The 288358-nt window shown below is 42.9% G+C and overlaps 4 protein-coding genes across 12 annotated transcripts; 3 read left to right on the plus strand and 1 right to left on the minus strand.

Moving 5' to 3' along the window:
- Positions 1-32271: 32271 nt before the first annotated feature.
- Positions 32272-35682, plus strand: CKS2 (CDC28 protein kinase regulatory subunit 2). Its single transcript, XM_080575156.1, has 3 exons — positions 32272-32463; positions 33616-33743; positions 35413-35682. The coding sequence occupies exons 1-3, from the start codon at positions 32360-32362 to the stop codon at positions 35463-35465; spliced, it is 285 nt and encodes a 94-aa protein (XP_080431282.1). The 5' UTR covers positions 32272-32359; the 3' UTR covers positions 35466-35682.
- A 1146-nt stretch (positions 35683-36828) lies between these two features.
- On the plus strand, positions 36829-63128 carry SECISBP2 (SECIS binding protein 2). 5 transcript variants are annotated; one of them, XM_080575115.1, is made up of 18 exons: positions 36829-36987; positions 37738-37883; positions 39744-39936; positions 41688-41814; positions 42233-42456; positions 43187-43274; positions 45869-46065; positions 46636-46791; positions 49735-49836; positions 50902-51021; positions 52199-52331; positions 54719-54888; positions 56528-56663; positions 57340-57469; positions 58613-58833; positions 59582-59736; positions 60626-60824; positions 61628-63128. In XM_080575115.1, exons 1-18 carry the CDS (start codon positions 36946-36948, stop codon positions 61735-61737), a joined length of 2649 nt encoding a protein of 882 aa, XP_080431241.1. In that variant the 5' UTR covers positions 36829-36945; the 3' UTR covers positions 61738-63128. The 5 variants fall into 5 exon arrangements, with proteins under 5 accessions (XP_080431241.1, XP_080431239.1, XP_080431240.1 ...); XM_080575113.1 differs by having other exon boundaries at positions 36830-36987; positions 39675-39936; XM_080575114.1 differs by having other exon boundaries at positions 36830-36987; positions 41685-41814.
- Positions 63129-64253: 1125 nt separating this feature from the next.
- SEMA4D (semaphorin 4D) lies at positions 64254-159807 on the minus strand. Of its 5 annotated transcripts, XM_080575121.1 has the most exons (20): positions 117370-117463; positions 107093-107156; positions 99979-100370; positions 97509-97654; positions 96368-96430; positions 94426-94524; positions 93098-93191; positions 92052-92165; positions 90590-90741; positions 88648-88823; positions 88384-88540; positions 87417-87639; positions 86860-86975; positions 82555-82727; positions 82288-82331; positions 80859-81185; positions 78176-78382; positions 67197-67406; positions 65709-65806; positions 64254-65133 (listed from the first exon to the last, which is right to left on the minus strand). In XM_080575121.1, exons 3-20 carry the CDS (start codon positions 100070-100072, stop codon positions 65089-65091), a joined length of 2538 nt encoding a protein of 845 aa, XP_080431247.1. In that variant the 5' UTR covers positions 100073-100370; positions 107093-107156; positions 117370-117463; the 3' UTR covers positions 64254-65088. The 5 variants fall into 5 exon arrangements, with proteins under 5 accessions (XP_080431247.1, XP_080431244.1, XP_080431243.1 ...); XM_080575118.1 differs by lacking the exons at positions 64254-65133; positions 65709-65806; positions 67197-67406; positions 78176-78382; positions 117370-117463 and adding exons at positions 153569-153671; positions 154430-154475 and having other exon boundaries at positions 78732-81185; XM_080575117.1 differs by lacking the exons at positions 64254-65133; positions 65709-65806; positions 67197-67406; positions 78176-78382; positions 117370-117463 and adding an exon at positions 159524-159807 and having other exon boundaries at positions 78732-81185.
- Positions 159808-196575: 36768 nt separating this feature from the next.
- On the plus strand, positions 196576-198406 carry GADD45G (growth arrest and DNA damage inducible gamma). Its single transcript, XM_080572917.1, has 4 exons — positions 196576-196838; positions 196954-197055; positions 197152-197365; positions 197729-198406. Exons 1-4 carry the CDS (start codon positions 196591-196593, stop codon positions 197837-197839), a joined length of 675 nt encoding a protein of 224 aa, XP_080429043.1. The 5' UTR covers positions 196576-196590; the 3' UTR covers positions 197840-198406.
- Positions 198407-288358: the final 89952 nt, after the last annotated feature.

The raw sequence follows: 288358 nt of genomic DNA on the forward strand, positions 1-288358 counted from the left end.
CTTTTTTTTTTGCAGCAACACCAGAATATGAAGCCGGCATCAGAGCGAGCGACGGAGGATTGCAAAGCCCCTGTGGGAGAAAGGGTGCCGCCAGAAAGGCACGGGGTGTCTAAAGGGGTGGCAGGTGAGGAAAACGGGGGAGTCGGACCTGGGCTTCTCCCCGATGTATCCTTTCAGCTGGTTCATTTACATCCAGGGTGGGAACATGAATGTGCACATTTTGTTTGATGTTCGATTGCTCTGTCTGCGCACCAGCAGATTCACAGATTTCACAGGTCTGCATTCAGAAATCTCTGATGAGGAAAAAAAAAAAGCCTTTTTTTCTCGATATATATATATAAAAAAAAAAAGCAGATTCTTATTTTCTTATTTACCCTATTAGCACAGTGGATATTTAAAATATTTAAAGTAGTTTGATCATCAGGCCAGTGAAAGAGAGGTGAAGGGAAAGCTAGAGGATAAATGCTTCCCATACCATCAGCAGCAGGACTAATTTCTGTCACTGCCTCAGTGGACACAGAAAAGCTACCAAGACATCTGGTGGATGTTGAACTCTCCTGGATGTCTGACATTTAGTGCTATAGAAGAACAGAGGAACAGTAGACATCAAATTCCCAAGGGCTTGAAATCTGGTCCTCATTTCAGTGTCTGATTGGGAACTGGTCTCCTTTGAAAATCTGTCCCCGAAGTGGGAGAAGTGAACATTTGGCAATTTGGCCTATTGTAATTCTAGGGGCCAGAAAAGGTAGAAAATTTTGCCTTGCAGGCAGCAGGTTCAAATCCAACTCCAGGAAATAATGAAACTAGGAAAACTTGTCAACTCTCTTAAGTTGCAATTAAAATTGGGATCTAGTCACTTCATCTGTACTGCCAGAGCATCATTGGACATTTCTGTCAACATTTCTGTAGCTTGCACGCGTACAGTAGCACTCTAGCCTGAACCCACTGAGCTTGTTACTACTATTATCAGTGCACCATTGACAGTAAGACATTCAATGCACCATTTCCCTCTAATCTCTCTGCAACCATGCTAGGCCAGCTAGTAAAGTGAATCCAAGTTAAAAATGAGCCTTTTTTTTTCTTTTTTCTCCAGGGATGTGAGCCAGACACTACTACCATAAGTAATAAATGGCCATAGAAAAATGAGTCCATTGTTGACTCAGTAATAAAATGGCAGGTGGAAACTCAGTGTTGATAAAAGCAAAATAATACATAAACCTAGCAATGCATACATAGTGAGGGGGTGTTCGCTGTCTCTGATGAAATACACTGTTTCTTAGGAACTATTGATAATTTTGGCATCTCTGAGTATTCTTTCTTGTTTTGAACTTTTCTCCATCATTTTTTCAGTCTTGTTTCCTCATGGATCCTCATCTCAGCCCAATGCAGTCACTGCTCCATGTCAACATTCCTCCTTTTTCCCCTTCAAGTGGCTCTTGAGGACTTTTTTCATTCTGTATCTTAACTACATCTACATCCCCCATTTCACAAGAAAGGAAATTTTATTACCCAGAAAGGGGAGATTAAAAAAAAAAAAAAAAAGATACCAGAGGGTAAGATCGGAGAAAGGAAAGAGGAGAAACTTAATTTTGGTTTCCATTGTTAGGATGAGGAGTAAAGGGGTTAAACTGCTACAAATGCAAAGGTAGGAGGCACTGATGATACAGATTTTTTATCACCATACAGAGGGAAGCGCAGGCAGCACAATTGGAGTGTTCCACCATCTTTGGTAAGAAGCTCTCCTGAATGCACAGCAGGTGACTTTCAATGGCATATATATAAAGAAATATTAATCATATCATCAGAATCAGAAAACAGACCTAGTTCCAGTACAACATTATGGTAAATATATACTATAAGCAGCCAAGTGCTAAACAATGTTAAAACTGTGCTGGAAGTCCATTTCCATATCTGCCCAGTGCTGGAAAAATTGCTTTTGGATTCAAATGGATTTTCAAAAGATAAGCATGAGAAATAAAACGATTTTGGAAGGAAAGTATTCCAAACTGATTTAGGTTTAGCTAAGTTAAAAGAAACAGTGAAAATATCAGATAACCTTAAACACAGATGTTGCCGTGAATTTTGATTGCAACTCACACAAAGTAGTAATAGGACTACTTATGATGCTTTCTTTACAAAAAGTTCTAAACACTTAACACAACAGCATTAAATCATTGGTATATAGGATGCTGTTCCTCTCATTGTAATCTGACAGACATAAGAGTTAATGTTCTGTTTTATTAAATCATCTTGCAGAATATTTAATATCACAATTGGTTGATTGCTCACATAAAAAGATAGCATTTCAATAATACAAAAGTTTCTAATATCCTGTGGGAATATTTCTTCTCTACATTTGTTAATTGAGAAGGGAGAATACCTGCTTTCCTTGCATGAGAAAGATATTTACTGGAAATCTCTTACTGATGTATTCCTCAGCCCTAATGAGGCTTTATATATGTAAGACAACCTCAGATAACAGGGTTACAGACAAACAAAATAATGTTATGACAAGCTAAAAAATGTTATGATTTAAACTTCTTAACAAGGTGCATGACTATTTTAAATAAGGAAAAAAATCTACATGATTTTTGATATGTCTATTCTGTTTGTACATACTTAATCAATCAAGGTCTGTCTTCCTCTCTCTCTCTGGTATACCCGCACACAGAGCTCGGTTATGTGCTCCTGTGATTTTAAGGGAGACTTGTCACATTGCTGACAGAAAAATCCAAAGGAACTGAAGTTTCCATCAATGCCATTAAAAAGAGCCATGACTGTGTACCTCTATTTCAGAGCGTTCTGTGCGTGGGGAAAAAAATAAAAAAATAAAAGCCACAGACTGAACTCACATCACTTTGAATTTTTACTTACTGGATGTTTGAGTCAGACCTCAGCTTCTGTAAGACTAATGGGGCATTACTGTTCTATAAATGAATAAATAAATAAAACAAGATAAAAAAAAGAGATAAACAAACTAAAACACAATGAAAAGGCACAAGGTCTGTCAGCAAAGTCTGCAGTTCTGCTCTAGAAAAATATATATATATATTTTACCAAATACTATTTGATTTAGTTCAACAAAAACCTGCTGTAAATTGCCCCCATCTCCCTTTCATTCTCTCCTCTTCCCTCTCACACGATCAGTTTTGCTGTTTCCGTGGCAACCTTATTGCTAAGGGTGGGCTGTGTGAGTAAATGGGAGCATTATCTGCAGCTTTGCAAGTTATTTCTCCAGAAAACCATGTTGTTGGAAATATCACTGTTTAAAAACAGTGATTATTAAGTGTTAATGATCAAATTTTGACTTAATTTGTGGTAGTGTAATGTAATTTAAGTTCTGAAGTCTGCCTGCAAATGTGTAGGTTTTATGCCAGGAGCTGACCCTAAACAAGGACATTTTTTCTGCTGAAAATACTGAAACAATTTTGCCTTAAGACACTTTCATTCTGTGAAATATGACATGAAATATATGGAAGAAAATGAAACTTGTAACTCCTCATGCTCCATCAGTGGTTCCTGTGGGCCTATTGCTAAAAGTCAACACACTATAAAAGTTTGGAGCAAAGATGGATCTCAGATAATACCTGAATCCAAACACAGCACCAAGCTTTTGCAAGGCAGGAGCAGACAGAGATGTCCATTAAAATCTGCAAACCAGCACTAAATCAACCTTGTAACGTGGGACTTGCTCTTGCGAAAGCCCCACAATTTTATAGTAATTTCTTCCTTTCTCTATGCTAACCCCTGAGGTGAGACAGAAGAGCCGCAGTGGTAAAATAGAGCTGTAATTTCTAAGTGTAACCTCAACGACGGCCGTGTCTGCATGGGCTGCCGGCACCTGCCACAGTCCATTGCAGGCTCTTCCTCTGCCTCCCCGTACATGCTCAGGGACATTCCCCCTGTCCTCAGCAACACCCTTAGGTCCCACACTGCTTCTATTACTGGCTGAAAAAATGCTGCTTTTCTTACTGCCACTTCCATGACTTTCATTCTTTTTTTTTTTTACTTTTTTTTTTACTTTTTTAAATTTTTTTTTATTTTTTTTTTACTTTTTTTTTTTTTTACTTTTTTTTTCTTTCTTTCTCTCTTGCCCCGCTCAAGCTGCTACACAGGCAATTTTTAGGGAAGCCAACGCAGTTGTGTTACGTGAAGTGACACACTTTAATCTGAACAACTTTCCTAACTTGCTCAAGACATAAGGAACTCAGCAGAACTGCTTCAGGCCAATATTCTTCTTGAGTGACTATAGGAAAATTACTCACGTAGGCACAGGCTTGTGGGGCCATGAGCTACTGCCATCCTGTTGCACCAAGTGCCACTCTGCAGCTGAAACATCACACTGGATGGGGGGCCCTGCTTCCCAGAGAAATACCTCCCAGTTGCATTTTCTTCAGTGTTCGTGAACTGTTATCACATGGTCAACAAACTGTAATGCATTGTGAAAGATAGTGAGAGACCCATGACCTTCCCTTTGGTCCCGTGGTGCACTTGTGTTGATGGAAACGCCAGTTCTTCTGGGCATATATGCATTATCATCCAAGCTTCTCTCCTGCTGTAGCAGGGGACACATGAATGAATGCTGAGAATGAGGATGTGTCTCATGTACGAGGATATGAAAGCTGTCATTCATCTAAATGAAACTTGGAAGCCAGAAAGCAAGAAGGCAATTAAAACACAACACTGTAAAATTTGCTGGTGCTAATAATCCAATCCATTTACGAGAGAGAGACAAATCTCAAATTCAGAGAAATGTTTAATCTAACCAAGCCTGAATGTTTTATTTTAAACAATTAGAAAAATTGAAGATTTGTAGGAGAAAGCAAATAGCAACCTACTTTACTGACAGATGATGAAAAAACTCTTATTGCTGTCTTGTTTTAAAGGGATGCCAGTCAATCATTTGTTCATTAACCCTACATATTTTTGGCTCTAATTCATGAGATGTAGTTAATAATTCAATTCTTCTCTTTTCTACTTTGTAATAATGTATTTATTTCTGCTCTAATTTTTGTATGCTTTTATTTATTTATTTATTTATTTTCCTGTTTGTACTTTATTATCCTAGAAACAGTTTGCAAAGTTGCTTTAAAAAAAGACTTGTATATTCTGACTTCATGGGCTCCCACTGATTTCAATGAGAATGGAATTTTATCACAGGTTTCCTGATCCAAATGCAAGCCTGGGAATTTTAATTGTTTCTGAATTTTAGTACCTCCTCTTAGCAGGTAGCTGTCCAATAAAATGCTAAACTTCCCTAAATCTATGTGTTCACCTCCTCTTATTAAAAGGATAAAATTAAAATCATAAGAACAGAAAAACAGTAGACAGTATAAATGGGCACCTTTTCCATGAGCAGTACATTCATAGTCATTTCATTGACTTGGCATCACCTTTGTTGTGTTGGCGTAAGATGCATGCTGTGGCACCTGGCTGAAGAATAACACAGAAAAAAAATGTATATGTATATATATTTTTTTTTTCCAGCCAAAACAAAAAATTGAATGGAAGGCAGAACATGTATAGGAATAGGTAGCCATGGACTGTGGAGAGAGGAAATATACTAATTGCACAGGTCAGGACAAATACCTAATTGCCTAAATTCACCCTGAAATACAGCCCACCATTTCATGCCATCAAATTATACAGACTTTCTTGGCAAAGAAACACACCATGCTGTGTTTATAGTGAAGCCATTACTGATCGCTCCTTTTACTGAAATAATTCCAACCATTCTGCAGCAAAGGATAACTTCGGCAGTGGAGGGTTATTGGCAGCAGCACTCATCCCAGCAAATTGAGAATGTGGGGTACTTCTGCATTATTTGTACAAATTGCTGGTGTGAGTCACTGTATCTGTTTACAATAATGCTGCTTGTTATTTGGCCTGAAGAGATGGTTAAGTTCTTTCTGGATACAGTCGTGTGGAAGAGGCAACCATAGGCATGTGTATATGCACACCTGTGTGCACATGGGCATGTATGTCTTTTCTTGGCCAGCTTACTTGCCCTCCTTATGTTTGAGGTAACCCACCTCTATGTGACAACACGTAAGACAAATAGAGTGGGCAACCTGCAAAAGGCCTGGTAAGGAAGCAGGTGTGAGCGGTGGGGTTTAAACGGCTGAGAGTCATTCACAGATCACTAAGGGGACTGAAGTTTATAAAATCCACTGTTAGTAATGTGAGGAAAGACAAAAAGTAAGGCAGATGCAAATAGGAAGACTGAGAAACCCTACCTTAAACCCCATGCTTTAAAGCAGACCAGAAGCAGGCAAGCATCTTCTATTTTTAAAGTACTCCAAGATTAAAAATGTTTACAGTGGTAGAGGAATGGGGATGGAAACATGCTCTATTATCATTCATAACATTTTATCTATTCTTTTGCAATAGCAAAAGTATACAGCGACTCTCTCTAGGTACCCTTGGAAAACCCATTTTGTGTGCTCAAACAGGACATGCCCCTGAGGAGCTTCAGTTCAGTTGAGGCTGTGAGAAAGGATGGAAGCTACTGGTATTCTGAGGTTAGCAGTTTTCCAAGGGACCATGGCCACAGCAATCAGAGAATCCTAGAATGGTTTGGGCTGGAAGAGACTTTAAAACCACCTGTTTCCAACCCCCCTGCCATGGGCAGGGACACCTCCCACCAGACCAAGTTGCCCAAAGCCCCATCCAGCCTGGCCTTGAACACCTCCAGGGATGGGGCATCCACAGCTTCTCTGGGCAACCTGTGTCAGTGCCTCACCACCCTCTGAGTGAAGAATTTCTTCTTAATATCTAATCTAAACCTAACCTCTTTTAGTATAAAGCCATTACCCCTTGTCCTAGCACTACACTCCCTTGTGAAAAGTCCCTCTCCAGATTTCTTGTAGGCCCCCATTGGGCACTGGAAGGCCGCTATAAATTCTCTCTGGAGTTTTCTCTTCTCCAGGCTGAACAACCCCAACTCCCTCAGCCTGTCTTCATAAGAGAGGTGCTTCAGTCCCCTGATCAACTTTGTGGCCCTTCTCTGGACTCACTCCAACAGGTCCATGTCATTGTTGTGCTGGGGGCCCCAGAGCTGAATGCAGTGCTCCAGGTGGGGTCTCACGAGAGCAGAGCAGGGGGGGAAGAATCACCTCCCTTGCCCCACTGGACACGATGCTTTCAATGCAGCCCAGGATACTGCTGGCTTTCTGGGCTACCAGCACATATAGTTAGGTCATGTTGAGCTTCTCATCAAGCAGTGCCCCTCACGGCTTCTCTCAATCCATTCTTCACCCAGCCTGTATTGTGCTGAGATTGTCCCAGCCCAGGTGCAGCACTTTGCACTTGGACTTATTGAACTACATTAAGTTTGCATGGGCCCACCTCTCAAGCATGCCAAGCTCTCTCTGGATGGCATTCCTCAGGCTAGAAGCCAGGACAGCTTTCATTAACAGCAAAAATATGTAGCAAGGGTATATGCTGGAGAAGTTGGAGCCAAAAACTTGGCTAGAGCTTGAGCAGTCTAGCAGAAGCTGAAGCCCACTGGCCAAACACAGGTCTTTGGAGGATCCAGGTCAGAGGAGCTATCCCAGGCACGTGAGAAAGAGAGAAAATGGTTGACTATGAAGGTGTATTCAGAAATTAAAAATCAGTAGCCTGAATTTCAAGTTGCCATGTGGAAGTGAGATCTGGGCTTTAGGAAAGCACTGGTACCATGATGAACATGGAGGAGGAGTGCCACCAGCAGAGACACAGACCACAGCTCCCAGATCCAGGACAAAGGGACACTGAAGCCATCACGTGGCCTGAGAAGGCTTGTTAGGGCAGTGAGTATAGCAGAAGGAAAAATCCTACGAAGAGGCATGGAAAACAACCAGACTTACTGTCTGCCAGCAGCAGTAGGGCTGTTATCTCCAAGCAGTTAAAACTGTTGCAGCAGCAGCGCATCTGAAAGACTACCTGGACTCTACTATTATAGTCAACGTTAGCATTGCATAAATGTTGATTGTCTGCTGTTATTATTCAATTTGACAGAAATAGAAAGGAATAAGGCTGCGCACTGCTATGAAATTACTACGTGCCACTGAAGCAACCTGTTAAGCCTCTTCTCTCCAACAGCTATTACTGGCCACAATGAATGGTGATTAGCCTTAAACTAGTATTTCATTTTAATCTTACCAGCAGCGCTTTATCTCTCTAGCATTACTAAAACAATTTTACAGCTGTGCTTTGTCCTATTAATGCTGGTAGTCTAAGTGCAAGAAATTATACTGATAAAAACACGATTTTGTACATAACTGTGTGTAAATACTAAAAGCCTGCTTTTGCACAGCACCTGACCAACATATGCCTGACCAGCATATCTAAACTGGCAGAAATCTGTTGTTTAGATATAAGCATTAGGATTGCCATGTGGCTACAAAATCCTTAAGTGCAATTTTACTAAAAACTCAACCGTTAATGCCAAAATAAGACTACGGCACAAAATTATGTATCAGAATAAATACTTACATCTGCTTCCTGTGCAGTGACTCAAATATCAATGATCGAACCACCACAGTGACAGTCAAATGAAAGGTGTTAGGAGGTTTTAGTATAGTGATGGCAATGAGGTAGATGGTAATGTTCATGGTCTGATGCTCTCTTTTACCTTTCCAGTAACATGTTAATTTTGTTTTTAAATTTTTGGACAAAATGAAAGCTTCTAAAAAGAAATAAAATTAAAAAAAAAGAAAATCTGTCAGAGAAAAACTTTATCTATGCCAAAAGAAAAAAGTTTTTTGACTGCTCTGTACTCTTTGTAACTCTTTCATGCACCCAGTCACTTCCATCATGTATACTCACACAGCCATTCCACACGACAAAGTTTAAGTCACATGAAACTAACACCCGCCCTCTGCTGTCCAAGACGCAAAAGAAGCTGGAAGGAGCCTTTCCTTTCTAGAGTGCATTAGCTCTCTCTAGAGCATTAGCATCTAAGGGCAGTTAAATCATCAGCCTGAAAAGCACACCCAGAAGAGGGAATAAGGAGAATGAAAACCTTGCATTTAAGACATGGCAAGGTCACATTATGGCAGAAAGAAGTGACTGTGGGCCATCAGAAAGTAACCTTGTTTCAGAGGGCAGCAATGTCCTGCCTTTCGCATCTGTTCAGCGGCATATTGCACTGACCAGCAAACATATCTCTGTAACAAATACATGAAGCAGAATCAATCGCTGCTTCTGTTTTTCGTGCCTTTGATAGAAGACAGTCTATAAAATATCACCAGCAGATAAACCACCTTCCTCAGCTTTGACGGGGTCCTTTGCAGCAGAAATGGTGTTTCCATCATTCAAGAAAAAGGATGGATATGTAGTGCCAGGAGAGGTGATACACAGTAAACAGAAGCATGAAGCATGAGCAGTGTAGGGAGGACCATATGGCTCAACTTTCTACAACTTTTCATTATGTCCCCCAAATTATCTTCTAGTTATCAATCAGTAGAAAGAACAAAAGAAAAGGATGAGTAAAAAAGAGGTACGTTCTGCATAACATAGGTAGTAAATGTCAAAAATATGGAGGCAAAAGAGGTAGCTGTTTATTTCCAACTAATTTTCCCTTTTTTCAATCAAATAATTTTTACTGCAAAATAATAAAAAATTGAAACCTCTCAGCATAGCAGGTGTCCAGAATCTGATTCGTAAACAAACAATACATTGAACCAGCAGAACATTCTTTTGGCAGCGTCAGAGATTTTGCTGAATGTCAATAATACGAAATTATTATTTAAGGGCTGTTAAGTGTCTTCCTGAGAAAGATATTCATTTTGTAAATCATCATTAGTTTGTTTGTTTTGAATAGAGCTTTGGCCAAGGTAAATTAAAATGAGTTGCTAGGAAACTAGCATAAAAGTGTTACTTATGAACAATGACTATCAAATTAAACACCAGCACCCTTCAGCATGCTTTTCACTCCCTGGTTACCCCTGTAGGAGTTCAGTAACTCCATAACTCAACCTGTGAATTATTGGTCAATCAACAGGTACTGAAACAAACCACTGGCCAGCTTCAGTGAAATATTACAGAGAAGGGGATGTTTCAAAGATGTCAAGTAACGACACATTCATGGAGTGGGCAGGCAGGAAAAACAGTGAAATTCTGCCCATGTCTACAGAGAGGAAGATACTGTGTTGCTAGCCCATCCTTCTTAGAATCTAAATAAAAAGTAAATTTGATATAAAATCTCAATAAATAATCAACTAAATAAATTTAGATTACATATAGGTAATCAAAATTAAGTCTAGCAGGGAGACAGTCTTTTAAGACAAGCTACACAAGAGACTCTAAATGCCTCCATTCATAGAAGCAGCTTTAATAGAGTGTATTTAGCCACCAGCAAAGCCAATCACAGTTTTATCCTAAAACCAGGTACTTACCCAAAGTAGAGTATTTTTTCCAAGATCTGTTCTTCCACTAGTATTTTGAATAATATCCTCTAACATAGGTAAGCTATTTCTTTTGCAGTTCATGCTTTTGATAAATAAGTTTCACATGTTGTTACGGGAAATATTATCATTATTGTGAGACCTTGCAGACTGTGTCCAAAACATCTGCAACATAATCAGCACAGTTAGCAAGAGTTGTTTTGCTGTCATTGTATTGGAGTGAAAATATGTTGTATTATGCCATAAGATCACATTTACATTTAGGAGTAAAAATGCTTTTATAATGTACATTTGGAGCTTCAGACCACATTCTCCTTTCTCTGCAATCCTGAAGTTGTTCATGTGCCCTAAATCTGTCGCACAAAATACGCTAACCTACTTTTTAACCTTCTTTTTGTGGAGATTGGAATAAATGTCATAAATTCTTACAAGAATCACTTGACAGTACCTTGACATATCATTGTACTTCTGTACACTTGTTTTTATTATGGGTATTTCAGTTAATATCTCTCATGTTAACATTCAAAAATTTTAAATCTGTTTGCCAAATTCCATATACTAAAGCAATTAGAACCAGCTCAGTTCATCCGTCAAATATCCATCCCACCATGATTATGATTACTATCACTAATTAGAATACAAAACTCAGGATTCCTCAGTATTTTGGCAAATCCCAACCACTAATCCAGCTGTTCATATGCACATTAATTTCAATAGCACTAAATATGACAGTATATAATTAGCAGTTTACCAATAGCCTTGAATAAGCTTAACCCTAATATTTAGTCACTAATTCCTAGAGCAAAAGGCAAGAAGGAGTCGCTGTTAATATTTACTCTGTTCTTTTGCATAATACGTCTTCTGTGGATTAATTCTTCACTGGGCCACCATGCATTTTCAAAGAAAATACCTGGTTTTTATTAGAGGTTCAGAGGACCTGTAACAACTCTGGGTAAATTGCTACCATAATCAATTACCCAATTGTTTACTGTTTGTAAGCAGAAGCACAAAATAAAAACATGTCATATTTATACTTAGGAGTGTCTGTTCTTAACACAAGGAGCTAAATGAGGTCTGTACCAAGTGTAGATTTTCTGGGTAACTCTTGAGGCTTAAATCAACCCATTAGTAGCTACCAGTGCTGGGCACACTCCTACATTACGCAAACTAATGACAGACATAGATTTGCCCCTGCCTGCAGTGATCCATACAGTCCAGTCAGATAATACAGTAACATTATTCAACAGAACAAGGGCACAGTCTACAGTTAAACACATTCACAAATTTCTCTGTGCTATTCTGGATCTTGATTATGGACCCCGGGAATTACTATATTCCATTGTTTCTACTGATTTTGATATATGGAAGCCCTCCCTAAAGGAAGAATGAAAGGAATTCTGAATCTGTGCAGGGTATTTTTACCTGGGAGAGCACAGAGCGGAGAAGACAACATACTTAGCAAAGAATGAACTGCAGTGATGTATCCTAATACTGGCCTTCCTAGCATTGGTTTCTAAAATGCAGCAACGTAAAAAAAAATTTAGTAAAACAAATGTTCACATGAAAAATATTTTTTATTTTTGCTTTGCTGATCTTCTCACACCCAGATCAAGTAAACAAACATAAGTATGTGTATATAAACACACACACACACACATTGTTTCTGTCATGCTCTATGTATAACCAACATAGAGAACCAATTTATCTCTAAAGATCTCTCTCTTTTTTATTATTTTTTATTTACATATATATTTTTTAATTTGATAAACTTCCTCCTATTACTTGCACAGCTTTGGTATAACTTGAAAACATTTTCTAAAGGCCAAGTAGCAGAACTAGCAGCCACCTTTAATTCTGTAATTCAGTTATATTCTCATCAGTATGCAATAACGTACCATGGGCAACCATACACATATTTTAGCTTGTAACTCAAGTTGCTTTCCTTATTTCTTGAGCATTATCACCTGGAATGTATTTCAATTGCAGAATGAAATTCTCATTATTTAGAGTATATGACATTCTTCAGTCTTCAATGACTACCTGCGAAAACTAGCCAGCATGTTGGATCAATTTTAATTTCACCAAAGACTGTTAGATTTAAAAATATGTAGTATTTAGTCATGCTTTTGTATATATATATATATATATGTATATATGCATATATATATATATGTCTTTCTGTTAATTGGGAGTAATATCACTTCAAAATTAAGGTTGGATTCCATGGACATTTGAGAATACTTGATATAGGAATTGGTTCTGGTGCTTGTAGGGTTAATCTGCTGAGTCGTGACTACTTGTAACTGTCAAATTCTCTCCAAGGATAAATAATTAAAGCTTCAGGAAGAATAAGCACACAGGAAGTGGTGGAGATTGGATGTACGTAGGTGTTGAGGGCATTCATTTTTATCCAATCGCTGAATAAAAAGCACATTATTCATGCAATCTTGTTCATTCACTGCTACGTGACCTGCACCACAATAGAAGACTGCAGCATCCAGTGCTGAATTGAACTGCATTAGAGGCAAAGATGAGAGAGCTCCAACTGTATCAGCACACAGGAACAAAATGCCATGGTGTAGGTGTATACATAGCCTTCGGTTAATGTTATAATGAGATGAGTTACAGCTCTTATGACTAACAACACAAAAAATATTGTTTCTTGTATATTTTTTATTCTTTGGGGACAATAAAAATAGCAAATATTAACCTTAAAGTAAAATGGTTCTTTCACTTTCTCTTCAGCTTAGATCTCCCAAATGTGTTGCTAATGATCATTTAAAAAAAAAAAAAAAAGTGTCCTTTAATTAGCAAAGCAAAACTAAGGTAATGCATTGCAACATCTGTGGTACAGAAATAAAATAAAATAAAATAAATCAATAAAGTGAACACTTTAAGATGTAAAATCTACAGCAAAGCAATCTTTGCTTTTTACAAAAATTTTTTACAAAAGCAAAGCAGTGAAGCGAAATATAAAATAACAATAAAAAAAACTGCTGTGTGTTCCTGAAGGTTTTTTTAAAGCACAAGAACAACACCCTGCACCAAAATAGATTCCTTTGCCTTCACATTCCTATTTATGTCCCATGTTTACTCACTGTGAATTCTATCTTTGGCTTGATTTATCATATGACTATTAACTACTCCTTTAAATGTAGTTGTTTACTTGCTTGAATATTTTTGTACCTTATATATATAAAGTGAAAGCCAAATAATACTCTAGTGAAAAAAATCTACCAAGAAACATTAAAAAGTCATGTATCTATAATCTCTAGCTAAAGTCCATGGTTATTGGAAAGCAAAGTCCCACCTAAAAATGTTCCTATCGTCTCCCCCCACTACCTACCCACTCTGGCAGTTTTAAATACCAGATCAGTTACATCATTCTTACTAGCAGATGTTGCAGCTTCTTATCTTATATCCAAGCATAGACAGAACCAATGAAGATTTTAACTCTCATTTGTCGTGAAAAATAATCATCCTACAGAAAGGCTTGAATGCTGAAGAATTTCATGATGGCATATTGGGGGGGTTGAAATGTTACCAGAAAAAAAAAAAAACAAAAAACAACGCTATTTTTATTTTGACATGAAAGACGTGAAAACACTCTCCAGCACATATTTAAAGAATACAGGAATGTGGGAAAGTAATTAGTTTCTAATCACAAGCCAAAACATGGAAGAAGAAAAAAAAAAAAAAGGAGATTTGAAAACTAACAATCTTGTTATTTAAACATATTCATTACCCTCGAAAGGGTAATGAAATGCTGTATCTGAAGAGAAAATGGATGCTGATAAGTAAAAGAATGAAGGTCCTGACTTACACATTACGAGTAGGAAAAGAGAAAAATCCTATATAAGTGGTCAAGAAAAAGGAGATAAAGGAAGGAAGAAGGAAAAAAAAAATAGACCAGAAATATCTCTGAAGACTAATTTAGCAAGAGACCCAGCAGAAATTTGGGTTGATGTTGGGGCTCATCCTCTAATATCTTTACTGATGATTTGGATGAGGGAATTGAGTGCACCCTCAGTAAGTCTGCAGACAACACCAAGCTGGAGGGAAGTGTTGAGCTGCCAGAGGGTAGGAGGGCCCTGCAGAGGGACCTGGACAGGTTAGGTCGACGGGCAGAGGCCAGTGGGATGAGATTCAACATGGCTAAGTGCTGGATCCTGCATAACAACTGCATGAAGCACTACAGGCTTGGGGCAGAGTGGCTGGAAAGCTGTGCAGAGGAAAAGGAATTGGGGATGTTGGTTGATGCTCACCTGAACATGAGCCAGCAGTGTGTTCAGGTGGCCAAGAATGCCAACGGCATCCTGGCTTGTATCAGGAATAGTGCAGCCAGCAGGGCCAGGGAGGTGATCATCCTCCTGTACTCTGCTCTGGTGAGGCCGCACCTTGAGTGCTGTGTTCAGTTGTGGGCCCCTCACTACAAGAAGGACATTGAGGCCCTGGAGCACATCCAGAGAAGGGCAACGAAGCTGGTGAAGGGCCTGGGACACAAGTCCTGTGAGGAGCGGCTGAGGGAGCTGGGATTGTTCAGTCTGGAGAAGAGGAGGCTCAGGGAAGACCTCATTGCTCTCTACAGCTACTTGAAAGGAAGGTGTGGGGAGCTGGGGGTCAGCCTCTTCTCACAGGTAACCAGCAATAGGACTAGAGGGAATGGCCTCAAGTTGTGCCAGGGGAGGTTTAGGTTGGAAATTAGGAGACATTTCTTCTCAGAAAGAGCAGTCAGGCATTGGAACAAGTTGCCCAGGGAGGTGGTGGCGTCACCATCCCTGGGGGTGTTCAAGGAAAGGTTGGATGTGGTGCTTAGGGACATGGTTCATTGGGTGATATTGGCAGTAGAGGGATGGTTAGACCAGATGATCCTGAAGGTCTTTTCCATCCTTAATGATTCTATGAAATTTGAAAGTATATTAATGACTGTAATGGGACAAATTTAATTTAGAAACAGCTGGTAAACTTAGAAATATCGAAGTCCTCAAAGACAAGTAGCTTCTTGTCTTGGACAGAGCAACTAGGTTTCTTAACCCAGAACTGAAAATATTAACAGATATTGTCAAAAAAAAAAAAAAAGCAGTATATTTCTAGTTAATACTTTTTGTTTACAACAGAACTATTCCCTGTCTACAAACTGAAGCAATACATAAAACAATTTATTGGAGAAATTCATAAGACACAAGAAAATAAATATTCTGTTATTATACTTGGAGATTGTAAAAAAGCTTTCATAGAACAGAATGATCCTACCAAAAGCACTGCTGCCAGATACAGAGTTAGGAACCAGCATGAAAGTTTGAATAACAGGTCATTCTTCCTTCACCTGCATTAAAGCTAAGGACAGTGCTTCACAGAATTTGAAATAGCAAATTGAAAATGGTGAGGTTTGTCCTCTATGTTCTTCATTGGTCACCTTATACGCTGAGTCCCTAGTACAAAATTATATTACTATAATAGGACAGCATGAGATATAATTAATCAAAAGAACATAAAATTGTCCTGTGTCCCAGTGATGTAGTACTAATGGCTATCAGTGTTGTTAAACAGTTGCCCTACATTTGAAGGAAATTAATCAACATAGTGATAAATTATATTATATAATTAGGCTTTGTTAACGTTGAAATCTAAGATTACCCAGCTCTTAGGTAAGCTCAGGTCTGTGTGATGCTAACAACTGTGTGACATTATTGAAGAGAAAATAGTTTTCCTAAACATTGATAAAGAAAATAACATTAACCTCCCTCTACTGTTTCAAAATTACAAGATGATTAACTGCAACAGAAAGGTAACATGAGACTAACTCCATTTATCATGGCCAAGACATAAATTGCTAGTCAAATTCATGATAGGTTCATTTCAGGGGTCATCCCAAAAGAGGTTACTGACTGGGGAAAAGAGCACTGCTGGAAGCCAAATCTTTGACTGATTACTTTATGGAAAAGAGGAAATTCTCCCAGTGTTAGTGGCATAGCCAGATAAAAGAAGATAAAGGTTTTCAATTTTTAAAAATATTGCTAATATCACATAGCTTTTACAATTCATGATTGCCATTTATCATATTTGTGGAAAATTAATTCCTAGATAATAAGAGGTTGACCAGAACAAATGAGTCCTTACAGAGATACAAATAAGAGTGATTGATGACACCTATCAACGTTTGCTTGTAAAGTTCAAATATTTTAATGAGATCTCAGTGTATCTAAAATAGCCACAGAAAGCTATCTCAAGTATAATTGTTGCATTTCAGCAGAAATGCAACCTGACTGTAATAGCAGTCAGATTTGTATCCTACCCATATGTAGCATGTTTCTGACACTAATATGCAGATTGGAGGTGGGAGTTTCCAGGTTCAATTCTAGTTTTGCAATTGGGTGGCTTGTCCCCTAAGTCCGTTTTCAACACACCTAATTTTAATCACTTATCAGAGGGTCTTAAGTTAGTCATTGAGTCATCCTAAATGCCCTCAACAGTCTATGGAAAGAGATAGTCACCTGTAGAGGACAGATCAGATTTTACTGCAGCAGAATTACATTTACTGAGTGTCCTACTCAATAATTCAGACTGAAGCTATCTACATTAGCAGTTCAAATGTTTGAGTAGCATTTGGAACAAATAAATTCCATCTAATCATTAAATGAATTGTATACTTCTCTCCTAATTTAATCGTCTCACGAGCTGTTTTTGTGAAAAGAAACTTGGTGGCTTTTTAATCATCATTGCTTCTGTATTTAGTATATTTGAAAAGAGATCATTCTTCCTCCTTTATCATCCTGTTTCCTTAGGTGGAAAATGAGTAACAGTCTGTTTTCTAGGAGACTAGCACTACGGCCTTTTTAGATAACTACAGGTGGGTGAGCAGCTTGTCCACCTAATCACTTAGCATATTTTAAAAATATCCAGAATTCCTAAATATTTTGGCTGATGCTCAAGGATCTTCTATTCCCATAATCCAAACATCTGCTCTTTCCCATATGTTGTTTAGTAAGATGAAGTCTGGGAAAGTAACTTCATTTAACGGTTTTATTCTAAGAAAATATCAGGAAAGTTTTGAAAAAGCAAAATGTCTGACAAATAACTTGTTGATAGTCATAGTTAAATAATTTTCCCAAAATACAGGATTATTTGTCAAGTCTTGGAAACTGGTAATAAGGAAAAATAGGCCTTATGGCATCTTCTATTTCAACGATCTGCAAATTAACAATATGAATACTGGAAGTTATCTAGTAACTGTATAACATAATGATACAATTTCTAAGCTAAATATAGTTTGCTAAATAAAGACAAAATGTGGAGTGCAATTTAAAAGTAGAATCAAATATGAAAAAAAATGAATTTCAAACATCTTTAGATGTAATTATCTTCTGACTGCTAATTTACAATACATACTTATTAAAAATGTTCTAGAAAAAACTTCTGTCTTGGAAAAAACAAAAAAGTATATTCATAACAGGCTCAGGTCTATGTGACATCACAGCTGTTCAGAAAATTTACAAAAAACACGCTGCTTCTTTTTTATTATTTTCCTCTAAGAATCTGAGAGGCACTTCCACAGTAAATCTTACAGGAAACTTTTCTACTTACACAGGGCCTCACTATATTTATTGAGATTTATTGCAGATATATACAGATACTACATTATAAACATTTCAGAAAAGGTACTATATTTCCTTATTTACATTGCAAGAAGATTTGGAGATGAAGAAATACATGAATGAATAGATTAATGAACAAAAATACATTTCATTCAAGTATAAAATGGAACAGTATTTCAGTTGTGTCGTTAAATATTTTCCTAGTCGGTATTCAGTAAGATAGAATTTTATTTATGTAATGTCTAGAGACAAAGAAAGGTCAGAAGCTAACACATGCTTCTCTCAATAAAATACTTTTGGTGAGCCAGTTAAGGCCAGCGAAGCCCTTTAATTAACAATGGCACACAAACAGTGCAAGATTACAAGAATCTTTCTCATTTGCTTTAAATGGCTTCTTTTAAACTCAGCAAATCAGAATCTCTGTGTTCTTATCCTTTCTGTTTACTTGAACAAAGTTCACTGTTTTTCCCTTTTACCTCCTTAGAGCAGCTACAGCTTGCCTCCCTCTCTGCCCAGGAGCAGTGGTGTGACTGTTTGCTCTATAACCTCATACTGACATCCTTCTGGACATGAACCACTGATGTTTACTAAAATATTGTAACCAAAGGAAGAAAAGGGCCTATTCTAGAAAACCAAACATTTTATTTTTTTTTTTAATGATAGGGAACATGGGTGCTAAAATGACATGCAGGTGGCAAAACCATCAGTTAAATCTCCATACATGGTGTAACAGGAAGGCACAGGTGACCATAGAATCTGCAGTGTTGTTTTTTTCTCATCCCTAACTGGAGGCAGAGAACAGAATTTGAGGAACCTACTTTTTTGCTGGCAATTACTTGCATTGGGAAAATTATCACACAGTTCTTTTCCAAATAACAGGTCTTTAACATGTGGCTGCATGTATGACTGCATGGGAGCACTTCTGGCTGAATGGTTAAAAAGGGAACCTGGCCCCCTCACCTACACATCTGATGCTGCAGAGAGAGGCATCCTCAATAATGCCTCATATAAAAGTGCAGCTGAAATGCTACCATTGAATGGTAAGGCGGCATCAGTCACAGCTACAGATCTTACTCAGAGTGCCATAAATATGGCATCAAACCATCTCAAAAAAACTGTGATCATGCTTACCAGATGCTAACAACATCCATTTCATTTAGTTTTGCCTTCCATGCAGTGAAAAATATTGTAATTTTGTAGGAATTACTGTCAAAATCACAGCTCTAATTACATTCTGCCATTTTAAAGTGATTGTATATGCATTTAATGTTTCTGAAGGTGTCACCCTGAATACTGAAATTTTCTGTTCATTCACAGAAGAAATACAATATTAACAGCCGATGCAACTGCACCTTAATGTCTGCTAAGAAAAATCACCAAGGAAAGTAAGATTCAAGTGACTGTTTTCAACTTAAAAACTGAGGTATTTATGCAGTTACATTTGTAGTGCTGCAAAGCACCTGGCTCCTTGGTTTTACACTGCAGCAAGGATTCTGATGGAGCCAAAATATATGTTGAGGAACTTCTGCTCTTGGACCAATCTTCAGACTCTTCACCTGTGTTTTCATCTTTGAATAAATCACATATTTATCCCATGAAAAGTTGAAAGACAAGCATACAAAACATTCCACAGTGATAAAGCAGTACATCTTCAACAAGCATGTTGTAGTTATGAAAGCTCAGTCATATGACTGACTATATTAAAAAAGCAACAAATTCAAACATATTTAAAGCCTCACTACCTAACTCGTCTCCTGGAAACATCATGAAAACCACACTCGTTCAGGCACTCTGAAACAGAGCAAAGTGTTACATTTTGGCAGCCTTGAGGAACGTGTACTTTGGAAAAATTAGGTAAACTGTGGATTTACCTACACATCTCTGTCATTCTTCCATGGATTGGTGAGGAACCTTGCTATCACTTAACGTCCTTCAGGAAGGTCTTTGCCCTTTCAGACCCCACTCCCATCTCCAGAAATGAGCTGATTGCAGTGACAAACCAACTCTATAAGTGTGTCATCGTTTCCGCATTCATTTCGATGTAACTATTCTAATTCTACCTTTTGAGAAATTAAAATATTATACTTCCCAAAGGTTATTTTTTTTTCCACTCCTTCAGATATTAGGTTGATGGCTTAAATAAGGGGTTACAGCTTTGAGTTAAGTAAAGACTGTCATTAGTTGTTACTAATTTACAGTAATTGGCTTTGGCTATATACAGATCAGATAAATGAGAGCACATATTTAACTAACAGATGATACATTACAGGACTGTTTGCTTTAATTTATCATCAATCATATGGAGCATTTTTATAACAAGTTTATTTTAGTATTATTCCATTCCAAAATTCTTCACTCAAACCTTTTTTTTTTTTTTTTTTCCCTTGTGGCTCCATCTGCTGATTAGAAAAATGTTACAAGGCACCATGGCAACGCTTGCTATGCTATAAGACAAACTGAAGAAAGTTTTCAGACTCCTCAGGCAGAACTCAGATATATCAAAAATGTACAACAATGTCAGAGAAACACTCCAAAGATATTATTTCATGTGATTTCATAGATATTATATATTTTTTATAGTAATATATATATATAATGTACAGAGTGGAAAAATCATCTTGCCCTAATAAAAGGTAATTAGGTATTTCATTGTTTTAACACATTTTGTTGTTTGAAATAAAACTCAAGTACTCTCGAAGTGTGACCTGGCAATTTTGATATCTAAACTTCACTGCTCTGCATCCAGATACCAATGTCAATGATCAATGTCACAAAGAGACAAGTGATACTCATAAGGACGAACTGTCAGGCACATGGGGTTAATCTCACCAGACTTCTTCTCCAGACAGGAAAAAAAAAAAAGAAAAAAGACTCTTACAGGAAAATTCAGAGAACAGACCAATTTTCCCTTTATAAAGGTGTATCTTTGTCACAAAAGAGACCTTGGTGACCAGCTATGCCATGATTAGATTGCCCTTTTGCCCTCAAAAATCAAACCAGCCCTGATTTTCATTGAGGGCTCACTTGTAGCAGCACAGGTTGGTAACCAACATCAAGCAGCAGGAAACAGAGCATGATCAAACCACAGCATTCATCTTTTATGCAGCCTTCTATCTCACAAGAAAAAAATAAAAAATAAATTAAAAAAAAACACATCTACATCATCTATACTGTGCTCATTTATTCCTGCCAAATGAAGCTCATGGAGGATCAATTCCATCTCCTGCTTTCAGGCTGGATAATGAGCCTGAATTTACCTTTTGCTATTTAATCTCCCTTTGATTGCAAGCTTCCCTCCATCAAATATTTTAACAATAACAATGCAATAATATAATAACACCATTGTGATAACAGACCGATGTTGTTTGAATTTTCCCAAAGCCTGGGGGCTTGTTTCAGCTGTGTTTTGCCTTTAATGCAACGGTAGACCTGACCACAAAGGTCTTTGAAATCCGTGCCTTCCCACACGAAATTAAATGCTTTCTATCTGTCAAGACCCAACCTCCACTTATAACACCATCTACTCAAAGCATAATCATTTCTAAGCAGTTTTTGTAAGGCTGAATGAAAACAACTCTGACTCAATCTAGGGTAACAATTAGTTTATGTGGTATCCTGAAAAACACCCTTCTTACTGCCAGGGTTTCTTCTGGTATGTCCCAAAACAGATTTTTAAGTCTAAAAGCAATAGTACAATCAGAAAGTTTTGCACACTTCAAGGCTTTTTAAATATTACTGTTCCAGATTTATATCCTTGTCATATTGCAGCTGCAAACCAATAGCTGTGACAATATTGATCCCAGTTCTTTCTAAAGACAGCTGTAGAATTTGGTGCTAAATTTACACTCTATTGGAAAGCTACATATACCAGAAATCTAGCAATAGTCTTAACACACCAATTTGTAAAACAATTTATCCAAGCTGAGAGGCTGAAGGAGGTGTCTCTTTGGGGATCAGGTTTAGATGAGTATGGCAACTGCGTCTCCCCCCCCAAGTGAGAGGTTAGTAACGACATGGCTATAGGCCATCTCCACCACTCACAGCCGTTTCCAGAGGCAGTAAGTCGTGGTACATTTTAGCCAGTCCCCTGGTCTGTGCAATACAGAGACAGAGAGCCCAGGATGCACTCTGGCAGGCACGCTCCACAGGCACAGATATATGTACTTCTACAGTTCAGAGCCAGTCAAGAACGTGATCCAAGCTTACAAGCTCCCACTCTTACAAACAAATGTTGCAACTGCAGCGATTATATTACCAAACAGCCTGTCCCAGAACGCAGTAAACAGACCAACTAACAACATTGTTCTGTCTTCCTACGGGCAGGGCCCAAAGGGTTATGGTAAATGGGGCTGCGTCAGGCTGGCGGGCGGTCACCAGTGGTGTCCCTCAAGGCTCCATTTTAGGGCCGGTACTTTTCAATATTTCTATAAACGATCTGGATGTAGGAATAGAAGGTATTTTGAGCAAGTTTGCTGATGACACCAAACTTGGAGGAGTTGTGGACTCGAATGAGGGTGGAAAGGCCTTGCAGAGGGATCTGGATAGGTTGGAGAGCTGGGCGATCACCAACCGCATGAAGTTCAATAAGAGCAAGTGCCGGGTCCTGCACCTGGGACGGGGAAACCCTGGCTGCACGTACAGACTGGGCGATGAGACGCTAGAGAGCAGCCTAGAAGAGAGGGATCTGGGGGTCGTGGTAGACAGCAAGTTGAATATGAGCCAGCAGTGTGCCCTGGCGGCCAGGAGGGCCAACCGTGTCCTGGGGTGCATCAAGCACGGCATCGCTAGTAGGTCAAGGGAGGTGATTGTCCCGCTCTACTCTGCGCTGGTGCGGCCTCACCTCGAGTACTGTGTGCAGTTCTGGGCACCACAGTATAAAAAGGACATGAAACTGTTGGAGAGTGTACAGAGGAGGGCTACAAAGATGGTGAAAGGCCTGGAGGGGAAGACGTACAAGGAACGGCTGAGGTCACTGGGCCTGTTCAGCCTGGAGAAGAGGAGGCTGAGGGGAGACCTCATCGCAGTCTACAACTTCCTCGTAAGGGGGTGTCGAGAGGCAGGAGACCTTTTCTCCATTAACACCAGTGACAGGACCCGCGGGAACGGGGTTAAGCTGAGGCAGGGGAAATTTAGGCTCGACATCAGGAGGGGGTTCTTCACAGAGAGGGTGGTTGCACACTGGAACAGGCTCCCCAGGGAAGTGGTCACTGCACCGAGCCTGTCTGAATTTAAGAAGAGATTGGACTGTGCACTTAGTCACATGGTCTGAACTTTTGGGTAGACCTGTGCGGTATCAAGAGTTGGACTTGATGATCCTTAAGGGTCCCTTCCAACTCAGGATATTCTATGATTCTATGATTCTACGGCATCAAGACAGTGATTTCCATAGCCTCCGCCATTTCATTTAAGATTAAAATCAACATGGCTAGCAGTAGGCTTAGGAAATCTCACAGGAAAAAAATAAGAGGCAGTTTATGAAGTCTAAGCTACTGGTTGATGCACTTTGAGATACAGTGCATCATATGACATCTGTCCTGAGTCTGAGGATGGGGAGAACAAAAAGCAAGACCTGCATGGTGAGACAAAGCTGGTAGCAGCTTAAAGTTTGGTGTCTTCTGGCACGAGAAAAAGCTCACAATATATATCCATTTTTCAACAGTGGAATCAGATGTAAAAATATATGATGACTATTATGAAATATACTATTTAGTGGTATTGTACTGCTCACCTACATCTTAGTAGGTCATCTTAGTCTAAAATCTATTAAGATGACCAAAGACTTCACTTATTTCAAGTCCAATCAAGTCCATGAGGATGGTTAACTCTAATGGGTGGGAAGGGAAAAAAACATTTTTAGCACATCTGCAAGGTGGCAAAATGGGACCTGACTCAGTATCCATGACAACCCTGCTGATGTGCTGCTATAAACAAGACAAAGGCATGAAGTTTTAATACCTATGCAGGAATCAGTTTGACTGTTTCTGTTATATGACTTTGCAGAACTTTTTCTTTTTTTTTTTTTAAATATAAGTTTGTATATACATGTATGCAACGACGTAAGATTCAGCTATGGCCAAAACTTCAGTCAATGATATTCTTAGTATAGCAAAAAAAAAAGCATGTTCTCTTAAGTTCTTACAACACGGACAGTTTAAGGCAAGGTCTGTGAAGGCAGGTAATTCCTTTTCTTAGATTAAAGGATACAACCAGAAAAAAAATGGACAAGGTTTCAAACTGAGCATGTCGCCAACATATATCACTTTTAGAAATGAAGTTATCTAAAGCAGTTTTTTTGTTTGTTTGTTTGGTTGGTTTGTTTTGTGTTTGTTTGTTTATTTGTTTTCAAGTCAGATTTGCAACATGTCTCCCAAAACAGCAAGAGTAGGGCAAATGCTATGCAGAGTTGAGTTTGGTGAATGCTTGTAGTCTGGCAAGTAGGAAAGAATGACCCTTGCAATTTTTTTTTCAAGGCAGAATCATCTGCCCGTCTATGTTATAACTATTACTTTATTTTCTGTATAGATTGTACATGGTAATACGTAATAGAAAAATTTAACCAGTGTATATTTTTCTTTAGATGAAAGACTAAAAAGCTGGTTGTTAGAAAGATATAGGTGAAACACCAAGAAACTAAAAATATGTTTACTTAACTATGAACAAGTTTTACTTGCCAAGGCAAATTCAAAGTTCTGTGTATTTCCTGCAACAAATGACCATTCTAGTACCAAAACTAAAGAAGCAAGGAGGGAAGTCACCAGGAACACTGAAAGTTGAGGTGTGTAAGCATGGATAAAACAGACAGATTTAGCTTGCAAACTGGAGGATTCAAACTCATGGGAAAGAAATCAAATAACTATTCAGTGCAAGAGAAATATTTTGATATAAGCAGAACCAAAAATGACCACAAGAGAACAATAAATCAGACGAGTTTCCATGAAATAAGGCAACAAGACTGAGTGAAATTGTGGGATAATACATATTGACAGGAGCAGAACGAATTATATAGCCCTACATATAATTAAAATCCCTACATACTGTTGAAACCCTACATACTGTTGGAATCACCCCAGGAACAATACACTTTGTTCTGCACATGCTTGTCCCACGGAAGAGTGGTAAATACTGCTGCGAACTGAAGCAAGATGATAATACTGAATATAAGTTTAGCTTCATTATAGTAGGGATAGGAAAATCGAGGCTGATATATGAGGAAAATAAAACATAAGATTAGATTCTGTAAACAGAATTAGTTGTTCCTGAAAATTCTGAAAACTAAGTTCTATTTAACCACAATAAAAAACGGGATTTGGAATGCCAGGAGAAACTGACACCAATTAAACATATTGCATTTGTTCCCATCTCTACTGAGTAGTCCAGACAGACCACAGCCCTTGCTCTGACTCATCACTGAGCCTTCGGTGCCAGGCTCAGAAGAAAGAGGGAGGAGAAGATCTGTCAGGTGTGTGTGTGTGACTCCTCAAAATGGGGAAACCCTGCTGCCTGGCAGGGTGACTTTTTGGATTTTTATGGCAGAGGTCTGGGAAATCTTATCCTTTAACATGTATTCCATGACATTTAGATTCTCCTACCTTCCAATCTTTGTAAATGTTCCCTCAGTCTGACAAAGGTATTAATCACACAGTGTTATTCTTTGAGATGAAAATATATGTGCTCTCTGTCCATAATTTACAAAAAATCTGTCATGAAATTGTCTTCAAATGTTTAATGAACCAATTAAAATCATCTGAGCCAATAACTACAACTCCTAGTTTTCAAAGACCACTTTGTCATTTAACATGAAATCCGTGAGCCCTCCAGTGGTTATTTTAAATCTTATACTGTTACAATAAACATAAGACAAAATATGTGTACATATATATATATATGTTTTATTCAGATTCCATTCAATTTTAATTGAATTCAGTCATCAGCTACTACTCTAATTAAACGTCATATTGTGGCAACCTATTAAAAGGCTTTACAATACTTGCAAACCTCATACATTTTCAATTTAGATACACTTGTGTCTTCTCCTGTGTATGTGCAAAATGTACATGTTATTAGTTTTAATATTTGAGGAATATTTACTTAAGGGGAAGGAAAGAAAAAAAAGAAATAAAGTCTGCATTGGGCTCAAATTCAAAATCCTAGCCTCTAATTCTCTAGTATTTCAATCCTATCCATGGAAACTACAGACTTCTGAAAAAGAAAATAAATAAATAAATAAATAAATAATAAATAAATAATTTACAGGCATCTCCAATATAAAAACAAGGATGTAGCTGATTTAACATGAACAAAAGAAGATGCTTGCTTTCACAAATAAATTTGTTCAGCCATGGAACTCCTTGCAACAAGATACTGTGGATACAGAACATTTATATAGGCCTGTGAAATATAGACTATATAGACTGTGAAATTCATGAAACAACAATCCATCTGGGACTGTTACATGCAAACAAATCCCTGATCAGTAATCTGTAAGTCTAGAGAATGTGGGAAGGTATCACCACATACTTCTCCAACTCTTACACTCTTCCCTAGGCATCTCCTATAGAAAGCTGCAGAGACATGTTTGGCTAAAACGACCTTTTCTCAGATCTAGCACTGATGTTTTTAAGATTAAATAAAGCCCTTGCTCTAACCATTTAAGCACTGTCCTAAAAATATCAAGCAAGTGAAAAAATTCTGGGAGATTTCATTGCAGATTTTCTTCTGTTGGTCCACTTCGAGATACTGTCATTTTGCACAGTCTACAAGACAAATCTGTGTGGGACTGTGCCTCCTCTAAGCATCTTCTTATGCTTGACTCTACAGTCATTATACAGTATCATCATGAATTTGCTATATGAGCCTTGGTTGCTATGGAAATCATCATCTCCTAAATTCAGTATTATTGATTTTGTTTAGCACAGGAACACTTCAGTGTCGCTCCTCTTCAGATCTCAGATCTGAAGATAAGACTCTTTAGATAAGGTTCTGATCACTCCTTTTACAAGAAAATCCATAGAAAGAGAGCTGAAGAGAATTAAATCTCCATGAGATGACGTCAACACAAGCCCCCAGACTGCAAAGATCTCCATGGATCTCGGGATCTCAGGCATTCTGTATTTCTATCCCCACCCTGCAGGCTGGGCTCCTTTATCATTTGGGAGTAATTTATTCATGAACGCCTTCAAAATGCAGTTCTTGAATCAGCGCAGGTACTGGGAGGAGTATACATAATTTTATCTATTTCTCAAGTCAATTTATCTTCTCTCTGATGACAATCCTCAGGAATTCAGCTAGACTATTTTCAACATGTACACTAGCTTACTTAGAGAGAGCTAAACCATCAAAATACAGCATCATTCTCTAGTCTCTTCTCAAAGATCTAGTTCACATCTTTCTGTGAAATGGAAACCGAAAGATAAATAATCCATTTTCTTTAATTACCTGTGGGGAGGTTAATTAGCACACAAATAATTCCATGCTTATGAAGAGATTTTTCAGACTGAGTTAGGCAATAAATCCAAACTTAAGTATCTAAAATGAGACAAAGTAATTTTGAAGATCAAGCCTGCAAAGACAAATATTGTTAATTTCACACAGACTAGAAGTCTGATTTAAGTTTGTAGGACCAGTGCTTTGAGGATTTCTGGGACGTGAATTATGAGGCTAATACCATATCAAGCTAGTAAACAAAATCTCAGTCAAATAAAACATTTGCTTACTGAGTATCAGAACTAAGTGAGACTGATTTTTTACAGATTCTTGGTTTTTTAATGATAGGCTTTCATGTCTTGGAAGGCCTGTGCACCAAAGGCTGGAGGATATTTACTGTGGAGGCACTGATATGTTTTTTCCTCCTGTGCAGGTTCTTTGGTGTCTAGTAAGGTGTGAATTTAACTGTAATGCCTTGCCCCATCAGAATGTTTCTGCTCTGTCTGTCCACCAGCTACCATAAAAACTGCAATAATTTATTTACGAACATTTCTGTTAAGTGAAATCAGCCAATAGGTTCAACTGAGTCAAAGCCAACAGAGAGTACAATCACTTAAGCCTTGTTTTCACATGAAACAGATTGAAAGTTTAAATGCTCTGATAACAGTTCATGGATATATGAATGTGATTCACATGCAAATTATTCACAAATTATTAACTGTATATATGATTATGACTCATGAAGAAGTTACAAAAGATTCCTTGACCGTTATCTTTTTTTCAAATATCCCACAGAACTGAACAGAAAAAAAAAAAAAAAAAAAAAAAAAGCTGCAGAGAATTATAATGAGAAATTGTTTTGCAGACCACAGATGGGAAACTTTTAATCTTCCCCTTCTGTCAAAACTCATAGAAAATATTTTTGTCCACCATAACTTAGATCCTGAACTCCGTATATGCAATAGTAAGAGGCACATGGGTCCTTCGGTATGACAGTTTTGATTTACCATACCCTGCACAACTCTGTAGATGGCCTTGGTCACAACCAACAGGTTACACAAAGGGTTTTAATCTGCTTCTGTCTGGATAAACAAACTCATCCAAAAAAGCCAGTGTTCATAGTCCATCTGCAGTCCTGAAAACATTTTGTGCTAACTACAGTCATACTATTTTCATACAGATTTCTGCTTCTCAAAATTGTATGTGCCTACATAACAGCTACAGAAGAGAGAGAGAAGCTCAAGAATATTCTCTACATGTTTTTGTCATTTTCAGATTCTATTTTCTGTTTCAGCAAAAAGAGCTAATTGGACAGGGCTTCAAGCAGATGCATGCTTTCCATCAGAGTAGCTCATGTGTTTCTCCTAACAGATGCACTATAGGCCTTTTCAGTTTGTTGTATGGCATGCTGTCAGCCAACAACTTGCATGCATGCACAATATTCGGAAGTAAAATCTCAAATTCCAAGTTAAGCTTCAAGATACGCTTCATTATATGGCTTCAAGCTGCTGAGGCATGAGTGAATAGCAAGAGATGATCAGCAGCTTTCCTCTATAAATAATCTAGACGTTTGTCATTCATTTAGTTCTGATCTGGTTCGGAAGCTTCAAAGTCAGAATCTGGATCCACTACCTAATAACACTAATTCCTGAAATTAACAATAGCTATTTTTTTTTTAAATAAAACTATAATAATTCAAATAAAAAGGTCATTCTAGAGCATTAGAGAAAACAAACAAACAAACAAACAACTTACTTGCTGTGAACATACAACTGTCTAGAAAAGGCAAAAGTTGAAATGGGAAGGCATAACTGACACTGCCACAGCAAGTATCTCCAAAAGAAACCACTGATCAGAGACAGGATCTGTTGGATCTAGGATATTCCTGCAGGATGTATTTTTTCTGAACTGTTCTTTAATATGTTCTTATTCTAGTGCTAAGATAGTTAAATTAGGTACTGTTATGAAATGTTTCCTAAGGTCTACTCCAAACCTGCCTTAACAAAGACTAAGCATTTTTGTTTTTTTCCACAGAGGAGATGGAACAGCTTACTCCCTTCTTTGCAACGATGATTGTCATATCATTTGTTTATAACAATCATTCTAAAGAAAGTGCCGGAGAGCCTTATTTCACACAAAATCACACAGAATGGATAAGGTTGGAAGGGATGTCCGAATTTTATCTGGTCAAACACCCCTGCTCAAGCAGGGCCACCAAAAGCCAGTTGCCCAGGACTGTGTCCGAGCAGCTTTTGAATACCTCCAAGGATTGAGACTCCACCACTTCTCTGGGCAACGTTTCAGTGCTTGGTCACCCCCACAGTAAAAATAAATAGATAAATAAATCTTTCATTCAGGAGAAAGTTCCTTTGCTTCATTTTCTGCCAGTTGCCTCTTGTCTTGGCACCACTGCCCAAAATTGGACACAGGACTCAAGGTGCAGCCTCATCGGTGCTGAGGGGAGGGGAAGGATCACCTCCCTCGACCTGCTGGCAATGCCTTGCCCACTGGATCCCAGGATTCTGTTGACTTTCTTTGTGGCAAAGGCTCATGTTCGACTTGGTGTCCACCAGTTCTCTTCTGCAGAGTAGCTTTCCAGCTGTGTGGCCCCCCACACGTTGCAGTGCCTGGGGTGTTCCTTGCCAGGTACAGGACTCTGCACTTGTTGATCTTCATGAGCTTCCCAGCAGCCCATTCCTGCAGCCTGGCCAGATCCCTACGAACAGCAGCACAACCCTCTGGTGTATCAGTCTTTCCTCCCAGATTTTTGTCATCTGCAAACTTGCTGAGGGTACACTCTGTGCCACCAACCAGATCAACAGGAGATGTTAATAAGTCTGGACCCAGTATTGACCTCTGGGGTACAACACTAGCTACTGGCTTCCCAACAGACTTTGTGACACTGCTCTCCACTCTCTGGGCCTGGCTACCCAGGCAGTTTTCAGTCCACCTCACTGTCTCCTCACCCATCCCATACTTCAGCAGCTTCTCTGTCAGGATCCCATATAGTAATATGTTGAAAGACTTTTCCAAAGTGGAGAAAAAAAAAAAAAAGAAAAAAAAAAGAAAAGAAAAAAGGAAGGAGCTGAAATGGCATTAGAGTACTAACAGAGTGTGTCCCAACCCTGTATTGCTAAAAACAGTATGTTAGTCTTGTTAGCTCTGCCACTTAATTAACAAATACAGTTCTTCAGTCCTGATGAACAAGGACTTTCAAAATAATGAGGGATCTAAAAGAAAATTGAATGCCCATCTACCTGAGAATTCTCTTAATCCTCTTTAAAATTATGATTCGGTATAACTGTATTTTCAATAGAAGAAAAAGTTGCTTTAAAAGAACTCCAGGCTTTCAATTCTGAGTGTACTCAAAGGATGTTTATACATAGCATGACATTAAGGTCAATTTTCTGTGCTGTTTAATACGCATGAGAGAAGCTGAAAGGTTATAAATAAGGCACACAGATAAAACATCTTCAGTCCAGCAGAATTGCTTTGTTGCAGTGGTTTTCTCTCTTTTTTCATTATTATATAATGCCATTCCTAACATAAATTATTTAGTGTACCCCCTGTCCTATGTATTAAAAGTAAGTGTTGTTCTGCCATGAAAACTAAGCTAAAAAAAAAAAAAATGTTTTGTTTAATCCAGCTAACATTTTAGGAAACTTACAGCTGGTTTGTACTTCTGTGATTGCACTGGGATGATGTCACCTGTTAGATAAGCAACCTCTTTTTAATAGTTGTAAGGGTTGAGATCGGTGTAAATTTCATCATTTAAAACTTCAGACTGCACTGCCGGTAAAAAAGCCGCTTTGTTTGTGGCCTACTGCTAAAAGCAATGGTCCCTATACAAGCACAGGTGTCAGCATTAGTGCCTCGCACAGCCTCACATTTGTTTCCCATCAGAACGGTTCTCAGACAGATGCATTGCCGGATCAGAGATAACACGTATGTTTCTGGTAGCACTGTGAAAGCAGAAAATTAAACTGGCCTTCTCTTTAGAAACAGTAAGGAGACCAGGCAGGAGCACAGTGTAGGCACCGAAAGCAAAACAGGAGGAAGAGAGGAGTTGCCTTCGAGGCAACAAACATTGAACTTATCTAATCTGAGGGTGACTGCACCTGGGAAATGCTACCGGAGTTCAGGAAAACACAGAACTGGGTGTTTACATGCTGAAAAATTTTGGTGCCATAAACAACTGGTATCTGAGGGACTGCACCGCCTCTCGTCAATTTCTGGGAACTTGCCCCAGGCAGTTCCTACCAGAACGTTTACTGTGCTGCTGCTCTTCTAGATAAGGACGCTTGCAAGCTGGCACCTGAGCACACTTGTGCCTCACGTTTGCCTGCACAGCGAGCCTGAACCGAGCACGCTGCTGAGGCCAAAGCACGAGCACGGGAGGCACTGCCTCAGGAGCTCCCCGCGCTGCCGTGGGATCCCGGGGCAGCCCCCTGTTTTCCAAGTAACACACAACCACTACAGGCCACGGCACCAGAGGCGTTCAATAGCCGGAGCCCAGCGCGCTGTGAGGTGACAGGACCTGAGGGGCGGGGGCAGGCGCTAACGGGCGTTAGCAACGGTCGCTAACGGGTGCCGGACGCTCCAGAAGCTACTGGAACCGCCCGCCCGCACCGGCCGCCGGCCAATCACCGCGCCGCTCCGGCTGACGCGGGCAGCCCGCGCCCCGCCCCGCCCGGCCCCGCCTCCCTCCGTTGCGCGTGCTGCCCCCTGCATCTCCCCAGGATTGGCTGGCACGGCGGCGGGGCGGGGCGGGGCGGGGCGGGGCGGGGCGGGGCGGGGCGGCGACCCCATTGGCCCATTGGCCGGGACAGCGGGCCAATCGGCGGCCGCGGTGCGGGGATTCAAACGGAGCGGGCGCGGCGGGTCGGCGGTTAGTCGTCGGGGAGCTCTGCCTGCAGGGCCGCCGAGGACGGACCGGGCCGACTGGCGGACTGGATGACGGACCGGACGACGGACCGGACGACGGACGAACCCGCCGCCATGGCCCACAAGCAGATCTACTACTCCGACAAGTACTCTGACGAGCAGTACGAGTACAGGTGGGCACCGCGCGGGGGGCGGGGGCGAGCCGGCTGCGGAGCCGGGAGGGGCCCTCCGGGGCCGGCGAGGTGCTGCCGCCGGTGGCGAGCTCCGCCCCTGGCGGCGCTGAGACGCATCGGCTCCCCTGGGGGCGGAGGGGCAGCGCCTCGCATCCGAGCCGGGGGGGAGCAGCGGGGGCGGGCGGCCCGCTGGAGGCGCCTCCAGGCCTGCCCTGCCGGTGCCTCGCTCGCCGGCGTGCCCGGAAGGTGGAGCTGGGCGCTCCGAGCCGAGCGGTCGGGAGGCGCCGCGCAGCTGGGAGTTCCGTGCCGTGGCGGTTGTAGCTCCGAGTGCGGGCGGAGCGTGCGTTGCCGTTAAACGGCCAGTATCCGAAGCGACTCGTAACTCCGTGTCGAAATACAGCGCTAACAGATGTACAAATAAACAAAAATAAGTTCTCCAGGACTCTGCCTCCAGGTTTTCAACCGCATGTTGCTGCACTAGGCAACTGCAGTTTGAAATTGATACAAAGTTCAGTCTCCTAAGCTTAGTTGAAAGCACTAGTACGAACTATTTTTTTTTCTCCATGTAGAGGTCGAGGACCTGTTAGCAGCCGACTCTGAAAGTTACTTGACCTCAGAAGCAAGACTTGAATGCTTTGCTTATACAATAAAGGAACCTGCAAATGTGAAAAGCAGGTCTTGTGTTTCTCATCTGACAGATCAGGCTCTTAACGTGGTGTTAGCGTTCTGGCCCCACAAACCAGCACTGTAACTGCCGTAGAAAATGTCTTGGTTACAAAATACAAACAAGAGTGACTTGATTGTTCTAAAAGTGCAGAGTCATATTTTTCAAATCCCTGATACGCCAGCCGATTGATAGTAATGTGTACTTATGTACAAGTAACATGACTAGAACATGCAGGGGAATTAACCTTTTCTAGGATGTAGGTTGACTGTCTTAGTGTACAGTTGCATTAAAGATGTAATATTTAGTAGACAAAGCAAATATAAAACTGGATATTAGAATTGATGCTTTGTAATCAGTATCCTAGGATTCTCTCTACGGAATGGCTGGTATTTGTAAGTGAGCTCGCAAGCCATCTTTCAACAGAGATCTATGCAGGTTTTGTCGGGATTAGCATATGTAACATGTTAATTACTAAACTTCTACAGGCATGTGGTGCTGCCAAGAGAACTCTTAAAAGAAGTGCCCAAAACCCATCTGATGTCTGAGGAGGAGTGGAGAAGACTTGGTGTTCAGCAGAGTCTCGGATGGGTTCATTATATGATCCACGAGCCAGGTAAGTACAGCTGAATAGGATTAGACGAACAAAAGAGTCTAAAATATTGCCTGGTGCTTCAACTGAACTATGAAGTGTATAGCTGATCCTGCAGTTGAACCTAACTGGACTTCACTACTCAATGTTTAGTCAGTTTCTTGCTATTTCAGTCAGATAGCAACATAAACAACACAGCAGCTTTTTTTTAACCTTCACATCTTACTCCCAGAATTGGTCACACAAAATGCTAACTTTCTTCCAAGTTTATCAGTCTATTGGTAGACAAAGCATGCTAGATTTGAAACTGTTCCTACAGAATTTTTTTTGTGAGCTCTTGAATGATGTTAGTATATCAGCATATTTTTATACCATGAAGCTGGCACACCTTCTTACTACAAAAACCTAGCAGACGCTCATGTATACAAGCTCCTGCATAAATGCTTTGAAAAATTTACTGTACAGTTTGAGCTCTAGTTGCACTACCTAAAAAATGCAGCACTAAAGCCGGTCTTTCAATTTACAGGGCACAAAGCCCTAACACCTCTCCAGTAAGAATCTACTGAAGATGGCCATTCCTGATGCATTGTAATCAGGCTTGCAAATGGTGATAGGTGAATTGCAGCTAGTCCCATGAAATTCCTGGTTTCCAAAAATACGGATTCTAAATTCTAATTAGCCTAGAGAAGGCTAATTTCTTGGAAAAAATTTCTTGGTTGTCCAGAGTTTTCCTACCACACCACTTTTGAATGGGCTTTCTTTGGTGCAGTTTGCAGTGAAGTTAGTTCAATAGTAACAAAAGCAGGCTGTATCAACTGAAGTGACTTGATGCTTGACAGTTGTTATAAATTACTCTTTTAACCAGAAAGAATTAGTTTATTGAGTAAGCGATCAGCAAGCAAAACAGCGCTGGGCGGCCAGGGAGTCTGTGCTCCTCAAACGGCGCGCACCCCCCCCTTCACAGTCCCCTTTTATCATCGGGTTCTTCCGGGGTTACGTAGCCCCCCTTCCTGCTACTGCGGCTGTGTCGACTGTTGCTAGGGGGTCGTCTCCGGTCCCTCTGGTGGTCGCACGGATGAAGGCCGTAGTCGTCCTCCGCTTGGTATGTGGTGTTTTTCCCTCCTTAACCGGTCATGCTGTTTTGTCTTCAGATAGGACAGTGGGTTATCAATTTTGCAGTTATAGTATTTACACGAAGTTCTCTCAACTCTCCGTCTGAGACAGCAGCAGGCAGGGAGCCTCAAGGTCCTTGCAGCCACCTGGCGACTCCCTTTGTTCCTTCTTAATATAGCCATGGGAAATAATGAACAAACATGCTTCATACACCACAACAGTGTGTACCTAACAAGGACAGTGTCGGCAGTTTTTTATACTGCTACATTAGCAAAGCTCCCCAAGTACCTAATGTAGAGCAACAAGGCTAGTACCAACCCTGTATCTTCAGTACTTCCTTCCTGTACACATTCATGATACTGACCACCTTTGCTATAAAATTTTGTAAATCAGCTGCTTGATTCAGAAAAGGTTACTGCAAAATTGTAGGTGCTACTTATGTCCACTTTTCTGGACTTGATTTATCTGTTTTATTTAATTAATAAGGCTTAAACATTGTCCAGTGTTATTAAATGTATTAAATATCTATAACCAACACTTAGGGGCCAAACTGACACTTTGTTCAATTTTATTTCTGCAGAGCCACACATTCTTCTCTTTAGAAGACCTCTTCCAAAGGATGAGCAGAAATGAACCACTGTCTAGAAATCATCTCCTAAATCTTCTGGAACTTTATGTATATGAGTGTATATATGTGGGTAGTATTCAGTGAATACTTTAAAATGTACAAACATACATCAGTACCTGTGCATGAGCTGTATTATTCACAGCAACAAAGCTCAGTCAAATGCAATTCCAAATAAGCTGCTATCTGTTCAAAGAGTAATAAAATTATCCTCTTAACTGCTAATGTGTCTATCTTACTTTGAATTGAATTTTCTTTATTAAAGTTTATCTACTGCATGTTCTGACTAGATGATCACTTGTTACCTGTGTTCTGTAACTTTTGCACTCAGCTTTTCTGCTGCTGTGTTGCATGCTCAAATCCAATGGTGCAACTGTTCAGTAGCAGACACAAAGAAATAAAACTATCTTTAATGACCTGCAAAACCTAAATGTCTAGAGTTCTAACTCACCAGGCAAACCAATTTGTCAAACACATTAAGAGTACCTCCTTCAGAGAAACTAACAGGGTGAAGCTATTTTGTTTCTCTGCAAGAATTATCTTACACTACAGGACAAAATTTCTAACCCTGATTCAAATTAGTCTTATAAAAAAAATCAAGTTAAGGGTAAATAAAGGGGATTATGAACCTGCTTCTACTTAGTAGCTGTAATTTGGTAACTGCAGCCACCAACCTCAAAATAGAGCTGGCAGGGGGAGGTCAAATTCAGACTAGCTACAGACATCCTGAAATTACAGGACTGGAGCTGACACAGGTCATAATGGAAATACATATCCTGCAATTGCTTGGTATAAACTTGTCCTAATGTGTCAAATAGTAGTTAAAATATTTCGTAATACTTTTTATACTGTGGTAACTTCTGTAGTACCATTTATAATCCACAGATTTTTTAGTCCAGGGTTTTAGTCTGCTACTATCTTGCTCTGTTTTTTTTTTTTTTTCCCTGGGAAGTTAGCTTGCGCTCTATGTAGACTGCAGTGGTTTAGAGGGGTGGTCAGAGTAAACCGAGTGCTTTTCATCTCAAAAACGCTGCTGAGTGCAGGAGAGTACAAACTCAATTTCCCTGCGTATAAAAGGTCGGAACTGACGGAACGAGGCTAATCGGCCCTCGTGCAGGAAGTTGTGCTGGCTCCCCCTTGCCGGCACACGGCCTCGACGCACAGCAGACCTTCCCCACCGCCGTGCGCTTGAGGCGTAACGCGGCGCCAGGCGGCGCTGAGCGGCCCGCCGGGGGAAACAGCCCGTGAGCCCCCGGCCAAGCCGCCCCGCTGGCCAGCCCCGCCCGCCCCTCGCCGCCCCCCGGCCGCGGCCCCCCGGTGCCCGCCCCGCCCCGCCCCGCCCCGCCGGGTCCCGTCCCGAGGCCGGCCGCGGGCTCAGCACGTCATCGCCCCGCGCCGCTGCGCGCAGCCCCAGGCGGCCGGGGAGCGGCGCGGAGCGGAGGCGAAGGGAGCTGAGGGGGCCCGGCCCGGCCCGGCCCTGCCCTCGGCATGTCGGCGGAGAGGCGGCCGGCACCGCTGCCAGGCGCCGAGGTAAGGCCGGCCGCAGCCCCGCGGCTGCTCCGGGGGCCAGCAGGCCCGGGATGGCGGCGGGGCCGGGCCCGGGGATTGCCCCCGGGGGGTGTCGCAAAGCCTCGCCTGTGCTCGTAGCTGCCGGCACAGGCGGTGACCGGCGCGCGTAACCCGCTGCCAAAGTGACTTGTTGCAGCTGCTGGTTGCGTTGCAATGAACGCCGCCTGTTGTCGGTGCCCCGGCGTGTGCGCGCACCCAGCGCGGGTCGGTGGTGGTTCAGGGCAGGTGGGAAATGCACCCGGGTAGATTGGTGTCGTACCAGAAATGGGAAGGCTTTGTAATTAAGCGTTCGTTTCGCACAGAGTGCCTTAAAATGCAGAGGTAAACAAAGCAAGCCGGTACGGTTACATGCGTGCAGCCTCAGACCTTGCAGTAGTGCTGGTCGGGAGTTTGAGCTTACCCTGTGCATCTTCTGCTAAGCCATCCCGCGGGCTTTCTGGAGTGGACCCGTGTGACTGTTTAACGACAACGTTGGCACTGAAGGAAATAATTTTCCAGAGCAGTCACGTTTCTCTTAGGGTTCCTTCATTTTTCTTCTCCCTCTTCCTCTGTTTCTTTTTGGTGAACTTTGTTGTTTTACATGCTTTGTTAGAGCAAAGAGAGCAAACTGACGCTCTTCTGTGACAGTTAAGCTCACGGGAGTGAATGTTTTTCACTTGTAATATTAATCTCAAAGTGCATGTAGCCAAAAAAAAATGTTTTGTTTCTCAGGGCATCAAGTTATCAGCAGAAGTCAAACCATTTGTCCCAAAACATGCAGCAGTAACCATGGCATGGTCAGAACCCTCTGCAGCGTGTGTCTTTCCTAAGTACTTAACTACGTGCTACCCGTTTGTTCAGGAACCGTCTTTGGACAAGTATGTACGTTTTCTGAATCTTATTTCTTGGGGGATTTTAGCTTTCCCGTTTTGGACACTGAGTGCTCTTGGAAAGTCAAAGCTCTGATACACTGATATTCTGCCTCTAGAAATGCTCCCCCTGTTGTCTTCAAGGTTTAGATTTGTGCATTTCTGTTGTTTGGGCATATGTCTGGTGCCTCATCTCCTGTTCCCCAGGCCCCGTATTGTTAAGGAGTATTACAGAGAGTTTGTTGGTCTGTAATGACAGATCTGGCTGCCTCCTGCCCTGGAAGGGGTGGAATCCAGTCCTTGAGTGAAAGAACGGCCGTGTTATGACAGGGCTGGGGTAGAGACAGTCACGTAAAAGCAAGAGAAAGATCCTTCAAGAGGGTTTTTCCTGTAACAAAACATTTAAATATTCCATGGGTTTACTCCTGAATCTCCTCTTCACAACCTGCACAGCCCCAGAAAGGCAATTTCAGCAAGAATTCTAGCGGTTTCTAAAAGTGTGGGTGTTTTTTTTTTTGTTTGTTTTGTTTTGTTTTCTTAAGGAGGCCTGAAAACAGGCGTTCATGGTAGATTTGTAAATGCGTTGTTAACCCCAGAGTTGTCTAGAAAAAGGCCCGTGTACTAGGATAGGAAATAATTGAGTATCGTAATAATCTTGTGATGCTATTGAGTTCTCTAGTTGCATCTCAGGATCTCAAAACTCTAAACATTGAATTAATTTTGCAGTTATTGCAAAATTACGTCCTTTCAAGTTCAGTTAGAACCTTAGAGAACACATTAATTGTAGTCTGTCTTAGCACCTCAGCCATATTATCTTACAGGGAATCTGAGTACTTTCAGAACAATTTTATTTGTAATGTAAGTTTAACTTTGAGGAGAGTATGGCCTCATCTGTGGTATTTTTTAACGTTAAAAAAATAGCAGACAAGCAGTATTCTCCTTAATCTTTTGCCTCGTTGGGACTGAGCCATAGTTGTTATTGTGACTCAGAGTTATTACTTTTTTTTCGCTGTAAGTTGTGATTGCAGGAGTTATTTTGACTACAGTTTATCAGAATTCCAACAAGCACCTTGTTCTGATGGGGGCGTTTTTCTGTTTTTCATCATCTACCCAAGGTTGAGATGTTGGCAGCTTCATGCTGAACAGCTTTAAAATTTAGACAGAATTTTATTTTTCACTCCCTTTTCTTTCCTATTAAACTGTCTTCATCTCAACACAACAGCTGAGAAATGTCCTTCCTCCCTCCCTAATCAAGTTTGTACCTCAGCATGCAGTTTCTGTAGAAATTATAGAATGAAATTGGAAGGAAACTTTGAGTACACATTTGAAGGAAAAAGGCATGAATTAGACATGTGCTTTGTATTTTATACATGCCTTCTACCCCATAAGATGCTATACTCATCCTTTGTTATTATGGTATTTTAGGGTAGATTTCACTGTTTAGTGCTTGTATTTTTGTAGTCAAGTGTGTAATGCGTGTTGTGTCGTTATACTGTGCATTTGCTTTGTTTCACAAGAAAAAGCTGACCAAAAATAAGAACAAAGAAATCCAGTTACCGTAGACAGAAATGAGGGCTATAAATATAAAGCATACTAGGTTCGCAACTTGGAAACAGATAACACCTGTATTTTTAAATATTTCCTAAACTGCATGTTTTATCCAAAACAAAATATGTATTTTTTAAACATCTTATAGCAGTGAGCAAATACTTAATTGCAATAACATGGAATACTTTTGTTTTGAAATATAGCTTTCTTGTTAAACAAATCCTTCAGACCAGGAATGGTATGTTTGTCTAGGCACCGACTATATGCTGAAGATTTACCCTGGGATGACTTCTCATCTTTTTCTCAATGTCCGTCACATAGTGCTATGGGAGATCCTGCATTCTGTGAATACTCCAGCAGCTATTACTCACCTGATGTTGTTTCAAATATATATCCAATAGCTGGCTCACACCATCCTTGTAACAACTCAGCACTCTGTAGTGATTCTGGCATAGTTAGTGAATCTGTCCAGCAACAGTATCCAATCAGACAAGAAAGTAAGAATCTTCCAAAGGTAAGCAAATACACTGTTTTTAAAAGTTATGATCTTGTTTTAAATCAGTCTAAATGTTTTATTCCTTTTTAAAGTGATTAATCTCTCTCTGTTCCTGTAGCAGTAATGAACGGTGGTTAAAGAGGATGTTAGTGTTAATGAGTCCAACTTCATATTTTGAAAAAGTTCATGGAATTCTACAATTCAAGCCAATACAGTTTTTCAAGAAGCATTTTTGGAACTCAAGAGGAATGTATTGTTTTTCCTAAGAAAGTAACATCTGGAGAAAAAAAAAAAATCACTTCTGAACCATGCTTTCCTTCATTCCTTCATTCAATATTTGGGCTTTCAGGGTAGGGAGTGGGGCTGTTTTTAAGCCATTAGCAGCCTCCATGAACATGAATTGTAGAGAACTGATGGCTGTGATCAGCTACATGACCAATATGCGATCATATCGCATATATTGTTGACGGATTTCCAAGACCTGTTATAGTAGAAAACAGTCCCCCTGAGACTAGGAACGTGTTGGAGTGGAGAGGGAAGAAAGGCTCATGTTAGAAATGCTCTCTTGCAATCAAAAGTGAAACAGATGTTCAGTGAACACCTTCAGAGAATTTTGTGTGTCTGTCTGTTAGGGATACATTTCCTGAAGCTTATTTTCAGGATAGATCTATTTTCTAACAAAGAAACAAACAAGAAAAAAAAAAGGCAAGTTCCTCAAATCTGAAATTAGTATTTTTCTTGCTGAGGGAAAATCAAGCACTGAAGCTCCCTGGGGAGATGACTGGCTGAGTTAACATGGCTGAAGTAATATGAAGAAACTTAGTTTAACTTTTGAGGGGAGTTCTGCGATCTTTGTGAGCCTAGGCTGAGCTGAGTACAGTTTGACAGTCTTTTTGGCACTGCTCCTGTCGTTTACATTTTGTGATCTTTAAGAGAGAAATTACTGATTTTTTTGTGTCTTTGCATTTATTTGATCACATCTTTTAAGGCTTTAACAATTTAGTTTTCAAGGTCAGAAAATACCTCATCCCCCTACCCAAGAAAATGGTATTGGTGCAGGATGTACTTCAAATTTAGTCCAGAATCCTCTAATCAGAAAGAGTTAAGCCATGCCTCTAGGTTGATACAGTGTGGTTTGCATAGGTGCTAACCTTGTCCTTTTTCTTTGTCTGCCGTACTGATTCCAGAGCCCAGCTCTGCCAAAAAAAGGTTTATTGTGACCATCACAAGGCTTCAGGATTTTGGTGTAGTGTAGGTGAATCGTTTCCTTTACTGGGAATGTATATCTGTATTTTTTCTATTTACTGTTTTCTGCGAGTATTTTGACTGCTGTTACGTCAGTCTTGCCTGGTTTTGGCCATAGTATGTAGTTTAGTCAAAAGCTTGGAATGCTTTTAGGATTTTAGTCCTTTTCTAGAAGAAACTCAGTCTTAGAAAATAAGACTGGACAATTTAAGACCAAATGATTTTAAGCTTTTGACAGTGCTATGATTAATTTTAATGAGATCTTAAAACACCATTGCATAGAGGCATGGAATAATCCGTTTTCCATGGACTACAAGTAGCGCAGTTAAAAGGTAACAAAGTAGATAAAATTCAGTAACAAATCACTTGCTGGCTGTTCTGGGGTTTGTTGGTTATTTGTGGTTATGGTTTAGTATTTATGATGTATTAGCTTCATTTTCAGGCTTCAGGTGCACAGTTTGTTAACTTGGTTTTATTAAGTTCAAATAGAATCAACTAAATATGTCACAAATACTTTGCAGCAGAGGAGATCAAAAGAGGGTGAGAAAAAATCAGGCAAGAAGAAGCATGATGAAGAGGAGTCCTCTGTCAGGATCATGAACACAACTTTGTTCCAGTCCTCTGCATGCAGCAGAGATTCCATGAAGCCAGGTATAAATGGCTTGTTTGGTTTGAAACATGTAGAATAAATGTAAAATATTTGACTGTTATAACCTCTAGTTTGTGATCATCTTTCTGTATCTAGAGTGGTTAAGGAACAGGACTTTTTTTATGTGACTTTTTGACAACAGATGGTAATGCCTTTTTGTTGATTGCACAAGCTCATGTAAATTGATATAAAAATTTCCTAAACAAGCATCAGAATTTACAGTTGCTTGTCAATTTGTTGTTGTTTATACAAGTTGGTTATAATCACTAGGGTTTGGTTTGTTTGTTTGTTTTACTATGAGGTGTGTACAGCAATAGTTCTTGTAACGGTTACAGTAGCTATGTCAACTGGTATGCTATAGGACATACAGAGATGATTGCAAGCAAGTTTTATTTTTTAGACTTTACATGCTTTATTCAGACAGGTTCGGTAAAACTGCAAGCAAGAAGTCAGCTCAAACTCCAAAAATAGAGTCTCTTCCTATACCTGCCTTTGAAACTACTATTTTGGATTTCCACAAGTCACAGAGTTGGGGAAGCAGTGAGACATTGAATGTACATCATAAAAATGGACCAGTATGTTCAGTGGAAAGTAACCTTATGTGCCTTAGTCAACCACGGATGTCTCTTTTGTTGAACACAAAGGTTAGCTAATGCTTTCATGTTGCAGAACTCATAAAAATATTTTTTTTCCAAAATTCAAGAAACTATTTTTGCATTATGTTAATACCTGTTTAAGTAGCTTGCAAGTGGGAAGTTTCATAGCTAGAGGTTTTACACCTTTTTTCTCTTTTACTCTTTCTCTCTGTTCCTTCGTTGTCTGGTTCTGCGAGCAGATACAGGAAAGCCAAGTACTATGACAGTTTAGATTGGTAATATTGACACATTCAGCAGTATGCCAAGCATGTTGAATCAGAGTTTTTAACAGTGGTTATAGATGACTTATTTTGAAAAAATCCAAATAGCATGAGACTTCCAGTACCTTTCAGTGGAAAACTGCTTGTGATGGAGAGAATACCTTTTTGCTGTTCCTTTTCTTCATTGCTAGTTTGAGTTTGGCGATGGACTTTGTTTTCAGTGTTCTTGGGAGATTAAGAATGAACAAGAAAATGTTTTAGAATCATTCTTTGGGTAATTTTGTAAAATGGAAGTAGTCACCTTACTTGTACAACACAGGAAAAGCATCTGCTTATATTTTATAATGCAATGGGGTCCAGATGTTGATTCCACTAAGAATAGCAACAAAAAAAGGTGGGCTGCAAAATTCCCTACACCTTTGTTTGCATGGGTTGAGGATTTTTTAATTTTAAGTTTTAGCTCTGTTTAGGTAAGTGTTTTTGTTCATATTTGTATGACACCTGACTCCATTTTACAGGAAGATGTTTCTGTGGAAAACAAAGCCCCATCAAAAACTTTAAATGAAACAGTAGCCAGCTTAATTCCCTCTTCATTTGATGGTAGAGGTAAGTGCTACAGACATCAATTATTTCCACATATTTGAACTGCTTGCATTTATCAATTTGCAAAAATTAAGTATTGTCAGGATCTGCTGAACTATAAACAAGGAATTAGACAGCAAGCTCATAAAGAAAAAAAAAAGCTTTTTCAGTTTCTTTCAGATGAGGTGACCACTTATAGCTTATTCTTGCATATAGATTTCATTAGCAGATCAAAATTGGGGTTGTCCTCTTTCTATGTTGTCTCTCTGATGTTGAAAGGCTAATGTTGCTGTTGTTGCCTTCTGCATTGTTTATAAGGAGAGGAAGTGATGCATATTGATTATTGGAACTTAGTAATTTTCAAATTTTTTCAAAAATAAATGTGACAGATATTTGATCAGAAGCAAATTCATTTTAAATAGCTGACAGTGTAGTGTCTAGTATGTACTCTTTTTTTATTCTGTGGCATATGTTATTTCTGTAAAAGCTGCTGAAGATTTGTCCAAGGATAAAGTTATTCCGCTAACTTTGAAGTAATCTGATAACATTTTTCCCCAAATGCTGCTGTCAGTTCCTATCCCCCTGAATAAAATTGATGTTTCAAATAAATGTTAGGGTTAACCTTGTGTGCCCACAAAGCTGCACTCCCCCTCCTCAACCTGCCAGAGGGAGAAAATAAGATGGAAAAGCTTGTGGATCAAGAGAGTCAAAAATCCTCTTGTGGATCAAGAGGATCAAAAGACAGGGAGAGTGCTTACCAGTTACCATCAGAGGCAAAACAGACTCAACTTGGAGTAGATAAATTTAATTTATTGCCAACTAAAAGTAGAGTATATGGTGAGAAACAAGGACAACCCCAAAATGACCTTCCCTGCATACCCCCCCACCCCAACCTTATCCCAGACTCAACCTCACTCCTTCTCTCCCGAGTCTTCTACCTCCTCCCCCCAAGCAGCACAGGGGAACAGGGAGCAGGGCTGCAGTCAGTCTCTGCTGCTCCCTCACGGTCCCTCCCTGCCCCTGCTCCCCGTGGGGTCCCTCCCACGGGATGCCGTCCTGCCCGAACTGAGCCTGCGGGGGCTGCCCGCAGGCAGCAGCTCTTCAAGACCTGCTCCCACATGGCTCCGTGCTGCGGGGTAGAGTCCTTCAGAAAGAGACTGATGTGGCCTGCGTGCCAGCAGCCTGCTCCAGCGTGGCCTCTCCACAGGCTGCAGCTTCCCTCAGGGCATGTTCACCTGCTACCTTGTGGGGTCCCCCATGGCCTACAAGGTGACGACCTGTTTCATTCACCATGGTCTTCTAGGTAGGCTGCAGGGGAACTTCTGTGCCTGACAATATGTGGAGTAGTTGTAACTCTGAAAATTTTCCTGAAGGAGTGAAATGTGTAAGGAAGCATCTGTAGTGGGTTTACATGGCAAGGTTTTGGTAGCAGTGGGCCATAGGGGTGGCTTCTGTGAGAAGCATCTAGAAGCTGCCCCGTGTTTGGTAAGGGCCCCACTGCTGACCAGAGCTGAGCCAATAAGTGATGTTGTTTAGCGCCTCTGCGAGAGCATATTTAAGACGGGGAAAAAAATGCTGCGCCACACACAGAGCAGTTGGGAGAGTGAGAGGAGTGAGGAACAACCTTGCAGGTGCCAAGGTCAGTGAATAAGGAGGGGAAAAGGTGCTCCAGGTGCCGGAGCAGAAGTCCCCTGCGGCCTGTGGTGAGGACCGTGGTGAAGCAGGCTGTCCCCCTGCAGCCCATGGAGTACCATTGTGGAGCAGGGTTCCATGCTGCAGCCCGTGGAGGAGACCACAGTGGAGCAGGTGGACCTGCACTGATGGAGGCTGCGGCCTGTGGAAGACCCCTGCTGGAGCAGGCCCCGGGCCGGACCTGTAGCCCGTGGAGAGGAGACCATGGAGGAGCAGGGGGTCTGGGGGGAGCTGCCGCCCACCCGTGGGGGACCCGTGCTGGAGCAGTTTGCTCCTGGGGGATGGATGGACCCCGTGGTACGGAGCCGTGTGGGAGCAGGTCTTGAAGAGCTGCTGCCTGCGGGCAGCCCCCGCAGGCTCAGTTCGGGAAGGACGGCATCCCGTGGGAGGGACCCCACGGGGAGCAGGGGCAGGGAGGGACCGTGAGGGAGCGGCGGAGAAGCAGCGCTGTAGGCTGACCAAAACCCCCATTCCCCCGTTCCCCTGTGCCGCTCGGGAGGAGGAGGTGGAAGAGGGTGGATGGGGGGGAAGGTGCTTTTGATTTCTTTGCTTTGTTTCTCACTTCGCTAGCTTGTTAGTAATAGGTAATAAATCTTACCATCTTCCTACACTGAGTCTGTTTTGCCCATCACAGTAATTACTGTGCGATCTCCTCATTCATATCTCAACCCTTGAGCCCTTTTCATCATATTTTTCTCCCTGTCCCTCTTTGAGGAGGGGGAGTGAGAGAGCGGTTGTGGTGGAGCTCAGCCGCCCACCCGAGTAAAACCACCCCAGCATCTTATTTCACTCCCTCCTCACAGAGAATATAGCTTTATGATATATTTGCTAGTCCTCGATTAAATCACTATTGACCCTGTGTCTTCTGAATATTTGAGAAATATTTTGTGACATCTTTGGATATCACTTTTTTTTTTCCACAACAGCATTTCCTGAAGCATCTACAGATGGCTCTGCTCAGCCACATCTGTCTTGGGCTATGGTACTTTCACAGCCCCCGAAGAAAACTACGTTGTCATCAGCATCTGAAGGTCTTCCCAGAGGCCCCCCGAAGAAAACTACTTTGTCATCAGCATCTGAAGGTCTTCCCAGAGGCAAAGGAAAGCAGGATAGTCAAGTAAAGGTACTTGAGAATTATTTGCTTTAAACTAATTTCTCTTACTGTGTGGTCATGTCTCTTGCTGTGAGACACTGCCTTTTTTCCTTAGATACTATATAATGTAAACTTCTAGTGTAACTTTTAGGAAGTAATATAAAGTTACGTTGTCCTTATTAGATTTTTTTTCTTCACTTGTGGTCAAAAAAAGAATAACTAGGTATCAGAAAAACAATGCAAATCCATCAACACAAAATTCCAAAATAGCTGATTTGAATATGTCACTTTTAGGCTGGACTTTTTTGAAATTCCCACATTCTGAAACAGGAACAAAACATGGAAATCTTGTCCTACCGGGGTGGAAATTTCATACTGGAATCTCAGTAGTCCAGATATGTTCTGATAATTATTTAATGTGCTTCAAATGAAGAGTTCTTGCAGTACCTCTGAGTTACTAAGAGATCTTGAATTTTCTAGCCTAAGCTGACTAAGATGCATGTTATTTGTTTAAGTGAGGTCACTCATGTATTTATTTTCATAGGTGATAATGAAATAAATCAATTTCTAATAGTCATACCTCATGATTTTTGTTAACAGACAGAAACAAAAACTGATGCTAATGGAACTGAGCCTGAAGAAGTGTCAGCAAAGAAGAAGAAAAAGAAAAAGAAGAAAAAGAAAAACAAGTCACCTACTGATGTAGAAAAAACTCAGAATGAATCTACTGCAATACAAGAACCACCAAGGATTGAGGTACAGTGAGGAGGTTTTTGTTGTGATAATTTTTTTTAGTGTTATGAGTGTGTATTGGAAGACCAGATGTTAGTCAGCTTTCCATACATTTAAGTTCAAACGCCATTAGTAGAGGAAATTGGGTCATGTCCGTGTCAGTTAAGGTTTTTGTTAGAAGGTACAGGTGGGGAGCGGTTGTGCCTTTTGACTTATCAGGGATTGAAGTAGCATAGTTGTGCAGGAAAGACTGGAGAATCTGGATGTTAACAGGTTCCAATAAAAGGCAGATTTCCTAAATGAAAAATATTGCGCAGTAGCTGTTTCAGAAAGCAAAGTGTGCAGTGGATGGGGAGTATACTTGATACCGTAGTGTGCCACAGTATTAAAGAATGCGATATTGGTAATGTGCTTCAGCCCATCTCAAATCTGGAAGCAATTCTTATGGAACGTAGTTGTCACTATTCATTTATATTCCTGATTGCTAATTATTTTTTCATTATTATTTTAATTTGTATAACTGTAATATGCATATTAGTGTATTGATACTTTTGTGTATCAGTATCATGAAGGCCTTAGACTCTCACCTTAAAGAACTGTTGTATGATCTGTGGTTTAACAACCCTTCATTGAAAGACCAGTATTGTACAACAGTAACCACGTGTTGATTTGTTTGATGTAGTGTATGTAATGTTCAGTCTGTGAAATGACAACATAAAGAAACCCTCTTGGCTGGCTTCTGTTCTGTACATTTTAACATGGAACATATGTCAGAACTGTCATTGCATGCGTGGTTCATTGTCCTGGTAGGGCAAAAGAAATGACTTTGTTAACAGACCTTTTCATTATTGAATTGTGGATAGAATCAAAGATCTGCATGATCTTTCCTGCATTACAAAATTCCACCCCCCCCCCCCCCTTTTTTTTTAACTACATGCCAAAATAGAATATCTGATCTGTGAATGACTTATCTAAACAGAAAGAGTGGCAGGAATGCAGGAATTGTGGAAAATAGTAGAAAGGTAATGGTACTGATGAAGACAAAAAAAAGGAAAAAAGAAATCACAAAGGATCATAGAACAGAATGTACATATTGCACTGAAATCCATGATGTGGATGCAGCATCTGGGGTCGTAGCTGGGAACAGCTTTCAGAGCCTCCTCCTGGTTTGATAGGAAAGCTTGAGTGTGAAAAATGCATGAGATGCTTGTATGATATCCTTGAAATAGAAGAACATAAAAGGATCGTGCACATGGAACTTCTGGGGACCTTGAGAACTTAAGAAGGTTCTGTATTTGCAGCTGCTCACTGGAGGAATGTATTGAAATGCTTACTAGATTTCGTAAAAGTCACTAATTAATAGAAACTCCTAATATGCGTAAATTAGTGCATGTGGGGAAAAGTAATCCTGTTTTTATGTCCACAATGAATGTCTCTGAGCCAGGTATTTTCCCTGAGGGAAGAAATTATTAGTAACAGCATCAAATTAGGCCAGTGCTAGTAGTACTGGTCAAACATACAAACAGTGTTATGAATTATTCATAGAAAAATAGGAAAGAAAATGGAAAACATTATGACAACATATAAATCCAGGACAGATCTGATCTAAATAGAATGTGGGTACTAGTTTGTGTGCCCCTTACTCCTTAAAAAAAAAAAAAATACACATACCTGAACTAAAAAAAGATAGAGGGAGGGCTCTGACAACAATCAAAGGTATCAAACTGTTCCTGTGGGAGGCAAGACTGAATAAAGTAAGATTTCTTGGTCTATAAAATAGATGTCTTAGAAGGAATCAAAAGAGACGAGAATAAAAAGGAAATTATTTGCTTGATTTCATTATTTTGTTTTTATGTCCTCTGGTTTTTCTATGTAATGAGTTAAGAACAAATATAAGGAGGTATTACGCCACTCTGAGTGCTAGATTTTGACTATTCCCTTTACTACAGGGTGTTGCAAATGCCAGAAGTTTATGTAAATTCAGTAAGTGATCGGACAAACTGAAATAAATATTTGTTCTACTGAGGGCTATTGAAATCCAAAGGTACTAACTCTGGTTGAAGAAATCCTTAAGATGGAAGAGTGCGTTCACGAAACATTTTCCCTTTCTTCCAGTCTTCTTTTGACCTACTTACAACCATCTTCTAAAATAATTTATTGAGTTAGGTGTGTCTGCACAGACTGAGCTTGCCTGTTCTTAAACATGCTAACTTGGGCTGTTTATATGAAGTCTTCCAGGCTCGAGAAGAAGTGTTGGTATGTTCAGCAGTATTGTCACAGCTGAAAAGGCCTCTTAGAAAGTGGGAGGAGAAGCAATTGAATTAAAACCAGGCTGGTGGTTTTGGGTCATTCTGATTGAAGCTCTCCTGGGTATAAAGTGACCAGGGTGGAGCAAGCTCCACCCTGTCTGTACCAGTGACTTAATTAATCCAGAATCTGGATCCTTTGCTATTAAAATTTGCTAAGTGTATATGGCTACATAATCACTTGACTGATTTATCTGTTTATTTCCGTACTGTAGTCAAGAGTTATTACCCCTTTGCCTGTCCTTTTGTTCTTCACCACTAACATATTTAAGGCAGAGTTGCACAGCTGGAGACTGTACTGGAAGAAGAGGGGAGTTGTTTGCAAGGCTGTTAAATGATCTGAAAAACACTCCTTTAGGAGCCATTTACGTCTAAGTATTTGTATCAGCTGACAGCAATAACAAGCTGCTGTTGGAAGCATTTCTTTCCTAAGCTCTTTCAGCCCTGAATTAACTACTACTGCCTAGTTGATTTAACCATTGTAGTGCTGATTATAGTTGGTGGCGCTACCCTCAGCTTCTGAATTTTTGTACAGTGAAATAAATGATGGTAAGTGAGTGATAAGCAGGGAGAAAACCATTTGAACATAGGAAAACTCAGTTTTGAGAATATGGACTTGATGGTTCATACAAAAGCATCATTTTCTGTTTAATTTATTTAGGATGCTGAGGAGTTTCCTGATCTGGCAGCTGCTTTTGATAGGAGAAACAAATCAGGATTTCAGAAACCACCATTTATTCCTGCTGTTAGAAAGCAAGCTGAAGTAAGTAATCTTATAACTTTACCTGAATTTTAAGAAAATAAGCATGAAAAGACTGCAGGTTTTAGCTGAATGAAGATGGAATTCTCTTGACTAAATGTGAATGCCTACAATGTAGCTCTCTACCCATGGCGTTCCCCATAGGTTCTCTGTAAAGTCAATGTATTCAGTAGATTGAGGATTTTCCTACATAGGACATTAAGGTTTAATTTTGCATTTCATAAAAGGACAAAAAAAATAGGAAGACTCATTTTCTGGCTTTACTGTTTGTGCATACAATCAAATTTCACTGGCATCTGAATTGTGTAACACTGTTGTCAAACTGTGCAAGGGTAAGTACTTCAGTCTGACATTGGTCATAAATCCAAGCTACTTAATTTGCCATAAGTGAAATGAATTAAGGATTCATTTGGAAATTTATTAAGGATTAATATAGAAATTTATTCAATATGGGAATGAATCCCAAACATAAATCACAAGGATTGGAAATATGATTGCTCTTGCAGAGCAAATAAATAATAAAGGTAAAAATTTGTGTTCCTTTTTCTTTGAAGCCAGTTTTGTTGGTAGAAATTTTTGTCCTTTTTTTTTTCTTTTTTTGCTTTTTACTGCTCAAGGCAGTAAAAGGCATGGTGATTGCTCAAACCAGGTTTGCTATAAAGAAAACAGTTTGCAGACCTGCAGTGAAAATGAGAGAAGCCTTTGACTTTTGTAAGCTCAAGTGGAATATCACCTCTCAAAACATGCATAGGTTGTAGAGGCGTTATCATAAAGTAGCTTATATTTCTTCATAACAAGTATTTGACGAGGAAGCTGCTTTGCTGTTTTTAATTCCAAATATGAAAAAAGTAAGTAAATATGAGTCTGATGTAATAGGGCAGCAAATAAGTGATTTCACTGTTACAAGAATTTCATTGCTACTTAAGATGTAGATCATAGTTTTAAACCCCATTTACTGTAGATAGGATGACTAGCATACACCAAATGAATTTAATACCACTTTCACTTTACCCTTTTTGTGTCTTTTAATACTTTTTCTTCCTTGTTACCTTTTGTCTCTAAATAAAGGTCCATTACCCCAAAGAGTCTTGGGATAGTTGCTCTCCCACACTGGATGGGACTCCTAAAGTAGATGTATTGTCAGGGAAGCAGGCTTCGTCTTTACCGTTAGAAAGGAAGAAAATGCAGGTAAATTAATTTATATTTGAAAATAAGTTGTCAATTCAAAATTACAAAGGAAACTAACGTATTTAAATATAAGACTAAGTCCAAGCTCTTCCATGATTGTATTCATAGTTCCTCATCCTTACTTCAAGGTAAGTGACAAGGTCCTCTTGACTTAAAACGCTCAGGTGTAGTAATTGCTACCCTCCTGGTTTGTGTTACAATTTTTAGGGGAAAATAATAGCTTTTTAATGTATGCAAGTTTCAGGTATTGCAATTTTTCTTTCTCCTCTCTTACTTGATCATGACATAAATCCAACCCTCACTGATTGTCTTAAGAAGTTGAGAACCTCTTGAAAATGGTTTGGCCAGATTAAGACATGGAGATCCACTTAGCCTGGGTCAAGAAGGAGAAAAACACCACAGCAGTGAGGTCAATAAGTAGTTCCATGTTGGCTTGTAGGTTCTGGCATAGCTCTGATGAAAGGTAAGATCTTGCACTCAGCAAGAGGAGATCATATTATCTCCTGTTTTAACACAGTTAAGGAATATATCTGATCTTCCAAAGTAAGTACAAAATCTGTGAGTTATTTTCTTATCATGTTCTGCAGTCACAGTTTTCCCTTTCTTAGTCTTTACTAGTCTATTCATGTGTAATCTTTTTATATTCTGAATCATTACATGTGGTGGCAAATATGGGACACCACTTTCAACTTCTCTTCAAAGCAGACAGAAAGATTAGTGCTTATAAGGCAATGCTGCTTAAAGGAAGAGCTGGTGACCTCTTTTTTAAAAAAGCATTGAAGATAGTGATGTATGTGTATTGCAATCACATGCCCTAGAAAATTCACTGTACTTTTAACAAAACTTTCAATTCTGGTAAGGCCTTTTTTCTTTTTCAGAAATAGGTGGCAATTTGACCGAAGTGTGATCCTGACATGAAACACCTGCTTTAATAAAGACTTGATTATTCTATGCTTTATTTCAGTAACTATTAAAAAGTAACAACACAGTATTTGAACTGTTTTTGACTTTTTATGTTTCACGTTAAAGTTCATATGAGTTTAAAGAGCAAAATAGTTTGATTACATCAAGTTAAAAATTAAAAGTGTACTGTGAATTAAGTTTGTAAGAATATATTCTTCAACAGTCTCTGCATTCAGAAATGGAAAACAGTTTAATCTATTCTTCATTTGCTCAGGAAACATCCAAGAGCAGTGGTAAGAAGAGTCAAATTCCTGTGCAACTGGATTTAGGTGGCATGCTGGCAGTCTTGGAGCAGAAACAGCAAACAGAGAAGTCAAAACAATCTTCTAAGTCTGTGGTGTTTTCAGGTACTGGTTATGGTTAAATTTACTTACTTTCAACTTGAGTTGTGTTTCAGTATTCAAACTTAAAATGCAGCCTGATTCTGATATATAATCATACATGTATATTCAGGCAGCAGCATCGTTCGCAAGATGCAAGAGAAAATCATCTTGTGTTTTGTGTGTATTTGTTGTTGTTTTTTAATTCATTCGTTTATTTAAAAAAAGACATGAAAGCCTGAAATTTTTAGAGGAAGAGTTGGGGCAAGAAAAATCTTCAAGACACTGAACTGTAAAAAAAAAAATAAAAATAAATCATATAACTATGAAAGGTGATTGAAATTTAGTTTTGAGGAAAATATTAATGTTTTTGGAAGTTTTTGTTTTGTCTTAAGTAAGTGTGTTACTGCTGTGCTTTTAGCTTACAGGAAGGGGTTACACAATAACAAAGGCCATATTAAACTCTTCTGATGCTAAAAACCCTAGAGCTGTTACCTTATGCAAAAAAACTGCTTTGTAAACACAGGGGTTATATGAGAGTCACTCAGCCCAATTCAAAGGATGAGTTCTGCTGTTCCTGAGAATTGTGCAATAGTGGCTTTTAACAAAATGCTAAATTTTGGTGATAGAATCCTTCAAACCCTGTTGATGCATACCAAGGAAACAAATAGACCAGTGCCAGGTCAAAATTTAGTCCTAGCTGTGTTAGTGCTGTACATTTTGCAAAAAGAATCATGGTGTTTGCCGGAACTTAAGGATGATAAATGTTCTCTCATGATTTTGGTACTGTGAAAAGAGCTAATTGAAGGAGCGTTCATCTCACAAAGTTTAATGTGATATCTTTATAAGCTTTTCAAAAAAGCTCAAAGTACTAGTCTTCAATGAGGCTTAGCTGAGAGATCTTGTACGATGTTTTTTTTAATTCTGCAGTTGATTTTTATTTTCCCCCATTTGAATCAGCTGGTACTGTGGAGGGGCTAACAACCAGTTTTACATAATTATATAATACACGGATATATAATACATAATTATATAATACACAGATTGGAAAGTAGGTGGTGGGTCATGAATTTATGGGTTGCAGTACTTCCTTTCTAGTAACAGATTACCTGCACAAGACAAATTTTTGTATCGTGTTGACATCCTCAAATTGTAAGGCAGATGTTACCTCACTTTTCTATTTTTATTTTAGTGTTATTCAGTGCAGTTAAATCAGTGCATATCAAAATGCAGCATTAGTTTGTAAAATAGCATTGTGCTGATCTCTGTAGCTGGAAACAAAGCACAGTGAGCAAGAAAGGCAGGGAATGCAACTGCAGCTGAAATTATTTCATTCCACTTACTACTTCATTTGGTGAATAACGTATAGGTGGAAAAACATAGTAAAGCAGTATCTATTTGAATTTAAATTAAATTCTGGAAATGCATCAGTCATTCAAAATGACAAACTGTTGAAGTCATCAGTTTCAGCAGCATAAGAGCTCTGAGGTGCCTGCAGGACGTACGTATTGCTTCAAATCCAGTTTTAATTCTTGACGACGCCTGTGCTACCATACTGCACCGCGTTCTTGGCAGTGTTCTCAGTTTGCCTTTGTTGCACAGTGCCTAAAGAGAAAAGTAGTGGTGTAAGAGATTTGTGAAGTAAGCAGCTTATGCTAATTGTGCTGTATGTGATATTGGAGGATCAGCACATAAAGACTTTGTAAGCAGTAAATGAAGATGGCTTAAGACAAATTGCCAGAAGCTTTGTGTAATTTTTAGTGAGAAGAGGTTGCCTCAGGTGCAGAGGTGTCAAGCTCGTTCCACTGTTACTTATGTCATCATGTTCATTTACTTGGTAACGTAACCTGGTTTATATTGCAGGTAATGGAAGTTACAAGATACAGTAATTCTTAGTGACCCTGGGTTGAAAATGGAGAGTATTTGTTAGGGTATGGTTTGGCAGTTCCAAGTTCAGTCACTCGGCCAGTCATTTAAAGCCTCTGGGCCCTAAGCCCTCTGAAAAGTGCAGGTAAAGTGGACATCTTCAGAGAGATGTTTAGATTGAGCACCAGAGACTTAGCAGTAGTTTTACAGTGAAACACGGAGATTTCTGAAGGTTTACTAAGCTGAGGTGGCTTGGTGTTAAAGGCAGCATGGAGTGCAGTGATCTGCCAAATTCTACTTCTGAGACAGAGTTTGTGATTCTGGTAGTATGATAATAGTAGAGGAAATGTCATTAACTTGGGAGGGGTCTAAAAGTATCTTTATTAAAGAGCACCGTTTAATGACACAGAATTGCCTGTAAACATTCTTAGAAGCAACACGAATTTAATATGCTCATACTAGTCCTATTCCAGTCATTAATCTTGCATTGGATTCTGCTTTAGGTATTTTGTGCTAGTTGTCTGATACAGACTTCTTTTTTATCTCAGTTGGTGGTGCCATACCATTGCTTTCTAAAGAACCTGCTACAACCACAAAAAGTCACCGGTTAAATCAAGGAAAGATGCCTCATAACCCTTTGGATTCCAGCGCTCCTTTGGTAAAGAAAGGGAAGCAGAGAGAAGTCCCTAAAGCAAAGAGACCAACACCTCTTAAAAAGGTGCTGATATTTTTAACGTTTATAGAATCATAGTACGTTATAGGCTAATGTAATTTTAGTATTACTCTGAGTCTGTTAAAATTCTTGTTACAGAGATAGGCATCTCAGCTTCTGCTTGCCAAAATTCAGTTTTGGCTTTCCTTGGTTTAAATAGAAAAGGGGAGGAAGAGGAGAAGTCTTACCAAACAGCATATAACATTTCCCCCAAAAATATATTTCCTCACTTACATGACTTTATAGCTGAAGATAGCTGTCACTACCAAAGTGTGTGCAAATGACTGGAACAGGGGGACATCCAAAGAAACCTTGTTTGGTTTGGACAAGATACGCTGATTTTCAGGAGTGGGGATAATGAACATGCAAAGTTAGTGTTTAATGTATCTGGGTTCTTCCAAGCAAGAATTTCTGCTGACTCTCCAGTAACTAGTGTTAGATCAGCCTGGGGGTTTCAGTTCTCTTCCCTCTTTGCCCATTCATGTTGTTTCTTGTCATGCCGCCTATACAGAGTATTTTTGTAATACCACTGGTTTCATTTCTGGCACTTTCCTTTCCCCAGATGTAATACTCCATCACTGGGTTACATCTTGGTCTAGAAAAGTCCTTATGGCGTTAGCGAAGGTAGTTTACTAGTCGTTCTGTGCTGACTGTTTGAATTCGAGAACTGTACACTATAAAACCATAACAAACTCTTGGGGGGGGGGGGGGGGGGGAGAGGGGAGGGACAGTAATTACTGTTGAGTCTTTTGGCTGTTCTATTTTCATGCCATCTATTTTCCAAAGTGGGTCTGAGAAGACAAATATCCGCTTCGTCTGCATAATATCTGTGTTCTGAGTATGGTATGGATTATCTTTGTTCTTCTTTCTTCTTTGACAAACACAAATGGAGAAATTTACTATGGCAATTAGGTTCCATGGTGTAGTTCATTACAAAGTTTGGCCAGGTTAGCTGATCTTGGCAGCCATATGTATAATGACCACTTCTTAGCCAGCTACAAAGGCAGAGAAGGAAGATGCGTTTCAAGAAACTGATTAGTGATTTCACCTATAGCAGCATATTTGGATTGAGCATGTCTTACTTCCCTTCCTTCTTCAGTGTACCATACAGATATTGATCTGTAGTTTGTTTTTTTGTTCGTTTGTTTGTTTTCCAACCTGCAAGTTCAGAAACAGCAAGCAGTGCAATAGAGACTGACTTGGGATTCTTAACAGGGGAACAAATGGAGAAGGTAGATTGGTAGATTCTTGGTTAAGCAAATTCCAATGTGCATGATGCAGGGTGGGTGGGTGGGAAAGAGAGTTTGAATGCTTAGCTGAAGTGCTAGAAATTGATTGTTTGAAGAAGAAAGGTAAAGAGGGAGACATTTTTTCATTTGCCAGCAAGGCAGATCACTAGAAATAGCTTTCTCCACCCAGCTGCTGGTAGTCTAGGAAAAAAAGATCCTTTTTAATGTAGATTTAAGGAATATCTTTTCTTCTCTATGTTATTTTGAAGAACTGCAGAATTTATATGTAAACTTAAAAATACATGTAAGTCTTGAAATATAGCACCAAAGTTCTTTGATCCATATGTAAACACTTGGTAAGAGAAACTGTTTTTTATCTGTGATACTGATTTTTTTTTTTTATTTCTATATTTTAGATTATTCTGAAAGAAAGAGAGCAGCGAAAACAGCAACACCTGTTAGAACAAACAGCAATACCAAAAGATGGAGATACTTGTCTGTCTGCAGGAAATACTACTGAAGTTGAAACACTTCTACAGGATAGTCAAGCAGGTATCTTGCAAGCTATAACATAGTATGTACATTGAGATTTGAGAGTGAGCACACTTGGTACTTTCAAAAATTATACCAAATACTGCCAAATGAAAATGTAACTTCAAAATTTTCAAAGATTCAACACTGGCTTATCTAGAGTTTAAAGTATGCCAAAGTTGATGCTCACTGTAGCTGAGTAATTGGGATTCTGGTTACTATTTCACACTTTTATGCCTGTTGGATTTATTATATGTCATAATGAGACTCCCCGCATCTCTATGGCAGTATGTTTTAAAAAGAGGAACAATAACTAATGGTGACAGGGGAGGGTTCAGGTTGGAAAACTGGAGAAGGTTCTTCACTGAGAGGGTGTTCGGGCACTGGAACAGGCTCTCCAGGGAAGTGGTCCCAGCACTAAGCTTGCTGGAGTTAAGCATTTGGACCATGCTCTCAGAAATACAGTCTGTTTTTTGCATGGTCCTGTGTGGAGCCAGAAGTTGGACTTCATTATCCTTGTGGGACCCTTCCAACTCTAAGATTCTATGAATTTAAAAAAAAAAAAAAAAAACACTTGTTCACATACTACTGTTGTAATACTGAAATAACTCTTCAAGAGATAGGTACTTCACGTTAGTCTCTTCACAGTAGCTTTGTCGTCTGTCTTTTCATTGAAACATCTTTATTTATATGATAGCTGTTCCTGTAATGCAAGTTGCTGAAGGGTTTCTGGAGAGCACAGGGATCAAGGAGTCTACAGAAAGCTCTATGGCTTCAAAGCAGCTAACTTCTAATCTTCCAAAAATCCATAGTAGGAGATTTAGAGAGTAAGTACTGATTGCACTGATACCTGTTTTCCAACAGTACCACCAATGTGGCAATTTTCTAACAAGGTACTTTAACTGCATTTTGTGCAAAACTAATTAGCGTTTAGTCTAAGATTCTAAATTTCTTTTTCTATAAGCTGGTGCACAAGTGAAAAAATGAAATCCAGAGACATTGTTTGTACATTGTTGTAGTTGTCATTTGAGAATAAATTATACTTGCAGGAAAAAAAAGGTGAAGAATTCATGAGAGACTAAGGAAGGAAAAGTAGCTGAGTATAAGTACCATGCATTAAACAAATGGAGTACCAGCTCAATACTCAACAATAAGAGTAGGACACCTCACTTATTTTTAGTGTGTAGTTTGGTTTTCTTCTGACGGGAAAAACAGCAAGTATGTAAAAAGTATTTACTTAAGATTTTTTTTCAGTGGCTAAGAACTTAAAGAAAGGTTTGATAGCACAGCTAGATACCACAGGTAACAAACCAAAGTAAAACATATATATATAAATTTATACCATAAACCTATATATATATTTATACCAATAAATATGTCTTTATGTAATATTTTCTATTCAAGCATTTTTCTGAGGATCTTTATTTTGACCTATCTAAATAAAAGCTCAACAACAAAAGTAAATAATTCTAGTTTATTTCTTTAAATACATGGCTACTTATAATAAAGATGAAAATCTGAATCAAATTCCTCCTCCCCAGAACATTAGGAATATGTTCTTTTTGTCTTTCGTCCTATTTCACTTAACTTCAGTATCAGACCACAGCTTTGTGGTTTTCATAATGAAAGGGTAAAAATGGATGTACTTCATCTTTCTAGTATTTCCTGGGAAAGATGAGGGTTCTGAATTAATTTTTTCCCATTTTTTACACAAGTAGCCCTTCAGTAAGGAAGGGTCTCAAGGAAAAATAATCTAAGGATGTCAACAGAAAGATGGCAAGTGGCAAATTCACATACCATTATGAGAAGAGAGTCCAAGGTAAATCCTGGCTCTTGAAGAGTTACAATTATCTTAAGTAAATATTTCTTTTCTTGTATGTCATAAGTGTGTCTGGAGTGGGAATAGAAAATGGACAAAGACATATTTGTAATTTCAGAGTTGTTAACATTTAATTTATTATTTCTTCCAGTTATTGCAGCCAGGTACTTAGCAAAGAAGTTGACAGTTGTGTGACAGATCTCTTAAAAGAACTGGTTCGTTTCCAAGATCGTTTGTATCAGAAAGACCCAGTAAAGGCTAAGATAAAGCGCAGGCTTGTTATGGGGCTTAGAGAAGTTTTGAAACATCTGAGGCTGAAAAAACTGAAGTGTGTCATCATCTCTCCTAACTGCGAAAAGATTCAGTCAAAGGGTAAATAAGTTAAAAAAAAAAATAAAGTTTGTTTAATAAAAGAAATGTAAAAAAGCGGACTTCATATACTTATGATGATGATTATTATTATTTTTATTGGCAGAACCTATCTGAGTAGCCTTTGAAATCCAATCATATAAAGAGGTCTTCCTTTTTCAGATTGTTTACTTTTGTGCATCTGAAGTGTGAACTAAGTCAAGAATATCTGGGGTGGGGAAAGTTACTTGAAACTGGCATCTGTTTACTTACTGATTTGCATTGCAGTTGCACAAAAGATTGCACTGGCACAGCTGAGAAGAGAAAAAGGTTACTGATGTCAGTTGTGTCAACACAAGAAACCCTCCTGTTATCAGTATTTTTAGGCTACAGATTGACAATAAGTTGTCAGTGATTCTTTGTTTAAAAATTGCTTTACTAATTATTGTCATTAATTTCTACTAACTTTTAAATATTTTCGTAGCAGTCAGATCTTTTTATAGTTGATTTGTTTCTGTAGTAAAACTTATTGTTCCTTACATACAAAAAAAAAAGAATAGTAGCAGACTAAGGATACTGCTAATTAACAAAAAAGTGTCAAATTCTCCTTTAAAAATGGAGATCTAACACTGTTATTGAGATCCATGTATTTGTTCTTGCAAACTCTTGTCATTTCTAAATGTTCCCATAATCCTGTAGTATTCATCATCTTTTAACACTGTCTTCTAGCTCGAATAGTGTTGTTCATTGTTAACTCTATTATCTGCTCCAGGTGGGTTGGATGAGACACTACATAACATTATCGACTGTGCCTGTGAGCAGAATATCCCATTTGTTTTTGCCCTTAATCGCAAGGCCCTAGGCCGTTGTGTGAACAAAGCAGTGCCTGTGAGTGTGGTGGGAATTTTTAGCTATGATGGGGCTCAGGTGAGTTGAGAGATCAAGTTTTATGCTTTTGTTTAGCTTTACTTTCTACATGCAGGGGAAAAAAAAATGTTCCTTCTTTAAGGTTTTGCTTGTTTTGCTTTTGCATACCTGCATTCTTTATTCTAGGTAAGTGGCTTATATGAAAAATTAATTATAAATGTACAGCCACTCAGTAGTGTTCAAAAAGTGATTTCACAATCTTTTCCTGACATTGTCTCCACCTAGATGTCTTTCCAACTTGTTTGTTTCAGGAGAGTTAAGTTTCTGTAAAAGCTTGGTTTGTTTTTCTGGTTTTATAAACATTTAAGTGGTGGAGTTGCATCGTTTACAATATGCCCCATTCCTGGAAGTGTTGAAGGCCAGGCAGGATGGGGCTTTGAGCAACCTGGTCTGGTGGGAGGTGTCCCTGCCCATGGCAGGGGGGTTGGAAGTGGGTGATCTGTAAGGTCCCTTCCAACCCAAACAGACAATGGATGCTTATAAAAATATTCTTAAAAATAGGGAAAAAGCTAAGGCCAAAGGTGGAAGGTATTAAAGATCACCACCTTCTGGTTAGCTGAACAGACGTTTCAATGAATCTTCAGGATAACAATCTTGCCTTGAAAATGAATGTAGCGTGTAGAAGACTGTTTTAAACTTTGCAGTGTTTACTTGTGTGGACAAACCTACATTAGTTGGTTTTGAAAAAATTTTCATTCATGATTTTGCAGCAAAATATTGCTACGCACATTTTAGTTTCTGTTCTTACTGACTAAAAATACACATTGGGTTTCAACTTTATATATAAATATGCATGTGTTCCGAATAAGGGATATTCATTCAGATTTTCATAGAGATGTTAAAACATACTGTCTCATGTAAGTAATACTAGTATTTTATATTTATATAGGACCATTTTCATAGAATGGTTCAGCTGACAACAGAGGCCAGGAAGGCCTACAAAGATATGATAGCTGCTTTGGAGGAAGAAGCTGAAGGAAGACTAAGAGAAGCTCAACTTAACATCGTAACCACTGAACATGAAAATAGTTACTTATCAGACGCTGGTAGAACGGCTTCCAGGGACTCTGAGGATGTACCAAATTATAGTGAGTATTTAGGGACTAATTTTGGTTTAGTTTTCTCTTCATTCCACTTCACCATTTTCACTGGAAAAATGACACCTGGCATGTTAGTGGTTAGTAAGGGGGGAGATGTGCTTTTCTGTGATTTTTGTTTTCCTGATTCTGTGAAACTGAGGTCAGCTCCAGCTGAGAAACTCTTAGACAAAATCCCTCTGAAATCCTCTGATGGGAGGTGAAACACATTGCTTTATCCAAGGAGGTTTTAATGGAGTTGTTATTCCCATTTGTTAGAAAATCCTACAAATGTGTTTTACCACCAACACCTCTCCCCCCAGGTGTATATACTCTGTACTTAGGGTGGACTTAAGTTCTGTATTGAAGCTTGTTTGAGATACATCTTCCTGTCCAAAATTGTTCATGTTTTGTTAAGGCCTTGCACTTCTAGAAACACATTCTTCCAGCTCTGTTAATGCATTCAGCAGCCAACAGTAGTTGTTATAGATACTAGGCAACTTTAAAACTTGTTTGGAAGTTTTGAAAACTTAGGAGTTTTTGAAAGTTGGATACACCTTCAGAGTTGAACCTTGCTTGAGTATGAGGCTGGATCAAGGACCTCAGTGCATTCCTGCGTATTTAAAATATTGTTTCATTGGTCGTGTGATGTTTCATGATAGATGTGCCAACTTATCTCAGCATTTACTTTGAGGAGGAGGAAGTTGAAAATCAATGACTTTACATTTTAGGTTTTGCCTCAAGTGTTATAAAATAACTTAGGGGATTTTGATTTGTTTTTCTTTGTGTGTTTCTTTTATTCTAATATTCTCTAGTTAAAATCTGGAGGAGAAAGCTTGAAGAAGAGTATAACCCCTATGCGCTGGAACTGGAAAAGAGTGCAACTGCTGATGTGGCGGTACTGAATTCAGAAGAGCATCACTAAATGTAGATCCGATTCTGTTAGGTGTTCTAAGGTTTTGCATTTTTCTATAGATCTGTAAATACTTTATCTAAAATTAAATATCCATCTATGAAAATGGCATAGCAAGATAAAATAACTTAAAAAATTATCTGAAGACAGCTAAGTAAACTGTTCTGAATCCCCTTAAGCAAAATGCACACTGGAGTACATGAGGCACTGCCTAATTCTTTTAAAGTTCTGTGTACTTGGCTGATTACTATAGCAGATGATAATAGCAAACAAATTGTCTTAATGCAGAACACCTTGAACTGGCTTTGCATACTAGTAATGGTTTTATGGACTTTTGATTTGTAAACAGTGCAATATACCAAAAGAATTTGTTAGCAAGATGGTTTGCTTTGGGGAGAGATTCCACAAGATGGATGTTTGGAGCTTAGGGGATTTGGGATTTTGATTTATGATGTTGTTGTTTTTGTTATGCTTTCTAAAGCTACTCAGGTGGGCAGGCTGGCACAACTGTCACTCTCTACCAGTCAGCAAGAAGTGAATTCTGGGCAGGCGCAGCTAGTTAGAACCTAATTAAGGAAGGCCATAATGATGAAGATTCCCAGTTAGTTCTTCTCCTGTGATAATGTATTGTTCTGGGATCATACTGCAGGTGTAAAGAAGAGAATATGAACTATAGAGGACATTCATGAAGTGAAAAGGCTCTGTTTGGGAATGTTCTAACGTTGATAAAGGAAACAGCGCTGATGTTTCTGTTCTCTGATGTTACTGAGATCAGTTCACTACAGGTCCTGCTTTGAAGTTAAAGGATACTGGAGGACACAGAATGGGCCAGCCTGCTGTCCTATCTATCTGTACCTTTTCCATGCCGGCAGACTCCTCATTCCTTTATTTTAGGGTTGTGTCGGTGTATATATGCAAGAGTTTTTTAATCAGCCTCTGTTTGTATCTAAGGTAGGGAAAATTTTTATCTTATATTTGAAATAAATTTAAAAACTAAATGTGCTCTTAATGGTGTGGAGGAGCACCTTAGTGGGAATGTCCTGTATAAATACCTCTGCAGCTCGCAGACATAAGAGGACAAGCCTAAAAGAAGTCTTTGGAGGATGCAGATGTAACTGGTCAGCTGTTCTGAAAAAAAAATATATAGATGTCATGTGCTGCAGGTAGCATCTTTGAAGTGCATTAATAAATACTTCACATTTAACTGTTGTAGTGCAGTACTTTGAAAAGTAGCTGCCTCTTTAAGTTAGATGTGATACAAAAATCTTTCTTTAAATGATTTCAGAATTCAAAGACTTTTGTAGAATGTAAGATGTATAAAATCTATTAGAATATATTGTTTCAATAAACTATGTTGGAGACCTTCTTTGTGATTTAAATAAACTCTTCTGATGGGCACTTAATGGATACCTGAATTGTTAGTTGTGAGCAAAAACATTGGTAAAGGAAGTAAACCAGACTTGGGCTGACATGCACAGTTGGTTACTGGTTATGATGATCATCTCCTAATTTATTCTAATCTTAAATGGAATTTGATCCCAGTGATGAAAGATGGGTTTGCCCAGCAGCTATTCTTGACCCGGAGGTAGGTTGTGATTTGTTAGCATTCGTGCCACTTTGATACACATCTAAAACTGCTGAACTATTTTTTCTAGTCTCTGTGTGGTAGTGTGGAATGGGGACCAGTTGCTGAAGATCACAGCAAAAGCTTCATTTTTTGCCATACTTTCTATTTTGTCTTATTGTAGAAGAACATGAAAAATGACTTTGGAAACATTATGGGTTGTTCAAAATCTTACGGAATTATTTTCTGCTCTTTGAATGTATCTAAAAATTTCACTATAAGGTGTCACAGCTGTGTTCACTAATCATTAGACATGTTTTTTTCTTTACAAAGTAGAGCTAAGCAAAATCCGGCAATCAGTTTTTAACTACTTGGAGTACTTCTTTGCACAGACAAGGCAAAATTCAGTTATGCTTTTCTAAAATTCTCTGACCTCAGCCTTTTAAAGGTCTTACCTTATCATTCAGCAACACAGAACTAAACTGAAGTCTGCTCCAAAGCTGTTGAACAAACAGAGGAGGGGCAACTCAAGAGAAGTCTTTTTTTCGATTGTCCCTTAGCAATAAAAGATGTCATAAGCAGAAACAGAATGAAGGAAGGGTTCCCACTGAACCTTGGTGTCAGAGGTCTGTCAGCATTCATTTGTGATTATCAAGATGAAGAATAGGGAAAAAAGTTTGCATATAAGAATTTTCAACCTGAATGGAATTACAGTGTGGTTCAGTATTGGAAACCAGTGGGTCAGGTGTCCCAGAATTAGGAGAGTGGCTTCTTCAATGTGGAACAGATCATCTAAATAAATTCTTACTAGTTAGTTAGTAAATAATGTTGGGGCTATGTGTGAATCTTTTCTCTATTGCTAGGAGTAGCTGTCCCCCTGGACTCTCCCTATAACGATTCTTAGGTGACATCTTACTTGCTTACAGATTTTTGAAAACCATTAAGATAAAAAAAACTTGGATTATTTCTGTCTTCTGTTTATTAGATGCAGAAGGCCAAATCTCTGAACAGCAACATAGTAGAACAGTTTCACTGTGAAATAAATAGGTCCACACATTTTCAATCTGCTGTTGTTAACTAGCAATAATGAACTTGATGCACGTGTAGTCTTAAAATTCACTCAGTGTATAATTTTTTAAAGCTACCATAAATATCTCAAATAGGGAAGAATAATTTGCAATAACTAAAGATTTTAACTTGAGTACGTTTTAAGCTCTCTGGGTTTATGAGTGTTAGCCAGAAATTCTTTATCTGGTACAGAAACTTTATAACCAAAGGAAATGTGTTCAAATAAATGAACTTGCTAACACCAGAAAGGAATGTTCTTCAAAATACCGCAAACAGAGTATAAGGTTAAACGCATCAAAAGAAAAGAAATGGGAGAGTAGAAGTGCCTTTAAATAAATGTGATCCAAATCTTATCTATCAATCTCTTATTTATACACCAAGACCTTCAAGCCCAAAATAAACTGGTTTGCTTGTCATGAACTCAAAACAGAGGCAATAGATCATATTACATTGCTTGAGCTGCACTAGGACCATTTTCATTCTGTGTTAAGATGAAATAACTAGCATAGAGATGGTTCCAGCATGGGATTGGCGGCCTCTCTTGTGGCACTGGTGCATGCCACACTCATTCTTTGGTGCAGTAATTATATCTTGTTCTACCTTAAACTTCAGCTGGTTTTCCTGAACATCAGTTGAAATGCCAGTCCTAACACTTGCAAATAAGTCTTCAAAAGCTACAATATTAGGAGTGCTGGGCACTCATAAGTTGCATACATTTCTTTCCAGCCTGTTCATTCCTTTGTACATGAGCAGCTGTTTTTCTTGTTGCAGCTTTCCTGAAGGATAAAAAGGACACGAATATGTCAACTCCATTTTATTTTAAAGCTATGTTAAAAGATTAGCTGTATTGTGTCACACACGTGACAAGTACATGTCATATCCAGAAGTTAAATAATCTTTGCTCAAGCTGTTAGAGAAATAAGCTGAAAGCTAAGTAGAGGTGTGTTTTCTGTTTTTTTTTTGTTCCTTTGTTTTTAAGAAAGGGCAGCTTTGATGTACAATATAATTTATGAAGTCCAATAGTCTCTGCAACTAATTAAAGCCAATACATTCAATTAAATTAACTTACTACGTTCAGTGCACAGACTTGCTTTTTTGGGCAGGATGAGAACTACTTCCTGATTTAAACCTCGGTTAGTGTACTGAAGGAGCAAGCTGACGTAATTGTATGTGACAGATCACGCAGATCATACCCTTGAGAGGGTAAAGAATGTCAGCGTGTACAGAAACACTGATCGCTTTGTTATATAAATCCATTCAGTTGCAGAAGTGTTATAGGCTATTTATAAAACTGAGTCTAGTCTATCATGTAGGAAACCCTGCAGGGGATGCCTGTTCCAAAAATTCTTACCCAAGTCTTCATCCAGTTTTGCATCATCTTGTCATGTTCATTGATGGCAGTTCTCCAGGTAACGAATTCTTTGGTCCATCCATCCTGACCAGCACTATCTGAAAATTGTAAGTGGGATGATTACATAACCAAGTAATGATGAAGTAAGCTGATAACAACTCAACTGCAGTACGTCCTGTGGAGGACTAGTCCAGAAGGAAGACAAGACACCTTTTTATCCTTCATTTTGCTCTTCCTTCTCTTCAGTTACTTGGAAATAAGTTCTATTCAAGTGGTCATGTCTCCTCCCCTCTGCAGCAAACTTAATAGCCTCCAGAGTGAGCAGATTTAGTGCTTGAGGTTTAAATCCGTTTAGAAGCATGGGGATGTTCCACTCAGATCATACAAAGGCTGGGGAGAAGAATGGTATAATACAGCTGACTTTTTCAGTAATGTTATGTAGTGACTTGTCCTCCATTCCACCTTTGAGAACTTAAGATGGATTGTTTTACTGCATCTTCATAAATTTTTACTTCAAATCCTGTCTACCAACCATTTTTCTTCTTTCTGTCCCTACCACTGTGGTGGTGGCATCCACAGTTGTACTATTTTCTATTTCTCTTTCATGACACTAGTGGCAGTATATAATGCTTTTGAGCACAGTGGAAGTTTCCCTGTTTTACACTTACAGTAGTTTCACTGAGATGCTCTTCATTTGGCTTCCAAACTTGACTTTAGAATAACTGCGATGATAGCAAACCAACTTGTACCACTACTTCTCTGCTTTTCTCTGCCACTGAAAAGGGCAGGGTTGAGCTGTTCTTGAAGAATTCACATTTGACACGGACCAGCTAAATACGAATTATTCTTCCTCTTCTTCCTACCAAAACAATCCATTCTACATCACCTTCATTGTTCCCGCTACCTTTTTAAAGACCGTTCAGACTTTCTGTAGGTGTGGGTATGTTCTCCAACGCTATTTAAAAATGGTGCTCAAGTTGCCCCGGTCAGTTCAGGGTGCATGAAGATCTTGCCCAGGTGCTCGATTTATCTGACTGCCTTCAAGCCTAGTGAGCATCAAAATAAAGAGGTAGAAACTGACCCTGCCTGACTGCAGGCAATTCATGAAACACCTGACTTTTAAAGGCACTGTATAGGGGGCATTTCTTTTTGTCACTCAAGTTCTTAGCATTCAAGATTTTTTTCTTCATTACCCTGTACAGTTCTTGCAGAGTGTTTTTGTTTAATATTCACCTTACACCCAATCTGTGTCCATTAGTTTAGCAGTTTTGGTTTCATTTCTAGATCATAACTGCTAATTTGCAGGTAAGTGCTGTAGAAGAGGGTTGAAGAAGCAACTTTTGTGTGTAAAACCTCATACATAACTGAAGTGGATACTAATACAGTAAATGAGAGTTAGTATCTATCTTCACATAAACATTTTATGTGTGCAGTGATTATAAATCAGGATCAGGACACACACACAGCATACATTCAGAACCAGCCTACCTTTATCTTCCGCTGTGATGAGCACTTCTGATGCTGTGTTCCCAACTTTTGAGATGAATGAACATTCATATTTTGTATTTTCTGAAACTGCATCTTTCACCCAACTTAGAACATGCACTCTGCCATCAAACAGCATATGAGATTGCTCAGTGATGCATGCCTTCATCCTCTGCCCATTCTTCTTCCAGACAAAGTGTGAATCATTCGGACCTATAAAAATGTCAGTCAGCTTACTTTGGGAAAAAATGATGCAAGTTGTGTCTTTGAAAAGTGAACAAAAGCCTAGGACCTTAAGATTAGCCTCAAAGACATAAAATGTTTTATTGCAATGTTTCTTAGGTTCCTTCAGCTGCAATTCTGGGCACCAAAAGGATGGGGTAAAAAAGAACTAGCATTGATAATTTAGGTTCAAGACAAAGTTGTAAATAAGTTCATATGTACTAAGGAATTTTCCGTGTGCATTCTCACAAGGGGGAACTGACCCATAAACAGGGTAGACCAGTTAATGAAGATCAGCACCATCTCCCAGTACGTGAAGAACTGGGCCACCCCACAGCTAGCGTCTGGTACAAAGCTGAAACCATCAGAGACATGCCTTCTAAAATCTGAAGTAGAGGCCAGGAGGGGAAAAAGTTCAAGAACTCAGGGTGTCAGAGATGCTGGGACTAATGAAAGAAACAAAACTGGAAGACGTGTAGAACCATTAGTCAAAGCAGGCAATTAGACAAGACAGAACTTGGGATCGGCTTGGATCAAGAACAAAGAGCAATCTAATCTTTTACCCTTGTTGCTATTATTCATCTTAACCTGCGAGGACAGAACCTGAATAAATCAGAGATTGACAGTAGCCCAGAGGACAGAACAGCTGTTCCCAGAAAATTAGCAAGATTGGATGAAGTGTACTTGGCAACATCAGAGCCTTTTCATTTAAAGGAGAGGTATCTGGGCCAAAATAGGAACTTCACAGTAATTCTGACTTTTAAAACGTGCCTGTTTCTCCCCTGGGGCTTAGGATCCAGACTAGCCTTAGCAAGACTAGATGTAAAAAGAAACTCAGAGTAAAAAGAAAATAAAGGATTTTTTGCAAGTAAGTGTTGAGAGAACAGGCAACCTACTAGAAAAGTCAACTTTTACTATACAAACTTTATTGCAAATTGATGTGGAATTTTCTCTAGATAAAATACCTGATTCTTGGCCAGTGTCCTGAAAACTACTTAAATTTTGGATTGCCATGCAGGCAGACCAAAAAAAAAAAAAAAAAAAAGTAGCCTGTACATCTATGCGCTTCCTTAGCATAACCATTCAGAAACAAAACTAATAATCCCCTACAAATATAGAGAAATAAAACAGAAGTGAGTGCAAGGGTGAATGATAGAGAACGTGATCTAATTAAGCCATGGTTGATTTCATGTCTGAGGGAAAGAGGTGTGGGGGAGAGGGAGGTGGCACAATCTTGAGAAGGACTGATGACAGCTGACAAAAGTGGGGAGGGCAAGCATAAGATGAACTGCAAATAACTAGTGAATAATATTCTTAAAAAATAAAAGTCGTTTATAGATGATTGCACTACTTCTGTGATTAAGAGAAGGTAGGTTACAGGTAGGTAAAAACATGGGAAATTGGGACCATGGACAAATGACTTAAGAAAACTAATGAAGATGGTATTTGGACAAATGGGAAGAGTAGTAAGTAAATACAAACAGACCAAAATAGAAGTCTTGAAATAGAAAGCAAGGCTTTGAGATACTGGGCTTTGAATCCACCTTTTGAAGAGTAGAGAGAACACTGGATTAGAAGTGCTAATGGATGCCGCAGATAAGGGCTGAAAAACTCAAAACCACTGCATTTGTGCTGAAAACAAATCAGGCAATAGTGTCAAAAGAAGTCACAAAGATTTGGAGAAGCAAAGACTAACTTGACCACAGTAAAGATCAATAGTAAGTGCTGGGGTACAAGCCTCAGGATGAGTGTAAGAGTTATTACTCTGGCATTGTAAAGCCAAAAGCCAGGTGCTTGAGTAAAGCCACAAGCTCACAAGTTTTATTAGCCGTAATTCAAGCTCTAAGACATGACAATAGAGCTATTTATTACCTAAGACCACGGGCTTGAAAAGCACTGTTTTAGGGCCGTGCAAGGAAGTGGCACATTGAGCGCAGGACGCTTCTCTAAACATACTTCAAATGTTTCATGTTACTATTCACACCAAAGAACCCACTCACTCTATTTTCCGGTGTTAAACATCACAGGTGTTCGGGAAATGCTGCCAACAGCTCGCTGTAGACACGCATTTCTCCAACAGTAAAATCCAACGGTTTCCTACTAGAAGTTTTGCAGGCCACTTTTGGCCAGCCCCGTAGCAAGCTGCAACTGGGTGATTTTACCCTACCTTTGTTTTCTGTGCAGTCAGCACTGCAGTTCCTCAACAGCAAGATCTAGGTTCAAGCACTAGTCAGGGTTTCTTTTTAAGATAAAATAAATGAATACAAATTTATATTCTGCATTTGCTACTGTTGCTATAATACAAGTGAAACACACATCTACTGCAAACTTTAAAATATTAATTGCTAAAACATTTCTTTACTTACATGGCCATCCATTTTAAGAATGCTTGAAAGATTTAAGAAAACGATCTTTTTAAAATATATTAAAGCAGAGAATTAAACAGCAAACCAGATTAGACATGTAAATAGCTCCATTTAACGATGAAAGATATTTCAAACAGTTAACTTTGAAAGCATTGTTTCATCTCAGTAAAATCAGTATTCATAACCTAACTCACCATCTTACCTGGTTTAGAGGTTAACATAACTTGGAGGAAGGTTAACATTTATACAACAAAATACTATTAAAAAAACCCGTGTTGCATTTTTTGAGCTACCCCCTTTCTCTGCAGAAGTCCTTAATAATTTCTAGTGTGCACGGAAGCATTTGTTATTTTTCCATATAGATGTCATTTTCTGTACCTCTGCTGTCAGCATTTTGTGTGAAGTGTTACTGCCCAGGTAGTGGCAGCTCCGGGTACGTTCTGCTGGTGAAATGGGTCCCGTAACCTACTTCGAGTCAGGCAGGTTTGCACAAATCATGTACTTAGCAGCTGGATGGTTTTGTCTCAGGATCTGCAGGAAGACCTCCAGCAGCTGCAGGTAGCTTTAAAAACTTGAACTATTTCACCTGCTTGCAGAGTAAGTTTCTACCTGCCCTCTAAATTTATTCATTGAAGTGTTGGTTTAAATTCCGTTTTAGCTGAAAGTCAATCAATCAGTAAATCCAGCTGTAAAGAACCGAAGAATAAAGCTACAGATTCAGAACAGCATGCTGATGGACCCCACGAAACCGTACCGAATCAAGCATTTGCCACATATGCATGAAATCCTAAGAGACATACGGCTTTAAATTAGTATCTCCAAGCTATCTTTAAGGGCAAGAGATTATGGATTAAGCAGAGCTCACTGACATACGGCCGGAGCAGGGGGGGTAAGAGGGAATACCAGCCCCTCCGTTTCCCCTTGCCAGATGCAGGAACGTGTACCTAGACCTGCACAGACATTTCAGAGCTACCTGGTGAGGAGGCCGTGCGATGAAACGCTCAGGAAGTGCTGCTACACCTTGCTGTCGGCTTAACGCACTGTGTTTTCTCACTTTTATACAGTTCCTGAAGATAAAAGGGTAACAGTAAAACTAAACTTCCCCCAAAATTACTCAGAGAAAACGTTTCAACACAGAGGGAGGCAAGCTGGGTGAAACAAAACAGTGCCAGAAAGCCCAAACCTCTTAACCCTCCCTCTCCCCCCAGGTAAACTCATCTCAGAAGGCTGACAGCAAACAGAAATCCAGTGAGGACAGCTGCTGACAGGTATCCCACAAAAGATTTCTAGCAGGGTAATGACAGTCGTTTTTGACAAATGCCTATAATGCGGACACAGTGTTGCTACCAGAGGCTATCCTCAGTGATGAGGCTTTAAGGTTTGGAAAAAAGAAACCTGTCCTTTATTCCCCAGCACTCACCAAAACTTTTACGAAGTTCACAGCAAGCACCAGATTGAGGCGGAGTGGGATAAAAAAAAAATAAATCGTGGCATCTGGAGTTAACACTTGTAATTTAGCTTGCAGCTTTGGCTTGTACTGAACACTACTGAACCAATCATCCCCGATTTTTCGGAATGCCCAGATCATATAGGCAGCTCATTCAAAGCAGGGATTAAGTTTTTAAAAGACGCTATAATCTGGATGCAGAAAGATTATGTTCAATCAGAGATCAAAGCACCGGAAAAGGTGACACGGCCCCTAGCCATTGATATGGAGAACAGCCACCAGCGGTACCCAGCGAGTGAATGAAAGTTAAGATAGGAGGCTGGTTAGCATTTCATGAGCTGTAGGGGTCTGAGTCACTACTGCTGACAAATCAGCAAAATAACAAATGGAGCAAACATTTGCAGTGAAGGGCTGCAGACTGGAAGTGGGGAGAAGGAACCTCTAAATTGAGACAAGCATCTCTGCAATTTTCTGGAACTAGTGTATCAGACAAGTCCTTGTTATTTTAGCTTTTACTTCAGATAACTGGGTTTAATTTTTTAAAAATTAGGTGCAATCCATTATCATTCTACAAGTGACAACAGTTTATCAGCAATTTAAAAAAAATTACTTAAAAATGCCAAGGAAAACAGATCTCTAAGATGCCAACAAAGATTGTTATTTCCAAGAGCAAATAAATCAGTCTGAAGAACCATGGCATACTCCTTCAAAAATCTGGTGCTTCTGTTAACTCACTGGTACCTTTGTGTGACAGCACATCTCAAGCTGATGCAGCCTTATCTAAACAGATTAAAAGCAGGAAGGGCTTGGCGTGAAGCGCGAGCCGCGTTAATGCACGACAAAGTAGCCATCCCCAGAGGAGGCAATGCACAATGCATACCGATGAAAGTAGGACACGGCATCTGCCTCCTCAGAAAGAAACGTAAAAGCAGACTGGGAAAATGTCTGACTTGTCCACGAGACGACAACGCAGAGCGTATCTGCCTGCGCTTCCCAGCACCACAAGCACTTGTTTAGCTATTACTATCTGAGTGGGTCCAAGGCAAGAGCTTGCAATTGTAACCCAGGTAACTGCCTGCAAAGAATAATTAAATGAAGCCAAAACTAGGGACTAGAGCAAAAGAACTGTGGAGTTTCCAGTTTGAGTTTGCCTATTTTTGCCCCCACCCTGCCCTGGCCCTGTCCCCCCATCAGCAAGGCTACTATGTTAAGTCATAAAATACGGCGAAAAAAATAGAGACCATAGCTGTTTTAGGGAACAAAATGCTCTCCAGAAAGCATTCCTCCTCTCCAGAGAGTACAAGCTATTGAATTTGCTCCACTGTTTTCTGGACAGATCTAGCAGGGCAGAGACTGGGAGAGAAGAAAATGAGATATTAATCTCCACCGCGGGCACAGCGCATGCGGCATGTTGAAGCAGCTCTGGTAAGTAATGTCTGTGAAATGGCTTAAAAAAAAAAAAAGGCAAAAAAGCAATAGCTATGCTCCAAATCAGTACCCAGCTAATCAGCCATCGTATTGAGGGATTAATTACCAAAAGCCTACAGGTTGTAGCTCTCCAAGGGAGGAAAGTGGAGAGGAAGTCCCTTTGCAAACAGGGCCAGTGGGGGTAACGAGAAGTCCTGAGGAAAAGCACGTGGAAGGCAGCGCTACCTGACAGCCACTCCAGCCCTGGTCCAAACCTCCCCTGTCTCACCAGGCAGGGCTGGGAAACCTGGCTTCTCCACCCAGGAAAGGGTTTTGGGGTTACTGCTCAGTGCTGAGTCGGAGCTGCACGCTGGGCAAGGAGAACGCAGCGTACGTGGTTATTCCGAATTACAAAATAAAGGCCAGGAGCTCAAACAAAATCCTCTAAGCAAACGGTGTAAAGGAGCAAATGTGCAGCAAAGAGAATCTCCCGAGGTTCTCAGGAGACGTGCTGAGAGGCAGGTGGGTGTGCAGCAAACTTCACCTTTTACCTACAGCTGGTTGTACCGTAAAAGCTGCCACGGATTCCTGAGCACGTCTTTTTCTTACATGGTTGTGGCTTCCCAGTGGTCATGGGTACAAGAAATACAGCAGGTGAGTGCTGCTGCTTCCCACAAGTTCTCCTTGGCAAGGTTTTTACCCAGACTAGGAGGTACCATCTGTTTTCCTCAGTCTCCAGAGACCTTCTGACAAGCCCAGAACGGCTTGGTTCAAACTCTGCGGATATTTACCTAAAACTTCCAGACCAGTGCAATTCTGGCTGTTTGAAGACCATCAAAGCCTAAGTCCCCTGCTGACAGATGATGCAGCTGGTAAAATTTAGCAATGAATACACAAGAACACTTACAGATTTCACTGGTATTTCTGTAACACGGGATAGGCTACAACACGAAGGCAGTTTCAGACGTTTTAAGCTTTAAGCACATGACAACAGCAATAATTATTTGCAGGCTACAATTACTAGTACTAGCAGACTCATTTCCTCATGGGGAAAAAGAGATTTTAATGTTTCTTATGTTCTAAGTATTTATAAAATTATCGAAAGTCATGTAAGAAAAGGTTCTCCAGCTGCACCTGATTATTCATTGCACAGGAAAACCCTGTGCAAACACAGTCAGCTGTGTAACGTACAGGACAGCATTCGGTTCAGCAGAAAAACAAGGAAGAAAATCTTTTGAAGAGGAATTAATGACATACTCTTGGTTTTATTTCTTCCCCTCGCTCCCCTCCTTTATCTTTAGGTGGCTTGAGCTTAAAGTATGCATACATGGAGCTTACTCTAGTCTTAGACTCCTAGAGTCAAGACCCTTAGTCTTGAAATAAAACATGTTACAAAATAAGATGTCTTCCTTGCACAAACCTCCATGTATTTATTAGTGTGGCCATAGCCTTTACATATAAAAGCGCACAGAAAAGTAAATTCGTGCATAAAGTCAAATCTGCTGTTGATGCCAGAATTTAAGAATGCTGCGTCCACATCATAGTCCCTACAGAAACTGATTGTCAGCTGGCTTCCAGGTGTCACTAGGAGGAACCATCAGAGCCAAGGCAACGCCAACACTTGAAAAGGTTTGTAGTTCTGCACACAGGTGGATGTGGGAGGGCCACAGCAGACCTCCATGTCTGAAACAAGCACTGCCACCATGCTGGCAGGATAGTGGCAGCCCGATGGTATTCGGAGGGGGTACAAGAAAGATGGAGAGGGACTCCTATCAGGCAGCGTAGCAATAGGAGAAGGAGTAATGGTTTTAAACTAAAAGAAAGATTTTAGATCAGACATTAGGAAGAAATTCTTCACTCAGAGAGTGGTGAGGCACTGGCACAGGCTGCCCAGGGAAGCTGTGGATGCCCCATCCCTGGAGGTGCTCAAGGCCAGGCAGGATGGGGCTTTGGGCAACCTGGTCTGGTGGGAGGTGTCCCTGCCCATGGCAGGGGGTTGGGACTGGGTGGTCTTTAAGGTCCCTTCCAACCCAAACCATTCTGTGAGTCTGTGATGCTGTGATTTTCAGACACAGTAACATCGATGCTTCTTCTAGTGTCTGTGTTTTTTGTTCAAAATGTGTCTGCAGTATGCAATTGATTCAATAACCTTAAGCGATGACTTCCAAGTCCTTTTTTGTTAATACATTACAGGAGCAATTTCAAGTTTTGAAGTTATCTTCTAGATGCAATTTAAATAATAAAAAATGTGGCACATCACAGATCCGCATAAAGGAATGGTTTTATCATACTAAGATCGCTTCAGGTAATGAATGTTCACTCAGTGCAGAAATCATTGAAAGAAACGGTACAAAACCACAAAATGACAAATTAACGCTTACTATCAGATAACTGTAGCCACAGGTGTTGAAACTGAATTGTAGGCAGGCAGCAGGCAATAAAACACCAGAGGTTTGCTAAGGAGCTAACTCAAACTGAGATACGGAACTGCTCCACCAGGTACTATTTTAGCATTCCCAAACGAGGACAGGGATAAAGATAAACCAAACACAGATTAGCAAGTAACCACGCAGATTAAAGACAAAGGTATTGCTTCAAAGCATCACCATATAAGATTCAACATATACTACATAAAAATTGTCAAAATGTTGTAGAAAGTTTTAGAGTATTTATGTAGTGGATTGCCCTGCGAGATGCAGAGCTTTTCCCCCGTCCTCTACCCCCCTCTCTCTCAGTTTTAAGTGCACTGGCCTCTGTAAAGCCAGACCTCGGGCACCTGGACACAGCCTCGGGCACCGTCAGGTCTGGACTCAGGCTGCAGGTGCTCTCTGGAGTCGAACTGTCTGCAGCAGCGCTCTGGGGAGCGCAGCACAGCCTCTCTTCCCCCCTTTCCTGCACGCCTTTCGGTGTAACTTAACAGTTCTCTGCCAGCAAAGCTTCAGTGAATCGCTCGTGATTCTGATTCTAGCGAGTTACAGATCTTTTCCTGGACTGACGCGGAAAGCTGTCTTGCGCTGCCTTTAAAATAATGAAACCAAAGGGAACAGCCACTGTAGTACATGGGATTTTATCATGTGCCCATCTCAGTACGTCTGCGAAATAACTCCCATAAACTATGTTCCTGGTTTTGCAGAGCCTTTATCTCAGAGGATTATTGAAATTAGACCAAAAAGTTAAGAAACACTTATGGGAAACCTCTAGCTTCAGACAGACTATGGAAAGTGGTTAGACTTCTTGACAGCATGGAAACTGACAGAGCGTATCTGCAGGCCAGAAATACAAGAGTAAAGCATGATGTTTTGCACTCTTTCTAGTTATCTGCAAATGTATTTAAAGTGTTGCTCAGCATACTCAGGATATTCTTGGATGTCATTCATCTGCAATTACAAGGTGAAGGATACACTGCTCTACAGCTGGGAGTGGTGGTGGTGTCGGCGTCACCACAACTACCGAGATACCACCAAGTTCCTCCTGCATCTAAATTCAGCAGAGCACGCCAGACAAACGCACGCAGGTGTGTACACCGTCGGCTCACTGCTTCTCCCCTGCGCCAGACGGTGTAGCATTTCGTTCAGTGTGCTTGACGCCAGCCTGAAATGCTTTTAAGCTGTACTGAAGAAAGCATATAGTAAACCTAGCATGTTGTTGAAATGGGCCACTTACAAGGTAGACAAGTGTTGTCCTTCTGAAAGTTTCCAGGTTAAAACATGTGGGATAAGCGAGAGACGAGTAAGAGAACTCACCAGCTCCTGCCGAGTTCCCAGACAGCTCGAAGCAGACTTTTGCAATTTAAAAAAAAAAAGTTCAGTAATTCTCATGAAAATAGTGTTAAAAACAATTAAAATAAGCTTCAGTCTGAATGTGTGGTGTGGCAATCTGTGCCTATAGTCCATCACAGAAGGGGAACTTGCCTATCCTGCATCCTTTGTTCGGAAGGCCAAGCACAACACCTAACTCTGCCAGTCCCGTTTTGCCCCGCTGTTCTTTGCAAACACATTTTACCTTACGTTCCCTGCTGAGGGGAAAAAAAGTTCCATTATGGCTATGTTTATAGGAAGAAGTATCAACAACCAGTGAGGGAATGTGAATAAACCCAAGCAAAGAGCTCCAGGTAGAAGCATTTGCTCAGCCCCCAGCCCCAGACACATTTGTACACCCTGACACACAGGCCCCAGAAGGAAGCAGCAGGCCAGCATCAGTTCAGCATGCTGGATTGTGCTCGTTTTTTTTTTTTTTTTTTCCCCCCAAACGAATGGAATAAAGCTGTAATTCCGGGTGCAGGAAGGATGTGAGGTACCAGCCAGGCATCGTTTGCCAAGGAGAAGGGAAGCCCCGTCCGTAAGACAAAGCCACTCCTTGCCTTCTGAGCGGAAGTGACTGCAGCTGGCTGAGTGCCCCCCCAGTGCCATCGCTGCGGCTTTCAGGGGACGGGCTCCTGTCACCGCTCCTGCCACCGCCTGCCCCTGCTCCCTCCAGCAGCAAGCTCCGCAGGCTGGCTTTAAGACGCTGCTTCTTCCTTCTCAAGCTCACTACCAAAGCACTTACTGACAAACTTTAAAAAGCCGGCCATGAATACCATGCTAAAACATACATGTTAAAGTAACTTTAAAATAAAGTCCAGATCTGTAGTACGACTATCAAATTGCTTAAATCTTTTGCACTATTTATGCTACTACTCCATTTTTTTTCCCCTTGGTGAACAATAAAAGGATTCTTGAGCATTTACTGCAGCAGTGAGCAAACTATAGATAAGATGATCCCACTGTTGTTCTTTCTAGCCATGAAAATACAAATCGTGTCTTTGGTAAGACCTGCTTTAATAAAGATTGATGCATTTTGATCTGATTCCATGTAACATTTTAACAATCACAGACAGACCAGTATGAAACAATGCTTTTAAATTAATCTATTTCTTTTTTCTTTTAATGAATAAAGTTACATTTTAAGACCTGTCTAGATTCATTAAATCCCACTTAAACAGGCAACTACTGTCCTGGCAAAAGCTGAAAGACAAATGTCGAATTTCTACAGAAAAAAATAGCTTTGACTTTCTCCTGTGCACCAGACAATATGTTCCCCATAAAATGAAAATTATCATTACCATAAGCACTTCACCATGTGAAATAAGTAAGAATGGAAAAGAATACTTGACCAGGTCTAAAACAATATGTAAAATTCAAATCTGACAGAAGGGTGCTTTTTTTAATTGCATACATCCTCACAGTGAAAATATTTACCTTCTAAACATCCATACGCAATCGTGAGTCAGCAGGCTCCATCAGCATGCAAATGAGCCTACTGAAGTCAATCGACTACTAACAAACTGAAGTAGGCCACTAAATCAGAGCCTGTATTTTGCATGACACTATGTGCAGTGCCTGAGTCTTAGCAAAAAGCACGTTCACAAGACATCCTGGAATAGTCCTTTTCTTTTTTTTTTTTTAAAATATCAAAAAAGAAGAGCATGTACATTGCATGGTCACACATCTAAACCTTTAATGCAGAAAATACTAGTTGACACAGGGGTCCTTCCAACTTACCTGTGGCTTGGCAGAAGAGGTGAAAGGGTCCCCCGACACTAACATGCTGTGCCTGGTCACTTAGGAAAGGTGGCAACAACATGACCTTTACAAGGTCTGTGCTAGACCAAACATCAGGCTGGGTACTGGTGGGTGAAGGAGGTGAATCACTTCCCACACAGGACAAAAAGGAGGTACCAGTAGGAGGGAAAGGTATAGGAGATGAGGCTGTGCGACAGAAGAGGACAGAAAAGAAAAAAAAAGAGGGTACTAAGGAAAAAAGTTGCAAGAAATACATCACATATTGAAGAAATAATGCAAGAAAGACAAATGAATTTTAGAAGGGTAATAAATGGAAGTGTCCCTAGAGCACTAGAAAAGAATGCTTTCCTCCTTCACCCACGTCTTTTTCCATCCTTCCAATCCCCCACAGGGTAATAACCCATTTAACTAAAGCTGAGAAGAGAATCTTCCCCCAACTATTGACAAAAGTTTTCATTTTTTTCCCCCTTAAAGGCAACCACAAGGAACATTAGTACTTGCAGTACGGAAAGGAGCGTCATTATGTCAACTTTCATAAAAGTCAAGGAGTAATACAATTTATTTTAATATTTATTCTGTTATATGTACATAATTAAAATAGAAAAATAAAACCGAACTGAATCTTATAAAATATAAACCGTTTACACTAAGATGGTCTAAATTAACTTTGCATGGATGTTCAACATAGAAAAGCAGCCCAGGCATACTGCTATTTACCGTTAAAATGTACTCTACTTCTAGTAATATTTACAGAAATACGCAGTGAGAGGAACAACTCTTCAGAACTGTACCGCACAAAATGCTTTTAACAGACAAACAGTGCTGTTGTGAACTGCACTTAGAACAAATGCACATTTTCACTTTTGCAGGCATGATTCACATAGACAGTTCAAATGACTGATTGTTTGAGCAGCTCCAGTTTCAGTCTCCAGTTGCATAGGAGATTGATTGGTAGGTATCATCCAGAAAGGGTGACGCTGCAAAGATTTGTCACGAAAAAAGAAGTTGAGTTATATCTGAATCTGAAAAAGAAGAAAAAAATCGGCAATGTTTTCTCATCAGGCTGTATCCTAACAGTCCGTTCCAGCGAGTCACAAGCTGAGTTATTGTCAGGAATTCTTCTCAATTCCCATTTCGCTTCCACAGTGCAAAAAACCTCTCTGTGTCACTGCTAACTGACAGTTGCTTGCCTGTATTGTTTCATTTAAAAAAAAACTAAACAAAAGAAAATGAAGAAATCCAGTTTTGTATAGAAAAAGAAAATGTGTCCAGCTTGCTGTTTAAAGAAGAAAAAAAGCATTCCTAAATCTATCATTTTCTTCCTTCCCCCTCTTACTCCAGTCCACGTTTTGTACCGATATCATTGTACCTAAATTTCTAAAAAGCAGCAAGGAAAAAAGCCTTTAAACAAGATTATCCCTGAGAGTCTTACACAAATCAAGCCAACTATTATCCCCATGTTTCTTAAAATCTAAGATATTTAAAAAGCAGTTAAAAAAATTAACTTTAACAAACTAAAGAGACCTAGCGTGCCAAAACACAAAACATAAAACTAAAAATAATCACTAGAAGCAAAGAAAAAAATGTCCCAATCTGGACAAAAGTCTATAATTTACCAATCTGATAAACTAAACTTAATTTCCAATTTGGAATTCAAATGAAACTAGAACTTTTTTTAATGGCAGCTAAAAGATGTGCAGACTGAAGTACTTTTTAAAGCCAACTGAATTAGTTACTTTTATCCTATGGAAGAAAAGGGCCAAGAAAGGAGTGGGCAACTGTTCACCAGAGTGAAGTGCTCAGGGTTGGGTGGAAAAAACAGGAATAAACAAATGGGGATCTGAAACTGGCCATTTAAAAAAAAAAATGACAGTACAATACAAGATGCTATGGTCTGCAGACAAGAACACCGCTTCTGTATCTATCTGGTGAGATCCAAATGCAAAGTGGCTTGCTGTATAGCTGAAGCGCGAGAAGCCCACGATGGCTCAGCGGTCACGACCACGCGCTCGGTGTTCAAAGCTAGCTGTGGTACCGCAGCTGATTTCCACCACCGACACCGAAGATCACGTCCTTCAGTCTCCCTCCACGTCTGAGTCAGCGTACTTGAGCTCACACTTCACATCGAAAGGCTTGTCTTTGGCCTCCCTGGGCGCCAGCACGTCCCCCGGCTGGAGCTGGCCGTTGCCGCAGTCCGGCTCCGTCTCGTAGCCGGTGTCGTGCGCCGGCTTCGGCTGCTCCCCGCTCTGGTGGCTGATGCTGCCTTGCTCCACCAGGGTTTCCTTCACGCTTTGTTCGCAATCAGAAAAATCTGACTTTGTTTTTTTCTTACCCAGCAGCATGACTGAGCGAAATTTCAAGCACTGTCCTGGCAAATACCCTTTGTAACAGTTGTAGGAGAGCAGGCACAAGAAGAGGATAAAAAAGAAGAGGAATAGGAACATCAACAGGAAGTTATCGTTTGACTTCAGGAACATTGTCTTTTCTGGGACTGCGTCAGGAATTGAATTGAAGAGCTCTGTGTTGGAGGCTGCGCTTGTTAGGACAGGGCCAATGGGTTTTGTTATCCTTGCAGTTGTCACTGGTACAATCTGAGTGGTTGAGGTTTGAGTGGTAGACCCCTCGGTTGATACAGCTGACACTTTTGGTACATCACTATTACCTTCTGTGGGTGCAGCTGCCACCGTTGGGCCTGCTGTAGTATGCTGGACTTTTTTCAGTTCCAAAACATGCTTAGCCAACACTTGAGAGAATTTCTTATTCTTCACTTTTTCTTCTGACAAACACTGGTAAACACCACTGTCTCCTTCCGACAAATTGAAGATGAGCAGTGCCTTTTCCAGCAGACGGTACTTGGGGCTCTCCACTCTCAGTACGTCATCTTTGAACTTCCAAACTACCTGCGCCAGATTGGACTTTTGAGAACACTTGAGCTCTGCTGTGCTCCCATGCTTGAATGTATGCTGTAGGGAATTCTCTCTTACTTTATCTGGAACATCAAAATAAATGTGCAAAGTATCAGCAATGATTCCTGTTTGGTTTAATCTGTACAGTTTCATGAGACCGTGCTAGTTGTAATGGAAAGATTACGGTGTTAAGATTATCTGACAAGACCAAGACAACAGCATGCAAGAGTCTCAGTGAAACGCTCAACTACAGCTGTGTACAGGAAATCAGAAAATACTATGAGACTGGACACCTCAAACTCCAAAACAGCCTCCATTTCCAGGGAGTGGGTGAGACCTTGTTGATCCACAACTGAGTGTGCCTCTGAGAAGAGTCATTATTTGACAAAAGATGCTGAACTTGGTATCACTTTAAAAGCAATTAGTGCATTTTAAAGTAGATCAGCAACCACAAAACATCCAAGAAGAAATCTAACAAAGTCCTGTTACTCAAATCTCTTCTGAAAGTATCAGCACCTATATTTCATGCCCACAATGATGTAACTAACAAGCGAAACTCTCACAGCAGTCCTCACTATGCTTGGATTAGAAATGAAAACAGTAAAGCAAAGTGCTGTTTACTGCAATACAAATCTTCTGTAACACTAGTCTTCTTTAAGATCATGATCTGAGGTCAGCAACATGCTATAAAGAAAGGACCTGTAGTTACTTGCCTTAAAGCACACTGGAGAGCACTTCAGTTGCTCTGCATGATGTTCTGAGCCCCCCTCCCCTCTGATCATAAAACTAGCTTTTTTCCAGGATCATTTCATCTGATCCAGCACCAATAACCAAGCACTTATCAAGGCTCACAGCAGAATGTCAAATGCTGTTATATCACAGAGACAGAGGCCTCTGTACTAGAGATACTTATGGTAAATAGTACTTTCATTCACAAGGTGTTGTTGAGGTGCCCCTGATCATTTCAGAGGTTTGTGCACTGCACACTGAAATGTACACAAATACAGACATTTTAAGACAACATAAAGGCCATACAGATGCTCAAACATTAAAATGCAAAGTTTCATACCTATTAAGATATAAACAAAGTCCAAATTATCATGGAAACAAGCTGAACTAAACACTACTTTTTCACTATTCCACCTACACGTGTGAAGAAATAGCTCTTCAAAGACTGTAACTCACCAGAACAAGAAGATGCATCTCCACCTATGTTCTGGATCCAATTCCTGTAAAACATAGCACAAGTATTGCAACTCTAAATCTTACTTCCTAATTTTTCTTGTAAAATGAAATTTATCTTATAGCACAAGCAGATATTTTTGACAGATGCAGTTAATGGATAGAAAAAAAAAGTCTGCATTTGAAAACATTCAGTTAAAAATTACTGGTAAGGAGCAAGACTGATACAATACTGATAGCAACTTAACGGTAATCAAAGGCTGTCATTACCTTTCAATTTCACTTTCTTTAAAAATATCAACGCAGGAAGCTTCAAGGGGTTTCCAAGCACAGTAAGGATCCCTGGCTAAGACACAGTCAACACAAGTGGTGTACTTGTCACAGAATGCCACAGGAGACTGAACCACACCAGAATTCGAACCAGCATAGAGGTATCTTCTGCCCTAAAAAAAGACACACAGCCAATCATCTTCTCAAACTGGAACAATCAAGTTCATGAAGCAACTGAAAAGTGTTTAAAAGTAAAGAGGTACACACATACAGCTGTAAATCTGTAAAAGCAGCTTTAAAATATTCGTGATACCAGAAGTGGAAAAAGACAAAAGAATAAAAAACTGAATTCAATACATTTTATGAGAAACAAAAGTAACTGCTTAACTGTAGCTTTATTAAATAGTTTTTCCACAAATATGAATGCACTGATAACCTTCGTAAAAGGGAAGCCAAGCATATGTTAATGACAAGGCTGCAAAGGGCACATAACAAGCCTGTAAAGGGAAGATTTTCTGTGTACTATATTTCTCTATATACTATATTTTCTACTACTCCTGCTCCCTTTAAGCCAAAGCAGCCCTACTGTCGACCATTCAGATCTCTAAAGAGCCATCAATGTCAGCCCTACGTCTGAGTCTTGTAACTGCCTACTACTTGCTACTAAAGGAATAGTGAATAGAGTTCAAAGAAAATAATGTTGGCATAATACCTAGCAAAAGGGGGGTATAAAGGCAACGATTGCTTGACCTACTGTTGCTGTGGATCACAAAGAAGTGTCACCCTGAGCACACCAGGAAAATATCACACTCATCCTGAACCTCCTTGTCATAAAAGATAGACAACTGCGTTCACTCATCTGTTTCAAAGTTCAGAGAAACTGATGGCTGAAGGTACACTGTGAATTTACTCACTGCTGTGCAAAGCTTCAAGAAAGACATCTGCCCTGCAAGCCCAAAACACTGTGACCTACCCTCTAGTACTTTTGCGAGGCAGAGCATACAAAGCCAAACAGTACACCCACCTACGCAGTGGATCTACTGCATCCAGAGTAGAATACTGAGTGAATTTATTGGCACTCTACAGCTGTTGTCATGGCAAAGAAGTCAGATCCAAGCATCAAGTGTTTCTTTCTGTATTGCAGCTGCACAGATTTCAGTACGTAGAAATGCACTCAAGGGTTGTCTCTGCAGTGAGACTGCTTGACCCTGGCAGGATGAACACGGTTGCATAGGCAGGTATCCAAAAAAGCCTCCGAGTAGAGCAAGGCTCTTCATAAACCTCACATTCATGGCACAGACTTTTGTTCTTGACATCAAGAACAGCCTCAAGAGGAAAAAAAAATAGCTAAGAGGGCATCTTAGAGCTGAATTGAGGTTCGGGAGCTCACTGTCACCTTTTCACTAAGTTATGTGAAGAGGCATTCCCATGAGGACTCGGAACAGGGAAGTCTCTTTAATGCAATGAGACTGAGAAATCTGTTTTAAGAACAAACTAAAGAATGATACATTGTGTCTAACAGCAGTCTCTAGAGGAAGGCAACAAGATCAAGCATAAAACAGTTTAGATCCCTCATATATATGAAGTGTTCAGATGACTTTCAAGGAAAAACTTGATCCTATAAGACAAAAGACAAAACAGGACCAAAAAAAGAATATACCGGCACTGCTGGAAGATAGACTTTGAAAGAGAACGAAACTTCAGAGGCATACTTTCAAATGCAGTCTTTCATCCTAAAACTTAGGTTAGGTTAGTGTTAGTCTGTGCATCCCCAGAAATAAGTCTGCAGCACTGAGAGACACACAGCTTTCTAGGAAAAGCTTCCCACCCTGCCAGAAAGCTCCCCCGATGCACTGCAGTCTGTTTGTCTCCCTAGTGCTCTGCTAGCCAACATCCAAGCCAGCAGGGCAACACTGAGCGCAGGCTGCAGTGCCTCGGCAGCCTGGGAGTTCAGGAAACAGGTGGAGAACTGAGCAGACCACTTAAAAAAATCAAGACACACCTTTCAGCCAAACAGGAGTTTGGAGGACCTGCTGTAGGCTCGTGTGACCGACTGCAACCCTCCAGGCAAGGTGAAGGTGTAAGAGAAGGGCCTGGAGAGTACTACACTACGGTGTTCAGAAAGGATTCTTACTTCAGGGTAGTCTGAAGCCCATCATCAAGGGGAACAACTATTGCCCACTTGTGGATGACCATTTACTATGGGATGCCACTACACATATCAAAATACCAGCTGTATGAAGGACTTCAGTCATAACTAACTGCGATTCCTTACTGGCTGTCCAAGGAGGCAAAAGCTCAAGCTTCCACGACAGGGAGCAGAAGTAACCCCGACTTGGTTGGTACCACAACTACACAACTTCCATGACTCCAGCACCCAAGCCCAAACTCCAATTCATCACTGGAATGGACTGCTGCTTTCATGGAAGTGTGCTGGACAGCACTGCTTCAGCTTTTGGTATCAGTTTTAGGTGTCAGAAGTTGTTCCAGCTACATGGAGGTTTTTACTTCCTGAAGATAAAGAGATTCTGCACCACAGTACCATAAAGGAAGTTGTGTTTCAGTTTCAATTCTGAAGTTTGAGAGAACTTTTGGCGTGAAAAGACAGTGCATTCCCTATGAAGTGCCTATGCTGTGCTTACACTGCCCTCTTTCAGGAATGTTCTTGAGTAACTGGGAACTTGGCAGCTGGGTTCAGGGTAAGTAAATGCAGTGCCATCATTTCTACATCAGGTTGTAATGCTCATCCCTTCACTACCACTGCCCAGAAATGGAGGAAGCATAATTAAGCCAGTACATGAATGATTGCGCAGTGTACCCACAATTACAAGAATGGGTATGAGCTTGTGGTCCTATCAGTAGCACAGTAAACGTGCATTTGTAATTTCAACCCTACACCTGAGATTTTCAAAAGCCGCCTGGACATGGTCTGGGCCAGCCTGCTGTCGATGGCCCTGCTTGAGCTGGGGGGTTGGACCAGATGACCTCGAGATACCTTCTGACCTCAGCCATGCTGTGATTCTGTGACCTGGCCAGTGTGATGCATCATATATACAAACACAAAAGCAGAGATATTACTGAAATCTATGAACACGGAAATTTTTAATTGCATTGACTTTGATCTGTCTGTCAAAAGTATATTCTATCTTCTCAATACTTTTTCTGTTACAAGCATGAAAGGACTGTTAAGCATGCAAGATGAGCTTGGAAGAATTTTGGCGTGCAGTTCTTTTCCAGAGAATAGATCACATTGGCAGAGCTTTTTTTTTTTTTAAATAGGACACGAAAGTAAAAGCTGCTCTTAAAATATCTTGGCAGTATTCCTAAATCCCTAATATCCGAGAATTCATTGATCACTGGGTACTTACTGAACATCAGTAAGATTACTACACACTTTTAAACAGAGTCATTCTTTCCTTAAGATGCCCAGAAATTTCAACAGTTGAAGGGTCTGATGCTACAAGCCACTGTTTAGGGTAATACTTTTGTAGGCATTTATGGATCTGCAAGGCTGATTAACTAGGACCAGAAGGGCTAGTATACAAAATTCACTATATGATTATATTGAAAAATCATTCTGGGATTAAACCCAGCAATTGTTTAATAATGCAGAACGACCACTGGGTTTGTAGCCTGCAGCAAAGCTTGTGTCTTCCAGCTGCAACTGAAGCCCTCTCGTCTGGCAGGCAGGACCTCACCAGCAATCCTGTCTGGAGTATAACACCAGCAGCGGCACCAAAGAGCCTAGTCTCACAATAAATCTACCACACAGAACCAGCCTGGAAAGTTTGGGACAGCAGAAATCAATTAGGTACAAAATCTTGAGTCTCTCTGCTAGACAAGACTGCTCTTCTGTTAGGTCTGCTTCCTCAGGAAAAATACACCACCACTCTTCTATTAATTCCCTGAGGATTTTTCCTCATGGATTTCTACTGGCCACAAGGGGTCAGGATTTTTACATTACTTCTAACCTAAAAACCCGGTCCCTTTAATAAACAGCTTACAGGTTTCAGCTCCTGTACAAGCAGAGTGAAGACTTGCACACCTGTGCCCTTCTCTCATCACCACCACCACCACACACACCTTCCCCGTATCTGCACGCTTTCAGAAGCATGCCACCTATCCAGTGCAATGGAATGTATCAGGTAATAAATATATTGATACTGCTGCAGAGATTACAGGTGCAGCCTTCAGCGGTTTGCATAGTGATGGTCTTTCATCATGACAAGGTTACAAGTTAATACTTCGTTAAGTTTTGTGGAAGAGGAAAAAAAAGATGAATGCTGTGATGCTTGTAGCACCTACTTTTTTGGATGAAAGCAAGAGTGTTTGGACAGGCTCAAAGTTTGGGAAAAGCTGTGTTTCTTCAATAATATGCATTCCATTTTCATAGCTGATAGCTTTGTGCAGGGCTCCTTGATCTGGAACAACAGAGTAATGTATTTAAGTAAGATTGTTAAAATAGAAAGACAGGGAAGAACTGCACACTTACTATAACTTGCATCAATTATATGCTTGCAGTTCAGCTGAAGACTTCACACCATTCTGTGCCAAAGGCAACCATTACACTTGCCACTGTAAGGAGTTCTGAGCAAGAAAAAATGTTTTGGGGCACAGAATAACCTCTTAGGGATTATCTCATGTTTGTTTTTGTTACACTCACTGCAGTTTTGCAGTTCTTCTCCTGCAATAGCTCTTCAAAGCATGCAAGGTTCTCCACTAACTTGCTGTGGCTCCCCACTTTTTAGTGAAAATACCACCTGATGTAGAGGTGCTGTAAATATGGAAATCTTTCGAGTTTCTGTTAGAGCATACTTCAGCCTAGAGAATCATCATTAAAAAGAGTGTTTTGCAGAACTCACCTGTACTGATGAACATAACATCATATATGGTACCATTGAGTGCTCTGACTCTGTCCACTACAATCTGGGTGTACTTCACATCTCGTTTTACTAGTCGGGGTCTGTCTCCCATAGGAGTCACAGAATCATCCATTAGAGGATGATCTTTAACAAACTGCAATGTTTTGTCTGGTAAATTCAGAGAACTCATGTAGTTCGATGCTCTGGCTTCGTTGTTTATGCACTGGTATTTAAAATTAAAAAAAGAAAAAAAAGAGACACTGGATTATATCGTAACAGCAGGCACATGTATTTTCTTCTGCACATTATTTTGGCCAGTAAGGACACCACAGAAGGTGCTCAGGTCCTGCAGCAGCTTGGCTTCTGCAATATGCTGATCTCTGAGCAAATGCTTCATACTATGTTTTTGTTCAGACCCAAAATACATTTTAGCAAAATATTCTTTCTGGACTCCCATGCTTCTTAACTACCTCTAACTGTCCTCTTACTTATCAGTAGCAACAGGACAACTGCAGAAAACATGAGAAAATAAGAAAAGTATGGAAAAGACCCAGCACTACTAGCATTTTAGTTTGTAAAGCAACATACTGCATTCGATAAACCTGCTGAATCTAGAAAGACAATGCAACAATTGTTTTATACTTCTATTCACCTGAACTAAAAAGTCTTTGATGGCCCCTGATGTATATTAATATCTATTTCACCACTAGAAAATGAGTAGCAAAATAATGAAAATATGAAAACAGCAATTAACTCAACTATAAATAAAAAAAACACTTTGATCCCCAGATACAACATTTGGAATAAATCACTTGAAGCATTTTTTCTACAAAATCTTTACAACAGGAAATATCCGTATCAGGGCAATCTAATAGTATGCTTTAGTAGTTTTTTTGTTTGTTTGTTTTGTTTCTTTACTCTTGCACATTAAAAACACTAGTCATTAATCCAAGATACAGAAACTTACTGCACCGGGTCGAGGATTAGGAATTTCCCCATTGTACCGTACCCACTTGGTATGAGACTGTTCAACTGTAGCACTCTGCATATACTTTCCTTTTGAGAAGACTTCTTCTACAGTAGACAGATTGTATGCACACACTGCTGACAGCCCCACATTATTCCTACAAGTACAGGAAGAAAGAAAAAAAATCATAAGTAATTATTCCTTGCTTTAGTAACTAGTTGAGATCAAAAGTATTAATCCAGGGAAAGACTGTATCACACTTACAGTTGTGGGGTAAAAACTCCATATATCACTGGTTCCTTCAAGGTCGGGGATTTGAGAATAAAGACATCGTTGATAATATTGAAAATTAAATTCTTATCAGGGATGGTACAAATCAATCTGGCCTTGAGAAAAGAAGTCCATTTCTTCTGTAAAGTCCTTAATCCTCCTTGGTCTCTCTTTTGGCATTAAAAAGAAGGAAAAAAAAAGGAAGAGTAGAAGTGTTCGTGAGGAAAATTAGGCAGCGTTTTCGTATTTAAGGACTATAGCTAAAATGCTACTGAACCGTTATATTTTTTTCTAAGATTTTATCTATAGCAACATCAATAACTTAACATATTAATATACAGAAAACTAAGGAAGTCACAGGTTTATTATTTTTTAATTAATTTAAGTCAACAGAAGTAACACTGAATGGTTTCTGTCAACACCTGTGATTAAGATGAGACATAGGACTTCTAAAAGCACTGGACTTCAGCAGCATTTGAAAAACAGAGATGAGCAATGTACCTTCATAAAACACACATGTTCATTAAACGATTAAAATAAGTGTGCAGGTATTATACATATCTTTTCCTTTAAGAGAGATCAATAACATTGTATTTGTTCTCTGACATCTAAGCATTAATGATTTAAGTTGTAACATTGCAATATGCATTTAACTTCCTGATATTAATAATTCCATTAGAAAAAATGCACCTATGGCCTAATCCTGTGAGCAGTTACCATTTTTAATAAGGATATGCAGTATCAAGACTTGAAGAAATAAAGATATATTTGACTAGACTAAAATGTTTCAAAATATTCAGTTCTCGAGCTGCAACTGTTACTTCTTTACAAAAGCAGACATATTTGATCACTATTAATGTTTCCTGTTCATTATCCAGTATTGTTATGCAAAGAATTGAAGAAAATCTGCAAAATTTAAGTATACTTAAGTAAAATATAAGTATAAATGCCTATAGATCTGCAATGTGCATTGATTCTTATTCCTATCAAGGAGCAGCAATAAAGCTCTCATTCTATGATACTCCTGTTCTAAAGCATTCACAAGCTGTCAGTGGGCAGAGGGCCACAATAATAACCCCCATGTAAACCTGCCTCCAGCTGCTTGTTTAAAGGAAATCTCAAAGGCACTAACTTGTTATTGATGTTTTGACTTCCATTTTTAAATATAAAACAGTAAAGTCAAAATAAAGCATTTCAACCTCATCAAAATGAAATGGCTTGATAAATTTCCTGTTGGAAAAAAAATACTAAGGAAATTGATACATTCCAATGAAAAGGTTTTTTGTTAAATCAACATTTTCTACTGGAAAAATAAAAATGTCTTCCATCAGCAAGATTTTTAACCAACACTCCTGGGTATATACTTGACTCAACCTAATATTGAGGTTTAAACATACTAAGTGTGACAGAATGAGATTGATGGTGACTGTTTTGTTTGAGGTTCTGGCAGTTCTGCCAGCCTCATGGAAGTCCCATATGCTACAAGTAGCTGTATCTACAGTAGATGATAGTCTTGCTTGTATACAGCTACTAGTCAAGAACTACAATTCTTCTCAAATGTCCTAGCTGCTCAGCAACAACCAAAGTCAGTTTTTCCAAAAGGACTGTACTTAAACTTGCAGTTAAAACAAACAACAAGAACAAAACAAACCACACAACAAGAAGAGACATCTTTTCTGCCTGTCTTCTTGTTCTTCTCCCCTAGCCCCCAAAGGTGGGTGGAACTCTCAGATGTACTGAAATTTCACCATTAAGTTAAATCAAGTATTTGTTTCCAAAGCAACAATTAGACTTTCAGTTCTCAGAAACTGATTAAAATTGCTGATTCAATGAGATGAAGTTTAACCACTTCAATTTAATTTCTAATAAGTATTTTTTTTTTACATTAATAAACAAAATCCACTTGAACTAGTAAAAGGAAATTGAACTCTCCCACCTTGCACACTCTAGCTATTCTTGGAATCATCAGTTTTCCAACAAACTCATACTCCACAGACACCTCGGTGAAAAAGAAGTATATCTTGTCGTCTTCTCCATCTGTGCTGTTTTGATCTGCTCTTACCACATCAGCAAAAACAAAATTGGGCTCTACAGATACAAAGAGAAGAATTTTATATTACATATAACTCTTATAACTTGATTCCCTCTAAGATGCTCTAGGAGTCCTCCCAAACCTCGCACTTTATTTCACTGCTCATTAACTGACAGACACTTCTTAAAAAAATAAAAAATATAAATACTGGAGAAAAAAAGCTATGTGAAAATATAACAGACTAAGAGATATGAGAGATCTCTAAGGTCTTGTATCTCATTACTTCACATTTTCCACCCACGCTCAAGAACGGTTTTCTGATAGGTCTGTATAGCTGCTTTCCCTTGCCTGCCTCTCCTCTGACCAAAAGCCAAGGTGCTCCTTAAGCAAAATACAAATGTAAGAGAAATGATATGGTATATCCTCATATGGTTCATTTATATTTAAAGAGAAAATCAGCTAAAAAGTGCAAGTAATAACTTGCCAAGGTTGGCCAGCTATCAGCACCTGCAAACCTGGCAGTTAGTTGAACCCTTACAAAGGCCAAACAGCCCCAGAAAAACAACAAAAAAAAAAGCCACTAAGCATACTCCCAAACTCTGTTGGCTTTCAAATATGCATAATCACACTGCTGTCATCCAGCTTCCACATGTGAAATCAGAAGACATTTTCTCAAGATTTAATTCATATCTGCCTTGCAAAAACAGCTGTCTTTCGACTACATACACAGAATACCAGGCACTTAATATTTGTGCTGCTAGCTGAAATACTAAACATAACAAAAACTACAAGATTTGCTACAAAATTCCGTATCCTACACCTTTTGGACATAGTGCCTTTTTTTTTTCTTAATATGCCGATTTTATGATTTTGGTCTCTTATGGCCGAAAGCCACAAACCTCTGAGAGTTCCCCAAACTCAGCAAGTTCTGAAATTCAAGAATTGAGATAATTGGGAACCATGGACTTATCGATTTGAAAACGTATTAAAGACAAGGAACATTCTCCTTCATACTATATCACAGGTATCCTGTATCATAGTAAAGATGAACAAGTGGATATGAACAATAAGTTAAAGTCTGTGTCCTTTAACAATACGTTAAAGTCTGTGTCTCTAAGCTGTTTTCATTGCCAGTATTGATAGAAGTTCTGAAATTTCTAAAAAAAATAAAAATAAATCTCTTGAAGGCACACACAGGTGCATACACTTACACCTCAATGTATGCCAGTATTACATAAGCTATCGTCTTTGAGATAGTGGACAATTGTTCCTTACCTCTGAAAGGAAACTTAAATTTCTTTGTCTGGAATTGTGACTTTGAAGAAGGAAGAATGATTTGATCTGGCCTGTTCTCACACCCACTTACCATTAAGCCAAGGTATCGCATATTCTGTTCTCAGAGGACTCTGATGAGAATTCCGTGAAATAATAGGTTCACTTCCCAGGAAGTTGTAGGAAGTCCCAGAATAAAGCTCCTCATCTTTAACACAAAAACAAATATTTTAAACTTTCTTATACACTGGATACCAGAAAAGATATATAAATATTTCAAGAGACTATGTTAGCTTAAACTTCCCACAAGAAATGATAAACAAGGATTTCCTCTCAGTTGCCCCAGACATATCTTCTATGTTTATATTTCTGCTGACCACTCTCAAAGCTAACACTTTTACACTTGGTTTATTATTGCTCTAACACAAGCAACTGGCAAAAGTTAGCACTGTTTTCAGGGTACTTTAACACTTCCTATGTAAACCTGCAGTTTAAGTAAACTTGCATTTTTGATACTTAAGAAATGCCACGTACGTTTTGAACTAAGTGGTTTTTTTTCTTTACATGCTGCCAATATTCAAACTAAACTTAAGAATTTAGGCAACAACATAGTGAGCAAGAGCTTTACTTTTTCATTTCCGGTTTTGTGTCACTACAAGTTTCTCTTTTATGATCTTGTGACACCACAACACAGCCATTTTGGCTTTACCAAATCAAGATTCAGTGGTGTCTAACCATGTGGTTATGTTCCTACAATGTCTCACTTCCCTGTTCTGTTTCATGGATATGTCTACAAGAAAGTCAAAATTCTACTTGCTAAATTTATTGAAATTACAGTAATTTATAATACAGAGACAAGTCAAAGTACATTTATATTACCTGGACTAAAGCACTTAAAACCATTATTTTGAAAGTTGGTATTTTAAAAGTTGCTTTCAAAACAAGCTGAAGTTCTGAGCTCTCCTTTTGACACACACTAAGGTTGACTACATGAGTATTTTTATGTCTATCTAGTTACACATTAAAGATTTAGAAATACAGACCCCAATCTACCATTTCAATATTGAACAACTGGAGAATGATAGCGGAGAAGACCAAATATTTATACATAATAATGAGGTATGCAAAGAAGAAACTTACCAACCATAACAGATGTGTAACTTTGAGCAGGATCAAATGGACATCTGCCTTTACCATCCTCATTCTTACCTCCGAGCTCAAACGAAATCAAATTCTGCAAAAAATGAAGTTGAAAACCACAAAACAACCATTTTTACTTTTTCTTTCAGCCACCCAAATCACACAAAGGTAACAAAAAGACACACATTAATAGACTAAACCAGTAACTTTCAGCCTGGAATGCCTATTTTTTAAGATTATAGAAGGCACTTGAGTTTTCAGAAAAGTTTTACCAAGTCTAACAGAGAGGAAATGTGATCCTGTAATTTGTGAGGGCAGTAGCAGAAAAGAATAGACAAAAGTTTAAATCCAGACATAAAAAGAGACCTCAAGAAAGAAAACCCAAAAAGCCAGACAATATGAAAGGCCGAAAAGTTAACCAATATAAAGGCAAAACTTGCAACTATTAAATTAGCCTGCACAAAAATAGACAGTTTTAGAAATCAAGATGACTTTCTGAAGTGGACTGAGCAATTTTTAGATGACGATAAAATGGTGAGATGGGGTATAATTATAATCCAACTACATTTTTTAAAAGCAAGAGAGTACTTTGACTGCTACTTTGTAAAACCCTTAAAAATTAAGGGAATAAGTATCAGTAAGATGACTGAGACCTATAGCAACAATACTGGGGAAGTGATTATTTACATTGTGTAATGAAGACATTCGAGGCTAAGGACAGTGACTTCTGGTAATGTTCTAGAGCTGATGGCAGACAGACTTGCAGGAAGAGGCGATAAAAAAAAGGATGAAATTTTAACATAACTACAAGATTTCTAAATTTCAGAATCATTAAGAGCCATAGTAAGGAGAACAATGTGAGAGTCAGCAACAAGAAAAGGGAGTTTTGATTTTCAGCCAAGACTTTATTCTGAAGTGCTCAGCATTATGAAGCTATGGTATTGCCAGAAGCAGAGACGAGACAAGCAGAGTCAGAAATCTGAGAAATTTCAGGGAGATTCAACAACGGATGGAAGTCACAAAGAACGTCATATCAGTTTCAGAAATTATTTTTACGCTAATGTACAATACACAGAGAATTATGAAAGCTATGAAAGAGTAAATCTGCTGTTAACTAAGGTGAATCAGTAATTCAATGTTTTGAAAAAGGAACAGTATGGTTTATTTCTGTACTCTATCATCACTGTGAGACAGTATTATAAATGCTTCAATGCTATGACCAGCACTGAAATTACAAGTGTCTTTGGGAAAAGAGATTAACTCATTGTTTATAAGAGCTAGTTTTAAGTTAATATCGTTACTGGATCAAAAAATCTGTATGTTCTTACCAGGTAATCACATGTTGGCTGAAACGCGTTAGTTCCACACACGTAGAGAAAAGTGTCATTTAGCTGCTGCAGAACACGCACGTAATTACGACACTCTGTCTGTAATATGGGACAAGAAAAGGACCAGTCTGATAAGCAACAACTTCCATGTTACAACATAAACAATTAAAGTCGCACTGTCAACTCTTGTGTTGGTGCTACTCATGCCACACCACCCCAGTAATGCTGGGTGATACAGTCACCACTGGGACATTGCCACCTTACAAACTCTGGGAGCTCGAGTCCTGCAGCAGCTGCTTTCCTACAGTCAGTAGTGCTCAACTGCCTCGTTACCCTAACAGGTTTACTATGTCCGAGTACTGCACGCTCAAAGGCGGGCATCTCAGATTGTTTCATCTAAGCCCGAACTGCAGAGATATACCTGATCCATGAGAATGACTACCTAAAAATGGAGTACATCTTAGAATTTGTCATCCTTTACAAGCCTACATGAAACAGTATGTGATAGCCAAGGTTGTATCTTAAGAGAGAGACCTCTAAGACCATTAAATCCTCAGCAAATCTTGGTTACTTATGTCTTCCCCCTCCCCCCCCCCCCCCGTCATCCTGTGGTATCAAGTGCTCTTTCTAAGGCTCTGACATCCCTTCTAATAACCACCAATGATCTCTGCAAAGGACTGATGGAGACCCAGACACCATCTGATGAAGGGCGTGCAGGTGCACAAGAGGAATAAATTCACTTCTCATGCACTCACCACGGCTGTAAGTAATTATTATTGCTAGTAACCCCCACTGAACGTGGGGAACACAAAAAACTCCCGAGTGCATCAGGAAGAGTCAAAGAGGAAATGGTCCTTAACTGCCCGCTACACCTCACCTTAGGCGGGTAAATTGCCTTGATGGTTCTCAGTCCAAGCAAATGCAGATAGCTGAGCAAAGGAGATAGCCTACTCCATTTCAAATGAGCCCCCTGAATGCAGGATGTCTGTCAGCCCGGAATGCACCTGGGGTTTTATAACCGGGAGGGGGGGGAGCACCAAAGAAACTGTAGATGTTGGGGTGCTGATGTCAAATCTCTTTTAAGTGTAAAGTGGTACTGCTTTCTGTATCTGCAGTGCATGCAGCTTTCCATTTTCAAACCTGTACTAAAAGCCCGACCACGAATCTTGCCAAGAAAACCCTCGCTTTACTGTATTGCTATACCATGTGGCACAACACAGAGGATAAGGCACCAAGGCATCCCCACCGACAGTCAATCACCTTACAGAAACTACCCCCACGGAATGGCAATATGAGCAAGCCAGCCTGTGTGCCGACAGTCCAGAGGGGTCTGTGGATGCCAGAAACACCAAGGGAGCCCTCGGGCTGAGCTGACTGCACTGCCGAGCTGGGAGGAGATTGGGCTGCTCAGGCGCCGGGGAACTGTCTGAGCAGTCAGACCAGCAAGGAGCACAGGCATTCAGCATCACAAGGTGGATATACAGTTAGTGAAAAATGCACCGATGGTATACCAGCGCTGGCCTAATAAATAAACCCTATGCCCTACAGAAGAAAAGATAAAATTACCCATTATTTTAGAAAATCAAATGTCGGTGTAGAGTTATTGTACTAATAACACAACAGTTACTATCAATTACCTCAGTGAAAGTAGAACTTGTTTATCAATTTAATGGAAAACTTACAATAACTAAGCACACATTAGTGTGTTCAGATTTTTTAACATTCAAATAAAATTCAACAGCAAGAAATAATGAACTAGGAATTACCAAAAAAAAAAAAAAGACTAAGCATACCGCAGTTTCTAAAGCTCAAGTTTATTAAGGAATTTAGGTGATTATTTGAAAATTTTAATTGCAAACATTTGGAGCCTTTCTTCTTTAACATCACTCCTCTTGAAGTTAAATACAAAATATCTTTCTTAAATTCCAATAAAAGAACATACCTGTTCTGATTTGCCCTTGACTGCACATTTAGTCCTTTTATCTTCAGTGACCTTCCAGCGCAACTAAGTGAAAAACAAGTAATAAGAAGGTACGTTCAAAGCACTTTAACACAATTGCAGTATTTTCAGACCTTGCATAACAAACAAAACAAGCAATTCTAAGGTTACTGTCTGCAGCAAATATAAGTCATTTTGCAAGTACCTTTCATTTTGCAAGTGGCTTTCAAAAGTTCAAAGCCATTCTTTTCTGAGGAGGTGACATTTCCAAATGCATGTGTCATTAGAGAGTGCAGAACCACTGCTAGTATCTTTTGGGTTAATCATTATCTTTCCCCTCAAATTACTTATAAAGTTCTCCGATAACATATGCTTTAGGGAGGTGCAAGAGTATCTGTTTTAAGCACTTCTCACTTTAACTCAAACTGGAGAAAACATTTTTTAAAAAATAAATAAAAGTTATGGGACGAACGGTCCCAATGGTGAGAAGCATGAGCCTGGGAAGGACCTGCAGCAATAGAACTGTGTTAGCAGGCTTCTGCATGGGTTAACCTACACTGAGAACCAAGTGTCAGCACACCCAGAGAGAGCACTTCTGCAGCTGAGCTAATTCTGAGCGAGCTGGACCAGACCTCTTTGCAGTGCTGCTTACTGTGCAGACACAGCTAGAGACACCGCACAGAAGCTGAAACTTAATGGACAAGGCCTTCATCACATCAGAGGCAAGCCTGCAGCTTGCCACTCCTGAGCAAGCTCCAACTTTGCTTCTGTTTCAGATTAATTTTCTTCTGATTCAGATTAAGAGGAGATACAGCCCACTCCCACCAATAAAAGGCATATAAACTGGCAAGGTGGCCCTTATGTACAAAGTCCCTCTAGTCCAGCACACTGCCTCCAAAGAGAAAATGCCTACGGAGATCTCTAGTAACTTGTTTGTATTTCATTTTCTCATTTCTTCCTCTCATCTGGTGACATATTTTACTCAATAGCATCTTCCAGAAATAAAACTGAGGTAGCCCAGACAGAGTATTTTCTCTTTTAGGTACATAACATCTAGAGCACAGTGCTGCTGGTATCAGAAAGTGAAGTCAAATTTGGGATATGATTTTTATGTGGAGAATAGTGTATTAAAATGCATACTCACCTCATGCTGCTTTTCAGCAATATTAACTGCATTTAATGCAAAGATCACTTCTCTGGCTCCTACATACAGGACATCTTTGTCCTCACTTAACAGCAAGGTTGAATAGTTTGACACTTCTGATTCATGAAAATGTATTAGCTGGACCTCTGTTGAAATGAAAGGAAAATAGCACCACATGAAGAAACATGATCACTTTGGGTCAAGTTTATGGGTCATTTTTCTAAGCTGTCTAACAGCCCTTGGGTATCTGGAAAGCAACAAAGCTTAGTTTGGACAACACACATAACAGATGAGAGACCCCCTCAGAAGCTTGGTTCAGCAGAAACAGCAGCTCCCATCATTGACATCAAAATCAATGGTCCCTACTTTCTAGTTCTATTTCAAATGCCTACAAATTTCCTCCTGCAGTGATCCCCCATAACTCATGTCGTCTTCCTTCATTTTTTTTTCCCAATCGTTAATTCCTTTTTTTCCAAACCTCTCATTTTACACATCCACTGTCAGCTCTTTCCTCACCTTCTCACTTCCACATACCCACCTACTGTGGAAAACTAAATAGTTCACCGCATCCCTTGCACCCTCCCAAGACAAATCTCTCAAAAAAATCCTGCACCTTAATATAAGACATTTCAAGATATTACCACAGGAGAAAGGAGACAGAAGCTAGAAAGAAACCATGTACACAGTGTCAACAAGCTGATTTTCAAGTGGAGACTGGAGATAAATTGCACGCATCAGTAAGAGATGTGGGAAAACCATGATGAAAAGGAAGAAGAAGAAAAGGGGGAAACATGGGGGAAAGAAGCAGTGGAATGAGGAAGCATGCGAACTGGAACAGAAAGGCTTGGAGAAAGATGACACAAAATGATTAATATACAGGAATATTTAGTCTGCATGTACTAACAACATAGAAAAACTACTGAAAGCTTGGGAGGCCGTACTTCATGCAAGAATCTACCATGCAATAAAGCTTCAATTTTCAGAGACAGGCAGAAAACAACGTATTATTTCTCTCAATTCTAACATTATAAATTGCACTATTTCAACTGCAAGACTTGGGAAAAAATCATTTTAAACTAGATTCTGAAGCATACAATTTTAAAATCTTCCACTTGGCAGTAACATTTTCTCCAAAAGGATGAACTGGTTCATACAACTCTTACCTGTTCACTCCTCCACTGAACTAAATTTCCCCTTCGTATTTAAAGTAGGCTTCTTATACTTAAATGCAACAATCTTTAGCAGACAGAGAAACAGCAGAAATGAACAAAAAATTAATTTATTTTGAGTAATTTGGATAGGTCTGTGACGTATAATACCACTAAACACCAACTTGCTAAGTTTGAACTATTATACAACACAAGAGCACCAAGGAGCCGCACCAAGGAGCCTAAGCAGGAACTGCAAGCCTTGTCTAGACTACTTTCCGAAAAAGCAGTATATCAGCAACTCATTTATTGCTATACCAATAAAAAGGAAAAGCATCTCTACAGCCATCTCATAAATCAGCTCACTGTAACTATATCCTTAACCTCCATTTATTTTTTCCTACAGCCTGACTCCTCAGAATTTAATATCTTTACTTATGGTTGCTTCTTCATACTATCCATATGCTTATTTGGTTGCAGCACACTTGGGTGGCTAACTTTAACTACCAGTAAAAGCAGGAGTCAAAGACAAAAGCTTTTAAAAGCTAACACATCCACGACACCAGGGTGCAGGGGAAAAAAAAAAAGATTATTCACAAACAGAAGCACTATTGCATAGCCTGTGCTCTAGATTTCTCTTCAGACCCAGGTTGAGCAATTAAGCCCAAAATCTACAGGAATATCTGATCCCTACTGGCTCTCTTTGTGCTACATCCCGCTAACTGTACTGGGATGTTACAACTATTTGCTGCAACTTCAAGCACAGCGTAAGTAGTGTTTGGTGGAAAACACTAGGTTGGTTCAACTCCAGGCATCAAATAACATTGTCAGAAGGAGGCCAAATGTTCTCCTTTACCTAGTGATGTACCTAGAGCTCAGGACTATTCAGCATCGACATACACCTCAGTCCAAAAAAGTATTAAAAGAAGATCAATGACAAAAAAAAAAGAGAGAGTATTAGCTGGAGAGGTACATTTTGTTATTATGTTCTGTCTCTTGATAACTTGATTAAAACAAAATACATCTACTTATTGTGTTGTGTTTTTTTTTCTATTGGAGCAAGGTCCACCTGTAAGAATCTTCAGCAGAGAAATCCCAGTCTGAAATTCCTCCTTTAAAAAGTCACATTTTCAGAGCTGTTTGACGGATATGCAAGTAGTCAACTCGGTGCTCAAGCCACTGTTGGATATTCTGGTCCTAAGCACTACAGGTTAAGCAAAGCCAGCAGAAACTGACTAAATTTTCTGCAAGCAGGCTGGAAGGACACACACAAACCCTGATGTTGTTGCAATATTTCATTATTACACTATTTCTCTTCTTACCTCTGTGTTCCCAAGTGATCCTTGGTACCGGACCAAATGTTACTGCCACTTCCACAAAGATAGCCCAAACTGCATACAAAGCGCACAGAGCCATCTTCACTGTCCTTGCTCTTTTGGACTCCTTGGATAACTGCAGCAGGTTGCGTTTCTTTAGCAGAAGAAAACCAAATTCCAGGCAGTATTAGAGAGCAGGCATTTCAGAGCTTGAGAGCAGTGCAGCAAGGCAGGCTGGAACAGTCTTCTAAGTATGTGCCTTCAGCAGATCACTTCAAGGGAATGCACATTTTCCAGGATGCTGAGTACAGAGACTGCCCACACTCTCCACGGGCTGCAGGGCTGCTGAGAAGCGCTACTGAGCGCATTCTTCAGTTTCGCTGAAGAAATAAACGATGCTGTGGAGAGAGGAGGGGAACAGTAAGTAGAAGAGAAAGTGAACTGAGCATTGCCAAAAATAGCATATTGCATGCACTGATCTTGCAATACTTCTACAGCTGCCTGCATAGCTCAGCTTGGAAAGTGAAGGTTCCTTAAAAACTTCCCATATATTACACAGCATACAGGCAGTAACTGAAAGTAATCATTTCCACCCAGAACACATGGTATAAGTATCTTGAGCTGTCATTTATGTGTAATGCTCAAAACCTGACTTTAACCTATGCATTTTCTTTTAATAGTGAGTTGAAGAAAATCCCACCTCTACAATAAAGACACAAACCAAGATAACAAAAATTACTGAGACTAATTTCACAGAGCAAAAGACATAAGAAGTGCAGCTTAACGTTAACTACTACTTACACAAACCTGCCCCACCTCCTGTTCTTGCGATCTTATGAACAGAAGCCTCATTTTTAGCAAAGTCTTCTTGTGCACTCAAGGTGCAAGGGGGTAGAAAGAAATTCACCTAACAAAGAGCTAATGCACTGTGTACTTAAAAAAAAAAAAGAAAAAAAAGGAGAAAATGCTTAAATACTCGAAGTGCTAGACAGTCATACGGAAGTCTGTCTGTTACTCTCAGGCTCAGAAAGATCATCAAAACCATTCACTACCTTCTGTGCTTTTTGTCCACAAGCCACCACTGCTCCACCTTCCTACACTCACTCCCAGGTCAAGACTCATCCAAGTATTCAACATCAGTACGGACTGGTGAGGGGCAGTGAACGCATTCATCGGCCACTAAATTACTGCATTTAGGTAATTTGGGGGGTATCTCTGTGGGGCTGTACACTTTAGAGGGGGTGGGAGGGCAAAGAGAGGCATTTCATGCCACGACAAACAGCAGCACGCAGTGTCGAAGCCCGACGTACCGTTTCAGGGGAAAGGGGCAGCACGTGAGGAGGCCAGTGCTAAAAGCTAGGCAGAAGCTGCAGCGAGAACGTCTCTGGGGAGAGGAGTGGTGCCAGCAGCTTCTCCTCTCCTCTCCGGGAGGGAGAAGTGCCGGCTTTAAACAGGCAGTGGCCAAGGACCTCTGGAAACTGCAGAGAGCAATCCATTACGGGCACAGAAGTAATCATTACCACTGAGCAGACAATCCACATGCATTAGAAGCTTTTGCATCTGGTTTACTCAATGATTACACAAGATTTAAAAAAAAAACACACACTATTTTCTTCCTAACAATCTTTTGCCTACTAAGAAAAAAAAAATCACAATTTGCTCAAACTGAGCCCGGGATTTAAATTATTATTATTATTATTTTATCATTAGTGTTCAGTTCTGGTAACCATTTTGGGTGAGATCCAACCGCTGTAATGGATCATAGAAATCTTTCTGTTTTTTATGGCATTGCTTACTTGTTTGTCTGTCTTGCACCTTTCCTGTTTATTGTCCCAAGCTAAGCAACCCCGCTTTGCTATCCAACCTGTTGAACAGTCCCCTTGCATCAGAGCTGCTGAAGTATCTCGCACATTCTGATGCAAATAGTTTTACAGGTAGTTCAACGGTTAAGTTCAAGGCAGTTTAGCAATCTATTTTAATGGAAATGTAAGAGGGAAAAGAGCACTGTGAAGAAAGAACCCTGGGCCATTATTTCTACACTATTAATTCTTTTCAAGCCATCTTTTGTTAGTAAAAGAGACTCAAAGCAGTATCATTTCCCCTAAACACTTTGTTTAAAAAAAAAAAAAAAACGAAAACAACTGCTGGAACAAAACTATTCAGCACCAGTCTCATCAATAAGCAATCATGTACTGTCTCCAGAGAAGAATTCTCAAGTCCTGTAAAATTTCTGGACTTTGCTGGTTTAGCAGATCTTCGTGATGAACAAACCTGAGCCTTCCCATAGCCATGATTACACTCCTAGCTTAGATCACCTGTCTCAGAAAATGAAAAATGACAAAAAAAAAATCTTGTTACTACAACTTGTTATTACCTTCTGAAGATGACAAAACGACTGGTAAGTGCTTACTTTGCTGTGTGGCCACGGAACACCTCCAGCTACACAAAGCAGAAGTCTGTCCTTTCACAGATGGGCTTGCTGTATAGGTTTGTAAGACAGAGCCTTTTTCACATTAATACATTTGACTTGCAGAGAATTATTTGTTGAATGCAGGTAAAGTTTTGTGCATTTAAAAAAGAGGGGTGGGACACCACAGTGCATGCTGCGTGCCCAACAGTGCAAGATGTTCTCACTCCCTTTAGTTTAAATAGAGATGAAAATGCACTCAGGAACTTGTCCTTTAATTTAGCCTTCAATTTAATTACTCTCCTCCCCCCTTCCCTGTGCTGAATATTATCTGGAATAACTCCTTCACTCACATCCACTGGGAAGTCATCCATAATCGAATATGAACCTGTTTTGATATAACACAAAGAGTAGAAGGAGCAAAAAACCCAGACAATGGCCTAATTTCCAAATTAGCTCAGCTCCATCAGTGTTCACTGGCTTTGATTAGAGCTGAGTGCTTTGCATTTTTGAAATGTTAGGTCTCCTAATGCTTTAGGTTTGACTCCTAAAAATGAGCTATAATTTGCTTGAAAACAAGACCATTTAAGAAGTAATTCAGGAAGAAACCTGAAATGCTTAGTTACACAATTAAACTCTAATTAAAGTGGCCACAGGTCTACTCTTCAGTTTTCTGTAAAATTACTTTAAATTTTCTAAGGTAAATTTAAACAAGTAATTTTCATTTAGGCATTCTTCTGCTCATGTTTTTAAATCAATGTATTATGATGAACTGCAGCAAAATAATGTGTACACCACTTGCATGAGTTTTCCATAATGCTTGTATTTATGGTGTCTGAAAACAGGGCAACTACAGAAGAAGAAACAATTAACAGAGCTCCTGTCAGTTTGGCAGGGCACAGCTGGAAATTGAGAGCTGTGAACACTCCCATTGACATGCATAATTTTAGTGCACAGGCAGAGAAAAGAGAAGAGACAAGATTCTGCTCTCTCAAAGGATAGAAAATTGAAATTGTTAGATAAAGGAACATTTCAGGATGCCTAATTGCTTATAGTGAACAACCAATGTAAAAAAACTAACACAAATTATGAAGGCGGGGAGTTGTAATGGCTTATCTTACCATAGTAACTTATCACAGAACAGTTTGGGTCGGAAGGGACCTTAAAGATTTAACTCCAACCCTCTGGCCAGGGGTCAGGGACACCTCCCACCAGACCCAGCTGCTCAAGGCCCCATCCAGCCCAGCCTTGAACACTTCCATGGACGGGGCATCCACAGCTTCTCTGGGCAACCTGCTCCAGTGCCTCACCACCCTCATAGTGAAGAATTTCTTCCTAATATCTAATCTTGACCGTTACTGAGATGGAAAAACATCTGGCTCTCACATCGCCCACGTCAGTGGCATCCGGTGAGTGCTTGACAGACTTGTTGGAAAGAAACAGTGCCCTGGTCCACCTTCTTCTGGAAAAACACTCTCATCACAAAACACTAGCTCTGCAATAGGAGAAGTTGAGAAACCAGCAACAGGAGGAAGACTGCTATCTTTCCCATCCTCTGGGGCACAGGCACAAAAGGAAGCACAAAGAGGTATTTGTGAAAGTAAAGTTTCATCTTTCAGAGATGTGAATTCAGCAACTCTTATCACTACCGGATAAATTTTATAAATCAAGTAGTAAAATGCAACACCGAACACCCAGAGGTCAGTGTCTTCTCCCCAGCCAACACGGTAAAGCTGCAACATGTATGTGGGATACTTGCCCAATCCATCTAAATTCTGGAATTTCAAAGTTAGGAAATGCCCAGTTTTGCAACCTTGATTTTGAAATATTTTTTTTTCCCCTTTTCTTCTTTTAATAAGTACTTACTTACATTGCACAACTCCTGAATTCGGCTCGGTGTTGCACAAAGTGCTGGATGGATCTTTCCTTATCTTCTCGACAAAGCCTCGGACCGCATGGCAATGAGCTGAGGCACCCACAGCACGCAACGTCACGGCTGGGGCCTCATCACTCCCCAGAGGGGATCCTTAGCAGCACAGCACCTACCCTACCTCCCCCAGTAAAGGCAAGGTGGGCGCAGGTCCTCCTGGTGCCTTCTAACAGCTCCCTGCTCACACCAAGTGCCCACAGCACTTCCCCATCTCTTCACATAGCCCTGCGCTCTCCCCTGGGCAATCTTTTCTGGCAATGCTCCGGTGCTGCTCCACGGCGGGGCCCAGGTCCCACGCAGAGGGGCTGCAGCACTTCAGGCACCCGTAGACCAGTGCAGGAGACGGGACTAAGGGAGCAGCCCCAGGCAGCAGTGACCGGGCTGGGACAGGGCTGGCAGCAGAGACGCTGCATGCCCAGGGAGAGGGCCTTGCCGCTTCTCATCCAGAAAACGCAGCTCCTGGGCCTCCACAGTGGCAGAGGCACTCACATTTTACACCTAAGAACCCACTGCACCGCCAGGGGAAAACTAAGGGAGAAAACAGGAACGCCGTCAGCTGCGTGCAATTACATTACCACCACAGGTGATGCAAGCCTCGGTGAGGCTGCAAGACAAATGACCGCCTTCCTCTGGGCTGGAAGACAGACCTTCAAACGCTCACAGTTCCCTGCCTCTCCATCAAATTACTTCCACGTCTTCCGCTGCCCTGGCAGAGCAAAGGAGGCCTCACCTCACAGTTAAGCAGCAGCTGGCCACCAGGCATCCCCTGCCCCGCCAGGAGCAAAAAACACGCAGGCTTCCTGGGTAACTTACCCATCTGTTTTTAAGATAGATAAATACAACAATTTAATTATGTGCTTGCAAAAGTAGTAGGGTTACTATGATGAGGGATAAGAAGCTCAATACAGGGAGACAGGCAAACTTAGAGCTGCTTCCTTTGGCAAAAAAAGGGGGAGGTTAAATGATTCATCTGTCAGATGGCATAAAACGTTTTCCCAAAATAATTTTCTTCAAAGGCTTTAAGAAACTTCAGCAGAATACAGACCCGCTTCAATGTTTACTGATGCCTATTCGATAACAAAGATTTTAAGGCTCCATATGAAAAAGCAAACCACAGAACTCCCACTGTGAGACTTTGCTTAAACCTGATTTTTTCAATTTGCTTAGTCTTTGATTCCAAAAATAGAAGGAAAAGTTAGCAATACTTGTATCATTACCTGTCAAAATTACAAAGACAGAAACATACAATTCACCTTTGACAACTGAGTTTTATTTACGTAGTTTATTTTAGGCTGGTATAAGGACAGACTGGAAATACCCCTTGCTTTAGATCTCACCCTTTCACAACCTGAAGCACAGTGCCATTGTTAGACTGGCTGATGGAAAGCATTATTTCTATCATCTTTTCTTTATTATGCAACACAAACGGTTTGCTAAAGTAAGTTAAAACCTCAAACTAACAGACCAGTGTCCCTTTATGACTAATATAAATGTAGAGCACGGGATTATTTACATTTCAAACTGTATCAAAAATACTTTATAGTTAACTAGGTACTCACAAATTAGGTGAAGCTTTTAAAGATAATTCTTTACCTACACCACAAAGTTTGCTGAAGGATGCGTGCTAGTGCTAAAAGAGGACAAAAATTCTGAGGAAACAAATGCCTAAGTGCCTAAATTTTAAGTGCCTAAAATTTTTAGGCTGAAACCTTCTGTGAGGACAGCTGCAGGGCTATGATCTTGGGATCAGCAAGATGTGGTGGGATGTCTCCACGACTGGAGCACTGCAATGATGGGATACAGGCTCTTTAGGAAGGTCGGGTTGGGACGACAAGGAGTCCTTTATGTGAGAGCACACCTGGAAAGCACGAAGCCCTGCCTGGGAATGGATGAGGAGGTGACGGAGACCTTACAGGTGAGATTAAAGAGAGGACAGGTAAAGGTGACATGATGCCGCAGGCCACCTGGACAGAAGAAAAAGCAGATAAGGCGCTCTACAGACAAGTGGAAGGAGCTTCATATTCTCAGGCTTTGGTCCTCATGGACCTTCAACCACCCCAATATCTGCCGAAGGGACAACAAAGCAAGACATAAGCAATTCAAGGAGTTAATGGAGTGTACCGATGATACCTTCCTCCTTCAAGTGACAGACAAGCTAACAAGGAGAGCTGCTACTCTTCAGGACCTCGTACTCTCCATTGACAAGGGGCTTACTGGGAACACAACGATCAAAGGCAGCCTTGGCTGCAGTGACCATGAGATGGTAAAGTTCAGGATCCTGAGGGCAGGGAGGAGAGGGAAAAGCAAGCTAATGGTACTCTCAAAGGCACCTGAATGTCTAAATCAGTTGTTCTTATTTAAAAACAAGCAACAAAAAAGACTAGACAAGGTGCCCAGCAACACCTTCAAAGATATAGTTGTCTCATAAAGCAACACTACTACCCCCTCAGACACAATCTTCTTAACATGGTACAGCTGCAACCCTGAACAGAACCTTTCAGTGATAACCAAAGCACAAGTTAAGCATACAGTATGTTCCTGAGTGAAAAAAAAGTCTCTTTTCTGATAAATTTATTGAGAAATACTTCAATCTTAGAGCAAAACAAAATAATAAATCAAGCTTATTATGAAATCCTTATTTATGTTTGCCATACAAATTAACACCCTCGTCTTCTTGCTTACATAGGCAATATATTTGTGTGATTAAGAAAGAGACACCCCCAATGCAGCCATTAAGAATCCCACTGCAATAGCAGGGAGAGGCAACCCACATTTTCCCGTACCTGCCACTTCTTGGAGCCTCCTGCGTGCTGCCGGAAACGTGGAGTTGTCAGAAATCCTTCTTTTCTGCAAAGAGATAATAGGCGGAATTTGACATCGTTACCGCATAAACCTGAAGCACAATTTTTGATATGGGAATTATAATAAAACCTCCCCCAGAGGTTGGCTTTCATTTGCCAGATTCTCGCTGAGAGACTGCTTCTGACAGAAACCAGAACTGATGTATCTGTATCCCGTGAGCCAAGATCCTGATACTGCATTTAATACAAAAAAAAAACCCACAACCAAACAAAAAACTGCTAAGCAGACCTGATAAAAAGCATACACACAAGCCTTTTTCAGCCATAGTTTGTTCCCTCTCTCCCAAGCCAGCCAGTACAAAATTATTCAGCATTTGCATTGTGGTAGCAATTATTGATCCTCCTAAGCACCTGGGACTTCCCTTATGCTGGGACTGAACATACAGTGAAAGCTCGGGAAGTTTAGACACCGACCAGTCTCACAAACAATTAGCTTTACCAAATCCATATAGAGCAATCTCAACACTCCCCTGCATTACTAAACTTCTATTATGCACAAGTGTAGAGCAAGAATATCTGGATACTTATGATAAAACCTACTGCATTTGTATATGTTTTGGTATAATCAAAGAAGAATGGTAGGACTACTCTGATGCAACCACAGCAGGAAACATTTATCTCAATGCTTATTTTAGGTAACATTTCTAAATATGCAAACATATATTGTTACATCAGTTTGTATTCAGCATATATATATATATATATACACACATACACTTCCTAATGTTCACCCAAGAGCTCTTAGAAGGGTATGGGCTGCTTGTAGGATTAGTGGCTTAAACGCTACTCGCAATGGATCTGTGATTTGGATTTCAGCGAGCTGAACAGTAAGGGGGTTCCTGCAGATCAAAATGGGAAGAAACTGCATCTAAAAAAAATCACCGCTGCACACCTGAAGGCTCAGTTCTTGATCCAGAGGATTAGAGTGAAAGGCAGGCAAGACAGATGGCCCCCAAAGAAACAGACCAGACCCAAAATTACAAGAAAGTGAGATCAGTATTGCATGGCAATAAGGGAAGAGAGAGCCTACATGTCTTCTCTAAAATAGTGTCTGTCTGCCCTGTCCTTCAACAGCGCACATTTTGTGACGGCCAGCATATTAGCAGGCAAACAGCTACATTAGACTCACTTTTGCCAGAGAAAAATGTCTTCTCTCCACAATTCAAAATCATTTGGGATACAGAACAAGGAATGCTTGATTCTTTCCCCACAACATTTTCTGGACAAGACACCCCAGAGAAATCTTTTTCTACGGCAGCCTAGCTTGCCTGTGCTATTACCCACCAGTTATTTTTCACAAGAAGCATATAAGCAACTTATTTTTGTTGCAAAACCAAAGCAATTGTCTATCTTTCATTCTGCTTGAGGAAAAAAATAAAAATTAAAAAACCACAGGTGAACTGTGAATCACCCTGGCAATCACGAAGCTCTCCATAAATGAGCTAACATCAGATCACCTCAATGGCTGTACCTACTCAACACAGAAGAGAATTGTTAAAATTTGTAGGAACTGCTACTTGCTGCCGTAATAGGCCATTGATCGCCACAGTTGTTATTGTTAGCTGTGATTTTCAGGTCCCAGAGAGCTTCCTCACAGCTTATTGCTTACAGAGCAAACAGACATATCCATTTTAGCTGTAGGTAGATTAAAGGGAAAAGAAAGTTCTCTTCTGCCTCCGCTTAGAGAAGACTTCTAATAGTCCGTGGCTTTTACAAGTACTTTCATTATAATAAAGCACTCGCTTCTAAGAGTTACAGGTAGATGCTAATTACTCGAGCAAACCTTTGCAGCAAATAAGCTGACCAGCAGACTTCAGTAGTTCTTAAAATGGTTCATCGCAGAAGTTCCCCTATCTCAAGAGGCAACTAGCTCCAGGTTTCTCAGCTAAGACTGGCAGCGACGGAGGAGCTGAAAGACATGTGAGGGACAGGCAAGTGGCCAGGGCCCAGGCTAGCTTTCAGCAAGTGGATCTCCACAGAAGTATGGAGATGGAGAAAAGCTGCAAGGCTGCCTCAGCTCAAGAACTTGGCTTCTGCGAGCATTTCATTGCTCCTCAGAGCTTCCTCTTGAGAAGGGACGGGAGGAAAAGCCTGCAACCAGTTACCTGGTGGTTGTTGGTGTCCTTTGCACAGAACCCCACGAGCTCAGGACCTGGCGTGAGGGCAGCTGAACACAGAGGGAGGTTAGTTTGCAGCACAGGTAGGTTCTTGTCCTTTGATCAGGCCTCTGCTGGCTGCCTGTTTGGGCAACACCTGCTGTCGCACTACACAAATAAGTAACTCGTCACAGCTTGCCAAAAGCGATGACATAATTACACGCTAATTCAGCCGGGACTTGAATATTACATTAACATTCATGTAAATATTGCAAGTTTTCTGGCACCCTTCAGTCCTTTTGTTTGACCTGTATCTTTCATATGGAACTCCAGAACAGGCGCTGCAAGAGCTCCCCAGCAACCTTACATGTTGCCAGGTTTTAAGATTGTATTTCAGTGCAAATTTCAGGGAAAAAAAAAAAGATTGTTTCTTCTGGTAGCAATTACTTAAGATGGGGGTAGATGTACATGGACAAAATAAATTACACCACGAAAAGCTCATTATTTTGACAACTGTGACTAAATCCTCAAAGATTAAAGAAAACACCTACTGGATTACAAATGAAAGACAGCCTGGAATATATTATGTAGAATAACATGACAGTCACTTTAAGGAAACTTTAAATAAGAGAGCTGCAATCTTTCATATATGTGTGGTGTGTGTGTGTGTATGTGTATTTATTTATTCAAGGATCTCCTTCTAACCTTTCAAATTTCAAAACACAACCTATTGCAATGTACTTCTGACTGTCACAGACAACTTGCACTAAAAAAAAAAAACTTGTACTACTGCCTTGTGTGTATCAATTACTATCAGAAGCATTTCTTTAATCCTTTATTCAGGCTTATAGCTTAGTGCTGAACTAGGTCCAAGAGACTAAATGAGAAAAAAGGAGAAAGGAAACACAGAAGAAAGCTAGTTTATAAGCAAACTGTAATCACTCAAATAGCTCTTTGGGAGATGAAGGAGCCAAATTTTAACTTTGGAAATGTTTGTGTTATTACAGCATTATTTATCTGCCTTACCAAAATATAATTTGCAGATCAATACCCTTGATGATTGCAAGTGGAGGTGCTTTTGCTACCTATACCTCAAGTCAGACACAACCTATTTGTGGGCTAGCATTCTTAGAAGACTATTTTAAACGTGTGTGCGGAAACCGCAGGTTAAGCAGACAAATTGCTACGAACAGCTGGTTTACACAGAGAGCGCTAAAAATGCTTCTGCGGCTACTTTGTGTGATTTTAGAGTTCTAAAATAAAATAATTACACGAAAAGGTAGGTTAGACTACAAAATTTAAGAACCGTACCTATTATCAGCACTTTATTTTGGTAATTTGGTATCTGCCAAATCAAAATGTATGCTAGTTTTACATAATTTATTTCCATAATTATTTCCATAATTCCTGCCCTCTCATGGGACTGGTCAGCTTGATGATACCTGCTCACCACTTGTGCAAGGTATTTGGGGGAAAGAAAGTCAAGCGGCAAAACATGCTTCAGAACTTATAAAGCAAAGCTTCACAGATTTTTCTCCTTTCCCACCTGCAAAGCTTCACTTTACATAAAAGCGTTTTTATTTCAACTAGCTACTTACTGGTTCATCAAAGTCCCCCAGCCTTTTCTAAACTTTATGTTGAAGATGCATTTGCCTTGTGCTTGACTTTATGCGAACATGCTTTGAAATACAGAAGAGCATTGTGCTAATCCAGGTTCTGTAACAAAGCAAAAAAGCCCTCTTATGTCTCAGTCATTTTAATTTAGCCCAAACTGGAATGGGACCTTCAGCTTTCAATTCCCCCCCAACTACCCTGACACTCCTCAAATCTCAGAAAGCTGAGAAGGAAGCAGAGACTACTACGGAGAGAGAGCAAAAGAGAACTATGGGTCCCTCCTGCATCCAAACAACAAAATATAAATACAGAGACCAGGCCAGCTAGTACTGCTGGTTGCAATGGAGTTCCTTCGTTTTTAAGGATGTTGACAAAAACTATAATTAACAAACCTAACTTCCACAATACCAGGTGGAAGCATTCATGATGTTATCTATGCATCCCTACCCTTCTTCAGTAAAGACTGTGAGTGTATTTCATAATTTTAACTTTCCTGCAGATATAATATTATACAAATATCAACTCAAAACCATTTAAATAACATTTATTAAAAGCATACTAATGGTTTTGAATCAAATTCTAGCAAAAACAAAAGACAACAGAATTGCAACTGTGTAAGACCAAGAGCAACAGAGCACTAGAGAAAGGAAAGAAGGAAACACAACTGCACAAAGATAATAGCAGATACCAGCACTTAGATTTCGGACTGAACTTTTTAAGCCATCACTTCAGGGACATGTAAAATTTATGTGTATTCACTATAGGGTACATTTGCTTAGCAAAGTAGTATGAGAATATTTTAAATGTTTGATAAACAATGTACCCTTTGAAAAGCAGAGGTCACTAAGAGCGTACCTGTATTCAACACATTTTTAGCACAAAAAGGTTAGTACAAAGGAAACAATTACCTCACCTTTCACCCTATAAGCATCATCCCTTATCATCCTAAAAAGTCTCCTTTTCCTCCTATCAGGAAAGGAGCAATACGTAAAATGATTTGCTGGTTCTAAAATCTGAGCAAGAAGAAACAGCAGACGAGCCTCCAAATACTTTTAAGTATTCAACACTGTCTGGTTAATGTTCTGTAGGAAAATGAATTAATCACACTTCCAAAAGATCAGAGTTTTTTTTGTTTGTTTTTTTAAAAAAGGAAGTCTGTACTACAACCTCTGCTTCATGGATGTCTTATCCAAATGGACTATCAGCTGCCAGCTATGTGGAAGTGCCTCATGGTATTCAACAGGTAAGTGAATAAACATAATTTCTTCCATATTCACTATGACAATATAGCAACCCAGAAAAACTAAAGTCAAAAAATAAAATCAAAGCTAAAGCTGTAACATAATACATAATTTTAACATTTAGAACACACCTTTTGTAGCTTTTCCACTATTTATTACTCAAACACTTCCTACAATTTTTTTTTTTTTTTTTTTTTACACAAAATGCCTTACCACTGTTTATAGGTGATCATCTAAATAATGTTCAGATATCTCATGAATGTAAGTCTACAAAACACCCAGGTGCTACTTCATGTTGTTCCACACCAAGCAATGTTTAACACTGTCTTGATATTTTTTTTCTTTCCCTTGCCTTGAGAAATGCATGGATTCTTCCAAAAAATGAAGGCAAAGAGAAGACATAAAAGTGAGTCTTTAATGCATAAAGAACAGAGTTTTACACTACCATGATGCTGTACAATAACCTTATTCTTCAGTAACACACGCCAAGTTTCTCAAGCTTTCAAAAGAGTTCAACAAGTTATGCCAGGTACTGAGACAGGTGACAGACCCTGAAGTTTTCTGGCTCTCAAAGGAGGCAAATACAAAAAGCACCTTTTCCACAGAGCACAAGTTTTCAGTACCAAAGCATCCAAGCATCCTCAGCCAGTTTGCCCATTCAAAACAGCCAACTGTTAATGAACTTGTACATACCCACACGCCCTGTGAACAGTAGGCACTGCTCAGGGGCAGTCACAGCGATGAGGCAAAATGCAAAGACAACTCTTAAACCTGAGAAGTACTTCCAAATCACTGCCTTTTTCTTTGTCTGGCTTGGTTTTGTTTTCTCTGAAATAAATTAGCAGTAGATGGAGAAGGAGGAGAAGAAAGAGTAAGCTTCATCTCAGTATGTGTGATAAAAAACAGCTCTTCTCTAACCTGTGCAGCAAAACGTTTTCCAGCTTCCCAAAGAGAAGTCTTGGTAAAGGTTACCTGTCCGTCGCGAGTAAAGGCTTCTGTGCCGAAAAAAAACCAGGGAACTTCATTTCAAGGAGTCACGGAGACACTTCCTGGGTTGTGTAAGCTACAGCAACAGCTTCCCTGAGGGAGCTGCACAAGATTGCTGAAGCAGGGAATTTGAACCAAGTTATTCTCAAAACAGAAGAGAAATAACAAAAACAAAACTTCGCTGTGCTTGACTGTATGAAGTTCAGAAGCTGAACCTTGCAGTGGTTCAACTATTAAAAAAAACTATTAAAATTCACAGGTGGAATTTTCCCATTTTTTTGTAAAAACAAAAACACCATGTCCAAACAAAACCCCAAGAGCTATAAAGAAAGGATTTCCTCAAGCTTTACAAGTTATGTAAGGACATCTCTGACTTAGGAACACAGGTAAAGATCTGTTGTGCTTCTGAACATCCTTATCTTACTGATCATGCATTACTACTCCCTTATCACACACACACCCCTTTAAAAGTATCTTCTCTCTCACGTCCAATTGTACAGTCATATACATAAGGAGAATGTCATTGGACTGGTTAGGGTGATACTTCATATTGCCTTAAAAACATGCTCACTGAACGGCAAAACAACCACGACGGACTGCAGGAAATTTGGACATTCCTGAATCCTCCTGCATTGCATTCCCAGTTTCACCTGGGACCAAGAACTGTGACACCCAATTGGCAAATGGATCTGCAGCAATAATTTGAGCCTTGGGCTTCAGAAGCAGAGGGAAGGCAGACCGCCTCCCTTGTTTCACTCCACTGCTTCCGCTGCCCACTACACACGGACAACTTCCCATTTGACATGAATCAGCGTGGCTAAGTTGGAAAAGCTGTATGCATGTATGTTGAAGGAGCTACAGAAAAACCCCATTTTGGAATGCTATTTTTTCTTGATTGAGGAAAAAAACCACACACGTATTTGTACAGAAGCTACTTGAAAAGCCACCATCAAGTGCTGTCAGTACTCTTTTCCAGGTATACAAAGCCAGTGACCCCATGCAGTTGCCACTGCTTTTGTCAACTTTTTTTTTTTTCCTGCAACAAGTTCCAACACTCCCATTTCCATACAAGAGAGAGAGGCAGGGAGGTTTTGAGAGATACACATAAAATCAATTCCTTCTTCCCCACCACCAGGTCATGGGATTCAAAAGTTGCAGAGCACACTTGCCCAAACGAAAATCAGCTGAGTTTCCAAACTTATTTCCACTAGACTGCTCATCCCCATATTAACTGAAGAAATGCAGAAACACCTTTTTCTTATCCTCAACTTTCATTCTCTGATACCTAACCCTCAGAGAACAAATTTGAAGCTATATTTTCAGATACAGGATCAACAGCCTCGAGCAGCAATGCAGTTTTCCCTGCACTGTTATCACCCCAATTTGTTCTGCTTGGCTCTCACACCCAGCCTGTCACCAGGTCACTGCCCTCTTCCCTACCTGCAGTATTTGGTGACCCCCTCTTCTATCCATATTCTCACCTACTTACAGTACAGTTAGGCTTTACAGGTCCTAGACATCAACTGGACACTGATAAGAAAATACTGGAACATCCTAGTTTTACAGTTCCTATTACACATCTACAAACACATCAGGGCGTGTGGATTAAAAATCACCTTCCGCTCCCCAAAATGGGACTGGAGGAAGGAAATGAGGTAACTGCACTCCTCCTTACAGTTAACAGGGGTCCAGCCTGCTTACTGAAAGAAGCCATCCTGCCTACCTGGCCACTTAAGCCACGGAGCAACCCGTTAGGGAAGTCAACTGACGAACTTCTACAGGTTAAAAGCAGCTCTGGGGGAAGAAAGGGTCAGGCTAGTTTAAATCCACCCACAATGCCTCTTTCAGTAGCAGTGTTAGCTTTTGGCAGATTAAATGTATGTGCAGCAGCAGCTTTGAGACATTAAGTCTGAGCCTTCCTTGGAAAAATGGAGCAGAAAACCCAGTAAGTGCTTCACCTACTCAAGCCCTCCCAGCTCGCCTCAGAGCTAAAGCAAGAAAAAGCAACCCAGAGAGAGATCAGGGCTCCTGGCCTGCAGAAGAAAACTGTGAAGAATTCAGGGCTGTCTGGGATTTGGCCTGTGATCTGTCCTCTCTGATGTGGCACAGCACCCGCTGGGGACTGAGCTTTCTCTTCTGCAGGACTGCTTGCTGCAAGAGGTCTTGAAAGGAGGAAAGTCAGAGAACCACCCGAGGGCTGGGCTAAGTCCCCAGCTGTAAACGTTGCTCTTTTCCTCCTGCAGCATCATTATGAAAACAATTTACTTTATTCTGCCAATGATGAGTAACAAACTACAGTTCCTTTTCATCAGCTAAAATCTGGCCACAAGGGAGTTACTCTTACGTTTACTTGCTTATTCAAGATGTTCAGCTTCCTCCGAAGCACTGGCAAGAGCACGTACTGTAGAACAGCTGCGTGTCCCAGCCAATCCCACACGAATCAGGACATACCAGGTTTTGGGTCAAAATTCAGAATTCACTCCAAACTGCAGAGGTAGTTTTAAATACCTGAGACCCTTATGGGACATGAGTTTCCATCTGCTGCTGGAGACTAATGATTTCTTGGCAAGCACCATGGAAACACAGCAAAATGGCTTCAAAATTTAAGAAATCATCGATTTGTCATATCGAAACACCTGAAGCAAACAGCATCAGTGGTTAAACAGCAATCGTGGCGTTTTTGCTGCTGAAAAGTAACGCACCCATACTTCTGAAAGGAGATGACTGGAAAAAAGTTAATAGTGCTTTTCACAGATAGCACAGGCTACTAATCATTAGATTATTACACTGCCACTCACTAACCTTCACTATTTTTTAAACTGTGCATAGGTAGGAGTCAGCCCACTTCTATTAAGTATGTAAAGAAACGACACATACCAGCAGCTACAAAAAAGTTTGCGCAGGACAGAACGCGTTAACCACAGGTGCTCTGTTGCAGAATTCAGTCAGCAACAACTCAGTTGGCAATGGCTCGCGGTGACCAGCTCCAGAGTGTGAAAAAGCAACTCTGACTTTGGGACAGCTGACACCAATGGCAGTGGCTTATCGTGTGTTACTACGTCCACCCTAAGAGGTTACAGAACATCTGTCATACCTGCTCCTACCTCAGTACAGTCCTTCCCTTGACGTTAGCAATGCAAAGGTCATTTTGACCATTAGCTATAAAGTGCGTGTTGGTCCATGCCCACATTACCTCTTTCCGTACATTCAAAAGCGTGGGTGCAGATCCTTCGAGTATTAATGCTTCAGATTTCACATCAAATTATGCGTGAGCATGTCAGCAGCAGGATTAATAGAAGCTTTGCCTGTAGAACATTCTCATGAGCATTACTGGGATTTTAACTCCTGCCAAGCCTAAAATGAGCTTTTTCTTATGCCAAATAAACGTAGCAGAGGGAGTCATTATTACACTTGATGATTAACTTTTAAGAATCTTGTTTGCACCATCATTAAGGAGTTTATGAAAAGATACAGTGACAGTCACACACTAAAGAGGTTCTGCCTCAAAGTTTGTTGAGGAAAACAGATAATTACTGTGAATTTCCAGCCATTGAATGCTAAGAAAGACAACAAAGTTTGATGTTTTTAATATTACAGAAAAGCAGAACTGTAAAATCAAATGAACACACTAGTCAGAAGCAAGACAAAATATATGTGCTTCCTTAGGGCTAAAGAGTAAAACACCAAGACTTTCTGAGCAAAGTTGACCTCTGAACACAACAGCAGCTATCCACATCTTATCTCAAATCAAAAACCGATACCCCAGAACCTTCACAGCTTACAGATTTCAAATGTCACCCTCAAAAATTAGGTTATGCTCAGTCATATGCAAAAATGAATTACAGCCTAGGGAGATCTGACAGAGAACCTGACGGCAACTAACATTTTTAATTGTGAAATGCACTCAGTAGAGGTGCTCATATTAACGGGTGTTTCCCTGTATCCCTTGATAACTTTGAGTTTGGAAGCTACAAGTTGCTGTGGTTTCACACGGATGGGCAGCTAGCTCAGCACCACCATGCCACTCTCTCACTCTCCCTCCACAACAGAACGGGGTGGGGGAAATATGATATTAAAAAGAAGCTCATGGGTTGAAATAAGGACAGCAAGATTGCTCACCAATCATTGTCACTGACAAAACAGACGCAACACAAGACATTAATGTAATTTGTTCCCTACTAATAACAGACTACAACAGTGAGAAGCTTAAAGTGAACTAAAAACACCTTCCCCCCAACCACTCTCTTCCACCCCCTCTCACCAAACAACACAGGAGAACAGGGAACGGGGGCTGCGGTCAGTCCCTGATGCTTTGTCTCCGCCGCTCCCTCACGGTCCCTCCCTGCCCCTGCTCCCCGTGGGGTCCCTCCCACGGGATGCCGTCCTTCCCGAACTGAGCCTGCGGGGGCTGCCCGCAGGCAGCAGCTCTTCAAGACCTGCTCCCACACGGCTCCGTACCACGGGGTCCATCCATCCCCCAGGAGCAAACTGCTCCAGCACGGGTCCCCCACGGGTGGGCGGCAGCTCCCCCCAGACCCCCTGCTCCTGCGTGGGCTCCTCTCCACGGGATGCAGCCTCCTCCAGGCCACATTCAAAACCTTGCCACATAAACCCAACACCATATCACACCATCAGAAGACATGGAATCAAAAAAAGGGAACAGCCTAGAGTCAGCCAGGTCCACTTCCTTGCTAAATGTCTCAGGACAGACAAAGAAAGAACTCAAGAATGTATCACCATCATCTATATTGTGACTGCCATTCTACATCTCAAAATATCCTTCTCTTCCATAGCACAATTCATAGAGCAAGAAGCAAACATCATTTCCCATACTGCCTGAAAAAATAAACAGGCCATTTCTATATATTTTTTTTTGTTCCGCGCTAATTCAAATCAGTTAAACTTTTAAGTTCAAAGTTCTCTGTGGATACATTCATTTCCTAAATTTCAGGTGTTATGTCGGTGATTTCCTGAAATACTTTAACCAGATTTTTTTCTGTGCGTGTTAAAATAAGTGCAGGTTTCATATTGCAAACAAAATGTTTCTTGCTAAGCATCAGTTTCCTTTTCACTTTCCCTCCACACTTCTATTTTTTTTTTCTGATTGGTATTACTAGCTTTAAGCTACTGGAAAAGTACATTACATCAAATCAAAACGCTGTCCAAGTATTAAATTGTGACCTTAGCTAATTTTATTTATTTGTGACTAGGGCAACTTCTTACATTCTTCTTTCTGGCCGAATATTTAGACTCAAAGACGGTGATTTTTTTTTTTTTTTTAAGAGATCAAAAGCCACTCATCTTCAAGTTTCCAAGAGGATGAGCAAACTTGCACCAAGAATTTAAGTCTACTAACAGTCAGCTCGTTTTTCTTATGTAGCTTTGGCATATCTCTTAGAAGTCATCCATAGTATACAGAGGTACATAGACCACAAGCTGAATATATGTATTGCAGATTAACAACTATTAATTAGATGTTTTGCTACTGCTTTTCTACAGGGAAAGTCTGAACAATGCTTTTCATTATTTTTGTTGCTATGAAACCTGTCTTTGGTTGGCCTGGTTGCTCATGGTCCTCACTTATTGAGATAGATTCTAAATAGCAAGTTTCATTTAAGTTTCCTTGTTCTTGAAGACCGCAGACATTTCTGCTAGGTAAAAATGCTTATCGTCTTTAACAAAAGATTCACCATTCAGTAACACAAGAAACTGTATAACAGTTTGCGTGCAATGGCCTGAGAAGCCCACTGGAAAGTTCAGCTGACACTGCATACCTCAAGGCACCACATAATCTGTTCCCTATTGAATCCCAGATTTCCATGACTCCCTTTTCACGATGCCCAAACCTAATGTATTCTGCAGAAAAAAATATATAGGTACTGGGTACATATGTTCGAACAACTCCTCTATCGTTCTAGAACGAGGGGATTCAAGCATTTTACTGTTAGCACCTTTGAGCAAGGGCACTTTAAAAATACCCGATTAGGTTGTAAGTTTTTTTAAATTCTAACATGCTTTGAAAGACTGGTAGCACATCCAAAATTTAAGTGACAGCCAACAGTTATGCAATTTCACTACAGCTGACCCACTCCGTTAAGACTTCTAGCAAAACACTGTCACACTGTGGGTCCTCTTGGATGATATGAAGTGACATCACTCTTCAGCAGGAAAAAGCCCTTGCTCAAGTATCTTTTTGTTAGCATGAAGCAAGGAATTCCAACATTAATATTTGAGAACACTTCCTGAAATAAACCTTTTGCAAGACAAGGTCATATACAAGAAGTAAGCTAAAAAGTCAGATATTATCACTGTAACATATATGAGATGCTTCATATTGTTGACGTATACTTATTTTCACCACACTACTCCTGATACTGCTATTTGCTACTGCTTCTCAGGATATGCAAACAGGTTGCTTCGTTCTGTCTTTTACAGGATTTTTTGAGGGGTTTCCTATGGGAATCTTTCCTCAGCAAGGTTTCACAGGACACTTCCATGAGAAAGCCAGAGTTTTCCTTACAAAAGCATGTCCTAAGCACAACTGGGTCAGATCCTGACCAAGAGTTGTCCTAGATTGCTGACTAATGATTTCTCACACCACTCTGTGGGTAACAGGTCTTCCCATTCAAGGCCCGGAACTTTTCAGTAGCATTTATTCCCTGCCTAACGCTTAGGTATGTTTCCAGCTCTCACAGGCATATGTTATGAGGATTAACCTTCCCTAATACGTGTCAGTGGTCACCAGCTCCGTGCCTGAGAAGCAATGCAAAAGTGTGGGTTCAACTGCTTCACCTCCAAGGAACACAGTAACTGCAAAGCCAGGAGATGGTGACTACGGCTGTGCTGCTCAGCAGAGCGCTACACCAGCTCCTGGGGTACACAAATGCTTCTGGTGAAAGACAGGCTCAGGAAGACAAGAAAAGTTTCACGACGGACTCAAGAAAAGGCCCTTATTGGAAGAACACAAGAGCAACAGTTGAAATACAAAACAATTTACTTACCAGGAAGACTTGAAAAGTCTTCAGCAATCCCAGCATTAAAGGTGAGAGTGCTGTCTACTGAGACTCACAAGCACTATAATAATGATTTCCCAGCCACTTGCAGAAATTGAGATTTGAACCTCTTCGTGAAAGTGTGCTCCATATACAGCTTCTACCACTTTCAGCGTAAGCACCTTATGCTTATGGAACTCATCAGGTAATTTTCTCCTACCTCTAAGCCACCTCATTAAGCTTGCAGGGTGACAAACACGTTTAATAAATGTATTATCTTCCTGGTTCTGTAACAGGTTTACTCCTCACTGAGCAAGCAGTGGCAGTACAGCTCGCGGGGCCCCCAGCCACTCACCTTCTCCACAACTTCACCAGGACATCCCCAGCCGCGTGCAGAAACCCCCAAAGTATTACTCCAGGAGCATGACCAGATTCTGCCATCACATCACGAGAGGGGTATTTTCTACTTTCTTCTCAGCTAGTCAGTGTAACATGGCTGACAGGAGCAACGCCTCACCAACAGGAGGTGCAGGCGAGGACAGGACAGGCTCCACCACAACACAGGGCCTTGCTCCACCAATGTGGGTGCTGGGTAGTGACAAATTTTAAGAGCAACAAGCACCAGGATCTGCTGCCTCATGGTCGGAGAGCCACAGGGCCTGTTCTGGGACACCCCCTACTACCCACAGGTTTAGAAAGGTTTAGAAAATAAATATTTGGACCACCCTCACTGACTGCGCCAAAGGCAACACTAAAGACAGGGCTGGGCCATGTTCTTCATGCAAAAGCCCCATAAAATAAAAATCCTGTTGTGTTCTATCCTTTGCCCCCAGTAGCTTTGAAATTTAGACAAACAAGATTATGAGATCTTAAAGTGATCCATTAAAGACGACGAAGCAAACACTTCAAAGCATAACTGCACCAATCTGAAAGAAAAGGACAAAATACAAATCCCTTTCCTGCAACAAGGAGGCCTTCAGCACCACAGAGGTGCATGGGTTTGCTTCTGCTATCAGTCTGCCAAATTTAAATGGAAAACACTAAATAAAAATGCTAAGAGAACACTTTTTTATACATTTCAATAATGTAAATCGTAGTTCAAAAGAGAAAATTCTGTGACATAAACATGAGTGAGCTATCTCTTACAGAAATGGTTTGCTGTGAAAATTGTGTCCATGAGACTGCACAAGTCTGCAGGGGGTAAGGCAAACTTACAGGCCTGGAAATCAAGGATCAGTCGAGCCTTGCAGACAAGACCACAGACAAGATAGGGTTTGGGCAGCATCTAGAGCCCAGAGCACCAGCCTCTGCTCAGACTCTCAGCCCATACAGCAGGTGTTGTTCTTCAACCACAGCTTGAGGAAGATTGTGTAAAAATACCTCAATTTTCTACCTGCACAGTAAACAACTGCTGATTAGTTGGATTCACGTTCAGCACCGAAGATGACACTGTAATACAAGAACAAAGTAAGCACAGCTTACTTGGGCATATAATGGTCCACACAGCAATGGCTACAAGGAAAAAAAATCAGTTCAATATCCAGATCATTTCATTTTTCATGCTACCTGTAGAGAAAGAGTTATTGTGAGGGAGGAGGGAAATAATTCATTCCCAGACTGTTTTTGCAGCAGTGCTTTGCTGATTCGGGAGAGATACACAAGCACCATCAAATGCCATTCCTCTTGAGCTCACCCCTGTTTAGGCAAAGGCTGTCACTGCCACCCCAGTTTACCTAAAAAGGAATCAAATTCCAGCATCCTAGAGACTGCACCACTTCATCTATTCACAAGGAAGTATCAGCTTATGGTTCAGTGCTTTCCTTTACCACCATGGGCTCATGAGATGTTCTCATATCCTTACCGCCACTGCTGCTTTCTGCAGCGTCTCAGAGCAGTGTGAAGCTGCTCCTATTTACAAGCTCTAGTGCTGACAACAGGCTCCGAGCTGCAGGATGAATACAAGAATGCTAGTCTGGTTTTCTTTGCTGCAGGTTAGGAAAGCTCTGGAAACAAGGCAGACTGTAACTCCAGCTGAGGATTATTTATATTTGTGTCTTAGCAGACATTTTTATCTTTTTAACATACAGGCCAGGCACTATTATAAATCAGGTTTCAAGGAAGCTGATAATTTACTCAAACAGTACAGAAAAAAACATCACCACCAGCAGCAAAAGATGTTTTCAGATGTTGGGTATTATTTGGTCCAAACTGATGCTGACTGGACATGAGAAGCACCTGGTTTGTGGTATTTCTGCAGACAGATTTTCCTTTTTTTTCCTATTTGTTAAGGTTCTATGTTTGGCAAAATATAAACACAGCAAGCACAAAAATAAAGTATTTCCATGGGCCTAAAAATCCTAGACTGCAAAGTGGCAATAATTTCTGCATTCATGGGAAAAAGCAAGAGTCAGAATAAACTGAGTGAATTTATTTAATCATAACCACATTAAGCTATTCATCTCTGTGGCAGAATGTCCTGGACTTCATAGCAAACATCTCTCTATGTGAATGGATAGAAACATTTGCTCACATAAGCTGGTTAAATGTGATTCAGCCCAGATGTCCAAAAGGCTTAGCAGTCTTTGTTGTGAGATGTTTGCAAAACATCAAAAAAGAATAACAGACGCAAATACATGACGAAGTGCCTGTCCAGCGGACGTGCAAGGCCTGCAGTTCGACAAGACTATTTTTGGTAACATGTACTGATAAAACTTATTCATATACTGTAACTGTAGCTATACAATATTCCATTCTTCTCAAAGAAAAGGTAAAAAGAGAGTCCAATCTGGGCTGTAAGGGGAGCTCCTCATCAAGGTCCCGTCTCTCCCCTATGCAGTGCTGCTGCACCCATCATCAATAGGAAAACAGCAGAGAAATGAGCTATGTAAAATACTGATAATCTTACATGTGCTGGAAAATACCTGACACACCACACAGCAGTGGAAAGTGTCGCACTTAAAGCCTTGATACAGACCCTCAGGTTCAACAAAGGTGTGCCAGGATAACTCTCATTAGGTTATCTTACACATAGTGGCAGATATTAGATAACTAGGGCCTGAATTATATTTACAGCGGGTCCACTAACCTAATTCTATCAGAATAATAGTGCTGTTCAGCACCTCCTAGCACCATGTGGAGAACACATACAAGGGATAACATTTTACAAGTATGTACTATATATGTATAAAATTCATTAGAAGAAATTGGGGTAAGATAATGCACGGAAAAACTCCGAGCAAGGACAATAACACACCAGTAATTCATCCTTCCAAAACCAAGGTCGTTTTCTTCTCTCGTTGTGGAATGTATTGATTCTAATTAAGCACAAGCTTTCCTGCAGCAACAGTGGTTAAAATGTCTGGTTCAGACAGTTTCTGTAACATATATACGCTGCTGGTCTACCCTTAAAAAGCAGCTTGGGAAGAAAAACACAGACTTGTTCTATTATACAAACACGTTTTTCTGTCAGCACACATGTACAGATTTCTACATGTCTATTACACAAAAGTGTTTGCTTCAGTATGATGAGACAAACTGATCCCAAACTACTGCCATAAATAAAGGCTTTTCCCACACACGGTGATCTCACAGTGTATGCATTTCAATGTCACAGGTCCAGATTACCTGCTGGAGGCACATCTTAACAGACTATAGACCTAAAACCAGCCAGGCAGCTTGGTTAGAGCCCAAACCCTCCCAAGGACATATCATTTACCAATAGACAATCCACAGCACAGAAGTTCAACCTACCTGCATCAGACCCCGTGAGTCTCCTCCTGCTACTGAGATGAGCTAATACCCAATTTGTAACAGAGGCATTTCACAGGTGAAAGAATGAACATGCAATAATCAATACCAATAAACTCTACCACAACAGCACAAGAGTCTCTTCCCTGCCACAAGGTTCATTGCCTCCAAATGTAATTTAAAATAATTAAGTAAATAAAGGAAACACACAACCCTGATAGAGCTTAACAGGTAAAACTTTCTCTCATCTCTAACTTCCCATCCACAAGAACAAAAACTCCAGCTTCAAATTCTTCTCCGTAAGTCCATCCCCATTTTTAAAGTCCAACACACCTTTTTCCATTTTTAGCAGGCCATTCAACCTCAAACCCAAGATATCGTAACTCATGCATATTTGCCTTGAAGCAAAACTCTTGAGGCTTGTGTTTTAATTTTAGGGTGGGTAGAAATCAAGTAAACTGTACCTAGTTATAGCTTAGGTCCAAGCTTTGAGGACCCAGGAGTTGACTTGATGATCCTTGTGGGTGCCTTCCAACTCATATATTCTATGATTCTAATCTCCTCATAACGTTTATTTTGACCTTTGATCACATAACACAACTTTGATCGACACAACAACACTGAACCCCTGAATAACTAGACCCTTTGAAATGCTACTGCTAGGAGTCTTATATTAGATGGGAGAGAAACTTTCTGGACATCACTCTCCTTCACAACTTATTTATAAATAGAGCTAGTTATACATGCAGTTTTTGTTAGTTCTCCGGAAAAGAAGGCAAAACCACAAAACAAACCACACGATTTTGTGGCAAACACAACAAAACTACATGAAAATGTTCAGGATTGAGAAGCAAAAAATAAAGCAAGAGTTTCCCCTGCCCAATATTTAAAATACATGTAGGAAGTGTGATGATTAAATATTGAATATTCTGTCCTAATTTGTGCCTATCAGCTTATGGAGCAGAGGCTACACCCTGCTTCATTTTTTTAAGGTACTTGGACTGATCACTTTAAATAATATTGTGATACAGATATTCTTATTACCTGCCACAAACTTGGATTTGCAATGTAAAAATAGTTGCTTTGGCCAAGTTTCTTCCAAAAGCAGCAACTTCTCTCCTTGCTCCTAAAGAGAATTTAATGAAGCCATCTGCTCACAGCTGAGCATATTCTAAAAACATCCTGCATTCTTTATGCTCCCTTTTACAGTTCAAAGCCTGGCTAGCATCCCAAGGCTACAACCTTTGCAAGCAGCAAGGCAAAAAGCAGAAAAAACATTACTGAAAACGCTGTGCTCATACGTACGTGAAGGTACTTCAGTATCTGCACATACATCTCATATCATGTATCATTGACAAGAAGTCTGGCAATACTTAGTTTCAAGGACAGGAGATAAAACAATAAATTGCAATGTGCAAAACTGAAGCTTGCAGTGCTTGCTTTTGTTGTAATTGAGTTTATGTTACTTGGTAAAGTAAACAAACACATCAAATCAATGAAGCTATTTAACTGATCCACAATGTTAAAATGCCTCTTATACTACAGTACCACATAAGCTTAATGAAGAAATGAAAAACGCATGTTCATTTATTTTCCAAAAGCTCTATCCAACCCATCTGCAAAATACCAGCCCAAAGATACAGATTAAAAAACAAACAAACAAAAAAAAACCAAAAACCTGCTGTAGGGACCACAGGAAAGGGCTCTCATACGAGTGAACACACAGCTCCAGTGGCCACGTTCAGCCATTAGGCTGAACATCAGCATCATCTGCCCCCTATGTGGGCGTAAGGGACAGGAAAAGGTGAGCACGCACACACACACGGACAACCTGAGCACAGGAACGTCTCCTGCATGAAGTCATTGCTTTTACACACAGACACGTAACAGATACCCACTCTTAACATTCTGATACTTACACGTATGCTTTTCCAATTTCCTGTCTGTCAGCACCCATTTGGCAGCAGACTCAAAAGGTGACTTTTCAAGGTGATATACTACTGCATACGATCAACTTCTGCTGCACCTGGCAGTATAAATGAACGTAACTGTGCTTTTCCAACTGGAAAACACACCCATTACATACAATACAAGTTCAAAAAGGAAAAAGTCTGTTGCAATGTATTTCCAAGAAGAGTCCGAAATTAATATTGTGCTGCAGGTCATCTGGGGACAGAACGTACATTCACCACAATGCCAAGCACAATGGAGCCTTCAATTTAGCCTGGTGCTCCTAGGTCACTTTTCCACACAACTAATCATTGTGTACAGCTACAAACAAAACACCACCACCAGAAACCTCAAGAAAATTATGAGTGGTATAATGGAGTGTAAAAACAGAATTGCATTTGTAAGGGAGCGGACTGTAAAAACACAAAACAAGCATAAGAGCCTCAGTATGCATCATGCAGTGTTTTGGGTTTCATGGCTTCTATGGCAAGACTTTCCAGTAGATAGGGGGACAAGAAAGGGAGAAGATGCCCTGTTCCAAATGGGTTTTATGGCATAAGTTTTCAGAAGCCATAGCCTCTCAGTAGGAGCTATATCTAACATGCTAGACTGGCTATTCAAAACTTCATTAATAACCTGGAGCCTGGGATAGTCACAGCAGTAGCACAGAACAGGCAAAATCAAAGTAAAACTGCTGTTAAAATATAGCAAAGTTCCACACTGAAATGCGAGCACAAACAGCTGCTCTGCTCTTGCAGCACTGAATGACAAAATCCCAGTTCTGTGATCACACTTCAGAAAATTTGTGTCAAGTTGCTGTTCACAAAGCCAAGCTTCTTTCAGCATTAAAAAAAACTGAAATACGATCAGAATTTACTTTTTTTTTTTTTCTCGGAGATTTTTCTGTAATAAAAACTTGTCTTGTATTCATTTAAAAAAAAAAGTGTGAATTCCAAATTCAGCCTTTTCACATTCAGAGAGCAACAAAGGCAAGGCTGTCATTTTTGGACTTTACAGCAGTGAGAAGCAGAAGCAGAGATGGTACCACAGAGACTAAGACACCGTTTTTTATCCAGTGCCAGGATTCTCCAAAAGCAAGCATGCTGCTACAGTCATGGGCATAGCTAACTCATCTGAAATAGTGTCTGTCTGACAGAGAAAGCTCCTAAATTAGGCCAAGGTTACCAGAGGGACTTTATCACCAAAACGCAACTTCCACAAGAAGTCAGTTCTTCGTTTGCGAGTGGTGCCATTTCCTCATCCTGCATGTTATACAATTAAAACAGGAGGTTCATTAAAAACAAAGCAGAGAACACCAGTGTGGTGCTACGGGTGTTGAAGACACACAGCATTTCCTGCTTGGAGAAGGCAAAACCACCCTGTAATTCAGAGGAAAATGGTGTAAGGAGGTTGTTTATTACTTCCATTGATTTAAAACATGAACACGCACCTCTCCTCCTCTGCACTGGCACATTAAATTGTGCCCTGACTGCAAAATAACCGACCCGCTCCAGCCTCACCCTCCGTGGTAAGGTGCATCTGGCAGACTGACAGCAGCACGGGCCTTGCTGCAAATCTTTTGGACACCAGCGCTGCCAGTGCATCCATCACATGCCCCCTTTCCATGAAGCAGTCTGTAATTTTTCCTGCCTTCAGACCACAAAACTGGCAGCCAAAACCACATCCCATCACTGCGAGAAAGAGAAGCAGAAGACCTTCCCATCAAAGGCAGCAGAGGAACCTGTGCTCAGTTGCCCATGGCCATTTAGTGAACTGCCGTTCAGCGGCACCTTCATTCACCCTTTTCCTCTCCTTACAGCAAGGGAAGTGCCCGGCATCCCCCCCCCCACTGCTGTACCACACAAACCCCAGCTACAGAAAGCTGGCGTCCTCCACTAACGCAGCACATGCAGAAACACTGCTGCCCCCCCAAACACACCTCCTTTTTAACCAGGGTCCTAGCTAAAAGTAGGGCAGCGGGAACCCATAATGCTACTTGTTCCAGCACCTCTCTGATCCGAGAAGATTTGCAGGGTATCTTTCCAGGATACATAAAAAAGAAAGATAAGCAAAAGCACATGTATTTTTCAGGCTAGTGCTAGAATCACATCTCTGCAGGCAATTTTTTCCCCCTTGTTGGCTGGTGTCTGATCCGTGTTACCAAGAATTAAAGAGGTCATGAACTAACAAGCAACTGCTTGAAGTTCGCTCAGCAGGGAAAGCCCCAAAGCTCACTTTGCTTGAAGTGTGGCGGGCAGGAAAGGGAAGAGACTTTGAACAAATATTAGCAGAACATTAATGAAGATGCAGAGACTTGCCAACAGCAGACACGATCTCCTCTCCACCTCCACAGCTAGGGGCAGAACGTCGTCGCCTGAGGGACCAGACAAACAGGACCAGACAGAAGAACTCACAGGAGACTCATACAACCACCAAGCTGACAGCGTCTGGAACGACACTCCAATAGCAGAAAATATGTAACTCATACACCACTCGCGGGGACTGAAAAAGCTGTGTGCACATAGTTGTCTTACCTCGTTCTCACAGATACATGAAAACACTAAATTTAACACTTTATGTTGGATCAAAAAATTTATCCTGCTGAGAAACTGAGCCTTGTGGTTTTCTGGGCAGAAATGGAGGTTGTGAGATGTTACTTTTCTGCCAGATCAGTATCTGAATGCAGCTCACTGTTTTAATACTAGCACGAGGAAACTCATGCTAGAACTCACTTAACTGCAAATTTTCAAGAAAAATATGCCACATCTCTTTAACTGTGCAGTAGTGCAGTTTTGGAAAGCACTGAGGTTTTGACTGAAATTCTGCCAGCCGGTGAAAATAAAGGGTGGAGGCGACCAGACCAGCTGCTGTCACAGAACAAAGCACCTGTAGGTACCGAACAAGCTCCTCGCAGGTTTGCGTTTCTGCTGACCCCTGTCCTGCTGCCAGCGTGAGGCTACCCGGTCTGCATGTTGTACGTCAGCATCCTCCTGGCGCTGGCACGGAGGCTTGACAAGAAGTCAGAAGCGTGCTCGCAGCACGCAGGCGGCTGATCCACCTCCCTGGTGCTCGTGCCAACCGAGGGAGAGCCCGGCCAAACACCAGCCGGGAGGCACACAGAGTGGCTGGGACACACAGGCTCTGAGAGCCCCATGTCAGGGGCATCATCTCCGCTCTCATCCCACCCCAGGTCCCCTTGCAGCCCCTTCCAGGGACCTGCAGCCCCGTCCCAGCTGCCTCCTCAGCCCTCTCTGCAATTATGTACAGCGATGCCCAAGCTTTGTCGCACCATTCCCACCAAGAGCTGCTCAAAGAGGGTCACAAAACTCCCCGAAGTCTGCAGTACCCTTCAGTTCCCTTGCTGATGGGCCCCAGCAGGACCACAGTGCTGCAAAACGGGGAGCAGTAGCACCCAAGAAGGACCACTGAGGAAGAAGAGAGAGGCACAAGTCACCTGGGCAGAAACCGACTAGCTGACTTTTATCTATCTTCCGACTTCCCAACGCTAAAAGCCATTTGAGTGCTGTAAGATAGAGCAGATAAACCCCTGAACCACAAGTTTAGCAAGTACAATTTCTGCCACAGGTTGGCTTCACTGCTTAGATATCCCAAAAAAGTATGGACAAGCACTTTTTGCATATTTTCGCTTACTTTCCCCATGTTGAAGGCTAAGAATGCACCATAAAGGCTCATCTTGCAAAACAAAAACAGTTGGAGTGGCAAAAATGCAGGCTGCCTGCGTGACAGAGACACAAATCATGCAGCCCCAGTTCAGCACAGCTTCAGGCTGCAAAGTCAGGGAGCAAAATCCATCCGAAGGGCTCAGGTCTTTGAGGAAACAGTTTGCAACCAACTAATGTTTAACCAAAAACTCCCCGCCTGACTCTTTCCAAGTCAGACGGACATTCTCATCAGAAGATCCTCAACACAGAAACGCTGGAGAAACAGACAGAAGTGAGCAGTTAATGACTGCCCTCTCCGGATCAATGAACAGTGACAGACTGAACACAGTGTGTGTATGGCCGGTGCGTGCAGCTGGCAGGAACGGCTGCTTTCTACCAAAGCTACGGCCAGCACACCTTACAGCTGCCAAAGGGAAGTTAACATACAACTAAGGCCTTCACACACACAGGCATTTTATTATTTTTAACCTTTGCTTTTCATGCGTTGCACCCCTGCGCAGTGCAGATGCGGTATTTCATTTTACAACGTATGCCTAGCTCGCTGTAAACACACAGTATCAGAGGTTCCCCAAAGGGACAGCATTACAGGTACGAAATCAAACTCAGATGGGAATATCATCTGAGGAAGAACCAGGAGGTCTGTGATTAAAACCCCGGTGGTCTGTGACTAAAACCCTGGTACCCACACGCGTCCCCATGAGGAGAGCTGTTTGCTAAGCCTGTCACTGGAAAGAGGGGCTTTGGAGCAGCTAAAACCTGACTGCCAGCCACTAACTTCAGCCTAAACTGTCTGCCTGTCAGCAGGCTCCTGAGGTTACTGCTCTCACGCCACTCTGAAAGATCTTCAAGGCCAAAGATTAAATCTTCGCATAAGTTAGCACATCACAGAGCACTGGGCCTGCTAGCACAGTTCCACTGGACTGCAGCAACAGACTGTCCATTAATTAAAGCTGACGCTTCGTTACCCATCAGTCAACAGCACATTCAGGAGCTACGGCATAATAAAGCCATTGTTAGTCTTTTCTTTACATGTTCAACTGCAGAACAAAAGGTGATGGTTGTAGACGCTCAACAATGACTTGAATGTCTGCAGGTACCATTGATCCTCAAGAACAGGCTCAACAACAAAGACCTTGCACAGAAAGAAGAGCTAAAAAGTTTTAGTTATAAAAAAAAGAGACCAAAAAAGAGACAACACCCTAAAAGCTGTGTGTTACAGTCGTTCATCACCCTTCCACAAACACTGCCAGTCATTTCGCCAGTCAATGTCATACCACTTAGCCATTATCATTAACTAGAAAAGACAGCACAAAATGCCTCCCAAAGAAGGATAGTTTAATAGTTTACTCTCCTTCCTTTCTCCCAAGTTGTCACATTCAGTGCTCTTCAAACCTACAAACACAACATGACATTTTGACATCTGAATATGACACTTACGAGACAAATGTCTCTAAAAATGAGATACACTTTTCTTCCAAAACATTTGTGGTAGGACAGAGTTATCCTTCAGTGAAAAGGAATTAACAACAACAACACGCTGCAAAACATTTAACAGAACAAGAAGCCTTACATAAAAGAGCACAAGGGGGATTTTGAACTTGTGGCAGTGTCCCATGAATTTGTATGACATGTTTAAAAACAAATTGATTCATACTCATATTGTTTCTAAACTAAATGTTTCATCAACTACGCTAACTGCAAATAGCAATCAGTTGGCATAAGGCCCAATTCAAAAGAGCAAAATAAATGCTTTCATCCCAATTTTCCTGAAGATAGCAAAATGGAGGAAATGATGTCCAAAGCTGCAGAGATGAGAAAAGATAGGAACCCCTGAACAAAAAGAAATAACAGGGTAAGGCAGGTAAGGGCCTCTAATGGTAGTGATTTATTCTATTACAGCCTTTTACTGTCAGGTTATGTAATGAGCCCACATGATTTAGGAATTCATGTAGGGAGAAAGTGTTTTTCAATTAGCAATATGGATCTGGGTTGGCTCATGTCAAGTGCCTGTAAGTGATAATCTGGAGAAAACGTCAGATGGTGACTTTAAACAATAGCTTAAAACTCATTACTTTTTATGGCCTTAAGTTTAAGAAAGAATGTCTTAGCACTATCTTCAAAATAAACCAAAAGAAAATAAAAGAGTAGATGTAAGCTATAATTCTCTCAAGTACCAGCCGTTCTCTTACACACATACTTTCAGAAGTCTCTGCTTTTAAATTAGGGTACATATGAAACGATGTATGAGGCTGAAACACAGAGGTAGGTAACAACAGCTATGAATTAGAGGGGAGAAAACCCTTGTAAGCAATGAAGTGAAACCACAAAAAACAATTAATGCGTTAAGTACTTGCAGGAAGGAAAATGTAAAAAAAACAAAAACAAAAACATGCAGCTACAAAGCCAAAAGCTGATACTGAAACTTGGTTTGCCCTCCACAAACCAAGGACAGACAGCACCAGTTTGCCATGGCTCAGATACTACAAAAAACAAACAAGCACACAAATGACAGCAGCAAAAAACTGCCTTAGGAGTCCTTGGCCATGGCTTTTAAATCTGTTTTACAAGGCATTCAGACAATGGCTGTCCAAAACCTCACCTTCTCGAAGGAACCAAGCTCAGAGCCGTGACTCAGCTCAGCAGCCTCTGGGGGTTCCTCCAGTGTCGAGAGGCAGCTCTTGCAAGGAGCTGCTTGCAAGGAAGCAGAAGCTTCCAGCAAGCACTTACTCTGCATAATCCATAAAACACATTAATCTCATTGTACAACACCAGGGGCATAGCTCAGGACATCCCTTTGTTCCTTACTATTTAAAAAAAAAACAGAAAAAAAAACATTTTCAGCTGTTAGCGCACCAAGATATTTCATTAAATGATGCATGTTCAGCCACATTGGTGCAGAAGGAGAGCTCCTTGGGTGGGGAAGCAGAAATTGAGCTTTAGAGCACTTCTACACCCTTTTGTTGACCCGAGATACACCACTTTATGTGGGTAAAGAAGCAGAAGTTCTTCTGGTGAAGTACAGATGCAGGATAAGCTGAGACAGTAACAACAGATTTCCGATGTGGCACAACCTTGGGTGTTCCACAAACACAGGGACTTCTCTTCAATGTCAGTCCAATTTTCATTTTGTTAAGTAAAAAAAAAACCCTCTTCATCTATCAGCTAAAATATCCACAAAAGTTTCCAAGAGGAAGGAAAGAAAACGTGACCAGTAAAAACAAAGTTATGCCCTCTGACTCGCTGCCTTCACCCCCCCCCTTCATTCAATACCAGTCAGCAAAGCCCTTTCCTTCTCCCGGATTAACCACCACCCTCTTCAGGCAGAGAGAATCTCAACATCTGCCTCGCAGCTGAGCTTCCCAGCGTTACGTGGACAAGGGCACGTTAACAGCAGGGGCACATCCAGGCAGGAGGCGCCACCGAAGGGGCTGGGGTCTCCCCGTCCAGCACGGTACGTGCCCCCCGGACACAGGAGCCGTGTTCGCCGGTAGGGAGGAGGAGGAAGAGAGAAGACAACAGGCGGAAAAGAAAGGGCATTTTGTTGTCCAGCAGTTATCCTTCTGGTTCGGTGGGCCACTTCTATTTAGATTTGACTTTCTGATGACGTAACTGATGCGGTCTCTGGTGGATCACTCAGTGCATCATGAGAGCACAGGAATTCAAGCTTATGGCTACCACCTGTTTGAAAAAGCTAAGTAACAAAAAAAAAAAAACTTATTTAAGAAAAGGATTTGGGGAAAAAGCATAGCAACACTAAAATGGGAAAAAAAGAAATTAATAAAATGCTATGCTGTAAGTGAGCACAGTAAGTCACAGAAACACGATGGCATGCGTCAGCATTTGGAAAAAACACGTAACAGCCTGGACAAAGAGCGCTCTCAGGTTACACAGAACACCTTACTAACATCACTATAAGGGCACATATTTGAAAGAAGCTGTTGTGAGAGAGGAAGTTCCACCTCTCCCAGACCGGTGGGAACAAATGCTTCACAAGAGGGCTTGGTTTTTTCTTTTCTTTTCAGTTTCTTTTTCTGCACCTGACTGAAGGTTAGCCTGGACAAACACTACACTTAGTAAACCACCCTTTTACTCTGTTTTGCCCAAACCACACCAAATGCGTCACTTCAAAACAAACAGAAAAAGTCAGTGAGAGCAAAAACCAAGTTCACAATCCCTGACCGCATCGCAGGGCACAATGGCAGCTTCTTCCCAAAGGAGCCGGGGGTGAGCACACAGGGGCGCAGCAGGGCAGGAAACTCAGCAAGGCAGCACACAGGACAGAAAATAGTTGAAAAAATGAAAAAAAAAGGTAAAAATCCATAAATTGCTACAAACAGAGGGCACCAAAAGGAGCCTACGCAGCATCACACCTTCCTCAATCATTAACCAAGGCAGGGGGAAAAAAAAACATATGCTTCCTTCTGGTAAGTCAGGACATGTTTGAAAGTGCCTGGTTCAGCTCCAGCAGCCCTGAACAAAAGAAAGCATTTCAGAGACCAGGTACACTTGCACAGCTTGCTGCCAAGGACGAGCACCCAGGCACAGCGCTACACGGGCTGAGGAGGCGCTGGTGGCCGTCCACCCGTGACCGTGGGCGTCTGTCTGCAAAAGGATGTGACAGAGACTTGTGCCCTGCCACCAGCTCCGGGCCGCAGCAGTGTGACAGCCAGAGTCCTGGCTCAACAGGCACTGACAAACCCGTCAGGAGAAGGAGGGATGGGACAGAACCGTGCCTGCTGGAGGGGTCCGACACGTGTCACCGAGTCCAGCTGGCGGACTGCTTCGTGCTGCCCCGCAGTTGAAGCGCATCATGAAGAGCGTTGTCCAAACGCCGGCCTTCAGACGTGGCTGAAGAAGTGAAGGTGACGCACGAGCCCAGCAGCCGTCATCTGACATTAAGAATTCAAGGCACAGCACCAGACAGTTTTATTATTTTATAAAGTGCTCTGTTCGATGTTAAACCACACAACTGATTTATCGGAACCTTAAAAGGCGCCTTATCCACGCTGAACACATTAACTGATCAATTAGTTCAACAGAAGGGTCAACACTCTTCTCCTGAGGCAGTTCACACTCTACATCTCCAAATTTTTGCCACCTAGAACCTCATTGACAAACACTTTTCTTTATAACTAGAATCCAAAAAGAAATTTACCTGTTACGCAATTCTAGCTTACAAAACACCCACCTGATCTGCACTCTTGTGACCCATGCACACAAGCAATGCTACACCCTTCATAAAAGCACATGGTCCCTGCCAAAGCAAAGGGAAAAGCATTAAAGTCTGAGACATTCATTTTCATGAATTCTTTTGTGAAAGCATACAATTCCTGCAGTACCTGGAAAGGAAGCTTTCTATATGCCATTTTGACAGGAAGAAGCCATAGCTCACTTTTTTGTTCTTTAAAATTCAAAAACATATGAATGAAAATGCTTTAATTTTTCACTATCAAAAAAAAAAACACTTTTGCAGACAAAATCATATGAGTCCTCACAAGTTCTAACATTTTTCCCATAACCAAACCAGATTTCACAGATTAACATATTATTTGAAATAAAAGCAGACTAGAGAATACAAACCTGGCAAACTAGAAGTTTAAAGTGCTAGATAAACACACACTACTTGATTAAATACATTCTATTCTCCAGGCAGTCTTCAACAAACAAATTCATGACTCAACAACCCTACAGCATCCTTTCCTTCAGGAAAATGATTAAAGAGGAGAAGCTGCACATCATTCTGTCCCTGTGATGAAAATTGTGACATAGAAAGGTTTCTGTATACCTGAAAATAAAAATAACCTCAAATCAAGGAGTAAGTTAAGAGCACATCATTAAACAGCTACGGTTTCCAACATTTCTCTCAGAATTTCTCCACCATTCCAAAGAAAACAGTACTGCCATATGAGATGTATTTAGGTAGCATATGAAACTCATAAATCCATAAGGGTTAATTTTCAAATTCAAACACTGATTTTTGCTTTTGGTCTTCTTACCTAATTAGTAATGTGGCATTAAATCAAGCGGACCAACAAACATCACGGCAACTGTCACATAAGGGTTACCTGAAGCCAGATAGTTCTGCAGCAAATCAGTGCCTGCTGTATGCAAAGCCATTACTGAATGACTTTTCCCCATTAAAAACCACAGCTTGCCCAACATAATTAAAATACAGGTTGGAAGTAGCATATTACATCTTGGGAAAAATACTTAGGCAGCAGAATGTGAATTGTGAAAAAGCATCATTCACTTACAATCACACAGACGCAGAAAATAGTCCCCAACTCATTAGCAGAAAAGCAATTAATCAATGTGAGCTAGTCATCATTGGAAAATGTACTCAAAAGACTGCGCAACAGATTACCCTGACTTTTCTCACCTTACAGACAGCCGTCCTTCTATGATGAAGGTCCATTTTTAAAAACAAAACAGCCTGCAGAACAAAATGCCATCTCCTGAGAGCAAACAAGACAGTGAAAATCTGGGCCTGAACAAACAAGATCAAACGCCAACCTGAAATTAAAATTGGAGAGTAAACAGAATACATACAGTCAGGTTTATAACTGTCAGCAAAGAGACATTTTGGTGTCGGATGCTGTTATTAGACCAGGCTGAAGAAGCTGAGGAGCAGAGGAAATCACTGAGCTGGGAAGTAAAGACGGCGGCATCAAAAGGAGGATGTCGTGCAACAGGTCTCGTACACCAAGTCCCCTGCAATTCCTTCCTAAAACTTGGAAGGGGGGGAAAGAAGAAGATAACCTGACAACCTGTCATCACAGAGATTATAATCTCTCGCTCCAGGGAGAGGCGTGGAATGAAAATAACTTTCTTCTTCGGTGACTGCCAAGGAATATGACCTACAGTTCCACACTAGATAGCAGCTGAAAACAAGCCAATATTTAAGAAATATTTTTAATCAGCTGAAAGAACCCGTCGCTTCAGCCAAGTCAGATTCAACCCTAATTTGTCGATGCCCGTTTCCATGCTGCGGCTCACCGCCGCACGGATCACGCCGTGGCTCCCCTGGTGCTCCCCTCCCCAGCAAAACCAGCTCAGGCAGCTCCCGCCCCAGCAGCAGGGCTGGGAGCAGTGCGACACGGCCCCGCCACCGCCGCTTCCAGAGGGACCACGCAGGGGTGAGAGAATAAGGTTAGGCTGGCTCTTCTGGCACTGGAAATGGGGCTGCTGATGGCGAGGAGCAGCTGCCTCCCCAGCATTGTGTGGATTGCCTCAACCGTGCCAAGAAGCACCACCGCCGCCTCTGCTCGGTTTGCCTGGAGAGCATCGGCAACTCAAAAGTTGGGTAGGGGCGTGAGTACTCACTGCACTTTTCAAGCTACATACAAACAACACATACAATCATCATGAAGAAAAGGCAACTATTTCTGACTACGGTTGCCGATAAAGTGAAGACACAGGAGATCTGACTTTGGGTTCAGTGGTACTGTCCCCATACGAGGGCTCAGATTCATGCTTCACTCACCTCCAGGCACACTTAGGCAGGAGAAGGAGAGCATGGACACTGGCACACACACAGCAGCATGGACAGCAGCTTGTGCCCAAGCCACCACACCACTGCTTTTATCTCGCCAACCTTGCAGGCTAACCCCGGGTACGATCCTGGTAGGATCCAGTAGCTACGCGCCCCAAGAGCCACCGAACCATGCAGGTATCTCCGCGCTTGGATTCCTTCGCAACGTGATGGCCACCCCAGCCCAGCCTGCTGGGACTGCTGCCTGTCCCCACACACAGCGACTACACACCAGCCTTGCTGCCCCCGGTACAGCACTGACATCAACCATCAACATCTCAACACCACTGTGAGATCCCGCAGCACCTCTTCCCATGGGTTTTCATGGATGTGTAACCAGCATGCACGAATATTTACCCCCCCGGCAAAGGGCACGCCTTTTGCTGTAGCTGAGGTAAAATGTGTGAATACTGTCAGTAGCTGAGAAACCATCACCATCCTCGAGCAATCTTTATAGACAAAAGAAGCCCCTTCTATGTAGGCTGTCCGGGTACACGCTGCTAATAAAGAGGATGGAAAAACAGAGGTCATAAAGCTAGGAGAGCTTTACATACCTGCTTTGGAAACATGCCTCAGCACAACATACAGATTGCAAATAAGGAACATGAAATGCTTTTTTGAAAAAGTAGTGAGAGATCCTCTAAGAACCTGCACCTCTACCTCAAATTTTAATTAGGTCTCTCTCAGTAACATGTGCATAGGATTATAGACTCCCCCCCCCCCCCCCCCCCCCCCCCGCAAATCAAGTTTCAAATTGTGGAACAGATCCAAGGAGCTGGTTTCTATGCATTCCTGAGGGAGAAAGGGCTATAGAAAAGCCTTTTATTTCTGCATGTATTTCCCAGAAGGCCTAACTAATGCAAAAGGAAACGTATCAGGCTTCTTCAATGGGGGGAGGGCAAGAGGGGATTAACACGTTTCACTTGCAGAATGTGTGCAATGGGAGGGGTGAGCGCTCCGATGTGAGCAGTTAAACTCATTTCTTTTGTAAACCTTACGATGAGATAGCTAAAATATCCTTTCAATAGAAAACTACTTGAGTAAATGTCAAGGTGAATTGCACTGAATGTCACAAAAAGCTACCGTGAAGGGGGACACTTGAGACAGCATACGTACATCTCTCGAGAGGCACCACTTCAGCACGTCAGCATGGCGAAGTTAAGAGTATAAACACAGGAGTGCATGTTCTCAGTGTAAGTCAGCATCATCTGCACAAACGGTTTCACACACAAGTACTAGCAATGGTTTCCTCCTCCTAAATTGATTTTATAGCTGCTTTTCTGTTAAGCTCTTCGAGAGCTAACAAAGGTTGGTTCTGGGCTCGGAAGCACTTCAATCTAACACCAACTCAAAAAAAAACAAAAACACAAACAATTAGTAGCAGACCAACATAAGTTATTCCAGTTTGTCCCTTCAAAGAATATGAATCACGAAATACTCCAGCCTACCATGCATTGATTTTCAAAGTAATACACTCCCTTCAAAACTATTCTTTACAAGTTTATTAGCTCTTCAGCTTTGATTATTTAATACTCATTCAGCAAAACGCTTTTTCTACATTGAATATTGCATCCAATAGGAACCCAATTTCAGGGATCACACATCAGTTCCCACCACTAAAATAAACCTTACAGAAAACTGAATAAAAGGATAACCTTTTTTATTATTGCTCCTGAAGTAGGACTTGAGCTGCTGGGTGCCTCACGGCCAAAGCATACCTACAGGCAACGCAGCAAGCAGCTCTTACCCACCTCATGTCCCTGGGGGCCCTAATCCTGACTCCAGCCACCACATCCACCCTCAGCTGCCCCGTGCTGCCTCCAGCCTCTGCTGCCCATCGCAGGTCAGCTGCTGCCCATGGGGGCAGCTCCCACGACCTCGACCCCTGGGGTTTGGGCTTTTCTTTGTGTTCAAGAGCTGGTGTTTCAAGCTCCCTCTCCACTTTGCTCTAGCAAAGCAGGACTTACAACAAATACAGCAAACAGACATGGGCACAGTTTGCTGAAGGTGCAAGCTGCCTTCATTTCTACCAGGAGGAGAGGCAGCAGACCGCATGGCTGCAGCCCAGAGTTCAGTGTATACTTACCAACATGCAATTAATTGAACGAGGAGCTTAATTCAAGTTTTGCTGCACTTGCTGGTTCAGAAATTCCTACGCCACCTATATTTAAACACTGTTTTCATGTTTAATGTAATATGCAATATATAGCTCTGTTCATACTAAGTAAACACAAATTCATTCTTCGTGTTACTTGACATTAGTTACAGTGTAAAGAGCCTAGATTATTCAACTAATCTACTCAATAACATGATCATCCACCCTTCATCTTACCCTCTCGTAGAAAGGTAAAAGAAGCCAAATTAATTATTTACTTAAAACCAAATAATCAGGTTGGTTGTTCTGGGACTGTGCTTTTAGGTGGTGTGCTACTTATATTTAAAACATTTAATAACTCAAGAGGGAAAAAAAAGCAAGACAATGCTGATTTTGCTCACTTATTCTTTCCTGTAATGTCATTTAACAGTATTTTAAGACTGATAGCTTTGGAGCACTACGTTCTGGAATAACAACTTGGCAAGTGATAGGCATTTGTACAACTGCAAGAACAGACAGAACAACATTTTCAACAGTAAACCATTTGCTTAGGCAGAAAGAAACCACTTCCTACAGTCTACACAACAAACTGTTAGAGCTGTTAACTAACAGGTGTTAGTAGTAGAAGGTGATATTGAATAGCACGGTCTTTCATTTAATTAAGTTCTAAGAAGATCCTGGGGCCAGAAACCTAAGATCAACTATAAGATTGAAATACTGTACGGACACTCAAGGCGCAGAATAATTAGCCACTGGACATATGATGAGGTGGGAGATTTGCCATCGTTAGAAACAGAGTGAAGAAAGATCCTTTTTCTGGACAGGGAAAACAAGACTAGTACATAAACTCCTGGACTTGGTACCAGGATTTCACCCAACAGTACCAGAGACCCATGTTACTTATGGGCTACGTTAACAACAAATTTGCTTTATTTCCCCAAATCAGAAGGGTTTAGGTTGGAAGGGACCTCTGGAGGTCACCTAGTCCAACCACCTGCTCAAGCAGGGACGCCTGGAGCAGGTTGCCCAGGACCATGCCCAGGAGGCTTTAGAAGAGCTCCAAGGAGGGAGACACCACAGCCAACAGCCTCTCCGGGCAACACATGCCAGTGCTCCATCACCCACACAGAAAGGAAGTGCTTCCTGATGATCAGCTGTATTTCCAAGGCAATACGGGGTTACGCTTCTGTCAGATTATCTTTTTGACTCGGGCAAGCTCAAGTTCAGCACCCAGCCTCACTACCCTCTGTCACAGACAAGCACTGAAGGGCAGGCAGGATACCAGCTGATGCACCTCTGGGACGATACAAGCCAACTGTTTCCGAAGATGTTTGACTGGCTTTTTCAAGCTTCTTCCCAAAACTTTTGCTGACAATTTCTACAATGCAGCTTTAGCTGCAAGATCCAGAAGCAATGAAAACGGCAGCACAGCTGCAGCAGTAGCACGCAAGTCACTCCAGGCCAACCCCTGACCAGGGCAGCAACCCACTCACTTACCTTTTTCTCCAAGTGCTACCACCTTCTAAAGGTAAACCTCACAATCCTGCATGGTGCCCAGAAAGACTTCATGCACACCTCTCGGTGAGAGACAGCAAAAATCTAGCCTTCTGGCTATTTTGAAGGTGTTTCTCTATTTCTCCACAAAAGTTTCATCAGCACAGCACATATTTTTCTCATTATTGGTCTACCCAACCCATCACCAAAGTTGGAAGCTAAACCCAGTGTAACTACATGCACACTTCCAAAGCCAAATGCCTAGTCAGTATAGTGCAAGCCTCTACTCAGTCACCTATCTGAAATTCATTTTCAAAAATCTCCTCGACTCCTATTTGGTTACATAGCTTGGAAAAATTCCACCTCGATTTCAAAAGTGTCCTTCACAAAGCCACACACTTTTAAGTCTGCTTATATATGTCATGAATCATTTCAGTACAGGTTCTCCATATTAAGCCCTTCAAGCTTGCATGGCATAATTACAAATGTTCTCTCTGCATATTTTTGCATATTTAACTGAGACACATTTCAAGCTATTGCAAAGGAAATGTCTTCGTACACATTTATTTCATATGTTATGCTTGTGTTATGCCATTTACTTCTCAATTTCCAGATAACCTCTAGCATACTGCAGGTGTAATTTATAAACAGCAATTATAATACAATATGAATTGCAACATAAGTACACTGACAGAACATCAGCTGAAGGCACAGGGAACTCCCCAAACTGCACTCGATAATTAAGAGTCTTCGTGAGAAATCCCACGTGGACAAAAATAAATAAATAAATAAACCTCATGGCAGGCCAAGAAAGTTGTAAAATCAAATTAATGGGAAGGTAACTTTCAGCCTCAAGACACTGCATGTTCTGCATGCGTGCCAGACCTCAAAAAACTTTCTCTTCAAACCTGAAACAGGATCTGAAGATGTCTGGGACAGTCCGGAATGAAAGGAGAGCAGCAGTTTGTGGTGTTTTGCCTACCGTAGCATTATGATTTGAGGAACTTGATCACTATTGGTACAATGCATCATTGTCCAAATTACCATTCAGCTGACTCTTTTGCACTGTCTCCACCCTGGTGAGGTGGAGGGGTCACTGAATATAGCGCGAGTGTGGCAAACAGAACCAGCCTGGAAGGCTCAGTGTGAAGATCTCTTCTTTCATGTTTCCAAATCTACTCTGCCAGCAACGTTACGGAGGAAACACCAAACAGCAGGCAACAACCAGCTTCCCTCCTGCCAGACTTTCCCTCCCCCAGACTGCAAACTCCCTGTCTCTCGGCTGGTGTGGAAATACTACTCACATATATTTAAAGGTATTCTGCAGGAGCCCCGCAAACCTCACACCTCTGATGCAGGGGCAGTCCCTGCAGGAAATAACGCAGCAGTGCCCCGTCAGCCACACAGGTGTTTGCACGAGGCCCAGACAGATTGCATGAGCTCAACTAGCCTCTCTTCTCCTTTCTTTCCTGACTACTTCCGAAAACATTTCATCCGCTCCTGTCACCCACAGATCTAACACAAGAAGGCAGATCCTATAATGAGAGCTATAAGATTCCTCAGCTTTTAACTAGTAACTTCTCAAATCAAAGAAACAGGTATAACTTGTTATTTCTTCTGAAGTTCCTCATGCATCCTCGGTATAACACCCAAACTTCAAGCAAATAGGGCCCTTCAGGATCCTGTCCTCCACCAGATTTCCAGACAAGAAAATTTGTATTTACATGATAAATGTAATTACTATAATTACTTGTAATAACATATATTAGTATATATTATATGTTAGGTACAATAATATTAATAAAGTAAAATAATTACTTATAAAATATATTTTAGGAAGGTACAGACTTCTTTAATTGACTGATGCCTTTAAAGTTTAAAGCAACATTTAATATAAAAGGAGAGAACTTAACAGGCATGAAAGTCAGCTTATGTAGTCATTTTAGGTCAGCCTTTCAGGCAAATTTGAGCATCTAAATGTGATTTTCAAGAAGTGTTCTCGTAGCTGAAGCTTCGAACTGCAGATTTATGTTGTCTGCCTAGCTTAATCTCATAGTCACAGTGCTATCACCAAGTCCCACCAGACCAGGTCCCAGAAACAGACCTCATTTTGCATCCGGTGATGCTGCAGCCTTCCCAGAGGCCACAAACCCTCCCCGGGAAGCACCTCTGGAGAGGAATACAACAGGCCGCCAGGCAGATGCCCACACTACTTGTACCACCGGGCATGCCTGCACTATTTGTACGAGCCACGTTAGCTGGGGAAGGCCCTGGCTCCTGGCCGGCGTGCCGAGCTGCACACCCCCATCTGGTCCTTGCTCAGGCTGCCCCAGCAGTGACAGCCTAATCCCACACGTTTGCGGCGCTTTCAGAAGAGATCTCGCTCATTTCACACACAGCAGCTCTCTCCTGGACCTCATTTCACACTGATGGAAGCAAACAGCTATGACCAGGAGAACAATAGCTGCTTTGTTCATGCAGTAAAACAACGCAAAACTGCCCAGATCGCTCTGAATTGCTAAAATTGTGAAGTTTTACTGCGCTACATTAAATAGCTGGTCCACAGAGCCAAGCCATAAAGCTGTTCTTAGAGGTTCCCCTCTCCCATTCACCCTCTCCCAAAACAGATGCCAACTACTTCATTAGCCACGTTTCATTAGCAAGAAAAGCAGGCGGCCAGCTAATATAAACAGCGGCAGCAACATGCCAGCATGGCTTTGGCCACATAGGAAGGGGATGACAACACCACACTGCAGACACCCCCAGTCCCTTCATCACCCCTCCCCTGAAGCCACCATTTTGGGGGCCTGGGGCCCGGGAGAGGCATGGGCCAGGCATGGAGGCTGGGCCAGGAGACCCAGGGGTGGTGGTGGCAGCAGGCAGGGGTCAAGAAAGGCCCCACTGAGCCTCCTCGTGGCCCTGGCGCCTTCACCCCAGCCTCCAGCACCCGCAAAGCTGAGAGGGAAGCTAATTACAAGGTGAGGGAGAGGTACAGGAGCAAAGGCAGAATACTGCCTACTCGAGTGTGTTCAGGAGTTAGGCCCTAGCTAGGGAGTGCTGCCCACAGAGTATGGCCTCCACGCTCAGGTGGAGGACAGGGAAGCAGCAGCGGGACAGACACCAAAGCCAGCACCGACAGGACCACTCCTCCAGCTGCCGCAGCAGCACGGGTGGCCCCATGCCACCACCACCCCTTCGAACACACCTGGGACCTCCAGCCCACAGCATCGCCCAGGAAATCCTCCTCTCCATGGAGGCAGGCCAACCCCAGCACAGCCTCACGTGCCGCCTGCTCACTCACAGCCTGCAAAATCTTCCCCGGGTCCTTTATTTTCTTCTCCTGCCTGACTTCAACGAACAAGCTAATTAAGCACTTAGACCCTGACCGACGTAATGAAACGGTCCAATAAATATACATATATATCCACTAATTGAACACAAGGCAAGTTTCTGCCTAAAGTCTTTCCTTCTCAAAATGCTTAAAAATTCCCCTCCCCCTTTGTTTTCTGTTTCCTACTAGGCAAAGGAACGATGTCAATAAAACCTAACAGCATTGTCTTGCTATTTAACAGGTTCCTGTTACTATGCAAAAGAGAACTTTTGGAAGCATAAAAGATTATTCTGATGTCTGCTAAAAGGCAGGTTTATTCCTGGTTTGCCATTGATGGTAAGCAAAAGGCAGACTACCTGCAATTGAGTTTGGATTTGGAGGGAATGAGTTCTCTTTGTTTATTCAAGTGAGCTTTGGTGATGCTGATAACAAGGTACACTTAAATTAAAAATGAGCACAAACAGAAAAGCATATGCTAGTTATGCAAGATACATTCTAAGTCTCAGCAAAAAAAGCAAAAACACCACCATGATTTAATAGCAATAACCAGAAAAACTAGTAGTACATTCTAGGGCACAACCACAACTGAGGGCTTTTCTTCCACTCTATTTTTCTTCTAATATCAGCAAGGCCATTCTTTGAAAAAAAAAATACTGACATTCAGCTGCCAGTTACTTATATAAACATAGACTGTTCTGTATATGCCAACAGAGATCACTTCAAAGTTTCATGTCTTCGAAACAGATTTCAAGCTTCAAACTACAATTTTGCACACCAGCCGTGTACAGAAAGCGGCAGCCTGTTCAGCTATAATTTACACAATACATGCATCAAAGGGTTGGGCTTTTTTGTTATAGTTGTTAATTCTTATTTAAGCTGTATGGCAATAGAAACCATACAGTATCTGTACGCAACCAGCCAACAAAAGACAGGTTCCCAGTAGGTCCCATCACAGCAGTACTGAGGTTCTTCCCTGGGCGTTTCTGTTTGTAGGGACTACACCTAACTGTGCCCGAGTACTCTTGAGCTACAGACAGGTGCTGAATCCAGGCTGTTAGTGAAGGTTATCTCTCTCCAATGCACACACAAACGTAAGACCATTTACAATTAATCTCCATACAGGCAACGTGACTCACGGTCGGTTTAAGAAACTCAATCTGCTGAGTAATTCAAACAGCTTTATTGTTAGTTGTGATGTAATGAAATCAGTCAGTCAACAGTGACAATGCTGTATGAACCTCTCACATTTCAAGCCTAGATTACAGCACTTTACAAGCTGAAGCAATTATTTTCTGCTGCTACTAAATTATTCCCTGTTGTGACAACTAATTTAGTTGATAAAGAACCTTTAAATGAGCTTTCAACTTCCACTGACTTACAAAATAACCAAAAAATTAATTTCTTACCTGCAACCCAAGCTGCATGGCTGTTCTCACAGCTCTCTTACAAAGACCGTAGCAAAAGATTGCCTTGAGCAGTAGGCAATGGCCTGAATTTTGTCATCAAGTAATGAGTCTATCACAAAAATAATGACCACATGGCAGCAGCCTGCTGGATATAAATCCCTCCACTGATTAAAACTGGATTTTGGATCAATATTAAAACAAAAATAAAAATAAACAAAACAGCAACAAACAAAACACAATACTACATGAAAAAAGAGTAGAAAGAAGACAAAGCATCTGTGCTGGTCTCAGTAATCATACAGCAGGATGCAAATTAACACTAAATCATTTTATATTTAAGCAAATGTAAAAAAAACTTACGAAACAGACCACTTAGCTGTGTGCAGTCAGCCACAAACATGCAGTGCCTCACCATGTCCATGGTGAAAGCCTTGTAACGGGAGAGTCCAAGACATAGAAATAGTAAAATAAATGTTCTGTGTTTTGTGAGCTCCCCCCCCTCCCTCTCTGGCCCTGCTCACCCTTTTCTCCCCTAGGGCTTCAGTTCTCAGTTAACATCTCTCCAGCTGAAAATAATTGCCTGCCTCAGAAAGGCGTCTGGGACAGTGTCACCCCTTAATCAGCAGCAGGACAGCTGAGTGACACGAGGCACTTCCACCTCCTCCCCGGAGTAATCGCACTGTCTCTGCAAGGCAGTACCACGCTGTTGAGAATTAAAATGACTTCAGATGTGGTGCTCTGCCCTAATGAGAACCATATTCCAGCAAGGCCCCCCTCCAAAAGCCCACTTCACACTACTGCACCAGCTGCCTATTAGGACTTGGCTTATCAATACGGCTACCGCTGAGGGTCAGTCAGTCCAGCCTGCATGCAAACCTCAGGGAAAATCCATTTGCAGAAATGAACCCACAATGCTTTTGGTATACCTCGATACATACATAATCAGCAATAATCAACTGTGTTATCTCTAAATTTTTATCACAGTGTGAGCATGGTAACAAGCCACAGTAGATTTGCAAGTCGTCATGCCCTCCCTGGCAGAGGCAGGATACCAATAAAACTACCCAGCGTTATAAAACCATGGACAGATTTACAACAAAGGACATTCAAGCAGCTCTCTGCAGACATACCTCAGAAAATAAAACTAGGTATCTATTTCTCAGTGAATTGGAGAGACAGAAAAAAAATGTTTGTAGGCATTACCAATATCCTTGCAGCGGTTATACTGAAAAATAAATTTTGTGAATCAGAGTAACACTAATTTCAGCTTCTATCAACTGCTATAGCTTCACTCTAGGATGAAATGTCAGCATCTAGAAATTGTGCGGGTGCATTTCTTCAAAACAGTCACTGTCTCTTCCCACAGCACACTTGAAAGATAAAATCTAAACATGGTCTTTAACATCCTCACTGTAAAAGAGGCACCAAAATCATCTTTTCTGGCAGGACATGACATGCTTAAATCCCATAATTGTTTCCTGTTATCCACAACAGCCAGTTTTCTGTCCTTCACATCATTAGCCTTCTCAACTTTGTAAACTAACAGGTAGTCCTCCCCCCCCCCCCCCTTCCTTTTTTACCCCATGCCTTTGAGATACACGTTTGCAGCAAGACTTACAGGAAAGCACTCTCAGACACAACAGCCGAACAGTCTGACGCAGCAAGACCACACAGTTCATCTTTAGCTTGCTCTTCCAAATTCTGCTTCTCCTCCTCCTGTGGGGTTCCCTTTCTTCTTGCTCCAAAATACGTCGTAAACTTCCCCAAGAAGGGACCGTGTCTCCCACGTGTGTTTATCTATAAACACTGAGTGCACCAAAGCTCTCCTTCAGGCCCTCAAATGCCTACCTGAACACCACAGCCGTGGTACAGGATTAAAAACATCAATTACGCCTGAACCTGATGGCTTCGGATACTTGCAGGAAATGGAAATCGTTAATTAAGGAAATGACAAACTGTCCTATCCCAGCCCTCAGGTCCCTCCTCTCTTCACTAAAGGAACTACCTAACTTGGTTATATTAGGGTTTGATTGCTGGGATGAGAATTTCAGGGATTGTAGAGCCTTCACATCCTCCTCCACAGCCTCTTATAGATTCAGGCAAACCTCAGCTTGTTGCTACACAAACATTTTTAAAAAGTTCACGTTTCTGTCAAGTGGAGAAGATTAAACTGCTGGTGGTCCACCCCATGCCACAGACACGCAGAAATCTTCAAACCTTTTCAGAAAAGCGTCAGAGAAACAAGTGAAGGATTACAATTTAAGAGTTTTAAAAAGCGAGGAAGAAATGCCTGCTTTGGGAGACCGGAAATAAAGAGTTTTGTATCCTTAAAGCGATCACAGGAACACAGGAAACTTGAGAAGTGGAAAAAACACGGTGACAACATCAGCAGATAGAGAAGCCCTGCCTTGCACAAGTCAGTTTGGGCAAGCCCTTAAATGTGTGAGTCAAGACACAAGCAAGCCAGGGCTGGGAAGGGGAAGCGCCCCGGCGCCCCTGATTTTCAGAGCGCACCCAGAACACTTCCTCAGCGAGGAAGCGTGCCTCCACACCGCCCTGGCCTAACGGGGCCGCTGCCACACCGGGCGCCTCGCAGCGAGACGTGCCTTCCGCTCTGCGGGCGGCCACCCCACCGCCGCGGCCTGTCACGGCCCGGCTGATAGACACGGCTCTGCAAGGCTTTCAAGGGCCGATGCACAGATACTGCATGTGGTAGCGGAGCCCCTGAAAAGACCGTCGTCACCAAGCCCCAAATCCGCCGGTGCTGTGCTGGACACGGTACACCGTGCCCCTCGCCCTGCACGCTTCACCCTTTGGCACGCACCCCGCTGTTGGATCAGTGCGATGAGCCCGGACGGTCTGTGCCAAGGCGGGTGGCTATCTGCAGCACGTAATCTGCAAACAGAGCAGACGGCTACGTATACATTCGTTGGACGCTGTAGGATCAGGAATTCGAGGCACAGGCAAACGTTACATACAATTCTGCTTTGTTCTACGTGTTGGAAATCCTATGCATGCAACTCAATTTACATAGCTCACATGTACTAGTCATTAAAAGTGAACTAAAATACCTACTTTGCTCCATGAATGTAAATATCTCAGCAGTTTGATATGAAATTTTAGATTAAAACAATCTACAAGCAGTTTGGTATTAAAATTTAAAGTGGTTTTAATTCTAACAAAGCCTGTGGGACATAATTGTGTTTATAAGCAAAGCATCAGCTACGCTTTTTATCAACTGCTTTGAAGTAGACGAAGTGAAACATAAAGAATTAAAACTAAATTGTATTTTAGCTACTGCTTTTCTCTTTGAATGAGCAGAAGTAATCATCTGTTTTTATTACAGTTTTGGCCTTTGCATTCTTATACTCGATACAACCCAGGAAACAATAAAGCTGTTTGTTCTAGTACAGGCAGTACCCACCTGACATGTTCTTGTTCACAGCAGTACAAATAGTTCCATCGATGCACTTTCAAAAAATGACTGGTAGAAAAAAATGCAGTGGCTTAAAACTCTGTATTTTTTCCTCTTTGAATGCTGAAATCAGTAGGCATCACTATAGTCAATCTCATAGCAATAAATCTTTTTTTTTTCTACTTCCCGTGAGAATCCTAATGTATGCCGGTATCACAAAGTACAGCTTTTGTAATGCTTATGGCTTTACAGTCAATATTTGATTAATTTTAAATCTACCTAAAGGTTCCACCATGAAGAGAGGGAACTCCACAGGCATTAAAGAATCAACATATCCATAGAGCCTGAATAGATAAGTATACCATTTTAGTATCAACACCACATTTACAATTTTAAAGGGTATGAAGTCTTTAAACTCAAGAATTCAACAACTCACATGCATGTAACCACAAAGGATTTTCATTAGCATAAAAAAAGCCTTAAAACAAACTCCTGAAGTCATTTGAGCGCATCTGAGGGCCTTCTTCAGTCTGTGCAGCAATCACAACCCGACATGAACACCTAAGCAGCCTATGTTTTCTTGGTGTTGTTGGCTGTAATGAAAGCACTACATTAAAAATCTACATTGCTTTTTGCAGACTCAGAGCTAAATCACTAAGAATATTTCAGAAGTCAACAGAAAAATATGCAAATTCTGAACAACACTATCTCAGATAGGTACATCTGTTCCTGTCGAGCTCTACCCAGACACTTCAGGATCTGGATGCCCTCCCTGATCACCCCGACTTCCCAAATGTTACAGTCTGCACTACTTCAGAGCTGCCGCAGCACACCTGGTTGTGCATGTTCAGATCATCAGAACTTCAAGGGTTTGAAGCTGTGCACATAAAATACTGAGCAAACTTCAATACACACTTTCAATACGCTTCACTTCAGAACAGCTCAGTTCCACATCTCCACACATTCCCATCTGCATTTGAGAACATTTCAAATAATATTATTAGGAGCTTGCTTGTGACATAACAGCTTGCACTTACAAAGCTCTTACATGCCCAGGATGGAGTTCTTAAAGCTCATGAAACAATTTTTTAAGACTTCAAAAAAAAAACAAAGTCTTAGTTGCAGATGACAAAAAAACAAACTAACTAACAAGTTTATTATACATAACTGAACACCTGGAAAAAAACACCATAGTATGCACATTTTCCTGATTGCCGCTGTCAGAAATTAGAATCAGGCACAAAAATACGTTTAGCCACAGGAATTGGGAAGGATTTCTTTCCTCAAGCATTGACCCCGTTTACTTTCTGCATGGTACCATAGGTATCGAGTCCTCTCCCTCCCCGATACAGGAGCTGATGAAAAACTCACGGCTTTCATTTTCCGCTGATTAAACACTACAACAAAATTACCCCAGAAAGCAGGTCCATGATTTTGGCCTTTCACTAAAAGCATTCTTTAATCACAACACAAATGACTACCCTCTTCACAGGTGTAACTGGATACACTCACAGACTGTCTTTTATTCAGGTGGAAAGGCAACTTGAACTGATGCTTACTTCAGCCTCAAATGCAATTGTTTTACTGTGGTTAAAAACAAGAGTTGCCAAAACAACAGCTCACGCCTCAGCAACTGAAAAGGAGCTCAGTGAAAGAAATCCACAGATTTCACCCTCAGATGCGTCTTTATTTCGTGACTATTTATATACTGGGACCCATTTTTCAGCTAACTTACGCAACCTTGGAGCTTTCTTTCCTTAGCAGATTGTTAGTGGGTCAACTTGAGCTGTTTGGTATTATATTCCCCCACACCACATTATCATTCTTTTCCGAAATGCTAACGAGCTTGCTTTGGGAGCGGACTTCAACCAGCATGTAGCTACCAGCTTCGTCACTGGCCTGCCACCACCAGCCAAGCCAGCTTGCCTGCAGCACAGCGGGCAGCCTGTATCCTCTCTTGGTCCAGGGGAGTCTCTCTGCTGGCACCAGGGAGCCTGCCCTGGGGCACTTCCACAGAGACCTGACCACGTGAAGCTCAAACCCAGCCTCTCCCACCCTGCTTGCACAGCAGCCAAGCCTCCGGCCTGGGACCAAACACCACCGTCCCTATGGGAGATGCTGGACGTGAACCTCTGGGAACATCAGCTTCGTTCTGCTCAGCATTGCCTTCCCCTCCATACACAGAGAGGCTGCATGAGGGAACCCGCAGAGTGCACTGCTGCAATGCAAAACCCACAACTACACCGCTGCTGAACGAGCCGTCACCGCGTCACACCACGCTGCTGCAAATCTTACAGATTGCAAGTCCTTTAAGACTTGTCCACACAGCAAAATTTTAAGCCAAACAGCTTCAGAGACCCTGAACCAGCTCCACTCATATCTGAGGGAGGAAGTGTTCAAGGACAGGTTGGATGGGGCTTTGGACAGCCTGGTCTACAATCTACCCTGTCCATGGCAAGGGGGTTAGACGAAGTTATCTTTAAGGCCCCTTCCAACCCAAACCACTCCACGATTCTGTCATTCAGCTCTGCCCGTGCCTGCAACCAGGACACCACGTCCCATCAATACAAAAGGAGACCCAGAAACTGCGCATGTCCTCAAGGAGTTTAAGCCTGACACCCCGCTGCAGAATCCTACCCCAAACACAGCCCTGAGGGGACGCCCTCATGCAAGGCACCAGCATCACCCAGTGCGTGCCCCGGTGTCTGCACAGGTCTTCAACCCCCCTTCATCACCGTACACAAGCCATAACCACAAAGCTCCTCCACCTACGTGCCTCCAAAAGGGAAACAACATAAGGATTAAGCAAGAACTTTCACAAGAAGCTATTTGAGCTGCAGAATGGCTGATGGTGTGTAAAAACTGAGAACGCATAGTTATTTTAAAGGTAGGAAGGGATAAATAGGACATGGAAGCAAGACACAGCAAAAAGAAAAAAAAAGCCACTCTGAAGCACAGCATCTTCTAAGTTTGTAAAACATAAAAACAAAGCTGACTCGTCTTAGCACTAGTAACATCCATACATTCACCATACGAGCAAATGAGCCACCCCATCACAAAACAAGCACTGTATCACAAGCATTTTCACATACTGTAGAAAGCATAAGAAATGCAACATAAGCATATATAGCACCAAAAACTGTCCACACTAGTACATACACATTTCAACACAGAGGAGCCCTTGGGCTGTTTCCTGAGACAGAGCAGTGTACTTTTCATCCTCTGACTATTCAGAAAGACAGCCGACTAACCCGAAACCCACCCTTCTGATTCATCAAAGTGGTGGGAAACTCCATAACTATGTCACGGATCCATCTGACACGGTCCTGACATCAGGATGCTCTCTGTGTGCTGCTGCCTTTCAAAAGCGTATCTAGATCCCAAACAGTATGTCCAAGGCTATACGTCACCAGAAAACGTTTTGTTGTTCTCCCACAGAGGCAGTCACGCCATTTCTATCCTCACCTATAGTCAGTATGGATTAGTCCAAAGCAGAACCAAATTTCAGCTGCCCCAAGTAAAAGCACAGAAGAAATACAGCTTTATTTCATCCTTCTTCAGAGCTCCTACTGTGCCAGCCCTGACGTTACAGCACAGCTTTCGACAGCATGACCATGAAATCCACTAGCACATTCAGTATTTCCTTCCATCTCCCCAGGAACGAATCGCAAATAGCGGCAGGTTGGGGGGAGGGTGGGAAGCGGGAAGGATTAAAAAACAAAACAAAAATATAATGGCAGATTATTCCAGCAGTGGGAAACCCCCAGAAAGCGTAACGCCATGCACCCAAGCACCACACGTGAGAATCCCCAACCCAAACAGGGAGCATTTCTCCCGCAGCACTGCTATGCAGCCATCATAGCATGAACCACACGTTAAAGAAAGTGCATATGTGGAAAAGAAGGAGGGAAGGACGTGGAGGTACACCAGGCAGAAGCATGCCCTTCTACGCAATTTGTAAGCTAGCAACCAGCCTGCAGTTTCTGCAGTTACAGCTTGCTCTTCCCACTAGCATAAGGCTTTTGTGTATCAGCCATTACACTGCTTCAGAGTCTGTAATTTCGGGTCTATCTCATCTTCCTCCTCTTTAAAAACTAATTTTATTCAACACAGAAATAGCTATTTTCCCCAAACACTTTTGTCAGAGGCATAAATCTTGCATAACAGACTTCAAGCACAATTCTGGTGCAAAGTACACTAATGTAAATAAATAGCAACTAAATTGGTGGAGTAATGTCAGTGCAGCTATGATCAAAGTCAGACTGCTATCTCCAGAACATTGCATTTGCCCCGAAATGTCATCTCGAAGCCTACCAAATGGGGAAGGGACAGCTGCGTTCCTTATAAAACCTCCACACTCCAAGGAATGTAAATAAGGGATATAGTTAAAACGAAAGACCTAGTTAAAGCCTTACATTTGTAATGTTTAAAAGGTTTTCCCCTCCTTTTTGTATCTTTAATCAAAGGTTATAAATGTTTAAATGATGGCCGTTGCCATGGAAATAGGCAGGCCAGGATCCCTCTGTGGGAACCTCAAAGCCTCCTCCACCGCCTAGCGCTGCGTAATGACAGGGTCACATTAACACCTCTGACTCTCAAAGCCCATTTGTTGCATGGAAATTAACACAGCTGACTCCATTCACCTTCTGCAGGCAAACATTAACTGCTCCTGCTGAACCGACATCCTGCCGCTTTCGCCCCTTCCCGGACACGCGCCCGGTCCACGCCAGCGCCATCGTTTCGGCAGCAGCAAATCCATCCCCAGCACTCTCTGCAAACGCCAACCAGAAACCCAGAGTGCAATGGGATGCTTCACCTGATCAAAGGCATCGCTCCACGATCTGTGAAGATATTTTTTTTTTCCCAAAGCTACTGAAATCCAACAAATTTGCATCCTCTTCTAGACGATGAAGGCATAGCTATGAAAAAAAAACAGAGGCAGACATGCAGCGACAGGAACTGAACTCTCATAAAAGCCAACAATTAAATTAAAGAACAGAAGACAGGCTCTGAATAATGGTTACTTTTTTCCCCTGGTGACTATCAGTGCTAAAGCAGGAAAAAGAAGTTCTTAAAAACCTCAGTGGAATTCCTGATTATCAGCATGCATCATTAGACGTGCAATCAATTTATGCACATGGGAGGCCCATTTCAGGGCAAATGCAAGCAGATACTTCAAAAAAAAATTTTAATCCAGATAAGCAAATTCAATCATTTGAGAATATCTACATATCAGTATCCTCGTACTGTGAGCAAACACTAATCCAAGATTTAATATGCAGGCATTTGATTCGTATAGTATGAACTGTATGTAGAGTTATTTCATTCAGCCTCTGCCAATGCAGTAGTAAATTCCTCCAACATGTGAAGTGTGTGAGAATCAAAATATACTTAGTTACTTATTTGCGTATTTGAAAAAAAATATTTCTGTAGCATCCACCCTCACTGAAGACAATTAGTCAAATATCTTAAACAACCGGAATGCTGTAAATGTATCCATACGGATGGGGTTTTCTTTATTATTATTATTTAATTCTTCTGGGAGATAGAATTGCACAGAGAGGAAAGCTCTTAAGCCTACAAAAAGGCCTGTCTTACATATTTATCATACAATCCCTCAAAACTAATTCCTGTGCAAAGGAAGTGAAATGAAAAGGCCGTTATGTGTCTCACTTACCTAGCAGATAATCAGGATGACCTTTCAGAGCAGTTTATCAATTCCACTGACACCTGGAGTAAAGACATCGTCATATTCAACTGGACAGTGAACTTATTTCAGTAGGGCCCAGCATGTAGGCTTGTTAACGGCAAATTTTTGACAACCCCAATAATTTTGAGAACAAAAAGATGGTTATCCTCTCTCACCTAAATAAGTCTAGATTTTAACAGGAAAAATAAATAAATGTAATTCTTACTCTTGTTCAATTGACTGATAGTTTTCAGTGACTTTGCCTTTTTTTTTTAAAACTAGTTCTGACAAAGGTGTTAATTTTCTTTACACCTGGAGTTGTGATGGATGACTCACTTTCTGACAAATGGATCCTTCAGGTAGGGTAGATCTGCAAGACAAATACAGAGGGGGAATCTGTGTGCATATACATATGCATCTTTAGCAAATCCTTAGAAATTATGCAACTGCCGAGCAGAAACAAGAACGCCTAAGTCTTTGCCTCTCGTCACTTTATGCACTTTTTGATAAAAAACACAACAGAAGTGTGGGAGAGAAGAAAGCTCTGCTAGCCCGACATCACTCCAGCAGACTTCTGCATCCGAAACGACAACCGAGAGCATTACTGAGCTTTTGTACTCACTCCAGATTTTCTATTGATGAATTCTGGGAGAAGCTGGGAGGGTGCACTCGGGCGGGACCCCCATCGCACAGGTAAATCTCTGCAGGTGTACCCCAAAGGCAGTGACGCTGCACCACGCAGATGCCTGAGAGGGGTCTGGGCCATCGATTGCGAGCTCCTGCCTGCAGCAGGCTCCTCTGTTTTCAAAGGCTTTGCAGACAACTGTTACTGCACTCAAATCAAATACAGATTTACGGGCAGAAACATCTCACAAGCCACACTGCGACGTCTGGCAAGAATTAGGAAGGCCACAAGGAGAATACAAGCTGCGGCTTACAGGGAAGCATAGTAAATGTACTGTTAGGTCAGGCTGGAAAAAAACCGAGTGTCCAAAAGCCTGTCCATATTTCCTTCTCTCTCCCAGCCGCACCAGCAGGTCCGGTGGGAGGCATACCCTCCTTCCACAAACCGTGTCTTTCCAGCACCCCAAAAAGGTGGTTTCACCGAGCGGGCATGTTCTCCTTGTGCTAACAGCTGGGGCTTCGCTTGCCATAGGTGATCCAATACGCAGCTCCTGAATAAACTCAAGCACTTACGGATAAGGTAAAGCGCACAGAAGGTTATTTTTAATATACAATATTGATGCATGTTCTTTTCGCTCCGGATTAAGAAGCGGCTAGAGATCCAGAGAACAAGCCAGCGCTACCCACGTGCACGTGACAGCTTCACACACCACCGGGCACAGCAGGTTTATTCTTTCCTACTTCCACAGGTTGCAACAGAACACATTTCACAGAGTTAAATTACCACATCTCACGTGTCCTCACAGAAACTTCATACAGCCTATGCTATTACTAAATGATGTAAGAAACAGCTAGCTGCTTCTGAAGCCATTCCAACTTGGGAGTTTAACCACTGCAAGCCTAAGGAAAGCCAAGCACAACCTCACGGATCTGGTTTATGACATACATTCATAGGACACTTCTTTGAGGACAAAGTCTGCATAGTTCCACTCTCCCCAAAGCACATCAAATTTAAAATGAGAATTGAAACATAAATCCAAGACCTTTCACATCTCCAGGCCTCTCCCCTACATCCTGCATTGTTTTTCCAGTAACAGCCAACTATAATGTATTATCTCTTTCAGTGAAAATGAGAACAAAGACATTCTTTAAAAAGAAAAAAAATTAGCCTCCACTTTTCTATGCGTCCCTTTGTATATACAATGACAAAGTTCAGAGAGCATCATTTGTTTATGAAAAAAAAAATCAAGCACAACTGAGCATATACATATAAAAAGCAATCATCTGGGGCACAAATAATGCCTGCTTTATATCAGGGGAAGGAGGAAAAACTCAGCAGAAACACAGCTACAGGCTGCCCTGGAAAACCACTCCCGAACAAAGCGAGAACTATAATCACGTTTCATGCATTTCTCCCCCTTTTCCTCCCACCCCGCCACTCGCGGGGCAGGCGGTACCTCCCCAAGGCGCCTCGCCTTGCTCCTGCAGTCCCCCTCCCGCATGAGGGCGAAGGGCTTGCAGGAGCTCCTGCTCCCCTGCCCGCTCTCCCAGCAGAAACACACGCCTCTATACGCCCTGCCCCGCTTTGCACATCATCTTCTGTCCCCCAGCCCAGCGAGCAGATGCACTCAGGACCCCTTGGATTCCCAGCCCAATAACCCCAGGCGCTCCCGGTCACCTCCATGGAAGAGCTCCATCACGTACAAGTCCAGCGGGCACGCACATCACCCTCTTCCTCCTCCTCCTCCTCACGGCGCCGAAAGCATGCTCTGAGGACAGCCGCAGACAAGTGGCACGCAGCCGGCCTGCCCTCGCAACGAGGCCAACAGGTACTGATTTCGCAGCACGGCGTTCAATCCTCTTTGGCCTGCCTCATATATAGGCTAATACTAATTTTTTAAGAGGATCAAGGCAGAAAGTGCCTCACGGATAATGGGTTCACTGCTGTACACGAACGGAGAGAAAGAGAAACAAGTGGAAGAGGCAGGAAAGACTGCAAGATGATCATTATTTCCATATCGTTAACAAACTTGGGCAAAACCTCATACAAGGTTTTCAATTAACTTTATTTATTGCCCTCAGAAGACTTTCTTATCTGCTCACACTGATAGCCCAAGTTCGTGTTAATTTGCCACCTGTTTTGTTTCCCCTTAGTACTTGTAGACTATGTACTTATAGCTCAAGTGTGCTGCTTTGTGCTTTGAAACACCTACCGTCAAAAACATGGGATCTGCAGTGCTGCCAACATGCATGCCCCCTCACAGCAAATATTATATAAAAATATATATTTACATATTTTTTCCTACCTCTCTCACTCTCCTCCCTATTCACAAAGTGCCAACAGGATCAAAAATAAATGTCTGTTTATTGATTCATGCCATTTTCCGAAATCTGCCCGTGCTGCCAGTCCTGCTAGCTCTCCAGGCGGCAGGGCATCAGCATCCTTTCAGCACTCGCAGGCTCCACGAGGCATGGGATGCCAAAAAGCCACTCTGCGGCCGCTTTGTCCCCCTGGAACTCAAGACCCTGGAGAAACCAGCAGGACCTCCCCTGCTCTTTTTGTTACGCTTCCACCCATCTTCCTTAGAGGCTCAGAGCATAGGGCTGCGTAAAGCCAGGTGATGACAGCCTTACAAAAAGCTTCATCATCATCATCATCAGAGAAACAGAGAGTGAGAAAGGATGAGGGGCAGAGCTTCAGAGAGAGCACAACCAGGTGCGGAAGGCAGGAGCACGTACAGGTGTGCCCCTCGTGGGCCAGCCAGCCGCCCAGCTGGGCACGCCTTTCTGCAGCACGTAGCAGCAGGGGACCAGGCACAACACACAACATCCCCGAGGTGTTCGGTATCACCACAGTAATGAAGACTGAACGCTCATCTTAAACTTCCAGCACAGGAATTTATATGCAGGCGCTAAAATAAGAGAAAGAACCTGTGAAGGATGCACAAGGGAAGTTTATGATCTGCTTCCCTTCTTTTTGTTGCCACCCCTAAAACACCACCCTCTCTGTCATGTGCTACCAGGAACACACTCCTCTGTTTCATGAGTTTTTCCAAAACTAAGCCATGGTGAAGAATTATCTTGCGGCTGTGTCTTTAATTAAACTTTAGAGGAAGGCGTAGTAGGGTAGCATCCATTCACATATAACACTTCCATGGTCACACGCCTTCAGAAATGACTTCTCAACTCATTTAAATCGCAGAATAATTTGAGTTTTTGCAAGATCCAACATTTGGAAGCATCAAAGGCTTACAAGAAGTGTTACTAAACCTTGGCAATTACATCTTCCTTCCCTCACCACTATCCATTTCAAGCTACCTTTGCACAGCACAAGCAGGGATAACCCATCTCATCCTTGAACTCTGATGAGAAATGACTTGCTATGGATCTACGCAACCCGGCGACAGGGCATCAGCCCGACCCTCACCCTCACGGGACCTCAGCCTACGTGTTATAACGCCGCACCGGCGCGCAGCTGCAGCCATGCAGGCGGGCTCAGGAAAGGTTATCGAGTGTTTCGTGTGACAGCTGTTTGCACTGGGGGAGGAGAGGACCTCGATTCATAACACCAGCGAAGGGAAGGCAGCGCAGCACATCAGGGGACACCTCCGAGCACACCTGTACACACACTGCCCAGAAAAGCTGCGAATCGGCCCCGCAGCTCTGAGCCAGATCCGTCCTCAAACGCTGACAGCACATGCTGCTTTCACCGGGGAAGGAGCTACCACCCTCCCCACCAGCCACCCAGGCCTTTTGTTTCTTTTTCAAACAACACAAAAAGGAGACAGAAAATTCAGCAGCGGACCTGTCTGGGTAAGCGTGAGTGCAGGCAGCTTTTGCCAACACCCTCAGCGCATCTCCTGGTGCACACAGCATAACTGCTTTTGGGGGGTGTGTGCATTATTTGCTCTTCTGGCCAAGCAGTCCCACTGGAGGCAGGCTTCATCTGCCAACACCGCTCCACACCAGCAAAGCCTGGTTTCTTCCCTTGACCAGCATGCACGCAGACACCTTGCCGCCTTGCTGCTCGCTTGCTTCTGGGGGCAGCGGAGCTGCCTGAAGGGCGCCGAGCACCCACCCGCACCCTGCCAACGCCACCTCATGGCCCGTGGGGCTGGGGTCGTGCGGGCCTTGCAGGGGGGCAAGCACAGACGGATGGCACCGGTGGGAGCAGGAGGAGGGCAGGGAGGTGTCTGGGAGCACAGCCGGCAAGAAGGCGCCGGGGAGCCAACAAGTGCCCGCCTGGGGTGGCAGCCACGAAATGGAGACGGGCTCTCACGGAGCCTCGTCCCGCCGGGCGCCCGCAGCAGGGAGGGGACACCCGGGGACACCCGGGGACACCGCGGGGCGAGCAGCAGCCGCCCCCCCCGCCCCACGGCGGCCGCAGCAGGTGCAGCGCCCCCGGCCCACGCGTGCCCGTGGACGGGGGGGCTCCCCGACACAGGCCCCGGCACCCACCTCGGCTCGGCCCGGCGGCTGCGACCGCCCTGCTCCGGCTCCGGCTGCGGCTGCGGCTCCTCCGTGTCCGAGCCCTGTCTCCTACGGCGGCCCCGCAGCCTGCCCCCCGCGCCGGGCGCTGCTACCTGCGGCGGCGCGGAGCCGAGCGGGGCTGGGCCGGGCCGGGCCGGGCTGCGGGGGGTGTGTGGGGGCTGCCCGCGCCCGCCTCGCCCGGCCCCCGCCCGCCTCGGCGCCTCCCCGCCGCGGGGTGGGCCCCGGCAGCCCCCTCCTCCTCCCGGCGGCGGGGGCGAGGGGCGAGGAGGAGGAGGAGGAGGAGGAGGAGGAGGAAAGGGGGAGGGCCCGGTGCCCGCGTGTAACAAGTTTGGGTTGCCCCGCAGTATGGCGGCCGCCCGGCTTTTATTTTTATTCCCCCCGTACGGCGACAGGCTAGGTCCAATACCTACGATTTGTGTTGAGTACGGCAGAGAAACACCATCAAAATGAACTTACTTAGTAAACACGGCCGCTTGCAGCGCAGTCGTGGTGCTTAACCCCAGCTGAAGATCGTTTAGGTGCAAGGCAAGACATGGCCACCTTGGTATTTCGGGGCCTCGGAAGGTGCAGGGTTTTACAGGAGGGTGCTAACAGGGCCGGAGCAGTTTGTAATTACATGGTGTACACTGGGAAACCCGCTTTCCCCCTCTGCATTTTAAAGCGGTCGTTTGTCCTAGGCCAGCTTAACGCTGGGCAGCCAGCGTCTGTCGCACCGCCGGCATCGCTCGAGATCACAAACCATCAGGGCACCAGACCCGGGCCTCGGGAAGCGAGCACCACGGCCAGACAGAAGGAGAGGATGGGGAGATGCTGTCCTCTGGACAGGGCGAGCAGCACGTCCGACAATTTACCTGTCAGCAGCGTGGAAAAGGATCGCGTAGCTGGGCTGGAAAATCCCCAGTGTAAATAACAGTGGCAGGATAAAAAATCCGTATGGCATATCATATTTTATTTGGGGAATTTGCTGCAATTTATGCCGGCAAACGAGTAAGCTGCATCTCCTCTGGGACTGGCTGCTGGTATTAATAGACCAGCAAAACCTTTCTAGCGTAGACAAGGCTAAGCAACTCCTGAGGGATACAGCTATGAAATGATATTCCGAGGGAAGAAACAAAGATGTTTCTTAATCCCTTTTGCATTGTACGATTTCCAGGCTGAGGCAGTTCTTAGCATAGAGTAGGAAAATCACAGGGGTTTTGTCAGGTTTCCCCAGGGAGCCCCCGCTCTGTACAGGCTTCCCCAAACCCAGAGCAGTACAAAGGAATGGGAGCGAAGGCTAGCACCCAGGCAAAATGCCCACTGCTGCCACTGTCTCTGTCCGGGTTAGATTTCGTGACCTTTAAGAGTGGAGCTGTTCATCTGTATAGCATAGTTTTCAGTTTCCGTCCTCGGTAAAGCTTGTGGAGTTTTTTGGTATGTCTCACAGACTGAAAGGTCGGATGTGAAACAGGGTATTGGTGTCTTAATTCAGAATCTCCCTTCAAGTAAAATGTGTTACCAACAGGGATTTGTTGAGACACAGAAAAAGCCCTAACAAAAATGGGAACGTTAGACAAGCAGCAGTGATTACACCACTCATAATTCCTATCAGTTCCCATGTTAACATCTTTCACAGTACTTAAACACAAATGGCTTCCTAGACACGATGGACTTAAATCTGGGAGGTTTTCCAGAGATCTGTAACATTAGTCTGGATTGCATGTGAACTAGTGGTATAGGGCTAAAGACACTGATCCTCACAGTAATTATAACTGAATTTGTTTTGCTAAAAATGATCAGCATCTGTCAAATACTACATGCTGCAGCAGTGAGATCATATAATGAACAGCTATTAATGAATGTCCAGAGCAACTTTATAATGGGTATTCCAAAGATATGCATGAAACATGCTTTTTAAAAGCTCCATTAAAAGTATAATAAAATATAATCTTCAAAAGTACATATAATGTATGCGGTGAAGTAATAATATGTAAGGAGTACCTCAGTCATAATATACCTAGATCTGAAATCATGTTCTGGGGAATATACACACATGGGCATTTTACTCCTAGGCTAGCTGTATCAAATCTGTGCTGGGGAAAGAAAAAGGCAATTAAGCAAGGAAAAGTTAAAGAAAGCATTAACAACTGGCTGTGCTCTTGAAACCAAAGTCCTTAATTAAGCTCAGGAAGAAACAAGCTGCAGGGTGGAAGATACCAGAGGAGAGAGAAGGGAATGAAAGGAAGACTGAAGCTGGCCCGGAAGCTAGGTCTGAAGCTGGGGATGGGGAAGTTCAAGAGTGAGTGAGTGAACAGGTGGTGGGTATTTAGTAAGTCGGTGAAAGGGGCAGTGAGCGTGTCTGGAGGTTTGCAGACCAATATATAATGCAATGAATAGGTCAGCAGCAGAGTACGTGAGAGAATGAATGGGTGAGAGAATAAAAGAATAAATAGTCGGGTTGAATGTATGTGAACAATTCCAAACAAAGTCAAAGTTTCAAGCTATACTGTTTTATAGCTGTATAGCTGCGATGCCATGACTGTTCTGATCATTTGTCACTGATATCAGTGCTGGAGGAAAGCAACATGCATTCCTAAAAACAACAACAACAAAACAACCAACCAACCAACAAACAAGCAAACAAAAAAAACAAACCAAACCAAAACAAAACAAAAAACACCACCTTTTGAACTAACAGTCTTGAAAAAATACCAAAGTATTGATTTTAAATGCACTTTATAGTTATGGTAGTAAAAGTAGCTTTGGAAGCCTCAATACAGAAAAGTAAGCACACAAAAGGCACTCAGAAGCACACAAGCACTGTCCAGTATATTCATGTTGCTTGACATTATCATTATTAAAATAATAGTAACTGACACAGCTAAAATTATTTGCAGAATAAGAAAATACCATTAACTCTTCATCCTAGCTAGGAAGAGGATGAGGATGCACAATAGCTTGAAGTGAATTATGCAAGATTATACAGTAAGTCAGTGGCAGAACCATAAGCAGATAAAACCTTGACCTTTTACTTCTCTATATTCCCCATCAGGCAGAGAAAATGCCCTGCCATTCACTTTTGCAATTACAGAGGCAGTGGAACTAAATTATAATAGTCAAGGGGCGTTATCTCCTAACCCTGTAGGGTTTTTTTTGGTCTAAACACTTCCCATGTCATTATGGATAAACACAGCAATTATGTAGAGGATACACTCCAAGACTTTAAAACTGTCTCTGCATTTACCATGTGCCTGTTTGTATGTCTAAGACAGAAGGAGAAGGAGGAAAGTAGGTGCTGCACACAGGCATCTGCATTTAGCTGGAGTGCAGCAGAGGAAGCGCGTGACTGGATGGCATGGGAAAGGAGCATCTCTTTGTCCTCTTTTGGTCCATCTAGCACCCCATACTGGCTGCAGAGAATATTTTTGTTTTCTTATCCTTTTATTTCCTAATCTGGAGTAACAAATTTAGTGGAGCCACACTGTCAGTTAGTGTCCGACCAAGGGACAAAAGAGTTATCTCTCATCCAGTCTCCATGAAAGCCCTCTGCCAAGCCTGCTAACAAGTCTGCTAAAGGGATGGGGGACAGGTTGAATTTAGGGAAGGATGGCAAAGGTGATAGGAATTCCCTCATTCTGATTCTGTTAAGAGTCCATAATTTACAACGAGAACTCACTAGCAAAGTATGTTACTGGCATGTTTTGCTCACAGACAAAGCAGCAACAGCTAAAACAAATGTTTTAAGTGTCACGTATCAGTGTTGAAATTCTGAGCCTTTAATTCTTATTTAAGCAGCTAATTAAGCCAAGTTACTTGCATGAGTAAAAAAGGAAGAATCTTACCACTCAACTGGTCTTCTCATAGCAGCTAGCATGGAAAAATGTAGGATCAACAGTCAGTGAATGATAAATGAATGATAAAAGACACTTCATCCACGATACATAGTGGGGAAAGTGCATGGGTAGTAGAGGAGGCACAACGTGTTTATTAATGAGAAAAATAATAAAAAAGGTGTCAGCAGTGCTTGCCTCAAGGGAAAAGGCTTATAAGGCAACATTAATAATGTAGTACAGGAAGAATAATGAAGAAACTAAAACTCAATATATTGTTTTTCTTCCCTCTTGAAAATGTGATTACATTTCCAAAAAGACCAAAGTTAATGAAAATTTTAAAATGCAGTCATCACCAATCGTATGAATTATCTTCCTTTAAATGTTTTTCACACAAGTCAATATCAAACTGTGGATGTGGGATAACTGTGCTAGCCATGAAGAAGTGTGAATCCAGAGAGGTAGCAAATGTGGTTTGTTGTTAACACAGGAAAGGCAAATGTAGGGCATGATGGTAACGGAGCAAGACAATTACAAACTTAAAGCTTTCAGTCTTCCTATATGAACCCTACATTTTTATTGTCTGCATTATTGCAATACCTTATGACTTTTTTTATACTTTCCACAATCATTTTTATAGACTAGTAACTTCATGCCACAGTTCACAAAAAGAAACTAAGAAATGGAATTGTAAGGGATTTGTCTGGTGGCCAACTACATTTTAAAACTTACTAGCCCCAGACCTGTCTCTGTTATGCAGAGAGTAAAGAATTTGCATAGCATAACACTATAATCCTATTTCTTTCCACACATGCCAATTTATGAAGAGAGGATCACTTGACAGGTTAGATTCTTTGACTTATACCAGTGCCTGTAACTTATGCTAAATTACCCAACTAAAGCCTGTAGGCTCCGAGTCTGGATGTGGATCAGCAAAGAATATTGACTTAAAAACACGTATCTTGTAGCTGCTGCTGTTCTGCTGGGCATCTTCCTCAAATAAGTTACAAGCGGATGAATGCCTGACAACACTCAGGCAACCACAAACCTACAAAATAGGAAGTCGGCAATGGAAATATACCATGAATAAAACATGAAAGCAGACTCCAGATCTCTCCTTCTGTGCTCTCGTCTTCTATTTATTTATTTTATTTATTTTTTGTTTTGTGTGTGTGTGTGTGTGCTGGCATCCCGTGTCCATCTCACTCCAAAAGAATGCAAAAACCTGATGTGACTTGCTGCCTGAACTGGGCTGCCCTAGTAAGCACCCCTTTGCTGAAGCTAAGCCGGGTCATGGTTTCTTAGTGTGATGTTACAGAGACATTTCTTTCCTTCTCTACAGTAAGGTTTCAGTTTCCACCAGTTGCTCCTATTAGATTTCTGTTATTTCATGTAGAGAACAATAGCTAAGGATCCAATTGCCTCACCATTATAAATTAAATAAAAGGACACACAGCTCAGGAAAGGATGGGATTTTCTAAGATGATATAAGTAATTTGCAACTAGCAAAAACCTCTTGGGAACACGTCACTGTTCCAGAGAATGAGAAAAAAAAATGCAAATAAAGGATAGAGTGGAAGGGATCAAGGATAATCTTTGACAAGAGACTTATAAAGCCATAAAAGATCACGTTGGCATGTAGAAACTAGGAAAATTGTATATCTTTTCTATGAGTTGCTTGACAATCAAAGCGAGAAAAAGTGCAGAATATCAAAATTCATATCTGTAACTCTGTCCTGTCTCCTCCACAAATGAAACAAATGCAAAGCTTTCAGTTACTGCATTTAATGTACACTGGGCATTCTGGTACACAGTGCAAAAAAAGTCTTTTAGCTATCTAAAACATCCCCCCTTAGAAGAGGAAGAAGAGGAAACAGAATTTTTATTGTAGAGCAAGCTGGGAATTTTTTTATATAATCCTGGAAAATTTCCATTGGTTGACATCAAAACCATTCAAAAGGAGAAAGTTTCAGTTACTGTGATTAAATATTTATTTTGTGCTTAGGCTTATCAAGAGATCCTTAGCCAAAAGTTTTTTTTTTGTTGTTTGTTTGTTTTTGTTTTGTTTTTTATCCTGAGAGACTTCTTATATTGAAGCTGGTTTTACTTTTGCTGGTTAACAGTTAAAAAGGAAAAAAAAATAATAAGAAGAAGAAAAATTCTGAAGTGTAAATAAAACAAATTGATTAACCATTTGTCTGGGAACAATGTGTCTATCCCTTCCTGGCTTTGAGTTGGTAGCACTTTATTATCTTGGAAACCTGTCTGGGCCAGGAGAGGAGTCCCTATCTTTTATCCTTGTTCCTATTATCCTTTATCCGGTCTTTTATGCCTTGTTCCAGGCAGAGGAGAGGTGTCGGACCAGTCGTGGGAGAGCTGTGCTGCATATCATGGTGTGTGCAGGAGTGGAGGAGCTGCCACAAGCCTCTCTGCTGCTTTCAGATTCAATCTGCTGCTGTCAGCTGTAGCTGCGTCCAACGCAGCTCTAACCCAGAAGGAGGAGTGTCATAATATTTACTCTTTCTTTTTTTTATTTGGTTAATGCTTTAAATTTCTAATTATTTTGAGGTAACGGAGATAAGAAAAAGGCTGAGAAAAATGTCAAAATAAGAATCATTAAGGACATTACAAGCTGATAATCGCTACTGTTTTTCTTGGCTTTAGGAATGAAAAAGGGTAGAGAAAAAAAAAAGTCTGGTAGAAAGAAAGCATCTCTACTAAGAAAAAGCCAAGAAAAGAAAAAAAAGAAAGAAAAAAGAGGTAGAGAAAAAAAGATCAGATACAAATGTCAGAAAAATAAAATGACTCAGCTGGGCCTGTTATTTATATATTTCTCACATATGAAATACATTTTTCCACTGATACAAGGAGAAAGATAAGGAATGTTCTGCAATTTGGAGCGATAAAGAAAATACGCTCCCAGACTTCTAGGGTTTTGAAGCTGCTTTCAAGGCCTGTTGTTTCTGGTTGTTATATGTAACTTCAGTGTTAGGGCAGGCCTGGATTTTCCACCTTCTGCCATTTGTTGCACGATATGCCTAGAGGCAGACATTTTAAAGCGAGGGTTTTTTAGCATCGCTGGAGTACATTGCTATTGTGTATTCAGTCCATCTCCACTGTGTACATTCCTTTACTGAAAAAAAAAAAAAAAAGTACATGATCCTACAGCAAAGGATAAGAAAATAGTATTTATTGCTCTCCTTGCCCACTTTTCCTGTAACCTTGCACCTGAACAAATAGCTTAATCAGAGACAGTCTGAATGGATTTCAGGGATCGCTATCATATCTGTCCCTTCCAGGCACTGCCACGCTGCACACGGATCCTCCCGCTCGCTTGCAGCACTAAATCTCACTGTTTTGGTGCAAGCCAGGCTCAGCCCTGGGCTCCCCGGCTGGCGCTCCATGCCCTGGTGCAGAGCCCAGCTTTGTTTGTTACACTGCGATCAGACATCCAAGGTTAGTCGCTCGGACATCCTTGCGTGCATAACAGACAAGGAATTCTGGTAATATGAAGTGATTAGATAGCATGAAATGATGAAACAGCAAACAGCATCCAGAGAGCAGCTCACGATTCTCTGCGATGCAATGAACAAGACAAATGCAAACACATTAAGGTCCCTGCAATTTTTTCAGGAATAACTTTCACAAATGTCAGGTCAGAGACCTGTCTAAACGCAGATCCTAACAACAGGCTTGGATTGCACATTTCCGCAGTACCTGACCAGTGACAAGCTCAGGAAAAGGGTCCCGCAGACAGGATGAGAAGCCACGTTACCTCCAACTTCAGAGCAACGGACCCGTGACAAGATACTCACTTGTACCGTATCTTTGTTAAGGTTTCATGTCATCTAGTCATTAAACCTGTGGGGAAAATGGGATAACCAACAGCTGTCCCGAGGGGTTTTAACCCTTCTGGTACCATTGCTAATTCAGCGTGCCCGTGCGGTGCGGAGACCCTTCTGCCTGTGGGAAGGGGCCTCGGGAGCGCTGCCAGCTCGGCTCCTGCACCACCACAGCCTGGGCAAAACCCTGACCTGGCACCAAGGAGCAACGTCCCAGGGCAGATTGCTTCACCCCTGGCAAAAATACAGATGTAGAGGACAACTTGTTCCTCCTGGGTGACTGCTCCCTTCTCAGCAGGGTTTGCAAGGATCTTTGCAAGGGCAGCCTTCTGCCCCGAGGTTTGGTGCAGACGGAAACAGTACAGGACAATGCTGTTATTGAAAAGCAGCCTTGCAGTTTTCCCCTAGTTTTGCCAAGCACTCCCCTGTCCTTCTCTGGGTTTTAGTGATGACTCTTGGCCAGTTTCTGGCTGCTCTATGACAAGCAGGTGCAACATGGACTTCAGCGGGAATCGGCCTTCTAATGGCTAGCTGGAAATCTACCTAAGGGTAAAAAGCAACTACTGACATAAAAAGTACAATGTGGATGCATTGCAATTCTGAGAAATCAAAATGGGGTTTTTGTCCACATACTTAACGCTCCTTCTGGTGTTTCAGACCAAGCAAATTAAATTAAGAAACCACATGAGATATTTCAGTGTGATATGCAGTCAGCCCCGGTGACTGACTTACGGCAAGCAGTGTGTGAAGGTTTGAAGGCAGTTTTGGAGCACCAGTTAATAATAAATTTGACCCTGTTTGAGCTAGGGATAATGTTTATTTATTTATTTATTTATTTATTTTTAAAAAGGAAATACATTGCTGTCACCAGTGTATGGGGAAGTAGGTTGACAGGAGAGCCAAAATAGCCTGTCCACACCTCCTGTCCCTGACAGCCCTTGTGCAACTTAGGGGCCTCTGTGCTTCCACCTTCCTCCTATCCTCAGACATGCGTTTGACCTTTATGGGGCCAGATTTCTGAAATGACCGAAAGCAATACGGACACCCACTCAATAGGCACGGTTGTTGTGCTTGTTTCGTAATCTGAATGGAGGTAGGACGTGCTCTTGGGCTCACAAAGCACCAAAATGTATCCGCCAACCAGAACTAATTCACAGTATGAATTAATTAATGAGAAATAGAAGCCAGATTAGGATAAAAATGATGTGATTTTTCACCCTTTATTGTATATTGCTCCTCCCTGTTCTCAGAACAGCTCAAAAGGAGTTGCAGGAACTGTGATTTGCATTGCTTGGTCTTGTTTATACATGTTGTTAAACCACTCTTCATGCGGGTTTAGTTACACCCTGTACTGACACCCATAATAAATGCAGGATTTTATGAGGCAGCGTAGGAAATGCAGAGCCATAAGTACTAGGGCTTTCGCCATAGATAACAGAACAGCTCAGATCGCAGTGAGCTGCAACACTCCCCTCTTTCTCTTCATAGATTAAAGATGATTGATCGCTCAGGCTCACCCTTTGTATCACAGAGGTCAGAGCATTTCAGCCAGGGATTCCTGCAGCCAGTGCAGATGATAAGCACTATGTGTTTTTCCTGGAGCACAGTACAGGTAATCTTATTTGAAGGCAGAATAAAGATGGCAGGATGCAGCAGCTCTCTCCTCCGGGTCCAAATTGAAATACCATGTTTTATGGTGTGGGAAGCTCGTCCGGCTGGTATTCAAAGTGCATGTAATTGCTTCTCACACTGCTGCTTTGAAGGAGAGGATGTCAAGTTTTCATGATTATCTGTCCAGCACAATTCACAGACATAAAAGCAGCATACAAATGTATGCACGCGGATATACATACCCACCACACAAGATTACTATTCATCTTACTCTCTTACTTTCAAAGTGCCAGAAAGCACAAGAAATGCTGTCCTGGTGTATACATAGCCTTGTAAACAAAAAAGGATTGCATACGGTAAAATAATTCAGCACAAAGCTCAAGGGAGCGATGGTTTGATTGTTGGTTTCCCCCCCACACCCTGCCATGGAGCCTGCAAGTCTGAAAACCAAACGCATGTGGGAATCAAACAGATTTCCTACATGCATGGTAATTCTGCAAGAGCTGGTCTAACGGCAGCACTGCCCTGAGAGCTAACCAGCGTATTTGCAGGATCTTAGCAGCATGTGATCGGTTTAAACCGTGGGGGCATCAAGTTATGACCAACTGGACACTTTTTTAATGCACGTGAGAAAATCATAGCAACCCTTATTGCCTTGCAGATCCTTCCACTGCAGAGCCGCAGCACGGCAAGCCGCCGTGCTCTGTTGCTGGAGGTAGCAATAAGCTTAGGCAGCTTAGCCCAGTCCACGTAATGAAATTACTCGTCACAATTCAGTTCACCCTGGTCAGTGCCCTCAGCCTCCATTTGGAGAATAATTTTCCTGAAAGCAACTGTTCTCAAAGCTTGGCAATACCATCCCTTGCCTCCCGCTAGCTTTTGTAGCAATAAAAGCCCTTATTTCCTTTTTCATTAAATAAAGTATCTCACAAAGCCAAAATGTCAACGCTTTAATGGTATTAGAAGGAAAGAACAATGCGTTTGGCTCTAGCCTCACAGACAAAAATACCAATCAGACCTGAGAGAGCAGAGGAAAAAGGAAGGAGCAGAGATAACTCTTTAGGCATGAAGCTGTCATAAGCACTCGATCACTCGCTGAACCCGGACGCAAACACATCTTCCCTAATGGAAATATTATCACACCCTGTAGCTGCTCTATTGCTAGTCATGCTGGCTCTCCACTGGCACACAAAACACAGAGAGTTCCTCCCCAGGGAGCTCCCAGCCTACGTCCCCCTGCCCCGGACGTTGGCACGGGTGAGGCCACCACGCGTTGGTGACAGTCCCAGCTCCACTCCTGGCTCTCTACCCTGAAATCGGCTGCTCGTGACCGGTGCCCCACCACACACCACGCTCTCTCCTCGTCGAGGTGTCTGTTTTTGGCGGGTTTCGTCTGCTTTTTAAGCTGTGTTGTTTCCTGGGTGGCTCACAGCAAAACCGGTGGAGTGGTCTCACCCCCCGGGAGCAGGCGGCGAGAACACCTGTGGGCAGCATTGCCACCAAAGGCTCTGTGTCATGAAACTGCAGCCCGAGTAATTATGCTTTTGTCAGCACTTCTCTTGATTTCATGGATTAGCACAAGGAAGACAGGCCATACTAGAAAGATCAAGGGCTGTGATGATTAAGGAGTTAATTAGGGAAGTCTGAAGTTCTCGGTAGCTTCCTGGCTCCTGCTAGACCGACTGCTGCTGTAGGGACGTGAGAAGGGCTGTGTGGAGAAGGCCAGGAGGTGACGCTGGGCGTGAAATCAGTGCCAGGATAATGCTGGGGCACTCAGGGCCCGGGAAGAGCTGCTTGGAAAGTCCAAGCCTGCGCCTGGGAGAGAGGCTGTGCTCCTCTGACAGCCCTCCTGCTTCACCCTGCCGACTCAGCCGGCCTGTTTATGCATTCCTGGGAGCATTTATCCTGCTCTGCAAGGGCTTGGGTGGCTTCTTATCAAACTAATTTCCCATCTTTCAGAAACTGTTGTTCATCAGTAATGCAGAAAAGTTTCCCATGCGCTACGGCCTTGTCAAAGGAATTGGTGCTGACGGCAGGAAATGCCACATAATGTTCCCTTCCCAGGAAGACGGTGCGTCTCCCCACTGCCAGTTTTCAAACACATTTTCATTTCTCAAGTGAAGTGTTGCGGTGGGGAGATGCAGGCTGAGCTCGGAAATCAATGTCTGCTGATACATGTGCCGCTCCTCTGGGAACTTGTTGGTATGAACCAGCACGATGATAAACAGGGGGAATGATGTACGGTCGGCTTTTGTAGAAAGCAGTTCTGTTGTGATATTATTTATGCAGCACCATACAATGGTAGGAATGACTTGTCCCTGCGAAAAGTATTTTGGTATAGTTTAATTGTACTCAGCATGCAGATGTGTGCAATTACTGCCTGAATCCGAATCAACAATACAAACATCTCTGTTTATTGCTAGCCTGTTATGGTGGAGGCTAAACTATTTGCTCTCCCAATTTATTTATAAACATCCTTGATCCTTCTTGCTAGAGGAGGGATAAAGTTCTTACTTGACATAAGTGTTCTGCATTACTCTATCTTCATTTTCTTTACAGAGTGTCAGGCTTCCATCCTACATGCACGCTGCAAACATGACTCCCAGCCTGAATCCTCAGTCCCCGCTGGGTTAACTACAAAAAATTGCTGCTAAGTGGTAAGCAGCCAAAAAGTGCTTTAACCCTTCCAGAGAAGGCCCATATCTGTATTCCTTTTGAAAGAATGTTGTTATTTCTAAATAAATCATTGTACTTTTGTTAAATGCTTTATGAATGAAATGTCAACTACAGAAGATGATTTTTTTTTTTTTTACATGAAGCTTAAACTGTTAAAGAAGCACTCGGTTATGCAGAAAATACTGCACTTGGCTTTGCCATTTTCATGAAGGAAGTATGTGGCAAAACAGTTTATTTTCTTGCTATTTTGAAAAGTATAACATTTTGGTTTTAGGGGTTTTCTCTCTGGAAGAACAGCCCAACACAGAAGCTTTGAATTTGCACAGAGATGCTCTGTCAGACTGGTGAAGTGCCCTCTCATTTGTGAAATATGTTTCCTTTTCAGAAAAAAAAAATATGAGAAAGAGACATCTCCAAGACAGATGTGTGCTTCATGTGTGCTTCAGTCTGGCTGCCATGCAGAGGTACATGTAGTCTGTGAAGCATCACAGAAAGATTTCCTTTTTCCCTCCAAGAACTTAATCTCTGTAAAATCAACCTGCAGCAGCAAATGAAATTTTGTAGTACTTCCTGTCTGCAGATTGCCCGGAAAGACTGTCAGAAGAGCTTTTCTGAGCTTTTTCACTTTGTGACTTCTTGTGCTTCTGCTTTTTTCAGAATATCTTTTGTTAAATTTTTGCACTTTCCGAATTTTGGTGCTTCTTCCTCTGGCATCGTCCACTTTCCCAAAAGGCAGCGTGGAAGCACAGGTATGTTACTTGGCAGTGACAGGGATTACCACCAGCCCAGCTCTTTTCAGACCACCTGCTGGTCATTGCTGGGGCAATCAGGTAAAAACTAAAGTCTAAATTTTAATTTAGGGCCTTCCCCCTGTCCTCCCCTCTCACTGTCCCCAAATCCAGCAGGGCCCTCTCCGCCCAGACAAGTGCCCCTTTGTAGGGGTCCTGCGCAGGACCACAGTGGAGGGCACGTGGGGACGGGGTGGAGGGGGGCCCGGGGAGGGACAGCAGGGGGGAGAAGTCGTTCCTGTACTTGAGCTGTGCCTGGTTGCAGTTTATTTTCGAGTAGCAGCCCGCTGTCCGCCTTTGTTGTGCAGCCAGGCAGGCTGGGCCGGCCAAGCCGCAGCAGAAGCGTGAACTTTGCTCGTTCCCATTTTGGGGGAATTAGCTGAAAAGCCTTCCTGGCTATGTAAATGCTTTATTGTTAAGCTGGGGAGGCGGGATGGGGAAACATTGTGTTAGGAGTCATATCAACTCAATACTAGTTGAATGCTTTAGCTGAAGTAACAAAAATATAAAATGGGACCTAACGCCATCCACTGTGAACCCCCATGAGTAAGTACAGATAGTTACTCTTAGGATGCTGTTAGCAGGTCAGGTCGCAGGGATGTTAGTCAGCCTAACAAACACGTGTTCTTCCAAATGTAGGAGATATGGTGATAGAAATAATGCTGTCAATATGCGTGGGAAAAAAAAAGAAAAAGAAAAAAGAAAAAAATGCACCTTACATCCTTAACCGTTTAATTCTCTTACAAAATTTTCAGAAACAGATTTTTCTTCTTAGCAAGCTTGTAGCCGGTCTAAATGGCGTGTAAGCCGCTGTGCTGGCTGAAAACGTTTTTGATCTCAGAGGTTCCCTTTGTCTCCCAGCTGGCCTTTGAGTGCTGTGGAGCAGAGCAAAAAAACATATCAAAAGCAAAGAAGGGTTTGAAGTGCTGAGTGCAACCACAGGTAAAACAAAAAGCACACAAAACCTGGGAAAATCCAGGGAGATTTCCTATAACGAATTGCACAAACCAAACACCCTCTGGCTAGGGAAGTGTCTGCTGTGCTGGTGAGTTACGAATCCACAAGCTTCACAGCAAAGATACTGCGCTAACTTCTGCTAATGAGTACAAACCTGAGTATAATCGCTGGGAAATGCAGCCGGTGTTTAAAAACAAACAAGAGGCAGGAGTGGAAGACAGGCTCTCTCCTCGCCCTTTGCAGGACCTGCCCGGACCCGATCCCTGTGGGGCAGCAGGGGAAGAAGGGACCCGATCCCCACATGATCCTCACATGATCCCAATCCCAGTTCTGATCCTTATCCCAACCCAGTCCTGGTCCTGGCTGCTGCCCCCTGTTCCCCATGCTGGGCCCCAGGCCTGCTGCCGCACACATCCTTGTTATTCCTGTTATCTCCTGGGTTTTCCAAAAAAATCCCATATTCTGAGCACTTTGTTTCATTCACTGAAGAGACACCCCCTTCCCAGGAGTTTACTGGCTGTACCCACATCTCCCTAGAGTTTGCCCTCCAGGATTTTGGCTGTAGTCCTTGCCCCAAAATAGTCCTGTAGACACTTGCCTAGACCCTGCAAGGGCGCAGTGACCTTCCCCCCCCTCACAGTGATATGACACGAAGTTTAAGGAACATTATTTTTGTTTCCTTCTTCATCTCTCATAATGACTCACATAGTCCCCGTGTCTATAGGCACCGCATTTTTCTTCCCCTAAATAGGGCATGCCTGACAACCCTTTTCCTTCTGACGGCCGACTACTGCGCTAAGCAGCAATCTGTCATCCGCTGCTTCGGGCAGCAGGCCTGGAGAAGTGCTCTTGCACACTTGCTGAGAGCAAGGCTGGTGGTGTGCAACTGCTGGGCCCTATCCTACATGGGGTCTGTCACCAGCGCAGAGCCCTCCTGCACCTGCACATTTCTGGTCTGTCTGGGACGTGCTGGCCCGGCCGTGGCGGAGCAGTACATCAGGTGCAAGGCTTGCAGGAGACGCTGCTTTCAGACCCGCCAGCATCAGTGGGTCTGTCAGGGAGAAGCAATTAGTTTGGACAGGAAACGAGGCACGAGAGCCAAGTGATGTGCCAAACCGTGTGGGAATTCTCCGCAGCAGACCCTGGGAATGAACGTCACCCCTGAGTATAGCTGTAATGGCAGAAACCATGGAGTGAATAAACATCAAATGTGACCTCTCTTGAACATGTCTATGGTGTAAAGAAATCATTTCTACCCACCTTTCCAACTCCATTGCCTCTTGCATGAACATGGCCGAAAGCTGTGCCATGCATTACCCTCTAAAAACTCTACAGCTACCCATGTGTCTGACAGGACACCTACAGACCTGCCTGCCTGTCCTTACGCACTTAAGTTTCTGCAGGGCTGACTCTCTCTCTCTCTCTCAAAGTGTTATACAACTTTGGTAGATTGAAAAATGTATGTTCACAGAGATCTGATCACAAAAGGAAAGCGTCTGGATATTAGGTATGGGATAAGTGACACCCCCTCCCTCTCCCAGTAATTTTACAGATTACTAGATCTACAGCATCTAATTTTTAATTTTTTTTAATTTTTAATTTTTCTTTACTATGTAATAAATTTAACTGAGAACAAAATGTACCTCAGGCTGCCTACCCTTATTAAAAATCAGTAGATTTTTCACCCACTCTTCTCCCTTTGCTTATCTGTAGAGCAGATGCAGATCTCTTTGCTTAAATCAAGGCTTATGATTCACTGGCACATCAAAAGAGCAGCCCCAGTCGTGTCACTTTTATTATTGCACCTTGTCTGTGTGATCTCCACTGCATCCATGGTGCAAAAGGAGGTCCCTTTATTGCTTCCCTTCCTTTCCTTCTGCTCTTCGTGGAATCTGAGCTAGCAATCAGAATAATAATGATTTACCTCCAAGGGAATGTGAATGCAAGCCAAGTTCTTCTGGTAGGCAGGGAAATCAGTTTGGTATTGTTTACCCATCCCCTGTGGATTCACCAGATGGCATCAGACAGCATTATTTGGAGCCCCTGCTCAAAAGAGAGAGGCAAGGCTTGAGCAACAAGAACTGACAATGAGAACTTACCAGGAACAGTTCTGTTTTTTTTTTTTTTTTTTAATAAAATATTATTTATTTATTTATTTTTATTTTTGAGGATATGGTATGTCTTTTATCCTGATTGTAAAACACACAAGGAAACAAAACATATTGTAACACACCTGGACTCTGAACATGTTGAACAGACCATTTTTAACACTGCCATTTGTGAATGATTTTGGGTACTCCTCTAATAGCCGCTTCCCCCTGGGAGGATGATCTCCCTGGGCTGGGGTGAAGGTCCTGAGCAGGTCAGCAGAGGGGAGGCAATGGGAAATGAGGCATTGCAGCTGTTTCCTTCAAAGCTAGCTCTGCATGAATTCAGTAAATAGAGGATTTAGGTTTCTGTTCTTTAAATATCCCAGGCATAAATTATTCACTCAAAATACATTTGTCAAAGAACAGAAGCACTAGGAAAACAGAAATGGAACGCCTTAGCAGAGCCTGAACCAGCCGCAGCTTCACTGACCGCAGCACAAAGCACTCAGTATAGCCTGGCTGCCCTGCCCCGGGGGACAGAGGAGATGATCTAATCATTCTTTCCCATCTCATTTCTGTGACTCTATGATTTGAATTGTTTTCGGTCCAGATACTAAACCGACGTAACTTTGCTCTGCTTTCCTGCAGTGAATACCACCGCATTGATTTAAAGCCGCTGAGTTTCTGGCCTTTGAAGACTGTTTTAACCTTCACAATATTGATTTCTCTTTTTATTTTCCCCAGTGCTGGAAACGAGCCCCTCGGTCAGACCCCCCGGTTGGGCAATGTGCAAAAAAAGCACAGTGGTGCCCTGGTTCCTAAAAGTGGGCGGCCACAGAGGTGAGAGGTTCATCAGCCTTTGCTGCAGCACTGATCACCCCAGAAGATCGCACGGCGGTGACATTTGCTGGTGGCACCCATCCCATCCTGCTGGGGGCGAGGGACCACAACTGGAGGGAACCGAATTACGTCCCCGTTGTGGGCCCCCCCCGTGCTCAGGGGAGCCACTGAGGAAGGGGGAGCTGCCGGCGGCCGCGGGAGGTGCTGGAAGTTTCTGGAGACACAAATCATGCAGGGGCTTATCCGGCGACACCGCCGCGCAGATCAAAGGGGCTGCTCTAGGAGCCCCAGCCCGTCCCCGGTCTTTCTGGCGACTTCAAAGAGTGCTGTCCCAGCCGGAGCGGTGTCTGTCGGGATGAAACGCATCTCTCTAGTTCTGCTAGCCCCGATACAGATCTACCACTCTGGAAGCTGCTAATTAGGGTGATAAGAGCGCCTATCGTTACGCCTCCCCACTCTGTCACGAGCGGCCGGTTTTCCAAGGGGAGCGCACGCCTGCCTCTGGAGCTGCCCGAAGGAGCCCGAGCTGCGTGTCTTGTGCTTACGGCTCTCTGTGCGGGCAGCAGTGACGGACAGCACGCCGTGCCAGCAAGAAGCGGGATCCGGAGCTGAGAGTCTACCTGCAGGATGCACCTGGCCCTCGTTTGTAGCTGATGAGTAGAGAAGACAAGGTTTTTCCGGGTTTCAGTTCTGAGTTACTCCTTACTGAAGGCTTATAAGGCAGGTTAAAAAAAAAAAAAAAAAAAGAAAAAAAGAAAAGGAACATCTCATATGCACCAGCCTCTTTTAGAAGTATTTATGAGGCATACAGAGGCAAGCATTTACAGTGAGTGTAGAACATACATGGGCGCCAGGCAGAGGTTGTGTTTTTTTTTTCACATGCCATGCTCGTCCCACATGTCAGCATCCAGGTTTAATGTATGGGACTGTAATGATGATCATTTTGGAAGACACCTAAGACCTCCAGCTGGACAGGACCTGCACACTCACCTTCTTTGTCCCCCTGCTGAAGCAGGACATTCCCCAGAGGGTCTTGCTCAGACTACTTTGACCTAAGGAAGAGGGCAGGGAAATCCCATGTTTCTCAAGGGTTTCTCCTTCTCCCTCACCTCATGATGGTTTTCCTGCATTTTCCTTCACATGGGAACCTCGTGCCCAGGTCCGCTTGTGCTGCTGACATTTAAGGTTGAGGCCAGTCTGCCGAGTACTTGCTGCTGCACTGCGGGGGGGTTTTACCTGTGGGGCACCCCCGGGGCAGCAGCACATGGGTCCTGCCTTGCCAAGGGCCTTCTGGCTGAGCACTCTCCTGGAGCCGTGCCACAAAACAGCACACACACTTCCCTCCTGTGCTTCCAAACACCCATTTCTCATAGTTGCCCATGGTACAGCGCAGCTGGGAATCTGGCAATACCTTCTCACACCTATTCGGATGTGCCCCCGGGGAAGGCCAGAGAGGCAGGTAGCACAGGGACACTGTGCCAGCTATGTGCTCCCCCAAAATTCCCCGCCGCTTCTTTCTCAGCAGCCTTCCAAGCTGCTAGTACCGTGTGAGCTATGCAAAGTGATCCTCTTTCCTGTATGCTTTCATTTTTCATTTCTTTTGGTTATACATTAGCTTGCAGCTAATCTCACTGTAATTTATCTACATCCCTGACCGAGGTTTTTTGCCCCCACTTTTACTGTTGTTGCCGACAACGGTGTCCCATTGGCATCAGTTGCAGCTTGCATAAAGTACTGTTTACCTCAGTACCTTGTAGACTGTTAGAAAAACAGAGAGAGAAAATGGTTGGTCAGCTAAGTATTTGTTCAGTTACGTTCTCATCGCTGAGCAACTGCATGAAAATTAAGAGAGTTAAGATGGTCAAACAAGTATACTTTTAATACTTTGATTGTTATCCATCAAATTGTCTTTCCTACAAAGCTATACAATTAGCAGCATTTCTGCTTGTCTCCTGGCTTGGTGTGAGGATAGGAGTCAGGAAGACAGATACCCACAGGAGTTCAAAATGTACTTAGCGTGCTGTACTGGTTTCCATTGCATGTGCATTATCACACCGCCACTTCCACATTTGTTGGCAGGAATCAAGTCAGCAAATATATTGGAAGAGACAGCTTGACATTATTATTGTCTTATAGTAACACTTAGTTCTGTGCACTTCTCAAACATTTCAGACCCGCAGATGGAAGCTCTGCCAGGGGTTAGTGGTGGCCAGTACTCCCTTAATGCAGGAACCCCATGACCTTTTCCATAATAAGATACATCATCATACACTTATTTCATTTATGCCTAAAGTCCAGAGACTTTTAGTTTTACAACAGCTGTGACAACTTTTAATTATGTCTTCTAAAAGTGTAACGTGTTTGTTTGTGTACCGATGACTGTGGAAAGCCTTGCTAACATAGTCAATAATCCGGTCATCAGCAAAAAAAAAAGTTAATATCCAAGGCAGAAATCAGGAGGAGCAAACCTACTTGTCAGGTCGGGTTGGTGGTTTCAAGATCACCTTAATTATTTCAAGTTCAATCCGAGAAAGTCTGAGGATTTTCAGCTTATATTATAATCGCTGAGAAGTAAGTGCTCAGGGCTGTGCAAGAGTGGGCCTGAGAAAAGAACAATTTCAAGTGTTGGATGCCAAGTTCATCGCTACAATGGCTCATCTGGAACTGAACCTGCTCGTTACCATGCATTGGTTTGGCTCCAAGGCAGCAAAGCAAGAGAGCTTGTCAAGACAAAGGTACACCAACGTGCTGTGTGAGAGAGGCCAAAGTACAAGTTAAAACACATCTTTCCGACTGCCAGGAGCACTGTGTAATTATTTGAGAGTGCTGTTGTGCACTGTCTCACTAAACAGGTCTCTTTCATTTTACCTATTAAATATGTCGAGTCCCATGACTGGGCTGCTTGCTGCTTCATAAAATGCAAGGCCTGTTTGTGAAATCTGATTTCTCCTCTCCTCGCCTCCAGACCATGTCCTTTTCATGTTCTGAAGCAATCATATGTAGCTAATCCTGCACTATTTGTAATTACTGAATGCCCAGCTCCTGTCAAATTATCTGCTCCGAATGCAGCACATTCAGCCGGCATCCCAGGCTGTTCATGGGACATGTCAGCAGACAGAGCCGTGTGGCTCTCCGAGGCATCCCCACGGTCTGCGTGACAGCAGTTGCGTGCACCTGGAGGACAGGCGGCTCTTTCAGAGCTGGGAGCAGGCTGCAGCCGTTCTGCAAGCGTGTCTAGGTCAGACACTTCCCTTTTTCCACAGACTGGGCTTTTTCCCCTCTTCCCCAATTTTTGCTCTTGCAAAGAGTTGACACGACTGGGATGAAAAAGCAATTATCTGCACCAAAAGTCTTTTGGCATCAATATCTAAATCAGAACAGGAAGGAGAGAGAAGGAATTCTAGGAGGGGTGGGGGCATAGGGGGCATACCTCTAGCCCACTGGGAAGGGAACTGCATGGCTCTGTGTCCTGGTTTTGTGCTTAACAGCTCTCATACCATACACAGTAATGTTCTCTGGAGCAAGGTCAGGAACTCAGGCTTTCAGTCTCCCAGATTTTATTCCCAGGTTTTGCTCTTACATTGCTCTCTGTCCTGTAAATGATCCCACTGTGGCACCAGAAGGCACGAGGATGAGATATTTTTCAGAAGAGGATTTTGGATGGTGGGTTCTGGTGGCCCTGACCCAGAGCATGCATGGGATGGCATTTCCCACGTGCTTGGTGCTTGCCTTTTGTGGCACAGAGATGCGGGCGTTTTGTCTTGCCAGTCTGAGTGCCAAGGACTTCCAGCTCACTGTGTCAGCAGCCCCAGTATATAACATAAAGTTATTTATCGATCCTCATCCAAGGATCAAGTGTTTAAAAATCCATTGCAGCACTTCTGCGCACTCTGCTGAACCTAGCCCACAGCCTGGTCTTTGGACATTTACAGATTGCAGAGAATGATTTCATTTATTATGTAAATGATTAAATAAAACATGAATTGATCCCTACAGTTACAGCTGTTTGGTAAACATATCTGATTTGAAATGCGCTTGGGAAAACTCTTGTTTTTCTGTAGGTGCCAGTTTTGCAGTTTACATAGGATTAGGTAACGGCAAAGCACTCAGCTCAGCAGAACCAAGCGCTGAGAGTATTCCCAGAAGTACAGCTCCGCTGGGGTCCAGGGCTGTGCGTTGCTGCCACGGAGGGAAGAATGTGCCCTGTTCAGACAGTTTCAACCAAAAACCGTGTTTATAAAGTTTGATGTATAATTCTTAATAGTCCACTAAGTTTCCTCCTAGTTACAGCACTGAAGCATGAATTCGTATCAAGAACATCATTTCCACTTTACATCAATGTGCGGAAGGGAAAACTTGCCCTCAAAGCTATGTGTTCCTAGCCTTAAGTATTTGTACTTTTCTGTCCTTCTTAAACATCTCAGCCATTTGAAGAAAACTTTTGTTTGCCCTGTTACTTCATTTCTGGTGTTCTCTAGCAAAGCTTGGCCTCAGTGTACAAAGGTAAGCTTTCCTTAACCCATATTTTAGGAATCAGGAGGCCCTTTTCTGCCCAAACACTGACAGCTTCACACCTGCAGTGTTGGTTATGGTCACTAGCACCATCCCCAGGGGCTGCAGGGACATGTAGCATGCCGAGCTGCAGCACTCCATCTGCTTCGTGAGAGTGAGGGTGGTGGCAGTGTTGGATGCGGCGCCTCCAGGAGCATCGGCTGCAGGCACCACGAACCAAGCCGCTTTCGTGCCTTATGGGATGTGAGCTGTCTGCAAGCTGCTCCCTGGAAGTGATTGCATCTCACCACCAGCAGCTCCTCAGCCTGTGTGCCAGCAATATGGTGCTGTTCTCCTACCAGGCACAGCCTCAGGATTATTCTTCTACAAACAACTTTGAAAATGTGCCTCAGTGGGCTTGACATGAGTACAACTAACAGTAAAAGCTTCTCTGTCTTCTGCAAGTAAGCTCAGTGCAATGATAGCCAGATGCTACTGAAAAACCCATAGGTCTCCACAGGGGTCTGGTTGGATATTTAAACCCTCTCTGACTGACTACCCGTGTGTAAGAACACAGGCCGCGCAGAACTGAATGACAAGACAAGAATAAAAATTAACTAACTGCGTTTTAGAAACCTAGGGATCTCCTCTGCTTGCTGTCCACCCACCCGTGTAGTCATGAACTGCTGACCAGAGAACAGCAGTTCATGAGTTCATCAGTTTCCGAACGCACCACCACTTCTGCAGGTAGGCCAGTGGCCAGGACATCTGACAGGAAGGCAGCTGGCTCCATCGCTGCCTGCTGAACAACCCGGGGCCTTCTGACCTCTCCGTGGTGAGGACTGTCCCTCTGATAAACACGTCACCACGGCGCTGACCTCCTTGGTAAAGGCCATCCACACCTGCTGGCGAAGACCTCTGTTGAAGTTGGGGGAAATGGTTACTGTCTGACAGCAATGATGCTTCTTTGCAGCTTTGGAGAATTATTTTCAGCTAGAAAACCCCTTCTCTCCCACAAGATTTTTCGAAGCACGTCTACATCTTGGTGACAGAAGCTGGGTGTATTCGAGGGCAAAGCTAGTTTTGTCACGGACCTGATGCAAGTTCATCTTTTTATAAACCAATGTTTGGGGGGAATCAGCACTTCTGGGAAAGTAGGGACCACAGACACACCAGAAATGAGGAAGAAGTGTCAAATCCAGTTGGGGTCTGCCCTTGAGCCCACTTTCCCACATGCTCCACAGCGCTGGTGTGCAGCTTTCTGGCCATCTCTCTGCATTGCCCCCCTCTGTCCTCCAACCATTTTGGTCCTGCTGACCAAGGCAAAGGCTCAGCTGCAGCCAGGTGGAACCAGGCGAGCTTCTTAGGGCAGCTCCACCAAGCCCAGCTGGGGCTGGCTGCCTCCCAGGGAGAGCAAATCCTTTGGGGCAGGGACTGTTCAGCCTGGAGAGGGGGAAGCTCAGGGGGATCTCATCAATGTCTGTAAATACCTGAAGGGAGGGTGCTAAGAGCAGGGAGACAGTCTCTTTTCAGTGGGGCCTAGTGACAGGACTAGAGGCAAAGGACACCAGCTGGACCACAGGAGGTTCCCTCTGAACATCATGAACTGTGTGGGTTACAGAGCACTGGCACAGGTCACCAAGAAATGTGGTGATAACTCCTCCTTGGAGATCTTCAAAAGCTGCCTCTACATGTTCCTGGACAACCTGCTCGGTGTGTCCCTGCTTGAGCAGGGGGTTGGATCAGATGGCCTCCAGAGGTTCCTGCCATCCTCAACCACTCTGTGAGCCTGATTCTGTGACCACGCTTCCCTCTTAATGTAGCGTTCAGTGCAGTGCCCCCCACATCCATTAGCCAGCTCCTGGTGGTGACAGCAAAGTAATAACAGAATGGTTTGGGTTGGAAGGGACCTTAAAGATCATCCAGTTCCAACCCAGATGACATCTCCCACCAGACCAGGTTGCCCAAAGCCCCATCCAACCTGGCCTTGAACACCTGCAGGGATGGGGCATCCACAGCTTCTCTGGGCAGCCTGTGCCAGTGCCTCACCACCCTCTGAGGGAAGAATTTCCTACTAATATCTAATCTAAATCTACCCACTTTTAGTTTAAAGCCATCACTCCTTGTCCTATCACTTCAAACCCTGACAAAGATTCCCGCTCCTGCTTTCTTGTCGGCTCCCTTTAGGTACTGGAAGATTGCTATAAACCTCCTTGTTGGTGAGAATGAGGTCCAGCCTAGCAGCTCTCCTCGTTGGCACCTCTACAACTTGGAGAAGGAAATTGTCATCAGTGCATCCCCGGAACCTCCTGGATTGCCTATGCCCTGCTGTGCTGTCCCTCCAACAGATATTGGGGTGGTTGAAGCCCCCCATGAGGACCAGGGCTTGTGAACATGAGGCTGTTTCTGTTTGTACAGGGGCTCATCTGTGGCCTGTAGCAGACCCCCGGGATAATGTCCCCTGTCCCTGGCCTCCCTGTAATCCTGACCCACCAGTTCTCAGTCAGCTCCTCACCCATCCCCAGGTAGAGCTGCATGCAGAGACTGGCCTAGGAGGGCCTCCAGCAAGGTAAGGGGAGGTAGGAAACAGGGGAAGAAAAAGTGAAACCAGACAGTTTGTAGCTGCAAGACTTCAAGGTGGCATTCTGCATGGCCTCAGCCCTGCCTGCATGCTGCCCAGGGCACCTGGCTGTAATGGGGAGGGACACCGGCGGAGACAAGGGATCTGAAACGGCTTCTCCCTGGAAAAGACGCATTTGTCTTTGATTGATGTCTGAGAGGGATAAGAATATAGTGATGATTGCTTTCTATTCCATTAGTGAGTGACTAGGGAGAATATTAAATGGCAGATATTAAACTCAAACATTTAAAAATCTGCAGGATTGGATAACTTCCAGGAATTGGCCAAGGAGCTCTCTGAGCCATTAATGTGAAGAAGAAATTGAAAAGGTTGGAAAAAGGCCAATCTTTTAGAAGAGCAAATGGCATGACTGGTGTGCACTCGGGCCTGTGAATTTGACATCCATCACGGGGACAGAATTGGAGCGGCCGATACAGGCTGTAGTTGGCAAGGGGCAAAAAGTCTCAGACCCCACAGCACTGGTTAAAAATCAGATATAACCAGCGCTATGCAGAGTGACTGTAGCCCCTTGTGGAGTGAATGAAGAGCGGGGTGCCCGGGGGCCACAAAAAACAACTGTACGTGAGGAACTGTTGTCTGCGGGGAGTGCTTTGTGGTAGGCCTCAGGATGGAGGCCTCAAGAGTTTGGGCCAGCAGGGAGGCTGAGGGCAGTGGGGTGCTGGGGCTGGTGGCTGAGCTGCGAGCGCTGTGGTCAAGGCTGACCGTGCACAGGCTCTCCATGCCGTGCCGTGTCGTGCCGTGATCTCTAACACGCACCTGCCAGCTCTCATGCGTGAAGCTGAGAGCTGGTGCATTTGGGTCCTGCCTCCCACTGCCCCATAGGTAAGTCTGCATCTCACATGTCTTTGTGGCTGTGTATCTGCTTCTGCGTGTTAGTTGTTACTCTTCAGATGGCGTGAATTGGCCAAAGGTATTTTACGTTGGGTTGGGAGAGCAATTTGTTCATTCCCATAATCCTGTTCCTGCAGTGGATTCCAGTGCAACAGTAAATTAAAAATCAAAGCTGAGCAACCCTGCCTGTTATGCCTCAGACAAGGTATGGCTGAGATTGCTGGTGGCTCACTTTTCATTTGCCTTTTGCTGTATCGTAAAAAGGTGAACACTCACTTCAAGGAACAGCACCGAGTTTGGGCTCTGGGTGGTTTGGTTACACACCCCTTCTTCCTTCTCAGAAGCTCTTTCACTCTTCGTCATGTGCTTGTTTTCCTTGTCTCAAGCTGGCCCAAGCTGCTACAAAATGGTTAAGTCAGACTCTTGCAAATTATTTTCAGGTTTAGTGTATGTCCTAGGGCTGTCTGCAGTTCTAGTTTAACAAAATAATTCAAATTCATTACAAGAAGAAGAGTTGAAATGTTCCACGAAGGCTATTAAATCAGAGAGACAGTGAACTCGGCTCATTGTGAAGCGACACAAGGGACCAGACTGCCAGCTCCAGGTTTCCTAAAATAAACTCAGCATCTCATACGTTCCTCCTTAATGGCTGCGAGACTCCCAGGCAGGCAAAGCCAGCCCGTGTGTGCACAGCATCTGTTTGGTAGGTTATCAGAGTGGCTGGGCAGTCATCTCCTTGTCCATCAGCATGGGGACCTTGCAGCACAAGCCTGCAGGCGGTGACTAGGGACACAGGGTATGGCACAGCCAGCCCCATCCTTCTCCCCCAGCACCTCCCCAGCGCCCAGCACTGCTTAAAGCTGCAGCAAAGCAGCTCCCTCCTACAGCTTGGCCATGAAAGGGTCTTTTCCAGGTGACACAAATCCTGAAAAGTCCCCCAAATGACTGTGAGGTTCTGCTCCTTCTGCACTAGGAACACAGGGCAAAAGCACTGCAGGTTTTGGTGTGGCTGCAAACATGGTCTCAGCAATTAGCACTGATTTCTCGCAGCCTTCTGGGAGTTCCTTTATGGAATAATTTCCAGGCATGATATTGTGTTAATGGCATTATTTTGTGATCACGTGCCAGCCATGTTCCAGAGGCCCTGCACACTGCCAGCAGGGCTGTGCACGGACTCTGGTTCATGCTTTATGTCGAATAAATGGCAGGGCCAGGCCGTGCTCTGTCATATGGACAGGGCTATGCTGTGCAAAGGGCGGCTGCAAGTCTGCACACGGACAGCCTAAAATACTTGGTTTCTGTTTCGCTGCTCAAGACCTCTGAATGAGAAAGCAGAACACAAATCTTCACACGAGACATTTTTTTTTTCCTTTGGTCATGCCACAAGATTCATTCTTGATTTCCTGAGTGCTGATGTAAGGTCTGTGTCTTGCAAGTGTGCTGTTTACAGTGTGTCACCCAGCTGTGCAGGCAGGACCACAGATGTGCAGGCAATGATGTTTGCCACGGAAATCAGGGGGAAGCATATGACTGTGTTTCTCCAGGGAGCTGACTGACTCTAGCGAGAGCCCAGTGACCCCTGGAAGAGGCTGGGGCCTCTGCGTGTGCAGGGTGAGCTGCTGCGAGCAGAGACGGAAGGAAGAGTGGGAGACCCAGGGGAGCCAGCAGGCTGCAGGGGGCAGGGTGCCCCAGTCATACCACGTGAAACTGATTTTTTTCCTCCTTTCACTTCAGATGCTGTAGATGTTGTTTTCCTGGGTTTCTGCTCCAGGAAAAAGAGCAATGTGTGAAACTTTCAGCTTAATAATTATCATCATCATCATCATTATCATCTAACTGTTGTGTAAAATAACAAATATTTATTCAGCTATTACTATAGTATAGTTTTAACCAGACTTTGTGTTTGCAAATGAATGAGGTAGTGGGATCTTTCAGACATTTTACAAGCACAGATGCAATGATAACATCTAATTGCAGGGATCTGAGACTGTCTGACTGCAGATGGGATGCTATTAACCTCTTTATATCTGTTACAGATGTGTTAGAAAATTTCCAAGGCAGTGCAAAGCACACTCCAAACCTGTGTGGTGGAACAAACGCTTGGGTCCTGACTCTGCAAGAATTTAATATGTGCTTAGGCTAATGCGTTGCAAACAGTCCTGTTGCAACAGTACTTTCAAGGTACTTTCTTATATATAACTCACCTTATAAAAATAAATTATTGAAGAAGGAGTATCCTGAAAAGTAACCACAACTTTAATGTGCCTCATTTCAATATGAGCAATACTTCAGGTACCAGAACACTAATTGCATTTAAATCCGTGTCATGACATTAGGATACTGTACGAACAGGCTGATGTTGTCTGATGCATCATTTACTGCCATAGCAGTCAATTGTTCTTTCCTTCTGAATTATGCTTCCTGATTACTTTTAAATTTCAAAAGCAATACTTTCTATAGGTGGCTGCCAGAGGTATTCTCAGTACAGGCGTTGCTCTCTCTGAAAGCCAAGGGCTTTCTAGGCAAAACATGGAAACTGTTTCACTATTTCCTTCTGTTTCTCTGACGCAGCATTACTAGGCTCAGGTACACAAGATCTATCCTATTCCGACTGCTTTGTACACAGCTGGTAAATTGGTAAGTATTAAAGAGACAGGTTTGTAATTCAAATTTAATATCAGAAAGTGATGACAAAAGGAGCTCTGGAAAGTTTTTAGGTGTGCTTAGCAAAGCAGTGACCAATAGCTACAAGTTCAGTCTTGCTGTACAGTGAGACATGATGACCCATCTGGTTGTGACTGTGAAGGAAAAGCCAGTGCTAATAGGCAGATTTCCACAGGATTAAAAAACTGGTGAAGAAGCAGAGCTTAGGAAACCTGAAAGAGCGTAATCCACGGCTGACACCTTGTGAGCAGTACTGTTGGAGCTGCTTCCACGTTATTTATTCACATACAAGCTAGCACAGGCACAGCAGTTATTCCAGGACTCGTGGTTTTTCTTAACAGCTCACACATGAAAATACGCTGAAAATTAGAAAGCAGAAAACGCTGCCCTGCTGCTGGTCAGGGCACCGCGCCAAAGCCACGGCCTTGACTTTGCGGTCACATCGTCTTCCCTCCTGCTGATGGATTGTCAGGCTGCCGAGCAGAGAAAAAGAAAATTAAGACAACCCAAACTCAAGTCTTTCTGAAAAATAAATATATTTTAATATGGAATCATAATGACAATAAACAGGGACAGTCTAAGGGCATGGTTTTTCATTTTTTTTAGAGAAAAATGAATTTCAGGGAGTGACTGCTTTTTATGTAGAAGTTAAGCTGGGTTTAGCAAATGAGCTTTTACTCCAAGCTTGGCAGCCAACTTCACATTATAACATTGCTATTGCATACAAAACAAACAACCCCCCCCTTTTTAATTGGCTCCCTTGTTTTAATGTTCTTTTACATTAACATTATCCACATTATGGTTGCACCTGAAGGAATCAGTTAAAAACAGGGCATCACAGTGCAGGAGAAAATATGGTTATGTGGCAAGAGACCAACCCTGTCCTGAAGGTATGACAAACTAACGAGGCAAGGCCAAGAAACAGTTTGAGAAATACAATATTATTGCAAGCTCTTCAACCTCGAGTGATAAAAGCAATAAATAAAAAGTGAGTCAGGCTCACAAAAACAGTCATGAAGATTGGTTTAAGGATCACGAGTTTTTTTTTTAATTAGTGGATTCTTCTCCTTTTTTTTTTTTTAATGTCAATCTAACAGTTCATTCGCTTTTCTCTCAAGCAGTGAGAGTCAGAAAGCTTTAATTAAAAAAGAAAAACAAAGCTTCCCTTCAATAGTATGAATCAAAGAATTGGAGAGATTTAAAATGACAGAAAGCATACTGAGATTCAGCCACTATGTTAATCCTGTTTTGCAGATGTGGAACTAGTCCAGGCACAGACAGATTTTGCCCAGCATTACATATCATCTTGGACAGAGCTAGGTGCCCTGGCATCCAGATTATCCTGGATAAAGTCTTCCTCCTTTGAAGAACTGAAATGACCAAATTCTACAGCCTGTTCCCTCTGTCATATCACAGGTAAAGTTTACTTGGCCAGCACCACTTTTAACCCTTGCTAGCATATATCAAGCTGAATGTATAATTTTGGGGCTTCCCTTCTTCAGTGATTATCATTTTTAGGGGATTGCTTTCCTGTTCTGAATGATCACCATTTGTCATGCTCTCAGTGCAATGAGAGAAGATCTCTGTTGCAATTTTAGTCTAGTTATTGTTATTTAAATATTGGTTCCAATGCCTGCAGACTTCTGCTAGCCTTGAGTGAGCCACAACTCCAGATCTCAGTATCCTAAACATTGGATGAGAGGAGTCAGTTGCAGTGGCAGTACTTTCATGGCAGTGGTAAAAGATATGCATGTTTTCCTCCTATAGTACCTGCACAAACTGGATCCAAGGGGAATTATATTTATATATTATATTTATATATATTATATATTGACATATTCATCCAGGATGCTGACTGGAGGATCTCCACAGAAGTGTGAGATACAGTGAGTGTCAATAGCCATTTGAAGATATGCCCAGTTTAGCCACTAGAGGTCCGTTTCACACAAATCTTTTGCAGAGTACATAAAAGACTGAATATGAGTTCCCAAACTTTAAGATCTAGCATAAAGGTAATAAATAAATAAATACATCTAAAGTATTTTGCTTTAAGTGAATAGTATAAGAAGACCACCCTAAAAAATAAGATGTATTTTTACTCTGTCATAAGCATTTCTTGTGGCAGCCGGTAGACCTTTATTTATTTTAGCATTTGTCTAGCAGATTACTAAACAAGAGATTAGATCAGTGTGCATCTGCTAGTAATTTGAATCATTTCTCCCCCCTAAATATGGAGGATGAAATCACTGTGCAGGATGATTCATGAAAGACCACTTTAGCATCCTTATCTCCTTCTCAGAAATTTTGGAGGCACAAAGGAGCTTGCTAATGGCCTCTCTTATCACTATTAGACAAATTACAGAGTCAGAGCTGCATACTGGGAAATGAGATACTCTGACCTAAAATGAATTATCAAACCTGGAGTCATGAGGAGAGGAGTCACTGCTCAGTGAACTTGTCTGGGACTTTGAAGTACCTCTGCCTGCCCAGTTCAAGATTTGATATATGGCTTTGGGTAAACAGCTACAAAAAGACTTCAAGGGCAGAGATATGGTGGGTACAAGCTGAAGAGCAAAATTCTTAAGCCTCCAGCCTCTCCATCTGTGCACCTCAGATTTCACTAGTGATGTTTCCAAAACTGAATTCTTGCCTACGTCAATGTCTAGAACAACATCAGACTTTGAGTGCTGCTGCTCCATAACTAAGCAAAACCTGCCCCCTAAAGCCAAGCCCCGAGAGCCTGCACGCAGAGCCCATATCTTTACAGCTCGGCCCTGCACCATGTGCTGCTGTTCCGCCTAGGAAACCAGGGATGGAGGTGGAATTGTCCCTGCTGCCACATCCTTCACAGCTGGGCAGAAAAGTCCCTGCTCAGTGGTCTCACAAGTCCTGGTTTCCAGTCCCAGGGCTGCCAGCAGCTCTGCCTGGGAATAGCGCTGGTTCAAACCACGCACTATACTGGTACGGGCAGTACTTTACACCCTCTGTTTTCAGTCCATAGAGGTAGGCAGTAGGCAGTCCCTCTCCTCACCAAACCCCAAAATATCTTGGGCTTGAGAGAGTCTTGCTCAGAGACTCTGGCACATCCTGGTCCCCATACGGAGGACTAATGCTTCTTTCACTTAGGGTTGTTTATTGCAGACAACATGCATGATCCTCTGAACGTGTGTCAGAGGCCAGGCATAAATCATAGCTGATGGACCTCATGCTGTTGGTGTGGATACTAAATTTTTAATCACCAATATAAGCATCTACTAGTGGTACTGTGCCACCCCTCTGTCTTACTCAAGGTCATACACAAATTGTCTGGAGTCAGAGAGATTTTAGGTATCCACATTTTCTGAAAACAGCATCATACCCATGCCCTGGATGGCAATTGATTGCAACGTATGCTTCAAGTGAAGGCTACCTGCCACCTCCTCCTTCTGTACACCTATCTTTGTCATGCCCCACACACCCCAGATGAACTCCTGGTGCATAGAGGGAAACCTGTAATTTGTGTGCTTGGTCCAAAATCCCATGCTGACTGATTGAGGAATACAGCTACTTGACAGAATGACAACGAACTACAAGACAGGAACAAGAGAAAGCTAAAATGTGAAAAGCAACTGAAGAATAATGAAAACTTGGTCAGTTGGTATACACACATTTCAATAAAATTAGTTAAAACTATCCCAGTGAATTTTGAGACAAACTGAATAAAACTCTTCACTAATAAACTGTGAGAGCCAAGAATAATAGTCCTACTACAGTAACTTAAAAATCAGTATCTCCCAGCTGGCCTTCTATTCAGGACTGAACTGCATCTAAATGTTAGGTTATATTTTGGCACGTATATTAACTGTCATCACTTTCTTTTGGTAGTTGTATCTATCAAAGACTGCAGCTTTAGGGGGGGCATTCAGGGCACACTTCTCGCTATGGCCATTGAATAGTAGCTTAATTTACCTCTTTATAGCTTAAGTAAATGTCTCTGTTTAAGGTGGGTGAAGGGGAAAGAGAAAATATGTTCATTTGTTGTGGCTTGTGGTCAGGGAAAATATGCAGAAGTGTCTTGGCAGGTAACAATGGCGAGTAAAGATTTTTGCTATTCTCACTTTCCTGTTTGTTTTAAAGGAAAGGGTTAGGATAAACTAACTCATCAGGCCTCATGTCTAAACTGTTTATATATAAGCCAATTTCATAGTGATTTTTGAAGACAGGAAAAGACAATTGGAGAAGCTCAGAGTTCATTTAAGATCCAGGTTGATCATGTGAGTTGCCATTCTGAAGTTGTCTGTTTCGTTACACCCATGACAAAAGACACAAAAGAACTAATGAAGGACCAGATTATTTTGGTCAGTCAAGCACATCTCTGCAATAATGTTTGATTAGACAATCTTATGCTGAAATACAAGAGGCACTTGATGTAGGGCCACGTATCTGCCTTCTTTGAGAATTACATTTCTTCATGCTGCAGAATTACCCAGTGAAATTAATAATTATGTCAGCATCTGGACTGAGGGAAGACTGTGTTCTTCTTTCATTATAACATACAGCTCAGAGATCTTCTCAAGCATTTGATTTTTAGCTTTCATTGTCGTCTATAGGAAAGTTCAGTATAAGACAAAATAAAAATCATATTCTTTAACATTGTGCTGATCAAGTTGTATTTGGCTGTTCAGAAATTCTCTTTGGCATCTTAAGGAGCCATCAGCACTGGGAAAGCTGACATCGTCACTCAAAGCGGTCTTTAATAGCTTCTGGTTGGGCTGGAGAGTGAGCAAAGCAAGACTGTTTTTCAGTATCTTTGCTCTACTAGAAGAGAGGGGCCCCTGTGCAACAGATTAATGGATATGGCAGAAGAAATATGTGAAGGAACTAAGGGAAGTGCAGATGAAAAACAGCTATACCACAATAAATTCCTGGTTTTATTTTTAACTGAGCCTCACTTGAGACTATTATTGGCAGAGACCAGAGGCCTCCAGTGCTGTGCGGATGGAGGTTCAGAACCTGGGATTTTTGATGCTTGGATTTGCCCCCGTTCTTCCGGCTTGCATTATTAGCAAACACTATTTTTAGTGTCACTTATGTAATTTACTAGCCATGAGTGTCTGTCTGAAGTCACCCTCCTAAGCAAGGTTTCCAGGCATTCCTGGATAAAGGTATGCACTCAGGGATAGTAAATCTGCCACTGCAGACTTCCTGGCAAGCAGACTTCAATTGAACATGCACGCACAATCTGTCCAATCTGGCTTAAAAACATAAGATTTTCTGAGCTGGGTGTTATGCAGCCATGGTGCATATGGGCTGTGAATGTGTCTAGGATTTCCAGCCATTCAGCAGCCAGTCAGAGCTGCTGTGAATGCACAATAAAGTTTCAGTTGTTGGACCTGCAGGCATGTGGAAATCCCAGGAAAGGACTGATCCTGAAAAGTTTGGCCTGATAATATTTTGATCTGAAAGAAAGAAGGAAAGAAAACCTGGCATTCATTACCTCTTAATGAAAAACAACACCAAAAACACCAAAAAACCCCCACCACCAACAAAAAATAACAAGTGGAGGAGGAGGAGGGGAGGAGAAGAAGAAGAGGAGGAAGAAGGAGCAGGAGCAGAAGCAGGAGAAGGAGAAGGAGAAGGAGAAGAAAGCAGAAAAAATCCACCATTCCTTTCAGTGTTTCTGAGGGGCTCCCAGGCAGGGGTCGTGCTGAAGCAGCAGGTCCCCTGGCACTTTGTCCAGCACCCCCTGTGAGCTGCTTCTGACTGTCCTGTTCTCTGTTGGGTGTGAATTATGAGGATTTTGGCATAAGGAGGTGACCTGTCCCAGGCGTATGATCTTTGCACACTTGCAGCTCTGCACAGTCTGAATACAGAACGCACAATACAAGACTATTTTTTTCTGCATTTTCCTTTTTTTTTTTTTTTTGGAGAGGCACACTACGGTTGGTGTCTCGAGAACATAACTTGGTGTGCTGCTAAGATTTTGAAGATGAAGATGAAAAGGAAAGCTTCTTCTGTCTGTACATACATTAGTGACTCCTGGTGGGCAGAGATAGGCAGAAGATGCATGTCTTGTTTAGAATAAGAAACCCAAATATGCAATGCTCTTTAAGACAATATATTTGACTACCTTTAACTGAGGCGCCACACAGCTAGATAAACGAAGTACAAGAATGTAAGCAACTATATAAAGAAATCATTTGTGAAGAGGAGAAAGTGCTTGAGCTTGCTGAATACTTCTGTTTGAATAGGTCAAAGAAGGCCAATGAAGGCTTATCTGCTGGGGAAAGCAGCACGTTGTTTGTGGTGAGAAGGGGATGAAGGAGCCTTTATAATCAACCAGTTTCAAGGGTGGCCGGTTGTGTGCGGATCCCAAACACACAGCTGCATCGGCTGGGCAATGCCAGATTACAAGGTGCGGCAGCCAGCGACGTCTGTTTACATTGCCAGGTAGGGGTGTCTGCTTCTCTGCAGCAAAACTAGGCAGGGAATGCAGAGGCACTCCAGCGTGAGCTGCTGGGCGCAGTATTTCCCCCCTTCCCTTGGCCTCTGTGGTAGTTGGCACTTCCTCTAAGAGGGCCCTTACCGGATCCAAGTATGTGTTTTCAAAATTAGCTCTTTCAACATTCCACCTATATAAAAGGAAAGAGTTGACTAAAAATAGCCACCCTGTATAAAACCTTTAAAGCAATCCTTTCTTTTCTTAGAGCAGGAGAGAAGCATTCATCTATTATTAGAAAGGCGCTCCTCTATTATTAGAAACCATTTCTGGTTTCTTGCTTTATTTTAAGATTAGCATCTGCAGGAGGAAAAATGCACTAGTGGTGTGGATTCAGCAACACTTACAAACAAACACTTCTGGCTACAAACACACACTTGATGCAGCATGCCATTGTCTGTACAAAACCTCAAACAACCAAAATTAATGCAAGAGGCACTCTAGCCCTTTTTAGCTCAAAACCTGAAAAGATGACAGAAGTGGGGGCTCTGTGCTCAGCTGCAGTACATCCTGTAATAATAAGGTCTATGTAGCCAATTAAGTGGTATCTACCCTGCAGCACTTCAGTTTTATTTGTAGGAATACTCAATTTTTTAATAAAACAGTAAAACACAATGTAGATGAATACTGCTTCTATTTCCACTGCATCATTTTCAACCATGACTTGTAATGTGCAGGTTTATATATTTATTTTAGAAAAAGAAGGCACTACAGTAAGTCTTAATTCCCTTATTTCTCATTAAGTTAAAAGTCTTTGATACCTATAAATCACGGGTGTTTGGTTTTGGCAGGTGGCATTTCTGTGGTTAAAGTGCCACCGAGCAAAGAGTATCGACAGAGGGAGCTCTCTGCTTTACTCCTTAAAACCTGCAGGTTTCGCAGAGAGGTTTTTGGTTTCATTTTTATCTTCTGAGACTCAGTATTTGGAGAAAAAGGTTGCTGGGTGAGGACAATGGGGCTGACCATGTGGAGGACTGGAACAGGAAGAGAAGCTCTGATGGGTTCGAAAAGACTTCAGGTTGGAGGTGCTTGACCTAAACTGAAAGGAGTAGTAGTATCTCTTGGTAAAAAGCATCCTTCAGATGGGAACTCCAGGCATGCAGCAGGAGCCAGGAAAGCACCAGACAGACTGAAGTGTCCCATGTCTGGGACAGCTGCTACCTTGCTTGATTTTTCCAGTGCAGAGTCTGGAGTCTCCTCTCCCTTAAGCAAAAGCAATGTCTGCGTCTGCTGCTTTTCACTTGGCAGTATGTTACTATCTTACTCACTTAACTGTGACAAAATCATGTGTATTACCAGCAAAACAAGGGTGTAATCTATCTGCTGTCGTGTCTGCTATTTCCTGCTATGTTACTTTGCCTTTGCCATAATTGAATATGTTATTATTTCCCTGATACTCTGCACCTGACTTTTTATAAGATTAGGAGGCTGTTTTCCCGTTTTCTGTTTTAAGGGCTTTCTTCATCGAAGAAATACTGATTTTGTTTGTTTGTTTGTTTTCTTTTTCCCCTAAGCTTTCACCAGAAACATTAAGAGTATGAAATCAGGCACTGAATCTAGGCGTCATATGCCTTTGGGCTGGCAATTATTTTTTGTAGAAGTAATATTTTAGAAGCCCAGCAGAGGTCAGAGTTTTACTTTGAATGCAGCGTCACGTTTGTCTGAGAGGTGTTTGTTCATGCGCTGAGGCTGCCCGTAAAAAACCCAAGAGCTTTAGGCTAGCTTTTTTTTTTTTTTTTTTTTTTTTCTTGCTATGGAAATGACACTGGCATTAAACCGGTGCTGTCAAATTTAATGTCAAAATCCACTTATTCTTGCCTGAGTAGGACTGCCAAGTGATATTCCCACCCTGATCTGCAGGATGGCTTCCAGCACTCAACAGATGATCCAGCAGAGAACTGGTGCCTATCAGCTTTCCATCAGATGCACAGATCATACTGAGCTGCATTTGCAGAAGTCAATTTTGATGCTCAGCATTTGGCTTGTAAGTATATTGGGGACACTTACATCCACCTGAGTGTGTTCAAGTGTCCTAGGACAATGGGGGGTGTATCTTCCACTGTCAGAGGAAAACAATCAGCACGCTTACTTGGGTGTTTGTGGGCAGCAATACTAAAAAGTGAAAAAGATGATTTTTTTTTCTTTTATGTATATATTAAAGACATGGGAGGCGAAGACCAAGAAAGCGAGCAGTGGAGCATGATGTCCACTTAAGACGGAGTTTGCTCAGTAGACAACGAAGTCCGAGGAGCTGACTATTTCAAAACCATAGAAAAAAGAGGGAAGGGACCAGGAGCAGGTACAGCTCCCTTCGTGCACCTCCCTGGCTGCTCCGGAGGCCCGGTGTTGACACCGTGGTTTGAAATAAGCTGGATCGGGTGTCTGGTCATGCTCCGTGGCCTTCAGCACCATCTGTGCTAGGAGACACGGGAATAATGGAGCGATCTGAAAACTGCGACGAGGGGAAGCCCTGACGCCAGGGTGCTGGGTTTTTAAGCAAAAAATGGAAGCCTACATGTGAAAAGATTGCTGTGGCCCCGACTCCAAGGTTTTTAAGCAAAAAAATGGAAGACTATGTGTGAAAGGATTGCTGTGTCAATATGCTTGCATACGTGAGTTTATTACTTCGGTGCTTACATACGTTAACCTACTACACATGCTATGAGTTGCTTTGGCCTACTAATTTCTATCCATTTTAAGCAACTTTAATTTCCACCGTGATGGGAAGCTCGGTGAAATCACAGCTATAACAGGCGTCTTTCAGAGCGCTGAGTCAGTGCTGGGTTTCCCATCTGTTTCACGGCGCACTGAGGCTGCAGCACATGGCCAGCCCTCCGGTGCTTGCAGCAGGTGTTCGGTCCGGTGGGCCCTGCCCAGAGCTGCTGGTTTCTGACCTGCTCTGCTGCGCTCCTCCCCGTGCACGTACCCGGAGAATACAGGGGGGAGACGCACTGAGTGTGTTTTTTTACGGAACGCGCTGCGTACGCTGCGCTCAGCGAGTGGGGACGGCTGCCGTCTCACCTCTGTGGGGGCCCGGGGGTGGTTTTCTGAAAACTTGTGAGGTGTTTTTAGACGCAAAGGGGCCGTGAACGCACGCGGCGCTGAGGCACGCTCCGTGTGCCCGCACGGCCGGGCCCTCACAGACCCTCCCCCCCCCCCGCCGCGCGCGGGCTTTCCCCGCCCGGCGCGTGCCCCCGCCGCCCCTCCCCCTCCCCACGTGTCCTGCCGGCACGAGCCGCCCGCTCCCTCCCGCCCTCAGCCCGCGCGCGCCGATTAGCATGACAAAAGCCCCCTCCCCCTTCCCCGCCGCCGGCCAATGGGAGCGCGGCAACCGCCGCCAGCTGCCGGCGCCGCGGCCGCGCGGGCTATAAATAGGGGCGGGCGGCGGACGGGCGGCCCAGAGCCGCTCGGTTCGGCGGGCGGTGAGGAGTGGAGCGGGAGGCTCGGGGCCGGCTGGGAGCGATCGGCGCCGCCGCCGCCGCGGCTTGTCCTTGTCCGCCCGCTCGCTGCTATGACTCTGGAGGAGACCCACGGACAGGAGCCGGTGCCCGCGGGCAGCGACTGGTAGGTGGCGGCGGTGCTGGCGGTGGGGCGGCGGTTGGGCGGCCGTTGCGGCGGTTGGGCGGCGGTGAGGCCGTTGGCGCCGCGCTGACTGACCGTGCCCGTCTCCCCCCCGCAGGATGCAGGGCGCCGGCAAGGCCCTCCACGAGCTGCTGGTGTCGGCGCAGCGCCGCGGCTGCCTCACGGCCGGCGTCTACGAGTCGGCCAAGCTGATGAATGTGTAAGTAGGGCGGCGGGGGCCCGGCCCGGCCGGGCCGGGAGGGGTTGGCCGCAAGCACGGTCCGCAGAGCCTAACGCCGCCCCTCGCCTCTTGCAGCGACCCCGACAACGTGGCTTTCTGCGTGCTGGCGGCCGATGAGGAGGACGAGGGGGACATCGCCCTGCAGATTCACTTCACCCTCATCCAGGCCTTCTGCTGCGAGAACGACATCGACATCGTGCGGGTCAACGACGTGACCAAGCTGGCGGCTGTTGTGGGGGCCAGTGAGGAGGACGGGGAACCGCGGGACTTCCACTGCATCCTCATCACGGTGGGTATTCCTGGGTGGTGAGGGGCTGGGGGGGCTCTCTGCACTGCTGCTTTCGGCACCGGCCTCTGCATGGGGTGGCCACGTTGCTGCAGGTGGCTGGATCCCCTTCTGGGCAGAGAAAGGGGACTTGGCACACGTGCCCAAGAGCCAATCTGCTGAGTAGTAGTAGTAGGCTGCATTTCTCGTAACTGTGGATTTCCTCTGCCCACAAGGGTGACAGCTCTGCTTCCTGCTTTCCCTGTGCTGGGACAGAAGTTATCTGAAAATACCTCACTTACTAAGCTAATGCTTCTGTAAATAATGTCATGACTTCAGTTGGCAGGCAGTTCTCATGGTATGCAACTTTTTTTTTTCCTCTGGCAGAACCCGAATGAGGATGGCTGGAAGGACCCAGCTCTAGAGAAGCTGAAATTCTTCTGTGAAGAGAGCAGAAACGTCAATGAGTGGGTGCCAACCATCACCCTGCCCGAGTGATGGTGAACCAGTGCACTGGGGAAGCTGAAACCTTTGTTGCATTCTCAACGTGGTGTTGGTTCACCGAAGTGTGCAACAAGCTGCTGATTCCATGGATTAGCCTGGTCAAGAGACTGGATTAAGGTCACTCAGACTGGCATGCAGTGGGCTCTTACGGAGGAGAAAGAGGAAAAGAACAGCTTACCCCACCAGTGTGCCTCAGTAGCCTGCAGCTGCAGCGGAGAGGCTGACATACCATGGAACTGAAACAAGTATTGCAAGTTTCCTGGTCGAGAGGAGCTGTTTCAGAAGACAGAGAAAGTTGGGGGAAGTGGGCCAAAACTTTACAGAAGGACTGGACAGAGTACTGTGACTAGAACTGTTGGCACTGTCTATAAAACGTGGAGAGAAGGAAGTTCCAGTATTTGATGGACTATTAGAGACTAAAGGGGATATATAGAGACTTTTAAAGCAGACAGACTTCAACAGGCCTCTGGGCTGCTCTGCAGAACTGGTTTAATAATGCAATAATTTTTATTGAAATACTTGCTGCTATTGAAGCTTTCATAATAAATTTTTGACAATTAATTTCTGGGAGTGTCTTGCTTACTGGGTGGGGAAGCATGTCACTGAAATACCACTCATGTTTTGCGCATGGGCTGTAGTCAAAGGTATATACCACAGCAATGGGGCCATTGCTCAAACACTTTCTCTCCTGGGTCAGCTGAATGAAGAGCTATGCTTTCCAAGCTGATAATTCAACCTTTCACCCTCTGCAACAGCTGCTTATCGCAACAGCTTGCAAGACTAAGGAGCTGCATGCTTAATGAGCTCACTTATTGTAATAGGTGGTCTTTGTAGTCTACTGAAGGAACACAATACATGTTAGGAACATGGATTTTCTGGAATACAGACCTCCAGTAAATGGCATCATTACTTGCTAAATATGACTTACTCATTCAGAGCTGAGGTGTTCCCACTTGGCAGAAGCAGTTTAAACATGATGGGGGCTTGCAGAACTCCTTAGATGTCAAATACATCTTACACTTGCTTTGACTAGAATGACATAGTTAGACTGAAAACTAGCTAATAGAGAATAAACATCACATCTGCCACAAGCTGCCTTCTGATTGCCATATGCTCCAACAATAGAAGCTGTCACTCCAGAAGGCAATTTTGTGAAACTTAATTGCACGACAACTCCAAATTAAGTCCAAAACAATTTAAGGATGGTGTGGCCTTTTTCAGAGATCTTGTCATGAAAAATTAATACAGGGGACCGATTTTTCTCCATGTGAAAAGGGAAAGAAATATCATCCCATTTCTGTGCACAGTCCAAATCAGTGCCCCAGCGTCTGACATTAAAATGGCATAGTACTGATCCCTTCTCCTGAGAGCAAGAATGCTAAACTATTCACTTCCTCTGCAGGCACTAAAAATACTCAGTTATTAGAACTACATTTCCTCTGGCTGGGCTTGCAGAGATTGACAGTAGCACTTGCTGAAAAGTGGTAATTTCTACCCGGTGTATGTGAACAGTTGCAGTTTCTGGTAAGCTGCTTGCTCTTGGTTTCATTGTTCCTGATAGGGGAAGTTCCAATTCAATTCTAGCATTCCCGGAACATGCCCTGTGGTATACTAGGTATTTAGTGCCTGTCGGCCTTTGTTACTGTGCCATGAGGGACTGCGTGAAGCAACAGAATCAAGGGCTCAGGCTGAAGCTGAAACTCTGCGGCACTCAGACCTGCAACTGTTGCTTCTGGAAGTTAGGACTCAGGTGGCCTCATTTTCCAGGGCCGCTCATCAGCTGGTGCCCCTCTGCTCCTGCATTTTGAGAAAAGCCACACACAGGTGCTAAGAGGGTAAGTGGTTTCTGCAGCCGTGATAAGCGCTAACAGAAACTGCTTTTAAAGCAATTACCTCGATACAGAGAAAATACCAGGTCCAGATGCTTTAATTTATTATGTTTTGATTGTTTATTTTGTATTTTTTTTTGTTTTCCCTGAGCAAATGCAAAATTTCTTCATTTCCAGTGGTTTTACAGCTAAGAAACATATTTTTATTCTCTCTTTGGGGACTAATCAGTTCTCAGAGCCAGGAACAGATTAATGTGAACTGTCCTGAAATCAACTTTTATGTAAAGTAAAGGCAGCACTTCAAAGACTCAGGTCGTGTAAACAAAAGCCAGAGCAGATAAGATTGAAGGAAGTTCTCAAACACATATAACTGAGTACAGCAGGGAAAAAGTGTGGCGAACTTGTCTGAGGCTATAGGCACAGATAGCTGTTCCCGGTACGAAGCTTAGCTGTCCAGCTTTTATGGAAGAAACGCATTAGACGGAAAACAATGAAATTAATGAAGCAATACCGAAGTACCATTGTGAGGGTGTTGCCTCTAGTGCAGCAGAGGATGGATGGCTGACCTTTGCCTCTCCAATAGTCCTCTGAAGCTGCGAACCGTGCCTTATGTGCGGCACAAAGTTCTTCCTATTTCAATGACCCTCCTGAAATCCCTCCTGGCTCCGTGCAGATACAGTGCAGCAGGAACAGCATGAAGCCCAGGTTAGCCTGGAAATGCTATTAATACGGCATTACAACCAAAAGCAGCTGTGACTTGCAAGTTATGTACTGCTGCAAATATCTCTAACGATCAACGCTACTTAATGTAGCAAAAATTCAGCAGCTGGCATCAAGTAAGCTTCATCTTTACGTGCCCAGATACATAACTGTGCGACGAGCAGCTACACAGTTGTTGGAGACAGACAGACAGAGGGGACTTGGGCACTGCTGGAGGTGGCGGGGCCGGCTGCCTGGGAGGTGCTGGTGGGCTCACCAGGTGGCCAGGGGGCTTCGTCAGGCATGCAGGGGAGGGGACAGCAGGTCGTCAAAACCGTGTATTTGAATACTGTAATCACAGGCATTTGTGTTGTGCTGTCTGCACTTCTGGGACTAAACTTTTTTTTTTTTTTTTTTAACATAGTAATTTATGAAGTTTCGTTTAAAATTTCTTGAGCAATGGGTCTAGTTTCTTTGCCTGGGTATCTGTTTCACCATCAAATAGCACTGACTGACAGGAATTTCCCCTCGCATGCTCTCTGTTTCCTTCTCTTAATTCTGTTTTCTTCCTGTTACAATTAAGTGCATCACTGTGCTTTTCTCTCTCTTGCGGTTATGGTGGTGATCTTCTCTTCAGATGCCCAGTTCTTTTCCTGCATGCTATATTGAGTTAACTGCCTTATCCTCTTATCAGGGCTTATACAAACAATACTTTCTCTTTGCTGTCGAGTGGAAAATACAAAATGTGGGTAGTAAAAAGTGTACTAGAAAGAGGCAGGCAAAATGCTGCAGGGAATATTGTTTGCATAAAGTCTGCAAGTACTAGAAAAAGAAATGTTTTCAGCAGGGGATGCTCGGGGGAGGAGAGGCGACATGCCCTGCTGCAGGCCTGGAGTTCTGCAGACTCGTGGAGTTTTAATTGTGAGGGGAAGCTGTTAAAATTAACATATGTTCTGCAAGGAGCTAGTCCTTGCAAGAGCTCTAATGACAGAAGCGTGCCGCAGCACCACAGTCAGGCATGTAAAGGAGACTGGTTCATGTCAACACATCTTTTAGCTCCAGCTCTCAGATCCCCTGTCATCAGGAGGAAAGAGCAGTGCGTGCCCAGGTTACGCTGTGTCAAGCACAGAGAAAATATTTTACCAGTGGAAGCAAACACCGTCACACGTGTGGTCAGGAGAGAAGTGCGGGGAAGGATGTGTGAATATTGCAGCCCTTGTAGGGGCACACGTGGCGGTCAGCTGTGCTCGTGCCTGCAAGATCTCAGTTTGTTGTAAAGCAGCCCTGGCAAAACCCATGTTCGGTGGGGAGAGGGAGCCATGCAGGGTACGCCAAGCCACAGCCACGTTTTCCACAGGCTTTTGTGAAAACAGCTTTTGGTTCCTGCTCATTTCTTATCCATTTCATCATGGCAGGTGCGATTTGCTCACTTTGTGAAGTCTGGACATGCAGACATCTTGGAAAAGCTGAGTTAGTACTTTTTGTGTAATTATTTCATGCTACATGAGTGAATGTGCTGCTTATTCTTCATTGTCCTGCCATAAGGTGTCCTTTTGTACACACAACGTGCAAAGTTATCAATGTATTGATAACTTTAATAGTATAATCATGTCTTAAGCTTGTTACAGTGATTGTAAGATCTCCTATCTCCCACTGCACTGGCACGTGTTTATTTAGTCATGCTTATTTTCTGATTTTTTTTTTTTTTTGGTGCATGTAAAGTGCACAAAATTATTTTTCTTCTCTGTGTCCAGTCCTCTTTGTAGACCTGGTCTTATTTTTAAATCATTACTTTGAATTTTTAGTGTGAGCACACACTGCTGATTCAAAACTAGTTCGTACACTGTTTTTGTTTGTTTGTTTGTTTGTTTTTGTTTCTGCATTAGGGAGATAGCTATAGAGGAAAAGCAAGATGTTTACTGAGATTTAATATTTCCTGCATGCAATAGATGATGAGAAAAAAACAAAAACCAAAAAACATTATTTTTTCCAAGAAGAGTTGGTCTGACTCCCTGTAGGAAGTCCCACGTGTTATAGTCTATTGCAGAACGTTGTGATAATATTTAACAAAGAAAACCCAAGATGAATTCCAATACCAGAAGCAGTTTTTACTTTCCTGCCACACTGTGAAGGTAAGGTTTGATTCCTACTCTCTGTTTCAGAGTGCCCAAGCTGTAGTGGCCTAGATTTCACAGGTGATCACCTTCTTACTGATGTCAATAGGAAGCAATGGTGCTTAGCAATTTCTCCTTAAATTCATAAACAAGTGATTAAGGCTGAAAAATTCAGATTTGGCCTCCAAACGGAAGGCACCTAAACGAGATACCTACTAGGCACATTCAGATGCTTACATCCTCAGCTAGGGGCCCACAGCTAAAGCCCTCCAACTAACCAGGTAATTCAGGTATATAGCCATAGACTCACACACCAGTCTTTGGGTTTTATTCTTCAGCTAGAGCATGTGTACCATAAGCATAACAGCATTAGTTCTTTGCTTTGGGCTGGAAGAGTAACTGAAATTAATCTGTGGGCCATCGACTGCTAGCCTGCTTTGGTTCACATGGCAGAACAGACTTGGAGCATGCAAACGGGATTTCTTTTAGAAGAAACCAAGCCAGATGATGTACTCCAAGGGACCACCTAATGTTTTTCAGCTGCTGTTGAGCATTCAGTTCTTAGGACCACACTTGAAATACACACAGCACAATTATTTGCTGATTAAGAATAAATCGGCAAGTCTTGGCAATAAAAGAAGAGAAATACGTTGGCCTACTTTTCACAGAAGAGATTTCAGTGTAATATACATACCAATTTGTTTCAAACAATTGCATACTCTTGAATTAACAGGGTTAAAAATCTGCTTTGGCAGCAGCTTGCCAAACGTAATTGTTTCTGAGGCAAGAACAATGAATGGGACTATTTCTAGAAGTGGTTGCCAGTACTTTTTTTTTTATTTATTATTATTTTTTATTTAATAGACCAGCACTGCCCAACTGGCAGCACTGGGACAGCTTTGCCTGGCACGTTGCCTTTGTGCCTGAGGAGCAGGTGTCCCCTCGGGCCACGCGTGGCCATCCTCCCCCACCGCTCCGTGGGGGCAGCTGGGACCACCCCAGCCAAAAGAGGGGCTGTCCCCACAGTGCAACCTGTCCCCTGCAGCTGCCACTCATAACGCAGCTGGATTGTCTTTGTAGATGTAAGTATGCAATACGTGCAGATGGTTTCCAGATGATATAAGGATGAGTAGGATCATATCCTGACAGAAAATATTACAGCAAGATCTGAATCACTGGGCTGAATTGTTACAATTTCACAAATCGTCTTTTTAATGCAGATAAGAACAAGGTGATGCGTCTTCTTGCATAGCAGGAGGTGATAGCTACCAAATGGGAGACAATGTAATCTTACTTCAGTGCCAATGCCCCTAATACCTCTTGCTATTGTATAACTCTTCTGCGCTTCAGATGTGCCTGTGCTAAAAGCAAACTCCTTGTTGCAGGGTGTTTTTTCTACACTTAAGAGTTAATGCATTGAAAAGGAACAAACAAAAACCAAAACAAAACAGGCATGCTGTCATTATGGGTGGTTTCATGCTGCAGAAGGCATGTTTATGGAAAACGAGCAATAAGTGCAAGCTAGTTGGGTGTAGTTAAAAATAGGAAGATGGCAAAGCTTTACACATTTTACAGTGGGTTGGCTGTACCCTTCATTAATATAGATGTTCTCTGTCTTTCATGCTGCTCTGTTCCTGTAGCGCTACAGAAAGCCCTTCAAATGAACTGCTGAAGAAGAAGTCAGTGGCAGGCACTGTGTGGCTTGCACCGAGCGGTTGTGTTCCTGGGACGCTGCCCGACCCGGAGCGCTGCAGAGGGACAACAGATGGGCTGTACACGGCCCGTGCTGCCTGCGCCGAGAGCTGCTCACCCCTGCAGACGCTGTACTTATTTTCAGGTGCTCAAAACCAGGTGCCTGACTGTGCTTCTGGGCCATGAGCAACAGGAGCGTGCTGTCTGCCCATTAAATGTGATAATAAAAATGTTTTGCAAGTCTCTCAAAACACCTGGCTAACAAGTATAAGCTAAAGCAAAGGTAGATGGCATGTCTTTGTGGAAAGAAGCATCTTCCAATACAGAATCTGCTGTCTTGATTTAAATACATCTTAAAAAGTGCTGCTGCTTGCTTGTTTTTAATAATTCATACCTATTTCCAGAAGAGACAGAATGCATGCACCTAAATGCAACATACATACCCCCACATAGCATACAAGAGCGTCACACCCATGAACATCCACGATGGATGGTTGCACACATACACAGGAAGGAGATGCAGAATGGTTCAAATCTTACACATAGATGTAATTATATTTTATCACCGTGTGTTCTGCTCTGTCTTTTGTCATAACATAAATTACCCTTGGACAGCTGCTGCAGAATGGAATTCCTTGGCTTAGCATTTTCTACAAGCTAGTATTTTTTACAGAAAAACAAAGACGAAAACAAAAACAAAACCTTGATATTTTGCTGTGAATGTCTGGCTGCATTATACATTTTCCCTTGGGCAGGTCACTTCATGGCAAAATGACAGCAACTCTTGGAAAACCATGCAATTGGTTACTGAACTCACCTCTACCTCTTCCATGGGGTCTGGACTGCATTTTCAAAGAGACTTTTATCTCATGCTACACTTCTCAATAATTGTTAATTCACTGGTGTCTAGGGCTCGTGGTTTTCCATCTGAGGTGCAGGAGCTGACAAGGTAGCAGAGAATTAATTCAAGCAGGAAGGGAGTGAGAGTTGTGTAAGAGCTTGCCTTGCAAAGCAGCTGCGGACAACGCAGCATGGTGCTTCTTAAAAGCTGTGGTATAAGACAGTTTTGACATCCTAATTATTCCATATCTGAACAATCAGAAATACATGCAGCTTTGTGCCTGGCTTGCCAGAAGAGCTAAGTGGTGCTTTACCTCACCCAGCTGTGGAAGCAGCAGAAAATGCTCTTGAGGAAGCAAAGCCAGAGAGTTGTGGCAGGGTGGAAGGAGTCAGGCATGGAAATGGTCGTCTGATTTTGCTGGCAGGACAAGGTGTCCTACACCCACAATTGCAACACTGAGCCCCTTACAAGGAGCTCCACGTTGGAATTTTGAACCAGCTGGATAACGGCTGCCCAAACTTGCCATAGGACCAGAGCTCTTGAAAATAGCTAAGCCCTGCAAGATCTGTAAAAATTGTTGACTGGATAGATCAGAGCAGGTCGGTGCCCTGACTGGTGCTAAGCCTGCAGTGTGTGCTCGTAACATATTAGAGGCTCCAAGAAACCCTCTCTGGAGAAAGGGTTTCCAAATGCTTCAGCTGTGGAAACAGCATCAGGCAGCACGCATAATCAGCTGTAAGATACACGTGCAGAGGAAACCAGGCCCCAGAGCTCACAGACGCTGTAGCAGCCCCGCTGCAGCAGGTGAGCTCAAGGTGATTGCCCGCGTGGAGCTGAGCCTGACACCATGCTTTATTGACGAGGTAAACATTTGTCTGGCCTCATTGTACCTCCACCTGCATTGCTAATAACTTACTGCGGTGTGTCGTTTGGAGCAAATTGCAGAGAATTAATTATGATAATAATCCCATGCAGGCCGGGTCCAGGAGGACCCTGCGGAGAAGGTGCTGGAGCAGGCTCTGCTCCCAGGAGCGCTGACGTTACCTCCCAAACCTCAGCTGGTTAGGGGCATTTTGCAAGAACTGGTTCCCCACCTTCCAAACCTGCATTTCTCCCCCTGAGGCCCACATCCTGTATTGCTGCCTCTGCAGTGCCCTCAGATGCTGCTTCCCTGCGCAGGACCAGGACAGGCTGGGCTCTCTGGGCACCTCTCCATGTGGCCTGGTGACCCCCTCTAGGTCTCTGCAGGGAGGGAGTCAGTGCCTTCTTGCAAAAAAAAAAGCAGAACAAGGCTGCAAATGTGTCACCAACCGTTGCTGCAGGGGTGGCTGCAGGGGTATTCCTGCCCCAGGACTGCCCGACCCTGCTCTCCTGCCCCGGGGAAGGGCTCTCCTCCCTGCCCTGCCCCAGCCTCACCAAACTCCCACTGCCCAGCTGGTGTGCCTAAACATATCTGACCACCAACCTGCTGAAAGCAGAATGTGGATGGATAACCAACAACTGCCTGAAGCCCTAGGGAAAACCAGCAGGCTAGGGAAAAATATAAGAAGCTGCTTTTTTTTTTTTTTTTTTTTTGCCACAAGCTGAAGATAAAAAATTCTTTCTCTGGTAAGTGCAGAAGAAAGCAGCCACCTGATCCAGCTTTTGCAGTAACATTTTAATCTGGCATGGGCATATTGTTTACTGAAATGAAAAACTGAATATAGCCTGCAATTGAGGTTACCAAATACACTTATACAAATGACGGGAAAGCTTTTCAGAGCAACGCACATCAGCTGGTAGGGCTGCTACTAGAAACTAAGGTTTCTTTGTTTCTTAGCAGCAGATGATTTCCTCTCCTAGGGCAATTATGTGGCCTAATTGCCTGTAATAATCATCCCTGTTAAAAGTGTGTTGATGCCAGCCCTTCTTGTTTTTGAGGAGTGTCTCCTTACAAACTTTCTGATTCCAAGTACCAGAGATGGGCTTCACAATTCTGGAAAACAAGGATCACATCTGATAACCTGAATCCCTTCATTTACACTGTTCTTGGTGCATGAGCTGCTATTAAAAAAATATAAAAAATAAATTAAAAAATGAAAAAAAGAGATAATATTATTAAGCGTGACCTTTCCTTAAAAGATTCATTGCCTTTTTTTTTTTTTTAACCATCCTTTGCATTTATTCTGTCTCTAAGGTAACAGTTAGATACACCAATTCTAGACTCTGCTGTGCTGCGTTGAAACAATATTGAAATGTAAGTTGGAAAAGTCACAAAAAATGTCACAGGGTGTATTATATGTTGTCAGGATGGATTAGTTAATAAAATACATCTTTGCTACTACTGACTTTCATGGTTTCATTGAGACATTATCTGTGTCTTCCTCCCAGTGCATTGTTGTAGCGATGCATAATCATTGAAAAATGTGTTTTGCAGCATTCACATATGTGAACAGTAAGGAACATCCTTTGATTTTTTTTTTTTTTGTGAAATTCAGCAAAATATATAACCATACGTGATCAGAACAAAGGTCCATCCAGACTAGTACCTTGTTTCTTACAGCTGACAAGAGCAGGTGTCTAGAGAAGAGTCTCAGAAAACGGCAAACATCTAGGGATCCTTTCTGTAGCTGATATTCCTAAGAAACTTGCGGCCCTGGGACTTTCTGTGCCTAAAACTGTGTCACCAATATATATTTTCCAGGTACAGTGCTTAGAGGCCAAAAGCTTGAAGTTCAGATGCTGGTAGTAGCTACGTGACACGTGCACAAGCAGGTCAAAAAGGTCCCTGAGGAAGGTCTGAACCCCCAGAAACAGAGAAAAAGAGAGTTCCCGGTACAGGTGAAATGTATAAAAATGTCAAAGAAGGGCTTTATTCAGCTCATCACAGACAGAAGAAGATAACTTACGGTATGATTCAGCAGGACAAACTCCTTGTGAGCAGCTGTATACCATAACCAGGATGTGTGTGAGTTCAAAAAAGAGGTGTAAATTCTTCACAATTTGGTAATTTGAACAAAAATAGGTGTTGGATCTTGAGGGGTCAGCTTTTCCTTCCATTCCTGAGAAAGTGCTCCCCTTTAGGTCTAGGAGGGTGACATGCCTAGCCAGCTGCTTTCCAGCACGGTCTGATTCCATCAGCTGGGGGCCTGTTCTAATCTGTGCTGGATGAGCAGCCCCTGGGATGCAGACTTCACATTGCCAAAAAGTCGCATTATCATTGGTGGCCAACCAGGCTGGCTCTCGGCCTGCTTCTCTGAGTGACGAGTCTCGACAAGGCTGCGTCCAGACAAGGATTTTGGACGATGGTAGTAACAGGAGAGAGGTCAGGAGAGGCTTTAAAGACAATGACTGTGTCTTGTTTCCTGTCCAGCTGAGGAAAGATGTGGGAGGGCAGCCATTACTCTGTGCCTGAAACCAAAATTGGGGGTTACTGGCAGCAAAGTACCATCTCTATTGGTTCCCAAACAATGCTGCCAACTGCAAGTATTTGGCTAAGACAATACAATTTTCACAACCCAAGTGCTGGCTAGGAAGCAGAGAGTCCTCTGTATTCATGAGTCCCGTGCTGGGGACCAAACAGCCACCAGAAGCTGATCAGACCTGAAGGATTTCTACTTCCCACCCAAATCATGCAAGAGACGCAAGGTTATTTTGGGCCATATCACTTTACATGCATGGGAACACCAGTCATATTAGTCATCGCTATGTGGCTTGAAGAGAGCTGTAGATGAGACTGCACAAAAGTTAACTCTACATTAAGCTTTTCTGTGAGGAGTTTAAGTTTATTGCAGTCACAAATTCTCCCAGATAGAAACAGCCTTGCACTTTCTGCAGCAGGATTTCATTGCTTGACCATTATTTTTCAAGCAGAACAGATCTGGATGTTGAAACCACTGATTTCTGCATCCCCCGAGAGAAGCAGAAAACTGAGCACTGGTGAGAAGAAACTTCTCTCTGCATGTGGTGCTGCTAATTATCGGGAACATGCAATGACATTGGAGAAACATTAAATTTTGCAGAAGCTGAAGGTGCCCTGGGGCCTCAGTCTATGGAAATTTTTATATAGCAGGGTATAGTTACAGAGCAAAAAAGTAAAAGAAAAAGCAGCTATAGAAAGCAGGTTTGCAAACTGTTGCTCTTATGTAATTTCCAGAGAAAGTGTGCAGCTGCTGAAAAAGGAGTGATGCTGTACTCAGCCTCAATAGGAAGCTGTAAATGCTGGGCTCAACTGTCTTGGTTTCATCTCTGTCCATTTCAATGGAATTAGAGGAGTGCTAAATTTGGCATTTTGCGACTGCCTTCCTGGGATGGCTGCACAGATGCCTCGGAGTCCTGAGAGGTTTATCTCATCGCTGACTTTCCCTGCTATTTGTATGATAATCGGAACTACAACCTCCAGACTGCTTTATGAGCATCATGCCAGCACTACCAATGTCACTGAAGGGTCTGAAGCACTTGGTATATACTGAAGTGCTTATATATGCACATATATATTCATATATATGAATACCCTTTTGCAAGGTGTATGCACGGTGTAGCCAAGACACCCTGTTTGTTGGGTAGGAGCAGAACAAAACTTACAGGGTGTTACCTTATGGTTTGGCTGCCTTCGTCTGTGCCTAGCTGCTGCTCCTCCTGGAAACTGCCTCTGTGTTTACTTTTGCTGTGTACTTCTAATTAGAAACAACACCTAGCTCTTAGTAGTGAGATATTAAACTCCCCTATGGAAACATTTAGTGCAGCTCACTTCAAAAAACAAAACAGAACAAAACAAAACAAAACAAAACCAAAAAGCACCATCCTTACAATCTGCTAATTTTTGTACAAAAAGTATGAAACAGAAAACGGGGAAGCAGGTTTCTGATTCTGCAGCTGGAGCTGCACAGAGCCCTTTGCAGGCAGGGGAATGCTGCTGTGCCACGATGTGTGGTCTGCCCTTTCTACCTGAGTGAGGACGGCACTGTCTGCTCTTGTAAAGTTTTGAGCCTCTGTGGGGAACTGAAACCTAGCATGGCAGCAGCACTGGGCACGCTACATTCCTGCACAGTTGCCTCAGCCCCTGCCCTCTCTGTCTCCTCGGCAAGGATGATTAGCCAACAAGTGTATCTATCTTGTAAGCATGCGGGTTGTCGCTCCAGCTATGCACGCTCACCCACACATGGAGTCAAGCAGGCTGGAAAAGACAAAGGCATTTTTTGCTGGCATGAGAGTCACGAAGCCAAAATTAAAAAGGAAGCAGTGAAGAGACATGAAACTGAAATGCAGCCATTGTGTATGTTATTGTAATTCACAATTTTCTACAAAGATCTTGCAGGCTTTTTTCTAAATATGGCCCCTGCAAGATTCCCTACTACTAAAACAACCTCTGAGTTTGGAAAGTTATTTGTCTAGAAACATAAGGACCGCTTACTCTTCGTAAAAGAAAATCAAGGCAGGTTTGCAATGGAAGCTTTAGTGTTTAATTTCCTTGTTTTCAATCACTGCCAGTGCAGCAAAGAATATTTTTATTTTCCCCAATTTCTTATCACAATGACACTCCAGGTGTCATTTTCTTAGAAGTACCTGAATTGCACTTGTGCCAGGTCCTTCACTGCCTTGAAGATCTACATGGTGCTTATGCACATAGGTTGTTTAGACAGTGTTGGTCACTATGACATTGGTCCGTGGATGTTTGCAGGTGGAATGCCTAAAACTGCAGATGGGTTTCTCTGGTTCCCGTTCTAAGGCCTTGGTTGGACTCGTTCATGTTTTTGCATTTGGAGAAAGCTCCTCTGCAGTTCTCCAGATTCCATGTTTGCCTCACGCTGAACTTTCTGGCAATGCCGAATCTTGAAAAGCTCTGCCATTTCAGGTGCAAAGCTAGGGGAAAATGTGTTGTTAAACTTCTCAGGAATATTTACCAGCGAGTCTCTGGATCTGCCCTTGCAGACGGGCAGCAGGGTGGCCTTTGCCAGACATCTGCCTGCCTCTCTGGAAAGCTGCTCCACTTTGCCAAGTGACCAGCTTTTCTAGTTAACTTATCCGGATCTCCACGGGGCTGGAAAGGTGCCCAGTATGCCAGGCCTGGGAGGATTTTCCTTGCCAGGAATGTGTCTGGTTTCCAGCATGGTAGTGGCAGGGCAGGGAGGGCAGGTGAGAGGGCAGACACCCAGACTGCCTGGCCTCCTCCGGCAGCCTGGGGTACCTGATGCTGGGTGGTAGAAGGGGCTGCTGAAGAGGGAAACCTGAAGATTAGGGAAATGCAGGATGATTTCCACCTTATAGACCGAATGACTACATATAGAGTCCTTCCTAGGCACCTGTCACTGGTAGCTACTGTAGGAAAGTGAAACAAGCTATGTTGTGAGGTATGGAGGATAACCATATTTATTCCCTGGTGCATAGTCCCAATGCCATTCTCATTCCTATGTACAACAACTGATCTGGGGGCTTAGTGAAGGGAAATAGCTCCAGAAATGCGGAGTGTAGGGTTTTTAATTCCCTTCAGTGAAGCAGATTGTTCATATTTATCCCAAAAGCTGAAATAACAACTAGAGTTCATTTATTTTCACATTTCTGTGTTTTAGAGTAAGCTGAATCTTAGCATCATTTTCAGGCATGAGGAATAATATGTGTGTCAGTAAGATATAGGGACAAAATTAAATGAAATGTGACATTGGGACTGTATGTAGAAGAACATCTATCCCACAATGGATGCATAGCTATGAATACCGTGTGAAAATGCAATGGCTTTATGTATATGCGTGGCTCTTTGGGTCTCGGGATATGCTTTGTGTATTCAAGACCATGTAAGGATTCCTGGCAGTATGAGAGAGCATCAGCCTTCCATGTATTCCTTTGCTTCCCTGGCAATGCTGTGCAATTGTGGCAGCTGGAACCTCATGATGTTCAACAAGGCCAAGTGCAAGGCCCTGCATCTGGGCCAGGGCAATCCCAAGCACAAACACAGGCTGGGTGGGAAATGGATTGGGAGCAGCCCTGAGGAGAAGGCCCTGGGGGTGCTGGTTGATGAGAAGTTTAAGACGGGCTGGCAACGTGTGCTTGCAGCCCAGAAAGCCACCTGTATCCTGTCTGCATCAAAAGCAGCGTGGCCAGCAGGGTGAGGGAGGTGATTGTCCTCCTGTGCTCTGCTCTTGTGAGACCCCACCTGGAGAAGAGCATTTGGCTCTGGGGCCCCCAGCACAAGAAGGACATGGACCTATTACAGAGAGTCCAGAGATTGCCACAAAGTTCAAAGCACCTCTCCTGTGAAGACAAGCTGAGGGAGCTGGGGTTGTTCAGCCTGGAGAAGAGAAGGCTCTCGGGGGAGCGGCCTTCCAGTACCTAAAAGGGGCCTACAGGAAAGCTGTGGAGGGACTCTTTGTCAGGGGGTGTGGTGATAGGAAAAAGGACAATGGTTTAAACCAAAAGAAGGTAGGTTTAGATTAGATAGAAGGAAGAAATTCTTTACTATGAGGGTGGTGAGGCACTGGAGCAGTTTGCCCAGAGATGCTGTGGATGCTCCATCCCTGGAATTATTCAAGGCCAGGTTGGACAGGGCTTTGAGAAACCTAGTCTGGTGGGAGGTGTCCCTGCCCATGGCCAGAGGGTTGGAGTCAGATGATTCTTAGATTAATTCTATGAAAACATGTAAAATATAGTAATAGTATGCTTGCTGTACAAAAGAAATTAAAGCAACCTGATTATCATAGTAGAACTAAACTTTGCACATGCTTCCTGCACTTTGCAAAACAGTTCCTCTTTGGAAAAAAATGTACTGAACTACCCCTAGGCATTTCTAAATTAACTGCCCAAATCCAGTCTGTCTCCTACCATAACTACTGTTTCTGCACCCACAGGAAGTGTAAATTAGACTTGGAGCCTCATTACTGAAGGCAAAGGTATTAACTTCAGCAGAAGAGGCAGGCAGGTCACTCCGAGAAATAGGTCTCTCAGGTCTGGATCGACCTCTACACAAGTCGGATTTAATCAGTACTGTTAAAATCATTTTAGGAAGCACAATTACACTGGGGCGATGGTGTATTCAGGTTGGTTCAGCACAAGACTGCCATATCCCTACTATCTCTTTAGCATTTCTCGCTGATGCTGCAGATGTTTCTAGCAGAGACCAGGCCTGCGTGCTGTTTGCAGCTCAAGGTCTGGGGGCTCAGTAAGAGAGCAGGCTGTGAGGGTTGCCCAGGTCAGCACGCAGAGCCTGACTGCCTACGTGAGCTGCCGGGCTGTGAGGTGACCCTCCTTTCTTCAGGTGTCTTTCACTTTCCTTTTAAAACTGGGGCGAGCTGGAAAAGCTTGCATAGTTGATTATTATTATTTGTCCCTTGCCCAGAATCTGGCCCTTGTGTTACTTATTAGCTGCGTACAGAGGGATATTTTACCCGCACAGAAAGGACTTTGTTCTCCAAAGGTTTTGCAGGACCTGGCAAGGGGGCAACATCTTGGCAAGACGTAGTAAAATGTAGATAATTTTAATTCCAACATTGTGTTTTCCTAAGGATATTTCTGTATTTTTTTCCTATGAAGGACTGAATGTGCTGTGTTTCTCTAGTGTCTTGGAAGAGAGCTGGAGTGAATGACACTTGTAGCTTGCTTGCTGAAACAGAGTGGATGCTGCAAGAGCTCCTGTGTGCAGGTTGACTTTGGCTTCCTGAACACTCCCAACAAATCCCTGGGTCACCACAACCTTTTCTGTAGAAATTAAGTTTTGCAGGCCAAAACCACTGGCCTTATTCTCTGCAGGCTAAGTTAAAGCCAAAGGCAGGGTGACCTTTTTTTACAGAACTGGCTGCTCAGTGGATGCTGCCTGCAGGTCAAGGTCTGGAACTCATTGTACTTTTTTTTTTTTTTCCTGTCTCTAGGTCTGAAACCTTGCATCAGCTAAGCTGGAGACAGGATTTCAGAGCAAAAGTGTGCTTGCAGAGCTTGATACTTTTCAGTAGCTAAATCCTGTGAACTCAGAGAAAAGAATTAAAACTTTTGCTTTAAAGGAAAGAGCAGTGGGTTTGAAGTTATATTAAAGATGGGCTTGATTCAATATTCCATGTTAATATAACTTCTCCATGCTCTGTATTCTGACATGTTGAGGTATGTGAGATCTTAAGGTTACAAATTAGCTTTGGAAATATAAAGCTGTTGTGTATAGGTAAAGATTTTTTTTTTTAATATTCTTTTATTATGGGTTCACCTCAGAAAGAAAGTCAAATTTAGATTCAGAACACCTGTCCCTTACACTGCAGGTCTATAGTATGTATAATACTTTAATATTTCACAGTAAGAATAAAAGGAAATCATGAGGGCACAGCTAAAGAGAAAATAATTCCTAAAAAATGAAAGAGAATGAAACAAACTGTGCAGCACTGGAGGAAATCAGCCAACAACAACAACAACAACAAACCACAAAAAACAGAAACCAGTTCTGCTCTTGGGATGTTCTGCCTGGAAGGGAAGGAGTGGTTGAGCAGTTAATTTACATTTTACTAGGAAGAATATTTTAAGGAAGATTTTAATTCTTTGTGTAGAAAAAAATTTCAGAGAATATGAAATCAATTCATAAAACTGAAAACAAATATTTTCTAGGAAATGTTTACTAGTAAAAAATGTATAAATAATAAAACCACTAACAATGAAAGATAAAAACTCTGTGAACTTGCCAGAATTAGGTCTAAAAATGTTCACTGGGGGCAAAAACCACCAACACCAGTCTAGGAAAAGCCTCTATAAAGTATTTCTTGTCAGTGATAAAAGTAACTGTAGTATGCAAAAATTCTTCACTTCGAACTTCAAACATTTTGGGGCAGGCCCACAGTTCCCACACACTGCAGGGACATGAGAAGCCAACAGGACAAGTGCAGCTGATCCAGCCTGGTCCCAGTCCTCGCAGCTTGGACAGGGGGGTGGCACCCTCATTGCACCAAATGTGGAGGAGTGGTCTTAACGTGGGAGGGCAGTGCTGCCTCTCAGGGTCTCAGCAGGCACCCTAGCAGAAATCAGAGTGAAATCTCCCATTCGGGGTGAAATGACCCCAAGCAGCTGTAGGGGCTGGAGGCTGCCTGCCTGCAGGTGCAGCTCTGCAGGGAAGGTGGTGAGGGTCCTGGTGGACTCGCTTTTTCCCTGGAGGGTGGTCAAACACCAGGGAAGGTCGGGTGCTGCCATGCCTGGAGGGACTCAAAACCTGGCAGGACACGGTCCTGGTCTAGCTGTGGTGTGTGTCAGCCTTATTTCAAGGAGGAGGGTGGGCTGGGTGGTTTCTCACCATCTTTTCCAGCTTAAATTGCTCTGCGATTCCTATCTGTCCTATGGGTACTCTCAGACTGTGTTTATTGCTAGGCCTTGATCTTCAAGGGAGACTAAGCTTCTTGATGGCCACTTACAATGGACAGATGAGACAACAGTCGTATGTCCCTTCCTCCTGTCCCCATCTCCTGGGACTGCCAGGAGTTAATCCATCCTTTCACATCTAAGTTTCCAGCTGGCATGTAAGGACAGATTTAAGGCCAGAGACACACAAATCCACCCCCAGTGTCCCTAAGTATGTTAAGGTGAGCCTGGTGACAGAAGTAGCTGGCCAAGCATTTGAAAAATTATGTCAGGCAGACAGAAGGAGAAGATTCTCCTGCCCATTAGGCAACGTATGCCACTCTCATCCACTGCATAATTGGATAGTGTTTTTGGTGATCACTCTGCAATGCCCCCTCTGCAGAGACCCCCCATACCTGCTTCTGTCTGCTGCCAGGCGGTGGGGATCCATGTGTGTAAAAGCCACTAGAAACATCTGGAAAGCTAAAACTGTTTGTGCCCTGAGCATTCCTGCCTGATTAAGGACATCTTGGCCTCACATGAAATCCATATTCACTCAAAATGGTTTTGTTGAGAGTTTTCTACTCCCTGCCTCGCCATTGTTCCCTGATGCTGGCTCCTGCCAACACTTGTCCTGCTCCAGGACCCATTTCACTTGGCAGAGCTCCTGAAAAGGCAGACACAGAGATTTGGCAGCTCCCTGACTCCACCTTTCTTTCTCTTTCCACTCTTGCACAAAGCAGAAAGGCATGCTTTACTTCTAAATGCTTATTACTTTTCACTGATGCTATCAGTTCTACACAGAACAGTGCTGCACAAGGTCTTAGACAGACAGGGTTTTCCTGACATGAGCTCAAGAATCTGCTCTGTATATTGCCTTTTATGGGAAAACATCTTCATTCTTGATGGAAAATTGTCTTGAACCATGGTGGTCTCTTGCAGCAGTCTTTCTTTCATTTATTCCCTTGGCTAATGGTAACCCTAAGGCTCAAGTGTAGTGGTCTGCATTAATCTATAGGTGCTTGCTGATAAATGAGCTCAAACCATTTACTCTTTCAGCAGCAAGACACAACCAGCTGTGTCAGAGCTGGCCAAATCAGAAGATTTGTAAGTATTTCTTTTTTTGTGGATAAAGTCACAAAATATGCGTGAGTGTGTTTTGATACATTTAACCAAAATATCTGCAGTTCTCAGACATTATTCTGACTGACATGTGACATGCAGTGCTCACCGTGAGGATGTGATTCCTTAGTCAGGTGTTGTGCTATTTTCTGTGTTACTCCTTAAAAATTAGTGATCATGAACTGCAGAACAAAGAAACCAGTGCATCTGAGGCAACTATTTACTACAATGGATAGTTAATGTAAACAGTCTGTGAACCAACCAAAGGCTAATGCCTGGTCACATGAACACTTCACCAAATGCTTCTGAATTATTAAGATGTTGCAAGAAGATAAGTCCAATTGGTGAATGGGGTAAAGAGCTAAACTTGCAACACCTATTACTGTAAGATACAGTCTGCCCAGCTCTGTGAAGAACAGATCTACAGGGCAGAACAAAAACTGAGCAAAATCACTGATTCTGTTTTTCCTCTGTGGCAGGTTACTGCATTTTGGTCACTGCTGCTGTGTGCCTATGGATTTATCTGCTGCTTGGTTTAGAATACTCTATAGGAGTTCAAGCTGTTTCCTTGCACATACCCTCACTTCCTTATTTCCAAACATACCCTCAATTTACTTATTATCAAAAAGTCTTTCAGGTTTCTAGCGCACTATGTCATGCTGGAAACTCTGGAGGTTTTCTTCCACTCCTCCAGCACTGTTGGGTAACTTTTCTCTATCCCTGCTCATACACCTGGGAGAGAGAATGGTATATGCAGAAATACAAGGTGGTGGTGCTTGCGTGCTGGTGGGGATGCCAGCAGACAAATCTGTGTGCAGCTCTGGCCTGTGTTCTCCAGGCCCTCCTTTATACAGCCCGAGCCTGTGCAGCAGCACGAGGAGTTTTGTGATGCTGAGGCTACGAGGCTTACCAGAAAGCAACGAACCGTGCATTAGAGAGAGATTTACCTTTTTCAGATGATTTTTCAGATGATTCAGAGGTATATCTTTTCCAGCACTCCTGCTGCAGTGTGGGACTGGCTCTCCCACCCCGCTGCCCTGCCAGTGCGGGCCTGTCTTTGGGCCAGAGGTGAAGAAGTGCGGGATGTGGAAAGCGATACCGAGGGGGCGGCTGGCTCCCCTTCCTGCTTCCTGCCGGCACTGTCTGTGGGACAGGCAGCAGCACGCTTCCTCCTGCCCCAGCACGTGGGGCAACGGGGACAGGTCCAGGCGGCCGCACACACGGGGCACCGTGCAGGCAAGAGCCATGGTTATCTAGCTGATCCCCATCCCCAGAGCAGGGAGCAAAGCTGGACGGGCAGCTCGGGTATTTTTCCCGTCCCTCTGCCAGGGGTCTGGTGTCGGCTCCGCTCGGAGCACGTGTCCCCAGCGCTCCCCATGCCGTTGGGCTGGCTGCCGGCAGTGAGCTGCAAGCCGCAGCAAGCCTTGTGGACAGCAGCCAGTTTCTCCTCCTTGCTGTTGTTATTTCAGCCATGGCTGCTCCTACGAAGAAACTTGCCCCTCAGATGGGTGCCTGGGATGTGATGGACGAACGCTGCAGTGGTAAAGCACATATACAGGCTTGCACTCACTACTACCTATAGCACTTTTGAGCCAGAGACACATAGTAAATGTTTTCCAACCATTTTCAGCTTATATTAGAAGTGTCACGATGCAGACTTCTCTCCTTATCAAAACTGCTATCGTGAATGTTACTATATCTCCTATCAGACTTGCTTTGTGTTTCATCTTGCTTTGTGATTTCCTTGGCCTGGATTGTAAACAATACCTCCCAGAGCTTGTGTTTCAAAAACATTATGAAAAACATTCACCAGAGCCCAGAGTGTAATCTGATATTTCCAAGAGAGATACATTTGGTGCCTAGATTTCACGGAGATCATCTTACTTTGCAAACAGAAAGCAAAGGGGTCTTTTTTTTTTTCTTTAAATTTAATTTTGTTTGTTTGGTTTTGATTTTGCACTTCTTAAAAACAAACAAAAACAAACAAACAAAACACACACACACACACACAAAACAAACAACCCACAACTTTGAAATGTAACCAGGTGTGGGCTGCAGCCAGACTCATGGCTGTGAAATGTTTCTCCGTACCACACCGCTGTGAGCAGCTTTTGTGCAGAGCCTGCAGCTGGTCCACGTGCTTGCTAGCCCCGAGGCTGTGGCAGCGTGCGGCCGGTGTCAGCCCCATTGGGAGGGCAGGGTGCCCCATGCCACCGACACACCAGTGCCTGCCCAGGTACCAGCCACCCTGCAAGCCCTAGCCTCCCTGGGATGGAAAGCTTGCAGAGCTCCAGGTCTTCTCATTTCTAATAATAACCCTACAGGAGGTTTTGGAAGGTAGTTGCAGAGGGCTTGTGTCAAGTGAGGACACAAACCAGGACAAACAAGACAGGAATAGAGCCCTGTTTGCAGAAGGTCCTGGTGCCCTGTACAGCTGGAGCAGCCCCACGTGCCCCGGCACTGTGCCCCTTTCCCTTGTCCATGCTGGTTAGGACACCTCGGTTAGCCTGCACATGGGCTCTGGGCAGTCACTGGGGCTCAGCTTCAGAGAAAAGCCTGCCTTTCTCCATCCCGCCTTCAGCCCCCCATGTTGTCTTGGTTCTTCTGGTGACTTGGAAATATATACTCTGGGCATACTGTGTTAATGCTCAGTACCGTCCTTCCCAGCACAGGTAAGGGCAGGGCTTCTGTTTTGTGAAAGGGTTGGCATGGTGCCACTGAAGTAGCTCAGGTACGAGGACAACTGGATGTTCAGCAATAGACACCCTTATTCAGTCTCTTTAGAGCCTGTCTGTAATTGCAGTAGCTCTACTTGCTCAAGTAAGTCCTTATTTAAGTCCTTATTAATAAAATAAAACTATTAAGAGAGTGTCTAAAGGAGAGCAACAAAGATTGTGAAATGTCTAGAGCGGTATGAGGAGCAGCCGAGGTCCCTTGGTTTGCTCAGCCCAGAGCAGAGCGGGCTGAGGGGAGGCCTCATGGCGGCCTGCAGCTCCCTCACGAGGGGAGCGGAGGGGCAGGCGCTGAGCTCTGCTCTCTGGGGACAGCGACAGGACCCGAGGGAACGGCATGGGGCTGGGACAGGGGAGGGTCAGGCTGGGGGTTAGGGAAAGGTTCTGCACCCAGAGGGGGGTCGGGCACTGGGACAGGCTCCCCAGGGCAGTGGTCACAGCACCAAGCCGCTGGAGTTCAGGAAGTGATTGGACACCATACTCAGACATATGGTCTGATTTTTGGGTGGTCCTGTGTGGAGCCAGGAGTGGGACTCGATGGTTGTGGTGGGTCCTTTCCATCACATGATGTTCTGTGCTGCTATGACTCCGTGACTCTACTGCAATTGAGCCTTCTGCTAAATTCAGATCTTATGCATAGCTCAAGCATTTATTAGCACCTTCACCTGTAACTCACAGAGCATGACATATCTGACCTCTTTACAGCTCTATCACCCCCATGAAGAGGCTGGGACATGCTCTGGAGGAGGGGTGAGGACTGTCCCCTTCCCCCGCTGGCCCACCTGCTGCATGCATGCATGAGGGGCTGTGGAGCAGCTGCTTTGCAGCTGGAGGGTGCTGGCATCCCTGTGCTGCTGGCACAGCCCTGGGTGTTGGTAAAAGAGATGAAAGCCCCTAGAAAGACCTTTGCCTTGAGGAGGTCTGGCAGGTGGTGTGTGCTCACTGCCTGGGGGTTACTCCTGGGCATCTACAGAAACTTGCCTGCCAGCTGGTGCTGGAGCCTGCGCACCCTCCCAGCTTCACTTGCGGTGTCTTACTGGGGATTCACCACCCGGGCAAGTGCCGTCAGGCACAATCCCCATCGCACTCGACTTGGAGACGTGCCCAGTGACTCCAGGAGGCTCTGAGTCATGCCCGCAGTCACCTCCTCTTTCAAGTCACGCACCTGTGCTGCACGGGTGAGGGGTCCTGCCCGTGCCCAAAGCCTGCCCGAGGGAATACAGACCAGGAGCCTTCAGCGTCCATTTCAGAGGCCTACAAAAACACTGGGACAGGAACCTGGCCTGCCACCAGAGTCCGGGCTGGGGTGGGGGTGTCAATTTCCTAGGCTGCCTCTCTGGCATTTTGAATTTAGCAGGGTGTAAAAGCAACTCTAGCAGTGTGCCTACCAGTCCCTATGTCAGGATCTGCAACTGGACCCTATGCTAAAGGCCAGGTATGCCCACAGGAGATGAAGATCATCTTTAAGTCAGGCTTAGATAAAAGCAGTCAGCAAAGTGGCCCTGTGGTAGTAGGATGAGGGAGACAATGGATTTTTTTTTTTCATTGTAGTATAAATAATGAGCACAATGAGTTAAGTGGGATGCTTCATAAGTCACTATGGTGCATACATGGCTGCTCAACCTTTTGTTTTGCAGAAGCTTAACTGTTCAGTCCCTGGACCTGAGACTTTGTGCTGGTGGAAACAGTGGGCATCCCAGCTCCATGTATTCCGTGGGAATATAAAGAAGAAACGAACCACATACTTCAAGGGAACATAATGGCAGCTCAATAGATACTTAGTAAGCTTTATTAAATATGTTATTTTAACACTTATTTTTTATTGGAGAGTCTATTGGAGACTGACAGATTTCAGGTGCATCTGAATACCTGATTTTTTGGTTTAACCATCAAACTGCCATGGAAATACAGCACTAGCCTAAAGTGAAATGACACTTTACTTTCTCACAAACAAACAAACAAACAAACAACTTGGAAAATGTCTCTTCTAGATCAAAAAAAAAATAAATAAATCTGACCCTAAAGAAATGTATCATGCTTAGTTGGGAAATTTCTAATGAGAGCACATAAAGACAAAAATCAGGCATCATTCACAAAATCAACATGGACTGAAAGATCCCATGTTCCTTGTGAATACCGTTTTTATTATGGTGTGCTCTCCAGGCGACTGCCCCTGCTTCTCCTGTTGAACCTGCATTTCTTCTGCATACAATTCCTACAGGCAAGCTCTGTTTGCCACACAGGACCTTAGTTACTAAGGTATCCAGTGTTTCAGGATCACAACACAGTGCTGGTTACAGATCAAGCCTCCCCAGTTTGTGTACTTTTGGTTACCACCAGCTTGATCCAGCAATTACTAGAAGAATTTAGGAAAATACTGCATTGAAAGACTGACATTATTACAACTAATTGCTGGCAGAAAATGCAGATCAACGGGTCAGTCTACGAAGCTGAGGAAAGTGTTGAGTGAAGATTGATTAAAAGTCTCATTAAATGAGTTCAGTCAGAACAGCAGACTGTCCATCAGCAGCTACATGCGGTGAACCCACAGAGCACCTTACCCCAGGCTGGTCTGCAGCAAGATGTATTTACTGCTAGGCTTTGCTGCTGTTCAGCTCTGACTGCATGACGAATGTCATCGGTTTCATCGCGTCTTCACGCACAGGGAAGTATTTGCAGGATTAGGACTTTAAACCCCAATCTCAGTACAGTACATGCCTACATCCGGCAGGCTCACAGCCCCGGAGACTCCCATTGCTCCAAGGGAGAGAAGCTAAATGTGTGCTTACTTATATGGGAGGTCAAAGCCTTTCTTCACCCACTGCTTGAGGTAGGGTGCGTGTCCTATTCTATATTTCATAAGGAGAGCTGGACTCTTTCGGGGTATAAAGCAATGCATTTTGGTTTTGACTGGGATAACTTTACTACTATTTTCTGTCATGAGAGCTGTCACAGTTTATAATATGGTCTCTGCTGCAAATCTCTGTAAGCTCTGAATGAATGCTTGGCTAATATGCTCCTCAAACAACTTAAATTCATCAGTTCTGCAAATGCCCCCTCCAGCCAAGCAGCCCACTGGTGTGGCCCCAGGAGGCAACGGATGTTCTCCCTTGCTCAGTGAGCAGTGTGGGCCTCACTGGGAGCCGTTCCCCACACTCTGACACAGCTGGTGTTATCAGCTTCACTTTTCTGATATCAGCAACCCCATTCGGGTTTTCCTGTCTCCCTGATACTGCCGCACGGGGTGGGCCGTGGAGTGTTTCCACTTAGAGACAGATGAATGGGTGTCCTCTGAATGGGGCTCAAATGGTCTGTCACTACGTTTTAACAATTGACTAAGATATTCTTTTTTTTATTATTATTATTATTATTATTCTTTGCTTTAACTATCTCTGTGTGAAACACTTTTTTTTTTTTCTCTGTAAGCCAGCCAGATAATACAAGGCAACTTTCATTCATTTCCTCATCTCTAGCTTTTGTCTAAACTAGCAGGTCCTTCTTTCCTCTTGCATATCAATTACCAGAATCAGCCAATGCCTTCTATTAGTAGACAGTCATTATCTAACATGTATGGAAATTAGGCTGACTCAAACTAAGATACAGAACAGAGCGCACCCCATTTGATAAAGCTCACTATTATAAAAGGGGATTTCCCCAAATTTCTTTTATTGAGAATGAAATCCAAATGCACTGGCTCCCTGCTATCAGCACACTTCTGTGAACCAGCTTAAATATAGCCTAGCAATAACTGTAATTTTGTTCTGCAGTGACCACACTTGTACAAGTCTGAAGTGAAGAGGTTTCAGCTGCACATATCTGACAGTCATTCAGATAAGGTACATTTATTAGCTGTGTTTACGTTCCTTCCTCTTGACACTAAACTATTTCTTGTTTTCATGATTTTATCTTATAAAGTGGAAGGCAGTAAAAGCCAGATAACAAACTTGCTCAACTGTGGGGAAAAAAAGTGCTGTGTATATTTTGTATGAAAATAATGCATCACATCTTCCCAATTTTTCTATTTTAATATCTAGTTTCTCCTGAGATTCATTAGTTACAAAAAATTTATCTGTCAATTATTTAACACCCCCAAGTTGTCTGGAACCAAGTTATGACCGTTTATGTGAATAAGCAGTGTTTACAAGTGTAGCTGGGTTACACGTATCACATGTTTTACAAGCGCTATGTAATATATTTATTAAACAACAACAACAACAACAGTAACAGACAAAACCTATATGAACTAGCAGTTTTTCTCCTATGAAGAAAGGCTGAGAGAGCTGGGGCTGTTCAGCCTGAAGAAGAGAAGGCTCCAGGGAGACCTCATTGGAGCCTTTCAATACTTAAAAGGGGTTTTATAAAAAAGGTGGCGAGCAACTTTTTGCTTGGGTAGACAATGACAGGACAAGGGGAAATGGTTTTAAACTAAAAGAAGGGAGATTTAGATTACAGGTTAGGAGGAAATTCTTCATTCAGAGGGTGGTGAGGCACTGGCACAGGCTGCCCAGAGAGGCTGTGGATGCCCCATCCCTGGAGGTGTTCAAGGCCAGGTTAGATGAGGCCCTGAGCCACCTGATCTAGTGGGTGGTGTCTTTACCTATGGCAGGGGGTTGGAACTGGACCTTTAAGGTCCCTTTCAACCCAAGCCATTCTGATTCTATGACATATCACATTTTTGTCTTGAGCAATATCTGTACTGGTCTTCTTTCCCTACCCACAATTTTTACTTTGTGGAGCCTGCAGCTACCATACCTTTGTTGTCTGCATAGGGACTATCCTTTTGTGGGTGGCGTGTAGTTTTCACATCAGAAGTAGATCTCAGTGTTCTTCATCTCTGTTGTTTTACTATACATTATTTATTTATTTATTTATTTTGGTGATTTTTCTACTCAACAGAAGCTAATACATAAGTATGCATGGAGAGAGCAGTCTGTATGGCACGGGGAACATGAACTCTACTTCTATGAGAGTCTGTCAGCCCTGAAGAGGCCATGGCACTGAAAGGACCATGTTGTCCTTAAATTTGGTTTTGGGCAACTGCTCAGGCTCCCTAGAAATTATGGCAAACCAGAATCCTGGTAGAAGGATTGTCTTTTTCCAAAGCTGAAAATTTTCTTTATGTTTTTGAGGGAAGCAATGTTATTTCTGGAAACAATGCCTACTTGATGAATTTCTTCTTTAATATTTCTAGTTATGTTACATAGCATTGCAGGAGGAATGTGAATTCCTTTGATCTGACGCTTTTACTGAATTGAACCTGGCAGTATCACAGAATTACAGAATGACTGGGGCTGGAAGGGACCTCCAGAGGTCACCTTGCCCAAGCCCCCTTCTCAAGCAGAGACATCTAGAGCAGGTGGCCCAGGACCACGTCTAGTTGGCTTCTGATGATCTTCAAGAGGAGAGACTCCACACAATCTCTCTGTGTAATCTACACCAGTGATCTGTCATCCACATAGTAAAGAAGTGCTTCAGGATGTTTAGATGTAAACTCCTGTGTTCCCAACTGCAACCATTTCCTCTTGTCATGTTACTGGGCATCCCTGAGAAGTGCCTGCCTCTGTCCTCGTTGCTCCCCCACTTCAGGTATTTATAGACAGTAATGAGATCCCCCCCGAGCCTCCTCTTATCCAGCCTGAACAGTCCCAAACCTCTCAGCTTCTCCTCACAGGAGAGGTGCTCCCAGGCCCTTCATCACCTTAGCAGCTCAGCACTGGACCCTCTCCAGCAGCTCCATGTCCCTCTTGTTCTGGGGAGCCCAGAAGCAGACACAGCAATCCACGCGTGGCCTCACCAGGGCTGAGCAGAGGGACAGGATCACTTCTCTTGACCTGCAGGAAATAAGTTACCTAATCCATCCAGGAACACCATTAACCTTCTTTGCAGCAAGGGCACATTGCTAACTCATGTTCAGCTTGATGCCCACCTGGATCCCCTGGTTCTCTTCCGTGGAGCAGCTTTCCAGCTGGGTGACCCCCAGCACATACTGGTGCCTGGGGTTGTTCTTCTGCAGGTACAGGACTCCACACTTCTCCTTGTTGAACCTCACGAGTCTCATGTCAGGCCTGCCTCTCCAGCCTGTCAAAGTCCTTCTGCATGGCTGAGCAGCCCTCTAGTGAGTCAGCCTCTTCCCCCAGTTTCATGTCGCCCATGAACTTATTGAGGGTGCTCTCTACCCCATCATCCAGGTTGTTAATGAAGGTGTTAAACAAGACTGGACACAAGCCTCTTGAAATCTTCAAGCAATGTGAAAGCATGTAAAAACATTTGGAGGAAAAATAAAAAGGCCTTTGAAAAGGGTTCCCCACTGCTGCAGTGACTTTCCTGCAATGCAATTTCTGCACAGGAACTCACAAACCTTGATGGCACAGAAAATGTCAAGGCACTGGAGCCTGGTGCATCTTTCCTTGGTGTCGACTCCAAGTGACAATACTCACAGGGTAACAGGACATGCTGCTGGCTAAGGTGGGTGCATTTACATTTTCCCCCACCTCATATGCAGATGTTGGTAGGTGCAGTTCTTCCTCTAATCTGTACTTGTAAGACCATTAATTAGACTAATGGCAAAACATGCCCTTTTATTCCCCAGCACACATCGTGTCACCTTCTCACATTTTCGATCTCTGACCAAGGATATCAGCCTTTCCATGGGGCCTGACGCAGACTGCTGGTGGCTTTGCTGTGCATTGAAGCTGCATGTTATCTGTGAGATGGAAAAAGCATGCTGTGTGAGTCAGGTCGTGAGTCTGACGGAGCCTGGGATGTGGTGGAAGCCACCAGCAGCTAATGCTCTCCAGGGGGAACACTGGCCCTAGTGAGACACTGCCCTCTCATGTCTCCTTCCCCTTGTCTGCCTTCCTCGTATCAGGCTTACCTGACTTGGAAAACACCCCTCTCCTCCACACATAAATGCTGTGGCTGTGTGTGAAGGAACATTACCAAGCTCTGCTCTGCAGGCCTTGGGACAAAGGCTGCTTTTTCCCTCATGTAACCATTCCTGTGGTCTCCACAGCTGTTACCTGACTATTTTTGGAGGCAGTCTAGCATTTGTTATATGTACAACTTATCCTTTGATAAGTCTGGTAAAGAGCAATGTGCCCGCTTTGGCTGGGAGGAGTTTTCTCTTAGGGCATTTTTGGTTGTGGCTGTTGCTGAGGAGCAGACCACTGCTGTAACTGACATGTTGTACACTCCAGGGATGTTTTCAGGTGACAGGAAAGCAAACCAGTTCACCTGTCCTCTGCGCAAGGAAAGCCTCAGCATGCTCACCTGGAGAACTATAAGAACATTTTCCACTTAAGCATGTGCCTTCTTACAGGTCATGGAAACCCTGTTGGTTAGCAAAATTAGATTGATCTAATAATCAATTAGATTGATTAGATCTCCTCCTCCCAACAGATGAGAACGAGCACTGTGGCACTTCCACTGCCACACTCTCACAGACTGTCTGTACCTTGCTGCCACCCCTGGGTGCTGGGCTTCTCTCAGCCTGTACCATCACATACAGGGGGCAAACCTGACACTGTGTCAGGAGCTGAGAGTCTCCTTGATGCCTGATTCACTTTGAACAAGACTCAGTGGCAGCCCATGGACTGTGGCGATGGAGCACCTGGCTGCCACAAGGAAACATGCCGTTCTCGCGTGTCCTGGTCACCATGGCAAGTGCTCTACTCACAACCACCCTGTGAGCAACAGAGCTAGCAATGGCACAGGCATGTTTACAGGGGTTATCTGCAAGTGAGGAGAGGTACGCACCAGCCTTGCAGTGCAGCAGTGAAATATGAATGCCATTGCTAACAGGACACAAAGGGAGAGCTGCCATGGGTGCTTTGAGGTGGGGGAGGCAGCTGGATGCGACAGGAGCAGATGCCTTAGGAAACACAAGTTCTCTGACCAAAGAAGGCCAGAGAAGAAAGAAGAAAAGGAAGAGGAATGTCCTATATTAGTTCATTATGTGGCATTATCCTCTTCCCATGTAGGAATGGAGAAGGAGAAAATAACAAGCAGACCATGGAATAATGGCCCTCAAAATGTTTTTTAAACACCTCTGTGCTAGTTTACAGTGTAAGCAGCCAGCACAAAAAGTGGATGTGGTTTCTGCGAGCAGAGCTAATCCAAGCAAGAAAAGATTGGTGTTTACCCAGAAGCAGCGAGCGCAGGACTATGCAGGCTCACAGGACGCGTTTCCCAACGTCTCTGGAGCGGAGCGGAGCTGGGGAACAGCCCGACACTGAGGCGTGGCCCCGGGGGACAGCATTTCCTCCCGCTGCAGCCTAACAAACGGCCAGTTCCCAGCTCGGGCACGGCGCTGCTGGCCCACGGGGAAGTGAGAAAGGCAATGCTGGCACCTCTCCTCCACCAGATCCCCCTGTGCCCCATGGGGCTGGCCGGGGTGGCTTCTGCTGGGGGGAGAAGCACTGAGAAGCGCTCAGCACACCTGCAGCACAGCGGTGCTGCTCCTCACCTCCCCACCCTCCTTTCCCTACAGCCCCATGGCCTTCCCCAAACCATGTAGAAAAGTTTTGGCTTGTCCTTGACCCCCGGGTGCAGGGGCACAAGCCAGCAGGTCACTCAAGAGCAATTGCTTAAAGATAGAAGAACCCAGGCTCAGCACTGACTGGTCCTGCTGGTTTCCACTCTCACTTTTACTGGCATAAAGCAGAAACAACCTTATGAGGGGAAGAGTGTTACACCATCTAGGAAACCAGTGCCTGCTCACATCATCTTCCAGCTTCCTTATTTTGTCCAACAGGTTTTTATTATAGGTGGGAGGGAGGGGAAGAGACTGAGGGAAGGGAAGGGATTATGATACCATATTTACTTGGAAGGATTAGTAAGGAAGAGAGGAAGAATCAGTGCCCATTTTGCTGAGGGGCTTTCTCCTGTACAGTGCCTGAGAAAGACAGCTCTGGTGCTTTCTCTTCTTGCTTTTCTGCCTTGTGCATGGCCCAGCCCTTCATACTGACCCCGGAGTCAGCCCTTTGTGAAAGGTTATGCTCTTTATTTATTTTTCCCTATCAGCAAAGCGTAAAGGACAAGGCTTGCATTTTTTTTTTTCTTTCCCACTAGCTTCCTGCTCTCCCAGCATTGCATTCTGCACTGCTTCTGGCAGAACATTGTGTTACTGCTACAGCAGATCGAATGCAAACTCCCTGACATTGTTGATTATCGCTTAACCCGAGTGCTTTCAGCATTCACGCAGGACCCTGAGAAATCATATTTACACTTACGGGAGGTTTTGACTGATTTGGAAAAGGCTTGGAGCTGAATTTACGCATTAGCTTATAGAGAGTTGCACCATTCCCTTCTGCTCCTGTGAAGTCCTAAAAGGGCTCCTACTGTCTCCGTGCCAAAAAACCCTCCAGGCAAAAAGCTGTGGCCAGGGGAGGAGGGTGGTGGTGTGCTGAGGGGGAGGCAGGAGGCGGGGAGGGGGGCGAAGCTAAGTTAGGACGGTATCCTGACAGCCAAAGCTTTCCGAGAGCAGCCCCTGATTCTGCGGTACAAAGTGCTTATAAATAAACTCCCAAGAGCAACAGCGCTTGCAGAGGGAAAACAGCTTCCCACCTCCCACACTAATTGATGACTGGGACGGCATCTAGTTATGAAATTCAGCTGGGCTTTTGCTCCTCTAATGCTGTGCTGCCCTGTTTATGTACAAACTGTCCTGTGCTGTTGCTTTCTCTCTAGTGCAAAAGGGGTTTCGGGCAGCTGAGGGGAACAGCAGCAGGAGTACTGTGAAAATTGCACAATTTGCACCATGTTTTGTCCCTTTACTCGAGATCCTAGTGAAAACAGTGTCTGCTGATGATCATGAGAGGAAGAAAATAAATCTTGGTTTCTCTTTCTGCAGGCACCCAAGGAAGCTGGAGTTTGTTTTGTAACGTGGTATCTGCAAAACAACCCTCTGCAACTGCAGCAGGGACTGGCCACAGAAGCTCTGCAGCTCAGGGTGCTGTGGTAATGGGGCCATTATTATTCACTTTCCAATAATTGTTTCCAGTGCTGACTTATCAGGCTCAAAATGCATTGCAAAAGCCAAAATTCAGCATACAAAGGACTGTCTCTGAGTATTTGTTTTCTGCTTTAAATCCTTCTCAGTTTAGCACCCTGGCATTGTGCAGTAGGCGCTGAATCCACTGCCTAAGTTATGTGACCAGCATGTGCTGGGGAGCTGGGGAGGTAATCCCTCCACAGCTACCACAACACTCTGCTGCAGTTTCGCACTGTTAACTATAAATCTGCCACTTTGCCCACGGTGAAGGTCCAGTCATTTCCATGTTACACTGCCTCTGTTTGCTTGTGGTCCTTGCGCCCATCCTAGGCTTAATAAACCACGTTGAACCTTCCCCTTCCCTCTGGCTCTTCCCTCCCTGGTGGAAACAGAGACAGGGAGGGAAGCAGAACCAGTTTCAAGGAGCTCTGTGCAAGTAAAGATTGTTTATTGTTGAGTACGCTTACACAGCCCTTGTATTTACTGACTATAATAATAATAATAATAAAATACAAATAGTAATCTGACACTCAGTTTATCCAGATCTCAAATAAATATGGACAGGTGGTCAATTAACTTCCCAGAGCCCTACTGTCATGAATCTTTCTTTTGCACAAAATGTGTTTTGTAAAGGATCCTCAGTAGTTGCACTGCGATGTTCGGTGGCGTGCAGGTGCACATGTTGATTGTATGGCTGCATGCATACGCATGTTTAAGGTCGTAGGATTATCTAAAGATTGCCTGCAGATACTTGCTCGTGTTGCAAAAGTGTGCGTGCAGCTACCCTTTCCTAATGCACATGCAGGAACATTTCTGAAAACGTACAGATTTTGAAATCGTACAAATGTACATCTGCTATGTACAAATTGCAGAAGGATTATGGGCAGACTCTGTTCACAATTAAGGAGGAGTAAACACATGGCACTTCCTTGATCCACAGGTTGAAATTCACGGATGGTCCCACAGTACATACAATTCAGAAAATGTTTTGATTCCTAGAAACCGTCTCAATTTATATAAACTTCTTATTTTTTATTTTTTTACTTTTATTTTTTCTTGCAAATGGGTGGGTTATTCATCCTGGAAAAGGGGAGAGGGTACACGTGAGCTTTGCTCCAAGAAGATAAGAGTACTGTGTACCATAGGGTAGGAATATATCCTTTCCTTTTATCTCACTTAAGGGGCTGCAAAATAAGAACATGTCAACAACTATCTGAGATGACATTTTGCATAGTAAGGTTATATGTCAATTGTCAATTGAGTGTCAATTATTTTATGTTCTAATTACTACAGGCAGGAATGAAAGAGACTTCATTTTCCCTGTAAAGAACCTCATGAAAAAGTACTTACAGGAGTGATGCTCATGTCTATCCCGCTGCCCTATTAGTGACCACAGTGGGTCAAGGCAACCTTTTTAACAAAACACATTTTAAAGCCATGTGCCGTGGCTGATCTCCTTCAGTGCAGTGACCTAGGACTGCATTTTCAAAAGTGAACACTAAGTCCCATAAACAAGAGCACATGTGAAAGGTATGCCTTCATTTGGAGCCAGTTTTCCCGGAGTGAGAACTCCAAAGCATTTATACTGACAATAATTAAGGCTGCAAACAGGCATTTGTCTGCAGAAACACTTAATTTACACAGAGGGTCATGGCTACTTTTGCAGATGGGTCTCTATACAGCTTAATTTCCAAGTGTCAAACTGATAAATCTTGACAGCAACTTTTCAGGGTGTGAGTACAGAGTGACCTCAAACGCTTCTGAGGCTCTGTGTGAGGTGTATTGTGGGTGTCTGTGCACAAACACATGTGCATGTGGTCCTTGACCTCATCTGAGGTTTTCAGAGGAGCTGCAGAGCCGTGACATACGGCTCCTCTCCTGCCTCGCCAGGATTTCTGCCCTTTGGTCTCCACAGCGGTGAAGAGCAGCGTACCTGTCCAGCTACAGGATGGCACCCCAGCAGCCAGTGCCCCTGTCAGCGATCACAGCCTAAATTTTGCCCAGCAGAAGAGTGGCACAGCCCTGTGGCCCATGCCTGTGCCAACAGCAAAGCCTGTGCTTTGACTTTGCCCTGCCTCCTGTGTTTGCTGGCATTTGGGGATCTGCTGCAGGGTCAGAGAGCAACGCTGCTGTCGTCTGCCTTGTGAACTCGCCCGCAGTGAAGGACAGACCGGGAGCCCCGTGCCGGGAACACAGTGTCAGAGCCGGACGGTTATTTTTTCGCTATTCTCCATATGCTGCAAGTTTCCACTGGCAATTGAAGTGTTTGCCTTTTGGGCCTTCCAGTCACACTATTCAGGGAATTAATGTTGACATGAAATGATAAGATGGGGGAATGTGGGTACAAGGCTGCTACTAACTGGCCAGCTTACGGAGCCTGCAGCTCCTAGTGGTGATGGCTTGGGTCTCCCAGCTACTGCAGCAGCAAAATTTCTGGTTTCACAACAGAAAGGTGCAAGGACCTTCAGAAACCCACCTCAAAAGCACTCGAAACCAACAAAGTGGGTTGCTGCAAATGTATAGTCAGATATTCTCCCGTGAAAAGACCATGACAATTTCTTATTCGTTATTTACTAAACTACCCAGACTTCAGGAGCAGGTTTAACTCCCTTTCATAGCTACATCCTTCCAGGCAGAAATTATTTATTTTATTCAGAAGTAAAAATTGCAGTTCCCATGTCTAGTGTGCCAGCTGGTTGCAGAGCAAAACTTCTAAGTGCTCTTATCTTTTTTCCTCTTGATATTCTGACAAGCTTTGCAGATGGTAAGCAATGCATGTCAAGACCAGGAAGACAGGACAGCAGCACAGATATTGGTGGAGGGTAAACCCTTTGCAGATCCATGTAGCTGCAGCTGCCTGGAAGCGAGCACTCTGTGCTGGAAGACTGAACAGGTCTGAGTTGGACCCACAAGAAAATTAAAATAAAAGCAATAGTCGAGCAATGGCAAAAAATAAAAGGAGATGGGTTAGTTTCCATAATCACTTCCAATGCAGTTATGGTACAGAAAATACAGATGTGCCCTGAATAAATGTGAAATTGTAGACTGTGATGATCTTGAATAAGGTATGAAAGAAAAAAAAAAAGTGGAAAAAAATGAGGTAAGGTGAAAGCAAATGGGCTGTGAGCACTGTGGTGCAGTGAAGGAAAAGCTGAAGAAAGCCTAGGCAGCATCGTGTTGAACAGTGAGACCTTTCTCTGCATGCTGCATTGCAGCTGTCACCTTTAATGACCATGCTGCTCCCAAAGAGCACTCTGCAGAGAGCGAATGGTCCAAAGACTGCCTGGTGATGGCCTGCACAAAGTGACCTGATCACAGGGTGCTGGCTCCTTCTCCTTGTTTCCACCTCTGTATCTAAAAATACTCCCCATAGTTTCCTAAAGTGACTTTTTTCCGTGGAAGCAAAGGCAGTCACAGTTTGATCAGCAATTACATGCATGACCATGAACTGGAGGGAGCAGAGACCATAAAGACACGGGGATGTCAGCTTGTTTGAGGCAGAGCGCCTGGTCTGGGTGTCTGCAGTTGCAGTTGCTTGGGATGGTGCCAAGCTGCTCAGCCACGAGCTCGCTTTCAGGTCATTTCTCTTCCAAAGAGAATTGCACAAAAGCGCCATGAATGAGTTTGAGAAACCCGACCATAAAATTACACCTGCTTGAAAAATATGACGGCTTCTGTCGGGAGGTTCACCAACATCTCCTGGCTGACCTTCCCTGGGGCATCCGGGGAGCGGCTCCACCAGATCCGAGCAGGTTTCTCCGCGCGGGCACGGCGCGCACCTCGCCGGGCATTTGCCCGCAGCCCCGACGGCCGGAGCTGCTCATAACCTGCAAGAGTGGAAACAACACCAAAACCTGGAGGATGCAAGGACCTTCTCACCAAATCGGTCCAGAAACAAACAAACAAACAAACAAACAAACAAAAAACCTTCAAAAACCCGGCCAGTCACCGGCGCTCTGGCTCGCCCCTCGGGTGGCCGTGCCTTCGGAGGGAACCCGTGCCGCCGGAGGCCGTGCTAGCGGAGGCAGTGCCACCGGAGGGAGGCCGAGCCGTGCCGTGCCGAGCCGAGCCGAGCCGAGCCGTGCCGCCGGAGGGTCGCGCCCCGCCAGCTGCCCGCCCGGCTCTGCCCGGCAACCCGTCCCGCTCCATCTGCCGCTCCCCGTCGCGCCGCGCCGGCTCCGGCACAAGCCAAGTCTCTTTCTCCTATTCACCCGCGCTCCCCTTTCAGCGTCCTATTGTTCTTCCCTAATGGCCTTACAATAGCCCTGCCTGTTGCCTTTGCAGCCGCGGTGAGGCCAGCCGGGGAAAGCCTTAATCTCTGCTTCAAATTAAAGGGACTCCTCTGAATTAATAATGCTGCCAGGAATGCGCTCCCTGATACAAGGGGATGTATAGCACTCTTCAGCCCTCGGCAGCTGTGATTAGCTGGGGCTTGAAGTGTCCTGTCACAATATTTCATTCTGCTCCCCCGCCGCCCCCTCCCCGTCGGCAGGGTTGCCACATGGCCCCTCTTGTGCTGCCTTTTCAAGCCCCGTGCCAATCATGCGGCAAAGATGCCCCAGATAGGGTGACAGATGGGACTGGGGTAGTTTAAGGCGAGGATGGGGCCTGGGGGCACTCGCTGGTAGCTCAGTGGGACGCAGATGACCACAGGCAGGAGCAGGACTTATGTCTACCCATAGCCTGGCCCTGCACCCCGTGCTTGCACCCCACACCCGGGGGATGCCGAAGGTTTTGGTGCTGGATGCACTTTGCTGTCTCCCACAACCTGAAGGGCTGGCCAAAAGCTGTGGGACAAGAATGTTTTTGTGGAATAAAGACACCCCACCACCACCACCCCCGGCAGCACACTTGCTTTCCTGCAGCCTGCCCAGAGAGCCACCTTTCCGGGGGGGCACACTGCGGGTCTGGTGGGTTCACTGCTTCTGCAGCTATGCTAGGAAAAAACACATCCTTGTTGCAGGGTCAGGTGGTTCCCAGGCCAAGGCAATCACGGGGACCTTCTAGCAATGGAGATAAAGAAAGCCACTGCCAGCCCGACAGCCAACTTCCAGCCAGAGGACTTTTTTTTCCTGTAACAGGACACTTGGTAATGTTCCCCTGTTTTCATCATACTGTAAGTCAGCTGGCCAGGGCATCTCTTGCTGAAAAGTCCCTTGCAAATACCAACACGAGGACAGAAAGAGCATTGCAAAATTTACTACATCTAAGTTAATCATGAAACACTGCTGAAGTGGAGCACCAGCAGAAAATGAAAATCTTTTAAACTGAGCAGTTTCAAACTCTGTGTCAGAGAAAGTCTAAAAAAGAAACCCTGCAGTGTCCCTTTTTGTGGCGGTGGCATTGCAACTGGTGCTAACCCTGCATAAGGTCCCATGCTGCCCCTGGTGCAAAACTGAGCTCCTTCCCAGCCTGCCCGTCGCTGCTCAGGACAGCGCTGGCCTCCCTGTCCCAGCCTTCCCTTTGCCAGTCACATGCAAGATAAATTTTCCTCCGTGAGCAATGTGAGAGGGACAGATACTTTTGGTTGCCCTATTTTGTGTGTGTGTCCAGCTGCTTGCTATTGGAGTCCCACATTGGGCCTCTAAGATGTCCCTTGCCTTTCCTGGGTACCTGGACTACTTCAATGGCAGCTGCAGCTACCAGCCAGAATAAAAATTCACCCGACGATAGCACCTCTTAGTCCTTCTGCATGTTATTCCTCCTCCATAAATCCCACAGAACTTTGCACCACAAACACGGGGTTACTGGCCTGATTTTGCAAATGGGGAAAATGAAACAGTGAAAGACCAGGTTTTGCAGGACATGCCAGGGGCATGTTTCCTAAACGAATCTTGGAGTTTTAACCATTTCCTTTGTATTTAATGCGTAATGCTTTTATTTTGAGACACCTGTTTTTCACTGCACATTGCTCCCTGCCTGTGCCTTTGGTGGCCCTGCACAGGGGTAAGTAAGGATTGCATTTATGTTTGCCTAACTAAAAGCAAAACACATCCCTTTGTGATTTCTCTGAGCACTACAGCAAAACTCTGGCTGCACCCAAGTGACTAATGCTGACACTCTCCACCCAAAGCAAGTTTCCATTTATTGAAGATCCTGGTTCATCACTCTGAGGCTTATTAGGATCCCCGAGGTGTCTGTGTGTGTGTGTGTGTAGGTCTCTGTGATGTGGCCTCTCCTTTGTCAGTTAAATCCATTGCTTTCTACAGATTTGCTAATCTTGAAAGCACTGACACGCTGCTGTGTCAGATCCGCTCACAGCCGAGGCACGTGGCCTCTGTCCAGCATGCAAATGCGTGGCAGTGCTGTTGCCCTCTGGCCAGGCAGCCTGACACCCAGGGCGAGCTCGGCAGGTGCTGAGCACGGGGCAGGTGTACCGCATGCCATATGGTCTGCTTGGTGTAGTGTTTCTCTTAAGTACTTCAAATTGCAGGCCAGGTGAGATAAAGCGAGTAAAAACACGTGTATGGAGCAAGCTGGGGAATATACACAAATAATGCAGAAGTTGTTGCTTATCGCAGAAAATGACTGGGAGCAGTGAAGTAAACCCACGTTTGTCCTCCTAGCTGCAGAAAGGTTATGGCAGTGACAGGTTTGGGAGGGAGGCTTGTTTGTTCCATTGCCTGGAGAGGAAACTATGCAATGGACCTCTGCAACAGATGAGACAGCCACTTTTTAAATGCTTAGTCTTTGGGAACAACTGCACGTAGAAATCAATCAAATTCTCATTTAATGATTAGCCAGAAGGCTGGTGCGAGGAATACATGTGTACTGGGGGGTAGGGGTGGGGGAAAGGGGTGGGGGGTGGGAGAAGAAAAAAATAAACTGCATGGGGAAAAGGAAATGAAACAGTTTTTAATGTTTGAGGTTTTTATACATCCTCACCACAATATGTGAGTTTGCAAAGTGAATTTCCTTAAAAACTTCTCTGTGTTCCAGCAGGGAGCAAAAAGGTGAGGTTTTTGCAATGTTATATGCACCGTGGTACATGTGAGGAGGCATGCACATTTACATGACTAATTGGAGTCTGTAGCTACGGTGTTTGCAAACTCACCTGAGGCAACTGCACTGGCAAATGACTGCAGCGTTGTGCAATTTATCATTCGTGCGCACGCTTGCCATTGTTACAGGTACCAATTTGGCATGCAAACGTGCATGTGTTTGCACAGATGGAATTATGTCTTGCATTCTTCTGGCCCCAAACAACCACCTTTCTCTTCATCTTGATGTGAAACGGTTGCACGTTAATGCTGCCCGATCGCCAACCCAGCCACAGGCACTCATGTCTGTCCCTGCTTTATCTCGGAGAGCAGGCTCCCCCCATCACCCAGTGGAAGAGGTAAAACCATGATGTATACACTTTTCCCCCCGCTGTGGGTTGTTTATGCTGCTCTCCCTCCAGGACAAACCTTTCAAGTGACTGGTGTGCAAAAGAGGGGCATGCGTGACCCACGCGCCGGGCTCCTGGAGGCCCGTCCCTTTCACACCCGGCAATTTTGCAGGGGATTGTTTCGGCAGCGAAGGTACAATGCAGCCATCCGGGGAGCCCTGCCCTTTGGAGCGTGCGTTTTGTTCTTAGATCAGGCGAAGTTCAAGCCGGTGCGTGCGCGGTGCGGCGGCGGGGGCCGGCAGGGTGGTGTTCCCGACACAATGCGGCATTTCAGAGCACGTGCTGCCAACTGTTGCCAAACGCAGGGGGACGTGGATGTTGGCTCTCCCCGGCCCCGCTGGTGCTGCCTTCCCCGTTGTGGGGCGCGGGTGGGCAGCGGGCCCCAGCTGACAGCTGTGCACGGCGCGTAGCGCCAACAGCTGCCTTCTCCTGGGGGGAAATTAAAAGATTAGGGGGATGTGGGCACGTGCTGGCTTCTGGGGATGGAGACAATGCTTGATTTAGGGTGGAACTTGTCTGCAGCGGCCGACAAAGGAGGTAGGCTGGAGCGAGGCAAGGGTCAGAGGGGCTCTTGCTAAGGGGGGGCGGGGAGACAAAGGCAGGGAGGAAGGAGAGGAGGAGGAGGAGTGAAAAGCGGCTGCAGAGGGGCTCTGAAAAGGCCGCCGCGGTCCAGCAACAGCTGCTCCCGCACAAGAAATTTGAGACGGTCCTTTCACAAACACAACGGCTGGCAGAAGAATAGGGAGGCCACACTTCGCCAAAATGAATCGTTTGCGATTGAAAAGGGGGGACCGAGGGCTCCCAGCGCTTTTAAAGGCTTGCACCTAGAGGTCTAAGAAATGATTAGTCAAAGTACATCGTGGAACAGGAGAAAAGTGTGCCACAGACCATAGGGGGAAGTAAATCCCTGCACTGCTATTAAAAGTTGATGCAACAGCTATTCTCCACAATAAGTGGCACAGAAGAAAGCCTTCACGTCTGTACGCATGCATGTATACATTTATCACAGCATTTTGCCAGGCTGCTGCAGCCGGGTTTGTTGGTGCAGTTGGAGCAGTTTGTTTGAAATTGCGGTGATTTGCACCTGCTGGAGAAATGACAAGACTGCTCACATCAGAAATCAGCAGAGCTGTGTGGAGCCTGGCGATCTGCCCTCCTCTGAAACCACTGCCCCAGATACTGCTGGTGAAAGTCCCCACCAGGGAGGGCTGCTCAAAGGCTTCTCGGTGCATCTACCCTGGGGAAACAACACCCCCCAGGGAGCAGAGGCAAGTTCATGTAGGAAAGACCTCTTGGAGCATCAGCCCTGCTCCTTCCCAAGGCCAGGCTGTAGACATTTAGCATTAGAAATTAACACTAATAAATGACAAATAGCTATCAGGGAAGACCTTTCCAGAATGTCCTAGCTACTCGGTAAAAATTGGCAGATACACATACCGTCAGGTTTACCGTCACCCTCCTCTTCTGTGCTGTCTTTTGCCTGGATAGTGCCTGAATGAAATCTACTACATTATATATACTAGTATATACAACTATCTATATAGTTACATATAGTTGTATATATATATTTTAGGACTGTGGTGCAGATCTTTTTTAGGGTAGGTCTCTGCAGTGACATTGAAGCTTTTTGCAACAGAGCCAGCGGAGTTTGCACAATTCAGTGGTGAAACTCTTACTTTGGTGGACTTCATGATGGACCATGTTATGGTCAAAGAAGGGAGTAACTAAAGCAGATCAAGCTGCATGTGAGATGGTGAAATTTGAAGTATGTAGGCCCCAAACACCAAAATGACAGAAATATTAATGAATTTATTACTGCTTTATGCTTCCAAGATGACTTTGCAAAAGGATAAGAACAGTAGGGAAAAAGGCAAAACAAAACCACCCCACAGCATAGACGTGGCTGTCATTAGTCATTTAATCAACGATAAAACCTCAGATAACCCCAGTAATTTGTCTGAAGAAGTCTGTGGTGCCTTCAGCACAAAAGGATGGCTGAGCTGGGGCAGGATCCCAGCTCATGGCCATCCTTCATGGGCTGGCTGCTGACAAGAGGGTTGTGCCATGCACAGAGGAAGGTTTTGGCTCCTCGAAGAGCCCAGCTTGCCTGAACAGTCATTTTCTGCCTTCTTTAGGGAGGAGGAGGTTGGGCGACACAGAGCCAGACACGGACTGGGTTTAGGTGGTTGGATCACACTCTTGTAAAATGCCTCTTTTACGGCGGATGTCAGGTTATCATCAGCGTGATGTAGCGTGACACCTCCCAGGCAGTGTCTTTGTACTCACCAGTTAGATCGGCATTCCAGCCTTGTCTACAGAACATGAAGAAAATACTGGCATATGAGCAATGGTCCTGTACATCACCTAAAAAATCCTGTGCATCCAGATGGAAGATGTCTTTTTATTTCATAGGATTACTGGTCCTTTATTATTATTATTATTAAATAGAACCATTAGTTGTATTTACAGCATATATTTAAGCCACTGTAGTTGCATTTAAATTTTTTTTCTTTCCATTTTTCTGTGACATGATTCTGTAGAGATCAACTCAGTGAAAACATGTGCATTTGTTTTCACTCAAATTATGATTTTTTTTTCTATATGATTTTGAAGTCATTTGAAGGTAAAAGCTTGGATTTGTGCTAAAATTTGAGAGAGACTGCATTCTACCTAAGCACTGTGTTGTCATTCCCAGAAAACAAGGAATTTGGGGTGATAAAATCATATGCGTGTATGTCTGAAAAACAGAATACAGAGCATGGACAAAAATATGCTAAAGATAAAAAAAAAAAAAAAGTGCACTTGGAACCACTGTTAAGGACTGATATTTTGATCCTGTTTGAATTAGAGATGCAAGAATTCCCTTTGATAATTATACAGCACCGTCTTCTCTTTGGTCAAACAAAGAACTACAGCTGGCGTGACACCATGGATGGTGGCAGAAACAATTCGATATAAAACAGGTGTAAAATGGTAATCTGGGCCATAGTCACTGCTGTAAAACTTGAATCACTCTTGGGCATTCAACACAGGTGTCAAATTAATCCTTGATAGTTTGCCAAAACTGTAAGTATGTCAGATTGTTGTTACAGGGAATAAAAGGGCATACTCTATAGTTTCAGATGGAAAAGAAAAAAAAAAAAAGAGTAGTTAAAGAAGTTTCAGTAGTTCAAGACATTACAAGGTTAATCTCTGTGGTGTTAACCTAAGAAAATACTGAGCTTACTTGTGGTGTCAGTGTCCTGCCAAGCCAACACGGGCTGAGGTTGTTCTGTGCTCTCCCTGCTGTTTGTACAGTGTTCATGTGCCAGCCTGTTCAAAGTACAGACTGGGAGCTTCTCAGAAACTTGAGGCTGTGACCAGTCTCCTGCAAAGCATTCAGAAGATCAAAAAGACATGCACAAACTCTGCAAGGTGCAGAAAGGACTTACATACAGTGCCTTGTGAAAATGGTCTGATTTAGCAGTGAATGTCTAAAAATGCAGTTCACCTGACCACTTGTTCTGATCTGAAGTGGGACTACTGTCTGGTACCTCTTGTCCCAGCCACATCAATTCTATTTGGTCACAGAAAAAAAAAAAAAAAAAAAAAAAGTAGTGAAGAATTTGCTGAGAGTAGCATGAAGAATAACAACCATTCCTGGCATTTATGTTGGCTGTTTAGAGGGGGAAAAGCAGTAATACAACTGTTTCTAGACAAGGGGAGTAAGCGGAGATACCAGCTCACAAGGCAGCACTCTTCACTTCTCACTTACTGGGTATTATGACACAATATCATTCATACTGCAAATTTGAAACTGTTCCTTTTGTACAATGTGGTGGGGCATGAAATACAAGTCCTAAGCCAAGACCTTTGGAACAATTTGTTTTTGAAACTGGAACGAGGGTGACTGCTCTGGTTCAGCATTATCTGTATATAACAGGTCAAGTTGCACCCTCACTACTAGTAACCCATAGTCAGCAGAGGAAGAATGTGAGAAGTTAAAAAATGGAGATTAATTCATTAATGCCTTATAATGACTGACTATTAATTCTCCTTGTCGAAGGAATAAGAGTGTCCATGATGAGAGTTTTTGAGTTTGGGATTGAAACCAAGACACACACCTTGCAGCTAGATTTTGTGGCTCATAGCCAGAAGTGTGTTTAACTAAAGTCTTTTTGAAATACGAGAGTCTTAATTTCCTATATCTCTTGTTTGGTTTGCTCCTAGAGCTGACCATCATCCTGTAATGACCTGAAATTGATCCCCTGTCCTGATATCTTCAAACGTACTGCTGAATCTAGACCTTAGGTTGTCTTTTTCCATCTGTAGTGATGCTCGTGTGATCCATTTAAGAAATCTGAGCCAAAAACTGCAATCACCACACAATTTCTTCTCCATACGCTAGTATGTGAAAAAGGCAGGGAAGGTTTTGTTTAATGTGAAGTTAATTGTCGAAGGGACTAGGTTTACTCATTACTAAATGACATTACTGCATTACTGCTACAAAAAGACAAAGTCCTGGTAATTAAGAGCAGGCAGTCCTTCACAATGCTCTGCAGAGACAGCAGCAATTCATCAGTGACATTTGCAAATTGTGGCACTGTGTGCTCCTTGCACAAAAGGCACAGCTGCCCGCAGATAACATCAGTTCAGCAGCAATGGGGTCCCATTTGTTTTCTCTCTGCCTCTTGCTGTCTCGTTTGGTGAGCAGGTGAATATCAGCTGGCCCAATCTGCTCGACCTCTCGGGCTGGTCTTCTGGGAGGCGCAGCTCACCAGGCTGAGCAGCGATGCACTTGTTTGCCTTGCTGATCTGTGCATGCTTAGTCCAAAGGGTATTGCTTCTTACCTACATTTTAGCTTAAAGCTTCTGGAGAGATGAAGTACTCTCGCTTTTTCCTTAGTCTCTGTTGTCCAACACATTACTCAAAGAAATAAAGTTGTTGCTCAGCCTCACTATTTTGAGACACTAGTGTAAAGAACCTCAATTCGCATTGCAGACTGTCCTAACTCCGAGCAACAGGTAAATGTTGCTTGTGCAAATTACAGTGACTGCAGTGTTATAGAGATTGTGCACAAGAGATTTCACTTGCTACAGCTTAATCTCCAACTGGTCATTAGTTGCAGAAATCCCCTATGCAGATGATCCCTGAAATAAGTGGAAAAAAAGATAGTATGTCTATCAACAAGGTGTGTGGGGAAAAAAAAATTCATCTACACGCACAGATCTTTCAGACTATATCTGATTCAAATTATTCATGTTCTTAAATATGTGCAGTCCTGGGCTGAGTGTTTGCTAGGGTTAGGGCCATAAACACTATGTCCTTCCAACTGTGGCTGCCACAGCAGTGAGAAGTACTTAATGCATGGTCTTCCCTGGATTTTGCATCTTTATAGATGCCACGTAAAGTGACAGAGTGCATCACTACGTGGACTTCTCCTGGTTCTGTGTGGGTACTTATGCTGGCCACATCTGCAGAGATTGTTGCTTGCTACCCTTGTTCTCTCCAGCTTGAGGATAACACGGAAAGTCAGAAGGGAGGACTATGGTAGGAATGCAAGCCGAAACATGTGTGTTGCTGGCAGTGAAAATTATTCTGTCCTCCAGCTGGACTTGTGCATGTTTGAGATGGCATGCTGTACAGCAGGGGCTGTCCTCATGACAAAGGACCAGCAAATGCTCTGCACAATCCCTGCAGGACAGAGAGTTCCTGCCTTACCGCAGACAGACCTAGCCTGGTGCTGTGTTGTCCAGAACAGGCAACAAGAGTACACAAGGGAAGGCAGCAAGACCTTCTACCTGCAGTGTAATTACAGCTGAAAGGCCATGAGAGGTGAATGGCATCAGATCGGTGTCCCTCCTTTGGTGGGGAGGGAGCAGACAGCAAGTGGGGGCCCTGGAGCAGACAAGCACGTTCCCCCCATGCTGAGCCTGCCAGATACTGAGAAGCCATGTGTTAAGCGACATTAAATGCTACAGTTCATTTTAACTTTGGTGGGTTTTTCTCCTAATGTTGGGAGGTCAGCTCTTCATCTGGGGTCAGAGCGATCCGGCCAGTGGGAAGCAGAGGGCACCGAGTGAGGTCTGGCAGAGCCACGGGCTTCATCGGGGGCTCTGGGTTGTGTAGGATGATGTGTTGTGCTCCCAACGCCCCTCAGCTGCAATCCTTTCTCAGTGGCTCCAGGGAAACCCCAGTGACTCAGTTTCAGTGGAAACAGGCTAACAGGCTGGTGGAAGCATGGTAAGCATCATTTTATGTGTAGTATCTGCTTCAGCTTGCCACAGGTAGAACTACCCACCACGGCACGATCATGGATAAGGAAAAAAACTCAGAGAGAAAATGTGGTGAACAGCACTGAGCCCATAGAAAACAAATGCCAGTTAACCACACACATGGCTACTGTGTATGGAAGTGATAAATCATTCTGGGTTGGGCATGCATTGAGCTTTGTATGAGTTTCCCCACCAAAAAAATCCCAAACCCTGTTGCTATATGATCATGGAAAAAAACACTGTATTTGATACCAAGGTCTGAAAAACTAAATTTTCTACTTTTGCGTTTTTTTTTGCATAGATTTATATGTCTTACAGCAATGTGGGAGTAATCTCTGGGCACTCTGCCTTTCAGAAAAAGAAAAAAAGCAGGCTGATTTGTTCCCATATATAGCATAAGCAAGTTGCTTGAGGACACTGGCTTTGTGTTGGCAGCCATTCCCCCAGTGACATTTGTGGCATGTTTCTGTCAAAGAACCAAAAGTGTGCAAGCACTGTCTTGAAATCCCTCACATTTTCAACGAGCAGAGGTAACTTCTTTGAAGAGCTGGGGACATGGGTTATTTCTGCGCTCTGGGGACACTCTGGGTGGGGGCAACCTGTCCTACAGGCAGGTTCTTCAGACAACAAGCTGTGCTCTCTGGCTGAAAGAAATGCTGCTGGAGAAACTTGTGGAAAACACCTTTCTTGGTTGTTATCCTATTCTCAGATTAGGATGGAGGCATAGACCGGGGAACCCCCTGATAGTGTGGCTCATGGGGTGAACATAAGGACACCTTAATTTTGTCAGTGTGAGCTGGTAGCCCCAGGCTGTACTGGGAAATCATCAGCCCACAAGGTCGATACTGGAGATAGTGAAAGCAGAAGTATTTGAAGAGAGCTCTAGAAAGTCAGAAGCTGATAGAAGGGTGTTTGGAACAAAGTCACCTTGCAAAACATCTTGTCCATGGTAATCCCTGTAAATAAGATGTTTATTGTTTTACAAAAGAGAGTTACATTTAGTATCTGAATCCTAATATTGAAAAATACAACATCTCAGCTTAAAGAGTGGAACCAAAACATGTGACTGTCCATATGCATCCATTTAGAGCTGTGAGGTCTTTTTTACTGCATCTTGAACAGAACCATATTTTAGTTCCTTCTAAAAAATACACATTTTTTCAGTAATGCCTAACCACTCACTCCTGTAAGTTTATTGATAGCTACAGCAGTATTATGCCCTTGGCTTACTACATTAAATTAAGCTGTAGTAGTGGCTCAGTGGAACTTATTTGAAAAATTGATAGTCTTTGGCCACAGAATTCCAATTCTGAATCAAATCATCAGTCTTTTCTCAGGTGTGGTTACCAGAACCTTCAGCAAATTCATGCATCCAAAATTTATAATTGATATATGTAGAAAAACTTGTATGTGAGACACACCACTGGGCTGCACCGCTAGTGCTTGAATAAGAGGAGTTTTAGTATCAGCTTAAGAGGAGGTGGGAAAAAAGCATCTTACAGCTGTGGTACAGAAAACTAGTCCACAACTCTCAAATGTGGACCTAACACCAGATGCTAGTTTTCATCCCTTCCTTGTGCTGGAGATAGGGTGTCGGCATGGTGTGCATCCTCCATGTGCTCTGAAACACACGAGGACGCTTCCCCTTGTAAGTCTGAGCACTGGGAGACCTCAGGTGAACGGTGTGTGCTGCAGCAGGCGAGTGAGCCCCACGCACAGCTGTTGGAAACTCCCGATTCCTATCCTGAGCTGAATCTGACTCCTTGGGTGAGCACTTGGCGTGGGCTTGGGGGACTTCCCACGGAAGGGACAAACTCTTGCCAGGGTGCTGCTGGCTGGGGGCTTGCCCAGGATTTTCTAACTTTGTTTTTTTGTGAGGGAGAGTCCTAATAAATGCATATACACGTGTGCAGAACCCGATTTTGTTTTACCCTCAGGTTCAAGTTCAATGCTTTTTAGAGGGAAATATTGGCAATGTCTTTATAAGCATCAAAATTAAGAGTTTTCTTCCTGCAAGCTGGCTCTTGTTTCTCCAGAAACATGGTTAAAAGAAAAAAAAAAGGGGGGGGGGGAGGGAGAAGGAAAAAGAAACCAGTGCAGTGCTCTCCCAACCAGTGGGAAATTCTTACTGATTGAAATTTTTTACCTTGCTGGCTTTGTCAGAGATAAGAGTCTTTGTCTGTGTTGTCCCAACCCTCCTGCAACATTTTTTGTTTCTTGTCTTTTTTTGCCCTGCAGAAGCTTAAGCATAACTGGGAGAAATTACACATTTCTGCATGCATTGAGGGGTATGGGAATGAGAAGAAAAGGGAAGAAAGGGAAAGTGGAGAAGGAAAGGCAGATACTTTGGCCAGGACAACTTGGACGTGTCACTGATCATCCCATCACTTGCAATTGGCCCAAGTGACCAAGCATGCTGCCTGCGTTTCACATTTCATCTGTCAGCAACACCTTGTCCCTTCTCTATTCAAGCATGTCACCCTGGTGCGTCTGGACTGTAAATGCCCGCTTTTGTGTTCCTAATGCTACTGAGGTACGCATGCATGTGGCAGAGTGGATGTGCACGTAGTGAGCTGGTGCCTGGCACTGAGTGCAGGAAGGAAGGAGGACGGCCTTGTGGTTACAGCACTCCTCCTGCACTCGGAAGAGCTGCGTGTTGTTGCTGCTCGACCTTACGTGCCACGCTGCCTCCCTGGCTCTGGTTCAGCAGAGCTCTTACAAACGCCCTTTGCTTACGGCATTTGCTGGCGTATACCTCTGCGCTGCAGAAACTCCTGAACGTGCTCCTGGGTTTAACTCAAAAGAGAATGTAAGCTAGCAAGACGCAGGCACCTGCTGTGGGCAGCCCCGTGCTGCCCCAGGGCTGTGCTGCCAGTTCCCACCTAGAAAGCTGGAAGAAGGGAGGATAATACAGGCTGCTAGGATGGGAAGGCGGATATCCTGAGACACTGTTATAATGCCTACGTATGGGCTGGAAATGTGGGAGAAGAAGAATTCCAGACAAGCAGCAATGGTGTGGAGAGGAGTTTGCATATGCATGAGCTTTTTAAAGTGCTTGGGGAATGTACAGTACAGAAGCTGCATTACCTGAATACAGTGACATAAATGCATTATGCCTTACAACAACATGAGCAATGATTTATCATTAATTACCATGATGGAGCAGTTAGCCAACTTTGTTTCAGTGTTAGCAAGCTTTTGCTTTAAGGTGAATGACTGTACGCATCTGGGAATTCCCTCTTTTCTCCAGAGCCATACTGGCATTTCCCTTGGCAGCTCAGGGTGTCCCTCCTTCAGTTGCTCCATGTACTTTTCCATCAACTTGAAAGTCCTGCTTGGTGATAGCTGTGTCTGGTTGAGCAAGGCAGCTCTCCAGAGCCCCGGGCCCTGCAGTGTTAGAGGTCTGCAGTTTGCTGGGTGGTGCTCCCTGAGACGGGTTGCACTAGCTGCTTCTGTGGTGCACCGCACCCGGCCTAGTCTGGTGTGGACAGTCAGAGCTGGGGGCCTTGAGCTGCACCGTCCTACACAGGGGCTCTGATGTTACTCAGACTCCACATTAATCGGTGCACATCAGGAACTGCAGCAGGGGCTCTCACCAGGCAGTGGGTGCGAGCCTGACCCATTGCTGAAACCAGCGTAGTGACATTTCCGTTCCAAATTACTTTATACAGCTGGAAGATCTGCTGTTTTTCAGCTCACTTGTACCACTCTCTAAATATGAGTAACGCAACTCTCACAGGGTTCTGCTGGGATTTCCACGCTAGAGCTGCTGCGTTTCTCGGGGAGGCCGTTTTCCAGGGTGGGTGGGGGAAGCCGGGCTGGTGCAGAGGTTTCCTTACTCACTTTGGGGAAGACGGGGTTGAAACCAGGTGAAAGTTCAGGCTTGGACCAAAACCTCAAAGCTGACGCTTCCCTCTTGCTGTGTCAATGCAAGGTGAATCATCCCCAGCTTGGTGCAGTGTGTGCTGTCAGGGTACAGGGGGAGCCAGGGATCTTCTCTGACTTGGCACCCAAAATCTGTCCATGGGCTGAGCCCTGGGCTGGGGGCATGGCGAGGAGTCTTGCCTCCTTCTCGTGGGTGCAGCCAGTGAGGACAGCTGGGCCTGGAAAGCAGCAGTGTGGCCTTGGTTGCATTTGCTTCTGAAAAGGTACTAACAGCTGTCAAGTGGGGAACTGCAAACTTCTCCTGGGTCTTCCCATTTGTCAGTGATGCCAAAACCAGTGTGGGTTGGAGGTGGCCAGGACCATTCACAAAAGGGGACCACAGAAAAATACAGAGCTAAGGGAAAAACATGGGTCTTTGAGCTTTAAGAGTAGTAAGGTGGAGGCCGTGGGTGGATAAAAGGAGTCGGTAAAACAAAAGGGTGTCAGGCTGTGGGTGTCCAAGGCCAGTGGTGGAGATGGGCGAGCAGCAGTGTCTGGGTGTTGGGCCTAGCAGCAGAGTGACCGAGAGGCCCTGCACTTAACCTCTAAGGCTGGTCCCCAGGGCAAGACGTCAGAGGGAGGTTGGGAAAGGAAGGGAGTGGCAGTGAGTCAGCCCCGCAGCCGGAGCGGGAGGGCAAAGCCTCCTGATCCCAATCCCATGCAGGCTGCGTCTGCCATGGCCTCAATGCCTCCCCTCCTGGCCGCAGCTACCCCAGTGCCAGGTGTCCCCTTGGGGTGTCCCTGCTTGAACCTCCCCCTGCAAGCCTGGGCTCTGCAAATCCTTGTGGAAAAGCAGCAGCAGGGTGGGAGGTGACAGGCTGTGCCCCGAGGTGCTTCCAACAGCTTCCAGCAGCTCCAACCAGCAGCGGCTTCCTCAAGGTTTTGGCGCAGTGGGTAGCTGCTCGTGTGCTCACGTGGCAGTGCGTTGTTGTTAAAGCAGGCAAGGACACATGCAATTAATCAGAAGCGTGCCGACTGCTCCACCAGCGGACGTGTGCCGGGAGGTAGCAGACTGATTTTTGCACTGGGCACAGCCCAGTATGTACATCCAAAATTTGGCTCCAGAGAGAGGGGGTGGCCGGCAGGGAACAGCCCCAGCTGGGTCACATCCTTGTCTCGCCTATTCACCAGAACCAGTGCTAGCTGAGGAGGACATCAGTAAGGCAGGCAGCCTTCTCTGAAATGTTAGTGCTGCATCGAGAACATTTTTTAAGCTAAATGCCAGTTTGAGTCAGATTTCCAACAGTCAGGCATTCATCACCCATGTTTACCCTGAGGTACCCTTACTTATAGCTGGAAACACTAGCAATTTAATAATAAATAAAGGTCCCCGTGATCAAATTCTAAAAAGCACTGTAATGTTCTCTGGATTCCTTAGGTGAAATATTGTTTTTCATTAACAGGTTCCTACCCTTTTCAAAGACAGTATGTCTCCATCTTTCTTGTTACCATGTAATAAAGCTGTAAAAATAAACAAATGCTGCGCACATAAGTATGCTTGATTTTAGGCAATATTTTACAAAGTCACTATGGACTTAGAATAACCCAAATAAACTTCTACTATTATGCAAAGGATGGCTTGATGAAATATTTAAGAGTGAACTGAACATTTAGTGTTGAAACATGTCAGTCAAAGAACTGATTTTAAGACATAGTTTCTTGTGTAATTAATTTAATAAGAGGAAACTATAGGTTCCAGTTGGAGACTAAGCTTTTATCCACTCTAGACAACACTGCAGTATTGTCTTCAGTATTAAAGGTCACACCGTTCGGCGATGTAAAGTACACCAGATGTGCCAAAGGTCATTTCGTGCTGCTTTGTTCAAGACCCATGCTTACCTTAAAACGTACCTACCTAGGAGGCTTAACTATAAGTCAGAGCAAAACCAATAAAAATTCCTGGGAGGCCAGCTGAGTGATGACTTGAAAAGGTTAATTAATGTTCTTTACATGGACACTTTTTTTCCTTCAGTAGTAGAGTAGCAGCCTATCAATGTAGAATCATAAACTTCGTTATTCTTTGGAAACTCCAGACGTCACCTGTAAAAAAAGAGAAGCGCAAAGTGCTAGCACTGAGGCTGAATTTGTAATAAATAACATACGTATCTGAAGGGATATCAAATGCTACCAGGTGTAACCTTGCATGAGGTTTTAAATTCTGAATTTCAGATAAAATTGAATAATATAATTAATAAAGCTTTCATTTCCCTTCTTTGAACACCTGCTAATGGTTTGAGGTAAGAGTTCACCAAGATGAATCATAGGAGCACACATCTCTCAAGCTGTTGGTGCAGGTTGTTTGCAAACCTGGCCATAGCTACGGTATTTATTGATTTACAACCTGTTCTTCCCTGAAAGCTATTTCTTCAGTCCAGACACTGGGGAATCAGCTTTACGTAAGTAAAAGCTTAGCTCCCAAAGTAGGATATGGTGTCTATTAGAAAACCATTATCAGTGTTTTTCCAGCGAATTAGCTTACCGCAGCCCTTAGGAATGTGCAGATACATGGAAGTAAAATTCACATGTGCCTTTGTTTTGACCAACAAAGGCATCAGAATCAGCCTCCAGCTTTCTGCAAAAACATTTCAAAATCCATAACAGCAGAGTAAATCACAGAGGAATTAACCCCCCCCGTTTTTTTTTTTTTTTTTTTTTTTAACTCTTGCAGTGCATTAATGGGGGTCTGGGGGTCTGTGTTGCAAGTGTGATATTACCACTGTAACTCCTGCAAAAATTCCTGATGTAGATCAGGCCTGAAATAGCATGGTAAATTGAACCTTTTGGTTTTCCTCTCCACTCACATGCTTGTCCATGCAACCCCCCTCCATTTTGTTTTATAGGCTTTCTATGATGCTCCCTGTGCCACTTTCCACACTTGGTCTTTACCTGCTGTTCAAACGCCTGGCAATATGAGACAAAGTTACCGCTGGGGGCTGCCTGAGAAGCTGTGTCAGGACCCTTTTCTAGACATATTCATAAGTATGTCACAGATACCCCAAATGAATACCTAAACAATTTCAAGTAAATACACAGTTATGATTCTAATACAATTGTTGGACTACAACAGTTTGTGGTCAATGGGGTGTTACTTTACAGAGAAAATCTGCCTGGCTTTATGGTTGCACTACACCTTTGAATCCAGATTTTGGCTGTGATACTGACAGGCCAGATGCTCAGAGGCCTGCTTAAATGTGATTTGCTGCATAATGGTATGAACAAAGAGCTGATTAATTTCATGATCAGGAATCAGCCTACTGTTGCAACAATAGCAGTGCTCTGGATCCCACTGCTAGATTCAGACCAGTGTGGAGTGATGTTGGAGCGCTGTGCTTGGCTGGCAGGACTCCAGGTGAACCTCTCTGCCAGCTATCAGGATCCACAGTATTTTAATCCCACTTCCCTGCACTGCTCAATGCCCAGTGTAAATTCCCACACAACCTATCATTCATGCCTGTGACTCTCTTGCATTTAATTATATAAATATTGTACTTCCATGCTTGACATTTCACAGAATTATGGAGAAGCGTGGGGACAAAGTGTTTTAACCACTGAGCATCCATGCAAAATTTCAGTTTACTTTTAAAATAATTTTGCACATAATTTTTATGTGCATTAAGCCCCAAATCTGAGGTTATTTTTGGGGGGCCTGGCTCCCTGGAACACCAGATGCATGCTTCTGTCACTCCTGGTAGTTGCTATGGTGGTGGGGCCAGCATCCTTGGTGTGCTCTGGTGCTAGGACACCTGGCTGTGGCACCCAGTCTCCTAATGTGACAAGCAGCAACACGCTGCTGACAGTGAGGGTCCTCATGAAAGAGAAGTTAAGGATTTTCAGTGAAATGCCTTCTCGCAAATGGATAATTTTTGGTTGCTCGCTTGTTGCAAAACAGTCCCCACCAGCTTGCAAAACTAGCTTGTGGTGCACAGGGGCTGAAGCATTTGACCTTGGACAAGGCTGCGGGGCCTGGAACATGGTGCCTTGCTTAATGCAGCTGTGGTTTCTCCAGTGTCTCGAGGAGAAGCACCTGTGATTGCTCATGGGACAAGCTTCCTGTTACTTTATACCACCAGCCACACTGGCAGCTATAAACTCCCACTTGCCAGCCAGATCCTCTAGGGCAAGCCTGGGCTGCACGCATGTTTGAGCTCCAGTGCTGGAGAGAGAACCAAGGACCATGGGTGAACCAATGCTGTACCTCATCCCAGCGTTAACACCAGTCAGCGTGTGGTGGAGGGAGCTGATAACCTGTTCTTGTCCATTGCTTTGCTGCTAAAGAGGTTGTAAAGGCTCTCCTGGCAGATTGTTCTGCCTCCACGGTCTGCTGAGTGGGGGGTGAAGGGATCTGAGCCTACCACAGGACTGTGACAACACAGAAGTGCTGCAGACATAGACCTTGGCAATCTCTGCCTCTGCTTTTGTCAAGGTCCCTGCTTGCCTGACACTGCAAACGCCTTTGTTTATGCCTACCTTGATTACTTTCCTGCTGGGACTTCCCTCGGCTCTTTCCCTGGTCAGACTTTCAGCTTCTTCTGCAGCTGGCCCTGGAGGTCTGCCCAACAAAACACACATAGGCACCCTGGGGTTTCTTGTAGCACAAGCAGAGGGAGAGACAGACCTTCAGCTGGAGCAAATCATCATCATTCTCCCAGTTCAAGTGGGCTTTGGCCCACTAGACGAGATGCTAGCTGAGAAAGGTTGCTTGGCATTTTCTCCCCTGAGTTGCTCTCTCAGTCATACCAAGAAGTGCTTCTGAACTTCCCCATACCCCTAGACGTGACAGGCATGTACCACCACCAAAGAGGCTGAGGATAAAAGCGGTGCTGGGGCTCAGCTCTGTCATGAGAGGTACTGCACTTTGTCGCTTGTGTCTGGGAAGCAGCTCTCCCTGTGGCACCTCTTCTGAGGAAAAAGGACTGAAGTTTCCACCCCTGTAAACTTTGCCCTTGCGTAAGTGCCAGTTTCCCACAGAAAAGGAAATGAACGTAGTGAAAAAAACTCTGGTCTGATGGCTGAGGAAGGGCAGGAAGTGGTGTTGCTAGAAACCCAGTGAAAGATAACAGCAGAGAAGCAAAGCTCTTGAGATGAGAAGATACGGGGGCACACTGTTTTTACCATTTCGGCAAGTGGAACTGCATCTTACCGGAGTGCTTCTTGCACCATTTCTGCAGTGCCTGCATGCTTTGCTTTGCCCTTTCAGTGGGTTTGGGAGATTCCCTCCGTGAAGAGGAGAGTTGCTCTACATTGACAGAATGTGAAAGGAAAGACACGCATTAAATCTTTCCGGGGGCTGGAGGATGGCTCCTACTTGGCAGCGCTACAGCAGAGAAATACTGTGTGCTGTAGGCTGCACATCTCACTGTTTCCACGCCGGGCACAATTTATGCAGATCAGATCGAAAGTTGTGTTTTGTATTCATCACAGACTTGTGAGGTGGCTTTAGCCATGGGATTTCTTTTTTCCTTCCTGTTTTTTTCTTTTCTTTTTTTTTTTTTTTAAAGCTGAAAATAGCTGTGGCTATATTAGGGCTGTGTAAACTTTCTCAGATTTCTCTGATCTGTAAAAATCAATTCCTTTGGCTCGAGTGTCCGCAGCTGTTAGGAAGGCACTCTTTGCCATGGATTTAGCGGTTTGCCTGAATAAACCAGCAGAGCAGGACACAAACATTGAAAGCAGTGCTTATTGAATGTGAACGCAGTGGAGGAGAGCAGAGGCGAGTAAAGGTGCAAGGTTTCCAGAAGTAGCCTTCCTGCGTACACTCACCATCCTCAGAGAGCAGGCAAAAGTCGGTCTGTAGTTTCAGGTAAACAGTCTCGCAGTGCAGGCTTTGCTTTGCTAATGAACTCTTTTAAAAACCTGTAGCAAGGGACATTGCACAGTCCCTGAATATAAGTTATTGGGAACAGATTTTGTTATTTTTTTTCTCACATAACACTGTTGTTCACCCAAGCTTATTCAGCAAAAATCAGGGACATGCCATACTCCCATCCAGAGCTGGAGGGGCATCTGAGTAATGTAGCTCAGATACTAGAACAAAACCTTAAAAAATATTGTTTGGGGCACAGAGACTGAAAATCCAAACCAGACCTAATTTTCTATATAAAATTTATGTAGATCCTGAAGTATTTAGATTGGTAGTTTCTGCTTGTGGATCATGTAAATTTGAGTTCAACTAAGTTTTTTTCAGACAACCCCCGAAAGTTAAGACAAACAAAATGTTAAATAAATTGTTTTCTCCAGTTGTTTGCTTGTATTTTTGTCTATGCCAGACATAAACACTGGGGTGGAGGTTACAAAATCACTCAGGACATACCAAACAGTAACAATCTAATCACAGTGGAATAGGTGGGGGGAGGTGTTCATCAGTTAAACAAATCAAACAGCACTTTCCCTTGAGCATTGAAATAAAAATGTCAGAAAAGCAGAGATGTTGTCTGAAGGACAGGAAAAGTAGATTTCTGTATGAATGATCTAAGCAAGACAAAACTCCCCAGTAAAAATCAGAGATTATAGGAACAAACACATGAATAGTTTTAGTGCACTCTGTTATTTTTTCATTTTCTTCATTACTCACATAGCTAACATACTTTACATACCTAATGGAGAGCCGCATTTGTTTTTCACAAATATGTTTTCAATACAACCTGCTGCAGTCTGCAAGTCAACAGGGCAGCATTTGTTCTTCAAATTCCCCCCTGCACCTCTTCTTCTAGTTTGAGATATTCAGAACTGGGAAGAACCTACACAACTTTCTGACTCCAGAGAGAAGTGTTTTTTTCAAAGTCAGTTATTATGGTTCAAGAAATACCTTGATTGGATCTCCTACTAGAGTGTAGTGGTTACTGTAATGACATTTTCCGAACATAATTGGCACAAGCCCTACCTGCTATGAAGAGGCTCTTCTTTCAGGACATGCAGTGCCTTTGGCATTGATTAATGTGCATTAGCACTTGCAGATGAAATATTTAAATGTGTGATGGTTGGGTTGTTTATATTTAACATAGGGATTGTGGATGCACATTTTGAATACAAATGAGTTGTGTGCATCTTCTTTTAAAAATAATAATAATAAAAGTGTCTGGATAGTGCTTTTCTCATCAGTTATCATAGTGATGTCTGCATTCAGCTCAGAGTATTTCCAAAGACCTCTAGTGCTGCATCTTAGCTTACTTTCTCCCAGCGTAGTGATATCTGATAGATACAGACCATCCAGACAGCACAGAGTACTTGGCAAGAGGCTTTTGGGTCCACAGGGGAGCAGGGTGCAGTGGCACCTTTTGGCATGGGTGGGCTGTCCCTGGCCTGCGTGCTCCTGAGCAGTTTTAGCTGATTTCCCCTTAGTTGTCCTGAAGTTCTGTAAGCAATGTTTAGTAAACCCTCCTATCATGCTTGTCCGTACCAGCACTGCAGAAGCTGAGAGGGTGAGGTGGAAAGCCTTGCCCATAGGTGCGGAGCTAGTGCTGGATCCAGCTCGGTGTGACCGTGCCCCCTGCAGATCGCCTCTCCTGTTGAGGGAGACGAAGCCGAGGTGGCCCCAGTGCCTTGGGGACAACGTTGCCTTTCTCGCAGCAGGGCTGGCACTGGGGAGGAGGACCTCCGATCGATACGATGCTCTGCAGGCCCTATTTGCCAATTGTCTTTTCCTTGCAAATGTGACTGCCTCTGCTCTGATTGACATTTCTTTAAATCAAGAGAGGGCAGGAGAACGAAACTGTTATGACATAAAGCAGGAAGTTTTAGGTCTTGTCAGAAAATGCCTTGCACATCATATTTTAAAGATACCTAATTTTACAGCTGTATCAGGAGAGCAAAGAAAATATTTTCTGGGAGTAGGTGACTACCTAGGAGTGGTGTTTCAATTGGAACATAGCAAAAAGTACCCTTAGGCTATTTTACATTTTGTCTTCTGATCTGAAAGATGTCATTTCTGTGTTTTGAGCTGCAGTTGCATAAAAGTTGGAGTGTTGTTGACTTACATTTATTGAAAGTGTCTGGATTCAGATTCACAGGGTGAATTCACAAAGTGAAAATGTTGCTTGTTTTATTTTGTTGTGCTCTGCTTGAAAAGATTTGACTGGATACCTGTATTCGCAGACTCCTTTCACTGAGTGTATGTTTACAGGTACATTACTTGCACAGCTTAAACAGGGAGAAAAAACTACCACAACCAACCATTGATTGGGCAGCATCTCACTGTATTGAAACCAGGTCTTCTCCTACTATAGGAAAGTCATCATAAATCACTCCCCTTAGCTGGCACAGTGGTACTGGCAAAAGTTTTGATACACAACATAGACCTGGCCTTTGTTTCCCTCACCCACTATCTCTGCAAAGCAGGAGGTCAGCTCATATCACAGTGAAGCTAGTCAGCTCCGAGCTCCAGCAGCTGTCAGATTTCTGCTAGTTTTACTGGATCCAGCTGTCAGATAAGGGCAATTAATTACTCTTAAGTGGTTAAATGACAACTGTAGTCATTTGTCCCACCTGCTGTATAACGTTTTATGTTTCAGAAAAATCATTTAGTTCATTTTTCTGCTTGACATACATAAATCTGGACTGGCAAATACTGCTGTGCTCTATAGTCACCACAGTACTGGTGATGCAATGTACTTATGGAATCCTTACTGGTGAGATCATATAATGGAAAAAAGAAGAAGAATAGGTGGGGATGCCTTAGCTTATTTGTTATTTTATAATATAGGCATATTAAACTGTGTCTGAAACTTGCCTTCAGTATGAAAAATGTGATCTTTTCAGAAATTATGGTGCAATGGACTAGATACCCCAGCCCATTGCTGGATCTGGGACATTCCACATTGGACCAGATCTTCAATACAACTCAGATGTGTTTCACAGGGACTTTCCTTAAAGTTAAAAATATGGGACAGAGATTTTTCTGTTAGATATTGTAGCTAGCTGAACACTTGAGACTTGTTTTTGCACAAAGGTATGTGTTCACATTTTCTTGTCTTCTGTGTAATACAGTTGCCTGCATTTAAGGAGCTTTTACTCTATGTGAAAGCTAAAAGCTGTTTCTACCACTTGATGTGTAATCCATTTGCTTTTATCCATTTAGCCAAACAGAGACTGTTTTTGGGAAATGACTGGTGAGATACTTTTGGCTCTTGGTACAGCTACTGTAAAGTTTGTACTATTCTTTATGGTGTGCGATAAATCATGTATAATGAACACATTTTCAGTTTTAGTTCTTCTCTTCTGTTTTCCACTCATTCACTGAGCTGCGTTTATTCATTGCATATTATATTTCAGGTTGAACAGCTCTTCCAGAAAGACTTGGATAATCTTAAATACATGGGCTACAGCGGCACCGAAGTTAAAACAGCTGTGGGTACTTCCCATCTAAGCAGCACTGGAGAAGGCCTGTGGTCATATTGTCCTCCTCATTCCCACATTAGCAGAAAAAATACAGTTTTGGTTTTCAGGGAAGTCAGTTTAAAAGCCAGAATGTGCACCATTGGAATCAGCACTGAATCAGCCCTGAAGGCCGAGGTTCAGCTGTGATGCCCTGCACCTTGCTGATGTTCTCGCCAGGCCCATCCCTCACTGCCAAACCGTGCACACGTGGGGGTGAGGGTAGCGCATAGCTATGTGCACTGCCTGTGTCTATATTTGTAAGATATACGGTACAAGGAATGTTCCCAGGCACTGGAACCTGACTATCTATACCCTTAAATTGTTAAGACAGTCCCATGTGCAGTTTCAGCCCCTGCCAGCCAGCACTCCCCTCGACAATTACCAGGCACTTATTTGGAAGTTGGCGTGGGCCAGGGCCCGTGTCCAGCAGGCAGCTCGCACCCAGCCGTCCTCCCTTGGAAAGCAGGAAGGTTGAACAGTATAGACACAGGCTGTGCAGTGCCAAAGCACAGTCCCTCACATGCTAGGCCTGCCAGAGGAGCTGAGGCCGCTTCCCATTGCCCTCTGCTGATGAGTGGGCAGCTGGAGGCGCTGGGAGAGTGAGCCAGGAGGCCTCACACCTCTTCCCATAGCATGCTCCTCGGCAGGAGCACATGCACCGCAGCTCCCTAGCCAGTCAGTGAGACTGCCTTCCCTCCTGGTGTTCCTTAGCCACTGGTTTGTTCACAGCAGTCTCTGACATGTGCATTACACAACGCAGTCCTACCCAGTCTGTAACTGATGTTGCTGCACACCGTCTTCCTGCGTCCTCTCCAGAGCGTGCTGATCAAGCTGCTTCCCACGGGTGAAATAGGTTCTCTCTTCAGGGTTTTCTTGTGCTTGGGGGCAAGGGGGAAGATCTATCTATCTATCGTATCCTCATCAGTTTCCAAATGAAATGTGAGCACAGAATATGTTGAAAACATTCTGCCTTGTAGAAATTAACTTCACAAGGATAAATAAATGAGTGCTGAAGAAACAAGTGGAACAGGCCTTTGTTTGGATGTTTTTTCTTGCATCTTGTCCATTACAAAACATACAACTGGGGTAACAATGAAAAGAGGGACATCACAGAAAGTTACACTGTAATGAATGGTGCACCTCATGGTTAGAATTCAGTTTGCAGTATTTGCGTTTTGTTTGAGAGGCTATGAAAAAAGAAGCAGAAGTGGGTATTCCACTATAACTTGAAAAACATCCTTCTCATGTCCTACCCCAAGCAAACCTACTTCCTACCCAAAACAAACAAACATAATACCTGAAGAAATGAAAAGGTTTTCTGTGAGATGCATGTTTGTGCCAGTCTAACTTTTTGGAGATTGAGTTATTTAAGTCAAATTGTTTTTGGCAGTGTTATAGCTGTGTATATAAGTGACAGGAAAAAGAATAGCTTTAGCTGAATTTACGTTTATAAAACTTGTAAACACTAGTAAGAGTATGAGTTGCAAAGCTCTCACAGTTGTCAGCTGTTTGTTCCCCAGTGCATAAATCTTACCTTAATTAGAGATGTATATTTAAAACATTATGATTTTTTATCTTAAGTAGACTTCAATATAAGTGTAAAGCTCATTTTTTTCCATGATAACTTTGTCCCAGGAAAATATTTCTTCATAAAAGAACACCTTCATTTTAGTTAATTGGTTGCTTATGGTTTGTGGTAGCATTTCAGAGTAATTAGATTATAATGGGGCCAAAGCATCAATGACTTTTACATAACTGAACTAAAAAATTACCCCAGTTAAAACAGTGTACTTAATATGATAAGAAGCTCCTTCACAGTGGATGTTTTGTTTGTTTGTTTGTTTTTTTTTCTTCTATCGACAGTTATCTGAATAGTCCTACTTGTAAAAATACTCATTCTCCTGCAAGTTAGAGAACATTAGAGACAAAGTCTGTAAGAAAAAATACTCTGTGAACAGATTTCTTCTTAGAAAGGAAAAGAAGGTGGATGTTCTCCCACATGGGCTGAAAGAGGACACCTTCCAACTGGCATTTTGTTTTAAGAGTCTGATTTTCATAAAAGGCTTTGTTGGACCTAGAGAATCAGGTGGTTCTCTCTCTCATTCTTCAGACAGCTTTAAAAGACAGAATCATTTCTTTCATGTGTGCTACTGTCAGCCCCAAAACCAAACTTTGGTTTTTGAAGGTTGTGGTTTTTTTGTTTTGTTTTGTTTGCTGTTGTAGTTGTATGATTTAAATTACAGCACCTAACATAAGGTACTGCAAAATGCCTTATAGACCTGAGCATCCCCTATTGTGTGTTTGCTTTCCTAACAGGGGTATCACTTCAGTGTTAGCACACGTGCTGCCAAAGCACTGACAAACATCATCCAAACACTGACTTGGAGTGTACCCATTTACCGCTGAGTAGTAAATCACTGCTTTTGCAGCATTCAGGTTTTGCATTCTTGCTTACCTCATCTCATGAAGATGCAGTGTTAACCTGTATGTCTGTTCTGGGAATTCACATACAGCAGCGTACACCTTCACCTGGCAACAAAATAGTACGGTCAAGGACAGACGCAAGCAGAAAACACACTGTGGGTGTCATGTTCCAAATAACCAGACCCATTTATTTTTTCTTTATTTTCTTAAAGCAAACATGGTCTCATTTTTTTTTGGTTGATAGTTACGTTTTAAGTAAAACTGTTCGAAGGTTTTTGAAAAATATGATAAATATACTAGACCAGTATTCCAGAGGGCATTTACTTATAGCCAGCTAAAAGCTTTTGGATGAAACTGTAACAAGCAACTAATGACTTTTCAGAATTCTTTTGTGGCATTTTTCTCAGTAATATTTCCCCATCCCTCTTTGTTCACCAGTGCAGCTAGTTATTCAAGGAAATTCCGTTCGTGCCACCTCCTTACGACCCCTGAGAGGCTGGCTTGTGAGCAGAAGTCGGTGCTTGTCCTTTGGGCTATGCTGCTGCCTTGCTCCTCTGCAGAAACACTTCTGGAGGAGGCTGAGGAAAGGTCTGGTGCCTTGCCCCCATTTCTAATCATGAGGGCGGGCAGACCGGTGCGTGCACGGTGATCTCCCAGTGTGGGGGCATCCCATGCACAGGGCAGGAAAGCTGTGAGGCTGAGTTTTTGTCTTACTGTCCCCCCACACAGAGAACAGTCCTCTAAGGACTGGGACAGCCACCCTCAACCAGAGGGAGGGGTGAGATGCTGAGATAACATTTTCTCTCAACGTGCAGAGTTTGAGCTATCTGTAACTACTTTACACAAAGTAAGGGGGAGAGCATGATAAAGTCCTGAAAACCTCTGCTCCAGGAGCTGTGATAATCAAAAATGAAAGAGGACACGTGGCAAATGCAGGAAAAAGGCAGGAGCTTCAGCTGGAAGAAAAACTGAAGTCAGAAAAAGGTTAGTCTAAGACATAACTGTTCCTGCCAGGAGAGATAGTACAAGACCCACGCAGAGGATGGATTTTACGGACTGGAAAAGGCTTTGAAGGAAACATGAAGGAAAAAAAAATAAAATGAAAGGAGGGAAGAAAGAGAAAAAGGCCTTGTTTTCACTCTAAGTCCCCCAAGCAGTAACCACATCCTCTCTTCCCCCAGCTGCTTTCCTTTAACTGCCCCGCCAATGCAATTCATATGGGCAACGCTCACATTTGGAGTGTGAATCTGTCACTTGGCAATGATGAGGAAGCACTTCCTCCTGACCTTTCTCTTTGTGCCTTCCCATAATTTATGGCCATGAAGTTTGTTCAGCTGCTAGGCTGGGGTCTGTGTGCCACCTTCCAGCCCTGATAGGTCTTAAATTTGGCAGACCAAGTACGGGGCTGATGTATATCACTGCAAACAGCCGGGCCAACATTGCCTACCCCTTCCATCCACACACTGTTACTTCATTTTGGGGAAAATATAAAGAAATATAGTCCTGAAAGCTGGGTTGTGTACTGGCTTTGACTGGCAGTGTAAGAGACATGATGAACTTCACTATTGCCAGCCCTGTTTAAAGGCAGCATTTTACAATGTTACTTCTGGGGGTAGGTGGGGAAACGGAGCTGGGGCCACAAGCAGGCACCAGCTGCAGGTAAAAAAGTGTCATGGCAAATCCTTGGAGGATGGGGGGCTGACCCCAGGAGGCAGCAGCCCCTGTTTGCTCTAGCATCCTCCTGGGGAGCAGTAGTGCAAATGCTGGAACTTGGATTTTCAGGGCTGCCAGGGATCTTATTGCAGCGATGTGAGACAGTAGTTGCTGAGCTTGCGCAAAGTAATCCATGAGAAAGAGGCTGCAGCACATTTGCAGGAGCAGCAGGCTTCCTCTTGGGAAGCCAGTGGCTTGCTTTGCCATTGGTGGCAGGCAAAAGCAGAAACTGGTGTTGTTTTGCCACCTTGCAGTCTGCAAGTCTTCAGAAGGTGATGTTTTGCAGCCCAGTTGTTTTGAATTCTCCTGCCCTTTACCCTGTTGAGAACTGAATTAGCAGCCCTGCTACAGCTAAGTCTTCGCTGGTGCCACACAAATATGTAGCAATGTAACCAGAAATATTGACTTGGGGTAGATTTCTTCAGAAATCTTTATGACAACTTCACACTTCAGAGCATCCTCTAAGGAAAACAAACAAATAAACAAATGAAAAATCACCACCACCACCACCAAAAAACAAACAAACAAAAAAACACTCCTATTTTTTACTTAGCTTTTTTATTTTTTATTTTACTTTTTTTCTTCCTTAATCCTTTATCATCTTTGTTCTGATTATCTTCTCACATAACACTTCCAAAGCATACAAATACTCAGAAGGTATTCCTGAGCTGTAAGTAAACTGGCAAGGCCAGAATCAAACTATAAAGGAACTGTATGAAGCAATGCAAGTATTTCCCAGTGTTGCGCCTCTGGTTGTCAGTTTGTTTTTTCTAAGTGTTAATAATTTCAGCACAGCAGCACAGAGATTGCTGGCATATGTACCCAGGTTGTCAGCATTTGTGGGGGAAGGGAGGAGTGTCATTGATCAGAGGGAATCTACTGGGCAGCGAGCACTGAAAGAGCAGCACAATGCATCTATTTCCCTCTCATCCGGGAAAAGCAACCAAAGAGCTGGCAAGTTTACAAAGAGGAGAAGGAGGGGGCTACTGCAAATATCAAAGACAGAGCTCGCTGCTTACATGAGACAAAAGAGAACCAGCTGGGAAGCTGGAGTCTGGAGGACGCAAGCAGCAGATCTAATTGATGTGGCATTGCAAAAAGCTGAGTGCCTGTCCAAACAATGGCCCGCGTTTTGGTCAATGTCAGGAGAACTGCATCGGTGATAGCTCCAGTGGGATCTGTGGAGCTAATTTGTTTTGTTGCAGACAGACTCAAAACCTACAGAAGGCCAGACTCCCAGTCCAGAGAGGACGGCACTGCTTTTAGAGGAGTGAGGTACAGCAAACAGAGTGAGAACCTAGCAGTGTCTGCACAGGTTATCCAGGCACTGCTGATGGAACAAATCACTGTCACACCCTCTGTGCAGGGTAGCCTATATCTCAGATGTGCTTTTGTTAAACAGGATTGCGGGATGAAACAAAACCCAAACCCACCCTTCTCCTCTCTCTACTTATTGATTCGGTTACACGCTTGAACAGGTAGCTCAGTGCCTAGCAAGCTGGAGTGGCAGTGCTTAGACAGGATGCCAGAAATCATGCAACAGTTTTAACTGCAAGGGTTTGTTCCTTTTTTTTTTTTTTTTTTTTTTTTTTTTCTGGGAATACTGACCCTGTTTTAAAATACAGCCCTTCCAAGCAGGTCAAGGTAAATTTTTTTTTTGTTGTTGGGGAAAATCTTTTGCAGACACTTCTGTGATTAGAACTTGCCCTCTGCAATTTCCAGCTTTGAAGAATGTATGTGTGTGAGAGGGCTATATTCTGGGGCAAATGAATGCATACTTTGGAAGATCTCTAATGTCAAAAAATGTTTGTGATAGGAATCTATTGTGCTATTGTTTTTTTGTGAAATGTTTGCACGCAAAATAAAATACTAGTTAAAAATCCAAAGTGTGATCAAGCTTCACAAATGAATAACATCCTGCAAACTTTTTCTTCTGAGTCAACTTCATCTATTTATTTTTAATGTAGCAAGCTTCTCTTTGATATTTGCACTAAACCCCAAAAAACTTCACTAATATTTAGCTCTTCTGAATAATCTTCCCACATAAGAGGGGAATTTTTCTTGTGGTTTTTCAATAGATACTCAGACTGTTTTGGTTAAGCACCTCCGTAAGCTTTTTCTTTTAAGTCTGAGGCTTTTTCATGAGCTTGCAGGTGGTTTAGAAAACATAGTGCTCTGCTTTCAACTTTCTTTTTCTGGTCTACGATAAAAGAGAATCTAGAGTCTTTTCTACCTAGCCTTCTTATAACTGAGAAGGGCTTCGTGTGAGAAGCAAAGAACATCAAATGCAAAAGGAAGTTAGCTCAGGTGCATACCAGCAGATTGTCTTAAATGTGGAAATTCCAGGCTATGCTAGCAGATGAAAATAGTGTTGTTTCTTTTTCCCCTTATTTCCTTAAAACTAGCAAAATGAAACTGTTTTGGAAAGTGTTGTCATGATGTTAAATTGACCTTAAAATTGCAATCTGAGGAAGTTCATTTGGGCATAAGGGTCAGGAGAGCCACAGTTTCTGGGATTTATTTAGTTAATTATCCTTCAAAACAAAGTTGCATGTTTTGGTAAGAAAGCTGGAGCAAGGACACAAAACCTTCCACTGCTCCACAGAAACTGCTGTGGTGCTATGTTGATTTGTTTACTGTGCTGTTCAGTGTCTGCTTACATGTGCATGCGTTTTTTTTTTCTCCCTGGAGATTTCTCTGCCTTTTATTAATACTTAAGATATGCTTCTAAGCACACAAAATTATGTATGTTGTTTCTTTTCAAAGCAGATGTCCTACCAAAAGTACACAAACTTTGATTGAGCTAGGACCCCATTCCTAATCCCAAACTGTGAATTGCAGTTGTGTTGCTCGAAGGAGCCAAGTTACTCCTTGCAAACATAATTTCTTATAAACAGTGTTTGCAGAGTGGTCAGGATTTCTGTATGTTTATTTCTCTAATGCTGTATGGGTCATATGGCTTTATGCATTCCCCATTTCTCCAAAGTGATTAGCTTTGTGTCATTCAGTGAGGAAGAAGTTTTTTTTTTTTTTTTTTTTTTTTCTTTTTTAAGGGCTGAAGAGGTTTTGCTTGAAACAATGGGCCCTGGTGTACTCTGGTGTTTTCTCCCTCTGAAGCTGCAAAGCTGGGGAGCCCGAGAGCAGCACAGGGCCATTACACCCCTCTCGTGCCTCAAGGCTTCTGTCAGTCCCCAAAAACCTTCTTGGGAGCCTCATTCCTGAGGTGAACTAGAGTGACCTGCACAGGAAGCTGGCCACAGTCCTCCAGGCACGATGTTGTACTGGTGGGTCTCGGCCAGCCTGCGGCTTTCCCAGGACCTCTGCCCCCACCAGCGCTCTGAGCTGGCACCGGCGTTCGGGGTGACCTTGCCTGGGCTCCCCCCGTACGAAGGAGTAGGGGAAGTGAGGTTAGGGGATTTCTGTGCTCACTGACCTGTGCAAGTATCATGTCCTGCTTGGCTGGTCTTCATGTCCTACTTCCTATCCTACCCTCCTCTGCAGTATTTTAAAAGTCCTTAGTTAGAATGTCCCATCCAGAGCTGGCTGGGGTAGTTCAGCTCTGCAGGCATCTGCTGCTTGCCCAGCACTGTGGCAAGTCCTGTGTTCTCCTACGTGACTTTTGTGTAAGATGAGGGCTGCTCATGTCCCATTTTAGATGTCCTCATGCCACAGCTGATAGCAGGACTGTAAGTCGGTAACTTTAACTGAAAGAGCAGAGGATGTTGAAAGGGTTGTACAAAATCAATGGCAAAAGTCACATAAAGCATGGGTGACATCTGCAGAGCCTGGATGATTCCAAGGAATGAAACTCCTCTTTTTGAGAACACTGGGCTCGGCCATGTAATTTTTTGTCTGTTGAGCTATGCTAAAATACATCACTTGTCCCTGCGCCCCTTGTGCCCCCCAGGTACCGTTCAGAAGAAGCGGAGCATTGGCACCTTGCTCCAGGATGTTTAGCTGTGCTCGGTGATAGCAGATGCCCTTCAGCACATCGCTGCCGGTCAGATTAACATGCCTCCAGCCAAATGCAAGAGATGCCTATAAAAGAAAGCAGCTGCACTAAGAAGCGTACGCTGCTCTTTAAAGAATTAGAAGAATGTCAAAGAGATGAAGCACTTGTAATTTATACGAATTAGCTGAAAAAGTACATTTTTTTGGCAATGGTCAATGAGACCTTTTTCTTCATAACCTACTGGGCCCTGAGATGTTAGCTGGCATTTTGCCATGATCATGAAATTTGACTTTGTCCTTCTTAGTTCCTTGTTCAAGGATGAGAAAGTAGGATTTCTTGATTTCATAGATCACTAGAAGAAAAAAAAATACTTTGCTCTGAAAAATAAAAGGTCTTTTGGGAGTTGCCTTGGAGGGACTGTGTATTAGCAGATGTACAGCTAGGAGGAATTTCCCTTCTCTATAACAAGTAGGATAGTAAACTTTTCAGTGACCTCTACTACTAAAATCTCAAAGCTGTTTGTTAGAAAAAAAGTTCCATTGATCAACATCTTCAAAGACAATAAATTCAAAGATTACAAATGGCTCTGTTCTTGAATGAATCTGCTGTTGAATGTTTGAAGTTGTAATCCTAACTATCATATTATAATACTTCATTCTGTGGGCTAACTCACTACCTTTAATCACAGGGAGTTAAATCTTACTCTTTCAAGAGGTGCATTTGAGTTTCTGGATCCTTTGTTTGTCCACTTCAAAGAACAACTGCAGCAGAGGAAAAGATTCCTCTGCTCTATACCTTCAGAGGGAGGCAGTAAAAGCTGAGTGAACCTAATTCACAAAGTATGCTTAGCATTTCTGGGAGCCTCGCCTCACGTGTACATCAGGTACATTCTGCAGCTGTAATCCTTATTTGTGTAAGTATTAATAAATACATGGTAAAGATCAAAGTCTTCCAACTGTAAATTCTGACACCATTCGCTATAGCATTTCTCTTAAAGGATGTGTTTGTTTCCTGCTTCTGATACTTAAAGGAAAGCTGATGGTGATAAACTTTAGGCATAGAAAGGTAAAAGAGAGGTTAAATCTGCATAGTAGTGGGGCTTCCAGAATACCTGAAATTTTTAAAGAGAAGCTAAATGGGGCAGCTGAGAGAATTAAAATTTTACAGGCAGCATAGAGGCTTCTGACAGACTCAGATTGAATGCACCACCTACTAACAAAGGACTGAGTGTAAAACGAAGCCGGGCTTCTTAGAAGGGGGAGGAAAAACTTGCCTCATGTTAAAGGTAATCCTTCAAAAGGCTGAAGTGCTATCCACATTAAAAAAAAAAAAAAAAAGTATCATAAACTCGGGCAGATTAAATGTATAAATAAAACCTCACTGTCCAAAATGGTTTGAGGAAAAGCTCACAAAAGTAATAAATCTTTCTTCAAATATATCAAGGGTGGGAAGCCTGCCAGAGAGTTTGTAGGGCCAATAGATGATACAGGTATCAAAGGATCACCTACACAAGATAAAACTTTTGCAGAACAAGTAAATAAACTATTTTCAGAGAAGAAGGAACTGGAGAGATTCCCACCTTGGAACCTTTCTTTGTGAGAGACTCTTCAGAGGGTAAGCCCCAAAGTGAACTGGCTTTAAAATTATAGAGCAAATAGGAGTAAAAAAATAAAAAAATAAAAAATGAAAGATCTGTAATGCACTGCTAGAAGCAGATGGTGTTCATTTAAGAATTACAGTGGAATTCAGGGGTGAAATCTCTGAGTGATTAACTTTGGTGTGTTACCCCATGCTTTACAATGCTTTGATAGCTGGTAAAGGTGACACCAGACTTTAAAACACGTTCCAGCTGAGGTCCTGAGGAGCTACAGGCCTATGGCAGTGATGTCCAGAGTAGGAATATTGGGAGAAACTGTTGGGAAAAATGGAAATAGTGGGTAGCCAGATAAATATGATCAGTTTAGAAAGAGTTAATACAGCTCATTTAGAGGGAAGTCCTACCCCACTAACCTGGTTGTGCTTTGAAGTGGTTTGCTGAAACATGTCAGGTGGGAGACACCATATGGTACAGACTACCTGGATTTCCATAAGGCTTTTGGCAAATTTCCTTCATCAAAAGCTTTTAAGTACACGAGATAAAGTGTCTAGGTGTATGAGGAAGTCACAGATAAATAGTAAGCTAAAAGGCAGAAACAGGGGAAGGGCAAAGGGTCAGCTTTCATGTTGGAGCAGGGAACAGCGATGGAGCTCCACAAGGGTCTGTGCTGGGACCTGTATGTCCATGCACTGTGGTACTCATGACCATCCTGAAGAAAATGACCACAGGTTCAAAGAGGATATTCTGCTATATACAATTCTGACCTGACTTTGCACTGCTATTTCTACTACATTAGGTTAGAAGCATCCTCTTCATTTTATCTCAAAGGAGTTTTAGTTGCTGACAGAGCCATCTAACCTAAATGCCTAAAGGACAGATGTTATGCACTTCTAAGCTTTTCAGTATAAACTTCTGTATGCTGCGTGACTTAAAGTTGAGCACTGGGCACTCATGCCTCTTAAAAAGACCACTTGAGTCTCAGTGCAAATGATTTCCTAGGATAAGTAGTGCAGCTTTATCTGTGGATCACCAGCAGACACATCCAAGCTGGAAATGGAGTGGCACTCTTTACAGGTTCCTGATGTCAGTGTGTGCCACTCCATTTCTCCAGCAGTCAGCTGGAGTAATTTTAGGCTCCTATATAAGGCCACACAAGTATGAGTGTTGCGTAGTCCTAACATTAGTGAATAACAAAAGATATTTGGACAATTAGGTGGGACTTGACGGCTAAAGAAGAGGAAGCAACCAGTCTGTCTATGTGAGTCTTGTGGTTTAACCCAACAGGCAGCTCAGCACCACGCAGCTATTCTCTCACTCCTCCTCAGTGAGATTTGGGAGAGAACTGAAAAAAGGTAAAAATGCAAGAACTCAGGGGTTGAGGTGAGGACAGTTTAATAAAAGGGGGAATAAAATACAATAAAATAAAATAATAAAAAGAACAATAATACTAATGATAACAAAAACCCCAAGTGATATACAAAGCAATTGTTCACCACCAGGAGATGCATGCCCAACCAGTCCCCAGGTAATGGCAGCCCCCTCTGGCCAACTCCCCCCAGTTTTTATGGTTCAGTATGACAACATATGTTATGAAATATGGAATATTTCTTCGGTTGCTGGGGTCAGCTGTCCTGGCTGTGTCCCCTCCTAGCCCACTGTGCACCTCCAGCTTGCTTGCTGGCAGAGCAGCATCAACAGCCAAAAGCTTTTGGCTCAGAGTAAGCACTGCTCAGTAACAACTGAAACATCAGTGTGCTATCAGCATTATTTTCATCTTAAGTCCAAAACACAGACCAATACTAGCTACTGTGAAGAAAATTAGCTCTATACCAGCCATAACCATGGCAGTGAGGACTAGACTTGTTCTCCTCATTAGAAAGTTCCTTGTGACACTTGGGCTTAATAGTGCAGGCTGGCTAATGCCTATGTGGTATGAACCAGTGATTTCTGGTAGGGACCTTGGTAGCTAAGCTTGTGTTTTTGTGCCAGCTTGGCTCATTCCCATTATCTGTACTGTCAGGTTGACTTTCTCGTTCGACTCAAGATTTCTGGTTCTCCCTCTTGATCTTTGCTGGTAGGATAAGTATACTGTGGGGTCCCTGCAGATGGGAAGTATGGACTCATCACGGCAAGTCCTAGCATTGTGCAGTAAAAAATGCTCTGCTGGGTTGTGACATAATTGCTCTTTATTTAGAACAATTTGAAGAGTGCTACAGAGAAAACTGTTCTTGAGATTACAGGTGCTACAAAGGATCCCAAGCTGACCTGGGTAAGAAGAAGTGCCCTATGATTTGCAAGCCAAGAGCAGCACTTCCTGAAGTCACTCCAAAACTATTTGGCCTGCAGGCTCGAGTGTTCTGCTCAGTGTGGCACTCAGTGACAGCAGAGACATGGCTTGACACGAACCTAGCGTGAAGCAGGGTGAGCCATCCTTTGACAGTCTGGCACAGTGACAGCGTGGAGAAGGGAAGGCAGGGAGTCGTGAGTAGCTCTCAAAGATAAGGCTGTTCATGTGTGGTCAGGTGTGTCATGGTCCAGAGCAAGTGCAGTGCACTCACGGAAAGGTCAGAGCAGGGCTGTGGGGTGAAGTGGGAATGTAGCTGGTCAGAAATGGTTTTGTAGCTGCTTCCATCAGGTACTTTAGCTATGGAGAAAGTGCCACAGCTGACCCAATGCCACAGTCTTCAGTGAGTGCTTCACATTTCTGAAAGACATTTAATTCAAGAGGTGAGGTTAATTTTGTTCCAACTGTTGTATTTTCACAATCTTATTATGAGTGCATTGCCAAATTATAGTTCTGGTGCTTTTCTGTGATATTGCTGAAATGCTCAAACTGAATGTTTTTTTGTTGGAAGGGACCTTCAAGATCATCTAGTTCCAACCCCCTTGCCATGGGCAGGGGCACCTCCCACCAGACCAGGTTGCCCAAAGCCCCATCCAGCCTGGCCCTGAACACTTCCAGGGGTGGGGCATCCACAGCTTCTCTGGGCAACCTGTGCCAGGGCCTCACCACCCTCTGAGTGAAGGATTTCTTCCTAATATCTAATCTAAAACTGCTCTCTTTTAGTTTTAAACCATTACCCCTTGTCCTATCACTACACTCCCTTGCAGAGAGTTTCTTCCCATCTCTCTTGTAGTCCCCATTATGTATCGGAAGTAAGACTTCTTGAAGATATGGAAAAGGGAGAATAACATGGAGAAATCTGAGTCAAATCATGAAGGAACTGAGAGAAGACTGTAGACTTCTCTAATGCAATAAAGATGACTATGGAAAAATGTTACTTTGTGCTTGTGTATAGGAATTAAATCATGCACAATAAGACAACAATGGCAATGATATTTTTAAAATTCTAGCCATGCTTCTAAGTGGTGTTGTGCCTGAAGTAAATTATATATTGAAATAAAATATTCCCTCAGAGCCACAAATATTAATATTGTGATGATGTTTCCTTTGAATAAGATATTGCTTACAGATGACACACAACAACCACAGTGGGTACACTCTGCTTTTCTGTCAATAGTGCAGGGTATGAAGAAGCTGAATAGCACTCTTAAATTTTATGGGGACATAGTCAAGGTATTTCTACTGTAATATGGCTAATGGGCTTTACTGGGTCTCCAGAGTGAGAAGTCAAAGGTAGCTTCCTGTATATTTGCAGACATTATTAATAGAGACCTAATACAGAGACAGATGTTAATAACAATGTCTCCTCTGCTCTGCGATGACTGACAGCAGCTCTCTTGTGCTTATACAACAGGAGGACACTGATCATTTGTGATTAACACTTGGGGCATTTTAGTGCATAATTTACAAAGAGCATACCAGTTAAAAAAGTACAGTTTTGTGAAGTTGCTTACTGCTATGAAGATTTATTCTAAATAAAAGGGGAATATATTGGTCAAACAAGAAAAACTGTCTGACGGAAACAAAACTGAAAACTGATTGCAAACTTCCTTTTCAAGAGTCTCAGGAAATGTTGAGGGTGCCAAGCACTCTTGTAATTATTGCCTAAGCCATTTCATTATGTTTTCCATTCACTACCAAAGAGAGTACACTTTAAATTGAAAAATGAAACAAACAAACAAACAAACAAACAAACAAAAAAAACAACACAAAAGCACAAATCCTTAGGGATAGAGGAAGAACAAACAAATAAACAAAAAAGCATGACTGACCATGGTAAAAGGTCTTTCCCAATCTACCAATCTTTCCACTCATCTGCACTGTAGGTTCAGTTCTCATCTCTGCCACAAATTATTTCACAAGGATGTAACTACTTTTTAAAAATACCCTCTGCTAAGCTAATCCAAGAATGATTGAAATACTATAGTACTTTTGACATTATTTGATTAAATGTTTAAATCACTGCTGACCGCTTTGCAATATCTCACCTTCGGTGCCTGTGCATGACTTCTTTATTTTGAAAAAATAATTGCAATATTTACTTTCTTCTACTCCAGATTGCTCTGTTTCTCTTTTCGTTAGACCAGGAGGCTCAGATCTGTGAAGGCCTTTGAAAACTTAAGTCCTTTTGACATTCCTGCCTTCCACTGAAATCACCTATCACTGGGTATCTAATACGCATGGGGATCTAGCTGGGGCTCACAGGACTACAGACAGTCTTTGACAGTGTTGAGTTGTGCAATGGCACTTTAGTGGCACTGCAAAATTTCTCCACACATCTCTAAAAATGATGACAACAAACAGTCAAGGTGTAGGTTTTGGGATTCTGCTCCAGTAGTTCCTCCTTGCTGTGGAACAAATGATTGATGCTGATCTTTGATATACACTTTACATTCATCTCACCAATTACAAAGATAATAAAACTCTTCCTATAAGGGAAGTAAGTACTGTGAAACTTAATTAATGTAGAGGATGTCTTCTGATTCACCTTTCCACAGATTCTTAGTAGGTTTGATAGGAGGAAGTTAAATTACTTTAAGGCATGATATTACAGTGAGTCACTAGACAGAAGCCTGAGGAGTTCATGCGGCAGAATGATTTAGTGGTGACATAATTATGGGAATTGCTTGTCAGAGTTTGTTGTTTGTACTGCTGCAGAAGGTGCAAAACTGAAGAAATGAGGAGGGGAGAAAACCATGAAACTGAAGAAAAAACTCATCAGTCCACCAAAACAATTTTAATTAAATTACTTCAAGTTCATAGTGTAGACACAACTTACTATATATTCAGCCTTTCTGCTACGACCTACCTGTTTATTGGGATTTCAAATGTAGTTTCCTGTAAAAAGGCAGACCCATATGTGAGCACATGAATGGTGAACATAGAAGAGAAGACAGAAAGATCACCTTCACTGACACCCTGACGAAGAGCTCAGATGTGTAACTGGGAAAACGTTATGCAATGTATTTCATGCCATGCATTTTATGACTCTCACTAATGTGATCCTGGGTTATTTAGTCTATTTACATCACAGGTTGGTCTTACCTGTCTCTGACTGTAGTTTAACAGTTGTGAATAGACATTTGCAAACAATTTTTCCTCTGCGTGGCTCAGTTCTTTACACTCCTTCCATGCTTGACTGTTAATTAATCATAGAATTATAGACCTACTTGGATTGAAAGGGGCCTTAAAGATCATTTAGTTCCAACACCCCTGCCATGGACAGGGATGTCACCCCCTAGACCAAACCTACTTAAACAAAAGTTTTATTTTAGACACAAGTTTTCAAATTGGACAGATTCAAATTATGTAATGGACTAGTTTCCAGGCTTCTCAGCAGTTTCTAAGGCAGAGAAATATGAGCAGGTCTAGCTACGGTCACTTAACAACATCACAGGTCCCAGCTGCCCACCAGATCCTTCCAGCAGTGCTCACCACCTCCTCCGCAGCGGTGTCAGGTAAGGTGTGCAGATGTTTCAAGCTCCAAGGGTGATGCAGCTGCCCCGTCTCCCCCCTAGAGCAACAGTTTATACTGACACATGAAGTGGGGTGGCTAAAGTACACACAAACAACCTGACAGCTTGTCAGGTTCATCCCTGGGCTGGTGGTGTGGCCTGGGCTGCTGCTCTCTCTCCCCATCCAGAGGATCAAAGGCTCTCATAGCTTGCATGAGATCAGCAGCAGACCAGGCAGGCCATCAGGCTATATGTTTATGTTCTGATATAACAGCAAATTACAAACCTGGTGGGACAGGGAGGTCAGGGAAGGTTTCTTTCACTTGTCACGTTGTGTGTGGGAGGCATTACACATGCTAGTATGGCTGCTCTTTTACTGATCTGCTGTGCTTCGGCACATGTAAACTCAGTTATCAGGAAACTGTAACAAGAGACATCCTACTTGCAAATTAATGTGTTCTTGTCCTCTCTCTTAAGGTTTCTTTCTCTAGGAAGTACTATAGAAACCAAAGATATTGTACATGTAACATCACTGCCAGAGAGATTAAAATGATGCTGGGAAAAATATGTTGATTTATGATCGCGTGTTTTTTATGTATTCTTTTAGTTTTGATTTTCATTAATTGAAAAGTTTCATATTATTAAAAAGCTTTATGAGATTTAAGAAAGCAGAGAACAAATTAAAGACTTGGGTTCTTGCCAGGTCTCTGCACTTTGCTGCTTTGTGATGATGTTAATGTACTTTCAAAACAGCTATCTGAGCTGTACTGTTTCTGGGCATTTTTTTTTTTCTCCTCAAAGATATATTCCTGATGAAATGCAATTGAGGCATAGCAGGGGATATTCTGGGTGCCATCCTAACCAAGAAGGACTTTCCAGGAAAGGCTATTAGACCATATGTGTTGGCAGAGAGCCCCAGGGCTGGAGTTTCAGCTTCCATGCACTATGGCTGCACTGAAGTACAATTGCTGCCCTGTCATTTGTAGCAGAAAGCCAGTGCAGCTCCAGAGTAGATGTGATCACATACATCAGCTAGATATGACCCATCAGATCCTTCAATCTTTTATCAGTGTGCTTGAGCGAAGGTGACACTGGAAATGCTACTTGCCTGCTGTCTGGGTGAGATCGCCATCAAATAAGCAGAAAGGTCCTGCAGGTGATGGGAAGTGTTTTTTTTTTGTGTGTGTTTCTTTGTCAATTTTTGACAATTGGGTGCAGCTGAATCCAATGTGCCTGCACACAAAGAGGTTCTTAATCTAAATAGCAGTGTTAGTCATTTGATTTCAGCACTTGTAACATTGACATGGATGTCCTGACATACTTATTTTAATAAAGCAAGTGAATAAATAATGATTACATCCAAAGCAGATGACTCAATCAGACAGTAACATTATCTCTGCTAGTATTTCATCAGATTTCTGATGAGGGCTGTGTGCATAAAAGACGGATTTCTGTAACACCTCCCTACAGGAGGCAGAAGAGGAAGAACTGAGACTCAGATACAGTGATTGACTAAGCAGAGAACACCAGAAAAATATACCCTGCAAAACAATGATGCAAGATCTGATGAAAATTGCAGTTGGCACGGCAGTCAGAACCTGATGTCAGGGCTGGAAATTTGATAGCTGATAATCTGACAAGGGGAATATAAAAATGGGTTTATTTCATTATTGTACAACTACGTAATGGCTATCTTTCTGCTTTCCTTTCTCTTATGCACTCCTGCACATGCACATATATGGGAGGTAAGACAGCAAGACAAAAAGTGTTTTGCAGCTCATGTACTAACAGAGTGGACTGTGCCGGTCCTGTCCACACCATCATCCTGTCCCACTACCTTATAGACTTACTGAAAGTCCTTCCAGCCCTGTTCAATGAGTGAAATGACTAACATGTTTCTGGCTCATTTATGCTCTAAGGAATTCAGCGTTCACCACATGCGTAAAGCTACAAATGCCTGTTGAGACACCTAAGGGTGAAAGGGTGAAACAAAGGTAACTGCTTTTGGAGCCACAGTGCTTGAAAGAACAGCAATGGATGGGGATCACCTTCTCTTTGTGATGTGTAGCGCACTTGATATTGTACAGTGGGGCTGAGTCCTGATCACGTCTCGTTTGGTTGTCCAAGGTGCCTGCTGCATCTGTTCTCAGTGTTATGTGCCTTCACCATCCTGATCTCACCTAAGCCCCTGCTGAGAAGCAAGTCAGAAACTGGTAGCATTGTAGACAGCCCTTCCAGGCTGAGCCATTTTAATTTTCCCCTAGGGTATGTAAACTTGGATTGCCTATTTTAACTCTTCCAAAGACTGACTCTGACATAGTCATGCAAGTGGAGTGGTCTTGCTTCAGTACATAGTTCCTCTGAGTCGGAGATCTTTTTAATAAGTCTACTGTCCATAGTATTAGTGAGTAATTATGACGTCAAGGAACATCCCTATGAAGATGTTCACAGGAATCACAGCATGCTAATTGCCTGCAGCAGTGAAAAGGAAACCTCAGCACTTGCTGCCACCTTCTCCATTCCCTGTGTTAAGTGCTGATGAGAATTCAAGGTGAGTCAGGCAGGACCATGGCTTTGCTCTTGCACGTGCCTGTTAGCCAACAGGCTGGATCTGACCGTATGGGTCTTACGTTGCACCCTTCATAGAGCAGAGTTCTCATTTCTATAGTCCAGCTCTAGGGAAGCCAGTCCTTAATGTTATTATAATAACAGCAGTAATTTCTTGTCATTTAAAGTTTTCAGTGGAGGACGTTCAGCCACCTCTGTGATATCCCAAGCAGTTCACAGATTCTCTTTCTCTCATACGACTGTTAAGAATGCTTCAATGCTGTACCATGCAGACATGGAGAGGGGGAAAAAAAAAAAAAAAAGGATGGCTTTTAAACACTGCCATCTTTCCTAACCAATTCAAGCAATTATATCTTAGGGCTTTACTATGCTTACATAAAATATCATTTCCCTTTTAATTCCATGATACCTGCTTGCAATAAATTACATTTTGTAGTCTTGGATAATCTGTTACTGTACTGATATCAAGGATATATTGTCTCACGAAGAGGTAGGGTGAAAGCTTCTGAGGGAACAAATTCCCCTGTTGTTTGGTCATTCTCAGGGTTTTAAACCTGTTCATGTTAGAGTTTAATGGGAAAAGTCTGTAACTGGACAAACTTCACAGATCTGAGTTTTACACTGAGTTGTATAATAGGCAAAATTAAAGATTTATCTTAGAGGTTTTGCTCTATAAGGGAGGGGAGGTTTATTGGCAAAGCTTGTTTACATAATTTAGGCTTCCAGGACAAGCTTCCCTATAAACATAGTGTAACCAGAAATCCCTCCAGCTCAGGAATGGCTGCTCTCCAAGCCCAAACAGTGCATTGTACAGTGCCAGCACTCCGTCCTTCAGCTCTGTCCCAGTGCTCCCAGAGCACTGGAGGCCAAAAAGGAGAAGCCCCAGGTGGGCTGCAGTTCTGATGTGTTGACATGTGGGTTGGGGTTTCATCGCCTTCATGCAAGCATCTGAGGTGCAGATGAGCCTTGCCTGGGGGCCTCCCAGTTGCTTCTCCAGAAGGGCACAGGGGTCCTGCACCATCTGTCAGCTCTATTCAAATGTCTTGGATTCTCCCTGAAATCTAAAGAAAAAGGTTTAGTGACTCTGTTTCTGCAACAGTATCCTACCTACCCAGAGGGTGTAAGGTGCCTTCTGGAGTTTGAAAGTGAATTCGTATGTCCTTGTGTACACAGAGCCATGAAAAATGATCAATTTACTATATCTGTGCTTGAACTTGGACAACGTCTGAAATGTATTATTATTATTATTATTATTATTATTATTATTATTATTTAAATGTGTAACTGCAAACTCCCTGCATATGCATATGTTCCAGGCCCTGCTGGGGCAAGCACAGAATGAATGTGGAGTTGCCACAGATGAATCTAATTTTGGCACTTAAAAACTGTTTGTAACCACACAATACTTTTCAAGTAAAAATGAATGCACCATTTTACAGCTGAGAAAATTCTGACCTTAGGGATCTAGCTATTCTCTTGTCTTTCTTCTATGTTAATGCAAATATGACATGTGTGTTACTTAACAGTAGAAAAAAATGACATATCTTTTTGGAGACAACAGAATAAGGAGACCCCTTTGCAGAGTGCTTGTACCTGGCAGTTGGAATGGAGTTATGAAAATTTTTATAATCCATGATTACTTACACTATTGCCTCTAAAATCACTTCTGTTCTCCTCAGAACAGTTGCGTCAAATCTAAATGTCACAAAATCCAACACAGTTGTTTGGGGAAGAAGGATGGGAGAAAACAGCTGGCAGCAGTGTCCTCTGCCATAAGTTAATGAATATGCAAAATCCAGAGAAATTTCGTGAGGGTAGGTAAAACATTACCAAGTCAAAATGGATTATAATTCAGAAATCTGCAAGGCACATTGCCCAGTGATCAATCACTACTCAGGTACTGTGCATGAGCAATAAATGTAAAATGAATGATTTCCTTTAGAGCAGAGCTGAGAAACTCTCTGTGAGATCTTAGTTGGGTTTCCCTTCTACAGCCTTCACCATTCCTCAACAACACTTTTCTACTCACCTTTCAATTCTGACAAAAAGTGAAATAAAATAAAGCTGGCAGAACGAGGCGTTCACAAATGCAGCCTGCTGTTCACAATTATTTTCCTCCCAGTATGCGACATACCTGGCTGGGGTAATAAATCCTGCCTGCCTGTAGATTGCAGCTTACCAGAGTCCACTGCCAAGATGCAAATGCATTAGTCATGTTGTGCCACTGGCACCGCACAAAGGTGGCTGATTTTTGTGTGCATACAGGAAAAACATAAAAAGTACAGAATGCTAAGTTAAGTGGGAACCCATTTAAGATGCTAATTACTAAATGCAAACCAGCAGGGTAACCACAACAAAATAGGCCTTGCTGCCACACCTCAGGGTTTCTGCATTCCACAGTGAACACAGTAGATCACGCTTCACTTACACATGCTAGCCAAAGTGTTAGTGCAGCATGTGCTGTTGCATTTGGTGTGCGTGCTTACCGCAGCCTTCACCTTCCTTCACAGCTTTCTTCCAGCTTGCCACACATGAATGCCTGTTCCCTTAATTTTTGAAGGAGTGCATAAGCAGAAAATGAGTTTTGCTTTGTCTTAGGTTTTTCTTCTAGTGGCTAGAAATTGTATTGTTGATATCAGTGTATGATTAAGAGACTCCTGAAAAAAAAAAAAAAAAGAAAAGAAAAAAAAAGAAAAACAAAAAGAGAAACAAAAGTCATCCCATCCTATAGAATTTGGTGCTTTCTTTAATTGATTATTAGTATGAAAATGATTCGGTTCACAAGTGCATGAGTTTTTATAGGGAAAGGTGATTAGCACTGCAGAGTTCTAATTCATAAGGCTTTTGGAAAAGGAGACAAACGTTACTCCATCAGTATAAGAAATAGGGAAAAATAGATACTTTTCTCTGTTAGCTGCACTGGATGACAGAATTTTACCAGAGTTAAATGATGTCACCTGTCATGTCTTCGCATACAATATAGTCTATGAAGTATTTTGTCCCTTTGCAGCTGGATAATTGGATTGGTTCAGCTGACTTGACCTGCTGAACTTCTCGTTTCAGTTTTATGAGATGGCAGCAGCAGAAGCTTTGCAGAAGAAGGTCCGCAGTCTACGACCTATCCTCACGCATACCTGCCCTCTCTTCTCCTGTGACAAAACAATCTGTGTTAATGGCAGAAGTGAGCCACTGTTTAAGGCTCGGGGGTAGAATTACTACAACCATTTAATTTCCAGCAATGTGCTTGGCTTTCTGAGGGATCAAAATCTCTAATTTCAGTGAAAAACACAATGACGTTTGAAATGACTAGCCTTTGCTAATCAAGCCATTTGTCCAAGTTTCAAATGCTGCTAGTATTCTAGCAACAGTATTGCTTCTTAACCACCTGTTAGAGGAGTCAGGAATGTATGTGGCATTTTCCTCTGGTGAAACCCTTATCAATGGGTCCCATTGTTCCGAAAGAGATGCATTTCTGCTTTATCATCTGCAGTGCAAATAAATGCTGAGCAGTGTTGTACAGACACAACTGGGAAATTATTTCTTAGTGCACACACACACAGAATTAACGTTTGCACCATTCTTTTCCTCTTTTCACAACAGTCTTGGTCTTTACATCACTTTGTCAGGAAACCCGGCACTGGGAGTACCAGTGACCCCACGGTCCATCCAACATGGCACTTTTTTCCATTTTTTAGAAAACACTGAACAGTTTATTTAACTGCTTAACTTTGCTCTTGTGAGTCAGCATTTTGATTTCAGAGACTGTTTTCACAATGAGTTTAGTATACGGTAACTCCTGTTATGCAGGCACTCTCACTCAACATATACATATATTCTCTCTCTTAATTCAATGCGGATGCTGATTTAATTTGAAAAATACCCATATTAGTCAAAAGCAAAGACGAAACTTTCAATAACACTTAAGAAATTTGTGGTCCCTGCAGTAACTGGTGAAAGAATAACTAGTTTTATCCTTCATCGTAACGTAGCAGATAAGAAAGGGTTTCTGGTTCTCAGCTGCATGTAGAATGCATAGATTTTGCTTATGCCTTCTCTTATTCATCACAAAAACATAACAAAATGTAGGTGATGAGTCCTCTTTAAAAGACCAGGGTAAAAGAAAGATGCTGATATCTTTGGTGTATGGTGGCTGGGGAAAAAACACAAGAGTATATGGGAGGCAAGTGCAACAACCATATGAGATCAGCTTCTGAGATGCTGTGGGTATAAGCGGTATGTTGCTTCCAGGAGGCCCGGGGCCCCTTCCTCCAGCCTGGAGGCTTGTAAGGTGTGCTGGGGCTCTGCCATCCCCACCTGCCATGCCAGGATCCTTGTGCCGGGTGGGGGCACGTGGGGCTTTCCTGCAGGGTCTCGGCGTTGCCTTGTGAACAGCACGTGGCTGGTTTGTGCCAGCGTTGGGCTGGAGAGCTGTGCTGCTGCCTTTGCCTGGCAAACCAGGGCAAGCCATGGTGTATTTTTGCCCTTAGCAGGTTATGAAATATTTGATTTTATAAGATTAAACAGGGTAATAATTCAAAACACACAGATTTCTCATTAAGAGATTTCTCATTAAGATACCTGTTGCATTAGTTAACGAACTACTTTTTGTTTAAACAACATGGATACGTTTCACCTGCCATTTCAGGAATATTTAGTGCCCTTTCCCTGTATGAACTGAGCTGCACAGTCACAGCAGTTTCACTGAAACACAGGATAAACCCCAGACTACTGAGACATTTGGAGAGGCACTAGGAAAGATAAAAATACCAGCTCCTGGGTGTCACATAGAAACTCCTGGCACTTTCAACCCTTGCCCTGGTTTTCCTTTAAGGGGTCTTTGCCACTTGTGAGGTTCAGCTGTAATGAACTTGCAGGGTAAGGTTTCGCTTGCCTGTCCTGGTAAATACCATTTACGCTGTCACATGCGATGTGTGGAGCATGGGCTGTTTTTATGAGCCTCTGTTTTTATGAGACTTTTCTGCCAAGTGCTGTTTCCTCCATGGAGGAAGCACGACGATCAGCAAGGCAGCTTTTGGCGTCATGTGTAGTAAGTCAACAGCTCCCCGGGACTTCTATAAACACGGCTGTCTGGGCACGGTGCCACCCTGCTTGGCCTCCCGAGCAAAGCTTTCTGGTTTCCTGCAGGACACAGAGGGTCAGAGCTGTGTGCGTTTGTGTAACTCCAGGAAAGCACTTGAATTAAGCACATGCATGTTTTGTAATTGCTTTGAAATCACACGGTGTCTTCTTCCAGTCTCTTTAGGCACAATGTCTTTCTCTAATACTCACTCGTGTTAAAGGAAGAAAGCAAATGGATGCAGAGCAGCCCCTCAGTGATGAGCCTGGCATCCTTCCCACTGCAGTCCCCAGTCCTTGTGCATGCACTGCTTTCTATGGGACCACACAGACCTCACACACTGAGCAGCACCAGGACATAACTGTTAGTGTTACCTTAATTTTCTTTTGACCTTGGCTTTTTGAGTCACAAAAAAAAAAAAAAAAAAAAAAAAAAGTCTCGAAAGGCAAAGGCAGAACTGTTTGTGCATGCTGGCAAAAAGGAGCGTTCAGTGGGGATGTAGAGCCAGAAAGCATTCAGAGAGGGCTATCAAAGAGAGTGGCTCGGGGAAACTCACCTGCTGCGTTTGATGTTTCCTGCTGAACACGCAATCGCCCCGTTTGAAGTGCCAGGAAGCGGGGAAAGGAGCAGTGTGAGCGGCAGGGGCTGCAGCCCAAGGGCTGCACGACATGCGGCGACAGGGACCCGCAGCTGCCTGCACCCCCTGCCCGGGTGCCCAGCTGGTCGGGAGCCACACCTCAGCTCCCCTTGGAAGAGTGCTTGGGAGTTAATTCATGGGGCAGTGGGAATACGTGAAAGGTTTTATTTCTGATACAAAGCACTAGATGGGCCTGGAACAAAGCATCTGGGAGGGGATGAAGGGCAGAAGGGTCTGTCAGTGGAAAGCTCTGAACTGACACGTACCCTGTTAATGTAGGTGCGTTAAGGGAAGGCAAGACTCAAAAACTCACCAGTGCTGCTGGTGTGCATCCTTTTTTGTTTGTTTGTAAGATGAGATGGGCCCTTGTATGAGATTATAAAATGTGGCGTGTGCGGCCATCTGCTTTACATTGCTAACTACAAATGTTGCTAACTACTTTACATTGCTAACTGCAAATAATTTAGGGTCACAAAAATATTTCTTAATAACTCTTTGTAGCAGTTGTGTTTTTAGCTTTTAGATAAGAAGAAATGAGGCCTAATTGCCTCTGTTTTGTTATTTTTAATGTTAGTGAGCACATGCTTAACCCACGGGGAAGGTTTCTTGCAATTTATCTCTCTCTCTCTTTTTTTCTTTTAAATGGGGATTTCCTTATTCTTGCAATTACATACTAAATTTCTGAAACAATCTCTGGGAATAAAAGCTAACATATGGAGTTGTGAGGGGCAAATTTACAAGTAATAGGCAAAGATACATGTACTCCTCTTTATGATGTTTGATGTCAGAATATGATCCACATTTTTAAAATGCTCAAATATCTAACACCAATTTGGGAAGAGCAGCCTTTGCAAGAAAAAGAAAAAAAAAATGGATCCAGGAAACAAGATTCTTTAATCATCTTTCAGTGACTGATCTTTATGTCTGCAAGGTGCTGCCAAAAGTTCATCCTAAAAAGATTCCTAGAACTGATTTATTTTGTAAAGATGAAAAATAGCTTGCGGTTTGGAGCTTAGAATATTTTTTTTTAAATACAAATTTAGGTAGAGCTGCAAAGAGATTATTTATGCAGTAATAGGAAATAGTCTAAAGACTGTGCTTGCATTGCTACAGTAAGTCTTCTAAGGCAAGGAATGATATTAATGTGCTTTTTATTTATAAAGGTGAATATAGCTGGCCCCACAGTGCTAGTGCCCTTCCTCTGCCTGAGATCTCCATGGTCACCTGCTGTAGAACAGCTCATGAGTCCAGGAATTATTATAGTGCATGGAGTCTGTTTTAGCCCTGGGCTAAGAACCCTGCCTGAGCTTTTGCATGATTAAAAGTTCCTTTCATTTTCTGCCTTTTAAAAACAGGAATGTTTCTGTGCCTTTTTAGACACGTGTGAAATCTGCAGCTGTCAAAATCTTTCTTTCTTGAGGAGTCCTAAGTCAGAAAAAAATGATAATATTTGATTTTCTGTCAAAAGCTTGAGTATTTGCTGTGAAGTATACATCTGAGTAGTAGGAACATTTTCTTAACTTACAGCATATTAAGAATTAATTTTTGCCTGTGTACAAATTCTTTTCTCTTTGCAAGAAAGCAATGTTCTGCAACACTGACTTCACTGGTGATCTGTTACTCTGATGGCCAGTGATCAGGGAGACCCACAGGAACGCTTTAAATCTGTGCCTCCGAGGCAGCACGCAGGGGACTGGCATTGGCTTTGTTATACTGCAAGCTGGGGCAAATCTGGCCCTGTCCCCAGGCTGCCCAGGGCCTGGAGCAGTAGCAAGGCCGGCGGGAGCACTGGGTGAACAACATTGCTCCTGGGCACCCAGTTAGCTGCATTTTTGGCTTGGTAACATAATCCTGTAGCCCTGTGTGCACGTGTTCACGCATGCCCTGCACATGGTGGTCGTAGCCCTGAAGTTGACTGCAGCTCCATGTAGCACACTGCCCTGGCTGCAGCTGGTGGCTGGATGCGGCCTATGCCCTGTGCTGCTGCTTTGCAGAAGTAAATTTTCCTCTCTGCAGTGGGACAGATGACTGCAGAGTTATAGTACTTGTTTTCCTTTGATGTGGTGTACTAATTTTTATGTCAAGTAAGCAAACAGTTTTAAGCACGTAAAATATAAAGACGTTGTTTGCAGACATAGAAACCCCTGGATCATAAAGCATCATTTACAGACTACTGACTTCACTTCGTGATCAGGCAATGTTTGCTCAAAAGGTTTTCTATTCTTTAATCAGTGTGATCTGCAGCCAAACAGCTATATTTCTTAGATTTGAATGTTCACAGAAGCTTGGTAATTTCACCTCGTGTTCAAGTGACATTTCTGCATGTCCTGTACTTGCACGTGCGTGGCTGTTGGTCCGAGAGTGGGAGGTGTGAGGGAACAGGGTGACAGCGGGACGTGGTGGCAGCCTGCCCTTTGGAGGGGGTGCTCTGGCAAACTGTCCAGGCCAGCTGGAGCAGCACTCCCCATGCCTGGCCTGGAGCTCACCTGCAGGAGCAGCAAGCTTTAGGGAGTAAACAGAGTCAAACCAAACTAACCAAACAAACAATCAAACCAACAAACAAACAGGTTTTACTTATTTCTGCAGCCTACAATGAAGAGTTGTCCTCTACTTTTTTTTTTTTTTTTCCAGAATTTTCAGTGCAGACTTCAGATCAAGAAAACGAGACAGCATGCATCTTTTCTGCAACTATTGTGTCTAGTTTTAGTCGTTTCCTAACGTCTGTTTGGAGTTGAAATGCAGACAGAAATATAGTCCTGCTGCTCTGTGCAGTCAATAAAAACATATCAGATAGAATTTGTTGAATATAATCTCTGAACCTCTATAATCAACAAATGGTAAAACTATGGAAGTGCCAGCACACTTCATGTGTAGAATTAAATTGACACTGACAAAATGTAACAGCACTCTAAACTGACATGAATCATAATGTGCAGAAACTAGGACTGTTGTGGTGACAGAAGATAATGCATCAGCTTTTGCAGGGAAAATCCTTCATCTTGAAGAACGACTCATCAATTTTAGCAGGGCACAAGACAAAAGTGATGCTGCCCTTGCTTTGAAGGGACATTTTTTTCAGGATTATTACAGATGAATCAACTTGTCCAGCAAAGCGTTGCGGTGCTGCTGAGGACAGAAGGTGACCACCATGGTCACTGAAGGGGACAGGAGACGTGCAGCAGCCACGCACCCTACTTTGGACGTCAGTCTCTGCACAGGCAGATTTCTGATGAGGGTCAGGCTCTAGGGCGTGAAGTGAAGGAGGTTTCTGTGCGCAGTCAGACCCGAAGGGAGAAGGCCAGGCAGACGGCACAGCCGTTCCCAAGCTGCCCCTTGGCCGAGCCACTGGAGTTCATACACTGGCTCTGGGTGGGGAAGAGAAGAGCCCTGCAGCAGTCTGCAGGGACAGCTTCAGTCCCACTTCGCTCAGGACGCCGTGCTGCTTGGGGGCAGCACTGTGGCCAGCCCTGCCCTCTGAGGATGCATGGGGACACTTTGGGGAGGCAATTTTCTGCCCTTCTGCTGGCAAGCTGTTGCCTCACCATGCTGGAAAGGGGCAGCTGTTTGGACAAGCTGACATACTGCAGGGACTCAGTGTTTCCCATATAGAAGTCACTTTTTTTGGCATGCCAATTTTTCTGTAGTCCGAAGGGGAGTGGCTACAAACTGAGCAGCCTTTGTTTAAGATCCTTCAGGAAACGAAAGCGTGAGAGCTAAATATAGCTCACACAAGGACATGAAAGCAGTTATTTAATATAACCCAATTTGTGGTGCAGGAATGAGTCATTATAGAAATGGATCTTCTTGTAAATTTAAACAAGGTGAGAAAAAAATTAATTTATTTCTTTCAGAGTTTAGAACAATCTCACAAAACTCACCTATTCTTGGCACCTGCACTGATTCTTCTCATGAGATCCACTGTGATATTTGAGCTATGTGTTAATTTTTAGCACATGTACAGTCTGGTAATGATGAAAAATACAAATGGTAGGTGCTTTTTTTTTTTTTTTTAAGTTATACAAATGCACAAGCTGGTATAAATTAGTGGTTTTTCTTTGTTGTTGTTTTGTTTTGTTTTGTTTTCCAAAACCCCACCATTTTTTATACAGAAGAAAAATGACTGTATGAATGTATTCCTTGAAGTTTTGCCCCAGAATTTGATTTTGCAATTTATTTTTCTGTAACTTTTGCTTTGCTGCTTGCTGGCAGGTAGGAGATCTCAATCTGCTCATTTTCAGAACTGCACTAGAGCTGTTCTCAGGCTGTGTTTGATGTCTGTTTATCTACTATTCTTGTAAGAAAACACAATCCACTTCAATTGGGCTGAGGTTTGCAAATGAGATCTCACTTTGCAGTATCAGGCCTGCTTTCAGTTGACTAATGCTTTAAAGAAACAGTCAGTCAGAAGGCACAGCTTTAAAGCCCATAACCACATCAGAGGCAGAGGAAACACATCTACACAGGCTCTAGCACTTATTTGACATACACAGACTTGTAATAGTGTCAGTTATCTTCAATTTTACACTCTGGTTCACTGGTGTACGGAAGAAAACCGGTCAGTGGTTCTAAAGGTAGAAAAAGCACCCAAAGTTGATTTTTTATTATTCATTTATTTATTATTACTATTATTATTTAATTTAACATGTGATTGCAATAAAGAGGGAGGAACTGTTGGGGAATATGCACACAACAGCATTTTTTGGTGAGAATGATCAGTATAAGGCTGATTTTTGGGGGAGGCGGAACAGGGTGACAAAAAGACCAGGAATTTTAGAAAGGCAGATGATAGTGAGCTTGGGATATAAACAGGAACAACCCCATACAAATCTTGTGTAAAGGGAAAGAAAGCTGTTTGGTAGAGCTGGTGGTTCCTGTACAGGGTATATGTTAGGGCTGCGGCCTATCCTGGTGTGGGAGGTTGGAAAGTGCTGCACAGAGATCATCCGAATCTTGAACCTTGACCTTTCAGATAAAAGGAAAGGTGTAAAACGTGAAACTACTTCAGGCTACTAAGAACTGATACAAGGGAAAGTATGAACAGGTAGGGATGAATTAAAAAATGTCAGGCTGTGGACCAAGCCAGGGCAGAGTACTGACAAGTGTCCTCAATGTGCACTGGTAGTGAGGGTTACAGAAGAGAAGTTGTAATTTGTCACCTAATTGGAAGAAAGAGCTAGATGGTGCTGAGAAATCTAAAATGTCTGATGCTTGTTATGTCTCCCTTTTTACTAGAAAGGCCAGCTGCAGTCACAGCTGACCCAGCAGTGCAGAAGCAGGAGACTAAGCTAGAGAATATTTAGCTAGGGTAGAAATTTCCCATTTGTTTGGAGCTGACCTGAACCTGGAGAACTGACCGAGACCTGTGCAGAACTGTCACCTTTGGGAAAGGCTGACCTCGCTCCTGGGAGGCCATTGACTGTAAAAAGTAATGGCAGTGCATAGCTTTAAAAGAGAGAAACAAGAGGGGACTGGCATTGTTGGCTCTGGCTATAATTTCAATTCCCAGAAAAGTACTGGAACAAACACTCAAATTGTTTGAAAATACCAAGAAGATAAATACGGGGATAAGTAAGAGCCAAAATGAATTTGTTCAGGACAAGTTATTCCAAATCAATCTAATTTCCTGTTTGACAGGGTAACTGGCCTTGCATGAAGCAGCCAGCTCTCTTGATTTTAGTGGAACTGCCTGACACTCAGCTGACTTCTTAATAGACAAACTAAGGGGACAGAATCTAGCAAAACTCCTCCACAGTGAGTGATCATCCGACGGGAAACCAGGTTCAAAGTGTATTGAGAAACTTCTTTGTGTCGAATCAGAAAAGTGTGATTTTGCAGCAGTCTGCCCTGCTTCAGACTGTATTCAATATTTCTCTGAATTACTTGTAAAGTGGAGTAGAGAGTATGCTGAGTAAGTTCACATGGCACTTCACTGAGAAGAGCAATAATTGCACCAAACGACTGGATGAGAACTTGACATGAACACAGCAAACTGGATGCAGTTTTAAAAAGTAAGGTGCAATTCAGCAAGGGCAATTTGGTTCGGTGAGGTTGTGGGAATAGTCACATGGAATAAATCTCGGATGGACAAAACCAAAGTAAATAGCAATTCTGTAAGAAAGGTCCTAGCAATTATAGTAGATCACACACTGAACACAAGTCAGCAATGTCATTCTGTTGTGTAAAAGGTAAATATCACATGGAGATATCTGGCTGGGTCTGTCATCTGCCAGACACATGACAGCGGTGTTCAACCTGCAGCTGGGGACCTGTGTCCTGATTTGAACACTGGACTTCCAGAAATAGATAACTATCTATATAAAACCCAAGGTAAAGCAATGAGAAGGATCAAGGGTCTAGAAAATATCACCTCTCAGGACAAATTTAAAGAACTGGAGTGGCTTAGTCTAGAGGGAAAAAAAAAAAAAAAGGCTGAAGAGAGACCTATTAACAATCCTCAACCACATAGAAGGTAACTTCAGGAAAGAAGGAATTAATTTGTTCTTCAGGACACCTTTTGCTAGAAAAAGAGTTAACATTGTAGTAGACACTTGAAAGCAGCAACTACTAGGAAAACCTTACTACCAGAATGAGGCATTAGGAACGTACTGAGGGAACTGAGGCATCACTCAGTGTATTTAAGAATGTCACAAATATTGTACCCCACTATATGAGAGAGGATCCCCTGGCACAGAACTAACACCTTTGAAATAAATGAAACAATACTGCCTGCAGGAGGTGACTGCTGTGGATACTTAGATCAATATATCCATTTTCTGCATTATTGATGGCACCCCTCTGTGGCAACTTTTTTTGACATCCCTTGCAGCCCTTTTTCATATGCTGTGAATTTTCCAACTGTATGGCTGCTAAGAAAAATAAACTAGATAGAGACTTGTTCAGAGGTCTTTTTTTTTTTTTTTCTAAAATGTTTTATTATTTTTATGGTCTTTATTTCACAGTTTGAGGAGTAAAGGGAGGACATGCAAGTATGAAAATTTGCACTCTGCAATTTCATCTGTCATTTGCTTGAGTTTCTCTACTGTCTGCAGGGTACAGTAGAATAGAGTCTATTGCTTTATGCATATGTATGTAAATAAGTGAATAAGATGTACAGAACCATAGAATGTCTGAGTTGGAAGGGAGGGACCCACAAAGATCATCAAGTCCAGTTCCTGGGTCCCCAGACTTCAGAGCTCTGAACAGTAAAATTCCTCATTAACGTGTATTCAGTTAATCTGAAATGAACAATGAATCAGAAGTTTCACTTCAGGTATGTCTGTTAATGATTATGTTGCTACAATCATGTTTCAGCTGGCAGCTGACATAGAAAAAGTGCCAAATCTGGACTAATATCTTTTGAAAATTTGATATGTTTTTTCCCCTCAAGTCATCAAACCTTCCCTCAACCCCTGGTCCAAAACTGTAGGTTTTACGTATCTAGAGGTTGAAAGCCCTAGATAAAAGCAAGAATCCATCTTTCATAGGCTATCAGAACTAGTGCTCTGAAAACAGACCAGGTGCTTATCCTGTCTGGTTTGCAGTTTTGGCTGTGTTACACATGAAGTCTTGTAATAGGCTGAGACAGCTGGATGCATTTACTTTTTTCATTATTAGTGGACAAAAGTTGAGACCTACTCAGCTATTTTTCCAAGATGTGCGGCACCTGCAATGGCTCGCCTACCCCTGACTCTTGCTGAGGAGCCAGAGGATCAGATTGAGTAGGACCATGTCTGTTTATGCTGGATTTAAATTTGAACTAACTTCTGTGTGTAAAAACAAAAAGTTCCTGTCTGTTTCAAGTCTGATGTTTTTCCTGCATCTTTTTCTTTTCTTAGGACATAGATGGAAAAGGCTCTGTTACCCAGTAAGGAACTGCAGGTGTTTTCCTCCTGACTTTTACCCTCATCAGGGCTTGTTTTTCCGTGTGGGCAGCTACCAGGGTGATCTTGCCCAAATTGCATAATGTGTTACATAGTCCTCGGTTCAGCTGACAGCTAGGGTAAGGTCATTGGCTGGATCCCAGTAGGCCTGCTTAGAGAAAATCTTTGCTGTGCTAATATTCTTCTGAGACACTGCAGATTTAATTAGAAAATTTGCAAAGGAATTATTGTTGCCGGTTGAAAGAATAGCTAATTAGGCCCATGAAGACTACTGTCAGGGAAAGACGTTCTAAAGATACATTTCCTGTCAATGCAATAAACACGTTGAATGTCTTGAAGACGGCTGCAGTTTTGTTTACAAGCTATGGCATACCACACGATCATATGGATGTTTGGGGTAGGTGTGGCCAAGTGCATGTGTAAAGTTTCTGTTTTCACCTCAGATGTAGTAATGAGATATGTATATTAGCAAAGCAAGCTAATTTATCTTAGGTCCAATTGTATCATGAGGTGCAGTAAACTGAGAGACAGTTCATTGAACAACCTCTCTGGTCAAAGCCTGTGAGTTTT

Source organism: Anser brachyrhynchus (assembly GCF_964034855.1).
Source record: "Anser brachyrhynchus genome assembly, chromosome: Z".
Taxonomy (NCBI): domain Eukaryota; kingdom Metazoa; phylum Chordata; class Aves; order Anseriformes; family Anatidae; genus Anser; species Anser brachyrhynchus.

Coding starts and splice junctions, on each gene's coding strand:
- CKS2 (XM_080575156.1), top strand. CDS start 32,360: ATGACGGACCGGACGACGGACCGGACGACGGACGAACCCGCCGCCATG. Junction 32,464..33,615: donor GACGAGCAGTACGAGTACAG/GTGGGCACCGCG, acceptor AAACTTCTACAG/GCATGTGGTGCTGCCAAGAG. Junction 33,744..35,412: donor TTATATGATCCACGAGCCAG/GTAAGTACAGCT, acceptor TTATTTCTGCAG/AGCCACACATTCTTCTCTTT.
- SECISBP2 (XM_080575112.1), top strand. CDS start 36,946: ATGTCGGCGGAGAGGCGGCCGGCACCGCTGCCAGGCGCCGAG. Junction 39,937..41,684: donor AAAGTAAGAATCTTCCAAAG/GTAAGCAAATAC, acceptor AATACTTTGCAG/CAGAGGAGATCAAAAGAGGG. Junction 42,457..43,186: donor CTCTTTTGTTGAACACAAAG/GTTAGCTAATGC, acceptor TCCATTTTACAG/GAAGATGTTTCTGTGGAAAA.
- SEMA4D (XM_080575120.1), bottom strand. CDS start 100,072: ATGGCTCTGTGCGCTTTGTATGCAGTTTGGGCTATCTTTGTGGAAGTG. Junction 97,655..99,978: donor GATCACTTGGGAACACAGAG/GTAAGAAGAGAA, acceptor TCATTTCAACAG/AGGTCCAGCTAATACATTTT. Junction 82,332..82,554: donor AAAGAAAGTGAAATTGAAAG/GTAATGACAGCC, acceptor TATGTTTTACAG/GAATTGGATCCAGAACATAG.
- GADD45G (XM_080572917.1), top strand. CDS start 196,591: ATGGGAGCGCGGCAACCGCCGCCAGCTGCCGGCGCCGCGGCCGCGCGG. Junction 196,839..196,953: donor GTGCCCGCGGGCAGCGACTG/GTAGGTGGCGGC, acceptor TCCCCCCCGCAG/GATGCAGGGCGCCGGCAAGG. Junction 197,056..197,151: donor TCGGCCAAGCTGATGAATGT/GTAAGTAGGGCG, acceptor CGCCTCTTGCAG/CGACCCCGACAACGTGGCTT.